Source organism: Zophobas morio, unplaced genomic scaffold (assembly GCF_036711695.1).
Source record: "Zophobas morio isolate AGI-343-1 ecotype UQ-CSIRO unplaced genomic scaffold, CSIRO_AGI_Zmor_V1 ptg000276l, whole genome shotgun sequence".
Lineage (NCBI taxonomy): Eukaryota > Metazoa > Arthropoda > Insecta > Coleoptera > Tenebrionidae > Zophobas > Zophobas morio.
Window position 1 is genome coordinate 80,242 of NW_026972380.1, and position 276,986 is coordinate 357,227.

The window sequence follows — 276,986 nt, forward strand, 5'->3', positions numbered from 1 at the left end:
TACGTTAACAACCTATGAATTTCACATTCTTTTAAGACCTATAGTAGCTCCCCTCCCTCTATTTTTAAATAATAAATTTTTATCTGGTAGTGCCATTACTTTTTACAAATAAGACTTCTGACATGGATTTTTCATGTTTATGGAAATAAGTTAGATTAAAAGCAACTATACATTTTACGGCTCTTCTATAAAAGCACTGCCCCTGGCCTTTATATTAAGAACTTATAAAAGTTTTTTTTTATTCATTTAATGAACAAATTTGTATATAATATAATTACCAGCATTTTTTAGACTAGACTAGGATCTTGGAAATATTATGAGAAAACACAAAACAGAGTAGTGTGTTTTCAAAGATGATTTCGTCATAAATCAAAGTTAGGCAAAGTTCTAAGAGTTTATAATTTTAATAAGGAAGAACAATTCGATTAAATTCCCGAATAATACTAAGTATAATCTAGTTCACTTATACACGAAAGTAGAGTGGATGTTTAGAAACTTTTACTGATTTTAAACCATCAATCTAATATTATAGTAATAGCTAAAGAAACCAAAAAAAAATTAACAAATGCATTTCCATTTTTGGGGTCTACCCCATTATAGCACAAAACCCATCAATTATTTTTTTTATTGTTTAATAATTATTATTCGTATGCATTATAAATATTAAAAAAAATTAATTTTGAAAGGTTTGGGGGGGGGGGGTGAGAGGGGAGTTATTTACTTAATAAGTTCATTATCTTATTGGTTTCGTTTAAGACCGAAAGGTAATTACTAAACACTAGATGCAGGTTCGGCAAAGCGCAAACTAATCTAGCATCTCTATGGCCTTATTTATGAAAAATAAAAATTTTCACACCAATCTTTTTTTTATCAGAAACACATTTTACTAAGATAGCGCGATTAATTAAAGATCAACCTCAAAAGAGGGACCCTAAAAGCTAACATCACTTATTTTTTTAATGAAGAAAGTTGAAAGTTATACCGCTAAGTTGTAAACTCATATTTGAAAGTTTATAAATTTACAAAGTGAGGTTTATAAACTTTAGTATATTAAAAATAAAAAAAAGCCTTGAGCCTATATAAAAATTTTATGTATTATAGGAATTTAAATATTTTTTTGTCGTTTACTAACTTTTAAGCCATTCATTGTTAGGTATGGCGCAAGAAGATCTTTTAAACCATGCCTATAAACTAATACAGGGATCTTGAGTTTCTTTACTTGTAATTTAAAAAAAAATTTAAATCAATTTTATTTCTTATAAATAGACTGAACGTCATGCTTATAAAAATAATGCTAACTTTAAATAACAATCATCTTTTTCAAAAGTAGTAAAGTACCACTTAACCATTTTACCTTAGTAGAAAACTTTTAAAAAGGAGCGAATTTTTTTACCCAAGCTTAGTTTTTTTTTGGGAACTCTCAACGATTGTCTTTAACTAACTAGAGCAAGCCCTTCTCCTAAGTTCAGGGGTTGACAAAAAAGCGAAGGTAAAGGAGTTAGAAATATAATAACTGAACATAATTTTTTACATACGCTTTAGTAATAAATTACCTTTCATAATACACTCTTAAAGTCCTGAGTTTTTTTTTAAATAAGTTATAAAGTAATACGACATCTATAGAACGATGTGGTATAGCATTTATGAGCAAGTCTTTCTATAAAAAAAGTATGGAAAGCCCTACTTTACTGCAACTCAAGCTTCGCTAGTGAGCGCCTTTAAAAAAAAATCCGCGTCGTATAATAATTAAAATACTTTATATAATTTGTAAAATTACTTATATGTAAATCCAAAGATTCATTTAATGATCCTAATTTTAAATTATTTGTTACTATTTTATTTTTATAATATTTTTAAAAGTTTATAGCGTGCTGATTATCTTATTTGTAAAAAAAAAATATGACAGTAATCTACCATATTTTTATCTGCGTAAAAGTATATTGTTGAGACTTTGTAAAAAGAAGTATAAATAAAATAAATTGTTTTTGTGTTCTTTAACTTTCAAATACACTAACTTTTAAATTTATTAAGCCTTTAGCAGCTTAAGTTAAAATTTTGGTTACTTAGATTTCTTTTTATTTGGAAAATCACTTTCATACTTAATTATATTAAAAGTATTTTAGTATATTTATAATTCTCTTGCAAATAACACTTTTTTTAAAAATTTTTTAATTCTTTCTTATAGCAAACTAGATAAAGTGCAAAAGGTTGCTTATATTTTATTTTATAATGCTCATATTTTGCACAAGTTCAGTTTTTCTTATTAAAAAGCAGTTTACAATCAAGTGCTTGTTAAAAAATTTAAGAAAATCCCGTACCAACTTTTATAGCTGTAAAAAGCTAAAAATTAAAAAAAAACACCTAATCTTTTTACTTATAACTTGAACATACAGCTGGTGAAAAGTTATGCTTATTTTTTCTCATACTTACCGTCCTTTCATAACAAAGTATATGTTATGTTTGGCTTAAATTTTTATTTGCTTGAGTGAAGGCAAAGCTAGCACTTCACAGTCATGAATTAATATTAACCTGGAAAACACTATATTACCGAAAAAATTTTACTTCGCAAATCCATTTACTTATAAAATATTTTTAGACCAGGCAAACCTTCTCAAGCAATAACAGACTGCGTTTTATAATAAAAAATTCTTGGAAATCGCTAAAATCTTGCTTTTTGATTCGTTCAAAGTTATAAAAGTTATAAAAGTTAATCCTTCCTCCTATAGTGTTGCAAAAAATAAAATAGCAATTTTTTTTAATGTTTTTTTTTTTTGGTAAACAAATTACAATAATAAACTAGAGAAACAATTACACAAACCTTTTTTTCTTATCTTTTCTTATTATTTTAAAGATTTTACATAGTATTTTCATTATGTACCACAAGGTTATGATAAGTTCTCAATCAACCAATTACCTATGAAAAAATACTTTTTACTTTTATACTTTGTATATTATATATGCAAAAGAATAAATAGATCAACCATTATTTGATTAACTTGAAAGAAGCTCTAAACGGAAAATGGCTTATTAAAGAACACAAAGTCTTCTAAAACTACTAAAGGTATTCAAATTCTATCGCATATGATGATATTAATCAGAAATTTAAGCGTTAAAAAAAAAATAATGCGATCCTCATACTTTTCTTAGCTTTTTTCGGGTGCGGTTTTTATTTCTACCGACGTAGTAGTGAGTTTGAATCAGTAATACATAATCTATATATGATACAGCTTGGTCCATGCTGGCCACTACACCATTTTAGCAATGTAGAAGGCGAGGCACAAGAAAAATAGATGAGCGCTGAAATCACCGAAAGGTTAATAACAGCACTGATTATATTTTTCAATACAGTAAACAGACAAACTTTCTTACTTATCTAACTTACCCCGAAAACACATCCAGGCAACATACTATATAATTTAAAAATGTAAAACTAGTAAAACTATACTTAAAGTCAACTAAATAATAAGAGCATATCGTGGTAATTACTTTTTTTAAAGGATTATCTTTCAGTAAAAAAAAAAAGCAAAGAGCGAGTCTTAATTTAGAATTAAAGCTTAAAAAAAAAGGTTAATCTAGAGAAACATAAAGTATAGAGGTATAATATATAAGCAAGTTCAGGAGAGATCCATAACTTCTAAGCTAATATAATTCCGAAAATAAAATTATTAATTAATGTTATAGTTAAAAACAACTACTATTTTGTGAGTAAAACTGCTAAATATGTATATTAATATAGTAAGCCACCCACGACTTTTTTTCCCTAAAAAAACTAGAACAGCGCAACATTTACAAATTATACAGAGGGGAAAAGGCCTATATACATATATAAAAATATAATATACATAACTTTATATATTTTATATAGATATGAATATTTTATTGCTATCAGAAAAAAAAAATTTGACTTTTAGAATCTAAAGAAAAAGTGTTGTAGTTTATAAATACTCCACGAAAAAAAAAAACAATGCCTAAAATTTAGAAAATTCAAAATATTCAAAATTCTGTATGCACTCACGCCACAAAAAGGTAGTTTACATTTTTTCTTGTAACGACAAAAGACAGAAGACCAAATCTTATAGTAATTTTTTTTTACATCCAAGTAATAAACCTCATGAGGACTAAAAATTCTCCAATAAATTTTAAATTAAGATCTGCTTGTTAATTCCTCATTTACCTTCAAAAAAGATAAGGGGGCCAGTTTTTTATAAGGCTGGAAAAGCCGTTTTGTTGTAAAACTTTGACTAGTAACTTTGTATATGATGATAAGCTAATAATATCTTTTATAAAATTCAAAATAATAACAATAAATATACTTGAATTTGCAAAGTCTGTAACTATATGACTGATCGAGCATCTTTAGAAGCACGTTTAAATTATCTGCGACAGCAGAGAAAAGCGTGGGAAAAAAGGGAAAAGATCAATTCAGAAAATTTTTATTTAACTCCTAATCATGTAAATTTACTAATGTTAACCAAAAAAAATTAGTATACTTTTACTATATAATAAATTTAGGTATTTTATGAATACTTTCTATTATTAAAAATAAATAAACTTTAATTACTTTAAAGTATTTAATTTAATATCAGCAATCTTTAAATGGATCATTTAAAACACCTCAAAATTTAGTTCGTGCTTCTCTTTTTGTAGAATACGCCCAGGCATTGCTTGACATAGAAAAGCAAGGCCATCCTCTTCAAGCTTGGTACTAGCTTCCTTTAAAAATTTTTTACTGTTATTATAATTTTAAAAAAAAAAATTTATTTATACGTATAATTAAAAAGTTTTTCATTTTTGGTTGTAACTTTTATATACTTTACTAGCGACATTTTAATATAATCTTTTACTAATTATTAAATATCTTTATACTTATTTTATATTATTTTTATAATTTATTTCGAAGTTTACAAAATAAGTAGAGATTTATAACCATTTTTAATTAGTTAGTTTAAGAGATTAAAATTTACTTTTTTTTAGAAGTAAAACTGCTATTATATTTTAATTTTTAATTCTTACAAATATTTTTATATATTATTTCCTTACAAGTTTAGCTATTTAATAATTTAAATATTTTATATTTTTCACTATTATGACTTATAAATAATAAAACATACTTTATTATTTCTTTTACATTTAATTTACTTATTTCTTTACGGGCTAAACATAATTATAAAGAGACGAAGTAAAAAGTTTAAAACTTCTTACAAAAATAAAATAAATGTATTACTATATAACTAAGTAAAAGCGCTTGTTATATAGTAACAATTAATATTTATTGCCTAACTAATTTGCCAGTCAGTCATTTTTTTATAAGATGCTGATGCCGTTTAAGACTTTTTTGCAGCGTTGCATTTTTATATAAATATTTTAGCTGATAAAAAATTATTTTACATTCGTGATTACTTAAGTTTTAATTTGTAGCTAAATTAACAATTAGGCATGTTATATATATATATATATTTATGCCGTTTATAATTTTTCCCCCTCTGCTTTTTATATAAATGTCATACTTTTGTTGTTTTTTAGGTAATTAAATTGTAAATAAATTATCAGTTAGGCATAATCTATATATATTGCGGCCATTTATAAACTTTTTGCCCTGCTTTTTTTTTTATAATACCTATGATATTAATCCGATTACTCTTATTGTTATTTAGTTTTTATATTTTTAAGCATAATTTATATATATTGATTTCGTTTATAAACTTTTTTCTCCACTGCTTTTTTTTTATATAAATACTTTTATAATATTAATGTTATTACTTTTTTTGTTATTTAGATGTCTAAATTGTAACTAAATTATTAATTAGGCAAATTTTATATAAAAAGGACACCGTTGTCAACATTTTCCTTTCGCTGCTTTTTTTTTATTAATACTTAAGATAATATCATTTTTGTTACCTTTATTGTTATTATTTTAATATTATAAATAAATTAATTTTACGTATTGATATATATATTTTTATTTTAATAATACTCCAATACAACTTTTTTATACAATAATATTTTGAATAGGACTAAATTTCTACGGAGCATTACTCCTTCGTCTTTTCTGAGCTCCCCTAATTCTAATAAATTATTAAAAATTTATGAAAGTAATAATTTTTTTTTAATTTTTTTTATTTTCAATTATAATAATAACATTGAATTTAATAGTACTTATTATAATTATAATGCAGAAGCCACAAGATCAATAGTGCAATGCAAGGAAAATAATAATAATCTCGACTTTCTTCGAATTTGGGTTACTTATGCGCATTTGCAAAAGTAATTATAAAAATATTATTTTTTGTTAATAAAATAAAAATATTAACTTCTATTTGTTTATATAAAATTTTATATGAAACTATAAAACTTTTTAGTGGCTTTTGCTGGTTTTTAAAGAATTTAGTTGATTGGCTGGGTTTGTAGTATTTTTTTTAAAGTGCAATTTTTTGGTGGGTCCTTTAAAAAATACTTAAATAATTTTTTTTAACTAGAAAGTTAAGCCTTGAGGATGCCAGAGATACTTTTAAGTACATGATGTCTGAAAGAATCGGTATATATGAATATTGTTATTATACTTTTATATAAATATATAAATATAAATAAAAATATTATTATACTTTTTATAATTATTTTATATAAAAAAATAAAATAAAGTTTTAATATATACGAATATCATTATTATATATTTTTTTATAATAATTACGCAAATAAAAATTTAATAATGATTGAAATATCTGAATATCATTGTTATTCTTTTTATGATTTTTATATAAATAAATATAAAATAAAAGATTTGCAAAAAACAAATATCATTTTTATTTTTTTTATAAAATTGGTATATTGAAAATATGATATAAACGAAATTTTTACACGTTAACTTTTATCTATAAAAAATAAAATATTGTTATTATTGGAAAGTTTTTTGAAAGAAATGGAATATACTAATGTTACTATTGATTTTTAAATTGACTAAAAAAAATATATATTATTTTATTTTGATATAATTACTACATAAGAAATATAATAATTATTATAAAAAAGTTTTTTTTAAAAAATTTAAATTTACAAATATTATTTACCTTTTTATAATTACTATTTAATAATAAAAATATAATAGTTTCCTGATGATTTGAAATATACAATTATTATTTCACTCTTTATAGTTATTTTATAAATAAAAAAGTATTATTATTATTAAAAAGTTTTTTGGAAAATTGTTATACATACAATTATTATGATACTTTTTATTTATAATATTATAAAAATAAAATATTAAAAAGTTTCCTGAATGAATTTGCGTACATAAATTTATTATTATACTTGCTTATAATAACTATATAAAAAATAAAATATTATTATTAAAAAGTTTTTTGAAAGAATTGGCTATACAATATTATTATTATACTTTTTCATTATAATATACAAGAAATATTATTGTAAGAAGATTAAGAATGAATTCGCGTACATGAATTCAATATATCATATTCTCTTATAATTATATTCATTATAAAATAGTTTTCTTTGCATTATTATTCTTTTTAAATTTGCTCTCTCCTTGGCCGTAGTAGTTTGCTCTTATTGGTAGATGAAAGTTTGGTGGTTCCATTGTCGGTTGATCACGTGTTACTTATTATTATTATTATCATTGTTATTATGCTTTTTGAGGTCACCATGTTGCTTTTTTTTACCTTGCTTGGGCCGATTTTGAGCTGAAAACAGGTTTTATTATGATTATTAACATAGTTTTTATTATTTATTATTATTACTATTATGATTATATATAAGGAAATACTGATAAGGCCAAGCAGATATTACAAAAAGCGCTTCAAAAAGGCATCGAACCCCAACATTCCATTAAAGCTGCTTTGCAATTAGTGGTGCAAGGCGCTATTTCTTTGCTGACAGACACAGAAATTTCCGTGAATTGCAGTAATGAAGACACGCCGATGCAGGAAATGCTAAAGTATTTTTATATACTTTTTAATATTTGATTAGTTAAAAAAAAGATAAAAATTTGTGCGCTAGAATTAATGTCAATTTTTTCTAATTTTTTATTGGCAGATCTACCTTTTATAATTATTTATTGATATTAACGGAAAAAAGTTAAACTTTTTTATTGTTTATTATAAACAGGAAAAAAGAATTGTTTACTTTTGAACTTGAATTATATTTTTATATTTTTTTATTAGAATATTCATAAAAAGTTATTAATTTTTTCTTATTAAAAATTGTGTTTTTTTGATATCCTTTTTTTAGCTGTTATAATTGCTCGTCAAAAATTTGTGTATAGGAAAAAATTTTCTGCTACTAAAAGTTATTTAAAAATTCATTATATTACTGTATAAAATTTAAATCAAAACTTATAATGAATATTTTTTAGTGAAAATGGTAATTTTTGATGTAAACAAGAGTACTGCGATAATCATTTCCTTTATTAGACCTTTATTGAAATGAAGGAATTCATTTTTTTTATAAATGTAATTTCATATGTTTAATGAGTTCATTATAATTTTTGACATATAAAACGTTAAGAATTTTTTTTTTCAGTTTTTGACTTTTTTAATAAAAAATATAAACGCGTTCAAATTGCACCAGTCATCTTTATATATTGCCTTCATGTGTAGTAACGATGTTCACTACTTTCATTTTACTTTTTTTTTTAAATAATTGTGAACGTACTTTTTTTCATAAAAGTTTTTGTTAAAAAAAATATTTACAATCTGAGTCAATTATCTTCATTTTCATTAATTTATTAGATACAAATTAACTTTTTTATAAGTGATTGCTATTATGACGTGTTATGAAATAGTTACACTTTTGACTGTTCACTATAATAACTACTATTTTTTTTAACAAATAAAATTTGTTTTTAAATTTAATATTTAATCAACTTATTTTTATTATATTAGCCAATGAGAAATCATTATCTATATTACGGAAGACATTTACCTCTTCTGATTGGATTTTAATTTGTCATGTGATTTGACGCTTTTATTTTTTATTATTATTTATAATGAAATTATATTGTATCTAAATTTTATAATGAATATAATTATTATAAATATTTTTTTTATTCAATGATTATTATGATTTTTGTTCACTTTTTTTTATAGTGAAGCAAAATTTACTATAAATACAAATTTATTTAATTTATTAATTTTTAAGATTTTTTTATACCTTTTAATGAAGCAATGTTTATTAGAAATACTAATTATTTTCTATAATATAATTAATAATTTTATGATTTTTGGAAGCAATATTTTTCTTATAACTATAAATTTTTTTCTATAATTTATTCAATAATTTCTATGATTTTTGCTCCATTTAATGAAGCGCTTATTATTTTAAATATAAATTTTTTCTATAATATATTCAATATTTATTATAATTTTTGTTTCCTTTTTAATGATGTTCTATAATTTATAATATAATTTTTTTGAAGAAATTATTTTTTATCAGAATTTACTTTAAAAGAAAAACTTTTATTCCTTATTTTTAATTCTTTTTTATTTCTTTTATTAAAAAAAAGTATTATAAGAAATCTTTTAACTTAAGTTTATTCAACTTTTAATATTGTTGGGTTTTTGTATTATATATAATGAATAGAAATACATATAAAGTTTGAATTATTATTAATTTTTATTTAATATTTTATGGGTGTTTGTCTATTTTTAAACTTATAATATTATTGGGTTTCGTACCATTTGTATTGAAAATTTTTAAATAGAACTATCAATAGATATGGTATATTATTAAAATTTTTTGCGTGTTTGTCTAGTTTTTTAACGAATAACTTTATTTAATAAAAACTTGGAAACTTTTTGTCGGGTGTTCATATTATTTATAAAATATTAATTATAAAAAAATTGAAAATTTGAAGTTTTATTTTTATAAAAATAATGAACTTCGTGGACAATAAATGGTTGTAGTGAAACTTAATAGAAATCATATAAAAATAGTCGCCCCAATTAATATTATAAAACAAATTTATTCAATGTTTATAGTGAAGTTTGGGTCCTGCCGACTACCAATTATATTAGCTTTTCTTTTTTTATTATAAATAATTTAGTGAAAATAAACATTTTTAAGACTTTTTTGTAAATTCTTTGGTTGAAATTTTTTAAACCATTTTCATTTGTTACTGTGCTGTTAAAATTTTTCCAATTTAATTATAATTTTTCGGTTTTTTATATTTTCTATTATTAAAAAAAAATTCACTATTAATATTGAGGTTTAAATCTTTTCTACTTTTATTATAAAAATTTTATTTAGGAATAAATTTTTTTGCTATTTCACTTTTTATTATGAATAAAATACTTTTTTTTATTTCTATTTATAAATAATTATAATAGATTTAAGTTGCTAGTGAATATATTCTTTTTTTTACTTGTTTCAAAATTTCTTATTTGTAATGAGCAATCTTATCCGCCTTTTTAATTTTAAATAATATTAGAAAAACATTATGCTTAAACTTAAATATTTTCATCTTTTATAATGAACAAATGTAACTTTTTCAATTAATTTTTATACTTTTTAAATTTTATAGTAGAATTATTTATATTTCATTAATTTTTATGAAAGAATATACCTTTTCCGCTTTATTTTATTATTTATTTTTATTGATAAATTTTAATTAAAATTTTGTTTGGCTAGTTACACTTTATTTTCACTATTTTTAGTGAACAAAAATTACTTTTCTGTTAATCTTTTTATTTTTATATGTAAATTATTAAAAAAAAGTTTATTTGCTAATAATAATTCTAATTTTCTTAATTTTTTCATTATTTATTGTGAACGAAAATAATTTTTCCGCTTTTTTTTTTTATTTTATTTATAATATTTATTTAATTTTATTCTGCTAATAAATGAATTTTTCTATAAAATTTTATTTATATTTTTTTTATCTTCACTGTTTATTTGAACTAAATATAACTTTGTCTCTATGGTTATATTATTTTTATTTTTTATGTATAAATATATAATAAGTTTTACTTTTCCATAAGAGTAGAGAAAAGTATTAATATTTATCCCACGCCTGAGAGTGATCATAAAGTTTTTCATCCAAAAACTTTCGAGGTATTATTTTTATTATATATTATTATTACATATTTTAAATAAAACTTATTGTATAAGTAACACTAAATATCAATTAAACTTTTTAACTCTTTTGTACGCAAAGAATAATAATGTTATTTTCGCTTGAAAGTTGAATTTTGCTTTTTTTTTTAAATATCTTTATTTTATCAGAAAAACATTGAAATTCAAAAACAAGAAGCTTGCTTTTCTAAACTTTCCATTAGCGAAGAGAATAATAATAATAATAAAGTTTTTACTGTTAATAATAGCGAAGTAATTAGTAAAAATAATAGTAAATGTAGTGAAAATGAAGTAGCTACTAATGAATTATATAATAATAATAAAGTTTACAATGAAAAAGGTCACGAGGAAAATAGAGAAAGCGATTGTAATAATAATAATAATAATAATAATAATAATAAAGTTTTCAGCATCAATAAGAAGGAAATAAATCTTTATAATAATGATATTCATATTGATTCTAAACTTTTAAAAACTGATGAAAGTCCTCAAGGTTATAATTATTAAGTATTTTTTTATTTATCTATTATTATTATTATCATTATTCTTTTATTATATTATTGTTATTTTACGGATTGTATATATTATTTTCATAAACATTTATTTTTTAAATAGTATATTAAGCTATTTTTTATTAATTAAAGAACTTTTGTTTAAATAATAATTAGTAAAAGTTTAGTAATAAAATAATTAAAATAACACAATATATAATAATAATGCAACTTCTACTATTAGTTATTTTAGAAAAATAAAATATCGCTAAACTTTGGATGTGTTTAACTATTTTTTATTAGTATTATTATTACTATTTATTTATATTGTTATTATTATTGGTATTATTACACGTTAATAAACTGTTTGACCAGGTTTGAAAATTTTTATGCGAAAATAAGTAATGATTGGAAAACTTAAATTTTATAAGAAATTATTAATTAGTAATTTTTATTTATTTATTTATAGTAAAGAAAATGCGTTTGATTGGTGTAAATTATTTGGTCTACCACTTTAAAAGAAAATTATTATAAGTTTTTAAGAGCATAAAATATTTTATATATAAAAATATATTATAATCCTTTTAGATTTTTTTTTAAAATAAGTTTTATTATAGATATTTTTAATACTATATTCACGTGTACAATAAACACTTTAAGACACGTCCCGTGTCGGGACTAACCATTTGGAAGCAAAACCTGAGCTCACGCCTGTAGATCATAGGGATCCTCACTTTATCAAAAACCACGAGGCTTCGAAAAAGACTGATTCGCCAATCAAAGCTGAGAGTTTTACAAAGGCACTTCCACCACCCGGCGATTGCGCCTTTTTACTAAAAGGCGCGAAATATACGAAACTTGAAGTGTTGGGAAAAGGTGGTCATTATTATGATTATTAAATTATTTATTATACTTGTTTTTAAGGAGGTTCAAGTACTGTTTATAAAGTGCTTGGTGAAGACAAAGTCGTTTATGCTTTAAAACATGTAAAGTTAGTTTTATTATTATTATTATTATTATTATTATTATTATTATTATTATTATTATTATTATTATTATTATTATTAAAAATATTTATTTTACAGTTTACAAAATGTTGACTGTATAACGCTGAAGGGCTACGCCTCCGAAATAGAAGTTCTTAATAAACTTCGTGAGCACGAACAGATTATTCGTATATACAATTCAGAAGTTCATATTTTTTTTGTATTTTCTTTATTTTTATTGTACCGATAATAGAAAAAAGAAAAAAAAGTTTAGTTTTATTGTTTCTATTACTTTTATAAAACTTTTATACTATTAATATTATAAAGAGGAAATTATAATCTACTTTTATACAATTTTTTTTATTTTCTTTATTTTTATAGTAATAATATATGAGAAAGAAGAGTTTAGTTTTATTTCTAATATTTCTTTAATAAAACTTTCGTACTATAGAACTTATTTATTTTTATATTTTTATTAGATATTATTTTTTATTTATTTATAATAATAAAAAGGGAAAAAAATAAGTTTCGTATTGTTTTTAATATTACTTTAATTAAATTTGTTATGTTATAAATATCACAGAGATGAACTTATTCATTTTTATATATTTTTTTATTTTTTTTTTATTTATTTTTATATTATTTTTCATATATCCTTATCTTTTATTCTTTTATATTATTATTGTTACATATTTTTTATAAGATACATAAACAATATGGGAAAATAAAAGTACTATTATTTATTACTTTTTTAAAACTTTTATTGAACTTTTATTATTCATTATTGTTTCCTTGTTTATTATATTTTATATTATATTTTTATTGTTATGTATTTCCATTATATTATTATATATTTTCTTTTAATTTTGTATATTTTTTTTATTTTTTAGTTAATATTTATTAATTTAGTATATTTATTTTTTTTTCTTGTGTAAATTTTCTGGAATACTCTAAAAAAATTTTCTAGAAAAAACTTTTATTATTTTTTATTTATTTTCTTAAATTATTATATTTTTATATATAAATTGAATTCTTTTAGTGTATTGTTTTATTTTTTTAGTAATAATAATAAGAAATAAACTCCATGTTAATATCTAGAAATATTAATTAGCTCGCTCTCTATTTACGAGTCAATCGCCTCCTTAAATATATACAGTCCTCTTTTGGAGAATTCGATTTTTTAGTTAATTTAATTTTTATTTGTTATTATTATATTATAATTATACTAAAATTTATATCATTAAAATTATTATTCTTTATTTTATTTTTTATATTACACGTGCGACCAAAGTAGTATGATGACATGTATCCTTAATAGCAAAGTAGCAGCGCTTTTCTTATTTATTTTATTTTCTATATCTATAAGAATTTTTTTCTTTATTATCATTATCTATATCACTTTTATGTTTTTTAAAATTAATATTAATAATAAATATATTTTTTTAAGAATATATAGAACTTAACTTTTTTTTTCCATTATATTTTTATTTTTATTATTACTTTTTAGTAATAACAATAACTACTTTTCTAAATGGATATAAAAGTTTACTTTTTTCTAATAATTTTTTTTATTATAAAAGAAATTTCTATTTATTATTATAATTATTTTTATATTTTTAATAATAATAATAATAATAAATAATTCTATTTTAAATATATATTTTACTTTTCTATTATATTTTATTAATTATATATTTATTAAATTTATTTTTATTTTTATTAATATTAATCAACTTTTTTTAAAAATACATAAAACTTAACTTTTTAAAACATTTTTTACACTATATATAATAAAGATTCTATATATTTTATATTTATTTATAATAATAAACAAAATTTTTATTAGTATACAGAAGTAAACCTTTTTTTAATATTTTATATTTTTATATGTTATGAAATTTCTTTTCTTTATTGTTATTATTTACATTTTCATTTTTAGTAGTAACAAAAAAAAATTTTAATATATAGAAGTATATTTTTTTAAAATATTTAATTTTTATATTTATAAGAATTTCAATTATAATTATTATGATTAATTATGTATTGTATTTTTAGTAATAATAATAAACACTTCGTTTGTAAAAATATTGATATAAACTTAATTTTTTTATTACTTCTATTATTATTAAGTATAATAATAAAGAAATAAAATTTATTAATTTTTAGAAGTTAACTTTTTTCTAATAATTTTTATTTCATTTATAAAAAAAAGTTTTTTCTTTATTTTTATTATTTTTAGTGATGATACTTTTTCCTTGTATTATTATTTATTTATTTATATTTTATTTAACTGTTATTTTTAATACTCTGAGTACTAAACTACTTTTATTTATTTTTATCTTAATAACAAGTCCTTTTATATTTATTTTATATTCATTATAAATTTTTAATGATAATAATAATACTGGACCATTTTTTTTTTATTTTTTTTTTTAATAATTATATTTATTTATATTATTAGTAATATTACTAAACTAGATTTTATTTTATTTTTTTTTCTTTTTTAAAAATTATTTATATTATTAATAACAATATTAAATGATTTTTATTGTACTTTTTATTATTATTATTTATAATATGAATTTTATGTATATTTTTATTTTTATTTTTTTATAGTACTTTTATTATTGTATTAATATTACAAATTTTTTATTTTTATTTTATAAAGTTTTATTTTTTTATTTGAAGTTTTTATAATTACTATAATAATGTTTTTTCTTATTTTTATTTTTATAGTGCTTTAATATTATTATATTCAATATTAATTTTTATGTTCTTATATTTTAGTTTTCTAGTTTTTTTTTTTATATATAGTAATTTACATTATTATGTTTTTAATAATAATAATACCTCATCATTTTTCATATTATGTTTTATTTTTTTTTATTTTTATAGTAATTTTTTATTATCATTTATACTTCCTATTTTTTATGTTATGATTTATTTTTTTTAAATTCTTTTATATTTTTTTATTTTTATATTATTTTTTATATATTCTTTATAATAATAACGAACTACTATTTTTTTATTCATTATTATTATTATACTTTTACTGAGAGTATTATTTTTATTATTATTTATTTTTTTTTTGTATTTATAGTTATATTTACTTACACTAGTAATAATACTACTAAACTATTTTTTATATTATTTTTTATTTTTATTAATAATAGTATTTGTTATTATTTTTATTTTAGTAATAATAATACGAAATTTATTTATTTTCAATTTTACTATTACTATTATTATTATTAATTATACATAAATTTTTCTATTTATTAATAATAATATACTTAATTTTTTATTTATTTATCTATTCAATATTACAGTTACTTTTATTAGATTATATTTTTTCTTTTTATTCTATATTACTATTACGCATGATTATTATTATTTATTACCGTTGTTATATTTTTTATTTCTTTTTTAGATATATGTAAACTTTGTAAAAAGATAATAATACTAAACTATTATTTATTTTATTTTTCCTTTTATTTTTATTATTATTTATAATAATAATCATTACACCAAACTATTTTTATATTTACACTTTTATTTTTTATATCTCGTTCAAATTTTTATTTATTTTTTTATAATAGTTATTACACTTAACTTTTTTTTTATTTTTATGTTTTTTTTATATTATTTATTTCCATAACATATTTGTAAACTTTTTAAAAACATAATAATAATACTAAACTTTTATTTACTTATTTTATATATATACATATTTTTATTATTAATAATAATCATTACACTTCTATTTTTTATATTTGTTTATTTTATTTAACGATAATAGTAAACTATACTTTATATTTTCTAAATTTTTTTTAGTTATTATTTTTAATAATAATTATCGTTATATTAAACTATTTTTTTTATATAAATTTTTAACAATAATATTAAGCTGTATTTCTTTTTTATATATATATATATATATATTTTTTAAAGTTATTAATTATTTTAAACTATTTTTTATATTTACATTTCTTATATTTATACAATTTTTATGTTTATATACTTTTTGCAAAGATAACAGCGCGCTACATATACGTTTTGATGGAGTGTGGCGACATCGACTTGGCACAACTACTCAAACGGCAAAGTTTGCACGCTTTAAGCGAAAATCATATTAGACTTTACTGGCAGCAAGTCATTATTATTATATATAATATACTTTTATTATAGTTTCATACACTTTTTTACTTATATATATACAACAATGTTATTTCTTATAATTATAAGTAAAAGTTCTATAAAAATAATAATTTTACTTTCATATTAGTTAAATATTTGTTATAATCATACAAAAAATAATATTATATAATTATATATATATTGTTAATTATATTTCATTATCATGTTTATTAATATTTATTACTATTTGTATAATTTATATTTAATATCTTTACCTTTTATTATTTATATAATTATAATTATAAATAGTTTAATATAAGTAAATGTTATTATGTTAATGTTTACTTTTTATTATTATATATAATCATACATATTATTATTATTATTATTATTATTATTATTATTATTATTATTATTATTATTATTATTATTATTATTATCATGGAGATGCTTGAGGCTGTACAAGTGATTCATAATCATCGTATTGTCCACGGCGACCTTAAACCTGCCAACTTCCTATTTGTGGAGGGCCGACTCAAGCTCATCGATTTTGGCATTGCAAAAGTTTTTATTATTATTTACTATTGTATATCCAATATTATTGTTACTACCTTTTTTATTTACTGCTTACTATTTATTATTACTGTTATTCATAATTGCTATTATATCATTTATTATCTTTTTTTTTACTTGTTATAATTATTATTATTTATAACTATTTCTTATTTATTTTATTCGAGACCATTCGTGAGGATCATACAAGCGCCTATCGAGACTCGCAGGCCATTGTGGGCACCCTGAATTATATGGTTTATATATTATTATTGCTATTATTAGAAAATAGAATTTTTTGTATAAAAAAATATGATATATATTTATAAAAACAATTATAATGAGTTGCGTTTTTTTTAATATAAAATAATAAATAAAATAATAAGTGCCTTATTTTCTATTAATATGAAGTGCTCCATTCTTCGGGAAAAGTTTTTTAATTTTTTTTTAAGTCGTCTTCCATCAATTTGTCAATATTATTATATTATTATTATTATTATTATTATTATTATTATTATTATTATTATTATTATTATTATTATTATTATTATTATTATTATTATTATTATTATTATTATTATTATTATTATTATTATTATTATTATTATTATTATTATTATTATTATTACAGTCTCCTGAGGCCATTCAAGGGACTGAAATTCACAGCCTGAATCCCAACGAACCGAGCAAGACTTGCGTAAAAGTTAAAAAATTAAAAACTTTTATATAATCTTTATACATACCTTGGGGTTTTATTATTATTATTATTGTTGTTGTCGTTGATGTTGTTGTTGTTATTGTTATTATAATTGCTATTATTACTATTATTGTTATTATGTTTATTTTTACACTAAGCTCGGCCCTTCCAGCGATATTTGGTCTCTCGGTTGTATTTTATATGCGATGGTCTATGGAAAGACGCCTTTCCAGCATATAACGATGCCTATAAAAGTTTTATTATTATTACTATTATTATTATTATTACTATTAATATTATTATTATTATTGTCGTTATTGTTGTTGTTCTTGTTATGTGTTCTATAATTATTATATATCTTCATATTATTTATACTAATTTTTACACAATATAATTATTATTTAACAACTTTTTATTTTTGTGTATTTACCGCTAATTATAATTATTTTATTTCTTTATTATTATTTTAAAATTTTTTATAATTATATTATTATTACTATTTTTATTTATTTAACTTTCTTATTACGCTCATTATTAACTTTATAATCGTTGTATTATTGTTATTATTAAATTTTTGCTTAATATTATTATTTAATTGTTATTACTTTCATCATTGTATTTTAAAATTTGCTATCTTTAATTTTAATTTTAATAGTTTTTCTTTAAAATTTTTTATTATAGTAAGAAATTTACAGAAATTTTGTTATATTTTTGATTCATTTATGATTATTGCTACTAATAATAATAATAATCAAATTTCGTTATTATTAGCATAAAAATAATATATATGATAATTATTATTTATTTTATAATATTTATTATAAACTATAAATATGCTGCATTTTTTACTTAATAAAGTATTAAAGTATTAATAATAAGTAATTTTTTATTTGTACTTGCAATATTTTTTAATTATTTATTAGTATTTTTATATTTTTTTACTTTATAATTATATATTTACTATAAATTTTATTTATACTCTTTATTATTATTTTTATTTTATAAATTTTTTATTACGTTTTATTATTATATATAATAATTGCTGATAATTTAATATCATTATTTTATTCAGTTTTGTTTTAACATATTTTAATTTTTTTTTTAATGTTTTTTTCATTGATAACTTTTATTATTATTATCATAATTATTATTTTAGAAAATGCAAGCGATTATTGATGATCAATATGAAATAAAATTTCCCGATATTTATAATGAATTTTTATTGGATGTTCTTCATAACTGTTTAAAGCGGAAACCAACAGAACGTTTAACTATAAGACAACTTTTACAGCATCCTTTCTTGCACCCTTCCGCTTCTCGTTGCCTTTATTATTATTATTATTATTATTATTATTATTATTATTATTATTATTATTATTATTATTATTATTATTATTATTATTATTATTATTATTATTATTATTATTATTATTATTATTATTATTATTATTATTATTATTATTATTATTATTATTATTATTATTATTATTATTATTATTATTATTATTATTATTGTTGTTGTTGTTGTTGTTGTTGTTGTTATTATTATTATATTACTATTATTATTATTATTATTACAACCTTGATATACTTTTTCTTTATAATTTTTTTAATTTTTTTTTATTATCTTTTCAATTGAAAAAAAATATTTTGCATACATCAAATAGTGATAAGCAAATAAAATTTATTATTATTATTATTATTAAGATATTTACCTTTTTTTTACATTAATTTATTTTTATAAGCAGAATGATAAGCAAAAGAAACTTTTTGTTATTATACACAAAATCTTTGCTATTATTGTTTTATACTTTTTTAATAACTTTATATTATTTTTTTACTTAATGTTATTTTGTTTATATTTATTTTTTCATGATAAGAAAAAAATATTTTTCTGCGCACACCCAAAAATGATAAGCAACTAAAAGATGTTGTAAAAAGGTTTTAAAACTTCATTATTATCATTTTTTTAAAAATATCCATTAAGTTTTTTCAAAGGTATCTTCTCAGTCAATCACACACTCCTCGCACTGCAGAGAAAATTTCTCAAGTTTTATTATTATTATTATTATTATTATTATTATTATTATTATTGCTGTTGTTTTTTATATTATTTATTTTATATGTTAATGTTGCTGCACAAATTATTATTAAATTTTATATACTATTTTTATTAATTATTATTATATATTATTGCTTTTGCTCTTTATAATATATTGTATTTATGTATATTGTTATTTAAGTTTTTTTCATATTAACAAATATATTTATTATATAATATTACTTTGTATTTTTTATTAGTATTATTATTATATATATAATTATATTTTATTTATTACCATTAAGTATTAAGTATTTGTATTATTATTTTTCACATTATTTATTACTATATTAGTAAAGTTTATATTGTTATAGTATAATATTACTATTTTTTTAGGACCTTATCAAAAAACTTCACGAGCCTTCAATATAATTCTCATTAATAAGAAAACTTACAAATTTAATGTAAAAAAAATAATTATATACAAATTGTTATATTTAAGTAAGAATAAAAGAATTTTAATTTTTATAAAAATTTTTATTCTTTATTTTCCTTGATATTTATATCCTATAAATATAATGAATAAAAGTATAAATATATAATATTATTATATATTATCAAATATAATTTGTATATAATTTTTTAACGTTATACTTTAAATATTATTTTAATAATAAAACTAAACTAAAATTTTATTTTTGTTAAATAAAAGTTTTATTATATTTAATTTTTTTAAAATATTTGTTATTATTATATCTATATGACTTTGCACAAAAAAAAAGAATAATTTTTTAATATTGCATTATTTTAATATTTTTATTTCCTATTATTATACTTATATAACTTTATAACAATTAAATTTATAAAATTCATAATGAAAGTTATATAAAATTTTATTATTTGATATTTTTTTATTATATATTTTATTTATATTAACTTCGTTTGAAAAAAATAAAAATAAGAAGTTTTAATATTTATAATAAAAGTTTTATATTTATTAAATATTATTCTTCCCTATTATTATATATATATAACTTCTAAAAAAAAATTAATAAAATTTCTCCAAAATAATTTTTATAATAGTTTATAATATAACAATTTTATTTACTATTTTATATGAAAAAATAAACTTTTAAGTGTTAAATAATATTTATTTAAAAATTTTTAATTAGTATTAAATATTATAACTTTTCACAAATTTTTTTTTAAAAAAAGTTTTTAAATATTTAAATGCTCTGAAATTTTATTTTATATTTTATCCTTTAAAGTTTTTGTTTTAAACAAATTTATGAAATCTTTTGATTATTTAATAATTTCTTTATTGTATTTATATAACTTTTTATAAAAAAATAAATAGAATTTTTTAAGTAGTTAATGGAAGTTATAAAAAAAATTATATTAATAAATAATTAATTTATTTTATTTTATACTTTAAATACTACTTTTATAATAAAGACACATAAAATTATTTTTTATTTTTGAATAAAAGTTTATCAGTTTTAAGTCTTTTTACTTTTCACTTCAATTTTTTTATTCAAGTTTCTTTATTCATTATTATTATATTTATAGTGGTTAATAATTTTTTTTTCTGATTATTAAATCACGTATATATTGGTAGTGGATTTTTTCTATAAGTTAATATATATTATTATTTTGTTAATATTATAAAAGTTTTTTTGCTCTAATATTTTTATTTATATAATTTTTTTAGTTTTTAAGTTTTTTTAATTTTTATTTATTATTTATTTCAATTATTATATTTTTTTACTTTTCACTAGAATAAAAAATAATTTAATATTAAAAGTTTTTAATAAAAGTTTAATATATTTTATTGTTAATTTATTTATATTTTATGCTTTAAATTTTTTGTTTTAAAAAGTATTTTAAAATTTTATTATTTTTATTATTATTATTATTATATTTATAAAACTTTCTACCAAAAAATAATAATTAAGTTTTCAATAAAAGTTAAAAAAAAATTTCACTTAGTAAATTTTTTTGTGACTTTTAAACTTTAAATACTTTTATTATAGAAGAAAATTAATTTAATTATTTTTAATTAATAAAGAAAAAGTTTTTCATATATTTATTATTAAATAATTTTTTTATTACTTTTTTTATAATTTTTACTAAAAGAAGATTTGAATTTTTAAAGTAATGCATAAAAATATTATAATATATTTTACTTATAAATGACATTCATTGCTATAATAATATTTAAGTTTTTTTAATAAATAAAATTTTATAGTTTTATGAAAAATTGTTAATATTTTATTTATTTAATAACTTTTTAATATTAATATTTTACAATAATAAATTTGCTATTTTTAATTTTCTTCAGAAGTTTATTATAATTTATTAAATTAATATTTTTTTCAAGTTATTATACTCTAATTTTTTACATTATAATTTATACAAATTTTGGCTAAATTAAGAAAATAATTAATGAAAGTGTATACTATATATTATTATGAAAAGTCAATAGTTTGTATATCACAATACTTCAGTAATAGAATATTCATATCCTTAAGATCAATTATTAAAATTTAATATTCATAGTAAAAACCAGAAAAGTTTTTATTATAACTGTTTATTACTTTTATATATAGAAATTAGAATCAAAATTGTTATTAAAAAAATTTAAAATTTTTGTATTTATAAAAAACTTAAGTAAAAGTAAAAAAAATGATAAGTTAAACTAAAAGATTAATTTGAACCTTTTTTTAGTAAAACTAATAAAAGGTTTGTTACTTTTTCTTTAAATATTACAATTAGACTTTCACTTTTTAAAAAGAAACATTTTATATTAAATTTTTTTTAAAAAATTAAGTTCTAATTAAAAAGAATTTTACATATAAACATGAAATTTATAAAAAAAAAAAAAAAAAAAAAAAAAAAGGTGGAAACTCACTTTCATAAAATTTTAATAAAACTTTGTTTTTAACAGAAAATAATAAAACTCTGCATTTATTTAAAATATTAAAAGTAATTTTTATAAGCACACGCTCCCGCATACTATGCATAAAAATTTTTAAGTTCTTACATATTTCACTACTACATTTTATCGAAAATTTAGAATATTTTATTGTTTAGCAAATTACTGTTAGTAGCCTTTTAATAGTCTTATAAACAAAAGCACACCAGTACTGTGTTATGATTTCTTATAAAAAAAGGCAGAAAATTTTAAGAATTAATAAAGTTTCAGAGTTCTAGCATTTTAAAATTTTTTCTACGTTGTAGAGGATTGAAAATAGTATATATAAGAAAGAAAAAAAATTTTAATATTCAATATTTCAATGCTCATAATTTGAAAACTAAATATATACTCTTCTGGTTTAAACATACTAGAATTTATTTTAAAGCCCTTAAATAAATAATAAAGTTGAGGAATCTATTTCATTTTCAATATTTAAAAAGCTTCATATTAAATTTAATAAGGAGCGAGTGGTTTTCCATAAGACACGCATCTGATAACAACTTTAAGAAATTTTATTGAACGTTAATTTTTAAAAAGCTACAAGCCTAAATTGTAAAAGAAATCCCCAAACGGGTGTTGTCTATAGCAACTTTGAATAATAACGATAAAAAAAATCCAATATACTTTAGATTTAAAAAACTTTAAGTTTAAAATTTAAGTGAAGTACTCGATCAATTTTCCATAATGCTAAAATTTGCAGGAAGAAAGTAATAGGCATAAAAAATAAAAAGGGTAATAATAAACAGGATAGAAAAAAAATGTACCTGTTCTATTTTGTGTTTAATTTTTCTTCTGCATTTAACTTTTAGTTAAAATATAATTTTTGTTCCTGACTTTTCACTTGCTCACATGAATATACTCAATAGAATGCAAACTGCCACTAGTTTTTTGTACATCCAAGCAAAATATTTAGTAGACCTTGACAGAACGTACGCATGCTTAAAGAACGCAGTTCATTGCGCAGGGGCACATTGCTTTTTGTACACGGCGGCGGAGAGGGTGCGTAGGCCGCTTCGAATACTAAACGTTTTTCAATGTTGACGCTCAAGTATCAGCTTTACTAACCGCAGGTAGCGAATGCATTTTTTTATTAAATAAGAATTGCTATTCTTTCTTCAACATTATTAAGTATAGTACACCACCAACAGCGATAAACAAGTGTTTTCAAGTAGCGTAGATAGCGTGACTGTAAAGGACTTTTTAAAAACGTGGGGGTTGCTGCGCCATCCGCGTAAAGTGGGACCCGAGTGGGAGAATAGGCAGAGTTTGGACTGTCCAATATGTACAGTGCGGAGGCAGACAACAGAGTTTTGCGGATACCAGATATATGAGTTAGCGGAAGACGACAACGCAGAGCTAACTTTCGAGTTTGTTAGATAAAATAATTGAAGTACCTAATGCGCCTAGTTTGCGTAGGAGTTTTTGCGTAATACGAGGTCAAAGGCTTAGCGTTTGTTCATATAAATGGCTTTTGTCAAGATATGAATAAATATTTAACTTCATAGTAGGTTTAATTATAATTTTATTAAACTTTTTTAGTATCTATTATTATATAATTACATATCTTTTCTAAATTCATAAAAACTGTTTATAATATAAAATTTAATTCATTCTTTTCACAATGTTGTACTTTATAAATTTCACACTTTTATAATATAAACTTTTGTGGGAATTACTGTTTTAGATAATATTTCATAAATTTTTTTAAAACTTTACAAGAAATTAATAATTTATAAATTTCATTATTTATTACTATGATATGATAACATTGTAATATATAAATCCGAAATTCCGAAGCTGAGCATATGTGGATCCCATAAGCACGGGGAACTAAAATGGAAGATGAAATAGAGGAGTTTTTTGTGGGATTTCGATATAAAAAAGGTTTACCAAAACTAAAAATATTATATTAAGGGCTCCTTCCCTTCTAGTATGAGGTTTTCATAATCGGAAAGGTCTGGCTGGCTATGTTGCTGACCGGTGTCTTAGGTTGGCTCTCCCGGTGGTAGTTTTTAGCGGTTTTTCACCACACTAGACCAAATATGGGAGCCCGGGCCGAATATTTCTCCTTTTTTAGTTTTTGGGATAGGCAAAAAGCCTGCACGTGCCCTAACCCCTGCAAAAGAGGGAATTTAGATTAAGCAGTTTAAGGTCTCCACGAAGACCGGCTGTAGTATGCCAGTGCTTAAAAAAAATGTATATATATATTAGTTTTACTTTTTTTAAAAGGGTGAAGGTTTGCACTTTCTCATTCAAGTATGCTCACGCATATTAGCTGATATTTTTTCAGGGCGAAAGCTTCGCTTTTTAGGTGTCTATACAGGGCGACCCCTGCTTGGAGAGTTTCTCCAGGTTTAAAATGGTGTTGCTGACTTAGAGAAGCTAATTATAATGCGGAAGATCAGATGGACTATAAGCAGCCGACAAGGTTTTCCTTTGAAATAAAGTTTCGTGATTGGTGAACTTGGTAAGTACATACTAATCAAATTAACATTCTTGAGAGCTTTCGGTTTGTAAACTTTTCAAATTCGGAGGTATAGGTTTAGGATAGTATTTTTTTCTTTGGTTTTATTAATTTTAAGTTACATTTAGTTCTTTATAGCAGATATTATTGTATCTTTTCGCTGATACCTTATTTTCTAGGCTCACCTTTTTGTTATTCAAATGTTTTCGAGGTTATACTGTTATAAGAAATTGTATTCGTCAGTAATTAAAAGATTTTTAGCGTGGTTAACTGCTATTATAGTATTGGAAAAATTTTATTGTCTTAGTCATATGTAATTAGTTTTTTATGTTTGCGGTATTAACGGCTTACAAAAGGTTGACATGGAGGTAATTTTTATGTTTTTAGTATAATTTTTTAATAACTGGAACAAATCTAGTCTTTCTGTCATACAACAGAGTACTTTCCCTTGATAAATTGCCCCGTTTTCTTTATTCACAAAGCCGATCTGCATATTGTCTTGGCCCCATACGAGTAGATATGAATATTAGAAGTCTTCTTTTTCTAGAAGGAAGACGGGTAATAGCCTTAACAAGTCTTGACTTTTTACTTTAGAAGAGCCACATTTTGTGCTATACTGCTATATACTTGTTATGACAAACAAAGTCGCCAAACTTAAAAGAAAAATAGTAGCATAGATAATATATGTGCTGAACACGCGCAGTCTTTAGATTATATAAATTACAATCGCTAAAAAATAGCGATTGTAAGTACCTTGAGTTGATTTGCAATAAGCTAATTTCTAAAATAATTAGTCGAGAAGAACAAAGTTATTGCTTTATTAGTAACCAAAAAGAAAAATTTAACTTAAAAATAGTTCTTCGTGGTTGGAATATTTAGTTTTTGTTTAAATTAAAAATGTTTAAGTTTATTTTGTTTGTTTGTTTATTTACATTTTTAAATATTTAGAAGCACTAATTTTGTTTTTCCAATGTTAAAGCAACAAACGGATCTAGAAACTCTTGATCTTTTCTTTTATATTTCATAAACTTTAAACCACAAGCATTGCATAAACTAACCATCCCATCAGGGCCCCGCCTCCATTGTGGAGTCTTAATGCTTTTACATTCTAAGCAAACACGTTTTTTATTATTGGCATTCGACTTCTGTTCTTGCTCTTCCACACAAACTTTCGGTTCTCCAAAACTTTTTCTGTGAAATTTTAATTGCGGTGGGTGAAAATTTAGCCGATTCGTTTGACTAGAACTTTGCTTTGGGTTATTTTCTTTGTTGCTTTTGGAAATTTTTAGGTCTTCCTGCGGTGGTTTTTGCCTTTGAAGCTCTTCTTTAGCCAGAAATTGTGCCACTTCTAATCTTTTACGAAGTAATGCGAGCTCCTTTGCAGTTTGGTTTCCTCGCGTTCGTACTGTTACGTCAGCTCCAGCTTTGCAGAGAATAAAAACTGCTTCCATATTGTTTAAGACACTCGACCAATGTAACGGCGTCCAACCTCGTTCATCTTGGCAGTTGACGTCTGTCATATTCTTCTGCAATAGCAAAGCTAAAGCTTTAGTGTTACAAAGTTTAGCTGCTAATATTAAGGGCAAAATTCTAAAATCTTTCAAGTTAGCTAGAGTAACTCTGGCTAGGATCAAAGCTAACGTTTTACAATCGTTAGCTATGATGGCATTGGAGATGGCCTGGCATTGTTTTCTAGCGGGGAGTTCATCCAACATAAGTTGTAATTCTGGGACGATATTTTGGTTTTTATTTTCGCAAAAATTCTCATAATTCAAAGAAGTATTTAAATCAGGTGATAATTTCACGTCTAAAGTGTTAACGGCCTTATTAAAAGTATTTAAAAACTGCGGAGGACAAGCTGAAATGCCGTATACAAGCTGGGGCTGGCCTTCAAAAGAAGAAAACACGCTCATTTATAAATTAATACTTCTTCTTGAGTAGGGCTACCTATTTAGTAGGAGTATAATTTTCGTGATATTTTAATAAAAGTTTAATAGAAAGAAAAATTATTTTTAAAATAATAAAAATTAAAAAAACAAAACTTTCTTTTTTAAATTGTCATAATTAAGTAACTATAACTAAAGCCAAAATTATGTTTACAATTTTTTTTTAAATATACAAACTTATTCATTTTATAAGAACACCTTTTATCGTAAAAAAATTTTTGTAGTATCTCCTTAAAAAAACCTTATTCCTTACTCATAAACTTAAGCAAAGAAAATTAAGACATATTAAAAATGGATCACAGAAAAATAAAGTTTTACTTATTACAAAGAAAACTTTAATATGGTGACCGACTTACCAAACCTTTTTTTAAAATCCTTATCGCTCTTATCTTAAAAGTTACTTTCCTACTGGAACGCAGAAGGGCACGAGCTTCGAAGGTAGTTATGAACTTCTGGGGTGGTTGCCGTTATAATAGTTTAAAAGGAAACGTTGACTTTTTATTCTTAAGTTGTGAAAAAAAAAGTTGTCTTGCGTTTTGGGTTATGTAAAGCTGCATTCTTATAAACTTAAACGGCTAAAGAATATTATTAATATATTATATATATAAAAGGTTAATTTATAATAAAAATGTCGTACTATAAAAATACCTTGGAACCACTATGCTACACTTCCTAAACCTTTTTTTTTATTCAAGACAAAAATGGTCTTGTTTTGCGTGTTACTTAGTGATTAATGACAAAATGTGAGGATGCATTCAAAAACTTTAACTGCTCTTAACTATAATATTAATACTTATCAATAAATAAATTGTAAAGATATTGCCGTTTTATATATAATACATCGGAGCAACTAAGATACTTTTTGGTAAAACTCTAGTGGAATTTAAGATTAAGTATTCTGCGCTTGAGCTTTCTTTTTTTATGAAAAAAAATATTGAATTATTTTTGTTTTGTGGTTAGGAAGAAGTAAGGTTGCATCCTATAAACTTTAATTGCATAAAAATAAGAAATTAATAATGCATATAAAAACTTCTATTTCCAAATATGTTCTATATAAATATATTGGATAGTATGAATATTCTTTTAGCAGTTAAATTCTAGTGGAAAGTCAAGATTAACCAATTTGTGCTCAAAGTTATCAAGAATTTCAAATTTTTTAGTACTAAAAAAATTGCCTGCCGCCCCAACTTGATAAAAAAAAATTAATTTAAAAAATTTAACTTCCAATTTTGACTTATAACACACTTTCCGGCGATAAATAAAGTTCTTATTAGATTTAAACGTTCTTATACGAATAGATAATTTTCAACTAATCTTTTTTAACAGGTTAATTATAAATTTTTAGGTGTGGCAATGTAAAGGTTTTATTTATATGTTTTTTTAAACATTAAAAAAATTGAAAAAAGAATTAATATAAGTAAAAAATTAAAATGTTAAGCTTGTGTACCGGCAAGAATTTTTTTATAAAGAGCCAGAATTATAAATATGCTGGCAAGTATTTGTTAATAAGTGTTTTTATTAAAGTTTTGGCTTATACAAGGATTCAAAGGTATTTACTATAAATCTAATCCACTTTTCCTAACTTTCATAGCAGTAATATGAGATTTTATGAAAAAAGATATAATAAATATATTATATCTGTTACACTTACATTTATATATTTTTTAAATTTGTTACTTACTTTCGTATATCTTCTAATTATGTAATGTTAAATTTTTTATTGTGTAGCAGTTAGCGCTCTCGACTTTGCTAGGAAAGTTTTAAGTTTTATTTGTATATTTTTAATTATACACTTTTTTTAAAAGGTCTCAAACTATGATTAGTTTAATATCGGTGTAACGAAATTTAACGTAGAAATAATATAACAAAAACTTTAATAACTACATAAATTATTATATTACGCAAAATTTCGTGCGCTGAAAAACAATTTTCCTTTTAAAATTAAATTATAAAATTTAATGCATACATAATATTGTTAACAATAAATTTTTTATCTATGAATTTAGTTTTAAAATATATACCGAAAATTTCATAATCATATAATCTTTTTATATATATTTTGTATAATAATACAAAATACATAAATAATAATTATTAACTGTTCTTAGAAAAAAGAAAATATAATTAATCTATTAATTTTCGCAGATTAATAAAAACTTTAACAGATAATAAAAGTTAAAAAAATGAAACTACTAGATTCAAATTAAGTCTATAACAATAATTAAGCTACACTATAACTTAAAAGAAAAAAAAGCCTTTTTCAAAGTATTAAAAAATTAAATTAAAACGATAAATTATTTTTAATAACTTTCTTGAAAGTTTTTTACATTAATTTAGCTACAATATCTATAAGCTTAACTAAATAAGAAAAATGCCAATTTCAAAATTATTATGATTTAAGTAAGTTATTTAATAAATAAGTGTAAACTTTGCATGTTAATTTTTTTTTTTTTTAAATAAAAAATAATAATAAATCTGTTATAGAAATTCAGCAAAAAATATTAATAAGCTAAAAAATAAGGAAAATGCCAATTACAAAAGTATTAAAATTAAAGTAAGAATAAGTTAAGTAAAACCTACTTTTCTTTATAGTCTTTAATGAATAATAACAATAAATAAAAATATATATATTATAAGCTCTAAAAATTAAAAAATTAGAAATGGACAATTTTAGTGTTTAAAACAAAATAATTTAAGCATAACTTATTCTTAAAATATTTTTTGATGATAATATTAATACCAGTCTTTTAAGTGATGATAAAAAAATAAACTATAAATTTGATAATTATAAATAAGGTAAATTATAACTAAAATTTTCACTTTTTTAATTTTTTTAAGTAAATCTTAATAAAGTTTTTCCCAAATTACTAATTAAATTGCCATTTTCAATAGTTTTTATAGTAAAATAAAAAAACAGTTATTTTTATATATAATAATAAAGTTTTTTCAAATAAATAATAACGCCATTTTTCGAAGTTAATATAATTAAATACCATAATTTAATACTTTTTTAAATTATTTTTTAGGATAACAAAAATAATACAGTTTTTAATATCGCTGTATTAATAATAAATAACAAGAAAGGTTTTCCTAAGTAAATAATAATACGATTTTCTAAAGTTATCACAATAATATATTCATTTTGTCTAATTTTTTTAAAATAAATAATAATATAGTTATTCTTCTATAAAATGATAATGCGATTTTCTAATTATAACGATAAAGTAAATCATAAATATAATAATTATTATTTTCTTTTGTTAAATATTTTTTTATCAATAATATTAATAGTAAAGTTTCTTCCAAATATATAATAATATATATAATAATAATGCCTTTTTAAAAATATTGTAATTAAGTAAATCATTATATTAAAAATAAAAACTTTTTTTGTTAAGTTGTTCCCTGATAAGTTATTATTAATAATCATAATAAAATATAAGCGATGTTTATTCTAGCAAGCATAGTTGGTATATAATTGGACGTCAGCCTCACGACACGCGTTTGTCACGTATTCCTTAAGTTTATTAGGAAACTCCACGCCCTTCACAACGGTAATATTGCGAAGCCAAGGCACTAATAAAAATTTAAATTATTACTAAAAAAATTTCATTAAAATAAAAAAATAAAGTTTTGTAAAAGAAATTTATATATATAAATATAGTGAATGTTGTTAAATTTGTGGTGTATTAAATAAAAAGATAAGTATATACATAAATAAATGAATGAAAATGAATTAAAATATAAATAAAAATGCTGTAAAAAATATTTAAACCAATAACACATAGCGGAATTTAGGCACGTCTCGTGATTTATAATAGTCAATGACGGCTATTATAAAACCAGTCATGCATTTTAATGAATTATAAGACCCATTTTCGTTGTAGCGTAAGTAAAAGCAATTCTATACACCTATTTCTGCTCCCTACATCCATGTCATTGGCATACGCGCTATATATTACACTCCTTGTACTAAAAAAGAATTAAAATTATGAAGATTGGTAATAAAAAAAATTTACAAAATATAAATAAAATGGTGAAATAAAATTTTTAATGAATAAAATTATATTGAAGATAAAAAGATTAAAAAAATATTATATATATAAATGTATACAATAAAACGCTTTAATTTTATTTATTGGTAAAATTTGTAGCCAACTATAAAACTGTAAAACTATAAATAACGCGTCCACAAGCCGAATTGGTTAATATTTGTTATTGCTAGCTCTGATTGGCTACCAACCAATTTTTATTAGGGTAATAGTAATATAGAAAATTTAGTGGTGCCAATATTTAAGTTTTATAAAAAAATAAATTAATAAAGAACAAAAGTTTATAAATATAATACTTATAAAAAATAATCGGAACTACACAAAAAATAAGCAATAAAAATTAATAAAAAATAACTAAATTCCGCTTGTATAATAAAAAATTTTATGACTAAAAATTAACTAAAATATAGAAAAAAGTTTATTTTTGTTTAATAAATAAATATAAAATCGAGTATAATATATAAAAGTTATTAATATTTATAATAAGTAAAATAAATATAAAAATATATATAAACAATTAATTTAAAAAGTATTTATAATATAAATATTATATGCAAAGAGAAATTTTAAGTAGAAAAGAGACTTACAATATATAATATCATCCATCGAATAGGAAGAACCCGTTATAGCTTTTCTATAATAATAATAAATATATAACAAATATAAACGGATTTTGTATATATATAAAAAGTAATAATAAAGCTAAAAGGGAACAAAAATATTATAATTATAATTATGATTAAATATTTTTAGATAATATGATGTACAAACTTTTATTAATTCAATAAAAAGAAAAAATATATATATAAATTATAAAGATAAAAATAATAATATAAAAATTTTAATTGTGTATAAATAAGTTGTAAATATAAAGACTAAAAGTAAATAACAAAATATAAAAAAATTAAAAATTATATAATAATTGTAAATAATTAATAACAATAATATTAAATTTCATTTTTATGATTAATTATATACATAATACATACAAAACTTTTGTTTGTTCTATAATAATATTTACAGAAATAGAAAGTAAAAGCGTATTATGATAAATATATTGGACATGTAATAATAATAAGTAAAAAAATATATATAATAATAAAAAATAAACTTATAAATATAAATAGTAATATAAAACTAAAAAAGTAATATATAAAAAAATAAAAATAATTATAAAATATAATATATAGCAATAATAAGTAAACTTCTAAGGGTAAATAGTAAATATAAAAATAAAAGTAAATATATAAATAACTAGAAGTATAATAAAATATAAACATATATATATTAATAGTAAATATAAAAACTAAGAGTTATTATAATAAAATAATAACAATAAATTATGTAGAAGTAGTAAATATAAATATAAAAGTAAATAAAAGATAATATTAATAAAAAAAGTAAACATAAAACTAAACGAAAAAAAAATAATAAAACTTTTCATTTGTATAATAATATAATAAGTATAAATAATAAAACTTATATTTTAATATATTATTAATAATAAAATAGTAAATAAACTTACGTATGAACAATTAATAAAAAAGTAAACAAAAGCCAAACAAAAATATTTCTTATAAATGAATAGCAAAACATACAAACTTTTTTTCTGTACTAATATATATATATAGAAGAGTAAAGAATAAACAAAATATTATATAAATTTTTATTAATAAAAACTAATAAATATTACTGCAAAAGAAAAACAATGAGCATATAAAAACAGTAAAAAATAAAAAATTTATAATAAATAATAAACTTTATTTGTTTTTATATTAAAATAAATATAATAAAAGTATATATATATATATAAACTTCTGTACTGCAATAATATAGCAAAAAGTAAGAAAATAAAAACTTTATTATAATTAAAAAAAGTTATCAAAGTTATTATTCTCTTTTTGCTTACAAAAAAATTTATTATTTTTATATTTTCTTGTAAATATATATATTAATATTTTTTATTATATTACGTTTTAATAAAAAAAAGTATAATAATAAAAAAACTTACGAAGATTGTAACAAATTCTTATCAAACTCGAAAAGTAGAGAGTTCATTTCTTTTATATATTTTGGTGAGTCGTCGTAAAGTTTCTATTTGTTTTATAGAAAAAAAATATATAATAAACTTTTTAACATCAGTTTTATTATTATTAAAAAACTTTTAAATCAACGTTTCGACTTTCATATTTGGAATGATGATATTCTACATCTTCTTTAGTAGAAAAATCCTTTAGACTTTATTTAAAAAAAGTTATAAATATATATATATTAGTAAAAAAAAAAAACAACTATAATATATTTATATAAATAATAAATGAAAGCAAAATATTTATTAGTATTAAAAAATTAAATAAAAATGCATATAAATATAGAAAAGACTAAATTAATATATAATTATAATAAAAATAATTATAAATAAAGTTATAATAATAAAGAAAACAATATTATTCGTAATAAATAAATAATAAAAAATAATAATTTTATATAAAATATGTAAATCCCAAAATGATATATAATAAAACTAAAAATTTATTAAAAAAATGTTTTGAGCTAGAAAAATAAATCAATAAAATAAATCTTTAATATTTTATTATAAAAAGTTTTATAGTTTTCCTTGTAAAGTTTTTTTTTTACTTGGAACAGTTTTTTTTGTTATATGTAATTAGGGTTACCGCCTAAGGGCACAACCCTAATTAATGATTTAAGGGATGCCACGAGCACCGTACCTTATTTTTTTGTCGTTGTTGTTGTAATTAGTGCCTGCGAGGAGGTAAACGTTGTGCTACTTAAGCGGCTCAAGAATCAAATAAATTATACATCTCTTTATATTTTTAACCAACTCTATATTATTTTTATGAGTATATCACTCTCAATATTTATATGATGTATTAGTTCTTGAAGTGTTCGAGATGTAAGATCAACAATAATAATAAAGTTATTAAATATAATAAAGTTTTGATAAAAATACAGTAATATTAATTTTTTGCTTTTTTTAGATATTAAACTTTTGCATTAATAATTCGAACAAGTTATAATAATTATTAATTTAAGTTTTAGTATTTTTTCATAATGAAAAGCAATAAATATTCATAAATTACAAATAATAACAATAATTATTTACTAATAAAATATAATAAAAAAAATAATAATTAGTATCATTTATTTATAATATCAAACAGTAAAAAATCGAATAATATTAATGTGTAAAGCGATAAATATAAGTAAAAACTAATATTATTTGAGCAGAAAATAACAAGCTTACAAAAAATATAAAAAGCAAAAGTAAAAAAAAACATTTTAATAGTAGTGACATTATTATTATTATCACTATGAAGACAGCCCTTAATATCAATACTTAAATTTATTATAATAATAATAATAAAGTTTGCGAATTATTTATAAGCCTTTACTATTTTTATAAATATTTCTTATTATAATGGTAATTCTACTAATAATAAATAAAATAGGACATATCAATATTTATAGTTATTATAATGATGATAAGAATATTTAGTTATTCGCATGTTGCTTCCTTTACAGTTTTTAGTTTTTTTTTTTTTATATTATTTGTTTTTATTTTTAAAAAGTTTATTATAATTATAATGGATTTGAAAAATATTCATAGCAATAAAAATATTTATTATGATAATAAAAATAGCATTATTATACTTTTCGATTTTATTACTATTAGTACATTTCATAATTTTAAAGTTATTAAGTTTCCTTCAGAGAAAAAATATTTATTTATCATTAAAAAGTCTATTAAAAAATAATAACTAAAAAACTATATATTTAAAATATTTATTCTAATAATAAATATTTTTATTATTATACTTCATATTATTTAATAGTAAATATTATATATAATATATATTTAAAATTATTTACTTTCGTCAGTAAAAAAATAATTTTAATTTATTTCTATTACAATAATGACTATAAAAAAACTATAAAACATAAAAATAATATAACATACTTTATTATTAGTAATAAAAAATATATACATTAATATTATACTTTTTTAATATAATATATTTTTAGTAAAAGTTATCTTCTGTTCAGTCTAAAAAAATATTTGACTTTTTTATTATATAAAACTATAAAAGAAACTTTTTGCTTCATTATTTATAATAGTATATTATAATTATTATTATTAATATTATTATTACATGTTTTTTGTTTATTTTATTATTATTATTATTACATTATTAGAAACTCTACTTTTACTATAATATTATACTATTATTGTTTACACTTTTCGTTATTATTATAACATCGTTTATTTGTATATTATTATTTTCTTAGTAACCCCTTTTTTTATTATAATAATTACTATTATTCCCTTTTGAAAGCAAACTATTATTGTATACAATTTCTATATAACAATATTAATAAAAAAAAGTTTATTACTATAGAAGTTTATATTAATCACTTTACTTTTATTATATATGATATTTTATTATATTTTAAAATATGTTACAGTTTAACTGTTTTTATATTTATTATAAAAATAACAGTTTCTAATAATTGTTAATCACTTTTTATATAATAGTATTATTATCACGATGTGTTTAATTTCTAAATTACCAAGATTTTATAAAATTACCTTTCTCACGATTACATTTTAATTTTATCAACAACTATCAGTATTTATAAAAACATATTTATAGAAAACTTTTAGTATTCTTATATTATAATATCAAATAGTAAATGTTTAAAAAGTCAGTAATCTTCTAAATCCATTTGCTATAATAAAAATTTCTACTTGATTTTTTTTAATCATAAATCTTTTTAATTATGATAAATTTTAAAAAAAGTTATCATACTGAGTGAGCTTGCAAAGACGAGGGCACGTGAGAGAAGAAGAAACGGGCTGAAACCGCTCAAACCAAGATTTTAAATCTTTTCTTTCGCTAAAAAAAATATAAATTAGCAATTATAAAAATCTTTAGATTAGTTCATTGTAAATTAAAAGCAACAACTATTCCATAAATGTAAAATTTTAGTTAGTAAAATTAAGTACCTCTGCTTAGCAAGGCAAAGTTTATCAGGATAAGCTTTTTGAATCCATTCGACAATATCCAGCGACTCCGCGTGGTAGTTGCCTATAAAAATTAATTTTAATTCAAAATTCTCTATATTTATTAGAAAAATTAAAAAACCATCAGAATCCTCAAGCACCGGAAGTATTTTTTTTCCAGTAAGTTTTTTAGGCCCCTCCATATCCCCGTAGCCATAAAATATTCTTTGATAGCTAATTTCCTATACAAAAATATAATAAAAACCTGCGACTCCGCAACATCTTTCATATATAATTTCAAAGTAAATATATTAAAAGTTTTATAGAGGCCACCATCCAGCCGAGTGCAAGTTCAACTCGAACGCAAAACGGACAGTGATCGTAAAGATGAAGTGCCTTAACCGACGTCATTAATTTTTACTAAATTAAAAAAACACGTAAAAAAAAAACTTTTTATAAAAGTTTAATAAGTATTCTAATAAATCACCACAAAGTTTTAGTAATAATAATTTATTAGAGTAAGTTTTAACCCTTCAAGTAACTTACAAGCTACAAAAACACCGCCTACCTTGAACAGCAGAAAGCAATAGAAGTAGGAGGGCCCCGTTTCTATCTTATATAGATCGGTGCCATATAAAAAAATACCTTTTTAAGAACCATTAACAATGTGGTTAACTTTTGCTTAATGAAATATAAAAACAGCTTAATAAACTTGGATATCAACAATTAGCTGCTGAAAGAGTTTTGCAAAAATGCAATAGTAAGTAACTTGGAAAACATCTTCGTGGCAGTTTTGAAAGTTAAAAAGGTTTTTTGTTTAAATTTGTATGGTATTAAAAATAAACATACTTTTTAGCTGAAATTACCCGCTAAGTAGTGATATATACTAAATCCCTTATAGGTTACTGGTTTCTATGTTTACCACTTGGCCCCTAAGTTCAATGTAATGAGGTCGCAGAAAAAACTAATTTATTTTAGGCCCCAGAAATTTTAATCGTTAAAGAGCTAATAAGAATTCTAAAAAAAATTATTTTGAACGTTGTATAGCACTAAAACAACTTGACTCTTAAATTAAAAATTTTCTCAAAAGGCAATGAAATGTTTTTATATACGAAAAAAGAATATTTTCGACATAAGTTAACTTTTAACTAGCGGGCTACTTTTAGTACGAGTTCCTAAAGTTCGTTTTTAATATACTACTTTGAGTTAAGGCAAAAGTTTAAGCTTCATACCAGAAACTAAACATATATGTAAGGCATTTCTATAGTGCCTTCTACTGTAATATTAATTTTTAAGTATATGAAAGTAATACTCATTTTTTTTTACATTTCTCGTCTATAAAAAATTGATTTATAACTTTATTAATTTAATTTAGGAGTAAAACAACTATAAGTGAAAACAACTATTTTATTTTTTTTAGTACTGACCTACTACGGTCGGTTTTTGTTAGAAACCTTAAGCCGCTTAATCTGAATCCCTCTCCTCTGCAGGGGTTGGGGTACAAGTGCGCACCAGTGTACGCTCTTTAGAGAGTTATAATGAGTATCCGAAGGACTGAAAAAGCGGAAAATATCGGGCCCGTATTCCCGCCATTTGATCTAATGTAGTGGAAAACTGCTAAAAAACCACCACCTGGAGAGGCAGACTTAAGCACAAGACCCGAGGTCACCTGTCAGTCGACCTCCCCGACTATGAGCTCCTTGCCAGAAGGGAGGAGCCCTTGCTAAGGACAACTATTTATTTTCTAATTAAATTTATAGTGCAGTTATATTACGTGGTGTCTATTGAAAGAGGTTTTTTGTTACAAACTTGTGATACATATAAGCATTTGCGTCCTCTTAAAGACTGAATTTTAGGTACACAGCAACCTGGGTTCCTATTTAATTTATTTAATAATTACGTGTTTATCAGCTTTTATAGTTTTATTTTTTACAATATGTAATTAATAATGCTAAGGTTAACCGTTATCTGCGTTATATTATTAATGCTAAAAAAGTTTTAGGCTTATATTAAACATTTTATATGGCAATTAGAATCAGTTTCTTTTCAATACATATTACCTCATTTGTTCTTTTTCATGAACTCATATTTAAAAAAAAATTGTTTGAACGATTTAGACAACCTTTTGAAAATATTAATATACTATCTTCAGTTTGACTTTATAAAACGGCAAGGGACCAACAAGTTCAGTTAGCATGATAGCATCGAATAGAACCCTATTTAAAATATTGAGCAAACATAACTGTACACGCTTGAAACTGTTATGGGCTTAACGAATATTTGTTTAGTTTACTGTGTTTGTGGAATCGTTCTGATTCTATTTTTATTCCGTAAAAGATTTATAGCTATCCGAGCACAAATCTTTCTGTGTAATCTTAATTATACCCATTCGATACAATATCGCAATAAATTTTTTACACTCTGTAAACGGTAACTTTTAAACTCCTTTTAAACTTCAAGATTAAGAAGTTGGGTCAAAAAATTTAATCAGAAGTACCTACGATTAATAGCGAGGACCCACTAAACATATTCTACTGCTTTCTGACTTAAATAAGCTGGTAAAGTGATCTTACTATTTAGGTGGTACTTTCCTCATTTATTAGCGTTTTTTGCTTAAAAAAAGAAGGGGTAAAGTTTTTAGTTTTAAGTAAAAATAGATATAGCTTTATTTGAAACTTAAAAAAAAACATAATGACAGGACAGCCTGATCCTCACAGAGGACTATAAACAACAACTAACAAAATATAATATTGTCTTAAAGTTGGGCTATAATACGCCAATACAGTGAAATGAATGTTATTAATAAATAGCCGTTTAACTCATAATCTGTACTATAGAATTTGTATTCGTGATTATTATAGCACCTTTCTTGTAATCCTATGAATCTTACGCTCACGAGATTGTGTATATAATCTTAATATTACGAATCTTTGTTATTTTGTACTAGAATTTTTGGTCATCAGCGGTATTTTTTTAGTCGATTTTGTCCGTAGCTAGCGAATGGGCGTGACTGTTTACACGTGCATCTATCAATGTAGCAAGCCCCGTAGATTAACTTTTTCGACCTTTGCTTCTGCTTGGAGGGTGTTGTGGTGTAAAGGGCCGCCTATTTACGGTGTGTTAACCCCTTATAGGTTACTAGTTACTTTGACTACCACTTCTCGCCTAGGTTCACTTTGCAAGAGTAGGTTTATGGGGACTGAACCCGAAACGACAGGTTCAGTCTCTGAAACAATATCTGGTAAGTTCGAGTACCATTTTCTAACGGATTAAACAGCAACCAACAAATAAAAAGTGGTAAATTTAATTACCAGTGGATGTAAAAAAAATTTTAATCCCCAGAGCTTTACCTGTTAAAGGGTTAAATAGACTGTATAATTTATAGTTATATATATTCCTTCTTAAAAAAAAAAATAGATATATTTACACATTTCGTAGTCACTACCTGTGAGAGTGCCATTACAGGAGTAACAATATTATCATTATACGAATTAGAAAAATCAATCAAATACGGAAATAACAAAAGGCTTTATATGACTAATGACTAAAAAATGTTATTTTAAAAGAAATATTTTATTGCATATATATCCTTCCAAAGAGAATATAAATGGAAACTGTTATAGCGTTATAACCAACATAATAACTGGTTCGCTGTTTATTCTAAAATTATGTTATTATATGAGTAATAGCGTTGGCCCTTTCAGCTTTTTGAAGTGAAAAACTTCGCTCAGAAACTTCCTGTTTAGAGACTTAAAAAAGGTCCTAAAGATGAAAAATAATTATTACTTAAAACTATTTGCAAAATCCCATCATTACTTTTTTCCTTGGCCTAATTCCCAATCTTGCGTAAAGTTTATTAATTATTTTGTGTCCTTTATATCTTCCCCATTTTAAAACTCTGTAAACTCTATTTTAATAACACTTCAGGGCACCTTTATATCAGCTTTTTAAACTAGATCACTGTACTACTATACTTCAGATAAATAGCTTAATTGAATTTTAATCGCAATTTATCAAAATATTTACACAAAACACTAAAATATTCAAAAAAAAAAAGTACATATATACCATAATAAACAAACAAAAACAAAAAATTTTAACTTTAACTTTAATCCTAACCTAAGACAAACCAAACAAAATAACATACACTAATTTTTGTAGGGATATATGATTTAATTTTTAGATAATTTGACTACATATTTTTAAATACAAATATGGCAATAACTGATGCATCACATTTTTTAAAGAAAACCAGAATAAACAGTTTATTTAAATAATATATAATTAAATTGAACATACTTAAACGAAAATGATTTATATATCCTTCTGTAAAGGTATATAAAAATTGCTTAATTAGCCTTTATAAAACCAATTGTGCTGTGATAATAAAGCGCAACGCTCCCGTGGATGGAGCAATGGGTCCTTAAGGGATTCGTGGCTCCGCACGCTATCAAAATTTCTATAAAACGTATAAAATAAAAGTATATTAACATGAGCTAAAATATAGAGATATATAATATATGTATAATTAAGTGTTAAATAAATACCAATTATGGCGTTTTGTTGAGTTCCGTTAAATGAAAATACCTTGAGTAATGCACTAATAAATCACGAGAATAAGGGCCCAATGACCTCATATATGGATACTGAATGAGTTAACTCAGAGGCCTTACAGGAAGGTAATAATCATAAGAATCTATTTAATCCTAATTCTTGTATATGTAGAGTGAGAGGTTCTTAAAATAAAGTAACTGGAGCCACTCGCAACTGCTCTTAGTACATTTCTTCGAGCAATTAGCACCACAAATGGTTGTTAAAACCCGTCCACCACGCCACCTGAAATCCTTGCAGTGGAATGTCAATGGTGTGCACTGCAAAAAGAACGAACAACTGCAGCTGTGGCAGAGTGATGATACGGATGTCGCGTTGTAAAGCGAGACGCATTCATAAGTGAAGTAGACGACACAATATACCGACTTAAACGGTTTGACAGACGCGACGGTGGAGCAACTAATCTGGTGCGACGAGATCAATCACACCACCCAGTTGCACTCCTAAACCCAAAGAGCGTGGAGGCGATGGAGATCCGTCTCAATTTGGTTAGACGAGACAGATTGACGTGACATCCGTCTATAAACCTCCCGACATGGCGATGCTTACAAGTGTTCTGGATAAGCTGCTACAACGCCATTTGCCCGTCGTTCTTTGCCATAATTTTAACTGCGAACACGCTCTTTGGAACGGTCGAGCTGAAAATTCTAATGGGGAATTCCTCCAGATAAACCCGGATCAACACAACATTCGCGTACTGGCACCTCCACGGCAGACGCACATAGCAAATAAGGGGGCGCTTTAGCTGTCCTCGACATAGCCATATTTAAAGAGATACATCAGTCGGTATCAATCGCAGAGCTGCATGAGCTTTCACTGTACCGCCTGCCCTTCTTTTTGGGGTTAGACAGAGGCAAGGCTACAGCGAAACTCTGGACACGGTCATTCAAGAACTGGTCAAAATTTAAATCTGCGATTGAAGCGTCGTTATCCCCCAATCCATCTTCCCCTCCGTCTCCCTCTCTATTAGAAGACGCAGTTAATAGTTTTGAGGGAGCACTGACAGCTACCCATGCTTCCGCGAAGTCGCGTGTAGCCCTGTTCGTCTACCAAATTAATTGATAAGCTTTATTCGTCAAAGTCGCCGGTTAACACTCCTAGCCGCTACTACACAAAACCCCGACGACAAACTGGTTCTAAACCGTCTTCGCCGTCACATTAGAAAGGAGCTGGTCGCCTTTTACAATAATCGTAAGAAGACAAAACTGCTGGACAGGTCTGTAGCTGTCTAGGAAGGACGGCCACCTTTTTGGCGCTCCTTCAAAAAAAAAAACTGTTTTCACACACCACCTCTGCCACTTAATAATGGCCTGATGGTGGCGGGGGAAAAAAGCTACGAAGAAATGGCGACGCCTTTTGCCGACAATCTAGCTGCTCAAAGTGTATCTCCAACTAAGGCAACCTTAGAGGACGAAGGCAAGACACTGCAGGGCCTCCCGATTATTGTTGACGGTTTTATTAAACCGAGCTCACCTTATGAAACCACTGATATAGTTTCTGCAATTTTACGACGGAAAGCACCCGGCCCTACTGTATTACTAACGAAACGCTAAAAAGCTGACGCCGGTGGCGAATTATCATTCCTGTCTTGCAACCCAACTATGTCCCTTGGCTCCTTCCCAAAGTGATGGAAAACGGCCACTGTTGTGATGCTACCCAAGACTGCGGACTCGGCGGACCCCAGCAATATCTCCCCGTTAGCCTTCTTTCAGCGGTGGGCAAACCGCGGAGGCGGTTCTACTACACAGGCTGGAAGGGTTTGTAGAAACGCAAAAAGCGCTTCCAGGATTCCAAGTTGGATTCCGAAGAGCCCGCTAGAGGACACAACAACTTTTGCCTTTGTTGAGTGGAAACTCTTTAAGCAGTCACGGGCTTCGTATTTCTCCATGTTGAAAAGGTCTTTGACCGCGGTGGCACGAGAGTACCTACGCAAACTACCCACATTAGGTACTCCGTTAGCCCTCTGCAGGGTATACTTGCGTCAGTTTTACGCAAACCACCTTTCAAATGAATGTGGGGACTGCGCTGCCGCATACCGTCGACTGACAGCTAGTGTTCCGCAAGGCTCTCCGCTTTCGCTCCAGCTCTTCGTACTACATGCGAGATATTCCACTCCCTGCGAACCCGTACACCCCGCGTTGCACTCTATGCCGATGACACTGCAATTTACTTGTCCTCTAAAAGACCCTCATTATTATGGCAACACCTGCAGCGTTATTTGAAAACATTTGCCAACTGGTATCGGCAGTGAGGAGTAAACATTAATGGAACCAAGTGCAAAGCAAACTTTATCTCAAAAAGATGCATAACGCTACCCCTGCTTCTGACCATTGGTGTTAAGATTTCGTGGAACTCGCAAGTCAAATGCTTGAGTCATCATCGATGAGCGACTAACTTGGAGGTGACTCGTAGAGTTCGCTAGAGTAAGGTCAAAGCAGCATATTACGCACTCTACCCGCTGCTGGTGAGCTAAAAGTACAATGTAAGTGCCCAATAAACTGCGCCTTTATAAAGTATGCGTGCGCCCTAATATGGCCCACGCATCTATCGCTTGGACATATGGTAAACCTTCGACGTTTGCACCCCTCCAGACGCAACAAAACAAGCTCCTGCGACTAATGACCGGCACATCTTATTTCGTGCGGAACGATAAGTTACATGATCTGGATTTGGAACGATTGAAGACGTCTCCCGAAAAGCAACATAGTTTACTTTTGAACTTGTTAATAGGCACAAAAACCACCGGTAGGTTCAAGAACTTAAATAAGGAGGGTTTCACGCTTTGGAAAGACACGCGATGCGCTTTAAGCGCACAATAATAGTTTTGTTATGCCTTTAACACATATGCAGAAAGTTTACTGTGAGATGATCTTTCAAAACTGATTTCTTTCTAACCTAATAATAAGAATCATTTGCGAGATTAAGCAATCTGCGTTCGATATTATTGAGCATCTGCACAATTCATTAATAATAATAAAAATAATAAAGAGATTTTGGGCACTGTACTCCGTTGCCTAATAGCTTATTTTTGATTTTTTTATATTATCTTAAACTGTAATTAGTAAATAACGGTCCCCGAAAGGATAAGCTGTTAATTTGTTAATTTATAAGCACAGATAGCTCAGCCTTAAAAATTTTAATATTAAGTAAGACGATGTAGTAGAACCCTTTATTGAATTAAACGCACCACCCAAAAAGATTTCAGCGGAAAGAACGCTATTATATTTTTTACGCTGCTTGCACGCACGCACATATAAACGTAAAATAAAAAAATCTTAAAAATTCAAATTTTATTGGAAGCGCATTTATCCGTGATGCACCATTAGAGCCAATTTAGTAAACGCTCATAGCTAATACTTCATAAGGTCAAAAATTGCTTTTATACTGTATAATAATTTTAATTGACCCAGATTAGTTTTTAAGTTTACATTGTTTATTTTGTCTCAAATAAATAAATTGTGTCAAATTTTTTTGTAAACGGTAGAAAAGTTAATTTCTCTTTTCTTGTATTTTTATTAGCTATTCTCAGGTATTTGATTGGTTTACTCAGAATATTTTCCTGTAAAAAAATTAATGGCCTGTGTTGTATTTTGTTTCTCTTTTTGTTTTTATGGTTAGTGTATTTAGTACTTAATGCATTATACTATTTATTTTTGCATTCTATGCTTTGTGTTTATGTTCTATGTTTCTTTTTTTTAAGTTTTTCTTTTTGCGTTTTGTGTTTTCATGTTCTTGTGTCCTTAAATTTCGCGTTGTAAACAGTATCTTAGGTGTTTCTGTATAGTTTATTGTTACGCCTCACTTATTTGAGGGAATTAGGTTAAGCAGTAAGTGTAAATCACATCTGTAGAACGCCAGTATTATAGATAAGAATTAAAACCAACCTCCCGTTTATTGGTTCTCGATTCTCTGATGTTAATATTTTAATTTACTTCTACTTTGCTAACAACATATTTTAAATTTTTTCTAATTTATCCTTTGTCAGCACGCGGAATCTAACGTCCATTACCATTTTAGTTAATAATAAGTGTATAATTAGACGAATGAATTGCACGCCCCAGTCTTGTCCTTTTCTTTTGGGTGCAGTTGCAGGATAGTTCGATAGACTTGCTACCTCTTTAACACCATATTATTGTTATAAACTCTACAAGCGATTTGAGAGACTGGGCGTGCAGTTCATAGACTAAAAGCTAACAAAATCTCAAAATTATATGTAATTGAGAATCCTCCCGACCATTTTTAATTTCCCCGAAAATTTCATATTTATGTATAAAAGCGTACAAACCTAAAATAAAGTCAACCCGTATTCTTTGTTTCTTTGTGTCGTTTTTAATACATTCGTATAATTTTACATATATAATAAACTAAATATGGTAATTTGCTGACAACTAAGTTTAAACACCTTTACCTTTGCTGGACAACAAAAAAATTGTTTTTATATCAGAGTTAAATGCTCTAAGAAATGCACGAATGCAGGGAGGGAAAAATCATTACAAATAGATAAAATAATGCTAAACTTGTTGGAAATATAAGTAAAGTGGGTTACATTAGTTATATTCTTAAGGTTAATAAGTTCCTGTCTCTATTTAATAAGCTTTTAAATTCAAGTTGCAAATAAAAATTTTTACTTTTGCTTTTCTTTTCGTAGGGTTAAAAAAACAGTTTTTACGCACTTTTGCACTCCATAGTATTTTCAGTTCATAAAGTTTTGTGCACACAGTTTAAGTTAAATATTTGGCGCAATTTTTTTTTATATTATACTAATTTATTGTAAAATCAAGCAGACTTTTCATAAGTTTACATAACCTCAATTTTTTCATATGAAAACATTATTTTTATAAAGTTTTATAATTATATAAAAACTTAGGCTATAAAAAAGTAATGTTTACAGCTGATTTTCTCCAATTAAAAGAGAGTTCGTTTTGTATTATTCAAACAGTACTGAATATAGCTGTCATCAGATTTTCTTTAGTAGTAACTATATTACATTAAATAGAAATTGAAACTTACTCTTCGAAAAACAAGGAATTGGCCAAGACTTTAGGTACAAGCAAAAGTTGCAATAACCAGTCATATAACCTTTGTAATTTTAAACAGTGGCGAGTAAAAAAATTATTAGAGAAAAAGAGGAGGAAATATACTTATTAAAAAAAAGGTGTTACGAGTTGGAATTACTAGAAAATAAACTTATAGTAGAAAAGAAACGAAATATAGAATGTTTTAAAATCAAGGAGGTCTCCACTTTACACACATTTTTCCAATTTTATGGACAGAAATAATAGGAGGAAGAAGTATTTTTGTATAACGCCTTATCCATCGTGGAGAGCAATTTAAAAATAGCGACTATATATATTAATCATATTTTAACCGCCATCGCACCCGGGTTTTTGTTATATACATCTTATTTATTAACAAAAAAATAAATGAAATAAGCAAAAGTATAGACTGTAAAAATTCATGTCTTTATATAGCCAAAAATTTAGCTAAAAAATTTTTTATAATTTTTAAACTATTACAAGCTATAGCACGTTTTAACGAAAATTGCATAACTGTAATCTGTAGTAAATAACTTTAACAAATCATAATTTTTCTTTAGCAAAAAAGAAGAAAATGAAAACTCAAAATTCACTTCAGAGTGTGTTCAAGAAATGAAAAAGGAAGACTTAAACAAAGAAAATGTTGAGGGCGTATTTAAGAAAGAATCATACAGTGAAAAAATTGTGGAAAAACCCGCTGTTAACAAGTCAAATGCAAGGCTAATAAGTCCATTGAGGTTTTCTACACAATCCCCCATCATACACCTTAAACACCAAAGTTGGTTAGCAGCCCACACGGGTTTCCGATAAAAGTGAAGACAGCTTCTAGCTCACCTTTCATAAAAATATTTATTCGTTAAAAACGTTTACTTTTAGTTACGAATAAGATTTTTTATGTAATTTAAGTCTGCAAATTGTGCAGGTTAGTGAGAATAGTAATAAAAATTTTTGGAGTTCCTTTTATAAAGTGATATTAAATAACAACAAAGACTCCTACTTTCCACTATTTATGTTCTTTTGGTAAACTATTTACCATAAAACAAGCGAGTTTAACATAAATTTAAAGTAATGTTACAATTGGCTTATATTAAGTTTTTATTTAAATTATTGTCAGGAATATAACAAATATAACTTCAAAGACTGAGCGAATAGGTAAAATTTGAAAAAAAATTATTACAAAATAAAATTGTTTTATGTCTAAAAGAACGAGGACTTCTAACTGAAAAAAAAGAAGACTTTTCCCCGCATAAGGATAAGAGTTTAGAAAAAAGTACCAAGATTATACTTCTCAAATATAAAAAGCGTAAAAATTTTATTATAAAAGTGAAGGATCAAAAAAGAAAGGACCGGTGCCGCAGAAAAACTAACAAAGTGGTGTGTTATAAAGAAGAACCCATAAGCAGGTTAGTTATTAAAAAAAATTAATTTTTTTTTATAAACTATTCAAGTATACAGTTACCTAATAAGAAAAATTAAAAAGAAACGTTAAGGCCTTTTAAAAAAAATTATTAAAGGTTTAATTGACTTATTTTATTTGTCTTATATTGCCGTGCTATTGCTATAAAAAGGGACATCCCAGTGAGTTATATATAGTAAGTTAAAAAAAAATAGATCAATGATAAGAGTGGTAAGAGCAAAGAATCTTGCAAACTAGGATGATCAGAGGCAGGATTTATGTAATAAATTTAAGAATATCGCTTTTTACCGTTAAGTATATTGTATGATAGGGTTTCCAATTATTAAAAAAAAGCAAGCTATATAAAATTTTAGGAACACGCCTTCTTGTTTTTCTTTACGTCCAAGAAAAACAGCAGTGTATTTAAAAAATTTGTTAAACTGTTAAGTGTTTTTTGCTTAAGTCAAATAAAAATTTTTATAAGGCGTCTCTTTGTCGACCCCACAGCTTTAAAGTTTCTAAAACTAATATATAAACGTCACATAAAAAATATGATTTCTATATATTGCAAACTATAATAAAGTCATACATAGAAGTAATCAAAGCTCATAAATAATTTATAAAAGCCCTTCGTCCCTATACCTATAGTGCGCCAGCCAATTTTTTTTAATTTAAATTCATTGTTATATGTATGGCACTTAGCTGTTTAAGAGTTGGAGTCACAGTTGTTAATTCTCTTGGGTGCAGGATAAAACAAATTATAATTGAGTAAATTATATATTTATATTCATTATGTCCCAAGCAGTAAACTATGACCCTTCCGTATTGCTGTGTTATTATTCAGGTTAGTCCAACGAAATCTCTGCTGGTAAACACAGTAGAGAATAATTCTTGTTCAGCAAGCAGAACGTAGTAATAAGCTAACATTTAAGTAGAGAGAGGGTATACATCAGTTCTAAATATAATATTTTTAAAGAGCACCACTACACTTTTTAAGTTAAAGTAAAATCTAAGTGCAAAATATGATTAGTTTTTCTATTAATATTGTTTAACTATGATAGATTAACTTTAGTTTTCTCGTTTTTACAAATGTAGTAGTCTTTATGTAACTCCGGATGTTAGTGATCTTACGAGTAAGCGCGCATTACCCACGCACACATCAAAGCGGTGCTTTAGGTAAGATTGATAATATTAAAGAAGACAATAGTAATGGCTATGGCGCTCAATTTGTGAAGCTAATCCTTGTGCAAAACTCGATCAAACGCCTTTGGGCATTAAGAAAGACCGCGCCTATTATTGCCTTTTTTTTTTTTAAGTTGAAAGCTTAGGTCGTCTACTCTGTTAAGCGAAGGAGCTGTGGAGTCGTGGCGCGTTCTTAACGAAATCCAAGTTGAAAATTTTGCAGGGAGTGACTTGCGACAACAATTGCTTTCAAGCGGCGCAGTATGGCCGCCTAGCTACTTTGCCAACGACTGACGAGAGACTTATAGGTCTCTAGTTGCTTAGCGTAGATGCTGACTATGGTTTCTTCGGGAGCATTACAACAGCTGCCATCTCCCAGTGCAATGCCGCGAGCCATCGAAGAGATGATGAGGCAGTATAGACCTCCTACTGCCACCACTGGTAGTTGCTTCAACGTCACGTTGGTGATACCGTCAAGGTCAGGCGCCTCCCGTCTCCATAAAGCGTTAACAATCTCCACGACTCCGACTATGGCAGAGGCTTAAGCTGTTCCTCGGCATCAACGAAGAAGTTTAATTCACAACTTCACTAGCAACAATAAGCAGGTGGCACGCACTGAGAGCGAGGTGAGCAACAATAAGTGTCGCTTTGTCAGCATCTTTTTCCATTACAAATTTGCGGTCTCTCATAGTAGTAAATGGTAAACGAACTCGGTTTTGTATTTCCTAATAAATGTCCAGGAAAAGAAGCGTTCCTTACCGTTATCATCCGGTATATTACTTAACTTCCTCCCCCACAATCTGTTATGGTGCGCCAAAAGCTCTTTCCTAATATACCCTTGTAGTCTATTGAGTGCTAATTTATCTTCGGGGCGATTCGATACCGTGGTCACTTGAATAAGGCGTCGTTGCTCGCAGATAAGGGACTTAAATTCATCAGGCAAGCGATTGACGTGGAATTCAACTTCAAGTGTTGCCGTGGCGGTGTGGTACACCATGTTCAAAGCGCCCTTGGATTCAGCAACAGCAATGTCAAGCAGGGTGGGCTCCAGAGTAAGGCGGAATCTGTTGAAAAACTATATTAAGATCCTCGGAGTTTGAGCCCGGTCAGTAAAAGTACTGATATATGTACTCAGTAACTCCTTTTCGTCGCTCAAATCATACAGAACTGACAGATGGTCCGACGAGAGTTCGTAAAGAGCTTCCTAGCCTTTGTTAATATGAATACTTTTTAAAACGGGGATATCTAGTACGTCTAGTACCCTGCCTTTGCCATGTGTGTCGGGCGCTGTGGTCCTAAGACGCTCAGTCTGCGCTCGTCGGTGTTAGAATTGAAAATTCGGCCATTTGGGTTATCAACACGACTGCGCCAGGCGGGATCGCTTACAGTGAAGGACCCAATACAACAATTGAGGAACAATCTGCGGGCGTTTTATAAAAATCTGAACTAATTTAGTCGTCATATTTTTGCAACGATAGCACTAAATAATTTGGTATATCTTTTAATAAATGTAGTTGGCTAGGGAATACCTGACAAGATGACCAAAATATCAATTTTTTTCTGAAGTTTAGAAATACGGTCGAAAGAAGCATCTCAGAGGAATCGTTTGTACGAATATTATGAACAAAACAGAGGCCGTGGAAAATCATTCACTTACAAACTTGTACAAATAAAATAAAGGGACTTGTAAAGCCGTCAATATCACCAAGCAGCAACTCCAGAAAGTTAAAATTTTTTTTGAAAACAGTGGTTTGTATTCTCTTCGCTTAGCCGCAAGAAAATTTGGCATTAGCCTATCTTCTTTGTGTAATATTCTCTAATATAAAACAAAAAAATATATAGATAACGGGGAAAGCAAGCCATTCCTAAGCATTCAGAAAATTAAGTTAAACTTGCAAAACCAAAGTGCGATTTGTTGCAAATATTTTTAAATCATGCCGTTATTTCTGAGAACGAGTCATATTTCACTCTTTTACATACTAATATTATGAAAATGCTGGTTTATACAAAAGTGTACCTAAAATGACTGTAATAAACGTAAGTTAATTCGATATATTCATGACAATTACCAAAATGATGAATAAGCATTCTGACCCGATTAAGCCAGCTCAGATTATGCTAAGATCGTGGTTAATTGCTTGCGATAAGAAAACATAAGCTCGTAGAAATAGAGGGCAACCCAACTAATTGCCATGAAGCTCGGCCCATTGAAGATTTTTGGTCATTGTTAAAAGGAAGAGTTTACGCTAGAGGGGGAAAACATTACGCAGTTGATAACACGGAATACTGCTTGAAGAAAATCAACGTTGATGCAGTACAGAGGCTTTCTGAGTCCACTCATAGAAGAATTAAAATTATAAAAAGAAACGGCGTACTTGAAGTTCGATAATTTTTTTACTAATTGTTAAAATATGTTGATAAAGTTTTGCATTCTAACTTCATTTAATTTAACAGAATGTTAAACTGTAGTCCAGCTTTTTAGATAACACCCGTTATAAACCTTCCAGCTTAGCTATAGCTGAGACGGTGCTCGTAACGCTATTTGAATCTTTGTAATAATCGAAGTGGTGAATTTTACAAAAATGGTTAACAAGATTGCACAAGTCTTGCTGTACCATGTAAGGCCTATAACCTAATAACCTCTACGGCTGTTGCCATCGCACTTTTGCCAGACTGGAAGATTTCAAGAAAGCTATTCCACTATGATCTTTAAAGAACTTCCCTAAAGATTTTAATTGGGCTTGTTGACGGATTTCATAACTACTAGAGGATATCTCTAGAGAGCTAAGACTAAATGTAGTCTAATTCTTAATGGATATGCTTGAATTTCTTCGCTTGTATAGTCTTCGTCTTGATGTTAGCTGCTTTACATTAATTTTTGTCCCAAAGTTTTAAATTTAAATACCTTTAAGTTGTTTTATATAGCTTGAACATTGTTAAATTTATTTTTACAATTATTATTTTTGTTATTAATTGTTAAATACAATAGCTTAAGCAATTAAAGCATTGTAATAATTAATATACTTATGTAAACCATTAAAAAATATTTTATCACGACTTGTAGGGATACTTATAACTAATAACTTCGATAAAGACCTCACCAGTATTTAGTTTAAGTACATCTAGTAGTAGCTTCACTCGCAAGCGATTCGGTTATATATATATAATTTAGGGTCCTTCCAAAGGTAATGGGAAGGCAATGCCGTGATATTATTATATTGATAAGCTAAAAAATATTAATATGAAGATTTTTCCCGTATTTAAAATTGCACGATGCCAAAAATGTATGTATGGTTTGAGTAAATGGCAGCTAAGTCCATAATATTGTGAAAGTTTAACTACTTCCGTCTGTCTAATCGTTATCAACACAAACTTAATACATTTTATAATATCTAAAAAATTACGGTAAAATAGTCCTAAGTCACTACAAATATATATTTTTAAAAGGTTTTAAGTATTAGATTAGTCTGAATATTGTAAATAAAATCAACTTTTCCCTGAAACATATAACACCGCCATCGTTAACTTAACAAAGCGATCCTATAAAATATTATAACTATTAGTGAAGGTTTATTTTACTAAAGTTAAAACCTTTCAACTTCTTTTTCTTATTTCAATAGGGTTGAATGTTATTAAATTACAGTAAACCCAAAGTACCACTTTAAACTTTCACTTCTCTTAAAAACTTATAAAGTATCTTAGTGCGTACTTGTCCTTGCAGAACTAAAAACTATTTTTTTTTAATAAAATAATAATAATAACACAAATTGCTCAGAGGTATTTTTTCATAAGAGAATGTTGTATTGCGCGATAGTTTACAATAATAAAGCCAATATATTATTTTTTTAAAGGGACAAAATTTTCAAGTTTCATTGCTGTTTAAAGTAGCCCTCAATCTTTACTGTTGTCATTGGGTAATCTGTTAGAAATAAAAAAAGATAACATGGCATGCACAGAAATAAATAAATAAAGAAAGGAATTGGTTGATAACAAACATTTAAATCTTATTTTAAACTATTTTTATATTTTTAGCTAAAGATTAAAAAAAAATGATGATTATTAAAAAAGAGGAGCTAAAATCTGCGTCTTGGCTTCTAATCTGGCTTTCATTGAACGTAGGCTTGACGCTCTTAAATAAGGTAAGGGATTTTTTTGCAGTAATTATAATTTTTACTTTATTAATTTTTCTGTAAGGCATGTTTCATAAGCTTTCCCTACGCACTTACAGTTTCTTTTGTTCATTATCTGTGCTCGGCTTTGGGCGCTGCAATTTGCATGAGGTTCTCATTTTTAATTTTTAATATAAAAATATTAATTTTCGAAGTTTGTAACTTTTAGATTAGGAAATATCGAGAAAACTTATCCAGACTCTCTAGAATACCAAAAATTGTTACTCTTCAGTACTATTTTCAACATAAACATTATATTAGGTAAAGAGCAGTAACTTTTCCACAAAAATTTGAGAGATTATTATTACAGTTATATGTAAAAGGAAATTATGAAAGTATTAAGTCGTCATTTAGTTATAAATAAAATTTATCGTTGATTATAGGGAACGCCTCTATCAAGGTAGTTTCAGTGGCTCTCTCACAGACCGTTCGAGCCATTTCTCCTGCGACTACGATGTTGATCTCATTTTTAATTTTAGGAACAACTTTTTCTCTAAGTATATATTTCTATCAATATATTATTCTGTATTGACACTAATCTAAAGTAAATTATTACAGTTTTGATTAATAAAATATATAATCTATGAATTCTTATTCTACTATTACTAAAAACATAAAAAATATAATAGTTCTAATAACTTTTTTATATGAATTTACGAAGAATTCTTATATAACTATTATGAGGAAATTATAGTTAATGATCTCATCATTTAGTATTCTTTTTGACATTAATTTTTATTTATAAGTAAACTCAACGGTTTTGAAAAAATTTAAATTTATAAAAATTTTTTTTCGAGGGATTTGGATTTCTGTTGTTCCTGTTATAGTGGGAATGATTTTGGCTTGCTATGGAGATGTAGAAAACATTACAATCTGGAGTTTGACGATTTTAATTTCTGGTTGCTTCGCTTCGGGTCTTAAAATAGTCATGACTAAAGTAAAAAAATAGTTAATAATTTTTAAAAGTTTTATAAAAATTTAAAGAAATATTTTAGGAGTTGAACTTATTATGATACTGAAATTTTTAATACTATAAATATTTTTAAAACAACTTTGTAAAATGTGTAATTTAATTTTTATTCAAAAAATTTAAATTTTTCAATAAATTTTGATTTTTAAGTAAAAAAAAATACTACTTTGGTTAAAATTTTATATAAAAAAGTTTTTCGTTTACAGCAAATATAAGTCCAACATAATCTTTTTTTCAAAATTTCTGTAAAAAAAAAAAGTTAAAATTTTATTAATTATTTAATTTTTATATTTTTTTGTTTTTAATAATATAAATAAGAATGTGGAAAACCACAAATTTTAATTTTATGAATTTTAGTAGAATTTATTTTAAAAGCACTTTTTTTTTCAAAATTAAATAAATTTTGAGAAAAAGGAGAACATGTTTAATTATTGAATCATTTTGAATATATATATAATAATATGAGAAACTAAACAAAAGTGTAATTTTCATTATTTATTATGTAAAGTTGAATTTTTGAATTTTTTCATGAATTTTAAAATATTTAGTTATTCTTTATTTCTTAATTTTTTTTTTAAATATACTGTTATACGTGAAACGATATGAATTAATTTTTTAAAATATTACTTTAAGTTGAATTTTCTAGATCATTCACTTTTTTTTATAAATTATCTAAATTTAAAATTTATAATTTTATATTCTTTTTATTATTTTTAAATTATATAAATAAACTTACTCGAGCTCCTGTTATAAAAATGTTACTTTGCAGGTTTATAATTTTAATTTTGCCCCAAATTCTGTCTGTTATATATTTTGTGCCTTCTGCCTTGGGCGTTGTAATTGGTCTTTATTTTTTTCATTATTTTTACTGAATATTAATTTTTTCATTAAAAGTATTTTTCATTTAATTCTGCGCGGGTAACTTAAAAGCTTCCCATTTTTGCTGCAAGACTTCTTCTAACCTTGTTTATTGCCTCATCGGTTTTTATCGATGAATATTTTCACTTTTATTATTAAAATTTTAATTCTCAACTTTACAGCTGATTAATTTTTATTTACTTATAATTTTTTAAATTATATCCAATTATCTTTATTAGTATTGATAAAAAAAATTATGAATACATTAACCAATGGCGTATCAGAGTAAAAAAAAATCTGCGACGAATTAACTTAACCAAGTACTATTTTAGTTTATTATAATATAGTGTTACAAATAATAATAAAACCAAACCAAATAATTCCTTTACAATTTTTATACACTCCTTATTAAAGGTATTTTTTAAATCTTATAAGGATAACTTTAAAGCTGACCAATTTTGTCCGCTTAAAATTTATTTAGTGTTAAAAAAATGAGCCGCGAATTTTATTTATTTAAATTTTTGTTCCACTTTTTGGCGGTTTTTTCTGTAACTTCGTTTATACTTCTTTTATATAACTTTTTTTTAATAATCATTTTATACAGTTTATTATTGGTCAAATATATTATTAACATTTAATAGAACTTTTTTCAATTTTTTATATTACTAACTTTATAAAGTGGTTTTATTAATAATTATAATAAATAGTTTTTATATATACAAGCTTTTTATTTATTAAAGAAGCTAGTTTTTTTTTGTTTTTATAGTATTTCTATTGCCATGTAATATTTGTATTTTTATTTATATATTATGTTATAAATAACTTTGTATATACTGAAAATGATTTAAGTTTTTCATCGTAACCTTAATGTTTATGGTTTAATAATTAATGGTTATTATCAGAGATATTAGTTTATTATATTTTTTATAAAATTTTATAAACTAGTTTTTAATGATTACTTATTACTTATTATTATATCATAAATAAGTTTTTTCATATTAAATCATTAAACAATATTTTTTTTTATTTACATGGAAACTGTGATTTAGTATTATAAGTAGAGAATATAACAATTATTAGACTAAAAATTCAATTGTATCATTTTATTATGATTGTTATTGACGGACTTTAACAGACTTTTATCTAATTAAGGTTTTGCTTTCAGGGTCACATCGTTATCATCCTTTTGATTTGCTGCAAAAAGGTCTTCTTCATTATAGTTTAAATTTTTTTCTACATTTCATTAAAAACAAATATTTTATGGCCATAACGTTTTAAAATATTCTTCTTATTGGACTGTTTTTTAAAGTGCTAATATTATTCGTCTAGTAAAAGCTTGTAACTTTTTTTAATAGTAATTTCCTTTTCAGTAGTAACAAATTGAAACAGTATTATACACGTTCTTATTGGTTGTTTTAATAAAATTAAATTTAATTTTTCTATTAAATACTATATTACAATAATCTAAGTGATCTAATTTACTTAATTTTTGCTCTGCTTTACCATTATTTGCTTCTAAATAATACTACAAACAACAAAATATATTTTTATTGTCTCGTTAATAGGCTTATTTTTAAGCCTTTAAAATTGAGACCAAATCGTTACTACGAAGTTTTTTGTCGGCTGTCAACTAAAATATTAAATTACCTAATAAAAAGGAAAGAGTACAGCTTATTGTTTTTCCATCCCTTATAAAGTCTAGTGATTTGGATGGTATTAACCTTTTTTTTCTATTTAACGCCAATAAAAGAAAACTAAACGGTAAATTCAGCCAACTACTATAAGAAAAAATATTTCTAAATAAATGCATCGGATAATGCTCATATATTAATTATAATTTTAAAATACCGTTTTGTAACAAAATGGAACAAAATTTACGAAAACTTTACTATATAAAGAACAATTTGCTACAAATTTTAAATTTTTTTAAATTAGAATGAGTAACTCGTATCATATAGTAGTGGTTCGTACCATTTTGTTCCCACACGAGCCAATAAGCATTGGTCAAATGCTTTTTATAAATATTGGGTAGCGAATATAACTGTGCCAAACTTAAGCACTTTCACTATTTCATAGTATCAGTTTTTTAAAAATTACGCCACACGCTTTATTTTTCCGAATTTCTTCTTCATTATTATATAAAACTAATAAAATTTATTTCGTTTCTATGAAAAAAACTTAATTACTACTTTTAAAAATAACAAAAATATTATAATTATTATTTGTGTTAAATACTTTTTATTAATCGTCTAACGGGCCAATAAAAAAGTTACTCCCCTCTGTGCCATCCAATTAACTCCTGTTATTTTGTACCTGGAATATTCGGGCTTAAGGTACAATAATTATAATAATAACAATATAAGTAGTGATTATAATTATATTAATAATTAAAATTAAATACAAGTTTTTATTATTATTATTATTAGTCTGTATTGATTTTTTGCAATTTAGCGTCATAATAATAATTATAAAAGTAAAAATTATATATAAGATGCGAAAGATGATTTAATAATACAATTTGTATTTAGAGTAGATGACTCGGTAAATTTGAGTCAATGGATGGTTTTCATAATTATTATTCTTATTCTTATTCTTATTATTATTATTATTATTATTATTATTATTATTATTATTATTATTATTATTATTATTATTATTATTATTATTAATTATTATGATTATTATTATTATTATTGTAGCTGTTATTGTTGTCATCGTTACGTTATTATTATTCCATCGAAAGGTCGTCTTTGCTACCGGAATCATGGCTTTCTCCCTAAACATTGCTAATTTTTTCACCAATCGCGTAGTGTCGCCATTAACGCTAACGGTTGCTGGTTGGTTGTTTATATAAAACGTTTAACTGGTCTTTTTATAATTTTGCAATAATTGTAGAAATACTACAAATAAAAAAAGCCCAACAAAAAATTATAACTATTATTGGAGGCTACATTCTTATAATTAATATTTTCATATTAATAAAAAAATTTAAAGTATTTGTTCACTACTTCTTCGCTCTTTAAAAGTCACACATGGAAAAAACGGAGGTTACTAATTAGAACTAATTTAGAACTAATTAGTACCACTTGTTTTATTTTGGCTTATTCTAGGTTAAAAATTCCCCTATTTTAGTGCACATTGATAGTATTCAACCAATTTTTTAAACTTTCTCTCAGCTCTCCACTTATTAGCTCGTTTAGATTAAACAGCACCTTATTGCGCTCGTTTTCATTGGCTCTATGTAACGTGCACTGCACATAAATAACTTAAATATTCAAAATAGTTTTCTTAGCCTTACAATTGGCCTAAATAAAGCCGGTGCAAATAACCAATATGTTTAGCTTAATGGTTAACTATTTTGTAAATATAGAATTATAATATATAACACCTAAACTATTAATGATTGGATCATAAAAATAATATTTAACTTATTAACGAAGAGTAAATTTTTTTTGCAACTTAGTTGAGTTAAACTTATTGGTTACTATTTTTATTATATTTACTATTTCATTATTTTATTTTTGAAATGATGATGATGCTGTAAACATTAAAAAAAGATGGTAAAAATTATTTTTTTCCCCAACTGTCGGGTTACAAACAATTTTTAATAAAAACTATAAAATCATTTTTAGAATTTTATTCTAACTAAAAAGCGCTACAACCCTCAAAAACTACCAAACTGACCTATTACTAGACCTATTTAAAATCTCTCGGGAAATTTTTTTAGTATTTATAATGCTTTTTATAATTTAAATATTTATATATTCATATCTCTCACTTATTAAATTTTTTTAATAACGTAATAAAATTAGTGTATTCCTTGTTGTATAAATCATTATTATGAAATATATGAAATATTTATAACAAAGCTATAGATATCATAATTATTGTATATACTGTTATAATTAAATTATTATTTTGGCTAACGGTATTTATTGGATTATAATTATAAAATATTACTTAGATTAAAATTTTCTATTATCGTATTGGTATGTAATTACTATTTTGTTGGAATAATATATTTATTTATAATAATTTATTAGGTAACTTGAAACAAGTACTGACTATTTTACTATCAATATTTATATTCTCAACAAAAATAACTCCTTTAAACGGTATTGGAATTTTCGTGACTATTCTGGGAGGCGCCGGTTATTATTATTAATAGTATTATTATTATTATTATTATTATTATTATTATTATTATTATTATTATTATTATTATTATTATTATTATTATTATTATTATTATTATTATTATTATTATTATTATTATTATTATTATTATTATTATTATTATTATTATTGTTGTTGTTGTTGTTGTTGTTGTTGTTTACTATTTTTACAATAAAACAGGATACTCCTTTATAACTTATATTGAAAATAACAGACTACAACCGCTTCTTCCAAAAACAGAAAGTGCTTAATGAAAAACTTTAATATACTTTTAACTATATTGCTTATTAGTATCCTGCCAACTTCTAATAGATTTTATAATAAAAAGTTTTTTTAGGAAAGTATAATACATGGTAAATAAACTAATAAAGTGTACAACTTTAATGTATTCTTAAGCTTTACTTAATAATTTATTATGAAATAATTATTCCATGTCATAATCCTCATCATCCGTCCTCCTTTTCATTGGTGTAATTGTAAATCCAGCCTCTTCTGATAGGTCTTTACCAGCAGCCTAAATATTAATATTATAATTATAAAAAAAAAAAAAGTAAAAAATATATTATAAATAAAATCTTTTTATAAATTGTAAAGTAAAAAATTTCGACTAATAATAATAATATAACCTTTTTAAGAGCATCGGCTGTAGCCGTAATTATTATTGGATGAGAAGCAGATTTCACGCGATGACTTGGGACCACCACAGGCGTAACGGCTTCCTCCACAGTAGGCGGTTCAGGTTCGGACTAAAAAATTTTAATTTAATAAATTAAAAAATATTGTGTAAGCTTAATATTTTTCTGTATTTAAATTTAATTTTAATTGGTACACATAAATTATAAGTGTATTAGCAATTATAAACTATTAATTCTACTAAAAATTAATGAAGACCAAATATATCAAAAGATTAAAAAAGGAAACAACAGAATTATATAACTATTAAACTTTCTCACTTTAAATAATTATTAAAAGTTAGCATAGACCATTATTTTATTTTTTAATATTTTGTTAATTAATAATAGAAAGAGAATAAAAGTTGAATACAACTAAGTAAAAAAATAATTATAATATTGAGGTCCAAAAGTTTTGTAAGGATCTCGGATATATATAAGAATATTTTTTCCTATTTAAATTAATTATAATTAAACAAACAATAAGTGGGAACGAACTTTTTTTGCTTCAAGCTGGTAATTAGCTGCTGTTAAACACCAGCGCTCGTTAGGTAAATTAAATCCGTACTCAGCGGAATCAATAGGAGGAAGAGGAATTGAATTTTTAGCGGCAGCCAACTCAAGATAAAACTTAAAAAAAATAAAAAGAAAAATAATTAATAACTAACTTAGTTAATAACACTTTTATTAAAAACTATAATTTTCAATTAAGGGAAAAAAGTAAAAAACACCACAGCAGGAAATTAAAAAGAGCCTTATAAATTTAGAGCAATCTAAAATATTTATATACAAATTTATAAAGACTGCGTTCGATTATAAAAAACCTCTCTTGGAGGAGGAGAAGTGAAGGTTTTGTTGATCCTAAATTGAACTGCAAGCTTGACGTCATCGACTTGCAGTTTTTTTCTTCCAGAATGTTCTGCAAAAAGTTTTGCGTCTAGAAGTACTTCTGAAGTGTATCCTTTAAATAAATGTTTTTAAAATTGAGATGTAGTTGGTTAAGGGTAGTAAAAAAGGTAGCAAAAATCATATTATATTTATCAGAGAAACTAAAGTTTGGATTAAGCCAGTATCATATAGCACAACTTTCCTTTTAAAATTATTATATAAGTAAATTATTACTATAAGTTAGGTCGAGAAGCTGATTAACAACTCTAGATTCGTAGGATGTGACACCCATAGAATTTAAAATTTGTCTTATTGCTTCCGCATTTTTAGGCATTGCAGTAGCGTTTAAACTATTATTTGTATTATTATCTTTTGTTTTGTCTGCAAATATTATTTCAGAATCATCTAAAGAGGTCTCTTTACTTGACGCTGGCGTTGCACTTTCCATAATACTTTCTTAATAATTTCTATTAAACAAGCTAAGCTACTTTATTACGTTAGGCATATAGTCTTTTAAATTATTATAATCTACTTTAACTTCTTTACGATGCGAACCGCATAAGATATAGATATTCAGAATAACTTTTATATAAAGTCTTAAAAAAGGAGGGCTAACCGCAACTTTAGTTCGTCCTAAACCATCCGTTATGGAAATGCACGGCGTTTGTAACCTTTTTTCGTACTTCTTAGTAAGAAATATAAAGGAAGCAAAGCTTTTCTTATTATAATATCCCTGTACTTCGTTGTCTTGATTGTTCATATACCCTAAATCAAACTGAGTATGAAATGATGGGAAATACTCAAATTGTTTTGGTTATGTAAACAACACATACACTTCCCTTGCGTAATATCTTATCTTGACTATTCTTAAATTTATTATACTTTTTTAAACCTAACAATTGCGTTGCAAACTATATAATTAGTGATTTTTATTAACTTAGTTTGTTCTAATTTACTCCTGTGAATAACTACACTATCTAACATGTGGTAAATGTGTACTTTTTAAGTGTACTTTTTATATTATAGACGTTACACACTATATGGGGAAAATGAAAGCAGGCAGAGTGAAACTTTTATATAATGCCCGAATTGTTTATCTTCCTATTATACGGCGGGACTACTTTTTTTATTTAACTTGTTTTCTAATTCTTCTACCATCCGGGCTATTCTTTGCTTTTTCGTGAGTTTCCAAGTTTTTTAGCTTGAAAAGTTCAGGCTATTACTATATTAATTATACTCAGAGCTCCGTATTTGTGGGTCAATAGTTCTCCAGCGGTAGTAATTATTTCCTTTATTTTGCTGATCTATATAGTAGCGACCTTCTTGAAGTGCGCTTTCACCGATCCTGGATTTTTACCTCGAGGTAGTTTATTTCCATCCACCTTTCATCTTAATTTGTTACTTTCTTTAATTCGTAAAGAAATTTAACACATATATTGTATGATTATAAAATTAGCTCCATTTCTAATTCTATCGCTTATCAACACTTTTTAATAATAATAAAACGTATGCCATTGTTTAATTTAATAATATTAATATTTAAATTCTATATAATATTATTGTAAGTTGTTTTTTAATTTAATTATATTATTTAGCTTAAATTATACTTTATTATGTTTTATAATAATTAATAGAAGTAATAAAACATTTTATATAGTTACACGTTATATTCTGATACTATTAATTTTCTGAAAATTATACTTGTTACTTAAACCAATTTTAATCCCAAATTTTATTATAATTTTATTAAAAAAAACTTTTACTATATTTTTGTAATAAATATAGTTTTATTTGTACTATAGTCAAGCATTGTTTATTTAAACTTTTTAGATACCAAACTTATAATTTTCCATTATAACTGAAAATTGCAAGAAAGCGTTGCGGGTTTATATATTTTTAATTTATTAATAAGTAAATTTAAAATCATGAAAACATACTTACAATTTATTTTTATTTTTATAACTTTTTATCCAAAATCTTTCGACTTAAGAAGTTGTAGGACTGCTCGCATAGTATGTATAGTATCAGTACCTGATCACTACCTAACAATACACTCTTTTAATCCGAACGGTATACAAAAGCATTTTACAGAGCATCTTTACAAGCACTGTTTCAATCATACATTTAGCTAATAAGTTTTGATGCTTTCTGTATTAAGCTGTTACAGTGGTTCCGGAACAGAAATTTAGTGTTAGGTTACTTCATTCATTATGCAGCTCTTTTTGCCAACGCTTTCGTCCACAACTAATCGCTGCTTGACAATAGGGTTCTGGATAACCTAGCTACCTTGGTCAAACTTTTATAATAGTTTATGAATTGGATATGAAAACTTTTTAAACAAAATTTGTAGGATGTCCATTTAATTAAAGTCAAAGTATTAATATTTATATAAACCAATATTTTTTTTAAAAGATTTTAATTGCTTAATTTAAAGAAAAATAACTTATTTGCAACCACAAGAAAATTGCGCCGCTTACCTTTCTTTTTGGCATGTCTTGGGTGCAAAATTTTTCCTGTAGTAGTACACACGTGCCTTTTTTCACGTGACAATATAGCATTTTTTATAATTTCGTTGTCGTGTGAGTAAGCCCAACTTTCCGTCCATTAGCCAGTCATTTTATTGTGCTAATTTTTATTGTAAATTTTCAACGTCAACAAATTTTTTAAACGTTTCACTAAAAAAACTTAAACCAACATTGATGATTTTTTATTGGCTGATATTATTAACATCGCCCCTTTTATTTTTTAACGACACATCATTTTATCATTATTACTATTATTGAATAAAGTAGCGTGCTTTCCTCTACATGAAAGTATATATCAATTTTTTTCTAAGAAAAGTGATTCAGAATTTATTATGACAAGTTTTTATATGAATAGCTCAACTTTCAGCAGGAGTTCTTCCTGAAGCTTCCTATAAGGATATTATTATTAATGGTTCATTAACGTTTTAGAATAATACTAATAATAATTATTAATAATAATAATAAAGGCTTTAGCTACCGCCTTCACTTTTGTAAAACTTGCATGTTTATGAGGCCGCCTCGAACAAGTCATTGCGCTCGCTGTGATAATTGTGTTGAAGTTAATTATTATTATTATTGTTATTGTTATTATTATTATTGTTATTATTATTATTTTATTTATGTCTTCCTCTTAATAAAGGTTTATTAATAAAAAGAATACTTCATACAATTAAGACCAGCTGCCTTAATTGCATTAACTTTTTATTTCAGAAAAAGCGGTCGCAAATCATAATTTCTTATGAGATTTGCCACTCGCCAATAAAAATTCAACAGCTTTTTATAAAAAGCTGTTGGTTTTAGAAAGTAAAAATATTCTCTCTTCATTCTGCTAAACTGCTGGCTTTTGTTTTAAAATACCAAATTTCTAAAGGTTCTCTTTGATAATCCTTCAAAAAGTTATTAAAAACTCAAAAATATTTCTTTTAACGTGTCAGTTACCAATAATAATTTTTTGTAAGAGAACTTAATATATATTAATTGTCATATACAACTGAAAACTTAATTCATAAATTCTAAGAGCTCGTTAAGAATTGTTTTTGCCGGCATTTAAAACTTTTTATCTTATACCTTTTTTATATACGGACGATATGAAAATAAGTTGATATATTATTCTAAACAACTTTTAAAATTCCAATCTTTTCTTAGCGCACTATAAAGTAGTGCACATATTAAACTTCTTATTTATAGTTGAAAAAGCTTACCGAAAATAGCCGCAAAAACTAATTTTTTTCTTGCTTAAAAATTTTTTTTAATAAAAAATACGTTTAATTTAGTAAAGACCACTTTTTTCTTGCAAATACTTTTGACTGGTACACATTGTTCTCTTTTAATACTAATAATACCATTTACTACGCCGAGCAGCGCTTCGACCACCACTGTCCGTGGGTTTCCAATTGTATTGGAAAAAGAAACTATAAATACTTTTTTGTATTTGTAGTTCTTCTTGTGGTTTACGATCTCTTCATATTCGCTCTGGCAGTCTCACAAATTGTCATGACACTTCCACGTGAACGGTCCTTCCCAACAAAGTAAGTGAACTGCTTCCCACGTTTCTTTTTTTAACCTACCAATGAAAACGGTTAGAAAAGTAACGGCTCCACTTATATTGTGCATTTACACGTTTATTGCGCTGCTGCCGCTCGGATATCTGGCCGGATACCACGTATGTTTGATCGCTTCAAACATGCTGACTTACGAAAAGGTGTAGTGTTGGCTACATGACTATTTTTTTGGTTTATGTTCAACGCGGAGTCGTTGATTTTTTTAATTTTCGTTACCCCTTTAAACATTGACTATTTTTATATTTATTTTTTTCCCTATTTTTTATTGCCACATTGTAGACCACTTTATAAATTTTATAACTCGTTTCCTTGCTAATATTTTTTTATTATACTACAATTATTTTATACTGTTTTTTATAATCTATATTTTAGTTTAAACTGTAACAAAAACTATCACTAACTACTTATTAATAAAATTTTTATTATTACATTATTATAAGATTTCTAAGCGTGTGAGGAAGAAAACCAACCCCTTTGATAAGGGCTTGATAGCGAATGTTAAAGAACGTCTATTGGGCCCTCACTATCCCAGGTATGTTCTTATTAGTTATTATCCCTAATCAATAATACTAATTATTGTTTATTTATATCCCAGTTACTTTAAATATCAATTCGACCAAGCTAAAGAGTTAGAATCCACCAATGAAATCCCGCAAAATGTTTAAGCAGACCAATTATACTAATTTAAATAACTTAGTAAAGTTTAATTTCTAACAAAAACAGCACCCAGTAAATGACTAGAATTTATTATTATTGTTGCTTCTGTTGGTATCCGAGAGATTCGTAGTCCAAAGTGGGAAAAGATATGACTTCGCGAATAGAGGATGAGTTGGTGAGAAGCATCGTGAGCCGGTCTATGCCCATTCCCCAACCTGTCCAATAAAATAGTTATAAACAAGCAAACTCGCATAGCAAAACAATTTTATAATTTTTCGTTAAATATTTTGTTAACTCAAACTTCATTTTTGTTGTATACAACGAAATATCGAACAGCAAAACAATTTTCTATAATATTACAAATATTGTTTTTTTTATTATTTTTCATTAAACATTTTGTAACTCGATATTATTTGTGAGCACATTCCTCAGTCTTTCCAGTAAAAAAATTCAAACTTCAGTAATGTTGTAAACAAAAAAATATATCGATAAAGAATTATTTTCCATAATATTACAAATATTGTAATTATTATTTGTTATTAATATTCTTTAAATATTTTGTAACTCAGTATTACTATTGAGATAAAGTCATTTTAATAAAAATTGAAACAAAACATTTTTTCATAATCCTACGAATATAAAGTTTTTTTAATATAGTTATTAATTATTTTTTAACTCATTGTTATTATAAAGCAAAAGCTAATTACCACCGTCAGTACCACTCAAAAAGTAGAATAATTATAATAAAGTAAAATATAAATATAATCATAAACTTATTGAGTAAAAAAATATAATAAAAAAGTTATAAACTTTTCAATATAATAAATTAATCACTTAATAATCACAAAAGTCGTAAAGTTTATTTAGATAATATAAGCTATAAAAAAAACTATTAATATAAATGTTAATTTAATAATAATACTGAATTTACTTACTATTGTAAAAAATTTGAGTTGCTTTAAAGCTCTTTTATTTCGTTATTATTATTTATAGTAATAAATACAACTCGTTAATTATAGTTTTTAAGAAATTTTTATTACTATTATAATTTTTTTATAATTATTATTTATACATTTGATAATATAAATAAACTTTCATTATGAAAAGATAAATACTTTGGCCTTAATATAAATAATAAACTCAATAAAAAATAATAGATCAATAATATTAACAAAAATCAGAAAACTTATTTATACACTAATAAATCGTAGAACATTTTATATAAAAAGAGTCGTCTAAAAGAAAGCAATGTAGAAACTATTATTATAAATAATAATTATATAAATTATAATAGCTAATGCGTACAATAAATTTATTACTTAAAAATAAACTAAAAAGTTATAAATATATACAAAAGCAACAATATGTTATTACTATAATAATTATTATATCAGACGTAAGAAAAGTTTTCATTAAAGCTAACTTTACAGTTTATTTTCTTTAAAAAAAATTTATAAATGATACTCTAATTAATCTGTAGTATTATAATATTAATTAGGATAAATATTGTTCATAAAGGCCCTCATAAAAAAGTCTTTCTTCCATAAGAAAAAAAAGGGATACATTTTTTATAACTAAACAGTAACGAATCTTTACAATTTTTGTAAAAAAGGCGTGCTTTTGAAGGAAAGCATATATTCACAATATTATTGAGTATTCAGAACATGAAGTTTTTATACACTTTATATTTTATTGTAAAGCTACACTTTTTCTAATGAACTAAGTTATTAATAACATGAAAGTAATAAAAAACTTAAACTTTTCATAATATATTATAATAATTTTTTCTAAGTAAATAAAAAATTTTAGGCATTAACTATATAATAATAAATAAATAATACCATAATATATACTTTTTTTTTATTAAAAAGTAAAATATTAAATATACATAAAGAAATTAAATAATTATAAATGTTATTATTAATATATTACCGTCACACTATTAATATATATAATCCTTTTACTTTTAATTATTGTATAAAAAAATCTATAGACGATAATATAAATTTTATGAAAGAAATATACATTTATAATTCATAGTAAAAGTTTCCAAAACTAAATATACGACAAAGAAAAAGTAAACGTTTATAAAAAAATCAAAATAATAAAAAAACATAAAGCACTCAACTCATTTATAATATATAATATAAACATTTCATTGCAATGCTATAAAGTAAATAAATAATACAACAAATTCATTTTTGTATCTAAAGAAGTTTTTTCTTATATAATAATTGTTTAATGTTTAATGCTTTAGCACAAAATTTTTTTTAAAAATATAAATAGTAAGTTAAAGCAATTTAATAAAGAAAAGGGAAAAAAAAAATTCTATTATTGAAGTTTTATATAGTAAAATCTTTAAAAAAATTAAATATTTTTATTGTTTCATAATTAGCAATAAGATTATAGCCACTAAATATATTTATAACATTGTGAAAGTTTATGTTTTACATTTAAGAACAAAAAAGAATAACCTTTTCTTCTTAAACAGTAAAAAAAAAATTGCATCGATTTTAATATAATCTTTAAAAGTTTCTTAATAATATAATAAAAGCAGAATAAACTTTTTTTAATACAAATTTTAATAAAACTTTATAATTAAAAATTATATAAACTGATATTTAACAAAATATAGACAAGAAAATTATGTAAATTTTAAAGAGATGCTTATATAATATTGCCTCGCAAACAAATATTCATAAAAGTGCACTCAACATTGGGCTTTATTGTTGATTTCGAGGAAAATAAATATTTTAATAAAAATAAATATTTTTTTCTATAATTACAATAAACAAGTAAGCATTGATAATGTGTAAAGGTTTATATAAAAATTTAATACTTAATAATAAATTATTATTAATAAAGAAAATAAATTTTATTTAAGTTTTCTTTTTAGTATTTAAAGAAATACAGAAATAAAAAGTTGTTGATTTCAAAGTTTATACCAATAAAAAGTGAAAATAAAAGTTCTTAAAGTTTATAACTTCATTGCTTCTAAAATTATTAGTATAATAAAAAAAAATTTTCTGTGCTTAACAATTATTTTTTGTTTTCTATTATAATAAATAGATTAGAAGTTCATAAAAATATAAATATTAAAAAATAAAATATAAAAAACTTTCCATCTTTAAAAAAAAAAGTTTATTCAGTCTTATTATTTTTAGAAAAGTATATATAATTATATAAAAACCATCATACTTATGTTAAACTTCAATAAAAAATATGTACTCTTCAAAGGTTGTAATATCGTTTTACAATAATAATTAAATACAAAATTCAAAAAAAGCTAGCTGCATAATAAAAATTTTTCCAAAAATAAAGAATGAAAATTTTTATACAATTCATAATACTTCTTGTTAATACTCTCTTATATTTTTTATATAAAATTTTATAAAGTTATAAATTGTAACTTAAAAAATTTTTAAATATATAGAGATAAGTAAAAAAAAAAATAACAGAAAACTATTAAAAAGAGTTACCGACGGTCGGGGGTAAGCCATACTCGAGAGCCTTGCAAAACTCCTCGTTCATAGCCACGTGGTTGGAACTTTCCCTATTTTGCAACTTTGGGAAAATTTTAATGTGCAACGGAGGTAAATAATAATAACTATTAGTAGCCATGTTTAGATTCGTTAATATTTGTGTTATTTGTACGCGTAATTCATTAAATTTATTGCAAACCCTGCCGACTGCTATATAAACTTTGAAGCGGCATCCATTTTTTTTAATGTAACAGTAAAACCAAAAAAAACTTTAAACGGAAAAAAAAAGCTAAACCCCTTCTGTTATTCCTACCAAAAAAACAAAAACGGGGCCAAAGTCGACTTACGGCAAGAGAAACAAAAAAGCGAAAAACTACCAAACTCTTTCAGATTAACTTATTGCAAATTAAATCATAGGCCGCTGGAAATAGCATCTTTACTGCTACCAATTTTTATTTTTATATCAAAAAAAAAAACTTTTATCAAAATAAAGCAAAGAACAAGAAAAATAATCCCTAAAAAAGGAACCTCTTCATATTCCATAAACTTCTGCCGCTGCTTCATGGGGTCTCCGAGCTCCGTATAAGCGTTGCATAGCTCCATCCCGTTCACAAAGAACTCAAACCTCTCGCTTATGCCGGGCTTTAATTTAAACAATGAAGTAAAGTCAGAAATATATATGAAAGATATGAAAAGGTTTAACCATAATAATATACGAAGTAAAGTAATCGGGGTAATAAAAAAAACTTACCTCGCTGGGAGAGTCGCACGCTAACGGACTCATGAACGACGGAAAGCCCACAAGAAAGGTCGGCTGCACGCAGGATGGCTCAATCAAGCTCGAGACGAGTCCATCAAATAGTTGTATCCGCGAATCGCTGGCTTTAAAGGCGATGCTCTGTCGCGTGCACAGCGTTCTCAAAGTGATCTCCAAGTCTGCCATAAAAAAACTTTAATGAAAGCATGGCTTTTATGCAAGCAGGCAGTCTCCATTATTTGCTTGGCGAATTTCATATAGAGACAGCGATTGCTCACAGTACATAAAAAATACATAGGGAAAAAGTGTTTTAACGATAGGTAAAAAGGGAATTTCTAAACGATTTGTTTGTTATTATAATATTTGTGTTTATCTTTTGGGAAATAAAATAATAAGAAAAAGTTTTTTTTATAATAATTATTCTAAACATATTAACATTAGAAACAATTCAAGTATACTAAAAAAAGTAATAAATAATATATAATTATAACTTTTATCAAACACATCAACAGAAAGCCCCGTTTTTTCAAAAATGGCCTTCAACACGTGGACTCTTGCAAATGGCTTGGAAAAGTCGAGAATAACAGCTTTTCTTGCATGCGGCTCTTCGGCGCTGGAAACTTTTGGAGTAATTTCAACGGCAAGCGCCCCCTTCACAGCCCTCACCACGTGGCGAAACAATGCTTCCGTGCGAGCCACGAGCCCTTTCATATCAGCATAAGCCTCATAAAATTCAATACTAGTGAACTCCGGATAATGCCGGTGGCTAAACCCTTCATTTCTTGGGGCCGCCGTAAAAATAAAAATAATAATTTCTTAGATATAACTAATAATAAGACCTAAATTGTTTTCCAATTTCGTAAACCCGTTCAAGACCACCAATCACAAGAGTCTAGATATTAAAGTTATAAAAATATATTATAAAATTTAGCTAACAAAATAGAAAACCACTGCCTTTCAAACTTTTAACCTTAAAAAAAATGTTATATATATTTTTTAAAAAAACCTTTAAAAAAATTTCGGGTGCGATCCGCAAGAAGAGTTTCCTATCCGAACTAGAGAATTTAGTTACGAACGGCTTTGCAAGCGCTCCGGTGGCTGTATGAGAAAGCACCGGCGTTTCTACCTTTCTTATAGGTCGTAAAAAGTAACACTTTTTCTTTATTTTTAATTAATACCTCTACAAAATTATTTTCATCAAAATATTTCCTAATTTCACGTATTATTTTAGACCGAACACGTAAAATATTGGAAAATTTTGAGGAAACAAGCATGTCCAAGCAGCGATTTTTATATCTCAAAGTCTTTTATAATTAATATAATAACAATAATATTCTATCTATTTTTTTTATAAATAAATCTATAAGTAAAAACTTTGTTTAGCAACTGCTTCGGTATAGGATGATCGCAAACCGCTAAAACCTTAATTTTTGTGCTAAAAAGGCTTAGTTCGCCTGTTTTCGTTTTTCCAGGAAAGCCTATAACTTCTATATAATAAGTAAATCAGTTTTTAATAATTGATAGTGGTGGATAAGTACGGGATAAAAAAAATCCGATTTATACTTAATTAAAAAAGAAGAAGAACAAATAAAAATATATAAACCAATAACACAGTTATTTCGGGCAATTTTATTTATATTATCAAAAGTATTTAATGTTTCAAATCTCTTAGAATTGGCAACCACTTGTAAGTTATTACAATCTTGAGCAAGATCATAAAATATAAGATTTCTTCCAGCTGTGCGCTTTGTTATGATCCTGCCTTTAAAATAATGTATTTTTTGAGTAAAAAGGGTTATTTCCTTGATATTAAAGGCTTCTAAGTATTTTAAAATAACAACATAACCTGCTATCTGTATAGGAATTTCCATAAGCTTCTCTCCTGGTTTGAGCTCCCCATATTTTTGCCGGAACTGCGAAAGGCTATAATAATTGATAGTTTTCTGAAAGTGTCGAAAGGAATTAAACTCGGAGCTATAACTGTTGCTTGACAAAGTAAGAGATAAACAATGCAAAGGAAGCTTAAAAAAGTTCCCGGGGGATCTTGGAAACCACAACATCCTTTAATCGCTGGTAAGCAAGTCGGAAGCGAAGTCATAATCACATGCTAGCGAGCGTAGTTGTTGTCCCCAAAAGTTAAACATCAGAAGCACGAAAAAAAAAGTTCCTCATCCGGGAATCGAACCCGGGCCTTCCGAGTGAAAGTCGAAAATCCTAAACCACTGGACCAATGAGGAGGTCACCGAATCATTACCCCTATAAATAGTATATTAAATTATTTATGTAGCCCTTGACAAAGAAAGCCGTACTTGCGTACAGAAACTAAAACATATTCAAAATAATTATTTTTTACGGCGCAAGCACTGAATAGTGCATTATGTTATATTTCCCTACATCTTCCCTTAAAATCTCACCTATAAAAGCTGTAAGCCAAGTTTAAAAGGTTAAGTGGAGAAGGTGCGAGGTTGCTAGGCAATACCAACCTATCATTCAAAATTGTTTTAATGTTCTAATTTCTTTCGAAAAAATTTCTATAGCGCTTAATTAATAATTCATATTATTTATCCTTTACATATATAAGTTTAGATTAAGATTTTTTTAATGTAGTTTGTATAATGGGAATTGCTTTCTTACTTGCATCTTTATCGCTCTTTGAAGTTTGAGTATCAATTAAAACAATTTTGCACGTGCCCTCCCATCATTCAACATTATTTCAATCTTTATACGATCGCTTCATCATATGGGGGGTTAATAAAACATTTAAACGATAGGCCCTTAACATAATAATGCATAAACTTTAAGTCGATAATAAAATGAAGTAGATCAAGGCAAGCATTGTACTGAGATCGCCAGTGAATGTGTTACTATTGCCACATTATCCCGTATCAAAGCTCACTATGATTTAAATCCTCCTTGCAATGAACCTGGGCGTTTATAAAACTTAAAAATGCAAGCTGTAGCTCGACTTTTACGACAAGTGACATCTGGTGCAAAAATCATAGAAACAACGTTAGAAGACCAGTTTTCAGATCGACCGTATCGAGAGCATTGCTTTCTGCTGGCCTCCATGCCAAAAAAGAAGAAGGTGATTAAACCCGCTTTGACCAGACTGTCACAAGGGACTAAGATTTTTTGAGTAGCGAAGAAGTGCGCAGACTGGTCTATTTGTGACCGGGAAAAGTAATTTTGGACGAGACCAAGATCAATCGATATGGTTCAGATGGTATTAGGTATTGATGAAAGAGATCTGGCGATAATCGAATACTTGGCTAATAGGTGGTGCAACGTATAAACAGAGAAGAGGAATCGATTATGATTTGGACTGTATAACATGTAAGGGGGTTGGATATTTCAAAAAAGTGACAGGGAGCATCATCGCAAACACGTCTTCACAGATTATTTAGGATGAACTACCTAGAACATGCGATTGGTATAACCTAAATCTTGATAAAATGTTTTTCTCAGCAGGAAAATGTCTTATATCACACTACACTTTCGATGCGGCTATGTCTCCAATTATAGTCGTTTCAAGTGCCAGACTAGTTTCCAAACTTCCTGTTATCAATCCCATTGAGCATGCATGGGAAGTTAAAGAGGAAATTAGCTCATACGACTCATCTCCTGCTAACTTAAAAGAGCTTTAAAATCCTGTACAATCAGAATGGAAAAATATAACACCGGATCAATGCTAAAACCTAATTGACAGAATGCCAAAGAGGATAGAAGCAGTGATGGGTGCAGAAGGGAGCTGTAATGTTATTAACCCCCATTTACTACACGATATTTCCTGCGTGCAATTTTGTTGCTTAATCTATTAACTTTATAAGCTTCAACTATTAAAACAATTTAAGCTCAAGTATTATTAAAACGAAGCTAAAAATAGAAGCTTACTGTGTATAAATATTAAAGTAATCCATTACGTAAAAAAAGATATTCTATCTTAAACTTAAAAAAGCTAATATTGAAACAGTTTAAAATGCTTGTGCATGCTTCATGACATAGATTGGAAAAGCGTATTTATAAGTCCCACGATGGTTCTTTTAGATTGAGCTAAAGAACAGCAAGCTTCTAAAAACTTTAAAATTATAGGATTAACTCTAATTTGGAGCTTTATTGTCTTGTAGCTGTTCATTTTTATCTTATTTATCACAATTATTGTGCTAGTAACCTGCTAAGAGGTCTTACGTTAACTAGAAATATTTTTCTTTGACAAGCTCAAAATTTTTCACTGTACAGTGCTTAATGACTGGACATAAACAGGATTTGACCATATTTTTGGCGGAGACAACGTAAAGTAAAGCAGCTTTAGCTGTAAACCACCTATTTTTATACGTACAACTTTTGACGCCAGTAATTCTTTTTTTAACAACAAAATTTGGTTTTGAATTCCAATTAAAAAACTAGTTTGACCCCCTCAAGCACCAGAGTAAAATTTTTTATTGGGTAATTAGAATTTTTAAGATAGCCATAAAAAATTTTAGGTTATTTCGAGATATTTTTATTTATTGCTTCGTTCATAATATCATCTTTACGGACTAACCTAGCAAAATTATTTTTTATAATTAATCATTGCATAAACAACTTTTTAATGTTTTAAAACCTATTATAGTGTTGAATGATAAAGACCTTAAAAATAACCGCAAGGTTGTTGTGGCTGCAACTTTCCTGCATGAGAATAAGAAAACTTTAGGTGGTTAAGGCCCCATGGTTATTTCCAGTTTTCAATATACTAAAAAACCCACCCAAGCTGTAAGTGATAAGACGAACGCAAAAAATGGCTATTACTCTTGTCTGGAGTCTATACTTAATTTTGTATACAATGCATGAAATTCCACCTAGTTTAAAAAAATTTTAATTAGGTTGACTTGAAAACCTTTGCATTTCCTCTATTAAAAAAAAGTAACCCGTAGTATAGTACTTTTTGTTTTAATAAAAAATGCTTCAAGAGTTATTAGCAATCCTTTAGATTCCTAATCTAGTTTTTGTGTGTTTGTTTGTTTACTTTTGTTTTGTTCTGGTTTTCGGTTTTGGTTTGAGTTTCAATCTAAACTTCTATAAATGTTATATCTCTTATATACCTTTATTTTAATCAATTTTGCTATTTTTAAACTTCACTCTACTAGGACCTAAGGTTTTATTTTTAAACTTTTTTTTTATTTTAATTATTTTACTATTAATACTTAAGCGGTATTGATAATTTTAAGTGAAAAGAAAGTTTAAAAATAGTTATACTTGTGTCTGTTGCTAAAAACTTTTGTAATAGCCTTTCTTATGAGAATCTTTACTTTACTTAATAAGAAATTTAGAAAAATGCAAAAAACTGACTGAAAACTGTAAACTGAATACGTGTGCTACCTTGTAATAGTATACTTTTATTAACTTTTATATATGATTTATACCATTTTACAACCTCTCTGTAAACTCCTAGTAATTACTGGGCCGTGTATAATATTTTTTATTAGTGTGGTGGTAAAGCCTTATTTTATCAGCTTTTTATCAAGGAAATGGGGTGGAAATAATAACTATACTCATACCCATTTATGGAGTATGAAAGAAAAGTTAATACCGGAACTTCAAGTTAAAAGACTTCTCAAGGCTTTATCTTTTAAAAACTCTGTAAGTTTGCCTAGTATTTAGGGAAAATAATTTTTTTTTAAAGTCTAAAATAAAAGCAAGCTAATACTTTGATCTATAACGTTAGTTAACATCCTGAAAGTGCGACCCCCGTCAAAGTAAAATAATTTTTACTTATCCAACTACAATTTAAGTAGAAATATAGTTTTCTATATAAGCCTTATTATTATAAAAGTTACGTTACCACAGGCCATCCGGCTATTAATTTGTAATAGATGAATAAATATGATCTGCCTAAAAAATTTTTACTGAGTTTCCCTTCTTAGTAAAGAGATTTAGCTGGTAGTTCAAAGTCATCTCTTCCTTCCAGCGTCTTCTGGGGTTTTTCGCCCTTTAAGAACTGAGAGTAACCTTTATTTAGTGCCATAAATTTAAGTTTTTATAGCAAAGCTTAGAAGCTAACTGCTTAACAACAATCACATTTAATTCTTTTGGTCGTTTTAATTACTTAAAATACTTCGAGGTTTTCGTAGAAGTTTAATTATTTTAATTTCCCTCAAATGTTACAACAAAAGTTAATCTCTAAATTACTCTACCGGCAATAATACTGAACTAAAAATCTTTACTGTATAGCTTTTAGCTCTTTCATTTTGAAAATTTTTAAAATTTCACAGGCGTATTCTAATAATGTGTTAAATTTTTTAAAATCGTGCACTAATTACACTATAAGTTTTGTTATTTTGTTGAAATAATCTCAACATAGTGCATTCTTTTTTTAGGTCCTTAGAATTTATAGTTAAATAAAACTTTTTCCATTTTCACCTATTGGAGTACTTGTAAAACCTTTTAGTATAATTCGGCTGTCGAAAGGCTACATAAAGTAATTTTATATATTATGTTTACGCAATATTTTTTAGTTTAAGTAATTTTTGCACAAGTTTTTCATATTTTTCAAATACCCCTATGCTATTTGAATTTTAACCATAACTTAACGTTCGCAACGGGAACATTTGATTATCTGGGTAACCTAAAAGAGCTGCTCGCATTCCATATATTTAATTAAAAAAATAAATCTTAGCTACTGCAATATAATCGCTTGGAAGGAAATTAAAGTACTTACTAACCCCTTTTTTAATCTGCCCTACCTTAACAGCCTGTAAATAGCGGCTTAAGTTTTTTAAGTTAAGCACTTCCAATTTAGCAAATGCAAATATACATATACATTGAGTTAGGTTTCCTAATTTGTAAAAACACAAGCATTTTTGCTAACGCCTTATTAGATAAAAATTTGCTATTACGGATACGTACAGCTAACATAGTTCTTTTACAAGGGAATCGGGCTTAATGGTAAGTAAAAGGCTCAAACTCAGTCAATGAAATGGTAACTTTGTTTCTTCAATAAAAACAGAATTAAGTGCCCGAATTGCAAAATCCAATAATGAACTGTTTAAAATTTTGAACTATAACCCATGGCTGTACCTAAAATACACAACTTGAGGACCTTGGTCTGGATTTCTGGTGGTCACCGCATTAGGATGCGCGAACTCCAAGTATTGGCCGTGAACTTAGATATTAACATAACTTTTTTTTTAGTTTCAGAAATGCATTTTAAACAGGGCGGCTAGTATACGCTCCTAAACTTTTCATTGTATAGAAAAGACAGAAACAATTCTAAACACGGCGATAGCTTTATTCTTAAAGAAACATCCACGCTTTCGGGTCTTAAGGCTGTAGGAATTAAATTGAAACTAAGTAACCATGGTATAAATAACATTTTCTTAGACTATAAATTTCCGAAAAAAAATTAAAAAAGGAGGGATATCGATGCAATATTTTCTGACTTGATCCCTGTAAGTAACGGAGATCTCAATTGCAAACATCCACTTTGGAATATGTTAGTTCTTTTATCCTTGACAACACTGTATAATAACTGACTTATATAAATATATTATTTAAAACTAAAAAATCATATATGTTATTTATTAAACTGTCCCGTATGTTACCACGCATGGGAAAGACCCAGTCCGTACACAGCGGGCAGCCCAAGAAAACAAGGGAGAGATAAAAGAAAGGAAAAAGCTTTGTCATCCATGTGACATATATTTACCCTAACCGCAACCCTCTCTCCTCCTTAATTAGAGATATTAGAAAGAAAGCCTGGCAGAGTGAAAAGACCTTATGATAAATCTTAAAACCAGACTTATCATGCCACAAATTAGAGAACGGATGAGCTTGAGAGTGCCCTGATGAAAATTTTATAACAATATTGTTGGATTTCTGTTCTGGTCAAAAGGTGTTCTAATAACGCTTGATGGAGAAATAATTGTGTATTAGTATGGTTTTAAAAGATATATGGAGGATGTCCTTTCTTTTTCATGACTCTTTCGTCGATCTATAGCCTTAATGATATAGTAACACAGAAGAGCCCGTACTTATTTCATTTCTTATACCACCTGAAAACTATACTTTTTAAATCATTGCATCTTACTTCGGTGCGGTATGTGCCCGCGTAACGAGAAAAAAAAGGGATTACATGTGGAATGACCCCTTTAGAGTTCAAAGATTCCCCTTTTCAAAATGTTAATTGCCTTAACTTTGCCTTTTATCCATTATTCCCACACTGGTAAAGAATTGGGAGCTCGATTTATTCGCTAGCGCTTACCACACTGGAAGAAATTACTAAAGGATAGGTACTCTTTCTACCATTAAAGCGAGCAATCTTGATAATTAATCTTATGCTTACAATCTCCCTTTAATATTGCACTCATTTCAATTAGATTGAATGAAAATAATATTTTTTTTAAGAACATACCCAGAACGCTGGAAACTTTCCCATGTTATCATGATCCCAAAGACGGCCACCTTTAATCACTCGGTCTTAGATTATCGCCTCTTATCCCGAAAAAATTGATAAGCGCTACTATATATAAGTTGTCGAGCTGTGGAAAAATAGTCTACAAAATCTAATGTTCCTCCGCTCAACAGAGTTTGAAGCTTTCTGAGCACGTTATCGAGGCGTTAAATTGTAAAAAGCTACAATTTTTTAAGTGTTGAGGGCGCCTTTAATAACGTATGGCACAAAATATAAGTTTTAAAATGGCCAACTTATATTCCTTATTACCTGATACAATTGCCTGAGTCCTTTCTGGAAAAAAAATTTAGAGTAAAGATATAAACCCTAACCTCCAATTTGTACTCCCTTTCTGCAGGTATCCCACAAGGCTCCCTTTTGTCCCCTCTGCTATTTTCTGTCTTCACTTCTGATATCCTCACAGTTAACACTGTTCCCTTGCGCAGTATGCTGATGACACCGCAATTTATGGGTCTTAATTAGCCCAGTTGTTTCTAAAAAATATGCAATCATACTTAGAGTTCCTTGCAAGCTGGTTCACATCTAATAATCTTAAACTTAATTCGATAAAATGCAAGGCCTTGCAAATCTCTCGTAGAAGGTAATATCGCCCGTAAGCAACTTCCGGCTATTTAATAAAGATTTTCGCTGGTACTCGCAGGCTAAGTATGTTGGAGTAGTTACTGACCATAAGTTCTAGTGGGAAGCTTACTTAGACTCTAACTAGCAAATTAAATACTATTTGTTATATTTATACTCTCTACAGAATCTGTGCAAATTGAGACCTATAAGTTATGTAATCTGTAAACAAGGGATTTACTAAACCTTAGGTTAGTTATCAGTAGTTTCCACATTTGCCATTAATTTAGGCAAAGATGCAAATTCAACCTGTAGGTGGCCATCAGACCGATTGTTGTGAATAATTATACAAAAAAAGTGTTAAAGTGTTGTGCTAAGAACTACCCTCCAGTACCACTACTCGCCGGGGAAATCGATAGGGAATAATATTATAAACATGGCGATTTCTCACTATTATTAAATTAGTGACCTTACATTAATTTTCACAAATTTTTACTCGCAAAAGAAAATAACCTTTACCGTGACGGCCTCCACAAGACGGCATATGCAATACTGAAGTAATTTAATTAACCCGCAACCTTATCACAGCTATTATATATAACGTAAAGCAGTTCAAAACATGCTAGTAATAAATAAACTTTTACTTGAAGACAAGAAGTAGGTGAAAAAAAAGTTATAGTTTTAAGCTTTCTTTAAATCTTGCTAATATGTTTGAAAAGTAAGCAATATTAAGACAGTCTGTACACACCACAGCAGAGCCCCCATAAGAAAAAATCTAAAAACCCATCCCACGTTTTGGACTTAGCAGGCGGCCAAGTCTTTTATTCAAAGTTGGGAGTAACATGTCTATCCCTTGTTATTAGTTTTAGCTTAAATCTTCAGCGCTATGACAGTAGTGTGTAACGGTTCAGTTTCTACCTGCGAAGGTCGTGTTCTTATTTATTAACATGAAGTAAACTAAAGCTTATATAACTATATTTAGAAGTTGAGAGCAGAAAGTGGGTTCAAATTAATTTGGCTGAGAAAGTTGTTGATTACAAATATTTGAACGAGAGAATTAACTTAGATTTTTCTCGGCACTATAGTATATAGTTTGCTAACCACTTTATTATTGAATTACACTGTTGTTAATCTTTAATTTATTTTTTTACAAAAAATTCTCTGTCCAATATATTGTTCTAGGTTGCCCAGTTAGCTTTGAAGATGAAACCATTTCGTCTGCTAATTTTTCTGGAGAAAAAACGAATTCTTTTCAAGTATTTCGTCAGAGGGGGACAACTGTTAGTCATCTTGATTGGCTTTTACAAGATTCCCAGGGTATAAATAATAGTTTGTTAGCATTCACGGTGTTACTCCAATTTTCCTTGTAGGAGGAGATGTTACCACTTTTATGGGGATATTTAGTGAGATTAATTGCGTGTGGCTTACCTTAGAAAATCGCTTTTATCTTTGGGATTACCAAAGGTTGCACCCCTTTCTTTAAATTTTTAGTTAAATAGGTGGCTTACTATTATTCGGTTTATTTGTATTTTTTCCAACTTTTATTTTAATTTATAAGTCAAGATCTTATTGTGAAAGAATTAGATCATGTGATTATTTCTGTGGGGCTTATTTCTCTTCCCGATTCCGGTTACGACTTTTTTTGATTTAAATATTTTCAATAAGTAGCCAACCGTTCCAACTTTATAGCTATTTTTCAGGCGTGGGTAGAGTTTTTACTAGTAATTGCCACTCCCTTTGACATCTCCGTTTTTGCCCTTTGCTTTTTGGATCCGTCGACTCCTTTTGCAAGGCCCGTTAGTTATAAAGTGAAAATAAATTTCAATTAGTTTCTTTATACATAAATTAATTTTGAAAATTAATTTAAGCAACACAAGCTAGAAGAATCGCATTGTTCTTCTTTTGAGCTGCAACCGACTCCATACTATACTCCAACGGACGGCTTGCAATTGCTCAATATTAGAGGACTTGACGGCCACATCCTACTTGGTGCACGCAACGGCTCTTTGTACGAACTTGTTTATTCGGTAAACTTTTTTATTTTATTCCTGATTCTTGATTTTTATTATGCTTTACTTAATTGCTTCTGATAGCCAAGAGAAGACACATGGGGCAAAAATTGTTGGTTAAAAAATTTAACTTTAGGTGCATATGTTAAGCACGAAGTAGAAAGTGTTGTTGGTAATTTTTTTCTAGGATTTTTCGGGAAAATTGGGCATTTTTTAAACTTTTGGAAAGAGGAAGGTTTGTTTTAATTCTTGTTGGATAAGAAAACATTTCAATGAATTTCTTATATAAATCCTAGATCAGCTTATAAAAATCGAAGCGAGCAAACTACGCGGTATCGTTTGCACACTTTCCAGCAGAGGCGTGATTACTGTAGGTTACTTTTGCCGTCTCACTAATAATAAGCATGATCTCTTTTTTTTTTATTGTGCTAATAAAGGCATATTCTTATGAAAACGGAGAGTTTCTATACGTCTCCAGATATGACCGCTTTAAAAAAGACGTGCAAGGGAAGATCCCCGAACTTCTCTCCTCCAAGTGTGCTTTTTATTTCTGTTCCGTAGTGTTCTTGAAATAATTACTATTTTCATTAGCGGCTGTTTTGAATTGGTTGACATGTTTTGTGTTGAACACACTGAAACTGCGTACAGTAATTTAGTTGTAAGTCTGAACTTAATAACGAGATCCGGTAAGCGCACTATTGCAAACTTAAACTTTTATACAGAAATTTACTCTTTTTTAAAAGGGTTGAGAGCGTGCGTCCAACTTATAAGAGAATTTTATAATTCTGTTCAGTTCAGCTTTCTTTTTGTGCCACCCCTCCATCCTCCTCCGTCTGTCAGGCTTGGCAGGGCTGGTGCGTCCGTCGTCTTACCTGGCATCTTTCTTTTTTTCTCACTAGCTTGGGCAGATGGTCTCATAGCAGCCGACGTGCCGGAAACGCTAATTGGTGGCTCCTTTTTGTCAAACTCTTTAATAGCCAATGACGGCGTGGCGGTACTTCAGCCTCCCACGTGCTCCTGCTTTTGTTTTTTCCCGTTTATTCCTCACCCCTTTTTGTATATTTATCTTTAGAGCGCTTTTAGTAGAGCTGGAGTTTGGCTAGTTGGCAAAACCACGAGGTATATCTTTTCCCTGAACCCTAACTTTTAAATTTAATTGACCACTATTTTTGCTTTCAGCGTGTCCCGCGCCCGACTGATTGGAGAGGGGCCAGAAAGGACTGTTTTTCAGGAATATAACGAACTTTTGGCGATAACACAAACGTATAATTTCGTAAGCACCACTGGAACTACTTATTTAAAACCTATTTACCTAGATACGACCCCCTTGAAAATCGACTGGTGGAAAGGGCCTCCGTTTTTATCCTGAAGCACCCGGCACACACCATTCACGAGATACCCGCCCATGTGTTGAACCCCTTACTGGGGTCTGTGGTTTCTTTTTTGTCGGACAATGAACACGTGGACCAGCACCTACTTCCACGCCGGCAGTTTGTTGTGTTGAATTCTGAAGGTTTTTTTTCGTGACGGCGTCTATGCTTTATCGTTTTTTTTAGTATATCGTTATATATTAGGCATTAATATATACGAGAAACAGCGACCCATTGACGAATTGGCCTTCCGGCTGGCCGATTGTTCTGGCAGGCCTGGCGCAGTGTCGGGCTTCCTTAGGTTTTTGTTGAAGCTGGTTATTATTATTAATATAATTATTGCATATCTTTGCAGGGACTTTGAGCCGGATGAGTCCTCCTATATGCTTTTAGTTTTAGCCTGCAATTTTACTATATATGATAAGTAAAACGCCGTTTTATTATAGCTATCAGAATTTATTTATTATTTTGTCTAGTGATTGTGAGACTGTAGATGTTAGAGAGCGGGCCAAGAAACTTTTCTTTAAGAACACCGTAATTTCTTTACTGGATAAATTCTATAGTCATAATGAAGCATTATTTAGAGTTGTTACAACTTGAAGAGAAGAAATTTTCTTTGCGAAAAAGAAGCCTCCTTTTCCACGTGGCTTATTTTTGCATCGTTATTTTCTTGTTTATTAGTATTTGGAGTAGCGGCTCTTTTGGCGCGGATAATAACTTCTCTGTGGCATTCCACGGTCTTGCGCTCTATTTGTCTCGCTTGTTGCGCTTTGTTTGGGTACGCGTCGTACTTTTAATTTTTATAAAAGATAAACCAGTAAGAAAAATTTAGTAAATAAAATATAAACGAGAAGTTAAGTAATGATTCAAAAATAACAAGCATTGAAAGTAAAGGAATTATGTAAAAGCATAAGTAGGCTTGAAATATTAGACAACTGTTTATAAATTTTAAAGATTTTTTAATATGTGGGCAATAAAAGTTGACGCATTTTTTTTAGAACTGTCAACTATTGGATATTTCCGCAGACACAGCAGCTGTGGTGCTCCCCCATTTGAAACTTCTAAAGGTGTTTTTGGAAGAGCACCGCTTGGTCTGGATGCGTTCCTTTCCATCGGAATGCCGATATTGGGTAACTGAAAAGCGGATAAATTATAGTTACAGAAGCATATTAGTTGATTCTAATTTGTCAGTGCGGCTTGCACGACCTGCTGATCCACAGCATCGAGGTTTTATCGCTGGTAAAAATAATCAGGCGCCGAGAACCCGGGGGAGTCGCGCTGCAGACGCCCAATGGTTGCACTCTGCGAGGAGAATATAAAACCGCTGATTTTATAAACCTGTTTTAGAGACCCCAGTGGAGTTGCACTCTTTGGAACTTCGGAGTATTCTTATTGAGGAATCGTCGTGGAAAGCTACACAGAAGATTATTGATAAGTGGCTCAGTAGGCCTATTCCTTGCTTTCTGTGGTCCTCTTAATACCACTTGTTATACATGTAATAGACACTCTCTCTCCTGAGGAGATGAGCCTTATTCGCGAAGACCTCAGCCACGACTGCCCGCTTCTATTCAGCGGGGAACGCTATGAGGCCGCTGTCGCTTGTGAACTCCTCAAACGTGCTGTTTCACTGCCTGATGGATCCCTCGACCGGCAAAAGTGGCCCTGTTGTCTGCGTGTTGCTCGATTTGTGCAGACCATGTGACCCACTATAGATACATCGAGACAGCGGCGAACGCCTGTCTTGAGCTTGCTTTTCTTTCGGACTTCAGCCCTATTTTGGCAATTTTCCTATCGATCCCTATACATTTGTTTTTTTAATTTTTTAATTGTTGTAACGAAGGTGGACCTTTTTGCGCAGCTTAAACAGTTTGATCAGCTCTGCCAATTGTGTCTTCGGATGGCCCATTTTTCAGATCCAGAGAACTCTGCATTCCATTGGTTATTTTTTAAGGAGGGGATTGTTTTTTTTCCACTTCCTTCTTTGCTTCACTTTTGCCATATTTATAACGATTGCGCGGTGTTTTGTTGGTATGTAAGTTTATTTATGTTATCATAATACTCTTTTTTAAGGTTCGAGAATATTATTAAACGATCCGATGTTGGACTCGAGGAAGTTTTTCGGTTAGAGGTGGACTTCTGCACCAAAATAGCACCTATGAGCGATCAGTTTGTCCAACGGTGCCACTTTGAGTCCGTGCCCGCTTCCATTTTTTTATCTGACGCATATTACAGTGTTAACTGCTACCAATTGGCTTATCCGTACCTCCAATCCGATCTTCCCCGTTGGATTCATTCTCCACGTGGAAGCGAAGATGCACTTTTTCAGTATTATATTTTCACGCGGCTTCTTCAGGATGGCCCAAGCTCTTTTAGAGACCATCTACTCGTTTTTGATCCGCCGCACCTTCAGGTTTATTTCATGCGGCTTTTATATTACTATTATTACTGTTATGTCCAGAGCTTTTTGGAACTTGTTTATGAAAAGTCCTTGCAACGCGTCGAAAGTGGTCAACCTGATGATATTGAGCTGGCTGAGCTTGTTTTCATTTATTATATGAAGCACAAACTCTTTCGCGAAAGTAATTGGCTGCTGTCCCTTATCTATCCCGCCAATATACTACTAACTCAACAGGCGCTTGTCGCTACTTGCAGTTGGCCCGTTGCTCCGGTCCGGTGCTGATTAAGAAACGAGTGGAGCTTATGCGCCAGGCTCTTTTTAACGCCACGTACTTACTTCTAGGTTACTCGCCCACGTGTTAGTACTAACCCACGTGCATGCCAGCTTGGTTGTTTCAGAATCGTCGAGCACTGGTCAGGATGCAGAGTTTCTCAGCGTAGTTCAAGGCCAGTTGGAAGTCTCGTCTGTGCTCTACTCTTCTCTGCGGTTGTTTTTATCGCTGTGATTGTTTTAAGGTGGCCACTATACAACTTCGGATGACATATGAGTTGAGCCATCGAATTAACGTCGACGCCCACGTCCGCCAAAATCAACTACTTCTCCTCTCGCACAATTTGTACGATTCAACTTTGGTAATATTATTAATTATACATATGTATGCTAGTAAAATTGTCATCTTTTTTGATACGTGCAGCTCTACAACGAGTTTGCCCAACCGCATGCTCTTTATGAATCATTGTTTTCCCTACTTCGTTGCTGCAACCATGTAGACACAGTGCTTATTAAAAAACTATGGCAGAGACTTATTGCAGGTGACAAGACTTGTTAAAAATTATTGCTATTTTAATGTTTATATTTGCTATAACAGAGTATTATAAGGATCACGACTTATTGCAAGGCTCGCTAAAAAACCTCGGAAAAATGTTTGTATTTGCTTTCGTTTTGAAACTTCCTTATATTATGGGTATGCGCACAATAAGGTTTTATGGAACTCCCTTTTTTCCCGTTGAGGATATTTTACAGAACTTAATAGAAGTTGTTGGACCCAAGAATGAGGTAATGAGCAGAAATAAAATTAAAAGTTTTTCGTATACTTTCCGTGACTCTAATAGAATTTGACAACGGACGTGGTTATGGCTCTTTATAATGATTTGCACTTCGACCTTGAAAAAGTGTTTGAGCACCTCAAAGTTTTTGCGGAGAGCAATAAAAGTGCTGTTCTGAAGAATATTATCGAGACCCTTTCTAGTGGACTTAAAGTACTCCGCTATTAGTTTCCTATAATGTCTTGTTTTACTATTTTTGTTTCAATCAGGATCTGCAGTAAGAAACGTGCCCTTCAGAGAAAAGAAATATAATAACTTTTTTTATTATCAATAAAGATAGTTTTATACTAAAATTCATGATCGGTGGGCGTTTCTGCACTGTGCGAATAAAGAAGTTCATAAGGAAGACCCAGGTGGCCCCGAAGCGTGGTGTCCTCCAACCTCCCGTCGCTGGCCCGCTCGGGGTCTCCCGGTTGGACGGCCGGCCACTGCAGGGGCCTCACCCGTGCCTGATTAACTTCTATAAGGCTGTGAAGCTCGCTTTGAATTTCCAAAGCCGGATAGACGGCAAGTAAGATTAGCGTTGACGAGTTCTGCGCAGCCAATGGCTTGACCGTAAGGAGCAGGCAACGAGGCTCTTCGCCGTGAAGGATAACAATGGGCGACTTCAACCAAATTTAGCAGTAAAAAGAAGACACGTAGTGATATTCAACTAACCGTCTGGCGGGTATAGAAGTTGTTGAGCAGAAGGTTGAAGTTGTTGACTGAAGTTTCATCGCTTTTAGTCAGATATACTCTGAAGTACGTATTCTGCGATTTTCTGACTCGTTAGTAACGAGGTTTAACAAGCTGAACGAAAGCTTTCGTACTTGAGAAGCCATTCGATCCATTTTCTCCCCAATCCCGCTGGAATGACTTAGGAAAAACTCGCTAATCAGAAGCTGTTCGGGCCAGCAGGGAGTCGGCTCGGCTTGCCTTTGGTTGGGAGTTAATCGGTTCCGTAGTCCTTTTTTAAGGTTATTTTTGGAAGCCAAATACTTACGGTGTGACATCCACATGGAAAGCGGCCACTTCGAAGTGAAGGTTACAGGAGGCGCGGTAGGTCAGCACGCCTGTCCAGAAGGGCAACAGCGGCGGACGGACAGGCGTTTCCTTGCCAGTAGGCGTTTTTGGTCGCTGCTTGGAACTTGCCCGTCGCTGACCTCGGAGTAGTTGGGAGGGCGCGGGTAGAGGCTCGCGCTGTGCTGGAGAGTGTTGTTGTTGTGGTAGCACTTGCTCGCTCTCTGGTGGCATAGTGTCTTCTCCTTCTCCCGCCGGGGCGATAGTTGGTTGGCATTGAGCGTCTACAGGAGCGATGCGGGGGTCCTCTTTTCTTTGAGCTTTTACTTATTTTAGAGAAACAAAACTTACTGAAGGTTATTGTCGGGTTGTTATTCTGAAAAATAATTACCTTTAATTGGTAAATCAATTCCTCTCAAAACAGCGAAATCCGAATCCGAAGTAGCCACATCCACAAAGGCAGTAGTTGGTAATCCGCTGCCTGTTTGTAAATTAAGTTGGTTTTAGCATTAACTTATGTAAACATATTGCGAACTACCCGCTTCTCTGAATACGATTTTCAGCTCTTGAAGTTTCTTTGATGTTATTACTGACAACGCAATACCCATCTGCAATATGGAGATATCGAGTGTTATTTTAAAGAAAGTTATCGAAATTTTACCTTTCCATATTCCCTGGCTATTTCGTAACAAGTTTTGCCATCCCACTTACTAGATTCATTGAGTTTGGTCTTAATTTAAAACTTTACTTTTTCAATTTAAAAAAAAAATTTAAAAACAACTTTATAAGGATTTGTATTACAGCAAAGAACACAGTATTTCTCAGACCCCTTTTTACTCCTTTGAAATAACTACGAGGTTATTGCCGTGTAAAAGGCTATAAGCTAAAGTAAGTGAAATTTACCTCCAACCCAGACTTCAAGGCGACAGCCAAAGAACAGCCAAACGTGCCTCCAGCGAAGTAGGGATCTTAAATTTTTTAGTTGATTTATAAATTATTTAAAAGAATACAAAACCGTTTATTAAGGCGACAATCCCCCTTAATTCAGGAGTGAAAGATACAATTTCAAGTTCACTTGCAACGTTACTGCTTCTAAAAATTACCAGGGCAACCTCAGAGCCTTCTTTTTCCAAAAAGTACCTATTATAAAGTTAAACTTATCCTCCCCTTCCTCCATTTTAAAAAATTAGATGACGCCACCTTAATATCGGGTAAACATATCGTTCTCTTAAAATAGGAAAATAAGAGGCCATGCCACCACAACAGTCTTACTTTTTTAAAAATAACAGAAATTTAATAGAACAGTACTTAAAAGTAACCTAGTATTATTAATAGTTGCTTGGCCTCCATAGGGTTGAATAAGCGACTGCAATATTTATATTATAACAAAACACCACTTTAAAAAACTTACTTTACTTAACCGTGGCATCAACTTATAAGAAATAAAACGGTGGACACGCCCTCTTCTAAACTTTCTAATTCAGCATTACTGAGATGTTGGAAAGTGCTTTAAAGTTATAACGGACCGGTAGCTGTGGACGGTAGAGTGGTCGGGTTCCCTCCCAAACCGCTATAAAGCGACCTCGAGTTTACAAGGTTTTGCCAATAGGGCGTTAGTCTATTTTTTCGCTTTAAATGCCTGTCCTTTCGTGTAGTTCTTTCTTTTAAACTATGTTGCAGCTTTTAACTAGCTAGTGCAGGTTATCTCGTTAATTTACGAGTGAAAAGCGTGCGACGCCGGCCGTGATTCTTCAATCAATTTGTCAAGCAGTTTATAAAATCGCGTGACGATAATATTTTGACCGAAAAAAAGCGACGTAGAAAGGCTACCAGTGCCTCGAAGCCTCTCTCAAGGTCCCTCTCCTTCTACCCTGTCGAAGATGAGATTTTGCTGGAATGCCAGCGAACGCCTTTAGCTGGCCACCGTGATCTTAAGCTTTACTGGAGCCAAAAGCTTTTTGTTCATTAAAGTACTCATTGGCCATAGCTTATTTGTGCTTCCTCACTAACTCGGTTTTAAACCTCGACATCTTTCCAACCCGTAATTTAGCGCCCTCTTGTACAAATACAAATCCCAACATACTCCTATCACCAGTCGTCGAAAGGGCTAAATTAACCGCGCTGCCCTGCTAAAGTTTTTAATAAATATTTCAGCAAGATTTTCTATACTATTTCCCCACCTGCACCAGCCGGTTGTTCCCGCCTTTAACTTCGAATAGTAACGGCAACTATTACTTTTGACGACGAGAAGCGTGCAACTGCTTTTGGCACGTAAACATGCTTTCACAATGCGCATTCTAATAGTTTCACGTGACATGTACGATGAGCTTAGGTCTTTACTTGACGGCGACACATAAAAAACAGAGTTATTAGAGAAAATAAAAGCTGCCGAGGTTAAGTATGGAGGTTTAATCTACAAACATAACGGATAGCTCGTCAATAACACAGAAGAACTACTGGAACAGTTGCTTGCAGAGTTAGGAGGGCTTTGAAAGTAATCCTAGGGCCTCATCTATGTATAATGGGGACACGGGGCTCACCTCTCCTGTTCGCGGGTAATAAAAGAGTAATTGTAAACCTAGTAAATAAATTCAAAAGGTTTATTTTTGTTACCCAGTTGTATTGGAAAAAAAAAATAGAGCGCTAGGCGGGATAGCGTCATTACACGCTAGAATACTTTGGTTTTTTGCTGTTAGCTTCTCACTATCGTGTTGGTTATGAGGAAAAGAAATAAGTAGGATAACTTTGTTACTGGGTTTCTATTGGCGTGCTTACTAAAAGGGATTAAAGTGCCGAGTTTTGAATAAATTTATTTTTTTGTTACGTAACCCTACACCCCTCCATTAGTGGCTATGTGTGAATAGCGATAAAGTTAAAGGAGAAAATTATGTGTCATTACCAAACACGACTAAAATGTAATAGTGGTCTTTGTTAATAAGTCTTAAAACGTGTGAAGTCACTGTACGACGTTTCGAATGCTAAAGTAACTCGTAATATGAAAGATAGTTTAACAAAATAAAATTTAAGCTAATGAAACCGGATGAACTAAGTGTCTAGAAGCATAACCGATAAATGTGATTTTAAAAAGAAAGTGCTACCCTCTGTGATGTTGGTAGGGGAGTATAATATTCTACTTAAAAGGAAGGTTAGAGACAAAAAAGTCATGAGCAAGTAGTTATCGAGAGGTTATAGAACAAACTTCCCATTCAGAGGTAGTGAAGATGCGATATGCTGTTTACTCTTTTTCGAGGTCTTAATAAGCGGCCTGTGAGCTAAGAAACACTGTGTTCCGAAATTATAGGTATATTGGCTAAGGAAAATAAGATATTTTAGCACACTGGACAATAAAGGCTTTCAACAGAGCCCTTATTCACGAAGATTACTATTCTGCATTAACTATGATAGGGAAAAGGGTGTCGAGCACTAGAGGTTCACAGAGGTAGAGTAAAACATCTCTAAAACATTAAAAAAAAAACTGGTTACTTTTGAAAAGTTACACACGAAAAAAGAGTTCAGGTTCTTTTTGTAGGTCTGTTGACTTAAAATTTTAATGTAGATCTAATTTTAATGCATTTAAAAGGATACACCTTAACTGTTAGTGCCAATTACAGATTAAAGGATAAATTTGTTATATCTTGTTAATTAAAGCTGGGTAAACTTTATTTTTTGCACTTTAACCTAAGAAATTAGTTAGGCATTATGTATTAATAATTTATAGTTAGTATTTGGAAGGAGTACTAATAAAAACCTACTTAAATTATTAAATTAAAATGTGCAAGTTCATTTATCTAAAATTGACTATCATAACCTAGTAATAATTAAGTAAACTCGGAGGCAGGTTACAGGAAGAAAAAAACAAAATTAAGTTTTTTCTATCCTCTAAAAAGCATTTTTTAAAAACATAATAATAATAAAGAAAATTAATCCCAACTTACAGGAGTTATATTAATCAGTTAAGAATAACTAAAAAAAATATGTATAAGTATGAAAGTAATTTTTAACCTTTCGTTATCTATGGTAAAACTCGGTCCTAGATTCTCCTAGTTTTAAGCACTTCATTTTCATGATTAGTCCGCTTAATTTATATGTATTACTAACATTTAAGGCTTGCTCAGCTACAAAACAACTTGTATTTCGTTTATTCCCAATACTGCCGGGTGTCTTCCCTTGTCCAGATCTAGTTCTTCATTTTTGTTTCTATTTGGTACTTTTCTACATATTAAAATAAACATACGATTGCTTAATTATTTATACTTAATTATGGTCGCATAATGCCCTTTCACCATCATAGAAGTAACTCTCTATAGAGGATTATGGGTATTAAGTTCTTGTTCGCTTTAGATTTTAACGAATAAATCATAGAATTGGTTATAAGAATAGACAAGGAGAAAAAAAGTTTAATTAGATGGCCTTGGGTTCACGGCTACAGTCCAACCCCAGGGAAGAACAACGGTTACTAAAATATATATTTTTAGCTCCAACCCCTACCACAAAATTCAACGCCCCTTCCATGGACGGCGGTGGCGTTTGCCAATTGCCCACCCATGTTTCGTAGTAACCTCGTCCGCCAGTAATCGATGGTGTGCTCATTAAGCCGTTCCTTAGGTGTCATTAGCGTTGCGTAGAAAAACGATATCCGGGGGTTCTATTCAGAAATCTTGGTTTAAGGCTTGTTTAAAATGGCCCGTTAAAGGACATAGCAGCTTGTTTGGTCTTATGTTCGTAAAAGACGTTGATAGCTTATATACAATATTTTAACAATTAACTAATTTTAGCCACTCTCGTATGAAACTGCTTTCCTACCAAATTAACAAAACTTTTTAAGGTATGTCACCTTTCCGTAGGCTAGTTTAATGATCTTCTGTGCCTAAAGAAGGTGGACCAGAGTAATGAAAGTAAAAAATTTTTCTTGTTGAATTGAAGGTAGTGTAAAAGTAAAGTGTATGATCTTCCCGTCCAACTTTTTTTTGAGCTACTTTACGAATTTTATAATTGTAGAAGGTAGTTTGTCAGAGGTTTTGTACACATATTATTAGCCAACAATTGCAAAAGTGCATTCGAGTGTTATGGACATCAAAAGGTGAATATTTCTTGGTTGTCCAAAAAGCGTAGGACTTTTTCGGCCTCCCCCGTTAATAAAAGGTAAAATCGCTACTCTTTTATTAAAAGCATCAAACAACGCGCTTTTTAGTTATAAACTTTCTGAGCAATATTATTAAATTGCTTAAAAGTCTACATTTCACAGATACAGGTTCTTAATGTAAATTTATTAGCCTGGAAGGTAATATTTTCAAAAATTTAGCATTTAAATAAACAATGAAATATCCTCTAAACTACTCTGAGTAATTAATCGGGTTCTTTTCACCAAGAATCGGAACTAGCTTAAACTATATCATAAAACAGGTTGGAACCGTTAGGGTGGCCTTTGTATTGTACTACTAATATAATTTTTGTACGTAAATTTGTCTTAAAGTATATAAAGAATAATCAATCATGATAATATGCCACTTTACATTAACAAGTTTTACAAGTCCTTCATCTTTATTGATAAGTAAAAAGCAAATTTTCAGCGAGGTCATCACAGAAAATTTACGAAACTCCAGATAAGCACCTCATCGAACCATTTTTCCCATCCGTTTTAAACAAGTATTTTCTTTCATTCAGTAGAAGGCAAAGTAAAGCTGTTATGATCTTGACAGTTTCTACTTTAACTCGGGTAAGCTACTATTAAACACCTTTAGTTTTTTCTTTCATATTTTTTGTAAAAATTAAAAGTCCATATCTTTGGAGCTAGATGTTTTAACAAGTATAAAGGACTTAAAAGCTGTCGTTTGCTTCGACTTTGGCTGTGAAGATCCCGATAAGTTGGCCTTGTATTACCAGGAAAAAGAACTCTGCTTTGGTCTTTCACAGATTTGTTTGAATAGTTTTTACTACTTTTAAAAATACTTTTATTATTAGGTACCTTAGAGGATAACGGAATTGTAAAAAATACTTCTCTTTTCCTTGTGGACAAGTCCTTAAAAACGGTACCCTTATGCCTTAAATTTTTTTAATTGAAATTTTCACATTATAATTTTATAAAGAAACCATTCTCGTTATATTTTATGTTAAAGCTGTGATTTATGTTTATTAAAGGACCTAAAAAAGCATCAAGATTTTATTAGAAAACTGCAGCGCAATGGTAAGGAGCTTTCCTTGTTGAGACATCACGATCCTCTTGTAGAGTTTTAAATATATATTTTTTATTTATGAAACATTTATATAACGTAGTAATAAGCTTACCTTCTTTGGCTTATACTTTACGAATTCTTAGTCCTTTCGTTTTTTTTAAGAATATAACTAACTATCAATCCTTTTTTACCAGTTATCATACATTTATGTAATATTTTATGTTTTTTTTAAACCTTTTTCCTCATGTTAATTTACGATCCCCTGTTGACGTCAGTTTAGCTTGCCGAGGCCCTCATGAAATCTGACGTCTACGCCGTGAAAGCCATCTTGGAATCAAGACTTTTGAAACAGGAAGAAATGTCATAGTTTATTTTTTTTTATATAAAACTCTTTGTAAACTTTCTATTCCATAACTTGAAATTTTTTTATACTAACCTTTAGTTTTTGTATTTTTTGTTTTTCATGGAAATCAATGCTTGTCATATTGTAGATATTGAGTGGTTTTTTAAATTATATATAACATTTATGCTATAAAAATTTAGAGAAAAATTTACTTGATTTATGAAAGTTAAACTATATTTACTAGTAAATAGTAATATGATAATATATTACTGCTTTAAATAGGACATAATTTTTATTCAACAAATTTTTAGTATTTCTATTTATATTAGTTTTTAGTAAAACAGAGGAGCAACAACTTCTCAAGTTAGCTAAAGAAAATCCGTTTGACTTAGAACTGCAATGTAAAATCGAAGAGCAGATTCGTTCCGAGAATCTTCGTCATAACTTGTACACGGCCATGGAGGTATCCATATTTTTTAAAAAAAAAAGATTGGGGGACGGTCTTTATGGAAGTAGTACAAAGAATAGCTTAAATTTAGTATTTACATAATTATATAACATTGTTGGAAAGAATTTCTTACCAACTCTCTAGAGTTGGCAGAATTCCAAAAATATCTAACTTATCGCTTAGATTTTTTTATTTTTTTCTTTGAAAAAAAAAATAATTGAAAGGGAGTGGTTTTCATTTAGTAATTACAAAGGCGTTTGGGATTTGCAGTACTTGTAAATTTGTAAAAATTTGTTTTTTAACTTTTCAAAATTTACTTACATTAAATACAATGAAAATTTCCCTGTTTCCAGCTTTACTTAGAGAAAATATTAAAAAGAGATCAGAATTAATATATTGTGTAAGAATTTACTATACTCTAATAGTACTAAAGGCTATTGTATATAAAGATTAAGTAGCTACTCTACAAATATACTTTGACCCGCGTTCCAAAGACGAGGCACCTTTACCACATACTAGCCTTAAATTTGTTATTCCTTGCAATTATTGACTATTTTTATAGGGAAACGTTCTTTTATTTACCAGTTAAGAATATAATTATGATTATATATAAATATCTGTATATATAAAAAAACTTAAAGAGTGTTATGACCTCAATTCTTTGAATAAATTAATTTAATATATTTATATAGATAGTAAACGTTTGGTTTATTTAATACAATGCTGAATATTCTTTTAGCACATTCCTGAATCCTTTTCCTCTGTTTCGATGCTTTATATAAAGTTGGAGATCAACGGCTGTGTCGTGAAAGCTTTTGTAGATTCAGGTTCTTTATTTTATTTGCCAAAGATATTACTAGCAGACTTAATGGAGCCTTCAGGGAATCTGTTTGCTGGTACCAAGCAATTTTAAATTGATTTTTTTCTTTTCAGGTGCCCAAATGTCTATTTTAAGCCAAGAGTGTGCCACTCGGTGCAGCTTAATGCGGCTTCTTGACACACGGTATCAGGGAGTCGCACTGGGAGTAGGAAGCGCCCCGATTGCCGGAAGAATTCACGCTGCTCACGTGAAAATTGGACGCGCCTTTTTGATTTGCTCTTTCTTGGTTTGTTGTAATAATGCCCCTTTTTGAATATGATTTTAGAGTTAATAGTCGTCCTCTCTTGATTGGCGGTTCTCAAGTTTAATTATAAATAGTAATAGCGGGAACATCTTTAGCATATATTTAGTTGAAATAAATGTCTCAAGGATTTTTTAGGTCTTGTTGGAGCAGTCGGTGGACTTTATTTTGGGGCTCGACATGCTCAAGCGCCATAATTGTTGTATTGATTTGAAAAGCAATCATTTGCGCATAGGAAAGTGCAATGCTCATTTTTTTAGTATTATTATAATCACTTCGAACTTTCAGGGACCACGGGGGAGAGTGTGGCCTTCCTCACTGAGCATGAGCTTCCTCGGGATAACATTCAGCAAAAAAGCGAGGGCTGGTCCCCTTCTAACGATGAAGACTCGATATCGACGCTGATGCAACTTGGATTCTCAAGGGATGAGGTTGTCTCTGCTTTGAAACGTTGCAATGGCGACAAGCACCAAGCAGCTGTTTATCTCTTAAAATAATTGGTATACAACGAACTTTGTTTTTTATGTTTTTAGAAATTTATATTATGAAAGGCTAAAGCAAATTTAAAGCGTCCATATTAAAATCAAAACTTTACTATCATTATCAGCATAAAGGTTTGTATGTACGTAAACCTGCCGTAAGGATAGAGGTGATGAGAGCTTATACTAAAAGTTATTAATAACTCTTAGTAAGAAGTAAAGTATTTCGGCCTTTAAGGGATTAGTTTTTAGTTACACAGTTCAACTAAAAGTTTTATAAGAGTGTTTGAATATATAGAAAGGCTAAAACTTGAGAAATATTTTATTCTTTATGTTTTTTTACTTAAATATGTTATATTAGTATGAATATTATTCACGTCATTTTTTCACATTATCGACTTTCAAGTTCGAAGTTGTCTAAAGTTACACACTTATAAGAGGCTTTTGGGTGCTGTCTATTTAACTAGAATGTACCCGGTTGCTATTATCTGCTAAAGAACGTACTCAGGGTAATATTTTTTATTCAGGCTAAAGGCACTAAAATAATTTGAAAAAGATTTCACAGTTATAAGTCCTTAAAATTAACATTGGCAAAAAAATATTATTATAAAAGTTATTTGCGAATATTGCTCTCGGGCAACTTTAATCTTTTATTCTAAATGCTTCCTTTTTAAGTACAAAATAACACTTTTTAACTTTTTTAGCCAACATGGCCCTTCAGTACAGTTTATCGTACTTTTTTATAAACCATGAATAGGAAGAAAGACGGTACAATGTTGCCTTTTAATTAAAAACTTAAAAGATTATTTATAGAAATTTAAAAAGGGGTTTGTTTTAGTTGCCCTGCATCATAAGGAGTTATTTTGTAAGAAGGAATTTAACATACATGGTATTAAGAAATTGGTGCGCGAGATGATATCTCTCTATAGGTAGGCGACCACCTAAGGGTTAAAAAATTAAAAAATTTTAAGCTTATATGACTCTTAAAGGGTCTAATATTCAACAAAGTAATAGATAAGCCAGTAATACCTGCCTCCGCCCTCCCATTTACTTTGAATTCAAAGATGCGAAGTAGAAGTATCTGAAAGTTCCCAAACACAAGAAGATTATTTAAAAGCTATTCTTCTATTACGGTTTTAGCTTGAAAATCTAAAGTTATTATAAGAACTTCTTTGCTTCAAAAACTTTTTAGGTAAAATAGAGGAATGTGCAGTTGCTTACATAATCCAATAAAATGTTTATCAAACTAGTTTTTAAAATTCTCTTTTCTGTGTATTTAAAAAGGTTATTTACAATGGCTCTCGGCGCCTTCCCATTGTTCTGGTTGACGGCAACGACCGTGATGCTTCCAAAGATACCACGCACTAGCATCTCCGCCAAGCAAATACAAACTTATCAGTCTCTTGTCGGGCGTTGACAAGGCAGCTGAAGCAGTCAGTCAGTGTTAACGCCAGTCGCACCCTGCCAGAGTTTTAATTAGTACTTCGAAAGGACCACAAATTAACGGAGAGGGCGATCCGTGCCTTTAATATAAGCAGGCCAAAAGCGACGCTTGACCGAGTGTGGCACAAGGGTTTGATTCTCATATTGCGTGCCATAACCTTTCCTACTGTTCTTTTTAACGCGATCAAATCTTACCTAAAGGACCGCGTCTGTAATATACGTATGGGCTATGCGCGCTCACCCTTAGGGCCGCTAACAACCGGAGCCACACAAGGACTGCTCTGAGCACTCTTGAGGTGCGCTACGTGCCACAGCTTGACTTATTGCGCCACCATGCGCAGTACTACCTAGTGACGCTTGCCAAGTGGTGTCGCCGTTGGACATTACTATTAATGTGGTAAACAGCAAAGCTCTTTTTATCACAAAGAAGCGCACTACACCACTACCCGCTAACCCTTGAAAACAAGGTAATACTTTGGTATCCTCAGGCGAAATACCTAGAAGTCATTAGTGACAAAAAGCTCGTCGCGGCCGTAGGTGAATTATGTTGTGCCGAAGGTTAAGACGGGCGGTTCAATCTCTTTACCTTTTAGCTTGTGCCCAAAGCAAACTCTCGTTCCACAATGAACGACGCTTGTATTTGTTGTACATCCCACCGATCATGACCATGCGTCTACTACCCGGGCCTACGACTCACTGGTAATAGTCTCTTCGCTTCAAAAGAGGAAACTTTCGCCTATTGACGGGGCCTCCAGCTGGAACCCTTAGGTTACGTTTTCGACGCAATGCTATTGCCACCTACGAAAGACTTAATTAGCACCCCAATCGATTACTGGTAGATGAGGTTAGTACGAAAATTGGGAAGGCGTACGCTGTAGACCGCGCAAGGCTCTAAATTTTTAACATGGGTCAGGGGTATAAATTTATATATTGTATATATGTGTGTATGAGGTTGCTTCAACACAAGCTTAAAACTAATATGTACGCTATCAACCTTTTGAGAGCTCGTAAATTCGGTGTGTTTTCTTTCAATAAATAACACCCTTTTCTTTGTCTGCTCGTCTCGTTTCGTCCTCGAGGCCGTTCTGATATGTATTATTACTCGTGGCGTAAGTACACTTTAACGGGCACTAACGTAGATAGTGGCTAATATAGAGTAATTATTACCCAGCATGGAAAAAGTATATAAACTTTTTCAGTACAAATAATTAACAAAATTAGACCTCTCCCTTACATCGCTACAGAGGTTATACACCAAAGAACGGAGGACAAAAACCTGTGTTTTTACTTTTAAGGCCATGGGATAAATTATTCTTGCTGCTTACTACGCACCTTCTACTAACATGAGTATTTTCTTAAAAAGTCATTACTTTATCGATGCCCCGATATTCAAAGATTTCATTCACGTTTCCAAATAATAACCCGTACATTACGCTCTTCACCCTTATTGCTTAGTAAAAGCGAAATTATTTGAGTTTCTTAGTAGAACCCGTCGGTAAAATCCTTTTGCATGATCCAGCGTGGTATATAAAATTATATCTCACCCTGCCTTTATAGTGATAAATATTTCCTTTCGGTCTCCATATTGATTAACCGCGCAATGTTTTTTTAAACTTAGCAAAGCATTAAACATTTCGCATATATTCTTCCGATTTTCGCACCAATTCCTGTTTGATTGCTGCCTTCACCTCTAACTTTTCTACTACTACTAGGCCATATTTCGCCAAAGTCAATTTTTCAACAAGCTAATCCTAAGTAGTTGCCCCCTCTTTAATGACACTTCTTTTTATGAGGTTTTTAAAGTCATTTTTGCGTTGCCATATTTGAAACACGGATTGGATATGAGTCAATTGGATTTTGTTTTCAGCGCAGGTTACAAATTCGTTCAAACATCCTTTTAAACATAATATATTTTGCTACAGTTATGTAAAGTAACTTCTTAAGCTCCTCTTTATATCCTCTATTTTTAATTTGCTTTCTGACCGAAATAGCCTCAATCTCTTTCGAAGGAACAATATCCTCCCTTTTATTAAAAAAAATTATTGTTTTTTAACATTCCCTAATCCCTTTGCTTTAATTAAAATCCTTTATTGTTGAAGGAAAATAGCTGAGCGGTTAACATTTATGTCCAAATTTATAGTAATCAGACATAACATTGAATCAACATCCTCTGACAATTACGCACCAAAGGGTTTCGTTACACCCGCAAAGATGGAGAGGCGTTTATAAGTTATTATTTGAACGTATAAGTAAATATACTTAACATTATTAACTAAAGACAAGTAAGGAAGAGCAGAACAGAACAAAGCAGAGCACAACACAACGAAGAACTAGGCTGAAACTAAAACTCCGACATTTTGAATTAAGAAGGGCGCCCAATCATAAAGACAAATAAGCACGGTGTAAACTCCACCTATTTTGTTTAACTAAGAAAAAAACGCTGTCAACTCATCAGCTAAGTGTTTTTTTTTTAACCGTTTCATGAATGTATACATACCAGTCGCATGGAATTTGCAACTAGCATGCATACTAGAACGGACTTGGGCAGGAAACTGGCGCAGGGTGATCCTGTAGTCTTATCTTTCCGAATGTATTTTTCGCCAAATTCCCATATAATTTTTTTGATTTTTTTAACTTTAAAAGCCCTCTGTGCAAGTTGAGCATCGCTGAAACCCTCACAGCGTTTGCAAACAGTTTATTTTAATGACGCTGGATCTCCTAAGGAGTTGAAAAGAGCAATTACCTTAGACAGTAAAGACATTTATTTGAGTTGGGCGAATAAACGTTTTCTATACTAACAACTTCCTATAGCGAAATTTACATCTCTGGTTTAAACATACATAGAGATAAATCAGAGCTCTCTTAGCTTGTTTAATAGCATGAACTATATATATTATAACAGTCTTTTGTCAAGTATGAATTGAAGAGGTTTCCTTTCCGTTAAATTTAAGGCTTTTGTCGGGAACCTTCTTCCGTTTAGAATAAACCTTTTATCTAATTTCAATAACCTTTTAATTCCATTAATTACCATACTGAAGAGGAATGTTTTAAAACAACGCTTAACAGCTCTCGATGCTTATTTAGGCTTCTTTTATACTTAAAATTCACTTTAACCCTAGTGGCGTCCCGGGTTCGCCATGCTCATTAATTTTCTTTACTCTTTGCTTAATTTGTAATTAACATCTATATAGAAACCTAACATACCACTCCTTTGTCCATACTTCAAATCAGTTTCCAAGATAATTTGCACTTTGTGTTAAGACAACGCTCAATTAAAATATTAAAATATTGCTTATGAAAAATGCGCTATAATTATCTCAAGTGGTATCCTATAATATTATAATTACAGGTAATAAGATAAAGATTAGATCCACTTGTATATAATAATATGCTCCTTTCCCCATAGTTTTATTGTAAGTTGGTAGTGACTAGTTAGCATTAAGCATTTTTATATAATAGGGCTATTAAAAAAAGTTTCACAAAAGTAAAAGGGTCTCGCGGATTTATAAGGTTAACAATTAAAGATTGTATATAAGTAAACCATTTCTTTATATGGCTTGCCTGCTCATAACTTAAATATTAGCGCTGCCACCAAAAATTATTTTTACATAAGCTTACAGATAGTTGTCAATATTCCAAATCTCAAATATATAACTTTGAATTTAACGATATAAATTGTTTATATATATTATAAAAATTGAAGGGGACCTAAATTTATTATTTACAAAATAGAAGAATTAAAAAATATTATTTCAAGTAAATTTACACAGTTAATCCACCATTAAAATAATGCCATTTTTTCTTCCTAAAAATATCACTTTTTAGTAAACTTTTCATCTCTGCTCAACTTCTTAGAAGATTGCTGCTGTTGTAGGGGAGAGTGAGGAGAAAAAGGTAGCGTTGGCGAGTAAGTAGGTGATGTTGGTGAGTAAAAAGGGGTTGACGGTGTATATGAAGGAGATGATGGTGAGTACAAAGGAGATGACGGGGAATAGGCAGGCGAAGTTGTTGAGTAAAGCGTAGAGGAGGATGAGTAGGAGGGGGTCGCAGGTGAGTAGCTAGGAGATGTGGGAGAGTATGAGGGGGATGTGGGCGAATAGGAGGGGGAGCTCGGTGAGTAGGACGGAGACGTGGGCGAATAGGAAGGGGACGTAGGCGAATAACTGGGAGACGTGGGCGAATAAGAAGGGGACGTAGGCGAATAACTGGGAGAAGTAGGTGAGTAAGACGGGGACGTTGGCGAATAACTGGGAGACGTGGGTGAGTAAGACGGGGACGTAGGCGAATAACTGGGAGACGTGGGCGAATAAGAAGGGGACGTAGGCGAATAACTGGGAGACGTGGGCGAGTAAGACGGAGACGTTGGCGAATAACTGGGAGACGTGGGTGAGTAAGACGGAGACGTTGGCGAATAGGCAGGTGAAGTTGGAGAATAGGCAGGTGAGGTCGGTGAATAGCTGGGAGAAGTTGGCGAATAAGCGGGTGAGGTTGGTGAATAGGACGGGGACGTGGGAGAGTAAGAAGGGGAGGTCGGCGAATAGAAAGGAGAGGTAGGAGAGTACGCAGGCGAAGTGGGCGTGTACGCTGGAGATGTCGGCGAGTAGGATGGAGTCGTCGGAGAATACGAAGGAGATGTCGGTGAATAGGGAGAAGAGATGGACGTGTAAGTAGACTGCGGGCTAATCATAAAAATTAACAAGAAAGGGGTGTAGCAGAAAGAACCAATTCTACCTGGTTGGCGTGTAGAGCGGTGACACCGGTGAGTACGGAGAGGAACTGTATGGAGAATAACTCGAGGGGCTTGAAACACCCAAATAACTCTGCTCTCCATCTGCAGACATTTTACTGAGATAGAATAACGGGAGATAGCAGCACTAATACCCCAAGGTGGGGAAAAAGTGGAAGTGCCCGCCAACGGGGACAAAAGTCCGCCGTGAAGAGGGGATAGCCCCGGGCTCAGGGGATACCACGGAGTATGGAGCGCGCTGCAAGGGCAACAAGCTCAGTAAAGAACACTCGCACACTAAGAATTTAGCATTACGGAGTCTGCATAGAGTCCAGGGGGCCAAACTTAGTGGAAAAGTTTATGTCCAGGTAAGTAGGTTGGTGTTCAATGGACTCTTCAAGCATCTCCTCATCGAGGTAAAGCTCACACTCGCCCGTCCCCAGGGGACAGAGCTGACCCATAAAAACATTCTCGGAGACTCCGTGCATATAGTTAACCTCAGCGTGGCAAGCTGCCTCCATTAAGATTTCAACAGTTTCTTCAAAAGAACACCTAGTATTATTTAGAAGTGGATAGCACACGGTGAAAAGAAAGTGCACTTGGTAATTGGTCCAGCCGAGTCCGAACGATTAATGCCGTGTCTTGTGATGGCCATTAAGCTACCCCGAAAAGTCATGACGTCGCAAAGCAGGGCCAAGTGACGGTAATTAACATAAGCGCCTGTACCAATCGCAGCGGAGCGGTTACTACCGGTCTTACATCCAAGTAGATTAGCAAACTGACCGTCAAAGGAGATGACCATGTGCAACTCTTTGAAAAGGGATTCTCGGACGGCTTCGATGCCAAGCACGTCCATAATTTCAAGGATAAAGTTAGAGCGGCATTTACTGGCAACTACATTTGGGTTTCCCATGACTTCCAGTAAATTTACGCCGTCAGTTTCAAAGAAGAACTCTTTTCTCTGGCATGGATAGTAAGAGATTCATGCCAAGGCGAGCGCTGAACAAAACAAAAAGCTTACAAATCTCTTTTCTCCCTGCTCGCTATCCGGATAGTAGTGGTACTCTTTTTTCATAATGTAAACCTGGGAAATGCCTTCGATGCCCTGCAAAAAAGATGGTATCAGTGAAAAAGAAAAGCCGCACACCAACAATTGTGACTTGAATAGTTAGCTTGGAGAGAAGCAGCTGCTCCAGGTCTCTCAATACACTGTCATCGTGTAGAGAAACAGAGCCTTCCTACCAACAAAATTTTAAACGGGAGCCGAAAGCAAGAAGTATCGGTTTATAACGCACATTTAGTAAACGAATGTGGATCACGGGGTGGGAGCGGTTAGTGTCGATCATGCACACCAAATCTGATTCGCCAAACTCTAGGATTTTGTCCTGGACTTTAAACGGAATAGATCAATGATAATACAAACACACCGTTGAACTTGTGAGCACATACTCGTGTCCATGTAGATCTTAGCATTCAGCACAGCGTCTACATTCAGCACAATGCGCAGCACCCAAGGTGAGATCTGGTCGGCACGAGCCTCGATGCCATCTGTCGGACAGTCCCAGAAGTTTTCCACCAAGCGCTCTGCAGGTAGTAAAAAAGATGAGGCAATGCGGCGACTCAGCATTAGTTACAGCGCAAAACTAACGGTCCTCTGGAATGATGGAACTCCTAAAGTCCGGATCGTAGTAGATTTCTGTGCTATCGGTAAGCGACTGCAGAGTGGTGTGGGTCATCACGCGGACGAGGTCGGACACGAGCTCCTCCTCCATGCAATGCGGTTCTTTGAGAAATACGGTGAGTGATGGCGTCTTAATTGTCTTTGCGACGTTAATAAGTTCTTTCAAACGGGGAACTCCGAGGGTGGCGTTCTACCAAGAAGAAAGCTAGAGTCACCCCATGTGCTGTACTTGTATTATAATAAACCTTCGAAGATATCCCCGTAAAGTGAAAAGTGTTTAATGTCATTTGCGTTGCAGGCTCGCCAATACTCTGCGCGGCTAACGCCCCCACCTGAGCGGCGCAAGGTAAACCTTTAATAAGCGGTGAAGTTTATCAATGCTCTGGCAAGCCAGTAAACCATTTCTCCGGAATGGCACTTAGCGAGGCGAAATTTCCTCTCCACGTTGGTGATGACCCAATCAAAGGCTTTAGACGTCAGTTTATGCTCGAAGAGAACCCGTTTAGAGCAAAGATATTCGCGCAGATGCTGAATAAAAAGATATTGAAAAATGGAAGGGCTCGCAGACAGCAGGCGTATACCATCTTAAAGAGAGCGGTAGCCGACTCCTGTGCGTCAATGCTTATTCTGTCCTTCCCAGGAATGACCAGGAGATTGTTACAAAGCTGGCGTAACTAAATCACGTGTATATATAGTGTGTGGAGCACCAGTAAAAATGAAGACGCGCATACCCCTTCGATTATTTTGGAGGGGTGAAGATCAGAGGGACGTTTGTCTTGTATCTTGTGTAGCTTTTTAGCGTTTAAAATAAGTCGAAACAAATTGACGGGAAGGTAGACATCCTCCCTTCCGTCCGGAAATATGCGGCGAAGTTCACGCCGATCTGCAGAGAGTAGGCGGTACTCTTCGTTTAGCATGGCCTGAACTTCAATACTACCAACATTAATAATAAAGTTAATCACTGTTTGGTCTCCAAAGACGTCGGTTTACTTGTGAAGAAGATCATCGACTATATCATGAGTAAGAATTTTCTTTAACTCATTTGTTTCCGTGATATCAATGTGATACATGCTACGAAAAGCTTCGTTATTTTTTCCCACGCTACTCAGATATTGCTTTTCCATATGTGCACCATCCATCTATGAGAGCACAGGGCGTTAGTGAGGGTTCACGCTATACAAGCATGCATGCAACTTACACCATCCTCGCCGTAGAGAAACTGAATGATTTGACCGCCCGAATTTCGAACAGTCCCATCGTATTTCACCATGACGTCCTCCATTGCCTTGATCAGGCGCCGCTGAATGTACCCTGTTTCGGCCGTTTTCACAGCAGTATCGATTAGGCCTTCGCGCCCCGCCATAGCGTGGAAGAAGAATTCGGAAGGCAAAAGCCCTGCAACACAAAAAACAACGATGATGCATGTCAGTTTCAAGAAGCAATCAAACGCCTACCCGCCACGTACGAGTGCTCCACGAAGCCGCGGCTCTCGGGGCCTGCATACAATACATGCGGAAGAAGCAAAGCAGGCAAGCGGATCACTGCCAGTGTACCATAGTCGTCCTTCATGAAATGAGGAAGCGTCCTGTAGACAAAGCCAAAAGGGATCCGGTTGCCCTCCACGTTCTGTTGGCCCACGCAGGCGATCATCTGCGAGACGTTTAAGTAAGAGCCCTTAGCCCCGGAGACAACCATCGCCTTCATGTTGTTGAACTCGGAAAGAGCCTTTTCCGCTTTCTTACCGACTGTCTCACGAGCCTGGTTTAATACGCCGTTCACCTTGTTTTCAAATGTCTGCAGTCAAAGAAAAGCATAGCGTGCATAGGCGCCGAAAGCAAGGGAGAGCAATAAGAAGACCTGGCGAAAGTTGTTTCCAGGGGTGGGTCGCAGCTTTTCGAGAACGGCGTCTTCGATTATTCGCGAAACTTTCTTTTTGGAGTCTTCCAGTTTCTCAGCAATTGTACGGCTCAAGTCTTCAGGCACCACAATGTCAGATATGCCTGCCACCCACCAGTTAAGAAAAACATGTAACGTTGTTATGTAACCGAGCTTACTCATGGAGTGGCCGCCAATAATAAGCCAATTATTAACCAACTTTTGGGTGTAATCAAAAAACAATCGGCATATTTCCGGACCATGCTCTTTGTAGATAACGTGAATAAGTGAGCCGGCAGAAGCTCCCACGACCCTCTTCGTGATGCAGCCCATCAGCAACTCGCCATTTCTTACCAACACGCGCGTATCTGAAGGCGATCTGATGTAGCTTAGAAGCACGTGCACCTCTTATAGATTCTAAATAGTGAAGAACCTCAGCATTAACTGGCGACTTTTACTTTCCTCCGACGTGATTTTATCTTTATCCTCGTAGTTGGTTTGCTGCGGGATAAGAAGGGAAAACAACTTTCATCCGTATGGATGACGCAAATAAGCCATTAATCAACAGGTGCAATAATATGGTATAACCTGTTTGCCAGACCACAAGGGCTTGGGCTTCAAAATGCACGGTGCCGGGATTTTTCCGTTCCACGATGGAACAAAAAGCAGAAGGTTCATTACTGCAAACATACACAATAATATAGCAAACCGAAAAAAAGAATTTATTACCGTCATCCAATTCAACGAAGCAGTCTCTTCTTGTAAGCTTTCGAGCAGCCGTCAGAGTGTCCTGGACTATACCCATGACAGGCTTATTTGACTGCGGAGTGACAATCTGCTGGGGGACGTGCAGGCGAGTGCGTCAAAGTGGTCGTGTTACAAACGCAAGTAAAACTTATCATCATCAAGTTTTCGATTTCTGCGCGCCCGCCGAAAGTCTGTGCAAGGTGTAGATTCATTTCATCCCCATCAAAGTCCGCATTGTAGGGTGTCGTAACACTACCGCACAGAAATATATTAAGCAACGAATTATTATCAAACGTCAAGAAGCTTACACGAGATTCAAACGGAACGTGGACCAAGGGAGGACCTTGACCCGGTGGCCCATCATGCTCATCTTATGCAAAGACGGCTGCCGGTTAAAGATTACGAGGTCGTCATCGACCATGTGCCGCTCCACGATCTCTCCTATCTTCATGGTATAAGCACGTGAAAGCAAGGCAGAGGGGTGGTGGATGGTCCATACCTCCAAATTGATTTGTCTCTTGGATATAGCCAACTGCAGACGACCGCCGTTGCTTCGGATGACCGTCACCGCGCCAGGATACTCTTCAGGGCCCCTCCGCACAAGTTCTTGCAGTCTGGTGCGAAAGAAGCAGAAAAGGGGGATTCTGGAGTAGCAAGTTAACGGCGCAACCAACCTTTCAATATTGAAAGGGGTGACCACCTCAGGATAAGTTAACGTTCTGGCTATCGACCTCGGGACGCCAACTTGGTTGATACTAAGGTTAGGATCGGGAGTGATAACAGTGCGGGCGCTGAAGTCCACGCGCTTTCCCATAAGGTTGGCTGTGCACGGCCAAGTTACTTTCATAAAACGAAAAAAAAAACAGAGTCCGGACATCGAATGCGGCCTTCTTTTGCTTTCAGTCTTTGCCTCAAAGTTCTCAGAGGGCGTCCGGACCTTTGCTGTGACTATTCACAGAGTCAACTGCTAGCGCAGGCGTACATGCACGTGCACAAGAAATTGGGAACCTTGATACCATTTAACTCGTTGTCTATATAAGTAGCGTGAACGATTTGCAATCTCGACAGTGCCTCGTTGACTACAAGTGCAGGAGAACCGCTCTGCCTCAACTTCCGAAGTTGATTATTAGCCTAAACAAATCTTAAATGTAAAGTTCACCCGGACACGCGGTGAGGCTATAAAAATTTTAGGAAAGCGAAAGTTACGTCAACGATCTGACTCAAAGCATGTGTGAGGTCGTCCTGTGCGATAGAAGTCGTGTCCATAGCAATAGGAGGACGAACGCTTAGAGGGGGAACGGGCAAGACAGTCACAATCATCCACTCAGGCCGTGCGTAAGTCGGATTAAAACTGCAAAGGTCCAAAGATTTATAGTTCAAAGGGGTCCAACCGCAAAATAGCAATACCCGAGAATAACAGCGTCCTCGTCACTGATGTTTTTAAGTATTTTATAAGCCTCCTCCGCAGAAAGTTCGCTTTTCCTTTTTTCCGCAGGCTCGTCACTCTCCTTACGCTCTACTACAATTGTGAGCAGTTCTTTCTGCATTTCATAAGATAAGTTCTAACAGAAGCCGCTACAGCTTTTGATAAACATACGCGGATTCGAAGAGGTTGAATATGTCCGCAGCCATCAGCCCGTGAGCAAATTCTTTTCTCTCCGCTGCTGGCCTCAACAAGTCGGCGTAGTCGCATAGATTTGTCCAGTATTCTTTTAGCAGCTTTAAACTTATCATCTTCCTGCAACAAAAATAAGAGTAAGATAATCTACAAGTAAATGGACTCTTGCCGCTAAACTTTACTTCAGAAAAACTTTTAATAATTTCTTTTTTTTGTTTTAAAAAAAAACCTCTTCACAAGTAAATTTTGAGCAGTTAAAGCAGATACAATTAAGTATTTTCACCAAGGTTTCCAAAAAACCAACATGATAAATAGGTTTTTCCAATTCTATATGTCCAAAGTGGCCTGGGCACTCCTAATAATAAGAAATAATAGAAAATACTAATAAGAAAAGGAGGAAAAAAGTACTATGTTGGTGCATTCACACGTTTGGCAAACTTGTCCTTTTTCAAAAGCGCCCATACGTAAGTCGCAGAGGCCCCCTACTTTAACTTTGCCACCTTCTAGAGTTTCTGCGTACTCAATTCTACAGCGAGAGCGTTCTTTCTATTGAACTGTTATTAGTTAAAGCTGTCTAAGACAACAAAGAATAATACAATTTCATCGGGGCCTAAAACTCCAAATTGAATCCTATGTACTTTGCGGAGTGGTACAGAGGCATTTGAACCAACCAACATTCCTTTTACTTAGAACCTTGAAAAGTTATTAACAAAAAAGAACTAACCAAAAAGATTTAAACCAAAAAAATTTAAGAAGCCATCTTTATTAACTAATATGCTCCCCCGAGTCTTTTTAATAAAGAAAGATAAAGTATAGAGCGTTTTACCACTTAAAGGCCCTTCCTTTCTTCACTATGCTATTTATTATTATTAACCCAGACCGGCGGAACAGAAAAGTTCAAATGAGAACGTGCGTTTTACCACTTGTTTTACCACTTAAAGGCCCTTCCTTCCTTCACTATGCTATTTATTATTATTAATTCAGACCGGCGGAATAGAAAAGTTCAAATGAGAACGTGAGAACCAAAGAAGATACCACCCACCCAACAGGCCAGGGTGAAGGAAAGAAAGAAGGCTTTATACGTTTTTAGTACCCTTAACTTCGAACAAAAAAAAGTCGGAAGAAAAGATGAAAAACACATGATGCCAGCAAAGCTGCTGGCACTGAGATTCAAGCCCACTTGTAAAGCCATACTGAGGTTTGCTCCCTTATAGAGGGCCTATAATAAACCTTGTTGCTAAATTTTACTAGGCATATAATTTCGTAAGCTCTGTCAGATAACATTTCTTTAAAGTTAGTCAAAAAGTAAGGTAGGTATGAAAAGGAGAAATATTTTCGCCCTCCTTTCAAAATCTCCTCTTTTCTCCATGTGTTCTATCGGTTGTTATATTCACTTTATCAAACTGAGCAGCAGGAACTTTCAACTCGCTACTTAAACTGAAGAGTTGAAATACTAGAAAGACGAAGCAGTAAAAGATCCCTTCCAGTTAACTGCGTAATAATAGAGACTCTTCCTCACATTAAAGTTGGGCTCAATGTTTTATAGTTCTACTAAGCATGCCTTGAAGATTAACTATGCTAAACTTAAACTCAAGAAATAAAAGTATAGTCACTAATTTTACTCATCTATCAATATATTTACTGCAACTCCTTGTTCAAATATGGTCTCGAGATGAATAACAAGCTGCAGAATGGTATCTCGCAAGCAGGATTTTGGGAAGATTTTGATTTAAAGGTTGATTGGAACGGTCATATATATTCCGCGGTATATAGTAAATTTTCACTTAAATATTTTAATACCCATTACTTCATAGAAACAAGCTTAATTTAGAATATAACTTTCTTATCGCTGTAGTTTTATTTACATCAAACAAATAATTAAAATGTTTACTTTATAAATAAGGTTTATTTTTTTAGCGAAAACGACAACCCTGCCTACAGTATTATAAGACAAAACTACTTAAATACAGGGAATAGGGATACATTAGCTGCCATCATTAAATATGGAGGTATATAAAGATATTAAATGGGTATGTAAAAGAAGGGAAACTTATTATCGATGTAAATCTAAAGAGCTGACAAACAAATATGTTATTGTTTGACACTGCCGCAAAATTTAAGCGTGTCCGGCAAATATTGGCAAATAATTGACATTAAAAGTTTAAAAAATTAAAAAACTTAATAGGATTAGAAAAATGCTGTCAAAACACAAAAAGAGTTGATTTCTAATGGCATATTCATACAAAGTACGCGTGGAGCAGCTACTCTATAAAAGGGCGTCTTACCATCTATGCTATAACAATCACTTAAAAAGATAATAGGGGTACAATATTGATATCATTGATTTATTCTCATCAAAAATTACAGTCCTAACTACTAACATCTAAACTATAAACTGTTAAGTTGCAAAGACTAGTTATATTGCTTATGCTTTGCAATCCTTTGACCTAGCCAGATATCCAGTTACAATCTAAAAACAGTTTCTATACTTAAAGAAGGCTGATGTTTAAGTAACACGCAGTTTTGGTTAATTCATAAATGAAACCTAAAGGTATAAATACCTTCCCTCTAAGGGATAACAACTGAGGGAGGTGCACTGGCGAAAATCGCTTCAATGTCCGATCTGAGAAGATAAATGAGAACTTGGTCAGCACTGCAGTTGGGGGCCAGGAGGGTAACCACGTACAACTACAGCTCTTCTCCTTAGAAAATCGGGACATTAATAATACTCCTTCTGCAGATGTCGGACTACTTACTTGCACTCATTTCAAGACTAATTAAGGGGTCTACGCTCGACTTACCGAACATCCGCAAAAGTCATTAAAAAAAAATATATTAAATGACCTCTCCTCCTTTTCTCTTTCCGCCATGTAGTAAACACTAATACTTAAAACCTATAAATAGAAAAAGCATTCTTACGGTGCTTATAAATTACCTTACGTTCTAAGTCTGTTATAAGAAGATAGTACTTTCAAAAGAGAACTTGAAAAACGAAAGCGCATAGTTTTAAATATTCTTAAAATAAACAATTAAAAGTTCTTTATTCTAACAGCACTTAATACTAATTGTTATAAATGTTTATTTTACGGGGTAAGTAACATTACTTAAAAAAATTTTTTATATATATTTTATAGAAAATGTCGATTAGTTAAGCAAGTGTTCAGGTTTTAAAAAGTCAGCTGATAACAAGCAAAAGGTAACTAACTTAAAATACTTAGAAAAATTGTACAATGGCTGCGACCAATCCCGTTGAGCTGAAAGCATATCAGGACTTGCTTTAGCAGAATATATGATTCCATTTAAAAGGTTTTCTTAAAAATATACTAACTAAACACCTTAATCGTCTAATTTCGTTTTCTATCATATTCAAGCTCCAATTTTGTAGGACATTGTAGTATCCTAAGTATGTGTTCTTAACGCTGAGGTACAATTCATAAGCTTAATGGTTAGGATTAAATATCTTTAGCTTTATAGCGCCTAATAAAATTAGAAAAACTAACCCAAGTCATTCCCAAACAGAGCGTAAAAGCGAAATACGCCCAAGACTCCTTCGAACTATTTGTAATTTTCGATGCAGACGTAAACAAATGAATTTTCAGCTAGACCTAACCTTTAAAGCTTTGAAAATACTAAATTAGTGGGAGTGAAGGGTTAACAAGGACACACAACAGAGAAATTATAGGAAACAAAAGTGGTATTTTGTAATTTAGCTTGCTTATTATTTTGGATCGCTCCGGTATGAAAAAGCTTTTTAGTGTTGAGTTTATTATCGGTCTTTAAAAGGTTGGTCGTCCACTCCTCCATTAAAAAGGACTATAAACGTATGTTTTTAAAAGTCTCAAAAAACAACTTAATTGTAATTTTAACTAATTTATGACAAGTTATTTACTGGCTATAATTTAAACATGAATCAAGTCTTAACATGTTTTAATAATGAGTAAATAAGCACCAGGAACACAGTAATTAGAAAGGGGCTTAAAAATTAATTTATTAAATCTATTACAAGATAAGTAGTAATAATTATAGTAGTAGCCTATAGCAATATTTGTCACTATTATGACGTTAGCGGGTTTTATCTTTAAACTGGTTAAGATTCTGATATGATTTTTAGTATAAGGTGTTTTTTTTGCAAGATTATGGTATGCTCTCAATTATTAATATTTTTGACTCATCAACACTAAAGGTCATAGGTGCAAGGTGAATAAATTTAATTTCAAGGGGGGTATAATAAAACTACACCACATATTATAGAAATTTAGCTATACAGTTATACATATATTTCTATTATATACACCTTAGTTGTTTGTGCTATTTTCGCCAAAAATTAAGAATATACAAGATATATATATGTATATATTGGTGGTCACATAAATACAACCTCAATACATGTTAAGCTAATTTGTTAAGCTAATTTGTTAGTATATATAGCAAGTCACTGTAGTTGGGTATTAACTATTGTTGGCTCTCGGTTGATTTGATAAGGTTTTACTAGAAAGGCAAGTCCAAGTAAAAGTAAAACTACTTTCTGATTTGTGTGGTATAATAATCCAACCGCTTACTGGTCAAAATTTTACTTCTTTATTGTTTTTTTTAGTATTAACGAAAGCAGGTCTTATATAGTTGGTTATTTTAAGGTTTGCGTTCTGTTTCCAAAAACAAGTGGCTATGTAAAATTTTATCGAAATAGCATATGACTAGCTGATGGGGTAGCACAGGTTTTAAGTGGCATGCCTGTGTGGTGACCTTGAATGCTTTCTTTACTACCTGCTCAGCTTCGCTGAGCGTCGCTTATGCCTAGTTGGGATTATCATTTCGTAACGCCTCTATAGTGTTAATTCTTTTACAAAATTTAGATCTATTCAAGAAAAATGGAAAAAAATTCTTCGGAAACGCCACCACTGTGTAAAGCTTGCTCAGTTTTTTTTGGAAACGCTGCTTTTGAAAATATGTGCTCAGTTTGTTATCATAAAGAAAAAGAGAGAGGTATTAAAAGAGCATATTTCATTATTATATAATATAATAACTAGGCTTATAACAGACTTTGCAACTTTAGGCTCAACTTCAAGATTAAACCCTATAAAAAACGAAGCCACTTTGGAAAGTTGCCGACTTGAAAACTCTAGCAATATGGAGACTATTAGAAAAGAGGTTTTGCACAAAGAAGATAATTATAAAGAAACTGCAACTTTGGAGCGCGAAAAGGTTAGTAAGGTTCAACATAATCCCAGATCATGCTGGAAGTGTAACTCAAAGATTTCTGTTATTCGTCAATATATGAATAAGTGTAAATGTGGTATGATTTTTAGGCTCGTCTTCCTTTTATTTCCTTTTATTAACTCTTTTAATTTTTTTTAGGATATATCTTTTGTGATGCTCATAGGGAGTCTGCTACACATGATTGCGATTTTAACCGTGTTGCCTATGAAAAGGAACGTTTAGCCAGAAATTCACCTTTGATTAAAACTGAAAAAATTTCTAAAATCTAAGTTAGCGATAACGATTCTCTGAGCTCTATACCCTTAGTTCTCTAGTGTAATAAAGCTTAATAAGTTTTTACTGTACTCGTTCTATCGGTTTACCTAACTTATTTTTGTTTTTTCTTGTTTATATCGAAATTGTATGCTGAAAGAATTGCTGCAGTTATAAAAAATTATCAAGGATCTTTTGGCGCACTCTTTGTAGTACTTTTTAACTTATAATTTTATGCAAAGAAATGGTTTTTAAATGTTTACCATAAATTAAAATAACTAGCCTAAGGCCTCATAGCACTCTGTGAAGGTCGATTGGATATATATTATTTTTCTTTATAAAAGTATATAACTATTAAGGTAATAATATAAAGTAAATACATCACCCAAGGGGGCTAAAGATAATAGTAAAACTTTATTACTAAAGTTATCGTATAATAGTTTAAATGTAATAACTTTAATTTGAGAAAGTTTACCATCGGAATTTGGATTAAAAACTTATATAACTAAATAACGTTGTCTTCAAAATTATTTTACTAAATTTTTTAACGTCTCCTTTCAAAAATGTACGTACTTCTTCTACGCATAATAATTAGTTTTCTTTTTTAATGAATTTAATGATTTAGGTTTGTAATTTTGCGGACTCGCCCAATAAGTTTGCAGGTTTTGGGTGAGCGTGATTAGGTGTTCCTTTGTCTATATCAATCTTTGTTTAAAGTATTATTGTGAACTTTGTGACTTTAAAAAAGCTTTGCAACTTACTCTATAAATTCCCTTCTACTGGAGCGAGTGAGTTTTTAAACAGTTTTTTTGACAGGAGCCCTCATCACTGAGGTCACTCTTGTTTTCGAGTTTTTTCTACCTTTGCTGTGACGCAGTAAGACCAAATAGCAAAATGATATTACCAACAAATTAACTAGTAGAATGGAATGCAGCTATTGTGCTAAAATGGCCCAAGTTATGTAAAAAAGTTCCGTAATTGGAGTTTATAGATCCAACGCATAAGAATGCCTCAAGGGTGAAGCTTTTATTTATAAAGAAAGCTTTACTAGAAGATACTCCCAAGTGAACAATAATTATGTTTTAACTTAACCTGTATAGCTAGAGTTTAAGCATTGTAGCTTGCACTTAGAAAAAATTGAGGTATTTTATTCTTTAATAATATGGGTAACTATATAATAGCCTTTTTTAAATCTAAAAATTAAAAAAATAAAAAACTTATACAGCAATGTTATAACACAACTTGAAATTAATGAAATGGAAAATGCCTAATTCTACTGGTCGGCCCCTTGTAATAACTTTTAATGTTTTTAATCTTAAATAGAAAGTAACTTAACTACGAATTTTCTATTATACAAATCAACCAGATTTGTAGAGAGTACTTGTTTAGTTATAAAAAATTTATAGCTCAGGTTATTAATTTATTAATAGCATTAGCTTACTACTGGCGTAATTTAATGTCAATTACTGACATTCCACTTACTATCTGGGGAATAAGGAAGCTTTAACTTCGTCAACAAATCATAACGCTATAACTTGAACGGATGAGCTTTATCATCACAGCTTAATAGTATACATCAATAAAGACGTAATAGCTACATAATAACAGTATTACATGCAATAGAAGGTTAATGTTTTAATACCGTTAACAATACCGTTATTTAAAAAAATAAAAGTTAATAGGAAATTTAGTATAACAGCCATATCCCTCAATAGGTCTAAATTTATTTATTCATTAATGACAGTTGCTGGTACTCGATCGAGTTAAAACTTCGAATACTCGAGCTCTCAATCTGGAGTGATTGCCGACATATTACAAATAGTATTCAGGGTTTCATTTTTTAACATAAAAAAAATAACCAGCTTTTAAGCGCGTCACGTGGGCGGCGATAACGTGCCCCATCCCATGACCTATATAACTCCGCTCACCAGCAGGTGATAAGAGTGCCTGGTGAGCCTGTCGTAAAGGACCACGGTAATGCTTTGGAAAACACTGTTTAAAGGGCCCAGCTGAAGGTCCCAGTGAAGAGCATCATTTTCTCACAACTTCGGCGCCTTTGTCAGAACATGCAGAAATTTGTTCTGTTGCACGAAGTGCCAACTCTATTGCAGTGGAATCGTAGGCCCAAGCAGCAGACGGGTATGTCATTATTGGCTAGAGGTGTAAGACAAATCCAATTGCCGTTTGTTTCGGAAAGAATGCTTACTCATGCCAAAAGTAAAGGATAAAGCGCTCTGATTGCTGCCTTGACCTTCGCCACTACATAGATCACATGAGGCCGCCAGGAAATTTTGTTTCGACGATGACCCCCAAATATTTCGCTTAACACCGTTTAGATATGCTTTCAGCGCATTATAGAGACTGTGAGGGTTTAAGTGTTTTTGATAGCATCACGACGGTCGCCGTCTTCCATTGAATCGGAAAGGCGCCAAGGAGCCTCGAAAGTTTTATAAGGAGGTAAAGATAGTGCATCCCTATTAATGGCATTTTCTTCAGCAGCTCATTAGTGATGCCATCGGGGCCAGGCGCTTTTCGTTGAGGTAGCGCTTCGACACTTGCTTGCACCTCACCCAATATTAAATTGAGCAAGTAGTTCATAAACCACGGGGAGGGATAAGCTCAGTTGAGGGAGCGCACCATTGGGAGGTAAGTGAGCAGCTGGCACATTTTGGGTAGCAAGAAGATTAGCGAAAAGCGTAGCTTTGTTCCCATAATTCCTGGCCACTATATTTCCTTCACGAAGGGGCGGTAGTGGTGCAAGCCCCCGATTTTCGATACTTTTAACCAATTTCCAGAAGGAGGTTGAGCCTGCCTAATTCCGATATATGATGCAGCTTGGCCTCCCATTTATTGTTACAATGGGCCATTAGCTTTATTCTAATGCTCCTGTGAAGTCGATCAAGCGCATCTTTATCTTCGGCACTCTTCGACAACATGGTCACTCGTGTAAAACGTCGACATTGGCAGATAAGTGTCTTCGGTTCGTCAGACAGACGATGGAGACGGTACGTTACTTCACCAGTAGTCGTGGCAGCCATGTTCAGTGCGCTTTCAAATAAGACAACAGCATATTTACCGGGGCTGGCGTGGACGGTAGTGACGGGCAGGCGGAAGAGTGATTTCTAATACATCAGCGTATTTGTCCTAGTTCGTAAAAAAATACGGGTAATGGCCTTTGGTGTTTCCTCCTCATTTCCTAAATCGAGAATAACTGGGAGGAAAACGGAGGACAGCTCTTAGAACGCTTTAATTGTCCTAGAGAGACGTATATCTTTAAGGCAATATCCAGTACGTCCACTATTCCTGTAAGTCGGCAATTTTGTTGGTTGCTGAGAACCTAGGGCGCACAGCCCGTTCTCATCAGCATAGGCCTCAAGGATGTGACCATTCGAGTTATCGGCTCCGCTGGCCTATGAAGGGTGCTTGCAATTGAGACCCCCGCACAAAATAGCAGAAGAGGCCCTCCCTCCCGACGATAGTTCCAAATCGGGGGGCGAAAGTAGCTTCCAATGGAATTTGTAGACTGCGAGCCATGTTGAACCTGAGGTTAATGTACATTATCCCTCTCAGCAGAGGGCTTGCAGAAACATTAGCTCTAGCTTGAGAGCATGACGTTACTGAGGAGAGCCGCAGGCTGCAATAGTTAACTAATTCAAACTTAAAATTTAGTTATGTTAGAGACGCAAGTGTCGAAAGATATGCCCTTAAAATGACAAAAACTTTCGAATTGACTTTTTATTTGTTCAGTAGCTTTACTACGTTGAGTTATTTAGGTAAAGGTAAAATACCACCGTTTTAATTTCTAAAGCCAGTTATTTCCCTAGACGATCTATGAGGAGTTTACCTAACTACCATTGTTATAAACAATTTGAGCTTCAGTGTCTAAGCTTATTTGGGTTTTATTAATTATCTAGAAAGCTTATCTTAGTAACTTACAGACAGAGTCCCCTGGCCGGCCATGCACGCGGAAATTTCCACTGCCTCGACACTTTGTAGAACTGGCATAGGTATCGGATGATGTCGAATACTCCACTTCACCAAGACAGTCACGCTCCCTCTGCGTGCATCGGTTCTGTCTTGGCGATGCGTAACAAAAAAATAAGTTGCACAAATTAAATACAATGGTAGGGAGGAGGCGCGTCAAGTTGCTGGCGCACACATCAATTCTTTCTCATTACAGCAGCTCCTGAAACTCTTGCTTCTTACTCTGAAAGCCATTTGCATTTTAGATAAAAAGTAGGATGTGAGGGGGGCACCTTTGCCTAAGAAACCGTTGCAGTTTCAGGCAAGCTGAATAACTTCGTCCTTAAAATTGCTAACATATGCCGTATTGTCGACTGCGACGGTCCAGCTTTCGCAGTGGAAGCGTGGCCAGGGGCTTTAGAACCTAACGGGATATCGGGCAAACCTTGGTGAGGTTTTGTCCTCAAACAAGGCCCGTAAGAGACCCTCTGGATAACAGCATTGTTTGTAGTTGGCGCCGACGATAAACTTAGCGGTTGACTGGCTGCCTTAAGCGGTAATATTTGCAGCCTTAATAATGAGTGGTATGTATGTGTCTCGCCACAATTCGCAAATCTAGCAGGCGAGTCTCGTGATTTGGTACACTCTGCAGTCAAATGGCCCTCGGCGTGTTTAACGCATCGAGGTACCGCAGCGCAAAAGCTTGGAGCGTAACCAAAGGTTTGGCAGCAGCGGTGGCACTGGTTTCGCGACTGTTTTTTCGAAGTTTTTCTATTTTGATCTAAGGCGGGAAATAGTCTTCATCCTCTAAAAGCTTTTGTCGCCCTGTTCTAGGTGTAAGCACCAGCACTAATGGTAACAGTCGCTTCTTCCGCTCGCCACTGAGAGTGCCCTTCTGTGCCACTCGGAGGAGTGTGATGCCTTGCGTGCGCAGGCGCGCCTCGACGGAATTCTTTATTATAAAAAATAGTGGGATGTTAGGTATTATGCGTTTCAATTGTTTGTAATTTGCATAATTGCACATATAGTGTCCAGGAGAACTCGCGCTGATATTCTTTACATCGTAAAGTTTAAATTGTCATGAGTAATTTGTATATTTTGATTTCCAGTTTGATTCTTAAAAAGCTATTTTACCACTCAACCATTTTAAAGATTTAGAAACAACTTTTTATAATATATAGCATGAATATGTTTTATAAAAATTGTTATTATGTATATTCCCTTCTCGTTGGTTTAACATTTTAAAGTCAGCGATTAGGTCCTTTATTTCCTGTGCGAGACAGAATTTCCATGGTAAATAACAAAGTTCTCACAGAACTCCGTATTATTTTACCTAATTCTCCCTCATATGTCTTAGTTACCTTCCCTTATCCATTAAAATTTAAAGAAAAAAATGACAAAAGTAAAAGAATATAAAAAGTACATAAAAGTGTAAAAAGAATGAGAAAAAAATGCGGTTCATTATTACTTTAACTTTTTTTTAACTTCTGTCAGTATTAAGGAGCACTATAAACCGCTAATCTGGTTATTCCTTGTTAGGACTTAAACCCTATAACCTGCTTTCCTCACCTCTTGAGGTGAGGTCCACCATCTGCCGTAAGGAAAATCTCACAGAATAGGAGCCCCCTTGCTCCGGTTGGAATCCACCATCCCTTAAAAGTTGATTATTACTAAATTTAGACTTAAAGAGTAATTAAATTAAATTGTATAATGATATAAAATTTAGGGCTTGATATCTGAATCATTCACCTCCTACTTTCTTAAGGTGGGCGTCGAAGAACCTAACACCCTCCCTTTGGAGGGTTGGGGCATAACTGTCTCCTAAACAGGTCTAGTCGCCTGCAAGCGCAATCATTTTAAGATATGTCACTTTGCGTTTAATTTAAAAATCTCCCAGCTAGCTTCCAAGCATCATGGTAAGAGCGCGTAGAAGGACGGGAGAATTGTGCGCTGCCCCAAAAGGCGATTATCATATTTAGCTATTCGCCCGTGAAGGAAGATAAAATAATTTTAAAAGCTTGTGATTGGCAGTAAATCTGTAGTACAGAGTTATGTATCATTGGGCACAAATTACCACGCGTTTGTTTATAAGCGTAGTATTTCTTTTGTCGCACTTGAATCGAGGACGCCATTGCCGATAAGTCAAAGGCACGATAGTAGAGACATATATCATGCTCGGCCAAATGATCAACATACGCAGCCTTAGTACATTGCGCTACGAAAGTTTACTTTGCTGCGCAAAGAGTATAGCGTTTGGGTCGCTGAAATATCCTTAACCACCACGTTTTTCTTTGAGGATGCCACGCCAACTTACTATTAATGATGACCCCTAATAATTACCGTGTCGGAAGCTCAATGCGTTCCATGTTATAAGAAACGCATTGTCCTTTGCTGTGTTATTAACCATTTAACGGAAAAAACTCTGGGGCTTAAAACAGATTTGTTTTTCGTACACTGGTAACTAAATTTACCATTTTTTTTTATTGGTTACTGTCTAATCCGTTAGAATATGGCACTCAAACTTACCTGAATTGTTTCAGAGGCCAAGCCTGTCGTTTAGGGCGATTTCCATAGATCTATCTTGCATATTGAACCCAGGCGATGAGTGGTAAACATAATATCCAGTAAACTATAAGGGGTTAAAGATATCCCGATGACAACACCAGCTAGCAGACGATTTAAAAAAAAATAAAGCTGTAGTGCTGGCCAGTAAAACGGGTCGTAATGAGTGGTTAGTTATGAGGTTAACTCGTGAGGTTTGTCGCTCGTATGAAGCTCATATTAAACGCGAATAACAGTTATGATAGAAGAGAACCTAACAAGATTTTAAAACAATGGAAAAAATTTAAAGAATTTTATTAAAAAAAGTATATAATTCCATATTCAATAAATAATGATTTATGAAGTGTAATCCAGATATTTTAAATTATTTAATAACATATTAAACTTAAGACAACAACCGCATCGGTTAATCTAATTATCTCCTTGTCTCTATTTTATTTTTTAATTTTATTTAAACTTATACGTATTTTTTATATTTGTTCATATTTTTCTATATTTTCTTCTAAATTCTGATAGAGCCTTACGGGGCTCCCATACACGAGGGCTAGGCGGTAGCGCCCACTCATTGGCTAAAGATCCAACCATTAAGGTAGGACTTGAGAACATCCCTGAGCTGTGCGGGTGCCAGTGTGCGGTGCAGCTTGCGTAAGAGGCCTTTCTTGCCATACTCGGTCAAGCCTTCACAAAAGTCAAATTAAACCACACCGGTGACTTTTTTAGAATTCAAGGCACTGGTTGTCCACTCGATCAGGCAAATAATTTTAATGTCCCTTGGCAATCATAAATGGAATGTAACGCCTTCAAACAACTAAGCACGACTGCATTAGCTACCTTACCGACTGCCGACAGAAGGTTGATGACTCGATTATTGCGAGTCTTAGATGCTAGTTGCAGTGCCTTTGGTAAAAGAACAACTACCATTATTTTCCATTACTTTTTAAAAAAGGTAAAGACCTTCACGAGTTTACGAAGCGGACACCTCCGGCCATATAGCCATACTCTCATTTCTCGCCTAAGCTCATTTTATTTGTTAATTATCATTCTAGGATTAAGGGTTATAATTGCAGCTCTGAAAATATCAGCGAATAGAAATTAATCAGCATAATATTATACAAAGCTTTAGTATTAAGTCTCAAGTAATATTTATAAAGTGGTAGCTAAATCTATATTTTTTAATGTCTCTATAAAATTTTAATTGATAGTAATAAGGTTTTGATAGCTTCTCAGCCCATGTAAAAATTCTAGCACTTATTGCTTTTATAGCAAATTATAGCATTCGTTAGTTCTATGATCGCTGGTTACGTACACTTTCTTTAAAACCATGCAGCGGACCAGATAATTGTTTTGTTACCCCTCGTTAGGGCTCGATACCTTAACGATTTCTTTCCTCATTGATTAAGGCGCCCGTTATTTGGCGTGGTGGAAAGTCCTCATTCCTGTCTTCGCTTCTCCTTGCACCAAATTAGGCTAGGGTATATTTTACACATCTAAAACTTGTATTTTCGGGATTATGTTATAACAGCGCTAAAAGCTGACTTGACATGGAGAAAAACGTTCAAGTCAAGAGAGCTTATATTGACTATGTGTAATTCAGATGTAGAGAAAGGTTGGCAACGGAATATTGATATTACCAGTGACACAAACTGTAAAAAAATCTTCTCATACCCTTATATATCTTTTTATAAGAAAAAATGCACACTTAAAGATAATATACATATAGATTTTGTACAACGGAATATAACAATTTTTATTTACGACTCTTAAAAGCAACTTGGACAAAAAATATTAACTAACTTATTAGTAAAATACCGGAAAAACTATAGGGAAAGCAACCTTTTGAGCTAACTATTTTCCTGAAAAAATAATTTACCACAACTTCTGTTGCAAATTTGCTTTACCTAACCTTCTCAACTATATAAAAAAATTCTAAATATATGGCCAAAACTAAAGGTACTGCAGTTAACTCAAACAAAAAACTCTTTTTCAAGCTATATCGGGACGTGTGATACAGTATATCTTCCTGTATCGTACGGGCACAGACGCCACGCTTACTTGGAAATATGTCGAGCCAGGTCTCTATACTAAACCATATAAATAAGGTTTAGCCATATATTTAAGGAAGACTGCAGCATAACGATAACATTATGAATCAATTTAGTAAAAAGGATTCTAAATTGAATTGTAAAGAAAGGATTAGTATTGGAAAGAAGCCATGTCTTTAAAACAGAACAACCAACTTTAGAAGCGTTTAAAAGCTACATGAGAAGGAAATGCGTAGTATTAAGCTCGCAGGTAATAATTTAAGCCTTTATTAAATATTATATGTATATATATATATATTCATATTTTAACACCGACATAAAAAAAATGATTACAAAAAACTTAATTAGTTTTCCCATATTTCTTTCTTAAAGCACGGGTCCTCTTCCTTAATTTTTTATATTTATGTTTTTTCATTTTTTTCCTTCGCTTTTTCAAAACGCTCGCAAATTTTCTTTGAACTTTAATTTTGGGTGGCAACGCCCAATATGAAGACGGACGCCTTATATCTGAGGCTGTATAACAATAGTGACGGCAAATGTATTCATATACTATAAAACTATGTTTCGTTTTGTATTTATCTCCCTCTCTTATAATTTTATTAAAAGGTACGCTTTCAAAATGTACATTTGGGTTTTTAACTGAGCTGCTTCTCCAGAACAGGGCAGTGCAACCTAATAATAAGTGGAAAATAAAGACCAATTCTTTTAAAAGAAGTGGAAAAATTGCTACCTACTATATAAAATAAAAAAGCTTAAAAAGAAACTTAATAATGAAATTTATATACTATAATGAATTCTAATTAGACGGGTTATTTCTCGCACTTTAGGGGCAACAAAGCTCTTTATTTTAAAGCAAGGCATACCGCCTTCTAAGTGAGGTCCACTGTAAGTTAAAGGGTAAGCATAAATTAAATTACGTATAGAGCCCCACCTGCATGTTCTCTTTAGATAGCACATTCGATACGCGTTTCATCCCAATACCTAGTCTGTTACTTAAGACTCACTTCAAACGCGCCTTTATTAGTTTATATATATCTACACACATATATATATATACAAAATCTATGAGAAAACCGGTGAAAACCGAATTAGAATACAAAAATTAATTTAAGTTATTAGCAAAACTAAGCAGTCTGCACTCAGTTTTATTGAGTAATGCATAAATCTTTAATAAAGTAAGAGTTAACATAAGCTTATTTTTTTGGGTGGAAGGTTAATAATCGGGGTCGCTTCCCAGCCCTCCGGGACGTCAACATATATTCATTTTTGGTGGAACCTACTTCTAGGCTTCCATGCTCTAACATTTTAAACGAAAAGAAATATAGGATAAGGGATTTAAGGGAATCAAAAAGGCTGAAATTTGTAGCCAGTGTTATAATATAAAAGATATAAGTCTGATAACTAGAGAATAGCTTCTCTTCCTCACGCTAGATAATGAAGAACATTTTAGTTGTCAGAGAATTATAATATGGAAGCCCTAATAGTGATAAAGCATATGGCACGTATAATATTAGGGCAACATCAAATTAAAATAACCTCTCTCTGAGTGTGTTAAGATAACAAGGAAAAAGTTACATAAAGTCAAAAGCTAGATTATTTATCATTATTTAGAAAAATTAAAGCTTTTTTTGCCAATTATTTTTTTAAACTGAAAGGAAGTCTCCATAAATTCACGCTAATCAACAAATAGGTATATATTTGTAAAAAATTTCTATTTAGCAATTCCCCTACTACTTAAAAACAATATATCTACTAAGTGGCCCTCTAGATTATTTGACTATTTTTAAACTTAAACGCCTTCTCGAGTGTATGATTTATGTTATTTTGGTCCTCTACACTAAAAAGTTTCTTGAACTGTTTATGGGTTCTCGGTAACCAATTTTAAAAGAACAAAACTCTAGTATCTGCTATGATACAATTTTTTAAATTAAAATAGTATAAATGGTTATTTATTAAAACATTTGATCTAAGAAGTGTGTGATTACTGCATAGGTGGACCATATATATATGAGGATATCCACTTAATAAAAAATTTACTTAAGGACTCCTCCCCTTTGGGTGAGGAGTTCATAGTCTGAGAGACTTGGCCGGCAGTGGAACTGACCAGTGTCTCCGGATGGTCTCGGGTCTTGTGTTCAAGGCGGCCTCACCCGGTGGGATTTTTAGCGTTTCCACCACACTAGGTCAATTGGTGGGAGTCCTGGCCGGTCTTCGTAATGTAGCTGTTCATTTTTGCCTGTAGAACTTAGAAATCGATTAAATTTTGATTAAAAGTGAAAACATAAATAAAAGCAAAAATAAACTTAATAATACTTGAAGAATTATTTACTAAAACAAAAATCTTATCACTGGTCCTTGAGCCCTACGTCAATTGGCACCAATGGACGTGCTGAATAGCACCATGTAAAAAAATAGAAACCCTATATCGGCTGTTAAGGCGCTGAATATTAATTATCGTCGGATCCTTTGCCTGTCCCCTATCTTACTTTGGAACTCCCGCTAAACTAAACATTGCTGTTGTCAATTTGAACACGCGGTAACGGAAGTTCACAGTAGTGCTACGACGACACGTGAAGATGTGTGCAGCCCTAAACGCCTTCCTGAGTAACTAAAGCGTAAATATGCGAGCGGCGGCAACTCATCCGAGCTGATGGTGCATATAAACTGTTAATGGGATAACAAATTAAAGAAAGTATCGGATGCTGCTGACATTAGTCGGACCTGCATTTGAAAATTTGTCAATTTTATTAGAAAACGAGCGGATTCGCCTAGGCCACCATTTCGCACTGGCGATACCGTAGTCGAAGCGATAAAGACTAAGCGATAAAGACGAAGCGAACTTTTGCTGATAATCTAGCTGCCCGATGTTCGCGGTCTACCCCCTCAACCGTCGGTAACTCCCCCCTTGTATCTAATTTTATCTCCACTGACACATTGATTTTCTAGGACTGTGCACCACAGGTGAGATCTAATCAATAGTTGTCAATTTATTAGCAAAGTTTAAGGCACCTAGCCCTGACGGCATTAATAGCTTGATGTTTAATCAGCTGCCAGAGGCCGCTATGGACCATCTATAACGCCTCGTCCACTCTGTCTTAACCTTCAGTTATTTTTCCGGGCTATTGAAAATGGCGGTAGTTGTGATGTTACCAAAGACATCGCAACTGGTCGGAAAATTCAACCCATCAGCCTTTTATCCGCAAAAGGTAAGATAGCTGAAGCTTTGATGCTTAATCGTTTGAAGGCGGTTGTGGACGCTCGTGGAATTGCACATGAGTTTCACTATGAATATTTCGCAAGGATACTCCTCGACCCAACAGTGGACGAGCAGAGCCTCTTATCACCGACGCTCCCTTTTCCATGCTGAGGAAGGTTTTAACCCAGTATGGTATAGTGGTCTGACAAAAGCTACATGCTCTGGCGAGACCGCGCTGCTTTCAAGAAGTTCTCTAGCTGTGCATAAACGGTCAGGTTTTCGACGTGCGAGTAGGCGCTGCAATCTCGTCGTCTCCCGCAAGGTTCTCTTCTATCACCGCTGCCATTCGCCCTTTGCAGTGACCTTCTGCCAGTCCACCCTGGCACACGAGTCACGATTTATGCTGCATTACGAATGAGTTATTCACCGCTAAAGTCACCTTTTTTACAATGTCAGCAACAATTATATCTCGACGCGCTTACTAGATGGTGTCGAGACTGGGACCTCTATTAACGCAGCAACGCGCCATGGTTTGTGCGCGATGATACACTTCACCATGAACTACGAATTGAGTTGCTGACCATAATCTTTGAAAATGATATTCGCTCTCTACTAACGGATAGCTGGACTTAACGCCTTATAGCGGAAGGGCTCCTTTTCAAGTTGTGGAACGGCGCACTCTTAGCATGAGATCTAAGTTGGGGGTTTACGAACATGAGGGATACAATTTAAATCATAATCTCGCTTGGTCTCGTGGACGATTTCAGTTCGACATCTCGTGTATTCGAAGCTGTTAACTCGATCGAGCACTAGGAAACGCCATTTATAAAAAAAAAGTCATTACAGAGGGTGATTTCAGCAAAATAGTGTAAACTGCGAGATGTTTAGGGACCAAGTGCAACCATCCTCAAGGGTGAGTAATTTCATATCATTCAGAGCTGGTAGAATGAAAGTGGAAGGAAAACTAGTCTCTCCTATTGAAGAAAGGGGACTAATTATTTTGTTTTTGGTAACTTTGTGTTAAAACGCTATTATATAATTTGTGCATAACTTTATAAATTCAGAAAGATTCCTTATTGCATTTTTGCTGGAAAAACCGTAAAACTTCTAAAGTTGAAGAAGTATTTTTGATAATTACTAACCAGATAAAGATTTTTCTGGTTTTTTACTTCTAAGGAACTGGTTATTGTGGAAGGGGAAAATGTAGAGTTCCGAAAAGTTAAACAAACCGAAGAACGAGTGTACGTTTTAGAGTTTAAAGAATCCAAAAAGAAATTGTTTTTTTGGATGCAGGAGGTTTTTTTTGATAGGGGGAGCTCTCATATCTTATAACTTATTTTTAAAATCTAAGCCAAACACTCAAACCGACGCGGTTATACAGAACCAAGTTAATTATTTATTGAAACATCCACCAGTCCCCGGTCAAGACCCTTTTCAGGGCTTTGGGGATAATGACGATAAGGATGATGTGGAAAAAGTATTTGTTTAGTTGTAATTTTTATATTTCTTTGATAAAATTCGTTAGATGGACGTGGATACTAACTTAAATTCTTCTGACGAATGCTCTACGTCTGAGAAGCCTCCGTCTATGGAAACCTCTAATGAGGACAAAGAAGAACCTAGTACTTCTAACAAGGAAGCTCCGAAGTGGACTCAACAAGAGCAGCGCCTGTTTCACAAGTTTTTAATTTCTATTGCAGAAACTAAAGGTTTTTTTAATTAATTTATTTTTTGACTTAATCCCATATACACCCTCGTAGATCGCGGAGCTTTTGGCCAGCAAGCTACTATACATCAACTTATTACTTCTGAGACTGCCCGGAAGTTACTAGACTCGCCAGAGGTGGTGGAGAGGTATTTCCTTTATAAATCGTCTCTTGCAGTACTCATACCTACTAAGTTTCGCTGAGACACTTCCAAACTCTGTTTCTATAACGAAAGAAGGAATTCTCGAAATGATGATGAGCCCCCAATTCTTACAGGTCAGGCATGCTCACTCGAACAAAAAGAGTTGTCTTTTACTTTTTGGTCCTCGCTTGGCAGTCCGTGCAACTACTAGACCAGGCACTAGTTAGCGGTGCTCTTTCCCCAACAGTTTTGGGTATTCGAGGGTCTTCAGAAGGGCACACTGGCATTGAGGCCCTCCTTATAGCTCTTAAGAATGAAGCTTGCAGTTCAGACGAAAAAGAGGTCTTATAATTGACCCATTCTTTTGCTGTATAGTCTCTTTCAAATTTTTTATTAACACGTACAAAAGTACAAAATAGCTATATTTGAAAAATTGTTAAGTAATAAAGTTGCATTATCAATCAAAAATTTTTAACCGACCTTTTAAAAACCTACAAGATCTTTAGTTAGGCTACCCTCTTTATGCTGTCATTTAAATTATGCCAACTTTGAGAATTACTTTTCTTTTAAAGTTAAATTATTGTGTATTTTACCTTACACGCTTTCGCACTCGAAAGGGGGGTTTCTACAATTGGGGTGTCCCAAAACTATTACCTGCTTAAAATTTAAGAACTTTCGGAGCTCTTTAATTTGTAGACATAATTTTTCAAGGTTTAATCGGCTCCTGTTTGCTCCTAGAGTAATAAAGTTGGTGTTTTCATTTTCCACCACGTGCTTTATAAGTTTATAAGCATGGCCAAAACGTCAGTGTTCTTTTTAGCACTAGCGGATTTTTAAAATTTTAATCACCTTAACCTGTATTTTCCTCAAGTGAAACTTAGGCGCAAAATTTTACCAATGTATTTTTCCTGTAAAGTATACTATCTATACCAAAAAAATAAGCTTCAGCTGATTTCTGCCATAAGCTAAGTATAGAAGTTATGTTAAAAACGGCACTATCGCCGGTAGTGGCGGTGAAAAAGCGTAAATATGCGTACACCTAAGGTGGAAATTAACGTATCTATAAGAAAATGGCTTTTTACTTGAGAGGTTGGAAAACCCTTAGCTGCTTAATCTATCTTCCCTTCAGTATTAAAGGGCGAGCGGTTTTTTTGACCATAAAAAAAAAAATAAAAAAAAAAGGAATAAATAGTAAGACAGTTTACTTACTGGGCAGTGCAGTTTATGCCGACTACATGTTTTGATCGCTAGTATACCCTCTGGGATCGTACTTTAGCGCTTCAACCGGCAAGTTGTGCATTAGCTGTATGCATTTAGCGATTGTTGTGCGTGGCTTATTATAAGGGTGCCTTAGATTCCAGTTGACAGCCTCTATGTAGCTGAATAGTTCACAAAAACTAAGGAGCAATAGTAATCATCCACAAGCGCCTATTTTGGAATAATTGTACTCCTTTAAGGTTTTCCGCCGAAGAATAAGACCAAGCTATTAAGGCTACAGCAATACCGATCGTAAACATGCCGGGGAGAGAAGTTTGTTATGTAGTGAAATCTGCTTGAGCGGCAGGGGGGGTAATACAAACTTGCCTTAGCATTATTCGCTTCCTTTATGCTAACCCCTTTGAGATTTCTAATTAAACTTTATTAAAACACCCAGGTACTTCTAAAACTTCCACGGGACAATTTGACCAAATAAAATGAGCTCACGAATGTTTTAATCCTTCGTCTCCTAGATATAAGTAAGGCTATGCTTTTAAATGGGTTTTTTTAATTCACTTTCTATTTTTGCCATTAAGCTTTAAGAATGCACTAGGTAGCTAAAGGTTACGACTTGGAATTGCAATTAATGGCGAGGTCGTCACCATATTGAACGCTGGATACTATCCCAATTTGGGGTTATGGACAGTAAGGGTGACAATAAGATCCTTGCGGGACCTCGATTGCTTGTTTAATGGAATTGACTTTACCCTGCCAATCAACTTAGCATTCCACTTTGACGATTTCTCTGGCAAATTTTGCAAAAGTAAAATCTATTTGCCGAGTGAGTCTTCCATGCCTGAAAAAATGTTCCAGAAGAGGTTGTTGATGCTTTTAGCTGTTTGAAAACTATTTTTTAGGACAGGTTCAGAAATTATACAAGAATAATAAATTATTCAAGTGGAATTTAGAACTAGTCAAAGAAATTTCTTAAAAGAATTTAAAAATAACAAACTACTGAAAGTTGCCGATACTGATAAAAACCAAGAACCAACTTTAATGACAAAGAAGCAGTATGTAAACTGGTTAGCGACACAATTTACAGATAAATGCTATTCTCGAAATTCAGAGCGCAATAAAAAGGAGATATTGAGAATGTGTCGAGATAAGATTCTTGGGTTTTATCAGATTGTAAGAAGGACAATGGGTAAAAATAACGACTTGTGAAACTTACCAGAATCTTTATTCATGAGCTGGAAAGGACTCGAGTTATTTTTACGGGTTTGCCAAAGTGCACAAAAAGGAATTTCCTAGATGTGCACCAGACATTAGACCTCTAGTAGGTGTGTTAACCCATCCGTCACCGGTCTGTCTAAATGGCTACATTACTATCTATTACCCCTAATAGATACCATTCCTTCTTACATTAGGAATTCCAATGATTTCCTGACTGCCATTCCGTCTCACGATGAAGTAATGTCTCTAGATATTTCACTTATATACCTCTATTCCTACTCTAGCAGCATATAAGGTGATTAAAAGATATATTTTGGCATATTATGGACAATTATGAGTGATTTGTTTGTGGAAGCTCTTCGTTTAATTCCAAGTACTAGCTATTTTGAATTTAGTGATAAGCTCTACATTTAAACTATTGGAATTCCTATGGGGAACCCGGCAGCTTCTAAACCTCCGATTGAGGAAAAAGGAGTGCAAAACTTCACTGAAATAAAAATATCTTATTGGAACATCTTGTACAGCAGTCCGTAAGTCATATCTTATTAAATGCCTTTTCAATGTTAAATATTGACTATTTATCATTAAAGGCTTTACGTTCTCAGAAAACTTTAAGGGCAGGCTGTTGACTTGTAAAGTGTTTGTGTCTGAGGCCGAATTGATTCTCGTTACCGTTAATTTTTCTTCTTTATAAATGATTTTTTGTATCCTCATGAGGATACTCAATCCTACTACTTTCCACAGGCACGACAAAAGACTGATAGGGCGATATTCATCAACTAAATGGCATTTCCTGCCAAACTTTAGAATGAAAAATACAAAACGTATATTTTCAGACAGTATATATATGATACGAGTTGACTTGGCTGCCCCTCGACCACGACACGTGCCACGCAGGAAGCATGAGCAGGAAATTCGATTCATTCATGGGGCAGTTACACCCACTTTTATTTCGATGCATGCAAATTAATAAACGCACGTGGTCTACATAAGATGAGATTGCTAAAATGCATCACTACTCAAAGTGGTCAGTGAGAGAAAGTCAAAGCTTAACTAGGTAATTGATTGGCAACTTGACCCAATTAAAGTGCTTTAGTCTATTCAGTTAGAACATAAAAGTGTTTGTCGAAAGTACTGCAACTCCGAAAGAGGACGCTCCACAAATGGGTGCGATCAATGCGTTATATGGGTACACAAGTTCGAGACTTTTTCACCCTTAGGAAGACTAATTTGTTCGGGACCTTCTAGATCAATAAAACTAGGGTGGCGCGGAGATTAAAGGGTCGTGCTTTTATTTTACCTCCTTGATCCTCTAGATTCCAGAATTCCTTTTGGAATTGGCTCTTGGCGAGCTCAGATGTTCAGAGGTCTCTTTTCACCTCTTTCTTAGGAATTCCTAGATCTTAGAGGCCATTAAACTGTCAGCCTTTGGTGATCCAGCCTTAGACTCGATTTGTCGAAATTAACCGCAACTCCTTGTAGGACGCCTCACGGTTGGGTGCGATCAATTCGGTGTAAGGTTATACAAGTTCGGACAGTGGGACCCACCTAGATTTCAAAAAATATTTGGTAGCACCCCGTATACGCTCCCTAAAAGTAAGGTCCAAGCAAACAAAGGTGGAAATATGTTATATTTGACTAGGTATAAATGAAGTATCGGTAAAGCCCAAATTTTTCTTCGAAACTTTAACTTTTTTTGTTTTTATTCAATTTTTCCTATTGGTTTAAACTCCCTTTTTATCAAAAGGAACTATATACAAAGTAACATGTTTTCATTTTTCATTTAACAAATTTGAAATTCATTTTTTGGTTTTATAGGAGGCATGACCTATAGGCCAAAACATAAAAAAGGTGGAAGCCCTATAACGCGGTTAAACTTGGGTACTCAGTTATAAAGTTACGGCGCTATTTAAAAGACAGTCTAGCAATCAATTAATATTTATAGAACGCTTGTCTGTCTTTTTAATCGAATAATGACGCGAATTATAAAATTATTACTCATATAACACTATCTAATTTAGTTGAATTTACCTTCTTTGTATCATCCTTGCTTTTAGGATTAACTGCTCTTGTAGCTTAGCAAAAACACTTTGCGGAGACCATATAATAACTTATGAATTTGAATACATGCAAGCCTTTTACTTCTTTAACCCTTAATTGCTACGAACGTGTTATACGGTTTGTAAACCATAGACTTTAAGGGTATAAACGGGTCGCTTATCGCTCAGTGTTTCTCACCGTATTTATACCTTTACAAAAGGTCAGAAATAATTTCCTTGTTTGTAAAATTAAATTATTTTTTACCATAGTGATATTTATAAGTTTACCTTGTTTAACTGGTACCATAAAAAAATGGGATCAAGTTATTGCTTTCGTGTCTGACTTGATCTTATAGTCTTGATACTTAAAGGGCTAATATATTATAAAATATTTTAAAATACATCACTAAGATATATAAAATTGGGTTAGTTAAAATTAAGAACTGCATAATATATTTGATTGCTCTCAAGCCGCCTGAGTAGTGCAATGCTTACCACCTAACATACCTGACAACAACAAAACGACAAAAAAAGGGCGCGACGCTCCGCGACAGTTTTAAACGTTTAACTAGGATTGCGCCTTCAGATGGCCCAACCCTCAATTACATATAACATTTGCAAAAATAATTTTTCTAGTTCTTTTTTTATAGGTTGAATTACTGCTTACTGCTTAATCTATTAATCTTTTTTTTGCGAAAAATTTTAATTGTTTCTGTTTCTTTTTGTTTCTATTTTTTGTAATTTTTATATTGTCGGCTGTCTTTCGCTTATGTTTATTAGAGTTTATTAAATTTCATGGTAGTCTTTTTGTTGTATAAATTTATGAGTAAATTTATTGCCTATTTTTTGCTGTATGGTAGTTGTGGTTTTGTTAACTATTTGATATAATATTATATGATTTAAAAATATTTTGTTTTGTGTATTTTGTTTTGTTGTTAGTTGTTTCTTGTTAATTTACTTGCTGATCCAAAGAGACCAAAACTATTTATTAGATTGTCTCGCATTCAAATATTAATAGTGGATAAGGGGTTAGGTTCGAGTTATATATACACTATCGTGCGAAATTGTTACAATGTTTTGCATTTTTTCATTTAATTAGAATAACTTTTCAATAACGTAATGATTACCATAAAATTTATACACAGTAAACTCCTATGTTCTAGCTACATTTTGTTAATACTTGATCTTAAATTGGTTTAATATTCGAAAATATGAGCTTGTAAAGTTGAAGGATTAGAGAACAACTTTGCACGTAGAAAAAAATTAATTTAATAAAGGAGGTTTTAGTAATTAGCATAGCCCCCTTTAGCCAGAAACACTGCTTATTTCCTCTTTGGCATACTGGCAATCAGATTGATCCGGTGTTATATTTTTCCTTTCTGATTGTACATGTGTCCAAAACTCGTCCAAGCTAGCAGGAGCTGATTCGTATGATCCTAATTTACTCTTCAAGATCCCCTAAGCATGTTCAATGAAATTGAGATCGGAGATTGTGGAGGTCAATTTTGCACTTGGAACGAGTGTAATTGAAGCCATGATCGCACCGAAGTGCAGTGTGGCATGGGGCGCTTTATCCTGCTGAAAGCCATTCACCAAGACCAAGGCCATAGTAATCGCAAGTTCTGGGTTATTATTGTCACTTTCTGTATTTAGTGTATATAAAAGTGGCATGACCGCTCACACAGTTTGCTTTAAAGTTTGTTATTTAGCCAGACTATTGTTAAAATTGTTGACGGGTTTGGATCAATCACAGTGATAGTTTTCGTAAATCAATTAATTACACTTGCAACCGAGAGATTTAGACGTGCCTATTAGCTAAAAGTTGCATTATATAATCAAACTTTGGGACTTTACACTAAGATTGTTTATTTGTTTGTATCTCAGGTTTATTAGCTCTGTTTAATTGGTTCTTAGAAGAATATATATTTTACACAGGTAACGCTAGTATTTTTACTTTGGTTTCAGGTTAGTGAGCTTGTTACTTTGATAGATTTAATCAAAACCACATTCACATAGATCAGACTTCGGCTAACTGTATGATTTCAGCTCAAGTCAGAATAAAATTTCATTGTTTTTTATTTATTATTATACTTTTATGACTACTTGTATTAACGCGTTTTAAATGACAGGCTTTAGATCGCGATTCTGACACCCTTTATGCTGAATAAGTCAAGATTGTGCTAACTGTGATTGATTTGTGTGAATTAGTGACTATGGTCCCTTTATGATAACGATAAAGTGATTATCCTTTCTGGAACTGTTAACAAGTAGAGGATAAGGGACCTTTCTTTGAAGGCTGGATCTACGTAAGTTGGCCAACCTAGAGGGAAAGGACTCGAGTAAAATACTACAATTGAGATCGAACCCAAAGCGGAGACTCTTAAGATCTCTGCGTAAACCTCCTCTCCTTTTTAGTTAAGGGCTACCTCAGTAGAACCCAATAACGAACTAACAGTCTAGAAATGCTGGCTCATTAATGTTCTACTACAGAAGAACGAAAAGAGGATAAAATTATGTTCTTCCTTTTAGGCATCGTAGTAGGCAGTATGGTACATATTTCCTACTGAAGTCAGATGGTTATTAAACTACTCCGTGTTGGATAATCACCGTAAAAGGGAGGGACATAACCTGACTCCTTTTTTTCGTTCTACTTTGGCATAAGGAATCTAATTAGCATTTCTAGACTGTTAGTTTTGTTCTACCAAAGTAAAACTTTTCACCATTTTAACTATAGTTAAAATCTAAACTCTGCTCCTGACTTGTGTAATCTGTGCTTATTTCCCAGTATTAACGAGTGGTCTATAGATCTGAACAGTGATCTCTAACTATATTCAAGTTCATTGAGGTGGAAAATCCATTAGCTTTCTCTTTGTCTTTCTATATTGATAGCTACCTTTAGCAGATTTCTTTGCCTTGAGTAAAAAGATCGGGCCTATATGTAATACGCGTCTATCGGCGCTCTTATCCCTTGCGGCTGCCGGTGGTAGAAAATATCGGTGGTTGACAAGCAAGTGCCATCCGAAGGTGGATTATAAGGTGGATGTTAGAGTATCTTTCTTGGGTTATTTATCCTCTCTAATTATAAGGCGTCGTGGGTGTTGTACGTTGTTGTTAATACGAAACTGAAAACTAATGACAATTTTACACATTGAACACGTAAAGTAACACGAAGGGCTAACTACCTTACAGCTTTATGCTAAACCCTTAGAATTAGGATTCTGATAACTTAACAAGTTCGCCTCTGTTCTGAAATACCTTGTACTACGGAGAGTCGTAGGGTTGTCTGAAAGGTGACTTTAACCCATGTATTGAAAAAATATATGCTCTTAAATTGGTAAGAAGGCGTTGGTGACTCTACTCTACAGGCAGGTGCTAAATTCTCTATATTCAGAAGGTTAAACTCATAATCTTAGGCTAAACTCCGAGTAATAAAAATGACGTTGCCTTGTTGAATGATTAGTTGTAGCTTTGAAATAAATAGGCTCGTTAACTTTGCTAAAGTAAAAGCTTACGCGGTGTATACTCGAGTTAACCCTATTCTTGATCCGAAGCTACTTGCAGTCTCCTTTTCAAAAAGTTTGGCTAACTAACGAGCCTTATTTATAATGCTTCTACCTTGTCATAATGACCCAAAACTTTCCTTTATATTTTCTTTATGTTATTTATCTAGGTAGAAGCACTTTTTCAATCTTTTGCAGGTCATTTATGATAATTACTGGGCTTGAAACCCCATATAAGAGATTAAAAGTTTGCTCCTTGTCTCGTTGCTTGCGCGTGTCCTGCGCTCGCATCTTTGACTTTTGTGCGGGACACGAGTAGGCAGCTTAATTATCGCTGCGACCACGGAGAGGGGCGCGTCGGCGATCCTTTAAAAAATTAAATGTCAACCGGGCAGAGTGGTGTTATTAATGGTAGCATTAGGCGCCTGAAATCTCGTGCCTTGGACTGTTGGGTCTAACCTTTTGATCCTTAGCGATAGTTATATACATTCTTTAACGGAGGGACGGTTTTTTTACCGCCAAGTCGTTAACGTAAAGCGGCCAAAAAAGATTGGCCCTATATATTCAAATTCGTGTCTAATTTGGATATTAGTCCACCAAGCTTCCAGATGGTTTCGATCTATGAAAGGTGAAAGGTTGCCATCCTAAGGTGGATTACCGTTCGGATATAGACTTATCTTTGCTCGGATTATGCCGCCCTCTACCTCTAACAGGCTTACCAAACATTTTGAACTACTGCAGTTCAACTAAAGATCTAGTTAATAACTAAATCTTTAGACCTTGACTATGGTACTTTCCTGAGCGAGACTCTGAGTTGTGAGCTGAAACGTTACTTAGGATAACGCCAGGTTGGAAACAACTACTTTTAAACCTGGCAAAAACAAGTTAAATTGTATATAACAGATGCTATCTTTCCTGTAAACCTTTACCAAATATGGTAGATAACATGGCTCGGGCTGGTCCCTTTGTATCCGTTGACTAGAGTGGTTTGGGGGAAAGGTTTTGACTTTTCCGTAGTAAATTTATCTGAGCTAATAAACTTGGGTACTTTGAGGTGACACGTTGAATACTCACTTCGCCTTTCGAAACAGTTTTAAATCTAACATGCCTAGAAAGATCATGTGAACCCCTTGATGAAATCTTGGGTTGTATGCTAAGCTGACTGGTACACTACTGTACATTTAAGTGATTGCCACGAAAACCATGGCAACAAGAACTAGTAAATGAGTGACGCGACCTAACTCTAGTCATATTCCATGGCCATTGTAAATCAAATCTTTAAGCATAAAGTTTGGCTAAATAGCGAGCTTTGTGCTAACGGTACTGATTGGACAGTGTTAGTTGTATATACTCATTGGGTTGGTTCCTGGTCATTCGGATAGGAGTATATGGCGTCCACAGGAGTTATTAGGTACGAGTATTATATATATAAGCCGACTAGGTCAGTTAGTCATTAAACTACTTCGTTTAAATAACCACCGTAAAGAGGGGAACATAATTCTCTTTACTTTTTTTGTTCTACTTTGTAGACTGATCTAATTATCACTTCTAGAGTGGTAGTTAGTTTTGTTCTACCAAAGTAGAAGCAATTCTAATTTGTAGCTAAGTTATTAAGATAAGGTTTTTAAACCTTGCCGAGATCAAAGCAACCTAAGCTGTGAAACAAACTTAGTTTAAAGAAAACTTAACAGTTAAACTTAAAATGTGAAAAGAAAAATCTAGTTTAAACACTGAAACTCAAAATTGTTGATAACAGCGATAGTCAGGTATGATACTGAGGTCTGAAAGATCTTAGAGGTAAATAGCAGGCTTAAGAAATTAGAATGGTAGCATTTTTTTTATCTTTCCCAAAATAGCTCATCGTAATAAAGTTAATGAAATATCTCAAATCAAAAATGAAACTAACGTGGTTCTTAACTCATTAAATAAATGTAATTTAACTGAGATAAAACAACGTCCTTATAACCTAAACTCTGCTACTCTGCTACTGTGAGGACTTAACTTGTAATCTAGTGCTTATTTTAGAGCAGGGAGGATTGAATAAATAAATATAAAATAAAATAAATTAATAATATATAATAGAACAATAAAATAAATATATAGAATAAATATAAATAAAATTCTAGGTATCATATCTAAAGTTTTTAAATCCTTTAATTTGTTGTTATCCTTCTATAGATAAAACCACTAGTTTGACCTGGGACGGTTCATTTTTCGTGATTAAAATGCTTTAAACACCGTATAAGAGATAAGAGACTCGTTCTGTTACCTCGTTGGCTTTCGGTTTCTCTACATGCAACTTGAACCTTTTTAGTTTTTTTAACCTTTCTCTTTGTGCGGGTCTCCGAAACAACCTTAACTTAACTGTGACTGCAGAAAGTAAAACCTTTGTCGTTTAATAGTTTAACACATTGGCAACAGCATAGGTTAGACTCTTTGTGGGATTACTATGTCGATTATTTGGTTTGACATTCGACCGTTGGATCTAACCTTTTGATCCTTCGATAAGTTTCGTACAAACTTTTATGGGCGTAAAGATTATTGTTCCACCTCGAGGTCTATAACCGTACAAGCGCACGAAAAAATCGTGCCTATCTATTAAATTTGTGGGAGGGCAGCAGGTCATAGAAATGTCTAAATACGTGCTTGTGGCGATGCTCCTTCTTACTTTTTTCAACCCCCTTCGGAGTTATCCCCAAATAATATAATCGATCCTCCCCCATGTATTACTTTTGCACCACCAGGTGATCAAGTATTCGACTATCGCCGTATCCCTTCCAACACCACCTAATACCTTCTGAACCATATCAACTGATCTTGATCTCGTCCGAAATAATTAGTTTTTTCCAGTCAGAAATGAACCACTTTTCGTACTTCTTCGCAAACTTAAACCTTAGCCGCTTGTGACGCTTTGTCAAAGTGGTTTTAATTAACTTTTTTTTTGATTAGAGACCGGAATAATGCAATGATTTTAATACGGTCGATTTTAAAATTAGTCTCTCTAATGTCGTTTCTATGGTTTTTGAAGCTTTCTGTGCAGATCCAATTGCACCCAATGTCAATTTTCGTACAAGTTGAGCTACACCCCACACGAGCAATCTCTGTATAAGACTTGCTTGATCTAAGAGACATTTTACATTATTTTCTTTATCGTTGAAAGTTAACGCATTATTAAAGGTCTCAAAATAAGCTATCCATTATGGTCACTCAAACGCTTAAACTCCTCCCCTATGACTAAGTGATCATGAAAAATTCGTATAAAGATTGGAACAATTTTGCACGAAGTGGAGGAGGGGGAAGGGAGGGAGGACGTGCAAAATCGTTTCAATCGATACTTTAAAAAGAGATAAAGACTAAAAGTATGAAAAACAATTTTAAAAGATAGTGTACATTTATATTACAATGACATTCTAATAGAAAGTTTAACGGGTTGGCTACTGATACGAGTTTTGATAAATTAACCAGGTCTTTCTTAGTAAATAACAACTTTAAAAAATATTAAAGGCATCACAATTTAACACAGCGTGTAGGAAAAGTGAGACTTAATATAATTAACATAGAGATAAAAACAAAGTGGATTATAGCCATCGCGATTATTTTTTTTTAAATGCATTTAAAACAAGTCATTAAACTGCACGTAGAAAAAAAGAGAATGATATATTTATATCAGGGCATTCTATGTAGTACTATTACTAAAGGTGGGTGTAAATCATTTTAATAAACTTTTTTTCTTTCTCTCCTATATAATATTTTTGTACGGCACTACAAGTTTTAAATTATCTTTTTTGTTAGTTAAGATGCAACCATAACCATTTAAAATTGGATATAAGGCGCTCCATAACAATTTATTGGAACTTAGGAACATATAAGACATTTACGCTAATTTTTTATGCTCAATTTGTATTAGTCGTTATGAGTTTTCTAGCACTGAGGATCAAAGAGCTTAGCTGTCAAAGCAGATTGCTAAACATTCTATCAGATTTGGAAGAAAACTTTTCATTTTCTATAGCCATAAAAACGGAAACTTTTATCTGACCAATAAACTTTACAACTAATATGTTAAACTCATTTATGTACTGCTTGTAAAATGCCAATTCCGTAAAGTTTAAGGGCAAGTTTTTCACCCCGCTAATAGCCTGCTTCTTTTACCAAGCAAATTCCCAAGTTAATGTAACTGTACTTACTTTTAACTGATAAATTTATTTATTAAAAAAAAAATGTAACCAAAAGTCTTCATAATAGTTTTATAAAAGGTGTTATACTGTAATTATCCAAACTTTTGACTGAATTTGTCGAGATTAGCAGCAACTACAAAAGAGAAGAACTAAGAAAAAAATAAAAAGCCCGCCCTTGGAACCTCTAAGCAGCTCTAGTTCATGGATTTATAGGGGGTCCTCACCAAAGCCCTCATAAAGATAATAGGTGGAGTGGAAAATATATGTATTCTTCAGGTTTTTTAAAAACTTGTTTGTCTGCTTGCCAGTGTGAAATATCGGGAAAGTTTATTAGTTCCCCCCTCCAAAATATCCGGTATAATTTTATAATATTAGCAATGCATGAACCCATTTTGGTTTTCAGCCTTCTGGTAAGTCTATTAATAGCAACTGCCTGGTTAAGAAATTTCCTTATAATCTTCTGGAATATTAAACCCTAAATCAGTCCTCTCGTCTGCATTCGAATTTGCTACTTGCATTGAACGAACATTTAAGATACAAGTTATTAAATAACCCTAAGGTTTTATTCAAGGTTCAACAGGCTCAGTCTAGTAATTAAATAATTCAATGGGATTTTTTTAATTAGTAAATACTCTAAAATTATCAATGTAAAAAGCAAAATTCATACAAAACAAAATTCGTAGAAACAAGACTCTGGAAGTGATTGATTTTTATCTTTCTTTAAACCTTTTCGTAAGGAGAGAATACCACAGAGGGTCAATTTTTTTGGTCCAAAAAGTGCTTTGTCTAAGGAGAGACTATTTCCTTAAATCTTTTTTAAAGATCTAAAACACCGCTCAAAGGTGGCGTCAGGGAGAATCTTTTATACTAAGTTTAAGTTTACTTAATGCCTTTTGTTTCATGTTTGTTTCCATTAAATAAGTAACATAAACCGAGGAAGCATCTTATACACGACAATATTTACAGTCTAAAATTAGAGGAATTAGGCTCTTAGTCTTAAAAGGTTTGTTAAAAACTGCATAAGGCTTTTTAGCATTTTGCAACTTGGCTTTAGTGTTCTAGGTATGATTCTTAGCGCTCTTACATCTCTTATTATAGCATTCCCTAATTTTCTAAAATTTTTTTTTTAGCTCGCATCCACTTGGGACTTCAAAATATTTCACTCGTTATAAAAAATTTATTGAAAAATACTATAACCAATTAGCTTTGCGCCGGTTGCGTTTAAATTTGTCCCTAGTCTCAACCTTTCGGTTGGTCTAGCACGTTTAGTCAATCTTCCTTTTAAGTTCAGATTTATAATCGGGATAATTTTTAAGTAATTTAACAAAATTAGGGTTCAGCGCCGTGATCATTTTTGCTTTTTAGTTATTCTTTGGTCAGTTTTTAAACTTAAAGGCTCTAAATTTAGTCGCGGGTAAGAAGAAGAGTCGTATATTCGCATACATTATTTCTTGGGTGTCGAAATAAGGCCCAATAGTGTACCCAGGTTACAATTTTTTAAACCTAATCGTGTTATAAGACTTTAAACAAGCATCATTAACTAATATATCTGAGTGAATTTTTAAACGACGGGGTATAGTTATTAAACAGGCGCCATATCTACTTTCTAAACTAATTTGAAAGTTGGCTTTACGAATGAAGTCTTTAGTCATTTCCTTTATCAGTTTAATAGATAATTAAATTTGTAAACGTGTTATCAGAGGGTGTACTTGTATATATTTCTTTGTAGACATACCTTTTTGGAACGTGCATCAACAAGCTCCTATCATTATCAGACAGCATACTCGTATATCTAAAACTTGTATTAAAGTACTCTTTCCTTTTGTGCGAAATATACACTTAAGACTTTATGGTAAGCGATCAAAGTAAAAGAGCTACTGCCATTTATAGTGATGACCTTTGTCACCTTTCCAACGCGATGGGAGAAGCGACAGCTATCAGCACGTACCTGTCACAAGCCATCTGTCCGTGGGCCATCTTAGAGTGGTCGTTGCTTCTCTGTCTGACAGAATTAAACATCTATTATTTCCTTCGACTTTGCTACGGCTTATAAAAGTAGATCCTTATAAAACATCAGTAGCAGATCACAGTAGACCAAGTAGGAAGGTCTCACAAACTTTGTAATTTAGTAACTTCAATGCATCTTTAAATTTCATCAACTTAGATATGGACTTTCAGATTTTATTAGAGTTTCTTTCTTCAGCTGGTCTAAGTTCTTGCATTACCATGAAATGATTGCTATAATTTTATAGAAATAACCTCCACTGTAATGCTCTGGTGCAATCACAAGGCAATTATTTTTATATAGGTTGACTCATGGTTTATCGAATATTAGTACTTTTTTATTTGCCAATCCAACAATAACATTGACTACGATTTTTTTGGTAAAATAGGAGGCATTAACCGCTATTTTTTTAAAAGATACTTATAAAATTTACTTCTAAATAGTCATTCAATCAATTATAGTGCCATCTAAGATCGGCTATCATAATATTATTTCTATTTATTTTTTAAATCCTGTAGCTAGAGCTCACCCATATTTCATCTTTATCTGTTTGAACGTATATATTTTTCATTCAAGAAAAGTAGGGTCATAATAGTTTCTTCCTACTTTACGGGTTTAGGGAGTACGAGTAGAGTTGTAAACTCAGCTACCATTTTTATAAACGTGGTGCACAAAGTTTACTTTTTTAGCACCTTATCTTCAGAATAGATAAAGACAAGTATTAACTTTATAATAATAGTAACTCCGCTGTCAACAAAACTTATTTTTTGTCTTCCAAAAGTACATCGTGACTATTAACTACTGTTTAAGGAGCATCGCATTCAGCGGCTTGGTCCTTTTTTCATGAGTGGTATCACGTTTATCATAAAACTTTATTTCCCTAAATTTTGAAATTCTAAATGTTTTTTGCTTAAAAATGTCAAATTCTGATCTTTCATTGTAAATTGGTTTATCTAATACTGTTTTTTGAGTTTACGCTTAATTGAACTGATCCGTTTATCGGATGGGATTTTCCTTTTCGTTCTGCTATGCCTGACGGAAGAAAAGAAAAGTTAGATAGCTCGCTTTTACTCTTACATGTTTTATTTGCAACCAACTATAAATGGCTAGTCCCTTTAACTTGAAGTTTAAATCACTTCCTTTAACTTAACTTTCTGTTATATGCCAATGATAAATTATTAAGTACTAAAAGGTTTTAATATATAGTTATCTTACTGATGTTGGGGCGAAACTCTTCTATTATGTAAATTCTCCTAGTAAAGTCGGTACATCGTCATATGACCTGGCCCCTAGTGGGATTCTGCATGCAGGTTACATCTTTAAAGAAGCCATAATAGAGCAGGCGGCCCTTAATCTGGTTTATAGGTGGTTTTAAAGTAAACGAACTCCTTAGCATCGTAGCATTAACTGGGCTTTTTACTGTAATAACTATTTTTATAAGGGAAGGTGCTCATATAATTCCTTGTGGGTATAGTAACTCTAAAAAGCGAAAAAAAAACTCAGTGACTTAAGTCTATTTCGTATCGCAGATTTGGACTACATATTATCATATTTTTATTCGATTTGAGGAGCTATTTCCTCTTCGCTATCAGGTTGACAACCAGCGGCCGTTAGCCAAAGTGTTCCTTCTCGATTGAAAACAATTTGCTCTGGTCTAGATAACTTGTCAAAAAGTCTTGATTATGAAAAGTTCCCTCCCACACACACATAGAGAGAAGTGATTCACAGTATAATTAGACATGCATGGGTCCGAGGACAAGCGCTGCTCTATCTGAACTAAATTAGTTAACGACGCTGCCACAGCCCAATTATGAAAGGGAAAAGAAATGAATAGAATTTAAAAAAAACTCTGACACTATATTTGTTTACATCTTTTATAATTTATGAATATTTATTTACACTTACTACACAAAATTATAAACTTCGTTGTAGTTTCCACCGTTCGCGACGTCCATGCGTTGTTAGATAATGGCTGAGCATGAATTGCTAGTTGTATAAGCAACAAACAGCGAGCGTCTAGCTCACTACACAATAAATCTTTTTTTTCCCTTGAGCTTCATCTTAATAAACACTGTACTCGTAATCGTATATCTTTAGTGACTTTTATAGGGAACTCAGAATAATTTTTAGCTTTGGAAAGTCTTCGTCTGCATTTTAATTGCAACGGTGCGACTTTCTCTTATTAAATATAATCTTACTTTGCTCCAACTTATAAACAAATACGCTAAACTTAAATATCTGAATTATTTTACATCAAATGTTAAACAATGAAAACTCTGTGTTAACCTAAAAAAGCCTTAGATAGAAAGAGCTCAACCGAAATCTGGGGAGTGGTTTTACCTACCTTTACAAATTGTAGAAATAAAACAGTGCAGCATTTTTGAATGAAAAGACGTTCATATTAAATACCAAAATGAGTGACAACATAGTATAAACAATCCGAAAGCTCTGCTTATGGTCAGTTACTCTAAGTTTAAACTTTATAAGGCTTCCTAGATTAAGTTTATAATAATGAGCTGTGACGAAAAGTGAAATAGGAAATTTGTACTTTTTGAAAATCTTGATAAAGATGGCTAATTTTAAAGGACGGACGAATACTAGCATAGATAATATGTCTAAGCCTGAAAATAAACAGGAGTGGAAAACTTATGGGTCTGTTTTATTTTGTATTCAAAACATTCCCTATAAGGCAATAATTATTGAAGAAGTTCGAAAAAAATAGAACTTAAAATAGGGATGCTGTAGAAGTTATTCAAAATTTTATAAAAGTTTGCACACCCAAAAACTCAACGGAGAACAAAAATTAGTGTACTATAAACGCCTGCAAGAAAAACTGTTTCGAAAGGTGTCATACCTTCAGAATTATATCGATTTCGTGTGTACGAAGAATCTACTGCATAACATACAACTGACCAATAAAGCACTAATGGTAGAAACGGAGCATAAGGAGCTAATAAAGATAAGTCTTTAATTTTTTGAATAGAGAATTAAAGAAACCAAGTCGTAATATTTATTTACATAAAAAACATAGTTCTGCTAAAAGCCCTGTTTTTGTAAAACCTTCCAGGAGTATTAGGGCATGGCTGAAGTCAGTTTCGTTAAAGGGAAACGAAAGTGAGTGAATGGTGCGCATCAAAGTTCTAAAATTAAAGAATTTTTATTTAATAAAAATCTTAATAGACCTGTGGAAGGACAATCGTAAAGTGTAAGGTGATTTTCATACAAAAGTTTTAGAAAGATTCATGCTTTTAAAAGTATACTCAAGAGAGCGGGTGAAAATTATTACTAAAATATAAAGTCCTAGCAGTTAGTAAATGTAACAAATACGCACCCGCGAATCAAGATTAGTTTGCGAGTTCGGCACTAAATTACTTAAAAAATATTTTTAGTAACTCCGTCGCCGTGATCATTGGATTAATGAGTTAGCGATGGAAAGATGACATTACTAACGGTATCTTATAAATGTCGCCAGTGGTGATAAGCCACCTTTTTTGTTTTATAACTAACGCTATGTCGCTTGACCCCTTCTCCACACAATGGAAAATAGTCACAGTTGTAATGCTACCTAAAACGTCGCGGACTTCGGCTGAGCCTAGCAACCGCCCCTTTTTAGCCCACATTCGCCAGGCAGTGGGCAGAACCGTAGAGGCTGTCCTCATACGCCGGCTGAAAGAGTTTGTAGAAATGCACGATGCGCTTCCCTTTCATTAATAAATAATAAATAACAATTATTTATATAAAATTAATCTTATTATAATTATAATCATTACTTATCTGTTTAAACGTATAAAATAAAAATTTGCAATTATTTTAATTTATACTTTTGTTATAATATTTTATCAATATTATTTATTAATTAAGTTTAAATACATTGAAAGTGGCCAGTGGACGAGGTAACAATTTTTAAGTTTTGTTGAGTGGACTACTTGGAACTTCAGTTTTTAAAAATTACGGGTGTTATTATCAATGTCGTTAAAAAGGACTTCGAACGTGTTTGGCATGAGGGTTTCTTATGCAAACTACGCATCCTAGATATTTTTTTAGTCCTCTATACTTGAGTCGTTCTTTTGCGGTCCACCCTTAGAATAACAATTAGCATCGCGCTGTCGTCATACAGTTGATTGACAGCTGATATTCCGAAAGGCTCTCTGTCCTCACTCCTCCCTTTCGCGCTTTACGTGCCGGATTCTCTGCGAATCCTTACACCCGATGCGCGCTCCACGCTTATGGCACTGCAGTTTACATGTTTTTAAAAGAGCTCCTCATGAGGTAACATATTTAATACCCTTCTACTAAAGAATACATGTTTATTTAAGTTTAATGTATATTAACCCACATCAAGGGCCACGACCAGCTTTGTTGTTTGGTCCTCAGGGTAAGCATGTGAACCGCTGTTTTCCCCTCCCCCCATCAAATGTGTTTCAGTTTATATCTTCTATTGAATCCTAAGGTTTAAAATTTATACTATGTGTGAGGGTCACAGTGCAACACCTACAACGCTACTTAGAAACAATTACCAACTGGTGCCAGGAGTAGGGGGCGTTTATTAATACAGAAAAAAGTAGAATAATCCTTATTATAAGTTGCATTGCGCTACGCCAGCCTTGATCCTTGAAGGTGTTATAATCTCGTGATATTCTTTGTCCAGATACTTGAGTGCCATCATCGATAAGAGACTAACTTGGCCACAACACCTAGAATTTTTTGAGACTAAGATCAAAGCGTTAATCCTACTCAATCTGCTCGAAGCGTGTGCCCTATGTAGAACTACGCCTCTGTTACTGTACGTAAGAAAAGCCAGCGAAAACCAGCGACAATCGCAATCCTGTCGACGTAATAACATGAACTTCTAAGCTCACCACTCACGCACCTTATTTCTTGCGCAATGACATATTGCACGACGGCCTTCGTCTGAAGAAACCTGCGATGCGTTTTTAAAACTTACCCCTCCGCTTCTTCCTTCTGTGCATTACCATAAATATCGTGTAATCAAAAACGAGTCATCCAGATTAGCACGTCGCCTGAAAAGTTCCGCGGCTAACTAATAAAACACCACTCTTTTTGCAAAATTTAAGATAGTATATTAACATAGTCTCCTTAAAGAGCGATGCAATCATTTTAACGATTTCGCAACAATTCTACATCCTTTTCACAGAAGGATTTGTTTTTGCCTTCAAAACAGGTCTCTGTTCCTTGAAGCATTTTCTTGAGTCCAAAAAGATAATAGTCGCTGGGGAGCCAAACCTGGAGAGTACGGAGGGCGCGGAACCAAACCAAACTTCAGTTTATGAAATTTTGCCATCGTAACCATGGAATGTGACACAGTGTATTTAAGGGACCCTTGTTTTCATCATTTAAGGATATTTTTTGTTATTTCCTTGTTTAATCGTACATATGGCGTTATATGATATTCGCTATTCATGGTGAATTCTTTTTCAAGGAAGCCAATGAATATTATACCATATGCACACCAAAATACGTAAGGCCAATTTTTTCGGCAGACTTTCGTGTCTTTAGTCAGTACGAGTGACTGTCACCCTTTGCTTTCCTCTCAGCCGACTGCCGTTTGGGTTGGGAGTGTATTGATTCAGATTTCATTCATTGTTACATATCGCGTGATAATCATTTTATTTCTTTAAGAGCTCCCAAAGCGTTCCGAATCATCCATACGTTGTTATTTTTTGTTTACTATGAGCTAACTCGGTATTCATTTTAAACAGAATTTTCTAATGCCTAAAAGTTCGTGCAGCATACAGCTCACACGTTTTATTAATATCGTTTTGGCGTCAGCTAACTCACGCAACTTCACTTTACCATCATCAACGACAGTTTTGTAAATTTTTTGATGTTTTCTAGAGTAACCGCTTCATTTGGATGTCTAGAGCTCTCATCAGTTGTGTCCGTACGGCCTTATTAAACTCAGAAAACCACCGAGAATTCGTTGTTTTCGACAGTGCAAATTTCATATAACACTTCTTAAGTCATTGCTGATCTTGAATGGTATTTTTTCCCATCAAATGCTCTAAACAACGTAGGAAATATAATGAAAATAACTAAGTTGACATCACTACAATTTCTATAGCGCTTATTAATGGACGAAATGTCATCAAAATTTTACCCGTGCCTTTCGAAGGTTGGTACAACCTAAGATTGGTATGGTTCCTTATTTAGAGGGGGCACCTGTGGGTAACTCCCCAGATCTTTCCGGCCACGAGTTATTGTTCGTTTTTATTTCAGGTTTCTTTTTTGTTTTTTTTTTGCGTACTTTATTTCTTTAGTAATTGTTAATAACGCGAGCTAGTTATCAAAATAGCAGATTTATTTGGAAATATAACTATTTTTTTTTACATTGTTATTAGATTATTATATAACTACTAAAAGATTTATACCAGCTTTTATTGACTATTAAAAAAATAAAGAGCTTTATTGAAATACTAATTTAATTTATAACTGTTTCTTCATCTTTCTAAATTTACATAGAAGTAATTGTTATTATTCCTTTACCCTTGGATATTTTTAATTACTTTTTCGGGCGCTAAGGCAACTAGTTGGCTTTATAGAGTGACTCTTGCTGTTTGTACTAGATTCTTATTCCTAAGAACTTTTAGCTTGCCTTGATCTTTTTGAAGCGAAAATTTAGTTAGTTCTCCTTGTGTTTAAAAGTAATTTTAAATAACGGAATTTTAATTTTTATTATGATTATTTAAGCACAGGTTCTAAATTTATATGCTGGATCTATGTTATGAAGCTTGCTCTAATATCGGTGTTAAACCTTTCGAACTTTATGCTTCAACTTTTCTTGACTTTGTGGGCTTAGACCTCTCTTGGGTACCTTGTAGTAACAGGATCGTCGTTGTAGGCTCCGCCTTTAACGCTAAAGGTTTCCTTTGCAAATTAAATTTCTGAAAGTTACTGTTTATTTACTACTTACTTTTATTAGGAGCTATCTGTGTTTACCGCTTGAGCGGAGCAAATAATTTTATAAAAATGAAAGAGGTAACTTTTTCTGGGTCCTCTCTAGCCTTATTTTTTTACTTTTAGCCTTGTTCATTGTTTTAATTATTAGTCTAGTCGCCCAACTAGTATTAAGTGTTTAACCTTTGGGGCCACGAACATATACCAAAGGCATGTAGCTACTGGAAGTTTTGATGGTTCCTTGGAAGTGTGGTCTCTACTTTAGAAACCATGATTTACCTATTGCTATTGTTTTTCGCATATACAGGTGCTTTACTCATGCTCTGTTTCTCTGTAAGGGATTTAGAAAATCTAGTAGTCCCTACGTTTCGTGCACAAGCGCATACCTCTTTAATAAATTCCATATCTGGAATTGGCTATAAGGGTTGTAGTTACGGCGCCCCGGAGCTAGCGACAGCTAGTCGAGATGGTATACTTTACATATATAATTAATTTAATTAAATAAGTTTTTATAATATTAGGTAATGTTTTTTCTCTGGGATGTTCGACAATCTTTCCCTGTTATAGGATTCGGTGAACGCTCTGTGGATTGTTGGTCCGTAGCTCTTGGTATTTAAACTTTTTAATGATAGTGTTCTCGTGTCGTTTCTTTGTTTATCCTAGTAGTATTTAAGTATAAGTTCCTTTCTGGTAGGTTGTAAATAACAGTGCTCTAGAAGCATTAAATAAACCTTAAAAAATATGGTCTATGAGGTGCTTTTTATAAAGTTAATCTATCGCATGTGGACCCACCGTGTGTAAACCCTCTTTGATTGTGCTGTTGCTGTAATGCACTGAATTCTCGATTACTCTTTTTTCTACCTACAAGGTGGTTCCGCTAGCCATTACGAGCGTCTCTTATTTGCGGGTTACTCTGACGGGGTTATAAGCGCGTATGATCTTCGCACTTCAAAGCTTTTCTTTGAAAGCACTCTTGAACATGGGGTTAGATTTTTTTTTTTTTTACCAGCGATGCGAAGTGTTTTTTGCTTTCCGGTTATTTTTGTTAGGTCACTAGTTTGTCTTTAAACGACCAGTACCAGTCAAATTTTTATTTACTGGCATCCACTCTGACCGATATTCACCTATACACTGCTGTTTCTAATGGAAGCGCCGATCCTCTTTCCCTCCACCGCTCATTCAACTCTATGGTTGCTTTTTTAACCCATTAAGAAATATTTAATAGAATTTACTGTATTCTAATAACTGGAGCCCCGCAGCTTAACTATATGGAAATCTGCTTTTCTTCCAGAATCTCCTTATTTTGCCGTCGTCGATAGTCAGGCACGTGTGGGACTTTGGAAAAAGTTTATATATTTTTAGTCACTTGCGTAAAGGTACTTGCGACTGCCAACTATTATTACAGAGACGACGAAGAGGTGTTAACAGGGTGTGTTTCTCTGGGTAGTTTGGTTGTGAAGAACTCACCTCTATGTGCCTATGACTGGAACTTTGACAAGAAAGGTTTAGCCGCCTGTAAGCGCTCTTTTCTTGTTTTTCTTCTATAATTACTATCGTTTACTTGAAATGGTACAGGCACTTCTTTCGATCAATCCCTGCACGCTATATTTACGCCTTATATTCGGTAGTAGCCCTTTACTGTTGACCACCTAAAAATTGATCAACGATGTTGCGAGAGTCCAGCGCCTTGCAGTCTTTAATGTTATAAAAGTAATTTTTATAAATAACCAGCGCCTCCTAGTAGTGCTATTACGTGCACTAATTTTTTTTACTTAAGCGATTTAGTTGTTTCTTTTTAGTGCTTGACTAACTACAAGTTAGTGCCTTAGTTAACGTAAATAAGCGCGTTTAAGTGTAAGAATAATAACTTCTACATATATTTTAAAGACTGTAATATTTTATGCTATAAAGTTTGTCCCCACTGCTCTTGTCATATGTTAACAACTTGATCAAGGCTACGTATATCCAGACTGCGCATGACCTTGTGCTGTATTAATTAATAGTCAAGGTAAATAAGCGCTGGCGTAGTTTTTCAAAAGCATTATAAAGCAACATGCCTGCATCCAGTATTGTTGGTTAGAAGGAGCTTATGTTAGTAGGTTGCTTCAGAATTGATTTTAAATTAAACAATTATTTTCATTTGGTTCATGTAAATAACATGTCAAACCCAATTAATTGTTTTATTTATGTATAAAAAATTTGGTTAGACCTTCAGCCTAATTGTCTTAATTTTTTTGTGGGTTTATTGTTAGAGTGTATGTTCGTTATTAACACAAGCACATGTTTCGTTGTAAAGAAGATCAAGAGTATTTTTTGTTTTGGCTTAGAAAGGGTTTCTGAAAATATACAGCTGTATTATTCTTTGAGCGTACATGTTTTTTTTCACGTTCTTCCTGTACCACAAGACAGGAAATCTCTATATGTCAGAGTCTTTTATTAGAGGGTCTACTCGGCCTATGTTTTCTTTGCCCATTATCGGTATAAAAAATTAATTTGAATGGTTCATTTGAAGGTAACTCGTTAGAAGGTCTTCTATCTCTATATATGTCTTCGACTAATTTAACGCCATGTAATCCGCTTTACAGATGACTTATGTTTTGTCTGTATTGACCTCTCAGTGTATAGGGTCCGTTTACGAGTATAATATTCCACATTGTGATGGATAAGTCATGGTTATCACCCCTAGTGCATCCGTATAGCATTTGATAAGAATGTCATCTAAATTAGGAAAACCTTTGATTCTCAAAATTAGGTATATGATTTAATTACTGTGACCCAATACTTTTTCGCCGTTTCTATGTTCCGTTATTGTGCTTAAATCGATCATATAGGGTTATAGCGTATGTAATGTCAGACCTAGTGGTACCGGCTATGTTTCTCATCGAGCTAGAGTTGGTAGTATTCTAGGTTATTTCATTATGCCAGAGAGGTAGTTGTAGTCTGGTGCGTGTAGGAAGCGGTAATATACCTTTTTCTGGTATCAATTTTATATATTTTTGCCATTGCTTAATAATTGTTTTCTTTATTATTAAAATTGTATGTGCATTCAAAGTTTTTAATTAGGTTTACAACTTGGTGTATGTATATGATGTACACGGGTTTTGTAGTTATTTTTGTCCTGTCCTTATTAGCATATGTTTAATTTTGTACATGAAGAGTATTAAACGGAAGGGTTTTTTATGTAGTACGGATGTATATATTTGTTAGTGGTCTAGCCTTTTGCTTTGTTAAAACATCGTTTTTAACCTTGCCTTGTATATGCTGTTCGTTTTTTATGAAATCTCCACCTCGTGAGAATGGTAGGGAGGTCTAGTTTTTTTCTTATGATGAATTCAACCTGTTGAATTATAGAGAATAATTTACTTTGGCTGCTTGCACGTATAGTTCACTATTACCGGACACCTAGGCCTCGTTGAAGGTTTAAGTCGTGTTTGCATATAGGTTTAAGTTAAATTATATTTTTTGGTTATTAGCGTCATAACTAATTTCCATTGTTTTGTTTCTCTTTTTTTACCACGTCTGTAATATAAGTGTAAACTTGTCCATCTTAGTCATATTCGCAGGCGTATATGAACTTGCCATTATTGTTTTTTAAATTTTAACCATTCTCAAATCCCATAATTTATTGGGGGTAGGCCTTCTGGTATAATTGTGCCCTCCAATGTTTGGAGTCCACAAAAGTTTTGTTTATTGTTAATTTGTTTATTAGGTACTTAAGGTGAAAATGGGAGTTAATTTGTCTTCAAGGTCGCAAATTTTATCCACTGTTACTAGAGTAACTTTTTGTCGTTTCATTATTAATTTATTATTGTTATTTTTAATTGTTATTTTTAAGTTTTCAAGGCGTCTCATTACATGTGTTGCTTCAATTACTGTGTTCTAAGACGCCATTGCTTTTAGATTTGAATATAACCTCTTAGGGGTTATCCTCATTAATTTCGTTATGAGCTTGCTTGCGTAGCAGTCGCAAGAGTTTCTTCGTCCTTTTGTTATTTTATAGTTTTTAGTTTTTGTCATTTATACAAAAGGCTAGGTGAGTTTATTGGTTCGTTAACTGTATCAGTTTCTTTTCTATTACTTTCGGTAGGTATTCTGTGTTTTAGTCGTAGGAAAGGCTAGGGGTGTTTACTATCTATTTCGTCTTTTCTATTCACTTTTCCGTATCGACCTCGCTTATAACCCCAAAGGTCCGGCTATTCTTGTTTCTTTATAACCGAGGCCCGTTAAATCTGGGTCCGCTATAAGCGAAAACTTTGCAAAATTAGGAAGACTATTTTAATGCTTTTTTCCCCACTATAAGCATGTTTTCATTAATTATCTGGTCTTTTTTTTTTTTTTGAAAACAACAATCTCATCGGTCAACAACTTCTGTTTAAAAGCGTTTTGACCAAAACTTTCAAGTTCTTTTTCTTCGTTAAGCGCTTTCATCATAATCGATTTGCTCGCGTCGACTGATTCTAAGTAACCAATTGTTGTCCTTTTTCTTTTAACACTCCTTTTGCTGACATCTGCTTGACCACTCTGAGCCTCATCCTTCCCCTTTTCATTGTTCCCGACTTTGAAAGACTAATTAACGCTCAAGTTTGGACCGACTCTGCAATGGAAGCATCATTGGGAATTTCGTAAGATACCACCTTACCTCATCATCGACAAAAGAAATGGAGCATACCCAAATTGAATTAACTGCCACAAAGGTAAGTTGTCCTCTTTTTTATAAGCTCCAGGGTCGTGACGAAGTCAATTCTGTATTGTAACTGGTGTTACACTTAGCCAAGCATTTCTAGCGAAGCGCACTTCATCCAAGACCGATATGACAACTTTTTCCCCGGAATCATATACTTGTATATTATAAGGATGACTTGTTTTTGGGAGTAACTCTTTAAAAAACTTCAGCTCACGCCCTAATTCATAGGCTGAAATGATATACCGTTTTCAGGCAAAAAAAAAACCAAATTGTTTTTAATATTTATTACTCTAGGGGTGAGGCTGTCAATTATCTACTAAAAGTAAAATTTTACGATCAATTAGTTCTCTTTTTTACCGCCTTGATCCTGTCTTAAATAACGTTAATATCATTTGAGATTTTTTTATTAAATGCATAACTAATAGGGATTCTTTTAAAGTTTTTAAAACTGCGGAATCTTTCAAATTTGCCAATTACAAGTTTTGCTTTTCTGACACGCCATGTTAGCACGAACGAATATGGTTAATCTGTTTCGAGAATCCCCCTCCCCCACAATTTTTTTTTCTAAAATTAAAAGTCTGGGTCAGGAGTCAACGGATAAAACATTCTCTTTTTACCCCCGATAGAAATGTGTCCGGTGTGTAACCACTACATTTTGGTCCCTCATTCTTTATTTATCAACATGCTGATTCACACTGTTTGCTCCCATAATTTTACCCGATAAAATGCTGTGCTCTTTTTCCACCGATTTAACCGTCCTTCTCAAGAAACCCAGTTTTCCTTTAGACTAAAGACCTTAGTAAATTCGTCGGCTTTAGTTTGTAGCAATGGAATCATTCACCGAAATTCCCCTAGGTCGTTTTGATGTGAACCATAGTAATAAAGCGTGGGCCACCTCATCCTGCTTCGTTTTTTTTATTTTTTTCGCTTTCGTGATGATTTCCTTAATCTTTTTTGGTGTTTTCTTTGTTGCTTATAAAAGTAGCCAGTTAGACTAAGCTAAATTAAAATTTTCACACATACACGTAGACCACACATCTATTTCGCTTAAAACTATAATCTTTCAGCCTAAGAATACTAATTTTGTTTTAACATGTTTCCAATAACTAAATAGAATAATATAATACTTCAGTTTTTAGGAGAAAACGGAAAATTTGAAAGGAAACAGCGTGAAAAATATATTGTGCTTAATTCTGTCATCGATTCCAATCGGTTCGATATAACCGAGGGTTTTTACGCAAGGCAATATAGAAAGGGACCGGGATCGCAAATGTTTGATTTGCTATAACGAGGGTTCGTTTTTAGCGAGTTCGTTATTAACCAGGTCGAACTGTATTGTTTTGTGTTTTGGTCGAGTGTTTGAAAAAATGTCGGTTATTTGTATTATCGCACGGGTATATCCGGAATTTTTCCATTTAACGATAGTTCTTATAATTTGTTGATTACGGGCTGTTGATTCGTATTATATAAAAGTGTTTGTTAACAATTGATGTCTCTAGTTTAATTATTCGGTATGTATGTTGTATTTAATACCAAGCACTCGTCAATAGGAGAGTCAGTAGATTTAAGAGGAACAAACCTTCGAATTCTCGATCATCAGACCTTTGTTTAAATCTATTGTCGTATACTAAAAAGCCCTTTGCAGTCTAGAGCTTATACAATTCGAGTTTCTATCTCTTAGGACGTATATTTTGTACGGAGTTAGGTTATGTTCTTTGAGAAGTTGCTGATTATAAATGAGAGTCAAGTGGTCTCAGTCTAGTATTCTAACAGTTTGGACTGTTTAAGTATATATCATGCTTGAGCTAGTTTCTATACTTCCTTCACTCAGCATGTGTTGAGTAATTTTCTTAAGAACTGAGCTAATAAGTATAATGTTTATATATCCTGTTTAATATTCCTTATTAATAATTCAACTTTTCTGTTTGTTAGAACCTCTATTAGTGATTTTTTGGTAGGGTTTCTTTTATAGTTGTAATTAATCAAATTAATAAATTTTCCTCTAATTCCGTATTGGTTAGTAGAACAGATTGTACGTGATTAGAAAAAAAAAGTGCTTCCTTTCCGGCTATTATTTATTTATTTCTTAGTTTAATATTATGCTCCATTCCAGTGTGTCTACGTATACTAGCTGTCCAGGTTTTCGTATAAAAATGGGTTTGTCTGTATTCTTTTGTACTCTTCCTCTTCACTTTATTTTTTCTTCCTGGTGTCCCATCAAGCAGACAACTCAAAATAGTCAAACTCCTGAATAGAGAGGTAACGCGCACACTAATCTTGTTTAAATTTCCTTTTAAGCTGTTCGGCTCTTTTAATAGTACACACACCCTTTAGACGTTAAGCTCCCAATAAACTTCCTGTAGACAGTTACTATCAACACTTTGTTTCCGGCCCTTTAGACCATACAGATATATTAAACTTGCTCTTTAGACAACAAAGCTAAAACTTCTTTACAGCCCTACAGACTGAAAAGATGCCACAAAAGAAAGACCGAATCTTGTTTTATTGAACTAAATTGATTATATACCCATAATTTTAAGATAATCTTAATAAATTAAATCTCCCAGTTAAAATTAATATAAATGCAAAGAGCATATCCTAATTGTAGGAATCTACCCTTTTTTTCCTCTAACTGCGCACTGTAATTGGATCATAAAATCAACAAAATCTTTTTCGAGTTACTAAACTTTAGGAACTTCTAAACTTTCCGAGCACTACCCATTATGAACAAAATTACTTTGGGTGAAATGTCCTCACGGTAACGGAAACAATTTTAAATTTTAGCCCCAGAGTTACTGTTAATAGCTTTTAAATCCAGCAATATATTGCTATAATATAGCTTTCATTCATAGCCGACGTTTTTTCCTATGGCCACCCGAATTACGAGAACTTTGGGAGTAACTGCTGGGAAGCTGTACAGAGAAACAAACCTTACAACAGATACGTAGATAGCAAAAAGTAACATGAACACCTCAGAAAGAAGGTCAAATAAAAAAGGAGTGAGGGTTAACTTACGTAGATTGAAGATTTTTCGTATTTATGTTTTGTATATTATTCCGCAACATTCTTAATACCCTGAGGGTTTAAATTGTTCGGGACATTTTATAAGCTTTCAGGATGTTAAAGCGACTACTTTTTTTAAACAGATAATTTTTTTAGATTAATTGGTGTTCCACCTCCTTTCTGGTTTCAAATTTATTATGCAATATTTAGAAGGCAAAAAAAACCTTTGCTAAAGCAGTACCCTAATAGCTACTTTAAGTAATTTGATACTCTCATAACATACAAAAAGTGGTAAACAATTAGTAGGATGTTGATCATACTTTTTATTAAAAACACTATACTTAAGAAGTGGGTAGAATAATAGCGAAAAAATTAGATGACTGAACTTAATATTGGAGTCAAAGGCCCCCCTGTAAGGAAAGCAGCTAACCCCTAAAATCTAACCACGACTCATTGCTTTAATTTCTTTGGTCAAATTAATTTCTGTCACCACCAATACATTTTCTAAATTGCCTATAATCACTTCACTTTTCTAAGGCAATTAGATATTTAGTCTAACCACCTGAATGTAAAGGATTAACTCTTTTATCTTCGTATAAAGTGCCTTTCTCTAATTAATTTTTAAATTCTAAGTTCCTTTTTTCCCCTCTCCTAAACTGTGTACAGTTTCTACGTTCGAATTTTTTTTCAAGTCTCCGTTATAAGTTCTATTTTCGCCTGCGCACCGCTTTCACTTTGTTGTGCTTAAAACGCAAGTTCTTAGCAGTAAAACTTATTTGTGTTAGCTCTATCATTAGCATTTTAATTGAGGACGCTTGCTACTTTAGAGAATCCAATGACCTTAGGGACGTAACGTTAACCCTATATAAGTTAAAAAATGTATTAAAATCACACAAAAAGCATTAAATGTAGTATCACAAAAAATAAAACCCGTTCCAATAAATGATGACCAAAAGGAAATTAAGGAGAAGAGCTTATATTACTTGAAGACAACGTTTTATTATAAAAAATATTGCAAATGAGTTTTAAATCGATTAAGAGATGCTCTGGTTTATATACCTGTATAAATAAGAAGAAAATTATCCTTACAATATAATTGCGATATTTGAATTTATACTGGCATAAACAGTATAGTAAAATTTAACGGTCCTATCCGACATATAAGACAGCGCTCGATTGTAAATATTGTTGGGCTTCGTTTAACTGCAAATCATTGCCCTTCGACGGTATTTAACACTTAGACCATTATCAAATTAGCTGTGCAAACACCAGCGACTTATATTGGTTTATCTTTTTAACAGAAGAAATTTTAGCTAATACCAAGAATCCCAACAATGAAGGAGCTCCTACACGTGTTTTACATAAAAATCTTTTTTTGGGTAAAATCAAGGAATTTTAGGCCTTATCTCTTACCTTTGATTCGCCCCATTTTCGTTCGCTACTTCCACATGACTACACATGTATTGGAGAAAATTTTTTGAAAAACCAGTATCTAAAGTCTGTCACTTCTTGTTACAATTAAGGTAGCGCCCTTATGTGTTTATGTTGTCGGCAATTATAAGTATAACTTTATAAAGCTCAAGTGAAAGAGTGAATTTTACCTTAGGGGGTAAAGCAAGTATAAGTGCTATAGGATGGGTTTGTTAAATAACCCTATATGGCATAATATATGACTACAATTTCGGCGAGGTAATAGTGGTTTTTAATTCTTTCGATCTAAACGTACTAAGTCTAACAGGTTAAACTATGTTAACCCATCACAAGGGTATTAAAAGTTGTCGTATTCCAACGACTTGACTTTATTTTGGTCTTTGACGGATTCTCTATCCTCTTTACTTGAGTGCTGATAAAAATATATTAAAAAATTATAAAGTTTAGGTTGAATCTTCTTGCAAGCTGCCTTTTAAAACTTAATTATTGCTCTACCAGAAGAAATCATTAAGTATTAAGGTGTAATTGAGCTAAAAAGGGGGGAAAAGCAATATATCAATTAATGGCAACTTAGCGGCAACACGTAGACTAAAGCAGTCTTCTACGCACTCTACCAGCTGCAGCGCACTAAAGTGCACCTCTAATTTCTTTTTTTTAGTTATTATTTCCTAGTGCTCGATCGGATTTTATAGGCAACACCGGATTTACAAGCTCTTAACAGGATAATAGCATACATATTAATTTTAAGCTTGTGTTAAAGCATTCAAATATATGTGAATATATTAAAATAATTCTACCCCTAACCCATATTATATATTTAGAGTCCATTGCGCCGTGGGCGGGTTATGTTGACCTTATCTGGTAGTAACCAATTGGTGTGCTGAGTCGATCGTAGGTGGCGAGCACTGCGTCGAAAAACGTTGCCCATAGGATAAATCTGAACTTGATGTAAGGCATCGTTGCGAATAAACCGGCGCGCCCGTCATAAGACGTAGCAGCTTGTTTTGTCTCACTTGAAGCGAAGAGACCATTGCTGGTATTCATGGGCCCTGGCAGTAGACGCGTAGGTAATGATCGGTCGAAACGCACAACAAATTTACAGGCGTCGTTTATTGTGCAGCGAGAGTTTGCTAAGGGCAAGAAGTAAAGGGTAAAGAGTTTGAACGCCGCCATGACCACCGCGATATAGTTTACGTGCTGTCCGCCACAATAGCTTATTATCGATAAGGACCCCCAGTTATTTACCTCAGGACACCAAAGAATTACCCTATTTTCAAAGATTAGTATCGGTGGTTGTGTGGTGTGCTTCTTGGTGACAGAAAGGGCCTTGCTTTTTTCCGCATTTTAGTAATTTTCCAAAGGCGACACCAGTTGGCAAGCGTCAATAGGTAGTACTGCAGGCAGGCGGCCTTAACGAGGATAAATCGCCATAACATCCGCATCTAAGGCAATCCGCGGTTGGGGGTCGCCAGACTGCTGCACGTGGCGCACAAAAAATGCAAAGAGTACTCCGTGAAGGACTCTGGCGTTTAGTAGACTTACGTTAAAAAGAACAGTAGGAAAGGTTATGCCGCGCAATTTTGTGAAGCGAGCCGTTGTGCCAAACTCGATCTAACGCTTTTTCGACATTAAGATGGACGGCGCTTATTGCCTACTTATATTGGAGGCACGGTCGTCCGTCCCTTCAGGTGAAAAGTTGTTGACTCGTGGAGTGTCCTTTTCGAAACCCAAATCGAAACTTTGGCAAGCGTGACTAGCGTTCAACAATTGCTTTCAAGTGGCCCAGTTTGGCGGTTTCAGCTACTTTGCCCTGTATTTGCCTGACTAGAAGCTGGTTGTGGTGCCTTCGGGGCCTTCACATATTTGCCGTCTTGTAGCGCGATGGGAAGGTACGGAGAGCCAACGTAATGTTGATGAGGCAGTATAGGCGTTTAACCGCCACCATGATTATTGCTTTAACATAGCGTTGGTGATACCGTCGGGGACAGATACCTTTCGTCTCGGTAAAGCGTTAATAATCTATACGATTTCGAACTATGTTGGTTGGCTCAAGCTGTTCCCGCATCAGCAAGGAAGTTTGAGTCCACAAAGCACTTCACCAATAACTAAATAAGCAGGTGGTTACTGAGTAGCGAGGTGATCAGCAAAAAGTGTCGCTTTGTCAGCATCATTTCCGATGCAAAATTGTCGTTTCGCATAGCAGGTAATGGTACACACGCGCTCAATTTTATAGTTCCTAATAAACTTCTAGAAAAAGAAGCGGCCGTTACCGTTATCACCCGGTATATTACCTAACTTTGTCTCCCACAATCGGTTATGGTACGCAACTGCTCTTTCCTAAATCGCCATAATAGTCTATTAAGCGCTAATTTATCTTCGATGCGTGGTGACGCTGTAGCCACTCGAATTTTCGCCACTCGCAGATAAGGGTCTTTATTTCATCAGGCAAGTGGTCTGGGCAAACTCAACTTCACGTGTTGTCGTGGCGGTGGGGTACGCCACAGTCAAAACTCCCCCGAATGCAGCAACAGCAACGTCAAGTAAGGTGGGCGTCCTGAGTAAAGCGGAAGAAATTGAAAAGATTTTACAAGAGCCTCGGGAAACTGAGCCCAGTCCGTAAAAGTTCTGGTATATAACCTCAGCAACTCCTTTTTGTCGCCAAAATTAAGCGGGACTAGAAGATGGTTCGAAGGGAGTTCGTAAAGAGCTTTGCCGTGGATATATGAATAATTTTCAAAACGGCGATATCTATTATGTCTGAAATCCCTGTTTTCGTCATGTGCTTTAAGTACTGTAGTCCTAAGACTCGCAGTCCACGCTCGTCAGTGTAAAATTCAAGGATTCAGTCATTCGAGTTATCGACGCGACTGTTCTGGGCGGGTTGCTTGCAGTTAAGGACCCTACATACAACAACTGAGGAACAATATTTAAAAAGGCCATCAAAATCTGAGGTAATAAGTGGTCTGTTGGGGGACTCGTAAGACAATTACTGACGTGGGTCCCCGACTGGTTAAGTGGAAAACTGGCTCAATGCCTTGCAGGGCTGGGAAAGATATCATAATGTGTTAAATGTTTCGTCTGATCAAAGTAGCTGCCCCTCTGCCGTCTCTATCAAGGCGTTCCCGACGGTACGTCGAAAAATTGCAGAGATTAAAGGGAATGCTGGGAAGATGAGTCTTACTAATAAACAGATCAATTCTTTCGCGTGGCATCAATTCTTGAAACTCTTGTTTCCTATGTAGAAAGCCATCTGCCTTCCAGAAAAGAAGACGGATATAAAGAAAGGCTTGTGGTCTAAAAACCATTGCAAACGGATTCCAGGCCCTGCCCCGTCTCTAATATTGATGACAGGTGTGTCGTCAATATTTGAAAGCAGTTGTTGAAGGTTGGTTGTGGTTGTCTGAAGAGTTGTCTTCTTGGCCAAGCGAGCGGCATAAAATATTGTCGGTGTTACATTAGTAGGGGTCTGTTTTTGAAGTGTTGATAGAGCTGTTTGATTGGGTGGTGTAGGTTTTCGGGGCTAATATTTGCAGCCATGATAATTGGCGGTGTGCGTCTCACCGCAATTAGCATAACTGGCAGGACTTTCTCGTACTTTCGCACTGTGCAGTCAAATGACCATCGCCAGATTTAACGCATCGGGGGGCTGTAGAGCAGAAAATTGCGCTGTGTCTAATTACCCGACAGCAGTGGCAAAGTTCGACTCGATTACTCTTTCGGAGGCTCTTCCACCCTAACCTGAATATAGAAAACCGTATTTAAATCCAACAGTTTTTGTCGAGCACACCTCGGTATATGAACTAACACCATCGGAAAAGGTCGCTTCGTGCGTTTCCCATCATCAGTATCCTCGCTGTGCCTTGCGTGCGTAAGTCTTCCTCGACGATTTGCCGTCGAGATCGCAATAGAATACGCGAACAAACTTTAAAGGCTTGTCTTCTGGCTGGTAATTGATAGATGAAATGAGGCAGCGCTTCATTACGCAGAAGCCTAGTGATGGCTCGTCACTCGTCTGCTTTTGCTGGAAATATTTATATCCTTGATGTGTATTTCCTAGGCTTCAAAATGCTGTCGACGCCGTTGGCTAACAGAAGTGATACAAAGTGATTCCACTTCTGTTTTACGCAGAGGACTAAAGGCGGATCTTATTATTACGCCTAAGTGAAGCAGCAGCGAGAGTTGGCTCGGAGTCGCTGGAGGTATTCCGGGTTTTGGGAGAAGTATTGCAAATCTCTAATTCAAAGCTAACTTAGTGCTCTCTATCAGACATATTCGTGTCTTTGTTACTATTACTAAAAAAAATTGAGTTTTTAGTGATATTACTAACAAGTTTACTGGTAGGATTGATACAGTCATTAAGGCCATTTGCACAAGTATTATTACTAAATTTATTACTACTACTACTTCCTTTTTTTACTGTATTATTATTATTACTATTATTAAAGTTGTTTTTATTAGTTTCGTTATCATTCTTTTTAGTGTTCTTTATTATAAAGCAATCCCTTCACTCCTCTTTCCAAGGCTCGTTAAATATTAAGAGAGCAGACTAAGGATTAGCATCATTAATTATAAGAAGAATTTTCTACCGGCTTTTTGCGTCTTTAAGCCTTGTTTTCTATAAGAGACTTTCAAAACCCTGTAAATTCAAATTAACAGCCTTCGGCTCTTTACGAAGCTCCTCAAGAGTAGCTAATAAATTTTCAATTGTCCTTCGTAAGTCGACTTCCAGAAAGAGGAGCTTATTTTATTAAAACAAACGAACAAAAACAAGCAGCAATCCTTTCCTCAAAATCAGAGTAAAAAGAAGGGACGAGCCAAAAAAACAAAACTTCACCTTTATGAAGTGAGCGTGCGCCCTATATAGACCTACGCATCTGTGGCCTGAACCTATGAAAAACCATTAACTTCACTCCTGCAGATACAATAAAATAAGTTCCTGACCTAATGACAATGCATCTTACTTCGTGCGCAATCACAAGTCACACGACGGCCTTGTTCTGGAATGGCTTAATATGCCTTTTTTTTAAATGCTGCTATTTTTTCTTTTGAAATGTGTTAATAGGCATTTAGAATACCAGTATCACGAACTTAAGAACTTAAGAACTCTTGATGAACGCCCGCTTGCAAATGCGCAGCGATACGCTCAAACGCACTCTTGCTTGTAAGCCTCCACACTTAAATGTATATAAAAAAAATAATAGTATGAGTTGGGGAAACTGTATATGAAGTAATTATCTAAGTTATTGGTAAACATTGCGGTCGATTTTACCTAGCATCTGCACAGAACATCATTAAAAATACCTGTAGAGAAATTACAACCGGAAAATCTATTTTATTATTTATAGTTGATTAACCACCTCGGTCGATCCAGCATTTTTAGGCTAGAAAGCTAGTAAAAAACAAAATTTACAACCCAATAATTATTTTCAAAAGTTAAATATTGAGCCTCTATTTGAGAGCTTTCTATAAAAATCCTTATTTTTAAGTATAAATGAAAAATGAAGTGCCGTTTTTAACAGAAGTCTTATATGTAATTTACCGACCGAAGAGGTGAGTTGCCACCGTAGCTCAGTAGTTAGAGCAGTGTCCCACAATCTCTATAGCGGTTCGATTCCCTTCGGTGTCAACTCGCATTTTCTGGTTAGGGTGGTTACGTGTACAGCTCCCCTATATACGAAATTCTGAAAGTCTCTCAAGACATATAATATACTGAGGAAGTATCACTAGCGACGGCGAGGCTAAGTTTTTCGGTTGGCGTTACACAAAAGATCAATTAACTTAATTTCACGTGCGCGCTAAAATAAGGCTAATTAAATTTCGCTTAATAAGTTTCTAAGTTTTAAATGAACGATAACGACCGCCTGCTAGGAAGCTATGTCGGTTGAATATACCACTTTTCTTTACTTTGAGCCAAAAACATCTTTTTTTCCTCTCTCTAATTTTTCGTAGAATTAAAGGTGTAATTCGTTACTTCTGGCCATTTTTAGAAGCTAATAACTAGCGGTCTTTTCTTATAGTTCTATAACCTACGAGTCTCTAAATTACCTAATGAAGCTAAATTTGAAGCCTCCAGGATCTTACTTTGTTTTTAACAGTAAATATACAAAAATTGCATTAGGTTCATAGCGGTGCCTGTTGATATAAATTATATATTAAAGATACAGGCGCGTAAATTTAGCTGTTTCCTTATATACTCATAGTTTTTATGGTAACTTGCTAGAGTAACCTCCTTTGGAGAAGAATAATGTACTAGAGGTCTCAACATTTACTATAAGAGAAATAAAAATTTGTAAAAAAAAAAAAAAAAAAGAAGAGTTATTTATGTAAATTGTCATGTAGTTGTGTTTTAAAGATTCCTCGATAACCAGTCTTGGAGGATTAAAACGCTAGTAAATTGCTATGATTCATTCATTTATTTAAAAAGGCTGTCTAAGGTAAATAATTAATGCCATTAGATATAAAAATTGTACGATAATTGCACTAGAGGGCCATATATACATACATTTACTCTTAATAAAAGATTTATGGGATTTTTTTCCTACTTCGCACTTCTCTGTCTTGTAGTTGTTCATTTTGGTCTGCAGGACTTAGTGATTGATTTTAACCTCAAGCCAAAACCAGACAAACAAAACAAAATAAACTCAATTAGTGATCTAAAGGGTCACTAATAACACGAAGTGTTATTTGTTAAAATAAATTGGTTTAGCACATAATCATAGTCTCCTTCGTCAGTTTTTCTAAGAAAGATTAGTTTGGGTATCAACGTCTTTAATGATGCCGGAACAAAAGTTTTCCCAAGCTGGAAACCTCTTCATAGGAATTTGCTAAAACGTCAAATTGTCATTTGTTTAATAATATAAATTGGTTCTAAAAATTAAGATTGGCGAGCTCTAGACAATGCCATGCTGTAACGTATTAGCTTGGAACTTAATCAGTTTATAACGCAATCAATATATAAAATTTCGTTTAATCCCTTTAAGAAAAGATTAGTTAAATTATCGAATGAGACGCCCTTGTTGCGTGTCTTTAGTATCTTTCTCATGAGCTTCATGTCTCTGAATATAAAAAAACTCCTAAAAATAACAATGTTTATATTATAGTCTTTGAATATGTCATTTTTAAAAATTAAATTTTTTTGCTGCTAAAGTAGCGGTTAATGTTGACAGTGCATTAGTCAGCTCAAAAAGAACTAAAAGTCAAATTGCCAATAAATGGCGTCATTAATTCGTGCGTCGCACCTTAATCTGTACCAGTTGCCATGCGTACTGTAATTCAATACGCGTAAAATATCCCCCTCTGTTTTTTTATTGGTCTTGAACCCCGGAAACTAATGTATTATAATCCACTATTAAATTTTATGATACGGTTATCAAGAAAAACTCAAGGCCCGATAGGAATGCGTCTGATGACCTTAAAGACTCCCGAAGAGCTCAACCTAACACTAAAATCACTAAAATAAAAACGTCGGCCGCGAGCCATCCTATTTATATAGCGTTTTGTCCTCGAGCAGTACATCGCCTTAAACATTACAAAAAAGAAATTTTCGGGAGAACTAAGGGAGGGGAATATTTAGATCGCAGTAGGATACACACAACCTTAATCCTTGTCTGGTTTTATTATGAGTGAGCAGCTTGCTCTCTAGGAGCTAATAGAGAGATGAATTTAACCTTTTCGTAGCGCGCGAATTAAAATCTTTTTAACTAAGTTAAAGGTAAAAATTTAGTTTTTTGAATAATAAATGCCTCAATTCTCACAAAAAAAAGATTGGGGATCAAATTAAGCAATTTAATAGAAATTTTATCGACTTCGTGGAGTCAAATCTGTAAGCAATTTGAATCTAACCGGGCTAAATCAGAGCTATGTTTTCTTTTTGAATTGCGCTGAATCCTTCAGAGGCATGTAAAGTTTATCATCTTTGTTAGGAATGATTTAAATTGGACTAGAGTTTGCAATTCTTTCATCGCCAAAACCACCTACTTTAAACTTTATTTGTAATGCTTCGAGCTTTTTACCTTTTCCTTTGCATTTCTCTTAGATTGTTGTTAGCTATTTTCAAATTAATATTCTATTAGCTTAATTTTTTTCTTCTATAATGTTAGTAAATTTCTCTCTACCCAAAGTTATTTGTAATTCTTTCTTCTGGTAGTTGGTAACTACAACATTGTTTCTGGCCAGTCTGATAGTTTTCCTACTTTCTTTTTTTTCAGATCTAAACGCACCCAGGGGACGCTATCGCAGTAAATGTGTTGTTATTAATGTCTATCTTGTCTTTTATTAAATTCTTGGATTTCTTATCCTTTTATAACAGCTTTTGGAGCGTATACTAACAATCGGACCGCTTGGTTTATTCAAGATTGCTTTAACCTGCTATGGGCCGTATACTTCCGTAAAATCTTACTACATCGAATGTTCTTATTATTCTACACGTATTGCTTTCTCTTCATTACATAAACAGGTTTGTTGAAAAAGGGCGTAATGTTTTTTACTTTTTGCTACATACTCGAATTATTTGGCTCTAAAAAAATTCCACAATCGATATATTTTTTCAGCAATACCGTTTTGTTTTTACTTTTTGTATAGTTTTAGCTTATTTAAAACATTAATTACTTTACATCAGCTTAGGACTATAATACACCCTTTTCCCTTAGTCAAAGCGAAAACTTCGCCCTTATTTACTATTACATTGACTTTTCTATATTGTTTGTTTAACGGGCTTTTACAGGTACTTTTTTGTTCTCTTTTTGTTTCTCTTCCGTAATATATATTTATATGTATGTTGTGTAAACTTAAGAGCTTATCTTTAACGAAATATTTCAGTTTTTGGGTGGCGATATTCGATTTTTATTCGGCACGATTTTCTTTATCTTAGCACTGCTAATTAATTTCCGGTCAGATAACTTTTTAATAAAATCGGTGGTGTACTTTTTTACTTTAGTTTTTTGTCTAACACTTTTTTAGTTTAGCGTAAACGTAAAAGTTCAGCTAACAGCATTCCAGAGGACAGCCTTTTTTTTTTCAGTACATCTCCGGTACTCTCCGGAGTATTTGCTACCACTATATAATAAGAACTTTTTTCGTTAAACTCTGGTGGCCTTAAGATCTTTTTTATGAGGATCAGTGTTGGAAACATTTTGTGATTTTGAAGAGGCCACAGCTGGCAGTGTCATATGATCGCACTCTCTTAAATAACCGAAAGTAGTTAACTTGACCCTAAATTAAGCGTTACAGTGTGCAATGCGCTTAACTGCAAAGCCTGTGCGGGGACTATTTATTTTTTTTTGATTGTAAGGAGTGTTTGCTTTAGTCGGGCTGTTGTCTCGCCTTATACACCACTTCATCAAAAGAAAAAAGGGCAAACTTCTCTGGCGAGATCTTTGAGTGAATCGGCTTCTCCTTGACCAGCTGCACACTCCCTGGTAGTTTTCTTCCTGCAATATTTTCTCCTTTTAAACGTTTATAGACTTACCAACGTGAGCCTTAGCTTTTGTCTTATTTACTTTTTGTAACTTAGCTCCCCGCGCCTGGCACCGTCACCAGTGGTATGACCTTCATATTATAATTATTCCTATGCAGCATACTGTGATCCACGCAGGTATTTGACTCATTTAGACCACTATCCCCGCAATTGCAAGACCATTATACCCTTAGTATGGCAGCTGAACTTTTTACGAGGAAATTGCGGCTTTGGATTGTTCTAAATAACCCTAACCTGATGGTGTAGAATATGACTCCGAACTTCAGTGAATATGCACGAAAGCTCTGTTTTATCTAAATAATGGATTATTTTTTTGCTCTGTATCGCTTAATAAATAACTTTTAACTAATATTTTGAGCTTGACAGGTCTTCGCTAATCTTACACCATTTAATGATCTTTCCTTTGAGCTGGTCAATAATTATTTAAAACAGTCATATTGTTTCCAGGGTAAAGCGGTACTGAGTGCTCTTAAATGTAATCTACTAGTAAAAAATTCTTAATGCGGTATGCTTCCTTTTTCTTCCTTTTCCTATCATCCTTAAATTATTTCTTGTTGCAGATATGTTTATAATGCCCACTTTATAAGAGGAGACAAAAATTACTTAACGTGTGCCATTAACACTAAAATAAAGCAATAACAATTGAAGATCAGTTATAAAATTTTTTAGATAATTTTCTTTAAAAATTTATTTAAAAGGCTTTAGTAAACAAGATTTACACCTCTTTTTAAGAATTCCGCCGTCTTCTAAGTAGAGATGAAAAACCCTTCAGTTATTAAAAAACCTAAATCGGGTCAAGTGGTAGACATTTTAGTTCGAAATAATTTTTAAAGTAGAGATTAGAAACGAAAATGCTCTTTATACGTTGCTCGCTGTTACCCTTAAAATACTTCGCAATTTAAAAGTCAAAGCATCTTCCATTCCGTTCCCAATCCCCATATCTTGTCGGTTCCGGCCCTTTAGGTCCGTCTACTTCACCGGTCTGTGGATTGACGTAGTATTCTAAGCTCCTTAACTTTGACTTGCTCTCGCTAGGTAAACATTCGGAGTACAAATTTTTATTTACTTCTGTATTTGTGGTAACCGCGTTTCTTAAAGAAGCATTCAGCTTGTAAAAGCAGTCAGAAACACGACTTATGACTACATAATTGAAATTTTTAACTTTCAAAACTGTCTTGCAAGAGAAAAACATTGAATTAAGGTACATCAAAGCACCACAGACTTTCGCTTTCACCCTACTGAGGGTCAAAAACTATATTTTGCGTTTATTTGGTTACTTGTATGCACTCCTGAAAAAATTCGAGGAACCGGAGCAATGAACTGCGCGCTCTACCATGCAAGTAAGCTATTGTCATTCTACACAATTTTCATCACTTTTTTTATTTATTATTAATAACATTTTGCGTTTCTCGGTAAGTCGAGATGTTTTGAAGTCAGAGTGACTTGGGTCCCAAACGGTTTTAATCTTATTAAGATAAATTGTTTTGTAGTGGAACAAAAAGAATAGCAAATTTCCTATTAAGAAATAACTGAAATATAAATTTTAATTTCATATAGATTCGCTAGCTAAAGCTTAATTATATTACATATAATATTAACAAAATGAGTTATTAAAATACATTAAAACTGTTAGATTGCCCACACACCAAAAAGTGGGCGCACAAAAGGAGTAGGAATTTATATATCCTTTCTTGCTCGTATTCTTTGTAAGATGATCTGACTTTCGTCAATTGTTTACGAGTTTGTTTAAGTACACTTCGCCTTAAATTTAGTACTAGGTCTTTAACCTTCCGACTGTTAAACACATTAGGAGGCATGAGGCAAAAGGTGGTTAAACTTTTTACTACTTGACCACCTAAAGCTACTAAAGGAATACTTGTATCCTTATGTTTATTCATCGTTCTACTTTAGTAGAACAAGGTAATTAGCATTTCTACATTGTTAGTTACCTTCTAGTAACGAATCTAGTTATAATCCAGAATAGCTTACAACTTTATGGCGAGTTAGCAAAGGGTTGCTAGTGGTCAGTAACGAAGGTTTCAAGACCTAAACAGTGGAAGGCTCGATAACTTCATTGAGGCGCTATTAATATTCCTCTTTAAGGTTACCTGACAATGGTGAAATTCTACTACGTTTCTATTTAAATTTCTACCCCAGTGGATAATCAACTACCACAACCACCAGCTCCTTACCAGGTAATTTACGGTCTCCTTATACATTTTTAAGAGCAAGGATTTTAACTAAACAATCGAGAGGACTTAGCATTTAGGAAAGAACCCCCTACTACTGCTTCGAAAGGTTAATCTAGTTGTCGTCTGAAATTGAGGTCAAGTAGCTCAGAAGTGAACATGAATAGGGCAAAGTACTGTAAGCAAAATGTGAAATGGAAACCCCAAGGGCGTAGATTAGTTTATGCAACCTAGTGCTGAATATCCGGCTTCCTAAGTAGAGAGTACTTGACGAGTTTGTAATACCTCCTTGCAGGATAAAAATTTACTATATCGGCTTTAATTTAAAATCTAGTATAATGTGACCTTTATCATTATTTTTTTTGCTGGACTACCTCTAGCTAAGTTCCTTAATATACGTATGGAACTTAATAGGTTGATGTTTTCCTACCGGTAAATTTAGGTGTGCTTTTACTTATGGTTGCCATGTGGGAGATAAGCTGAATTATCTCGTGGCCTAACTAGGCTAACTTGCTATTTTAACCTATGAAACTAACATCATCCCACTATCGCATTTGCTTTTAGCAATGATCTACGCTTCACTGAAAGTACTTCTAAATAAATAACTTATTTAATGTAATGATAAATAAAGAAACCAATACTAACTAAAAATCCTATGATGAGATTGGAATGGAGTCAATTTACTTCGTTTATCCTCTAGTCCTCGATACTATAAACAAGAAGGCAATATGTTAAGTGAACATGAAATCATGGTTAGGTTGACCGCTAGGGATGTGCTAGAGGAAGTAAGAAATAGTAGTAATTGGACAAGAGGATACTTTGCTATTAAACCTAGTAAATTACTTGATTTTTATCTGTAAAAATAGAGACACCCCCACCTAGCCTAATTCATGGGTGATTCTACCGCATTTAAGAGTAGGTACTCGAATATGGTGGTATTCCAACAAGGCTCTTATTAGTATCTATTTTTAAGACCTCTTCTAGCTTACCGCCATTGTTAAGAGTTTTTTTTTTCTCAACCTATAGAATCCTTTTTAAATTGCTAGGCAGTAAACATTAGGCAAGCAAGAACAAAACATCAAAGAAGCTATTATTAAAAAAACAAACAAAGAAACTTTAGTTTATGCTACAAGCGAGTTTTACAACCGTTAGCTGCTTTTCTAATTTCATTCTATTAAGTGAGGGTCTTGAAGCCACGACTTCCTAAACGATCCATTGCTCTAGCAACGAGAATGGATGCGCGTTATCTTCACCAGATAGTAGTATACATATTAAGAAAGAAGCAGTATCAATACAAAATAACAATAATGCATATTATATAAGCATAGTAAAATATTAATACCACTAAAATAAATTAGATAAACTAAAATATTTATCATATTATCCATCTAATAGGTTTAAGAAATGTTTTGGGTTTGAGTACTTAGTGTTCCAGCGAGAGTCATAATTAAGTCTCTATTATAATGACTACTGGCTCTTAGTAGGCCAGTTTTGCAAAATTTAATAAAAATAAGCTTGAATAAATCGAAGGTTGCACTCTCGATGCGGTTAATCGTTTTTTGTGCGCAAACCAAGGAACATCCACTACCACTATCAAGGTGCAATTTTGTAGTACTTGAAGTCGTTTTATATACGCTTGCTTGAGGTAAAGACCCAGGCAGTAGAGGCGTAGACCATCAGTGGAGGTATCGCTGATTTATATATTAAAAGCTGGTTTTATAAACACAATTTGCTTATCCTGCTTTTTATAGGATGTAAAACGGTTATACTTGTTAGATTTTGTGACGACGTAAGAAAGCTGCCGAGTCCAGCTTAGTTTGTTGTCGACTATAACCCCGAGGTATTTAACCTGGCCGTCTCGATGTTTAACTAATATGATAGGTATTTATGTTGTTGATAATTACATAGTACTTTAGGATGCTAATTCATTTATACCCAAATTAAAGAGAAAATTAAAAAATGATTTTTCAACAAAGTCCTTAGTACCATTATTAGACAACATAATGAATATATACACATGCGCCAAACACGAATTGAACAAAAGGCGAACGGTTCAACATTTACACAAAAAGGGTTAGAAAGCCCTGTTTGCTAATAATATCAAGTATGACCGCCTTATCGTATTAAAAAAAGATGTAAAGAAGGTATACTACAGTCTCATTGGTTTACTACATAATATAGCAGATTGCACTGGACTGGATATAGTATATGCTGTTAAATTCTAGATAAACTTATCATAGTAATGATGAATCACATATGACCGCTGCTAAAAGAGTTTTAGGTTTTTTTTATATATATGTTAATATGTTAATTAAAATTCCCATTCTCGCGTAGTGTTCAATTATAGCGCCTAAAAAGGTGATAACGAAGAATAACAAGAATTATATATCAACAGTTTTATTGCGTTGCTCGCCGGATATACAAACGAACACGCAGTGAATCAACTACCACACAAAAGGCCCGAACCTCGCGCAAGCTTCAACGCTCACAAGAAAAAGGTTTCTTAAGGGTATTTTACGGAAGCTATTTATACTTTATTAAACCGAGTGACATGCTAAGGTTATTTACCAACATTCGGGGACGTTAAAGAACATTCTACTAACATACATATTACACAAAGGACTAATATTTGGGGAAAAAAATTAAAAAACGGACAACGGAGAAGTAATGTGAATTGACTGCTATGCTAGTGCGTCATGTGCTGATAACGAGGGCTACCTTGACCCTATATAATCCTTACTACTTACAGAACTAAAGAACAAAAATCGTCTAGCAATGGGGGATGCACAGCAATGTATAATACTTTTGTTGAAACAATAGCAATAAAAACCTTATTGAAGAACTACTACCTAATTCAATACCAAGGTTACGTTTTTTGCGTTGCTCTCACAAAAGAATGAGACACGTAGACATAGCATACCACCACTTTAAAATTAAAGTACATTAAGCTGATATACCAAAACCTTCAATAAGGTTGATATTGCTACAAAACCTTTATCAAACTAAAACTCGAGAAATTACTATTTGATATTTTGAATTGTGCATTACTTTTTACTAAATGTATAATTAAATGAAGTTATAACAAGAAAAATTACTATAAAAGGTAATTAGTTTTTCGAAGTCGTTATTATAGTAAAATACTACGGAACTCTTACATTGGAATTAATTAAACCGAGCCTACCTGATGAAATCACTGTTTCTGCCCTTTCACGAAGGAAAGCACCAGGACCTGATGGAATTACTAACGAATGCCAAAAATACTGTCGCCGGTGGCGGTTAACTATCTCTCCTGTTTTGCTACTTCTACAACGCCGCTTGGCTCCTTCCCAACGAGATAGAAAACGCCACTGTGGTGATGCTATCTATGACACCGCGGTCTACAACGGACCATTAGCCTTCTTTCAGTGGTGGGCAAAACTGTGGAGGCACAGGTTGGAAGAGTTTTTAGAAGCACACAAGGCGCCTCAAGAATTCCATTTGGATTTCGAAGAGGTCACTCAATGCGCAACAATGTGCTTTGTTGGGTAAACAACTCGGAATTTCAGTTATAAGAAATACAAGGGCGTCGCCTTTCTCGATGTTAGAGGGGGGAGATTCTGACCGCTATGGCATGAGGGCCTCCTACGCAAACTACGCACATTAGGTACTCCGCTAGCCCCCAACAGCATACTTACTTCTTTTCTATCCGGTAGCACCTTTCGAATGAAAGTTGAGGCTACGCTGTCGCCATAACGTCGACTAACAGCTGGTGTTCTGCAAGACTCTCTTCTATACGCCCTGCGGACCCTAACATTCGCGTTGTGCTCTTTGCCGATGACATTGCAGTTTACGCGTCCTCCAAGAGCCCTTTATAATTACGGCAACGCGTGCATCATAATTTGGAAACATTTGCCAACTAGCGTCTGCAGTGAGGAGTCACCATTAAAGAAATGAAAAGCAAAGCGACCCTCATCTCAAGAATATGCATCACTCTAACTTCGCCTTTAACCCTGGAAGGTGTTAAGATCCCATGGGGCTCTCTGGTCAAATACTTGGGCTCGTCATAGATAAGCGACTAACTTGGAGACAACACGTAGCTCGTTACGAATAAGGTCGAAGCAGTAATTCACACTCTCTGTCCGCTGCTGTCGGCTAAAAGCACAATGTCTCTGCGTACTAAACTGCGCCTTTTTAAATTATGCGTGCGTCCTATTACGTTCTACGCATTTGTTGCTTAGACATGAAAAATTGTCGACGACTGCATTCTTCCAGACGCAGCAAAACAGGCTCTTGCGATTAAGGGCTGACTGACCTTATTTCGTGCGGAACAATATATTACATGACAACCTAGGTTTGGAACGACTTGAATTCTTTTTTTCCGAAATGCAACTTCAGTTTCTTTTGACCGTGTTAATAGGCGTTCAAACCACTAGTAGATTCAAGAACTTACATGCGAACCCTGAAAAGGCTCATGCTTTCGAAGACCCACGATGCTCTATAAGCGCAAATTACAATTTTGTCTTAGCTTTTTAACACATATGTATAAATTTCATTGTGATATGACCTGCCGAAACTTAATACGGTCTAAGCCTAATAATATAAATTAGTTGCAGGGGCAAGCAGTTGAGCTCAATTTTATGAAGCATCTGCACAACTCATTCAAAAAAAAAAATAGAAATCAAGTCCTCAAGCCCTATTCTATTAGTGTTTTAGTTGAAGTTATCAAGTTACTAATTAAAATGGGAATGATACCCAAACCCTTAACCAGCTAAGTGATCCTGTTGCTTACTGAATGATCTTTGGGTTAAAACCTTAACTAATGAACATTGACACAAAATTAAAATAAAAAAAAAGTGATATCGGACTGAACCTGGCAGGGTTCTTTGACTGTGAAATCTTGAGCTAAGTTGTCATAATACGAATGACCTTCCATGGAGGTAGCTAAGACGTACACTTAGATCATTTTTAGATTAAAATGATGTGATGCTAACTAACAGTATTCACACGACTATTGCGTGCATAGAGCAAGTCACCTATGTTTAAATGACTAATAATTCAAATGGTTTACAAGAGGGATGACTGCTCTTGGTTCTTGTTGGGTAAAGCTATATTAGTATTTCTTGCTAAAGTAATAATGGCTATTTCCTCTAAGCTCTACAAGAGTAGGTAGGATATTAATAAACAGTCACGTTCTTAAAGGTTTATTTGCTAGTACCTATTCTATATTGAGGCGATGATTGTTTAAAGGGTGTAGTAAATCTATAACAAGGGTATATTCATTGGCATCGAACTGGACGTCTTTGTGAAACTATGAACTCTAGGGCTTAAACTTAGAAACAGGGCCTTTGATATTGACGATAAAATCAATCTTTCCTCAGGGACATTGACAATTTTATTAAACCATACCTGTGGATAATAAACATTATAAGAAAACTGGGAGATACTCTAAGTACATCTTGTAGTGAAGAATGCTCATTTAACACTTGTCTGCTAACGCTACTGTAAATGTAACGCACCTAAATGTAAGGTTTTCTATGAAAATGACTGGACGTCTTGTATAAGAATAATATTCAAAGACAAATAAACGTATTAAATAGGAGACAATAAAAGGAATAACAAGTATATCAGAACAAAAACGAACAGATTAAAAAAAAACGCAAATAGACCAACAGACCACTAGAACAGAAACCCGTGGAAAGAAAGGGGAACCCAGACCATGAAGAAGATAAACACCCGAGTTTCTCCCTGTGCATGTAGGATGGTCTATATACTCATGAAAAGACTGACAAAAGTGGCTAAGTAGCTACGTGCACTAATTAGAGGTAACTTAGGAAAGGAAGGGGCGGTACCTTCAGCTTATGTATCAACGCTTAACTTTGTGGAGTCTACGACTAAGTCTGTTATACGGTGGGAGCTGATAGTTTACAATGCTCCCTGTATCGATTCCAGGTGCTTGTTGTAGTTGCTACTAGCCAGCTGCTTGGTCTAGTAGTTATACCCCCTTCACAATAGCTCTGTTTGTATTTTTAAGATGAGTTTTCTATAATTTTACCTTTCTGGTACAATCCTATGATACCCTAATAAGTATCATGTTTGTACTAGTTGTTCTATAGCAAACTTGCTAAATTTACAACTTACAACAAGTGCCATACTTAATTTTTCCTTATAAAAGGGTAGTTGCATCAGAGTTCTAAGCCAGTTAAAAAGTGTATTGGAATTGTTTGGTGAAGTAGCATAATGGCAGCAATTGTAGGCTCAAGAGGCTCGAATACATAAAAACCCTTAGATATAGTGTCATCAAAAAACTGGAAAGCGGTTTGACACATGCTTTTTAATTAGGATTTTTGTTTGCCTTGCCCGGTCTAAAGGTTATCAGGGCTCGTACAAGTAGTTTTACTGTCTTATTACTGTCTTATCTCTGCGCGTACAAATTTATAGAATGGTGGGTGTTAATGAACGGATCACTCATCAGCACGCGGTTTATGAAATGGAACCACTCTAGTAAATGTACCAATGACCGAATAATTACTAAATTTTAGCGTCGTTTAGCGCACGTGGAAATACAAGTGTAATTTAGTTTCTGTTATTAAGTTAAAGGTATAAATAGTAATTTCGGGGGTATTTTAAATCGCCTCATATATATATATAGTTATTTCGCTCTTCTGGGTAAGGAGCTCATGATCGGAGTGGCCTCTAGTCTTGTTCCTAGGGTCGCCTCCCACGGCGATGATTTTTGGCGGTTTTCCATTACACCAGACCAAATGGTGGTCCCCACTTTCTCTGTTCTTTGGGACAGTCATGATAGTGCAAGTTTTTTCGAGCGGGCGTTCGTGCCTGCTCAGTTGAGATTAAGCAGTATATTAGGCTCACTTATATATTATAGAACCTAGCTGTAGTATGTTAGGTAATAATAGTAATAAATGTAGACTAAATTTCTAGCTCTCTGCTTTGTGTCACTTCGTCTGTTATTTTTGTTCGGCTTTGGGTCCCGTCTATAGGTCTGTATTGGTTCGTGTTAGGGCTATTTATAATTATTGTTATAAATTCTAATCTATAGGATTAGCACGTACATAAATATTGATCATCTATAGGCGGCACACTCGAAACCTACCTTGCTAATAGTTCCGAGACAACAGTTTGGTATGTTTAAAGATGCTAAAACCCAAGCCAATTGATAGTTAGTGACCTGCTTCCTATGACTTTAGCGAACCCTTAAGCAGGCTTTAGTATAATTTATATTATCTTGACTTAAAAGGGGTGTTTAAACTCAGCGAGCTATGAATAGAGTTACCTTGCTTTGAGGGAATATCATTCAGCGTCACCGTAGACTGGGAAGAATTCTGCCTTACGCACGATTCTTAAAAATTACTCTTCAAAATGAGAAAACATCGACCAGGCGTTAAACCTAAGGAGGTTATAGCTTGTCTACCAGTGTTATGGTTCTGGTTGCATAGTGATAAAGTAACTAAATGACTTTTGTAGTGGTCAATTATTATAGGTAATTAAGAAAAGTCACCTGACCCTTTGTGAATACCTTGGAGAAACTGACTAAGTTACACACTTCGCCTGCTAGTGAGTAAACGGTCAGAAAGCTTAAAGTGAAAGAGTGACATAAGGAGTGACGGCTACAGTCCTATTAGCTAGTTCATAGGTAGTTAGTATGTATTATATTTTTTTTGGGTTAATTTAACTCAAGTTTCAATTCATGCTGGAGTAAAAAAAATTTATATCTAGAGAACCACTCCCCTTGCTGAGTACCGGTAATTTTTTCAAAAATTTACTACCTAGTATATATATAGAGATATTCAAGCAACTCCCATCTATTTACTCGCTTTGTTAAGTAAAACAATAATTAGCAATCTACATTTCACACCTAAAAAGGTTGTTTTTAGATAATCGAACTCTCAGTCGAACTTGTTTTTACTCTAGTAAGAACACTATAATCGGTTAGCATTCCTAAAGTGTTATTAGTTATTTTTTTCTACTAGAAAAGAACTCTTTATTTTTTTTTCTCGTGAATTGTTACTAAGTTTAAGTTAGTTTTAAGGGATTGAGCCTGTTAATTTAAAGTTTGCAACCTCGATGTGAATCACCACTGGTTATCAAATTGTATTTGCCGATACGCGAGTATGCTTATGCTCGCACATCTGTATCTCCGATTTTATATACATTTTTTCTTAGTGCGGAGTTTAAACAGCATTTACCTTCGTAAAGTTATATCTTGACTTTTTAATGTCAATGCTTATTAAGATATAATGAACTGGAGGGGTATTAAATGACTAAAAATTTAACCAAAATCGCCTAAATAAGAAGATAGCTAAATACTTGCCTTCGTAATAATGTTTCTAAACCAAAAGGACTTGCTGGAAATCAACTCACCGACGTAAATTTGCTAAAAATTAAAATCAACTTATATTTACTACAGTGATAGAAAAATCTGATGTCTTAATCCAAAGCTTCGACATATAAAATTTTTATTATACAAAAGGGAGTTTTTACCTACCCTTACAAAGCACTGATTGCTAGTGCTACAGATAAGCAGACTTAAGTAAAAAAAGGATTAGATACCTAAAGAGCTTTAGGTAGATTCATCACTAAAACGACAAAGGGAATTAACGGTGATACTAGTTCTATTGCTATTATGGTTAAAAATATAATTTATCCCAAAATTTTCGAGTAAAGGTAAAAGAGAGGAACTGAATCCCGAAGGTATCAAGTCCTTACAGATACAGAAGTTGATGCAAGTGAGCATTGCACGTACCGTCTTAAGACTTTTATTTTTTAGTAAATCAGTTTTCCTGGTGCTCGGTGGAGTCAAAAAGATTAAATACACCCAAGCTCTCAATTAGGGTAATTGCAGCCAAAGTACATTCCAGTCATAAGTCGATAAGCTCTTTAAGTTTTTTTCACCTGTTTACCTGACGCTTCACTTTAAAGAAACAGATTAGCACATTAAAACGTCTAATTGTGCGGCTTCGCTTTGACTTCATAAATGATTGAAAAACTTCACTCACCCCGAGCTGTGCTTAGGTATGAGTGTAGAGCAAATTTATAAACTTAACTGCCTTTCTCTTATATAACATTCATAGTTATTGGCGCTACAGTTTAGCACGAGCACGCGTAGGGGGAGATAGCACTAAAAATACCTGCGAAACAAAAAACTAGCGTTTAAAGCACGACACGCGGGCGCCCCAGTAACATGCACCATCCCCATGGATCGTTAATGAGTTCACTCACCAGCAGGTGATAAAACATATCTAGCTGGTCGGTCTTAGGAGACGATCTACCTGAGGTCTCAGTGGGGCCCTCACTTCATTTCGCACATAGTACGGCACTTTTGTTCATCACGCGCAGCAAATTGCTTTGTCACTCTAGGAGTGCGGCCGCTATTGCTGTGGAATCGTAAGCTCATGCAGCAGAAGCGTATGTCATTATTAGCTGGATGCAACAAACATACAAGCTTGCTTTTGCTACATAGTAAAGGATAAAGCGCCTTAGTCGCCACCTTGATCTTGTGCGGCCGTCACAAAATTTTGTAGTCGATGATAGCTTCCAGGTATTTCATTTAAGAGCATCACGAGATCTTCATGCCATCAAGGGGTTTAGGGCGCAAACGTGACCGCGCAGAGCTTTTTCTCTTCCCCTTTATAGGTCAATCCACTTATTGTGAATAATAGTAAACAGGGAATAGTTTAACAGGCGTATACATACTCTAATCAGTTACTTGCTCGCCAGTAGTAACACATAACCTCCCAATTACGACGAACATGTCTTTACTGCATTTTTAAAATGTCTGGGGTAGTAATAAAAGACCTTTGCATAGTAAAGAACTGATGGATTTATTGGGCTATGGGATTGAAAGTAAAGGTAATTGAGAGCGACACTCACAATCCTACTAATATAACTGCTGAGCTTTTAAATAAAAAATGCAGTCGTATTCGAAGACAACGTTAAAATGTCAGAAAATCAAAATATCTAGATAATGGAAGTTTAGTGATACTAATAAATCCAGACGAGTGTAGGAGATTAAAGCAGTCCCTGTAAAATAAAATTTATTTCTAAATAAAATCGTTTTGCCATTCAAGGTTAATCGTCTCTGCTTTTATATTATGGAGAAGAATCAGTTCACCTTACAAACCTCTAAATACTTCTCCGAAGAGACCTTACAATAGAGCGGGACAGTCAAGCTTAAACAATTTTTAAAAACTCATCTAATTCCATTGAAATTGGTAGAGTACTAAAGATTTTCTTTAAGAATTCTAATATACATTTCAGTGGGTTACCTGCCAGTACGTAATTTTTTTTAAAACAGCAGCGTTTCTTAATTAATAACTTAAAATTCTTTATAGAGATCTGCAAGCTGAATTTTACCGTAAGCAAAAATAGTTACCCATCATTTCTAAAGTTTGAAAAAAATTTCGTAGACAGTTGTATCCTACAAAAGCGATAATATACTTGTTAATAACACTACATACCTCTATAGCAAATTGCACTGTCAGCTAGGCCGCTCTTATGCTATAAAGGTATCACTAGTATAGCCAGACACTAGCTTCCTTATTCCAAGTAGTATCTCCTATTGAAACTATATGAGGTTTTTAACTTTGTGGTAAAAATTAAGCCTTCAAGGTGAGTAGACCTAAAAGGAGTCTTACGATAGTTTTATACCTTGCAAAATATGCCACAATCAAAATTATAACCTAGAAGTTTTGCTAACACCAGATAACAAGCGACTGAAGAAATGTAATACAAATTATTCTTAAAGTAAGAAAATATGCATTGCTTATTAAACTAACGCAATACACCACTGCTTACAGAAAGGGCCGGCTCAATGGGATGAAGACCCAGACAGAGAAGGGAGAGAAAAAAGCAGGGGCTGCATTTTCCATGCGACCTTCATATATTCCTGCTATCCCTTAGCACTGACATTCTGGTAGTAACATACCAACCAAAAACTTATCGTTTTACCGTTTTGCTGACTGAGATCCTTTAAGGGTGTGGACGAGGGATCAAATTTATTTTTACCCATTCTTGGTGTTTCCTAGATTCTCGAACCTTTATACAAAATATAGTACTTTTAAAATTAGTGGCTATTTTAGGCCTAAATATGCAGATCTATCAATTATTTTTCTAAATAGTACCATTTCGTATATTATTCTAAAAGTCATCTGTTAAATCTTTAAGCTCGGTTAATTATCTTTTCTATTGCAAAAAAGGTTTAAGTTTTTCTGAGTTAATATATATAAATGCCATCCTTAGTGATGCTTTTCCAGTGATAACAGAACACAAAACTACTAAGTACTAACAAGTTGCTGCAAAGATGGAAGGTGTATACTTAGTAAAAATTAAATAAGGTAAATATTCTCTAATGAGTTGGGTTAAAAGTGTTCAGTTTTTAGAGGATAAACTATTAAGTTTCGGGCAGCAATTAAGGAGCATACAAGAGGTAAACATTTTTAAGGTTAACTCGAATATATAATTGATAAAGAATAAACAATTTCGCAGTTTTGGAATAGCTTATAAATAGCGAAAATATTGATTTTTTACAATGTAAAAGTAACGAAATTCAACAAACTGAAAACAAACGTTTATACTTTTACACCTCGAAATAATAAAATTTTTAAGCAGAAAAAGGAATGTTTTGCAGAGGTAGACTTAAAGACTGCAAGTTCTGTCAAAAGCTCCTTCGAGCACTAACCAAACTCTCTGTAACGACAAAAAGATTATACGTAAGTTTATAAAAGCTTAGCAAAAGTTTGTGAGAAGCTAAGAGTACAAATACTGAAGCATAATTGAACAAATACTTATCCGAAAGATATTAATAATACTACCTGTCTATTCAAGCCCTGTTAATTATGTTTATATAACTTTTTTCGTTACTGCAAAATTGCATACTTTTACTGTGTACTAAATCGAACCAACATATACCGACGTAAACAAATTTATATATTTATAAATTACACTAAAATATAAAATTTTACAGAGCTTTGTTGTTATCTAACTTGGTTTTTAAGTTTCAATAAGAGAGTAGGTCACACAACTGTGAGGAAACCTGTTTAAAGCAATACTTGATCAGGACTTAGCTCTAAAGTAGCAAAGAGTGTTAACAAGGGAAAATACTTTAAAAAAACCTTAAAAGAGCATGACACCGCCGTAGATGGGGCTGTTTTACAAATCTAAGGTCAATTTATAACCAAAACAAAATGGTATTAAATAAATATAATTTAAATATGATCAATAGAGGAAAATTTAACCAAAACTTATAGAGATATATAGCATCAAGTAAAGGACTTTACAACTCTTAAGTTTGTTCTTAATTTTTAAAATCCTTACTTTCAAAGATTTTACTTCCGTAACTAAAGAGCACTCTGCGAATAGAGGAAAAGTTATAGTTCGATTAATAAAGAAAGATTACTTCCTGGTCAAAGGTAACTAGTTTCTACAGGTTTTTATTCTGTTGTTTTACCTGAAAAGAGGAGGACCTTCTTTGATTGTAACCTAATTAGTAAATTAAGGCCTTTGATAAAATAGAAAAAAATATATGATATTAGCCACCCAAGGGGATAGAGTAAAGATTAGAAATGAAGTGCCCTTACTGTGAAGGAGTAAAGTAATACCACTTTACTATGGAAGCAAACTGCTAAACAAGTTATACTTTGAGAAGCACGAGACTAACTAATTAGCACTTAAGAAGTAACAGCTAACTAGCTTGCCTACTCATGTAGAATGTAAAATAATATATAAAAGATATGCAGGTTTTTACCTTTCACGATTGTCCTTTATCGACAAAAAATAAGTCGATAAATTACGCACGCCGGGTAGGAAACTTAATTATAAGTTGCCTCCCCGGGGGAGCTAAAAGAAAATACCTCTTTTATACAATTTTTCCCCGTTCTACTTTAGTAGGAGCTTAAAAAAAAAGTAAAGGAAACGTCGATTTAAGTGCCAAAGAGGAAAATTCGTCCGGTAAAGTTCAAATTATGTATAATTTAATTTATACAGGCGGCAGATAATCTTAAAACCTTTTTTACAAAGTTAAGTTAATATTAAATACGTATTGTATATCAACAAAGAAAAATAAATAAAAGGTTGTAAGTAAAGTATGAAAGGTCTCTTCAATTACAGTAAGAATTCCGCCTGTATATTTTAATAAATTAAAAAAGCTCCTCAAAGACAATTTTTTTATAAATGGGGATTAGATTAAGGCTTTCACAGGAAATCAAAATTTTTTTTCTTGAGTCAGCAAAAAAACCAACTTTCTAAACGCAAGGGTCCGTGGACCCTTCTTACCTTAAAAAGAACCAGGTGCGTGCGTCGTCCGGGAGTCGAACCCGGGTCCTGCATATGGCAAACGCAGAGGATAACCGCTACCCCAACAACGCGGCCCATGAGCTCTTTCGAGCAAAATTCTTAAGTTCTATTCTTTAAGTATGGTTACAAATTTGAAACCGAAATCGTCGAAATATTGTCTTATTATTAAAGATACTATTTATAGATTTTATAAAGACTCATGTCGCCTATAACTTTTTCTCCAAGCTTAATGGGGTAGTGATCTTTATTAGTTGCGACTCCATAATTCTTTTATGAGCTTTTGATTTATGTAATATCTTTTCTCAGACTAATTTATGTACTACCTTCCTACCTTAACTATGTAAATTAATGAATTAAACTACCAAAGAGAGTCAAATTTCTATTGATATACTTGTACTGCACAGTTTCCCTTTAAACTTTAAATTCCTAAATACGAAATAACTATACTTAAATACTATAACATTTGGTACAATTTTAAGTTTGAAATTTTTACAATAATTATGAGGCGGTAACTGGTGTAACTTACTTCTCCAAACTAATAACTAACTGATTAATATAGTCCCCCAATACTTGAGAAGCAATTTACATCATAAAATTGTTTTTTATTTACGTATCTATTTATTAGTAGCAAAGTTTTTAACATTTTGTAACATCCTTACCGAGTAAGGACGTTACTCATGATAAGTATTTACAAGTCAAACACCTTTTGCACGCCATTTAATTTTTGACTTAACCGCAAGCTGTGGCGAGCAATGCTTAACTTTTTTTAATCTTCTCTTTTCTTATTTTCTCTTTTTGCTTTGAGATTTTGTTTGAATTTCTGAAGTTTTTCACTAAAATATTTCTATTTTAAATTATTTTACCATATATAACTTACTTATACTAGTACTTGCTCTAATAGGAATTCTCCAGATTTATTAATTTCTTTATTGTTATATATATAACAATTTTTATTTTTTTTGCCATATCAACATTTTCAAAATATTTTTTTTTGTATCTTTGGTAGTTAATTATAAACCTTTTAAAAATAAAAATTGTAGAAAACTTAACTCCGCGCCTTTTCTTTTAAGTTGACTTCTTTCGCACATATTATAACCCTTTTTCATTGTCAAAGAATTAAATTTTGTGCAAAACAAGAAGGATGCTCAACGCCATCCTATATTAGTACATCATCATTTACTAGATTACGCCTCCCTCACTTACTAAACTCTTACAAAAAAAAATTTGACTATATATTTTCCGGCTTGTGTGAATTGCTCAAGTATTTTCTTTTTTAATTAAATAGTTTAAGTTAAACTTTTGGTTATTATAATAACAACACAAGGAAATTTAACAAACATTGGAGCAAATAATTAACAATTTTATTAATTATCGAAGTAGAGGCACAAACGCAATATCTGTGTTTTAATAAAAAGTAAGTAGTTTAAGCTTGGATACGAGAGCCTCTGTTTAAAAGATACAACCTAACAAAAATAACAAAATGTAGATTGCCAACTTTGCTTCTAGCTGCTAACTGACTAAACCCCTCGGTTTATAAAAATTAGTATTCCAATCGAACAAGATTACTAAAACCATCGAATCCATTTGTCGCTAGTGGTTAGAGTAGTTTACACTTTTAACTATATAAACCCTTTTTTTATCTAGTTTAAATGGTGTGTATAGTTCGCCCAAAGTAGAAATTTTCACTACCTTTGTTATCACCCCAATTATAATTGAGTGGGTTAAATTTTTTCAAAATGATTCGCACAAAACCGCTGTTTATGCAAGTATTATTTTTCTCTTCTAGCATTTATTTAATATTAAAATAACTTTTTTTGCTCCTATATATCCAAAAATTTATAACTAAACAGGTCTAGAAGTCGGCGGCCAAAAAAGGAGAAAATATTTTTTGTGTTTCTATTTAACTTCTTCAATGCATACCCCCATAATTTATTCTTACGGTGTATCTCTCTTCACCAGATGTGATGTGAAAATACGTAAGCAATTTATAAATATAGTTAAACTAAATAACAAAGTTTCACTTACTTAACCCAAGGTTTAAATTAAAAATTAATCGCTTTGTTACTGGTATACTACATTTAATATCTGTAGCGTAACTTCACTATTTTTGTCTTCCTCACAACTGAGAGGTTATAGAAACCAGTCTAGTCGTTCGCCTACCTTAAAAAGCATTAATTATTTTCTTTATATAAAGATGGCATTTTTGGTGGACGATCAGGTCAACAACTTGATTTTTCTGGCTTTTATTAGAGCGAAAGTGTTCCAAATAAAGTTAAGTTTGAACCAAAACTCTCTCTTTTTTTTTTTTATCGTTAGCACTAAACTCTTATAAGTACAGCAAATATTAAAGTGCATTGCGCGAACAACGATTGTGTGCGTTATCACACGGTAAATAAGCTTTCCTGCTGGTAATACATTGGTTTATTTCATAAGTCAAAACTGCACTAAGGAGCTTAAGCGGAAGAATTTAAGGTAAAAAATAGTTTTCAAGGAACCACGGCGACCTCTTATAACGCGATTAGGTTGTTTGTCTCATCCAACCCTTTAACGGGCAAAACTCTGGGGCTTAAAATAGATTTGTTTTTTCTATGAAGTCGCTGCCTATGTTGAAACTATACTTTAAAGTCCAATATTTGTTTTTATAATTTGATTCTATAAATCCCCATTCATATTTTAAAATGAAACAGTAGAACAAATGTTTACTTACCTATCTAACCAAAAATAAACTTATATCTAGAATGAACACTTTTCACCTTAACACGTGCTCAACTTAACGTTTACTAAGTTTACCACTTTATGTTTTGTTAGTTGCTGTCTAATCCGTTAGAACATGGTACTCTGAGAGCGAGCCTGTCGTTAGGGTCAATTTTCATAAACTAACACAATAACACAGTATGCACAACACCTAAGACACAATTTAAAAACACAATATACGGGGGAAAAAAATAAACATAGATTACAAAAAAAATATTTTCTAAAACATTAAGTATAAATTATACAACCACAAAACACCTATACATAAACACAAAATACAAACAAAACACTAATTATCTAAATTTTTACTGAAAAAAAAAATGATCCGTGATTAATCCAATCAGAAACCTGGGAAACAATCAATAAAAAAAATACTAGAGAAGAGAAATTAATATTTCAACAACTGGTTAGACCTTCATTTTAAAACTTCTTGGCTGACTTGGTAGAAATAAAATTTATTACATTTGTAATACTTTCTATAAAATTTAGTGTAAAAAATATGTAAACTATATAAAATTTAATTTGATCTACCTTATTAACTATCCACAAACTAAAAGAAGTAAAATTTTATCTGGTTCAATCATATTTCGACCTTTTGTAAAGGTATAACTACAGACCGAAACTGGTCAATAAGAGCATCCTTGATTTAATATACTTCTATATGCGTATTTCTTATAAAAATTTTGATATAGACCTACTCTTGCAAATTGAGCATAGGGCGATAAGCGGTAAAAATGGTAAACAGTAACCTATATGAGGATAAAGCGAGGATGCTATTGACGATAAGTGGTAGGCCCAGGCAACAGGCTCATAGTTTTCGAGTACGGCTGCTTACTCTCGATGGAGCGGTGGTAGTAATTCTGGGTGCTTCTACATAGTAAAAGATTGCTTTTTTTCGCTTAAAAAAGTAATTCTCCGTGTACCTTTATAAGGAATTAACCCCTCCCAACAATGAGACACCCTCTTTAGGAGTTGCGGTTAATTTCGACACTTTCTAATATGACGAAAATTGCCTAGGCGTAGACTCGCCTATAGGGCAAGTTTGACCTCAGGTGAGGCTAAACGTTTGTACATTGGTACATGGGCGAGTGCATGAAAAATGAGAATTCTCAGAAGCCCGAGAAGACTTGGTTGCGCTCGAAAAAGACTATGAAGAAGTCGGTCATGACTCCCCCGATGCTCTCAGGACTAGATAGCCCTGCAGTTAATTACGCAATATAGTGGCCGAATTACGAAGAATAATGCGCCCTATCTTTTGCGTACTAGACGATTCTCCAGTAGTAGTTATCGGGTTGCGGTACGTCGCGCACACAAAGTGTAAAGAGCAAGGATGATAAAAGAGAAACTTAAGAACCCCTCGCTGTTGTACTTTGGCGAACAAGTAAGCATTGCCTTCCAGGTATACATATACCATCAATAATAATATTCAATCTAAATGGTATTGTTTGGTACAATACTTTAAGCACTTGTTATAATTTGACGCCCGATGACCTCTACTTTTTACAACCACTCGAAAAAAAACTTACTGACTTATTCTTATTATGACCTTCCCGGTTAAGGGAAATACGATTTAATAAGCAGCTAATCCTTCACTATATATATACAAATTTTTTTAACAAAAAAGCAAAAACCACCTTTACAAAATATTTTTTAATACCTATTTCATATAAAGTTCGTTCGTTTAATTTTCTTTCCCCTTTCAATTTTTTTAAAAACACCCTCAATTATATTTATCAGTTTATTAGCTTACGCTAAGTAGTATACGAGTTTTTTGAAAGGTTAAGGGGTTAGCCGCCTTTTATAAGGCTAACAAACGAGTTACATAGATCGTTAGTAATAACCACTCTGGGTCGTCGCCTTAGACCTCTAGAGTTTAGGAGAAAGGATAAGAGTTCAAACCCTCACAGTTTAATTCTATTCTTTCTATTTTAGTAAAGCAAGCTACTTGTCTATCATTTTTAGGATGCTAACTAGGTTATTGGCTAGACCTCACTAACCTTATCGAAGGTTCGACCTTTTCTAGCACTAAGGCCCTTGGTAGTAGCTAAAACTTGAACTAACAAGTTTAAATATTGTATACTATCACGGAGAAAAAGTGTAGGAGGATCATATTTATTGTCTCAAAAAGGGAGGGTGCTTATATTTTTAGGGAGAGTAAAGAGAAATAACGAAAAAAAGATACAGACAAGTGGTAAAATGGCACGTGTATATGTACCGCTTTGAATGAGAGAGCGTAATTTAGTAGAGTTAACCTTCTAATAAGTGACTTTAGAGCGAAATCTAACATCATCTAACAAGGTGGTTTTTTCTCATTTTGGGGTTTTCCCTGGCTAAGCCATCTTCCGGGTTCCCTAGCCGGGAGTAAACCGAATTCTTCGGAAACCTTAAGGGCTAAATAGTATGTAATTCTCGAGCACCGCGAAAAGTCTTTCGTCCTATTTTAAAAAGTTAATTCGCCCTAACTCCGCTTGGTAGAATTGTCTTCTCTTTTAGAACCGAAGAGGTAGCTGACAAGAGCTTGCTTGTTTAGTAACAGGGCGACCTACGTGGTAGCTCTTGTGGTTCAGTGGAAATACTCAAGGACTTATGTAATAATAGCGCTCGTCCTGTGGAATTATTACTCTTTACGAGCTGACTCGAGAATTCGTTAGGGCAATGTTACCACAATCCTAGTGTTTTTAGAGATTAACCTACTTTGTATCAATAAAAATTAGAGAACAGGGTTGAAGGCAGGATTTCCAAGCAGTTTAATTAGGTTTTTATAATTTTATTTAGCGGTGATTATTAAGCGCAGCCTTTTCGTTGATGGCATAACGAATTAAGGAAGTCGTGGCTTCCGCACCTCAAGTAAGAGAGAGAAAGTTGATTAAGCAGCAATTTATTATAAATCACGCCTGTAGTAAGTCAGTGCTATATATAAAATAAATAAATCTTTTATAGTGGCTTTCATCTAGCGTGTAAGCGTTGCGGTGTAGCTAAAATCTTGGGTATGTCGCACTCTAGCCCCCAGTACTTAACACGTTAAGAAAAAAACAAAAGCTTACATATATTTTATTGAGGCTGTCTTGGTACGAATTTGTTTTTCAAATCTTTTAATAATTTTTACTATAAAATATTATTGGTTCTATTTAGAAACTTTAAAACAAGTGCTGCATACATTTATTTTTGTTATATAGGGAGTTATTCGTTCTACTTTTTACTCTTCTGGGAAGATGTTATTTTTTACTTTGCCCTATTTTATGAAGGAAAGAACTAAATCCTAAAACTATTCTTTTCATAGGAATTTAGTTACTTTTAATAATTATAAAAGCTTTGTTTATAAGCCTTTCTTAATATTTAAAAAGGGCCAGGTTAAAATTAAGTATTTTATTGACGTAAAAGCAAAAGCTGAGGTATCTATTATTATATGGTGAATATAGCACAACTTATGTGTTTTATAAAATGCTACCTTTTTTTCTTTGTTTTAGTAAAAGAAAAGACAGAATTTTCATATTATTAAAAATAACGCTAATTTTAAAATAATTTTAAGATCTTATAGATCACTTTTATAGTAATTTAAACTTATAACGAAAAAAAAAATACAGTAAGTTAAAAGAAGAGTACTAAAAATTTTATTAAGAAAATACTCTAAGCGAGAAAGTTGCTAAAATATATTCTTCCCATAAAAACCTTTCTTAACAAAATAATTATATAGAGTAAAAAAAGTATATAGTCAACAAAAGTACATAAACCTTAAAAGTAAAAATCAAAAAGGTTTTTTGAAAAAAGACGAGTAGTATCCAAGATTATTTAAATGATTTTTTATGTATTAATAGTGTTTAAAATCATTACCTGTTTAAGTAAAATTTTTACGATGTAAGCCACAGATAACATAAAATAGAGGATGGTGTGTGTATTATGGATGACTGAAAAAAATCGATTATTATAATCCGATTCCTTTTGAAATAAAGAAAGTTGCACGGCATAGCGAGTATTATTTTTGTCATATTAGTTGTCCCTTGCCAAAGCCAAAAAACTGAGCTTTTCCCCGTTGGAGGTGCGGAGTATCGATCCCCGTGCCTCTCGCGTGCAAAGCGAGCACTCTACCATCTGAGCTACACCCCCATGCTAGGAGGGCTCTCCCTATATTACTTTAAGGTATTATGGTATCCGATGTTTAAATGTACATGATGCTTATTTTTTTTTAATGGTAACAGACTTTTAACTTTACCAAAAAGGTATTAAAAACTTTCCAGATTACTTTTAACTTATTAAAAAAAGAAGTTATTAAATAAGTTGGCATATTTTCAATTCAGATAATTTTGTTCAATATGCGAAAAGGGTATAAGTACTTGATTCTTTGAAAATTCTGTGGGTCTCGTATCAAAAGTATAAAAATCAATTTTATTTAAAGTACTAAAAATCACATATAAAATCATTAAAATTAATAAAACCGTTGATGTTCAATAAAAGTTCATGCTGATAGTAAAAGGTATAAATTTACTTCTTCGTTTTACCTCTAAATGAGCTAACGTCTAAATGCACTTGCAATCTATTGAACTTTTTTTAAATAATTAATCGAATTTTATATTTTACAAAAGCTAAATTATGAAAATTTATTAATTTAAAAAAAATATCAGACATCCAACTTTTTAATCTATTGAGTTAACAGGTTTAGAAAAATATAAAGAAGGGTATAACTTGGAATGCCATAATAATTTATATGCACCCCTGGAGGTACGACACCTAACACTGCAAAACGACGATTTTTTAACAAAAAGAACGTCGTACTTGAATCATTCTAGTCCTTCTACCCATATAATAAGTACAATGTATGTCTGCTTTTTTGTAAGAACCTTAAAACTACATATTTGTTTTCACGTGACACTGCAAATGAGTCATAATTAAAACAAAAAAGAATAAGGACCAGGAAACTAGGGAGCATACGGTTATAATTTCCTTTTATTACAGAGCTAAAGTGTACTAAATTAAAATTTTTAAAAGGTTTCTGAATCTTTAATAGAAAATTACAATCTTAACTTTATTTAGTTTACATTTCGATGACTAACTTACGAACTCCTTGCTACCTCAACAACTAATGGCCAATTGGAAACTCGGGACGAAAAACGACCATCAGGTAAAAGATTAAATTTCTCTTTTTTTAATAAGTTCTGTCCCTTCTCGCGTAGCATAAAACTTTGGAAGCAATGAGAGGTAGTGAAGGTTCGTAAGGACTATTTGTTAATAGTAATTACGTTGCCCGCCAGATTTATATGAAAATAAGCGCTAGACCAATTATTTCCCTGCCCTCACGCAACCCTATACTCGATAATTAGAGCACATGTTGCAAAACATGTCAATATTGAAATACACTTAAATTCTTAAAAGGGGCTTAAGAGATCATAAGTTAAGCTGTAATGACTGGGAGTTGACGGAATAATATAAGGAATTAAAAAAAGTTAAAAACTCAACCTCAAAAATGACGAAAACATATAAGCAGAAATTATACTAGAATATGGTAGTAGTAACACGACTAAGGTACAAATTAGAAACAAAAATAGGAAGCTAACTTAGAAACAGGATTAAATACTAACAGTACAAACAGAATTATAAATAGTAGTATATGGCGAGTCCTAGCCGGCAGAGGAAGTCAAGTAAACTTTACGAAGGTGTTATTATAAGATTGGTCGTCACTGCAACCAGGTAAGTTTACAATTAAAATCATGTAATTATTAAAAATACATCAAAGTTGATAATTAAAAGATATGTCTAATAATTGCGTCTTGAAAGTTTTACTAATAATATTGATATGAGAGTACGAATAAATGAATCCTTTGCAGATGTAGTCGTTTCCGTACATAGGTTCCATATGTATCCATTTAATAAGATACTATATAAACTGAAGTTATAAGTTACTTAAATGGTTATGGGGGTAGAGTTTGTGTATACTTCTTAGCGAAAAGTAGCACTGAGCTCGAGTAATTTTTATTAGAAAACATTTAACTTTCTCAGCAAAAAAAAAGTTTTTTTTAATCATACTAATCTATTTTATTATTACTGCTATTATTTTTATTATTATATTTTATATTCTTTAATACTTTTTAATATATCCATTTTTTCCCTTCCCCCTCCCATATTCTTTCCTCCCATGGAACTCACTGCTACTTGCAGCAAACAACAAGAACTTATCATCGTCTTTGTTGGCCGCTAACAAAGACCTTAAGAAGGAGTTAGAAGTTTCAAAAAAAAAAGTATGGCAATTTGAAAGAATAAAAAAGGTTATGGTAAATTTATTAAAAGAGGGAAAGAATCTGTTTAGTTAATAATAATATAGTTACTACCGTTCTAACCCATATACCGCTCTCCAAACTTTAGGAAAGCTCGGAAATATAAAATAAATATATTAGAGGATAGCGAAATGTTAAATATTATCATTGACAATGCGAATAATATTGGTAAATCTAAAAAAAAAATTGACCACAATTATAGTAATACAATTTGTACAAATAATAGTATTAGTAAGGAAATTAACTTTAAATCTCATAACCACTGAAATTATAAAATAGCAATAATAGGTATATAAACTACGACAGTACTAATAATAAAGATATAAATGAAACCGGTAATAGTAATACTATACGCGATAACAATGGAAATTAAAATTAGGATGATAATAATATTACATTTCATTATAAATGGAATTAGATTAATAACTTTAATAATATTAGTAATCCAATTATAGTTGAGGTTTCACCCGTTACTATACGCAACATGAATGACTGGAACAAAATTTCCTCTTTAATTAAAAAGAAACCTATCAAAATTTCGGAAACGAAGAGCTATAAGCATTGAATGATTTATACCCTGGTGAGCAAGACTAGAGACGTTTAACTTCTTTTTTAGCTTCTGAAAATTAGTATTACACTTATCGTCTCCCTTCCGAAGAGAACTTTATGTTGTTTTTGACGGTTTATTTCTTGAAATGAATGTAGAGGGAGTTTTAAGCAGAATTAGAAAATCAAGACTTCCATCCCACTGAAATTATCAGAATGAGAAAATGTGATCTTAACAGAACATCTTTGCCCCTCGGATTAGTAAAAGTATCCGCAGGTACTATATTGAAAGTCAAAAAAATTGGTTATATTTCCGTTTTAGTGGAACCTTTAAAAAATATGGCAAAATTTTTTGGTAAGTAATGTCGATATCAATCATTCCAGCATACCTATAAATTCTGCACTTCTCAATATGTGTGTTACATGTGAATAACGCCATGATTCTGCCCTAAACCTATAGTAAACTGTATGTGAGCACATTGCAAACTATAGAGGTTGTCTGGATTACCCTAAATTGCGCCTTTTAGAAGAAACCATTATACTGATAACCCTATATTTCAAACTCGGTAGAACGTGGTATCATTTACGAAAATCTACGCTAGTTTCGAAGAAATTATTGTTAAACAAATAGTCAACTCTTTATCTTTAGCGATAAGTACTCATATATCGAATCGATTAGTAATTTTTTTAAAAATTCTTAATTGCAATGAAACCCACCAAGTAATATGCATCATCTTAAAATACTCTCCTGGAATGTGGAGGGCATGCGGTATTAAAAATGGAGGCTTCGGAAGTTGTCCAATAGAAGTAATGTTGACCTCCTTTTAATAAGAGAATTCCAAATTAAAATCTGCAGTAAGTTCCATATGCCAAATTATAATTTATATCGACAAGCTCGGGAAAAATGGAGGTGGAGGCGTAGTTATTTTTATTAAGTAGCATATAAAGTACTCCTTATTAAATTTTACCAAAATTTAAAAATCTAGAGCTACCGGTGTTTGCATCAATAAAAAAAACTTATTTCAGCGAATATGATTTCATGTTATACGTCTCCAGGGAAAGAATTATTGAAAGAGGACTTAGATAAATTATTTAAAATTCTAACCCTGGCATTGTTGTGGAAACCTAAATAGCAAACATTCTTCTTGGAATGAAAGGAAGAACAATCCAATGGCAAGATCCAAGAACATTGGGCGGAAAATAGTAGGATTTTTGTTCTAGCCCCCCTTTGAACCCATTATCGCTTAAGAAGAGCCTCCGTTAATGAGTTAGACATAGCTTTATTAAAGAACATTTTCGTTCCTGTGCACATTATTAACCTTCATGAACTATCATAGATAATGACCCTGGTTGTTGCTGGTTGTAGATTTAAGTCGGGCCAAAACAGAGAGGAGCCTAGAGGTAACCAATTAGAACCTTTTTAAGAACACAGTGATTAATAATTCACCACTCTATTCGATTCCTTCTGTTCGTCTGAAATTGATGCTGCTCTCCTTTCTTTTGAAAACACAATAAATTATTCAGTGAACTGATCAACAACTCAGAAAATTGTGAATAACTTTAAATAAATCCTTCCCCTTCATCTTAAGGGACTCATTAATAAAGTAGAAGATTAAAATAAAGCATTACTGAAAGACAGGCCCCATGTGCCTAGTTAGCCTTTTTACAAAAAATAAGTAATCCAGTCAAACGCGAACCAAATACTTTTTATAACAACCTTTGGGATATAAAGCTACGATCTTTTAAGTCGTCCAATAATTTTATATGGAAAATTGACAAAATCATTCAAACTCAAAGAAGAATGATTGATATACCACTTTTTAACAATGAAGGAGACATTACTTTTTCCAATTAGGAAAAAACCAACATATTTGCAGAAAGCATATCCCTCAGCGCAAGACCTCCACTCTTTTTAATAATACAAATGAATATTTTCGTGCATAACCAAATACAATCTTACTTCAGCAAAGACGCTTTACCTATCTATCTTCAGGTTTTTATAAATGCAAAGGAGGTTCAAACTGAAATCGACTAAATATTAATAAAAGTAGTGGGGGTACTGATAGTATATCAAATCGAAATGCTAAAAAATTTCCCTCCAGTCTATTGTGTACCTTTCGTCTATCTCTATTCTTTATCAGGGTTACTTCCCTACAAGATGAAAACAATCAGAAGTTATTTTTATGGAAAAAAGTAACCTTACTAGCAATTATGCTAAAAATTATCAGACAATTAGTTTACTTCGCTGTGTTAGCAAAATTTATCTGAACCCATAATACTTCCAGATTACAATTATTCGCAAATCTTGTCCCTCCACAACACAACAAATTTTAAGGATCGTGGAGAGCAATACAAAAGCCTTTAATTACAAAAAAGCAACAGTTATGGTATCCTTAGGTAATAAAAAAAAAAGCTTTTGATAGAGTCTAGCATGAAGGGCTTATAAATTAATTATATACAAGTTACCTGGAATACTTCATACGCGTGCTATATACATTTCTTTGCAATAGATTATTTTTTGTACAAATAAGAGAAGATTTGACCCCCCAAAGGACTCTTAAAGCATCACATTTACTATTCTCCCTGTTATACATGCTATTTTTTCCCCTTCTACCAACAAAGTCTCCCTAGCTCTATACCCTGATGACACTGCCATATTGAAATCAACTGCATTAGCTATTAAATATGCTCATTTCCTTTATACACTTGAAAAATGGTTTGCAAAGTGGAAAATTATGATAAACCCTAAAAAATGCCATGCGATGATCAACTTATGAAACAGAAAAAAGGGATAATATTAGAACTTTACCGCTATCAAGAGCATCTCCTCCTTGGTGCAATGAAGTAAAATACCTTGGCGTTATTATTGACTTTAGATTTAAACTGGAAGCCTCATAATAATTATTTGTTAAATAGTTAAGAATTTAGCTTCTTCTTTTCATCTTCTAGGAAAAAGAAGTCATTTATATTCTTTAAAGTAAACTCCTTATATATAAATCTATTATCAGACCTATTATTAGTTACGCATCTTTCTCATGGCCTCACAGCTCGACCGTGTTTTTAGGCAGACGTTAAATTCCTCAAAACAAGCTCCTTAAAATGTTTACACCTTAATTTGTGCAAAATTCCCAACTACATCATGAATGTGAAAATAAACCTCTTTTGCTTTACCTTAAACGGAAGATTATAAAATGTTTAACACAATATGAAGAACACCCCAACAATTTAATAACTAATACCTTGAACTATACTCCCACACATTTTTAAATATATACAACCTAAAACTCTTGAATCGGTTTTAGAGAAACAGAGTATTGTAACGGCTTTAGAAAGTTTTTAGTTGATAAATAATATTCTAAGTTTTAGGAGAAATGATAAACGCTTAAATGCAAAGGCATCGCTGTCTTTATGTGATGAGTGATGACTCGAGAAACCTTAAATTTGTAAAGGAGGTTACTCTCCTCAACCCTTTCCGTACTGAGAAAATATAGATTTAAGAAGTTTAAGTTATGGCAGAATATAATGACGGTAGTATGTCAATTCGATAGATAAACAAAAATTATGTATGATTTTTTTTCTATTAATTTCCTTTTTTCTAATTAGGTTTAAATTTTACTGTAAAAGCATTAAGACATTATACAGTTAGCTACAACCTCAGTTTTTGCAGTAGTGATATTGATTAAATTTTCCCTATTCCCTTTTGACTTAACAGAGAGTTTATAGCAAATTAAGAGGCGTATCATAAATTAGTCAATATTAAGCCCGAGAGACACCACTAAAAATTTGATAATTGCAAGAAAATATAAAAATAGAACGAGACCTATCTTTAAAGTTGTGCTGATCAAAGTTTTAGCCTATAACCATTAATTTTAGGCAGCTAGTTGTCAAAATATATTAAGAAAAATGCTTTAAGGTAAGTCGGAGATTTTCTACAGGATACATAATATAATTAAGACCAAATTATATTTTAAATAGTAACAAGGTTTTAAAAATAATGACTAATTGTCGCTTCCCGTTATAATCTACTTGGTATAAGAACGTAACACGAAAAACCACGTAAAGATCAAGATTTATTAGATATCATAGCGATTGGTTGCCCACGCAATTTATAAAAAAGTTTTCTTAAAAATGAATACTAGCAAGAGAAATCAACTTGCGCCCCTCCTTGCCCTCTACTTATTACTACAGATTTTCTACAAATACTAATTATATATATATATATATATCAGACCAACAGATGAGAACCATTCTATAACAGAATCTTAACTGAAACATACTCTAACCGGGAGATGAACTTCTGAGTTGGTGGAAAACTGATTGCCTCGGGTCGAGGAGTTAAAAAAACAAACTTCAGGAACAAGCTTATCAGAAAATAGATTTCTACGAATGACGTTTAGCTAATAATATTACTTTCGGGAGGAGAAAGCTGTTAATTCCCCCTTTTCCATGTGCTGGACCGTAGGGTAATATCGAATACGAAAGAAGAATTTTTTCATGTTAGATGTATGGCTGCTATCTTTTTGCACTGCTGCTGTCTTTAAAAAATACTGCGAAAAGCATAATTAAATCTTGTGAAGTTTTCGACTAGGCAGAGCTCTTTGTAGCAAGCGATCAAACAGTTTCTTACCACACAAGAAAAAAGCTTCGTGAAAAGAATTTTGTTTGTATTATTTAGAGATGAGGCTCCAAACCATACTTTTTACATTTCCTGGTGGACAACCCCTCTTTGTTGATTAAGCCTGGTTCTGTAAATGGTTGCCACACCAATTTACATACTGTGAAGTGGTCATCAAAGCAGGGCCTTGATTTTTAGTGTTGACGACTTTCTTAAGAAACTTTTTTTGATAAAATTCTAGGTTCCATTTGGATTATTGCTTATTCTATAATTTCGAGTTTGTTCTAAGGTATTCATATTTAAACAACTAAGAGTGTCCATCAGGGTTTTGTTTGTAGGGATGTCGTACATGTAATTACTTAACCAGAAAAATGCGAGTTGGCACCGACAGGAATCGAACCGGCGACCATGAGATTGCGCGCCAATGCTCTAACGACTGAGCTACGGACAACTCATATCTTCGGCGGATAAATTACGTAGACAATTTTTGTTTGTGTGTCACTAACCTCTTCCTGGGCTTCTCAGGTATGAAAGACTTATTTGGCACTTAAATCTTGCTTCAGAAAAAATTACCAAAGAAATCCTCAAAGTGGTATGATAAATTGTCTCCCTAGTCATGTTGTCAAAAGCTTCTTCACAGTCTTTCAATCTCAAAACAGGAGGTGACAGGAGGTGAGGGGCAAAACTTGAATTCCAGACCAACAGTGGTTTTTAGATGTTAAGGTTTGTATTTCTCGTGAAGTGTAAGACCATGGAAAGCATAGTTTTTAACATATGCTTTAGTGACCACAACCTTTTCACTGTAAATATTAATTGGACAGTTTTCCTCCAATTCTGGAACACCTTCTTTCTTAAATTAGATTAGAAATAGGAATATAATTTTCTAAACTGAAAAACTAATACTCGTGGTATTAATAAATTCAAACTATTCTTAATTAAGAAGAACAGTGTAAGATTACATCTATTTTTTATTGAAAAAAGTTTCGCTGAAAGGTATCCAGAGGATTACAGATTTTAAGAAGGACTAAAAATTTCAAAAGTATTATGAAATTTGCTCCTTTTTGTTGCTCTGGACTTCTTCAGTAAAATTTGGTGTTGCTTATTCTATAATAACAATAACCACTCTGTAAAGAAACAAAGAAAAAGAGAAGAAGGCGACATCCAAAAAACTATCTCATATTTCAAAGTTGCTGGTTTTGGAATACATAAAGAAGTACTGTGCTTATGGCAATATAAGTGCTCACCTTGCAAACTCCATTAATGAACTGCTAAAAAATTTAAGCTATAACCCATGATATTATCTAGGGTACATAACTTGAGGATCTTCGCTTAAAATTCTGGAAGTCTTCGCACTAGGATGCGATAAGATTTTAATTAGGGTAACGAGTATATGCTGCCAAACTATCCATTATATTAGAAAGTAGACCCAGTTCTGGACGGCTGAGTGGTTTAATTTATATAAAAACACATCCTGCACTTTTTTTCTCGAATACCAAAAACTATATGATCTTGAGGCCGAAAGAGGTAATTAAGACAACCATGGTATGGTTAACATTTTTCAGTCTACAAAGCCCCCGACAAAAGATGGGAAGGGAGGGATATCGATACATATCCTTTGGTTCGACCTCAGAAATTATTGGCGGAGGCCTCAATTCCAAATATACTTGCACAAAGCCAACGGAGTTGTTCTTGAAAAATTTGAAGAGGAAAAAGTAATCCTTGTGATAGGTTTCGTTGATCCGACGCATCATACCACAAATTAGGTAACCGACGTGCTCTATATTGTCCTGGTAAAGAGCATTTGTGCTTCAATGTTGGAACTCTACTATGACCACAACCTGTTCTCATCACGCTTGAAGATACTAACAACAATTTACTAAAAATGGAAGAAAAAACGAATTAGTCTAGTTTTAAAAAATATGGAAGACGCCCTTTTTTATCAGGCAAAAGCGTTGCAAAACAAAATAAACTCTCTTTGCACTCATATATATTCCACTACGGAGGTCACCCCGTTCATTACCCCTTAATGAGGTTGATCTGCTTGCAGCATTCCTAAGCGCCCACTCCGCTTCCTTTTTCAAATTGTTAAGTACCCTAACTTTTCCGTTTTACCTAATATTCTCTATACTGAATATTACTGGAGTGATAAGTACATTTCTAACCATTTAAGCAAGCGGTTCATATGGTATAACTAATCTAACGCTTTTACAACTTTAATTAACTGCATTTACTTACATTGTTAAATCGATTTATGATGTTCTTTTAAGAACTTTTTCAGATTGCTGGAAAGTTTCCCATGTAACCATAATTTCAAAGTCGACTATACTTGGTCATTCGGTTAAAGATTATTGCCCTATAAGTCTGCTATCTTGCCTCGAAAAGCCGAGAAGCGCTTTTTATAAAAGGGTTGCATAATTTTGTGAGGTTACAATTTCTTATGTACAGTTAGGCTTTCGAAAGGGGTTATTCCACCAGTCAACAGATCGCATTAAAGCTACAATTTTTGAACTCTTAGTCGTTGAGGGTAACAGGTTGAATAGTTGTTAACGTAACTCAGCGGTTAAGAGCACTGACGCGCACACTCAAGACCGTGGATTCCATCCCCATCCGTTCCCCCCATCGCGACCCTCTTTTTCGGTCTTTGATGGTGGCATATATATTGCCCTCATAAATCCTAATAAAGGGAACCTTTGATAACATACGGCATAAAATACAAATTTTGAAAATGGCAATCTATAGTATTTTTCCATACCTGATACAACTAATTGAGCCCTTATTAAAAGATAGATATATTTGGGTCATGCTAGAAACCCTAATTTCCGATTCCCACAGGGCTCCTTTTTGTTTCTCTGCTGTTTTCCATCTTCTCTCCTGATATCCCCACAGTCAACTCTGTTTCCTGCGCAGTATAATGATGACACTACAATTTATGCAAATTCTAAATCAGTCTCGGTCGCTATAAATATATGCAATTATACTTAGACCTCCGTGAAAGCTTGTTCAAATCTATTGATCTTAAACTTATGACAAATGCAAGGTCTTACTGTTCTCGCGTAGAATGAAACATCGCCCGGCGAGCAACTTACGATTAATTGATAATGATTTCCTTGGTGCTTACAGGTTAGGTATCTAGGAGTAGTTATTGAGTTCAAGCTCAAAGGGGACGCTCCCTTTGAGTACTTAACTGACAAATTTAGATCTACTAGTAATGTTTCGTGCCCTTCACTATGCAATAAGAGAAAGTTAGATTTTTAGTAACAAGCTGCTGCTATATTAATGCATTTTAAGACCTTTACTTACATAAGCTTTCTTCGCTCATATCTACTCTTCTATGAGACAGTTAAATATTTTATATATCAAAGTAATTTTATCGATATTGTGCTAACTCCCCGTGGTTCCTCTGCATCGTGACTAAAATTTACTATAGAAGTGATCAAAAACTGCGCAGAAAAATACTTTCACCGGTCTAGAGCTCTCTCTATCAAATTGTTATCTGCGATAATGAGCTGCGACCCTTTGTGGTATACCAAATATTTAATAAAAATGTCTATAATAATAATAATAACAGTTAAAACACTAATAACTGATCATTTTACGTAATGATTAAAAACAATGCAACTACTAGATGATAACGTTATCCTTTTTACTTCTGGGGTTTACTCTCCAACAGTTTACTACACAAAGAACAAGGATTAAGCGGTATAAAGGACGTATATGCTTAAATGTAGCAGTTAAATAAAATATTTTAAATTTTAAATATTGGGTTACTTCTTAAATTGCAAGCTCGTAAATATCTTCAATATCAGCTACTCTTGTTTTTGTTTGTTAGACGCCTTATAGTATTGAAAAATGCTTTCTTTATATATATGTTAATGTTAATCGGAATAACTTGTATAAACTAGGTGACTAGTAAAATATCTTTTTACATAAACATTTTTGTGTATTAGGTATATTTTTTTGTCAACAATATGTTATGTTATTTCTTTCTTTATATTAAGTGACCTGAGCTGACTTATATTCAAAAAAACACTTGTGGAATTTGTCATTTACATTGAAGATTTGAAGTGTACGTATTAATTAAAGAATATATGGTCAAATAGCGGGTCCAACTTATAAAAGATTTTGAGTCAGCCCCATAATGGTATTATTGAATTCAAAGTTTTCAATTCATTATATATAGTTACTAAAAATAATATAATTAAGTGTTTATATTTAGTAAAGTAGGAGTTTGAGCTTATATATTCAGCATAATACTGCTGACAGTTCCAACAAAAGTAAAGTGGAAAGGTGATTTAAAGAGTTTTTGGTATAATAGAGATTTTGATAAGAGGCCGAGCCGGAGTCCCCTATAGCTCAGTTGGTAGAGCATTGGACTTTTAATCCAAGCGTCGCGGGTTCAATCCCCGCTGGGGGCTTCTCCTTTTTACTTTCTTCGAGTTCTCTATTTTTGCTTTTTAAACTTCATATAATATGTTTAATTAAACGTTTAAAAGTTTTTTTAACTACTCAACCGCGGCATTCACCTTAGATTTAGACCTTTCAATTCTAAAAACTAGAATGCTTCCTTTTTTTAAAGAATTACTAAGATAAGGCGAGGTGCATTACCATAAATTTAGAAAAACTGGTATACAATTACGGTATCCAACTTAAAGTTTTTTTTACTAAATTCCCTACATACCTTTAGTTTTTCAATATTAATTAATTCTGCGAGTACTTGGATTGGTTTATTTTTTATTAACTTCATAACGAATTCTTGCTTTTTAATAAATTGCTGGGCTCCACCAACTATAAAGCTTTAAATTATTAAAAAAATTTAATAGCTTTTTACTAACTTATAAAATCTACGCGACGAGCAAATGCCAGGAGTAGAAATTTACTTTGCATAACTGATACAAATTGCCTCTTTCTATTAACTTTCTATGTAACTCCATTACAAGCTTTTTATTGCCTAAGTTCAAAGGTCATATTCATTTTTTTGGTTTAAGTTATCGTTAAAACTCGCGTTGCATTTGATAGGAAGAAACGTTCCCTTCCACTTGGTAAAGAGTTTTCAACTAAAATAAATAGGACTTAGTTTCAATAATAATTTTCTTTAGGTAGACTCTCTTGTTTATTATAGAAATAAATCCAATAGTAGACTCTGAAGTTAATTAACACGAAACTAGAACACTTATTTATTCAAAGCTTTATAATTATTATCTACAATAGCAGAAAACAACAACGAAATTTTATGAATAAATCGTTCACTCAAGGCCGAAAACTTAACTCTTCTTGCATTTTATAGGCTATTAAAGTAAATAATGTTAATCTACGTTAGTTATTTAGAAGTTTACAAAGACGGAAAAAGTCGAGATAAAAATTAATTAAATTTCTACACTTCTGAGTGACTTTTGAAGAGATCAACGAACTAATCCAAATAAAGTGGATTATGCATAAAAAGGGGTTATTGCAGGTCGCTCAATACTTATTTAAACGAAGAACTTAAGCTTTATAAATTCAGTGCCTACGCTTGTCAAGTAGAGTAGCTCTCAGCTTTAAATAAAGGAGTACCCTCAACTCTGAAGTCGAGTAGAGATTATGGTAGCGTTACCTCTTTAAAGAAAGCCGGGAAGACATAAAAATCCTCCTAAATTTAATTAAACGTTGCATACACACTACAAATTTATACTATTTATTATATTTTTAATAAGAAAAGAATCCTTTCGAGTCATTTATTAAAAGACTACAGATCCAGCACCGTACGTTCAGTTAGAATCGGAGCCTTTATATAAAAAAAATTAAGTACAAAAAAAAGCTACTATTATAAGCTAACTTTTCCCGTCGTCATCGGATCTTTTCGTTAGTATTGAGTCGATCAGCCCGAAATCCAAAGCCTGCTGAGCAGACATAAAAGTATCTCGATCCACAGCCGCTTCTACAGACCCAAAGGGTAATCTGCAGCAGTTCGTGAAAAGCAAAGGAGACAAAAGTAACCAATAGTCTTCAAGTCTTGTCCAGTGTGGTGGACATAGAGATCATTGATCAGCGATCTGAACAGAAATTAGAAATCACCGAGAAGCTACAAGAGGAAGGCGCCATAAAACGGACCTCATCTTTAAGATTTCCTTCGCTTGAATGGCAATGTCACTTGCTTGTCCCTTTTGAAAAAGTATAAGTATAATTCTCGCACATGTTAGGGAAGTAAAATACAAGGCGGAAAAGAAAAAAACTAACGTAGGCGCCCCCGACGGCTGGTGGATCATCACTCGCGCATACGGCAACGCGTGCCGTCTGCCCTTCTCTCCGGACGTCAAGAGAAGCGAACCCATACTGCACGCCTGCCCAATGCACACCGTCGTCACAGCGGGTTTGATGTACTGCATTGTGTCGTAGATGCCCATTCCGGAAGTAATGCAGCCACCTAAGGCCAAAATTACCACAGATGCGAAAAATAAAAAATAAAAAAAATGAAACCTGGGCTATTTATATACATGCTAATAGGTCTATTAGGGTTCTCTGCCTCGAGATAGAGCAACTGGGCAACAATTAAGGCAGACGAGTAATCATCTACCTTTATATTGAAAACTAATAAACATATATTTCAAATGTTATATAATTAAAAATATAAAAAAAGTACTGGCCCCATCAGACATATTATCCGCTCTCTTAGTAATCTTGAGAAAATATCCGCATATCTTTCTCCTCTCGGCTAAAAGCAGAAAAAGAAATTATAAAAGAATAAATTTTTAAAAACTAAGTAAAGAAGCTAGTAAACAAGTCTTCTAACAAAGAATGCTTACCGTTTCCTCAACTACCATTGGCACAAGTTGGGTCAAGTTATAAGTTCCGACAAAATTTTCAAAGTTCTTTACTAAATTTATATACAAAAATATAGTAAAATAGGGTAAAAGTTGTAACCTTGCACTCAAGGATAGTAGGTCGATAGTAACTTAGCTTAAAGTTTACAAGTTTTAATTTGAAATTTTTAAGAAATAAATGGCGAAAAAACATTATTAATAATTTATCTATAAATTGATCCTTTTTATATTTCTGATTCACAAAGAAGGTTCATGATTTTTGCTTGGGAAAGCAGTAGGTTGTCAATTGTACAACCGCCAGCTGCGCCACAAACACATGACCATCCAGCACATTACAAAACATTCTCCTACATAAAATAATAGTAAATAATGCCAGTTCCTTATAAATCATTAAATTATACTTTTTTCAGATAACAGGTTATCAAAGTTTTTCGGGAAGAGCACAGATTAATACACAAGGGAGAACTGCTTTAGTGGAACGAAAACTTTAATTAGTGACACAGGAAAGTTGCTCTTTCTTTTTTGTTTTGTTTGAAAAATAATATTTAATAACTTTTCTGAAAAATTATAATGAATTAAACAATAATGAGTGTTTAATAAATAGTACTCTCGTTCAAAGCTTATTATAAAATTAATGTCAATAGAAGAATTACTGTTAATAAATCATAGAACAGTACTCCATTGGAATTGTAACAACTACACAGTAAGCAGTTTTAATTAGTAGCGTATTAAGCTGTGCAAGCGCATACTTAGTTACAAAATCTATGAGGTAAAGGCGAAGACAAAGATATATATATATACATACAGACAGACTACGGAAAGGTCAAGTTTAATTAAGTTAAATTAAGTTACATGCTCTTACCAAATCTTAAACAGTGTATGAATTCTAGTATTGGCAAAGAAAGTTCAGTCATAATCTGGGTCCCATAAGAGGCTTAAGTTATACTATAGCCTTTCTCAGTCTTGTTATTAGCTCTTTAGCTTATACTAGTAACAAACAGAAATTTTATTCCCCCCCCCCCCCCCCCCCCCCTTTCACAAAACAATAAATTATAATTATTTTACGTATTGTAAATGTTTTTATGAGTAGGATTAGGCTTAAATATTTGTTCATTTACATGAGATGGTCGGTTAGAAAAGTGGGTAACCTAACCCTATAAGTAAAAAATCAAACGTACTTAAATTAATCAAAGCTAAAGCTCGGTTGAAAATTCTGCTCTGATCCTAGGTGTTGTGTTGTTATTTCAAAAGTTGCTTCAATCTATAAATTGCTGTTTTGTGTTCTAAAAATTTTTAAAATTAACCCTTAAATAATAGCCTTTCTATATTATATCTTCCAATAAAAATTTCTTTTACAAAAGCCTGTAAGGTGATGGTGGCAATATTAATGGTATTAAGATATATATCCCCAACCAGGCTACATACAGTAATTTAGCAATGCGTTATAAATGAATTTGAAATGTATTGCCTCATTTAAGAGTTTGATTAAGATAAAAAAGCTCGCGAGAAAGAAAAAGAGAGAAAATAAGAAGCTAAATGCACCTGCCTATAAAATAGATTGGTTGTGTACCGTGCACTATACGCAAAAACCGAAGCGCATGAAATACGGGCTTGAGTGTAGACTGGATTACTGAAACTTTACTCGGCTTTTTTTTTTATTCTATTTTAAATTAAGTGATTATAATTTACTTAATATCCAAAATATTACCAAAATTTATTAATTTTTAAGCAGTTATTAAAGTGGGGGAATCCGCTTTGTTTGTCTCTAAGATAACGAAAACTAAAGTTAAAGCAGTGCCACACGTAACTAAATATCGATGTAATTAACGTTTTAGTATCTTAAAGTATAAAAATAGGTTAAAATTATATTTAAAGAACGAAGTGCCTTTAATTAGTTAAAATTATACTGATGACCTAAACTTGAAAAAAGATACCTCTTTATTGACAATAATATTAAGTCCCACTTCCTTACAAAAGCAAAAATAGGATAAACTTTCTTACCTGCCTATGTAAAGCAAAGGACGTACTTGAACCTGTCATTAGACATGGTTTTTTATTAGCTTTTAACATTATGTATAAGAAGACAGTTAACTTTACTAGAAAAAACTTTTTTTTTCGTCCTTACAAAAAAATTATCATTTACCATCGGATATAGTTTACACCTCACTAAACGGGGATGTTATAAGTAAAACTTAAACCGTTTAAGTTTACATTACACCTAAAGCCTTGTCCTATTCACTTAATTAGGTGGTTATATGATTTTATGGGAGACATAAGCTATATTTTCAGAGTTATTTTTAAAATATAATTTCAATTTTTTCTCAAAATGTCTTCTCACAAGGGTGGAAAGTAATGGCTTCCACGTTGCAATGCAAAGGCTCACGGGCAATCACAAGACCAATCATAGGGAATTTTATTGATTTGTTTATTAGTTTTAACCATTCGACAGTACGCCACCCCTTTCCTTTCTAAGTTGTCGGGTTCTTTCTAGTGTGGTGCGCTGCTTCTTAGCAGTCAGCGGTAGTGCTGTGGAATATGAACCTTATAATAATTTAAAAACGCTATTTTTATTCCTTTTCTAGTTTCATCAGTTATATTTAATTTTTTTACCTTTCTACTTTCTTTATACAGCGTTTGTTCCAAAACTTTGGCTTTTTTTTGTTCTGGTAGAAAAAACCCATAGGTTTTTTTATTACGTATAATCAGCGATTGGAATGGCCGAGATTGTTTATTTCAACGGCCATAAAATTCAGAATGATACTACAGAAGAGAATGTTTATTATAATTCTATAAGAAGCCCACTAAATGAAGTAGAAAGAACCTTTCATAAAGAACCTAGCAGCACTCATAAACCTATAAACTCCAACGTAGAGGCTGTTATAACTGAAGAAAGCTTACCCATTACTAAAAATAACGAACGTGTTCCCCATCCAGAGCCAGTTAATAATCCTTGGAGGGCTCGGCCCAGGACCAACGTGGGAAACTTTCCATCTTCGGCCGTCTGTAAAAGTGTTTCTGTTCCTTCACCCTTAAATGGCCCTGAGTCCTTCCCTTCATTATACGAAGAGATTAAGCACACTAGTGAAAAGTCAAAGGTATCTTCTTAAAAGGATTTTTTACCTTTTTTATATTGTAACCTACATTAAAAATGTTATTAAGCCAATTTTTCCTTACGAAAGCGCTGAAAATTTAAAAAAAGGAAAATCCAAAAAGTGGAAACCCCTGAATATTGAGCTTCGTACCACTCATACGACGTAGCGCTTTTTTTTGGCACTAGAGTTGAATTTGTTTGTAAAGCTTATATATCTCGGCCGTCCAGGGAAACCACAATATTTCGGGTGCCCGGTAGAACTGGCCGCAGCACTTCGAAGTTCTACAAAACGTCCTTTACCAAGTCCGAAAGCCACCAGCATGAGGTTGAGAATGATCGTCAAGGTGGGCCTCCTAGAAACAGACTCAGACCTAAGGCGCAGCCTAAAAGGAAAAGGCGGTATAGTCCTTCCGCTCGTCTGCCTGCCTCACGTAGTTTCCCGGTGGCCAGTCAATCTCCACCCAGCAAAGGCCCCCGTCCATATAAACTTATCAAACCAGCGCCACGTTCGCTACGCAGTATAAGACCTTCAGAGGCCCCCCCCCGCCCTTCTTCTGCAGAAGTTTTATTTACTGAAGAGGCGCTTTCTTCTGGTGAATCAGCCGCTCGTTGGAAATATCGTTACAAAAGCAGACCTTTTACGAGTTATAAGAAAAATACACCCGACTACCCCTTGAGCTGGTCCGACTCGCAACCGGGCATAGAGAGCGGGCCTCTACTCTGGTCAACCAATCCCTCTGCTGCTTTTTTGGCTCCTCGGCAGGCTTATCAGGAGCAAGAGAACGTGTCTGCGTCTTTGACCGCCCCACCTGTTGATCCCATGTTCCCTTCTGGCCACTATGCCGGCACGTACACCCTGCCCGGCTACGGCTATACCGTCTACTATATGATACCACCCGTTGGGTTGGACAAGGACGCGTTAGCATCTAAGATCCGGGCCCAAATGTGCGCATCCGTACTTATCTGTCTCTGTGTTACTGTTACTTACTCTGTCGACCTGCCTTAAGAGAATACTACTTCAGTACGGAAAATCTGAGGAAGGACGTCTATCTAAGACAGCACATGGATGCCAGTGGCTTTGTGCCTGTCTCATTTATTGCTCAATTCAACCGAGTGCGCCTGCTAACTTACGACCTAAATACGGTCATTGAGGTATAATCGATCCTTTATACACCGAAACCATATTAGTCGGCACTACTTCGCTCCACTGCTCAGGCCATTCAGCCAAGTTTAGAGTTGGAGCTGAGCTTTGACATGCAGTACGTGCGGAAGCGATACGACTGGGAAGCTTTTTTACCGAAAGTCCTCCACGAGGAACCAAAGGACGTTCAGGTGCATTCCCTCTCAGCTTTGCGTTTTTGTCACATGGTTATTGTCCTTCTTGGCAGCGGTCGGGGTTACAGACTTCACGGAACCACGAGTCTCTTGAGAACGATCTGCTCGCGCTCACCCTTACAGGAGGCAGTGAATCAGCGAGTCGGAGGTTGGAGGGCTCCATATCTTTCTTCCATGGATATTTGTTAAGTACATTCTATATCACGACCCCCTTGAAAGGTCAAAGCAAACCGGAAGACTGTCGGCTAACCGAACGCTATACGATCACGAAAGCCCTTCGAATGCATTCGCAAGTGATCTCGAAGATGAAGAGATAAGCAACATCATGATCATCACTCAAACATCGCCTGCAGGAAAGTCCAACGCTCTTTTAGCGGGTTATTTAGTATGTTTACTTGTCATTTAATAATCTTAAGTCTGCTCTCGGCTTGTAGACTCCTCGGCAACTTTTGATAAGTGGGCTGAAATGATAAATCACGGGCTTTACCGCTACGAGCAGGATTTGCTTTCGAATTGCGTTCGTCTTGATGTCGTTGTACTTTGAAGTCTTCTTTTGTAAATATTCTTGCGCAGGATAAGCCTCAACGTATGGCGCTTGCAGTCCACCACGACGAGTCTGTGACGCCTTCTCCTCTCAGTCTTGCTACGGAGTCTTCTCTTGCTTCCAGTGTAACGCGTATGTTTTTTCTTGGCATTGAGTTTCATTCTTATTAACTTTCTGTTAAAGCGCGGAGGGCTCTGAAAGTCCTACGCGGAGCGCCCCGCTTTTATCCTGTAAAGCCCCAAGACGAGTTGTCCAGGCACGAGGTGGGTGCTCAAGACTCTGTGGTGGAGGCGAATGTGGGGTGGCTCATGCGGACAGCCTCACCCCACGCGTCCCCAGGACCACATTCTAATGGACGTGCCGGCGCGTTCTCGTCCTCCTTGCATCCGTCCCTGGAACTTTTAGAGGAAGGCGGGTTTGTGGAGCAGAAGTACCACACGTTCCACCAGGAGTGTTTGAGAGGTTCTTTCTGGAAACATTTATATTGGTTTGTCCAACTTTCCAATCAGAGCGCGCCAAACTTGGAGCTGGACGTTCTCACGAAATGAATACGCTGTTTCGCTTTTGGTCCTTTTTTTTGCGCGATCACTTCAACTGCAAAATGTTTAACGAGTTTCGGATGTTAGCCAGAGGGGACGCTGCGGCCGGCCACAGGCACAACACTAAGATTTTTTTTTTTTGGTCCTACATGTGACTGTGCCCGCGCCAGATACGGACTCGAGTGTCTTTTTCGCTTCTTCTGTTACGGGCTGGAGAAAAAGTATCGAGGAGGTTTTGTCCATCCCTCGCTCTTTGGGTGCTCGATGTCTTTTCCTCTCCCCTTACTAGATTTGTTTGAACTGTTTCAGCGGGACACGCTAGAAGACTATCGCCGGGGCCACTTTTACGGTCTTGAAAAATTCTGGGCATACCTTAAACATCGAAAACAGGCTGAGTTCGACCCCCTTGATCCGGCTTTGCGGGAGGTTATTGCCAACTACCGCTCACTCCAAGCTTCTCGCTCGCTTGCGGTTGCCTGGGCTCTTTTGGCCTGGCACCCCCCTTTTCTCACTTTTTAATTGCAGGAAGATACGGTACGCGAAGTAGCGCATCTGCACGGAGGTTTACTTGCTTGATTGGATCTTTGGAAGGGGCCGTTCACTTTCTGTGGGGACGGAAGAACTTTGGGATGTTACTTGTCGCGCTACTGACTGTAAAAAAAACTTAAACAAAGAGGGGTAAGGGGGCCGCACAAGGGCCGGATGCAGTATATTTTATTTGCAGTTTAAAAAAAAAGTACTTTGAATTGGTTTATTGAAATAAAGATTTTTTCATTTTAAAATTATTTATTGCGACTTAAAAATTGCTACTCTTTTGAAGCTTCCAGTAACTGAATTTCGATTCAACTTGTATTGCAGGCGTACTTCAGTCTTCCACACTTGTGTTAAAGGTTGTAAGTCAACGTATCTAGTCAACTTTGCAAGTCCTTTTTACTCTCGCAGCTATAGAAGTTATGGCACGTTCGATTGGTTTTATTAATAAAATTATTATATAAAGTTATGAAGGCTACGGGTTATGCTTATATAAAAGATTATGAAAAATAAATAAAAATATGTCACAAGGAAAATAATGGAATAAAGCTTGAGGTCTTTTAGAAAAATAATTTATTTAGATTTTTTTAACTTAATTCCTACTCTGATCCCTTTTTTAGCAAATTAAGCAGAACTTTTTAACATTTGTACACGCCCCAAAAACAATTATTCTATTTTATAAATTAACCTTTTATGAAAAAGACTCCCATATATTTAGAAGTATTATTTTTACAAAGCTTGTTCTCACACTTCTATTATAGACATTTAATCCTGTAAGTTAGCTGAGCGAAATAATAAAGATCATTTTTTTTTAGAAACTAGCACAACTTATAAGGCATATAATAACGGTAAAGATTTGTGCCATCTGGAAACAGATTTTTGGTGTGATTTCATCTTTGATGTGTCTACCACACTTTTGCCCCTCAGTTACTCCGTATTGTTGTTTAAATACCAGTTATATAGCGCTTTCTAAATATTCAGTAGCATATAAAAACTAGCCCCACAGCCGAAGGATAATTGCTATGGCGGTATAAGACGTTTGCATGCTTTTATCTGAGCTCCTGTTGTTGGTGTTAGCTTTCTTTCAGGTGCGTAATAAACCTTATAACTCAATTATATTGCTAATCTATTTTAGTGTTTCTGGCTGTGGACGCATTAGACTAATGGTAAGCAAAAAACATAAACGACTTCGAGAGTTCACACTACGCACCGCTTTACCATTGTCTTTGCTTTCTTTTGCTGGCTGTTTTTAGTAACAAACTTGTGTTCTAAACGACCGTAATAAACTTTATAATACTTTTTAAAGAATGATCCAGTATGATGTTCGTTTAAAACTCCTAGTTCTTTCTAAATCATAACCAAAAGCGAAGATACTGGTTCCGAAGTGGGAGATGTGAGTTTACTTCCGTCATGGAAAAAGCTGTAAAAATCGCATTAATTCTTAACATTTACATTAACTTTTCTTTTTCCACATGTTCCTTATATTAACTGGTAGAACAATTATTCAAAAAACATATGCTATTTACATACGAAAACAGCCTCTTTTATGGTACTCAAGGGGCTCCCAGACTGGTAATCTATTCATAATTACTTCCTGTTAATCAGATCAGGTAAAGTATTCAAAAATCTGTAATATGCTTTCCTTGGGAATAGTGCGGTTGCCTTAAATGTAATGTTTGTCGTTTAAAATAACAGAGAATTTAAATCTCTAGTTCAGTCTGAGCTATGAATAATGATAGAGGGTTAAGAAATGTAGTTAATTACAAAACAAAGTGGGAAAAAAAAATTTGGCCAAAACTCTCGTTAAATTATTTTCTTACAACACTACAAGTTGCTTGAGATTTATAAAAAAAACAAAAGTTGTCTTTATAAGGACTAATAAAATCTTGTGAGCTGCGCGATTATATTTGATATACTGGTAGTAACACTATTTAATAAATAAGCAACTTTCACGGTAGTTAGACAGCTCCACCTATCATCTATTAACAGCAGCTAGACAACAACTTATTAAAGTGTACATTTATCCCAAGTAATGGTGCTAATGCTATTAGTCTCATTGAAGACCTTAACTATGCAAAACCAGTTTTTTGGGGGGTACAATAGTGTTATTACCTAGAGTTTGGTGGTGGATTAGTAGGTTGTTACATATGACTAGCTCACCATGTTGGATTTTAACTGTTAGTTTCTAAAATTAATTCGAGTTAACTTCACTACAAAAGAAGGCGTCGTGGCATCCTAGTAGTCAAATTGCGTACAAGGGTTCTATCAAAGAACAAGGTTACCTAACCTGTTTACTTCAATAATTTTACACTATAAAAGTTAGACAATATTTTCCTATTTTTAACAGTAGGTATTTCTTTCTAACCGAGAGAAAAACAGCCTTTCTTCTGAGTAGTGCACAACTTTTAACGTAAGGGAGGTACCCTAATCACAAATTAAAGTGTTAACACTGTAATGATCAGTATACTTAACCAAGAGAGGCACCTAAAATATGAACTATCAGCACTACAAACATTCTATGCAGCAGAAACACAGCTAAGGTAAAACACTAATTCATCGACCTACATAACTAAATTTTCACCGAATAATAGCTAAGATCGAAGTGGTTGCAGCTCTAATAAAAGAGACCACGCGCTCGCTCCCCCTAAAAGATACATAAAGATATAGATAGATAGTTAGATGAAGACAGCTAGATGAAGACAAATAATTATTTTACGATGAATGCTAGTACACGGACGAGCGTCGATAGCACGAGAGTGGCAGCCCAATTACTTATTCTCCAGCGTTCTTGCGGAGCTCCGGTATGCAATTCCTCAGTGATAAAATTCATATCATTAGTGAAATTTTAGAATCAATGAGTAAGACGAATAGTCCTCTTTCCTAGCAACAATAAGATAAGAGGCTAGGCAAGAACACTGTGATTAGGATTACCTAGAGCGTCAGTGTATCAATGTCAATTATGCTTGTTTTGACTTTAGCTACGAAGTATGGATAGGTACTATTATGATTGTTTGGCTACACCCAAGATAAAGAGCCCAAAGAATAAGCTAAACATCTATCTAACCAATTTTCAATTTTCAGTTGACTGAGTTATAAGGCTCTTCATCGAAACAACAATAACTATTAAAGCTTATTTGGTATAATTATATTACACCAGCGTAAGCCCTATAGACCATCTAAACTTCCTCGTAAAGCCCCTGACTTTGAAGGCTTAGATAGTCTAAGTAGCTACTGGTTAGAGGTACCCTAAGTATACAAGGCTCTCTGTTGTTAAGGAGTTAAGAACCCTAGCCTCCTGTTTCTACGATCATTGATGTAAGTAGTCTCCTAACAAGGGCAATGCATTAAATACAAGACATCTCCAATTAAGACGTCCCCCCTGGTTCTAGCGAAAGTCGCAGGCTGATTCCGAATTAGACGGTTATAGCACGTAGCTAGTAAACATTCACCTTTTACAAGCTTAAATTTGTTTACTGTAAGGCGTCAGTTAAACTATGGTTATTTGTTAGTAAACTTATTTTCTAGGTCAACTCTGAGGCAAAGTATATATGCTGAAGTTTTAAGTTTTCATCAAGTGCAAAATACTACTACCAATCGGTACGCCGCAATAGTCAGTTCTATAACCTATTTCACTACCTTAGGGTTCTCTATCGCATTTACTTCATAGTACTTTCTAATATTTTAGTTCTCTTTTGAGTTAGCTTAACAATAACAAAGGTCTAGAGGTAATAGCTTGAATTCAGATCCCACGAGATCATTCTTTCGAAGCTATTAGCTATGTACGTTTCTCGAAACAATGGTAAGTACCTCTCAGTGATGTACCTATTAGCTGGTCCTCAGGGAGTTAGTCAGTAGTTAGCAACTGTTAGGTGCTTGAACCACTAAGGTCGAGAGCAACAGGTTAAACCTGTAAAACCATCATACCGGGATCGAGAGTTGTCGCCAGAGCTTAGCAGTAAAGGTTGACGCGCCTTACCCAAGGTCGTGGGTTCGATTCGCACCGACGCGACTCTTTTTTTCGGGTCTTTAATGGTCGCGTGTTTAACCTTTCGATCCCGGTGATGTTTCTACGAATTTGACCTGTCAGAGAGAACAGGATGCTGTTAAACCTTCAATCTGAAACCAATCAAGACTGGCATAATTAACCACTAGGTCGCTTCAACAAGAGAGAGGCTTAATAAGCTTCGCACTTTATTACGCAATAAGCTGAGCACCGTATTACTTTAAATGGTAGCAGAGCCAAAATGTAAACTACGGGCCCACCTTGTTAGGGAAGCTAAAGTCAAACAAAGAGAAAAGTTAGGCAAATTTGAACCATTTTCATTAATAATAATTTTTTACTACTATCTTAGTATTAAGTTATTCCTCTCATAGTTAGGTTTAAAACTCTCTCTAACCATATCAACAAGATCTCAAGTTCCACCTCATCCTAAGTTAGATAAATGGCGCTAAAAAGTCATTAAATTATGTACAAATAAGGAGTTACAAGGGTAAAGTCAAGTCGTTTTAGAAACGACGACAAAGTAAGCTTGTCAGTCAATGGTTGTAGGTCGAGACGTGAGCGGTATATTAGTTTGATCATTATCATAAAACGAAAAAAAATATAAGTACTTATTTTCCTCCCTATCGTACAGGCAATATAGTTTATACTTTCTACTCGAGCGTGTTCATTTTGATTGATAGTTGTCTCGTTTAATTCTTAAAAAAATAATAATTTCTTATTTATATAAGATAATTTTTTTTTTAAATAGTTTAGCATAATTTTTTTAAACATTCCCTCACAACTGTCACTCCAACCCTTGCATTATGCAGGAGAAGTGGATCAAAGTTGTTGGCTTAGCAGGAGCAGGTAAATATTTTAACTTTCTAGATAAAAAAATGCAACGATATATAAGCAATTATTCTATAATTATTTGCTTATATAATAAATTCGTATTTATAACTATAAATTTCTGCAACAGTAGTGAACTGGACAATACCGATAGCTGTAAGGGTTCTTTAAATCACAATTGTTATAATTGGTTTTTATTAATTTATATTAAAGAAGGTTATTATGTTTTATAACTAAATAATTGTAAAAATTTGTTGTTAGTTGTTATACAAAGAAAAATAAATAATATAAAAACGCGCCGCAACTCATATTCGATCCTTTGTAGGCACTTTCTAGTCTCCGAGATGACCCTTCCACCATAAATAGCGGTTTAACTTCAGGTTTTCTTTTCCTCTTTAAATTTTTAAAAAAGAATTTTCTAAATTTTGATTTCTTCTTTTTCTAAAAAGTTTTTTTTTTCCTCAAAAACAGCTCTGATTGTGTACTCTGGACTTTTTATGCGTTGGTCACTGGCCATTAGCCCCCCGAACTACGTTCTCTTTGCCTGTCATGTAACGAACGAGATACTTCAAGTAGTTCAACTGGGGCGTTGGTTTATGTAAGTTAAGAAGAAGCATCTTGTCCCTTATATACATGTAAGTTGTATTATTTTAATAGGAATAAGTCCACTTCAAAATCAAATTTTATATAAAAAGTCTGCATGTTTTTTAACTTTACAATTCCATGTTTTGTCATATTCCGATAATTTACTTTATTGAATATTAACTTATTAATAAAATGATATTCTATAAGTAGCTTGAGGAAATAAACAGCTCTATAGCTTTTTGGGCAAAATATCAAGTTAGCATCAATAAAATTAATCGTTAAGCAGTTTTATAGTAAATCCACAAGTTAAACACACACACCAAGGATTCAAAGTATAAAGGTATAAAGTTAAGCAATTGCCAAGAAGAAATTAGGCAAATTCAAGATTTATTATTACTTTAAAAGATTCCTCTTTACAAGTGTAAAACCTTGGTTTTTTCATTTTTAAAAAGAATATAGTAAAACTAAGCTTTATTGTATTTCTAAACAACTTTAGACCTTTTCAGTATCTCTAGCTATCCTAAAAAAAGCACTTGAAGGTAGAGAGGAGAGGAAAATTACTTTAAAAGCGTAAGTGATATAACTAAGCAAAGATTTTAATATATATAAAGTAACGGAAAAATTTAGAAAGTACGTTTGAGTAAAATGAGTAAGAATGCTTTTCAGTAAGGAAAACAGCCATAATTTCCGAAAAAGTAATTTTTGCAACTTTATTAATTATTAAAATATATAATCATTTTATAAAAAACCGAAGTTTGTAGAGTTTTCGCCTAAAGCACTTATGTAATACACATTATTAATAAAATTTCAACTACCACCATAACAAGGAATATTTTAAGTTTAAATGTGGCAAGCGTTTATCGTGATAATAAAGCTTAAACTTTGTGTATAAATTTTTCCATCAAGCAAAAAACAAGTAATTTTTCGTTATTTGCCAAAAAAATAAGTTATATCTATACCTTATAAAGTCTAAATGAAAATAAAAAAAATTCTAAAAACTAAAATCTATATTTAAAAACCTAAAAAAAGGCTTACGGATTATTTAGAAGAGTTAGCCATTGAGATGCGTCAGACAAAATAATAATAAATAAAAAAAGTCGGCCTAAAGTTGGAGTAGGAAGAAGTGTAAGGTAAAAAAGTAAACTTTCTTTTAAAAGCGCAACACAAACTTTTTATGCCCCTCACACTGCCTCGTTAAATATTCTCAGAACAAATACATTTCTAAACACTAAGTAAACAAATACCGCGTAATTTTTAAGCGTTTTTTTTTAAAAAAAGTTAAGAAAAAAAAAACTTCAACGTTTACTCCCTCACGCTACGTCATACATTACAACTAATTCAATACCGCATTTCTTTACAACTGTTTCAACGCTACAACCTAAACCAAGTAAGAAAATTTTCACTTGATAAATCTTATCTGCACGTGAGATTTACAGCTTCGGAATATTCGAGAATAGAACGCTCCTTTACTGGAAATTGACAACCGGCACATGCAATAAATTTTTATAGGTAGAGCTCTCTGCAGGACTTTGCCGTCACTTCGAGTGTACTATTTTTTTTTTACTTTCTGATTCTGTGCTTAAAGAGCAGCTGAAAATGGCAAAGTGGGGCGAGGGAGATCCTAGATGGGTTCGCTCTTTTGTTTTGGACAATACAATAGGAGAAATATAAATTTTACGACTTTTAGATTTGCGAATTACGATCTGATGCCACTAATGTAAACAACTGGCACTGGTAAATATATTATAAAACCTTTTTACTCAAGCAGATGATATTATTTGTCAAGGCGTTTAGCCATTGACTGCTTTCTTTACTCATTATTTAAGGACAGAGTGGAAATACACCAATTTTACTATTAAATCTCTCAATCAATTGTTTACTAACAAAGCTCTTGTGGAGTTTGGGAGCACCACGGTTAGGTACAACCAAAATTAATGTTTTTATCATTTTTTTTATGCATATACACACTTTACAGTGTCACTAAAGTTAAGGTAGAAGGGGAAACTTACGCGAACAATCGTAAAGGAAAAGTTATACTTACCTATGATCACATTGTAGAGTTCACACTAAATGGTTTTTAGCCAGTAGAATTCTAATATTAATAGTTGAATAACTTTACTGCAGTTGACTCAGGATCCGACAAGTCGGTGGAGGGAAGCATATGCATTGATAACTTCGACGACACTAACGATCTCAAGGATTTGGAGGCATTTACTTTTTTCCTTTTCTTTTTTTTTGATACGAAATTTTTTGAGTAAAGATAAGGGTGTCGCTTAAGGAGGAAAACGGGGCTCTAAGAGAACTTATACGGACTAAAGGTCTGTCCTGCCTTCTTTCTAAAAAGTTTTTGGAAGGCTAATTTCAGTTTCTCTGCAGGTGGCGATGAAATTCGCAATCGGCTTCAACGCTTCCGGGAGGTTCTTTGGAAGGATGCCAGCTCGACTGTCCTTCTTCCCACTAAGCCCAGCGCTAGCGCGGCCCCCAATGGCCAGTCAGATATAGCAGCGGGAAAGTTTCTCTCGGCGGGGGAAACCCGCAAGCCAGACGAAAATAAAAAGACGGGAAGCGTGGGATGCAGAATCCATTGTAAAGCGTACGAGCGCGTCTTCAACTTCAAATGCTCAGCAACGGTTGTCATAGACGTGTCGTTATATATATAAATCTTTTTAACGCCACTCGACTGCTGTAAGGCTGCCTACGCCGTGTTTGTGGACGAGCAGCAGGTAAAAGCGTGGGCGGGCCACACCGCGACGGTAAGCGTTCAGAAGCGGTTTATCTCTGAGCTCCTCACCGACTACCCTCAGATCGACCCACACGTGGGAGGCGCCTTCTCGCTCTTTGACGGGAACGTTTCGGGCACCTTCACGAAGCTCGTCCCCGGAAGCGAGATACAGATGTCTTGGCGGCGGAGCGGCTGGCCGGACGGGCACTACTCGCTGGTTGTGCTGTCTTTTCGGGAGGATGTGGATTGCACGCGTGTTTCTCTGAAGCAAAGGGACATTCCCGAGACGCATTACCAGTCCACGTCGGAGGGATGGCCTGCTAACTACTTCCAGCGCATTAATAGTGTGTTTGGTTACGGTGCTAACTTTGGTGCTTTCTAAGTCGGCCCCGTTTTGTGTACGGGGCGCATATAGTGTAGAGCGGGACTCTTTTACGCATTAAAAGCGCTCAATTGTACGTAATAAAAAGCGATTTTCACTCAGTCTTATAATTTATTAAGCATTAAATACAACGGGCGACGCCTCCCGGACAGCTGTTAGACCCCTTTGCTTCCACTTCTCGGCCGGCACCCACAGATCAACCGCGTGGTTTAAGCGAGCTGTCGTGAATAGGGATGGGAAAGAAACTAGCGCACATCACATACGCGGTTACCCAGAATAGAGGCTCCCTTCCACGCTAGAATAGGCGGTTCGATGTCCCTCGAATGTACAACGGTTGCCACGTGGTCCCCCTCAAGAGCCCTGTTTAACCTACAGAAGGCTGTGGTTGGTGTGGAAGGAAAAGAAGTGTTGAAAGAATGGGGCACCTCGCCTGGAGCGCCTCAGCAAAGTTTCTGATGAGAAGTCCTCCGCCGGATAGCAGCACGCAGCCTTGCAGTTTCTTTCTGGAGTCGTCCGACACTACGAGGGGGCGGCAAATGTGTAAAGGCAAAGCCCTCTAGGATGGTCAGCTTACAGCGTTGTAAACAGTAGCATATGGTGGACTCCAAGTCAACGGGGGGGTCGGACGGTGTTTTAACATTAGCCTCTTGTCGATCATCGTGGCGAGCTGTTTGCTCGCTGTGGCTCTCCGCGTGCAAAGCAGATGGCTGGAAGATGTCTATAAGCAAGGAGAGCGCATGTCACAGGAAGGCCGGACACACTAGGGCTGTGCGACGCCAACCGGAGTCGGGCATGTGGATCTTCAGGTGCGAGATGATAGATGGCTTGTGGGCGAACGGCTTCTTGTAGCGGGCGCAGTTCTCCCAATCACAGAAGTAGCCTTCCTCCGTCCTTCGAGGACGAGTCTACTGGTTCTATTGGCTCCCGTTGTAAAGAGACTGCTCGCTACCTTATAACGTGCTTGTGCTTCATGTGGCTCCTCAGGGAACGAAGGCTTTCAAAGTTCTGCCGGCATAGGGGATGCTTGCAGTAGTAACAAGTGGGTTTGCCCTCGACGAGCTCCTCTTTTTTGGAGCTCAGCACATTTCCTTTCAGCGCGTGGAACTGTGTACGCGTTCGGCGGGGGAAGCAGCGCAGGAACAATGTAAAATGGATACAGCGCCAAGCGACCCATCCTCGAGGATATCCTCGTGGTCCACTTCCCCAACGGGTTCTGCTAAGAGGCGGTGTCCAGTCCCCAGAAAAAGCACCTGTTAGGCGGCGTAGAGAAGCTTTACTGCGAAAATACTGTAAAACATGGAGGAACGGAGGACCAATGCCGAGCGGTAAACTTCCTCCGCAAACTTAACGCTGTACTTTTGCGTCTTTTTATTTGGTCTCCGCACGTGAAAATGACGGATCTCTGTTCTTATAGCGTTCTGCCACGTGATAATAGGTTTAGAAAGAAAAACCGGGACGGCATGAGTGGGACCTCGTTAAGATGGCAGTGATGCTGCTTTATCTCATCGAGCAGACACCAGTCCAGTCGATTATCCGGGTCGCAGGTCGCGTATGGAAAGCCAATCCCGGACAAAAAGTAGTAGAGAGCACGAGTAACGTCGTCGCCTCCGTAGTCGAGTCTGTGATTGCTGGAAGCCACGATACTCCCGTCCTCCACGCAGCACACCGATGTGGTCTCTGCGCCGATGTCAACCACACATGCGGAGGGCACACCCGCCCCAAACGTGGCGCAGAGTGCTTGCTGAGGGCACAAGTAATAAATGAAGGGCTAAATATAAAGTCAGTCGGCGGCCACCTGGTGCACGAGGACAGCCCGGCACCTCATCATGTCCATGACGACCTTTATTAGTATAGCGCAGCAGTGAACCGCTCCGCAATAATAAGCCGAGCAGTGCAAACCTCGCAAAGCAACTTCACGTGCTTTCTGGTGACCGTATTGGGGACAACAAGGACCACGTGGTACTCCTGAACGGCACAAATGATTAGTGGGACATACAGAGGGTGGGTCAGTGTTCACCTCCAAGTTTTTTGCACTGAGATTTAGGTATTTTTGAAACGCTCTAGTCCAGAGTTGGTAGAGCGTCATCCTGAGAAACTCGACCGACCGGCTTTTGTCGGTATTCCCTGAAGTTTGTAGGTTTTGCGTTTCGTTGGTAAAGCGCGGGGACGGGCAAGTAGAAAATGCCTTTTTTAATGGGCCACACCGTTTCATAATAGTCGTCGTTTTCAATCAGAAAGACCTGCATTACAACCATCACCGTAATAATAATAATAATAATAATAATAATAATAATAATAATAATAATAATAATAATAATAATAATAATAATAATAATAATAATAATGACAATGTTAATGACCTCTTCACCTACAAGTAGCTCGGGGCGGCCCTCTTGCTTGAGGTCGACCCACGGGACCTGGAAAGAACATGACAAAAGCGAGACACTGCGCTCCTTAAGAAGACTGACCTCTAGGTCATCCAAGTGATGCGGAACTGTTTCCGGATGGCAGCTCATATTAAACGCCGTGATCTACTCATAATAATAAAATAATATAATGATAATAATAATAGTAATTGACGTTGGCAGTATTGAAAGGAGGTTTTCTAAATCCTGGCTTGAACTTATAATTCTCGTTAATGAAGTTAACGGTTTGCTCATGAAGTTCCTGAACTTTTTATTATTTATTTATTTATTAATTATTAAAGTTTTTAACTTTCTCTTGAGAATTTTTTTCTAATTCGTTGTGGTTATTTCCTTTATTCTCCTCTATTCTTCCTCCATTTCTTTCTAAAAATTATTACGAGTATAAAAAAAACTCATTAATTAGCTACAAACAGACACGGAAAGTATAGATCTGCCCAATAATATAAAACTGCGTTAATAAAGAACGTAAATGCCAATTTACTTCATAAGAAACAGTTTATTTCATCAAGAGTTAACTAATAAAAGTTATTACAAACAAATACGCAAAATCTTCAATCATAACAAATTATTTCAAACTGTGTCAAAAATATAATAGGTGCCAAATTACAGACAAAACAACATTTTTAGTATAAAAGTATTAAAAAGTTTTATTCATTGGAGCAAAATTTGTGCAGAATAACCAAGAAGTGCGGAAGCGCAAGAACGAGGAGTGCGCAGTCTTCTGGCCAAGACATGGGGAATCACGTGGGGAAAAACAGAATGAGCCAATCCGAACCTTAAAAAAGAAATAAACTTTGGCACAGCTAATAATATTGCAAATATTGCAAGGATATAATTATAGCTAATGGGGACCGAATGATAAAATAGTAATATAATATTTATATTGCAATTTTTTCTTCATAAATTGTAATAAAAGTTTATTTACTAAATAATTTTTTTTGGAAGATATAAATTATAAATGTATAAATAAAATATAGTTGATTATGTTTATTAAAACTTTATTGTTAATATAATTTTTTTTATAACAATATTATATTGTTAAATTTTTATAAGCAAATATATTTTTTAAAAAAAGTATAATATAATACAAACAACTTCTGTATTAATATAACTTTGTACAAAGAACTTTTACTATCTATTTTAAAATTTTTTATAAAAATAAGATAAAAATTCTGTACGAATAAAACTTTTAAGAAAAAAATATTAAATATATATTATAAAAATATTATTTTTATGTAAATTTTTATTATATATATATATATAAATTTTATGATTAATAAACTTTCACAATATAGAAAAAGTAGATTATAAGTTTTATTTAGTATTTACTATTAATTTATTAGGAACGTTTGATAACTATTAATATTTATTGTTTATTGTTATTACTTATAATGAAAGCTATATACTACAGAATATTATAAAAAATAAAAAAAAATTACAATAGTTTTTACTAATAAAAAAAGTTATTAACAAAAAATTAGTAGTAAATATGTTATACAAACAAAAGTTAGAAAAAATTTAAGTAATTAAAAATATAACCACAAACCATATAAAAAGTAAAAAAAAGTAAAAAAAACTTCTACAGCAAAATTTACAAACAAAAATTGTTCCAAAATACATTATAAAAACGTTAAAAAGTTTTTATTTTTTTTAAAAATTAAAAGAATAAATCAAATTCAGAAAAAAATAATTTAAGGTATAAATTTATTTTTACAACTTTAAAAAAAGGTATAAAATAGTAAAAAGAATAAACTTTTAAAGTTTTTATACTTTTACAAAAACTTAAAGAAAAGTATAATTCAATTATAAACAATAAATTATTTTGCATGTAAAAGTTTAATTTTTACAAATAAAAAAAATATAAAAAAGTAAAACAAAACTTTTACTACAAAATTTGCAAAGAATAAAAAATTTTTATAAAAAAACTTTGCAAGTTTTTATTATTTCAAATTTCAAAAGAAAATTAAAAATCACCAAAAAAAGTAATTTTAAGGAAAAGTTTTATAATTTATAATTAAAAAAATTCGTATAAAACGTTAAAAGAAATAATAAGAGTTTTATAATAAATAAAAGTTTTATATAAAAAATTTATTGAAATTTTATCAGAAATTGCTTAGTATGAAATCTTTTCTTTTGTAAAAATTAAAATGAAAACTCAAAGATTTATAGTAATTGAAATAATGCAACTGGTATACAACAGAAATTTTATATACAATAAAGTTTTAATAAAAATTATTATTAGAAGTGTTTTTAATGAGGTAAAACTTTATAAATGAAATAATAATAAAAATTTAAAAATATTTTAGTAAAAAAAGTTTTTTTCTGTAAATTTAATTTGTATAAAAAAGTTTTTAATATATTTTAATTAAAACATTTTTCAGTTTAAGAAAATATTTTGTAAGTAAAATAATTTTATTGAAATATTTAAAAAAATAAAAGATTAATAGTATAATCTACTATAAAAGTTTTCTTTACTACAAAAATATATTGATATAATTTAATTTTTAAAGGCATAATAAAATCATATTGAAATAATATTATTTTAAAAGTTATTAATAATAATAATAAATAAAAAAATAATCGTAAATATAAATTTTTTATAAATTTAAATAATATTTTTAAATATATATTAATATTAACTTTGATATTTAAAATTTAAAAAATAAATTATATAAAAATATATATATAATAAATAATACTAAACAAGTTTAAAATAATATAATAATACAAATAATAGTATAAATAAATAATAATTATAAGTTTTAATAAATAATATATATATCTAATAAAATAAAAAAAAGGTAATAATAATAAAGTTATAATTATATAAATGAAAGAAAACTTTAAGTTTTTCGAGCCGGGTTCGATCACTAATATATTTGAATAGTGAATGTCTTCCTAATAAATTTAAGTTATATAAAAATAAATAACGAATTTTTTTTTTTAAATGTAGAAACACTAAAAACAATAATTTTCAAAACTTTAATAAGTATATAATGTATATTAACTTGTTTAAATTATTTAGACATTTTTAAGTTTACTTTGTAAAATCTAATTTGACTATAGATTTTTTATTTATAGTTTAAGCTATAATATATTGATAAAAAAATATTTAAGGAAGTTGGAAAAAAATTAATGTTTTTATAAAATAAAATAAAATAAAAATTAGACTATATATATATATATATAAAACTTATATTGAAAACTAATTCACAAGTTTTTAAAAAAATTTTTTTAAGTATAGTTAGCCTTAATTAATAAAAGATTGTTATAACATTTAAAATGTCGTAGAATAACTACAAGCTTATTTAAAATTATTCTAAAATATTATGATACCTGCAATATTTAACGTATATTTGTATATCGGCCGTTAAAAATAATATTAAAATACATTGCCAACTTTATAGGATAAACTACTTAATAAAATATTGAGATTTTTTTAATACAAATAAAAACAAAATAATAACTGCAGTTTAAGAAAAGTCAAATAAGTGTACGCTTAAATAAATAATAAATAAGTCCAACCAAAAGCCTTCTAAGGAATGAGAAGCGTAAGAATTTTAAGTAACTAACCGAATCAGACTTTCCAGACTCCACTGCATCAGAAGCAAAATCTTCTGGAGTTACCGCTGCATTCATAGAATATTACTTTAATAAAAAAAGCACAAATTCTTTTTAGAGAACTGTAAGTCACAAGCTTCGTATGACAGGCACACACCCCATTCTGGAGTGCCATTGCTTGGGTTTTATTATACGTTCTATTAACTATAATATTACTTAAATAACTTTTTTTTTTTGCGCAACCCATATTTTAGTCTAAGAAGCTAAACAGTATTTTTTTATTATATCTATAATTTGGCAAGAACGCTAAAGAAAGAAGTCACTATTTAGTAATTATATTTGATAAAAAAGAATTCTTTCAGGACGGAATGGTAACGTAAAGGGGTTGAAATAGTTGTTACCGTAGTTTTTGTTTTTTAATAATATATTAAGAAAAAAATGTAAGATTTAACATTTTGTTGCGATAGTGTTAGAAAGCTAAAATATTAATAGAATTTTAAGGTATTTTCTAGGCTACAAACCAGTATCTGTTAAGTGTAGAATGCTAGAGATTCAATATTTAACAACTTGAAAATCTTAATAATAGTAATAATAAAGTAGTACTGTGTATAACCTAACAAGTTCTACATAAATTACTATTGGGTGTATGGAATCATTGCTTAAACTTAGAAGACTTTTAAGTAGTGTGAAGACAATACAGGAATGCAGATATTTACCATTTTGGCCGCAATTTTATATAGTAACTTCTAGAATTAAATTAAAAATATAGACTAGTTTTACTTTTGTGCGAGTTTGATAGATTAGAGTCAATACTCCCCGCCCATAAAAAACTAGCAAATTCAGTAAACTCACTTGTAAGTACGATTTAAATTGCTTTGCTATTAGGCGAGAAAGCCTATAAAGTTCTTCACTTAATCTGGCCTTTAAAAAACCAAATTCTTATGTCTAATCTTTGCAAGCTTAACCAAATATAGAAGCTTGGACAAGTTGTTAACTTGAGATACTAAAGTATAAATACTTATACTTTACCCTTTAGTTAACTAAAAATGTTTTAGAAGTTAATAAAACGAAAAACCTTGTTTTCTTGTGAATATTAAACGACTGAATAAATAACGGATCTAAAATTAGTTAATTTAAAGAAAATCAAAATTAGCTTTTCTATAAAAATCAGTGTCCATACTCGTGTAAAGTTTGGAGAGCTTATTGTCTATAGACAAACAAAGTACCCAAACTTCTATTAAACTTTGTGATTTTTGGAACCACCCTAGAATCAACGTAAAAAAAAAGTTTTTTCGAAAATAAGCAACTCTCAATATAGCAAAGCACGTACACTTGTAAAAACTCTTAAACCTGGAAAGAAACCAGCATGTTCTCTTAATATAAAGATTACGAAGATTACGAAAACTTTATAAAAATTACTTTTTCAAACTAAATAAAGTCTATCATGTAAGTTTTTAAACTGTAGGAAATTTTTTACAAACAATTTATTACTTCCTTCCCCGACCTAAAATTAGATTCATTTTTTTCAGTATTATTGTATTCAAAGGCAGAAATCGTAAAAAGTGTCAGTTGTATTATCTTTCTAATTAAAAAAAGAATTTTTAATAACTTGTAGAACAGGGGACAATCAAAATTTAATCATATTAAATTTTATTGTCAGTCTTGAAGTATACTAAAATATTAAAACTAAAAAAAAAATTCGTTGAAGTTTCTCCTTATAAAAACATAAGAAATATTGGTTAAAACACAAAAATAAGTTAAGGTTTTAAATTTGTAGTCTTAATACCACTAATATTTTATTAATATAACAAATTTTAAGTTTAACCAGATCCTTGCTACAACTTATATTATTTAATAAACAAAGGAGTTATTATGTACTCTTATTTTTCCGCTTTGGGGTGTAAAAATTTTTTTCTTATATTTCACACCATATATTTGTAAAAGTTGTTATGTTCACTTTATCAGTAGTTTAAGGTATAGTCCCTCTAATCATTACTACCGGAGAAAGCAAAACTGGTTACCGAGTTTAACAATAATAGAAAATAACTACCTTTTAATAAAATAATAAATTAGGTTAAGGGCAATTACTCAAACAGCCGAGTTATGCTATAATAAATAAAGCTTAAGCAAATAACTTTTAATAAGTTTTTATAACTTGTCTTTAAGGAATCACATAAAAAGTGCTTTATAATAATTGTCCTATAATACGTAGGCAACGCTTATTATGGTTGCAGCTAAATAATGTTTGTTTCCTTCTTTTTATAACATTGACTCCGGATATCGCCAAAAAGGTTTGAAACATACGGTGTCGCCTGAGTAATTTACTAATTTACTTATTACCTGACATGTTATAGCCAGACCCTAATTAAAAGAGGGCCTGATATACTGCTGACTCTGATCAACGCGGGCCCACCCGAAGGAGCTTGCACTATCATGACTGTCCCCGAAGGATGGGAAAAGCGGAAAATATCCGGCCCGGACTCCCGCTATTCGACCTAGTTTGGTGGAAAACCGCCAAAAAACTCCTGGGTAACGGTGCATAAATATAAGTATTGATGTTAGCAGGATATATGTATTTCTTTATTGTTTATTGATAGTATTTATTTTAATTTTATTTACTAGTTATTATAACAAATTTAATTTTAAGTTATTATTTAGTTATTAAAAAACTTTATTATTATTATTTTTATAAGGTTTGCTATTATATTTATATTTTATTTATTATCATATTTACTTATTTATATATTTATATATTTACTATATAATATTTTTTAAATAGAGTAATATACATTTTCTTAAGTTCTTTACGCAAAAATTTAAGAACCAACTTTAATCCTATAATTTAGACAATATATATTTCTTCTTTCATTATTCTTATAGATTTCGCTTTCGTTGGTTTTCACGAGTTCCTAGGTCGACAGAACTCTTCTCTTACGCTATATTAAACAAGTTGAGATTGGGATCTTCTAGAGCCTCAAAGATAAGAAGTACAATTTGCCAGTTTTGCCTCTGTTTTTTTTACTAGACGGCCCATACAAGTTACACACATTTAACGAAAGTTACAAAGGCTTCTCAACTCTTCTTAATTACAACTCCAAAATTTTTTCACTAGTTTAGAATGTCAACCAGCTTCTTTAGATCTAAAAGCCAGAAACATGCAATGCTTATGTTCAGTAATATTATTAAAAAGCCACGTTTAGAGCAAAATGTTATTTCAAAGGTGCAACAAAACTTAATTTCGACTCCTCTCTATTAATAAATACTTTTTAAATGGCTTTATACAGAAAGTTCAGTAAACAAAAAATAAACTTTAACGAAATACTATAATATTTGTAAAACACCGAAGGTTACACACTTATTATGAACTTGGAACGAAAATGTGCACAATTTTATTAACTAGAAAGATAACATGCATGAAAACTGTGTTATACTCAAATCAAAAAAAAAAGGGTAGTATTTGCAATTTTTTTATTAGATAAAGCTATCAGCAGTCACTAGTTACAACTTGGTAAATAGCGTTTGCCACGTAATCAACGTTTTCATTAGTTAATCCTAAATATAATCCTTTAAGAAACCTCTGTTCAAATAAATTAGTTCAAATACCGCAAATGTTGATCCTTCCATTACTGACGAGGTAAACGTGATGCTTCTCAGTAAGCAGAGCGCACTGGCTTTCTACATAAGACTGAATTAATTACGATAACCGGATTAAAAAGAACTACAAGCAAACCGGTGAGCCCAGTAAAAGTGAACATGCCCTTCTGATTTACAATATGCGACCAATCCCCTGTGAAACACACATTGCCGATGTTTCTAAGTAAAACCAACTGTAACGTGTACCAGGAGTGCTCAAGCGCTTCAGGCGAGTGTAGAGCTCCTGACGCATTTTTAAAATGCGTTCGGTCATTGCTTTTATAGTCTGAAGCCTAACAAAAGTGTAATATTTTCAGCGGCTGTGAAAAAAACTGGGCAGTGAGGTTTTTCGTATAACCACTCCTGACGCAATTTTGTAGATTTTAAAATAGTAGCAACCACGCGCGCTCCGTGATGCGGTGGATTGGAAATCATTGTTCGTAGAATTATTTTTAATTGGCTCTCGACTGCTTGCTTAGCCCTTGCAGACGCTAGAAAACACGTGAGAGCGCCCGTACGCTCGTCTTTTGGTAATATAAATATAAATATTACTATACAAAATGAATTAAATTTGTTTACCATAAAGGCCAAATATTTTGGAACAAGATTGACAAGCAAAAAATTCAATTTCCAACTGCACAGCAAGGCAGACTGCGCCCGCGTCAGTTTTTGGATCGCCCGTAGCTAAGCCCTAGTTAACTATACTCTTACTCTATTAAAAGAATAGTAAAATAGCTGTTTCCCTGGTAAGCAACGTCAAAAACAGGGAAATGGTGCTTAACTTTAATAAGTTTTAAAATTTTCTCCCAGTCTGAAAAAGTGGGATCAACTCCTAAAAAAGGCATATTAAAAAGTTGCATATAACTATAAACACATGATGGCGCACCGGTTGGATTATGGGCGCAGGCGTGCAGTAACACAATTGTGCCTTCAGGAAACGCCTAGTTAAGAAGAACTAAATATGCAATTATATTAATTATAGAAATTGTAAAGCCTCTAGATCTTCAAGCATTCCCTTAACATCCAAAGCTTTCGTGCTGCTTTCGTAATAACGATAAGGCTTCCAAATAAAATGAGATTCGCGAATGATGCTTTTATGGTTTTCTGTTAATTGTTAAACGATTTCTCTACTTCGCCTAATAGGATGAGAAAATAGTAAATCCAAACCCCAAGTTGGTTCAGAAATGGCCACAACTTTGCTAGTGTGAAACTTATTTAAAAACTCAAAGGCAACTCGAAGGGAACCCGTGCCTGTCAAAAAATTTAGTATTTTAATAATAAAAAATAATACAGCTAAGCTACAAACCTGCAATGCACTGCACTACAGCAATTCTTTCTTTAAAGGAATTAAAATTTCCTTCTCCGAGGAGTAACTCTGCCATAGCCAAGTTAAAATCTGCAAGACCAGAAATAGGTAGATATTCATGCTTTCTTTTCTCATCTTGAACAACTTGAAGTTCAATGTCGCGCACGACAGGTAAAATGTATGGCTTACCTTCCTCATCCCTATAGGCTATAAACTTTATTATTATGAATATCATTATTAATTATATGGGTTATTATTGTTATTTAGATTCATAACAACTTGCCTCCCACCCCAAGATCAACTTTTTGAGGATCAACGTCCTTATTGTAATTAGTTGTTACAGCAAAAATAGGATTTGGAAGAGCTTTTTCAAGTGATTCAAATACGGATATGCTCATCAGCCTGTAATAAGAGTATGCTCCAGCAGTATTAAATAAGTTACTAGGCCAGGCCTTCAGTCGCTTTGTTAGTTGTGTAATGAAAGCCAAACGCATGCCAAAGTGATCCAGGGGCACGCACCTTTAATATTAAATATCTTAATGACTCAAATTTATTTTGGTTTATGTATAGCAACAATAAGAAATGAACATATTATATAAGAAGACGATTCCAAGTGTCAACACTCGATTCCCTATAATAAAAATTTTATATAATATTAATGTTTTGGCAAGTGATATGATTTGATTAGCAGTAGGAAGAATTATTTTGAAAATAACTTATTAAACAATAAAATTTATGAATTTGTAAGTATGAGTTATAAAAACGCTGCTAAGGATCCTAAAAAGCACTACTTTAGTGAAAGAAAATTTTAAGGGATAGAAAAGTATTTACTTCTATTAAGAAAACTTGCTTTACATAAGGGGCTTCTAAATCTTGGTCTAAGTAATTATTTAACAGTTATTATGTTATTGCTATGAATTTCAAAAACTGTGATACCGACTTTATGTCACAGCCCTCTTATAGGACCCTTGACTATCAGTTATTTAGTGATATACTAAAAGAAAAGTTTGCATAGGCGCAAGAATAAGACTATGCCACTTATATAAAAACGAAAATGAATTAGTTTGTAATGCAGTTTTACATATTTGTATTAATTTTTTTTATCTTTTTGCATTAAGGGTTTAAAAGGTAAAAACCGTGGGTAACCTTACTAGTTCGTAGTTATTGGAAAATAAAAAATTATCTTAAAAAACTATACAAATAAATGGGACTATTTTTGCAGAGCCGGATTAAATAGTAACAATATAACTTTTTAATTATATAGAAAAATATAACTAATCTTTATAAGTTTCCATACTTAAATGTACTCTAGGAAATGACCACCATTCACACCAAAACTACTTGAAAGTTTACCTAAACATTTAGCACCTCCATTTTATGTAAACAAGTTACTAATCTGCCTTTAGCACCAAAAGCTTTAAGGCGCAGAATACACCTATACTTTCCACTCTTTCGTGACAAATTAAATACTATTAAAAACAACAGAACGGTATTATGATAAAAGTAAAAACTGCTAAAATATTAAATTTCTAAGACGAATTGAACACTAAGTTATTGAACGCCTATCACACAATAGTAAAAGATAAATAAATAGAAAGTATTTTTCGTATAAATAAACTTGGAATTTTTTTTGACTGGAGTGCGAGTGGGCAAGTTAGAAAAATTCCAAAAATTACTTAAAAATATTCAAGCTTCCACTTTTGAGAAGCCAAAAACTTACATAATCTTTTTATTTACGCTGCTGACTTTGTACTTAATAACATGCAATTGCACTTAAACCACTAATAAACTCCAAACTTGCATACGAGCGCGCTCTAAGCGTTATTAATGTTAAAATAATGATAAGAATACTCGCGAAAACTGAAGAATTATATTTTACCGAGCATTTTCACAAGTCTTAAATAGTAAAAAAGTATTTATAACGGCCTTGGTGTCAGCTCAACTTGGCCATCTGATCTGTGGCCTTGCCCCTCTGCTCGATTTTATCTTCCCTTTCATAAGTATGCTTTATTCCGGAAGTGGAGCTAAATATGATAAAGTACAATTCCATCATTGCCAAATGTATTAATTTACACTGTTTTTTAAGTGTTAATTATTGAATAAATAAACATAAAAATATATAAAGCTTGTATATATTTTATTAATTGTTCTAAACTATTAAGTTATGTGGACTCCTTAAAAAGTATTAATTTCTATAAAACTTTGGAAAATAAACTTCTTAAACTTTCAACTTTGGGAAGTTTTGATCCATTTACTGGTTCTAAGGTGGTTTTATTAATTTAAATTTATTATTTCCCATCTTTTTATTTACTAAAGGATTATATGGATATAAAACATTTGGAAGAACGTATTTCTGAAGGAAAAAAATTGTGGCAGCAACTATGTTATTGCACCGGTTGTTGAAGTTTTATTATTTTTTTAATTAAATATATTTTCTCTAATTGTATGTGTACCAGATCTTTTGCTAACTGAAGAAGACTTTCAAACCTGCGAACAAGATTTAGTAGAACAACTAATAGTGGGTTTAGGATGGCGGATTACAGGCGAGTATAAGGGAGCACGCACTACTAATTTTCTCGTGACATCACCCGATCCTTATGGTTTTGACTCTCTTTACTTAGGAAATGCTTAGTTATTGTAAACTTTCACGCAGGCGTAAAACTTGTGATAACCTCCAAGCTAAAAGAGAATTTTTCTACACCTGAAATTGAGATTTTTGATCATTTTTGCTCGAGTCATGTAGAAAGATACTTTATACATCAAAGAGGAGCTCAGGGAATTGGGGTTCTTGCCTTTGAAGTTTCTGATCCCGGTCTAGTCTTTTTGTTATTTTTAACAAAAACAAGTTTAACGTAATTATTACCACCGAAAGAAACGCTGGATCATATTGAAGATAAATATAAAACTTTACATCCTCAGCTGTGGATTGGTGCAAGAATATATAGTCCTAAGAAAGAGGCAATAGAAAAGAACCCATACTTTGGCACCGTGATGGGTTCTATGACTATACTGGAGGCTTATGCTTATTACAAGAGCGATAAAAGTTGTGCTTATGGTTTTTTTTTTCGTGGGGTAGTGTCTAATATGGTTCGGTATAAGTGGAAGCTGATAAGGGCACTGTGTTACGCTTTGTGTATGCAAATGGAGACTTTCACGGATTTCTTGTTTTGCCAGGCCTCCACTCGGTGACTGCGGAATTTGATGGAACCAGTTTGCCTTCTTACTCCGATCACTGGGTTATCTTTCTTATGGAAAAATTTTAACAAATTAATTTCTCTCCGGACTGACTTTCTGTGCAGGTAAGTAACGTAATAAATAGAGAGTCTTTTATAACTGTACTGGAAGACGTGCTCGGATTTGAGTCTAAAGTTGAATTTAATGCCGGAGTCATTACGGCGGGGCGTGCTAAAATTCAAAGTGACTCACTGTCTATATATTTTTTCGACAACATAACCGACGTGATGTATATATTACGGTGGATAACGGCGGGGATTGCAAGGCACGGTTGCGGGTAATTCTCCGTCTTCACTTCCCTCTGAAGCCGATTCCGCCCTTCTTTTAAGGGATCAGCACCAAGTTTATATGGCTATAAATAGCGCCATCACTGACACTGGCCACGTTTATAAGTTTCTTAAGGAAATCGGCCAAGGTGAGTCGCTGCGGATAAAACTAGTCTCAATTAATTTTTCTTCACTTTAAGGAGTTCAGCATATAGCCAGCCGTGTGTGCCATCTAGCCAAGTTTGTCGAAAGAGTTAATAATTATCGGTGACTTATTTTTAATTTTTCTTGCCCATCTTTTTTTTTATCGAGAGCTTTTAATAAAATTCCTTTATAAGCCGTATAACGGGCCGTGGCTTTCAGTTTATGAGTATTCCACGTTCTTACTACGGGCGCCTGGAAGTTTCTCGGTTTGATTTTTATTTATAAAGGCTCATTTGTTGGAAGCAATTAATTCCTTATAATAGTGATCTTCTTCCCTTGACCAACGACTTGGATCTTGCGCAAAGAGTGGTCTACGCATTACAGAGAGCCCATCTTTGCTCATCAGGCTTAGATACTGAGTTTGTTTACCTTATATACAGACTTAACCCTCGTGGGATTACAATTAGGAGGGATAGTTGAATTAAATTTAGAACCGGGCTTTAGCAGAGCTTTAGGTGATTTGAGGATATATATTATTATTATACCTTTTATTCTTTGTTTAACTTTAAACATAGAAACAATCCCCGAATTAGTAGATTGCAATTTACTTATAAAGATTAAAGAGGTTTGAAAATATACTTATGTTGGTGTTTTCTGAGTTTCTCTCTGTAGGCAGTGGCACGTTCGCGGTATTACAACTTGTACACACTTTTAAGGGACTGCCTCACTGAAAGGGAGTACCTTCAAATAGTCAGAAACCAAGTCTTGGTAAAGTTTAAACAGAAGCTTTTAGGACGTGGCGTAGATAATCTTTCTGGTTATAAAGGTTGATGTTCAAGGAAATGACGCTCTCTTTCAAATTTTTACTTGCAATATACTCCAGCGAAAAACCGTACTTAATTTTTCATTAGAACTCCGATTTTTTTATAACTATTTTTTTATTTCTATTTCAGAATGACGAAGCACCTTTTCTGGAATTTATAGAGCGGAGGTGCGCTTACAAACAGACGGCTGACGCTGTGCTCCAGCCCCTTAAGCCCGGTCCCTCTTATGCCGTCCATTAAACTGCAAAAGCATTTTAATAAAAATTAAAAGGTTGTGGCGGGTTCGGAATTAGGAATTTTTTGGCCTTATTTCTTTCAATTGAGGTTTTTCTTCTACTATTTTTTTTTATATTTTAATACTGTACACCTACGAGAAAATTGTTTTCCAGGTTTCTGAAGCCTTAAGAGAAGAAGCTGCCGCTGAAGGCACGGACCCTTCGAGAGCAGAGAGGGCCCGGTGCGTCAAGGCTTACATCGAATATACCTGTAGCCTTATTAATAGAGTGAGTGCCACCGCAGGGGAAGGGCCTGGCTGCTCTCTCTCCAGCTGGACGAGTCGAGTAATGCCATTACGGCTATTTCCGACGCCCTCGCCGCTAAGGGGAGGGCCACCGCTGCCATAGCAGCTTTAGAGAAAAGTAATTTTTTTTTTTTCTGTTGCTCCCTCACTTAAATATGCTCACGGACGTGGACGGCTTTTGTTTTCTGGCTAACATAAACAGGTAAGAATACCAATGCACTGGAGCTTCATAGGTTAAAGACTTTGCTGAAGAAGCAAAGTGAATTGGAAAGTCACTATAAAGCGAAGCTAAAAGAAATATCTGTCAAGTATGCTTCGTTAGCTTCACCGTAAGTTATTGGTCTGGCTTATTTTTTAATTGATTATTTACATTTATTTTTTTTGAATGCGTTAAAAGCTTTTCTTGAGATCATAAGGATATTCGTCATCGTTCGAACTTAATTTAATTTTTTTGGTTAATTATTTACATAAGGATAGTTTTATTAAATAAATTATTATAACCACTTTTTCATTAACTCATTGTATATGTAACGGTGTCTGTGGTAGCAGATTTGCTTCGATTACTCTAATAGTTTCAAGCCTCCCGTTACTTGATTGATTTATTATATAACTCAAACAAACATTAAGCCTGCAAAACCCAAATTTTTTGGTTTAAGAGTCTTTCAACTTTTTAAAGAAGGCTCAAATATGTTCTGTAAAAAGAGCTATTAGCCCATTTGATTAAAAATAAGATTCCACACTTTTATACTTCATTAGAAAATCAAATGTTAAATTCCCAAGTTGATCTGGTAGAGATAGGTGATCTTATTACTATAATATCAACATAAGAAAATTAAAGTATTGTATATGTTAAACGTGTAGAATTAATTTCTTTAAGTTTTATTTCTCTTTCGTATATAAAGAAGAAAGATAATGCTTTTTACGGACAAACATCTTTTTAATTACAAAATTGGATTACTTAGTTGTAGACAGTAAAGTAAAAAAAATGTTATAGATTTGATTGTTATAAACTTTAGTTAATCAAAGAACTGGAAATCGAAAATTCTAAAAAAAGTTTTAACTTAGCACTAGAGTAACAAGTGAAAACAAAATGAGAGCAAACTATATCGTGAATGCAGGAACTTTTCTATATATTTAAGAATTGGACTCCTTTGGTCACTCGGTTAAAGGATGCTCTTCGTATAAGTCTAAAATTGCTATACAAAAACTGCGCAGATTTTTGTCGAAGAATTTTGACATGCAGTGTACGATTCCGATATGAGAAAGGCAACCCGTTAATTAATAATTTTTATAAGTTTAGCGCGTTGCTAAAGCATTAAATAATTTTTATGGAAACAATTAGTGTACGTTTGGCGTATCAAAAAAGATTCTATAAGTATATAGCACAAAGGCGTTATATTGAAAATGGTAGTTTACAACTACTCTTTTATACTTACTACAAGCGATTGAGGTCGTTTTCTGGAAGATAGAAATTTTAGGATTAAGATAAATACTTGTATGTACATACCGCCCATTCGCTCCCATCTGTACCCTTTGCTATTTTTTTATTTTCATTTCTTTTCGTTGTAATGTCCCCCATGCGGTTAATCTGCGCTATTTTCGTATCGAACTCGTTGGTGAGGTAAAGATCGTTATATTTAGAGACTGCTTTAAACAGGTTTGTACCGTAATAACTTATTAATAACCCGGTGAAGCGCGAAGCCCTACTATTCTGCAATAAAGAGGAAATCGCCCGATAAACAACTTACTGCTATGTAAAAACAGTCGGAATGTACACTAATAAGAAGCCTAGTACTATCTACGGTGGTCTAAGTTCACAACAACCTGCTTCTCTATGAATGCATGTTAAGGTCTATACTTTTATATGCTTCTTCGTTTGTATCTACTTTTTAATAAGACGTACGCTACCAGTTTTGTAAAATACATTCGACTGTGCTTCGAAGCATTTTGATTAGTATAAAGTAGTGGTCTTTTATATAAAAAAAGTTTAAGCGTACGCCTCCAACGGCAAACCTGGCATTACACTAATAAGGCCGTCGAGTCTGGACGCCTTCCATCATGGTAGAGATTTAATAACCTTTGAAAAGCCATTAAAAGAACCAACTCAAACAATTTTTTAATACCTTTGGAAAGGCTCAACCTAGAGAGCATATCTATAATAACTTAAGGAGCGTAAAGCGCGTATTGGGCAGAGATATGGTCAGCTGGAAGATCGCTGAGGAACAGAGGAGAGGGTAGTAAGTGGTAAATCTCCGCAATTTCTTTATCTTTTGGTAAACTTTTTTAAGAGGAACAACTGCCGTTGGCTTTTTTTGGTGTGGTGCAACTTGGTCGCCCATAAGCAGTTATGCATTTTCTTAGTTTATAACTATTTGATCTTTAGTACTCTGTAACTTTGTGGCTTCTCAAGATAAGCGCTCAGTCACTCGGGAAGGCAATCAGGAAGACATTTAACTTCATGCGTTGCAGTAACGGATGTGTTAAACCAGAGGATATACACACCTTCAACTTCGTCAACCCGATGCGTAGAAGGGCGGGGTTGCTGGTAGGACTATTACCAAACATGTCGAGGAGGTCTTTAAAAAGGACAATAAATTTACTTTAACCCTTTAAATTCGAGTTAATCTCTTTGGTGCCTATCTTAGGCAAAACTGGCAACTGTGATACGTTGGCACTTCGAAAAGAAAATCAGTTGCCATAGAAAAAGGACATTCTATGCGGTATAACGATACATTAATCTCCTTTGTGAGCTTTAAAAAAAAAACTGTCGCACAAGAACGAGACGGTCGACAGGTTTTTAGAAACTTCCTATGTATTAACTTCAATTTCAGTCGTCGCTTGTAATTTGGATCAAGATTTCGTAAACAGTATTAGATAATAATTTAATAAACTTATTGCTATGTCATTAAATCCCTATCAAGCAAACTAATATTTTAAACTTACAAACCGCTTAGACGATTTATAAATAAAATTTGAAAGTAGTTGTAAAATAATTTTATTTGTTATATTTATTTAAATATATAAATTTAGTGGGTTATTAAATAAATTAATTTAACAACTCATACAAGTTTTCTAAAAAGTTAATTGTGGGGTCCTCTTTTAAAAAAGTCACTAATAACAGTAGTTAGGTGTAAATTAATGGATGCGGGAAGATAGTTAACTTATTTATTATGATTAAAAACGTCTGAAAATGCACTTGTGTCTACTTTAAACTGGAATAAAGTTTATGAAGCGGAAGTTGTATATTATAGTTTACCGCCAAAGAGGCCAAGCAAGGTAGAAGTAAAGAAGAACCATACTAAGAATTTTAAGTAAATATTTAATTAAAGGTTAAAATAATTCTTACTTCCACAAAGAGTTAAATGAAGCGAATCGATAAATATACATTTGTATGCGGCTCAAGTAAGTTCACTTTTTACTAAAGCAGTTCTCAGTTTTATACTAATCCCTGCGCCTTTTGTAGAGCTTAATCAACCTGTTATCTACAAAAAGTATACATCTCACGTTAGTTTAGTGAGAAAAAATTTTATTTTACATAATTTTTTTTATCGTGTTATTTTTTTTAAACTATTCACAAATTAAAGTGTTTATACTAACCTGAATCTCCATGTGGTTTCTGAAAAAAAATAAAAAGGTCTTGACTTTCTGTAACTCTTGTAATTAACAACTATTTCCTTATTTGAGATGCTGCTTGCGGTTACACATCTTTTTTTCGAACCATTTACAATTTAAGTGCACAAAAAAGAAACTCCCTTAAATAAATCCTTAACTTTTTAATTCTATAACTTTAAGAATTAAGTTATTATTTGTTATTTCTATAAATTATTTTGTTTGAAACTTTCACGGGATCTCTTACCCTGGATCAACTTGTGCCCTTGATTTAAATAACACCAGTTTTTCTAATAATTTCAAAAATACTTTTTTGAAATTACTTTTTCGTCGCAAAATGGACAGCTCAATCTATGTAAATAATAATTATTTTTGTTTAAAAGGATAAGCCGTAATTTTTAGAAACTTTGATAAAGCTAAGCAAAACAAGTTAGCATAGTATTATAAAATCTAAAAAATATTGGCCTCTTCAAAAATAAGCAAATGCACCTCGCGCAATTATTAAACATAGTAACCCACTTATCATGAAGGCTTTAGCGAACGGTGAAGTTTAAGTCACAAAAAAGCATTTAAAAAAACCGAAGTATATAGACCATTTGCTTATTTTTTAAAATAAAAATATTAATATATAATAGCAAACGTTTTAGCTTACTGGTCAAAAAAAAATTTTAAAAGGCTAAGTTGACATTCAAGCGTATTATAATATATTATTGGAAACGTTGCATGTTTGACAGTCCTATAAACCTCTAAGCAACTTTTACTAACTAGAAATACATTCTTTTAAAGGACCATTTAAATTTTATGGCAATAACTTTCAAAATTACTAATATTTTGGAGTTTATATTGTGTGTAAAAAGTCGGTTAATATTTTTTTGTTTTAGTAGAATATTAGAATGCTGATGCGTCATTATATAGGCTTATTACTTCGGTTATTGTTACGTTTACTTATGGAATATTTAAAGTCTGAGAAAAAATTTATAATTATAAGTAAAAGGCCTGAAAGTTGGTCGGCGCAGATATTCGTTTTCAAAATAAATCAATAATGAGGCTATTCTCTGTAAACAAAAGAAAATTCACTATAAATATTATATATTAATAGCTTGCCGTATAGTTCTTATACCATCCTTAAGCTTAATAATGACATTTTTTTGGTGTTTTAAAAAGTACAAATTTAATTGTAAAGTAAAGAAAATAAAAAGGTTTTACTGCTAAAATTAGCCGGCTGAAGAGAGTAACAAGCGCAAACATTCTGCGTACTATCCACACCACTAACAATACGGGCTAACGTAATTTAACCATACTCTGTGGTTAAAATTATTAACATACATTTTGTTAATAGATACTATTTTTATAGGCCTCAATAACCTTGCCCAGAAAAATTTGCTTACTGCTAAGAATAGGCTTCTAGATAATAATAAAGTGTTACTATTTGGAATATTTTTTTTATTTACTTTTCTATCCTTCTATTACCTGCTTGATCCCGTTAACGTAATGTTGTATTCTCTTAAAACTTTAACGATAAGCGCAAGTAACTCTCTACTGGCCAATTTTGTATATTAATTGCCTTTTTAAAAAATTACGTTTTACAAAAGGCAACTTTTAGTTAATTTTTCGAAGAGAGTTCTTATCCAAGATTAAACTTTTGTTGTACAGCTATTTAATCATACGAATATTTATAGAACAATATATTATTTACCTAAGACTACCTGAAAGTATTTATTTTTATACGTCCACCTGTATTGCTGAAAAAACAAAAAAAAAAAGGAAACCACAAACGTAGTTTTTAGCAAGCAGATTATCGTTATCAAGTTTAAAGATCCAATCACCATATTTACTTTTTACCAATCAGCACAGCAGAAGAAACCAGTTTTTGTGGTTTACGTATAATTGTTATTTTTAATCGTTCACTTCGAATTCATCGCTCATTTTTCGGCCGGTAATAAAAAGTTAGATTTTTTTAAGGGAAACTTTTTAATTTTTTAATAAAAACGACATAAAAAGCTTTTGAAGAGATATGAGGAAAATAAAGTTATTGGAACACAAATAAAGGAATACGTCTCCTTCAGGCAAATATTTATTCTATTAATGTTAACTTTCACAATAAACATGTAAGAAAAGTTTTTAAGAAATTTAATCTCATACTTTTTTTTTTAAGTGGCAAATAATTTAGCGTTCCGTTTATAAAAAAATTTGGTCCATTTCCAAGCTAGAATACACTTTTTATAAGGACCAAAGCGTTTTTAAACCTAAAGAAACTTTTATTATTCTACTTTTACTTTAAACTATTTAAATTTTTATTTCTTACAAAAAATCATATACTTCTTTGCGTAATAAAACTATAACAGCTGTCTTTTTTTTTCTTTTTTGTGTTTTGTATAGCACACGCGTAATAATAGCTGTCCATAGAAACCCCCAGCCAAGTCTTTGGACTGGCCAATCACCGCATTTAGGAAAAAAATATTAATTATTAGAGGGTCTTGCCCACCTCATTTTAATATAAAAAACAAATACGAATGAAAATTGGACGACTCCATTCGAGGCGTTCCCTTCTATACCAATAGTCGTTCTTTCTCTTTCTGTGTTTTTCGTATATATAAACATTGTGTTTTTGCTTAGCCTTCTGTTTGGCTCGTTGTATAGTCGTATCTAAAAGCTGGCTCCTTGTAGAATTCGGCGGGGCCTATGGCCCAAACTGCTTATTTTGCAGCAGTTTTATCTCTAGCTGCTATTATTTTTAAACTTTATTATAGTTTTTATTAGGTTGCTTTTGAATAATTTACTTAATAATTTGTTTTTATTTAAATCTTTTTAATTGTACATCTCTTTGTGCGCTGTGTTTTTTTTAATTCTTCTCTCTTCTTTTTATTTTTGTTAAAAAAAACTTAATTGTGTTAATAACTAGGTAAAAATAAATGCAGTACCCTGGCTACGAACAAGTGCCGCAGCAGCATTATTCTATGTATCCTCAGGATCCTTACCAACAACAAATTATACAGCAGCAAGTAAGTAGCTCTATATTATCTACAGTTCTAACTCACTTTATTATATAACTCTTTTTAAAGTTATACCAGCAGCAACTTCAGCAGCAACATATGCAACAGCATCCCATTCAGCATCCTCCGCAGCCGCCGCATTACCGAATGCCCCTTCAGACCGAAAATAATGCAATTGTTCAAGCCGATGAAGAGCCGTTATATGTAAATGCTAAACAGTTTGCTCGCATTCTTAAGCGTCGAGAAGTAAAAGAATCTTATTTTTTTTTATTTTTGGGGTTAATTAATCTTTTTTTACAGGAGCGAAGCCGACTTGGACGTTTATTTAATATTCCTCAAGAAAGAATGGTTTTATTTATTTTTTTCAAAATTAATTTTGCTATTGAGTAAATTTCTTTTTTATGTTGATAAGCCATATCTTCATAAATCTCGCCACGAACATGCTTTACGCCGTACACGTGGCGCAGGCGGCCGATTTACTAAGAAAGATGCAAGCGGTTTTATATTTTGAATTATTCCCTTAAAATTTTATTTCGAATTTTGATTTTTTTTTTTTTTGAATACTTTTTTTTAAAATAAATTAATGTTATTATGTATATTTTTACATGTATATTATATTTTTTCCCCTTACTTATTTATAATAATTTTTTTTAATTAATACTTAACTTGGTGCTCTTTCAATTTTTTTTTTATAACCAAATTTTTTTAATTACTATAAAAAATAATTTTTCATTTGTTTTTTTAAATTTATTATAATATTGTAAACATTAAAAGTTTTTTATTTGTATAACTATAAAATATTTAAATTTAATTTTTATATTTTTTATTAATTAAAATAAATTTAAATATTTATTTCTTGTTTGAAATAATAAAATATTTCATATAGAACAATAAAATTAATAAATCAAATTTATTTTTTCATAGAAAATAAATTTATTTTTCATTTTTAAGTATTTAATTTTTCTTTAACCGAAATTTTAAATTTAAATTATATTTATAATAATTTTTTTTTAGTTTAAGTTCAAGTTTGTATATTTATAAAAATAATTTTAATTATTTAAATTTTTTTTTTTGGAATTTTAATTTGAAAATATCTTTATACTACTATAAAAATAAATATTTTAACTGAATTTTCTTTTGATTCTCCTTTACTTGAATTTATTATTTTATAAATTATTTTTTATAAGACATTTTTTAAAATTTAATTTTAATTTTTTACAATAGTTAAGCTAATTTTATATTTATCCTTTAATTTTTTTTTATTTCAATTTATAAATCTTAAAATTCACTTATTTTTATTGTATTATAAATTAAATAAATCTATATGTTAATCATTTAACCTTATAGATTTATAATTCTAAAAATTTTCTTTATAAATTTACATATTTAAATTTTTTTAAATTAAAAAATTTAAATTTAAATTTTTTTATTTGATTTTATAGAATTAAAATATTTTTATAATAAAATTTATACAATTTAATAAAAATTAGTAAATTATTTTATATGAAACTGTAATTTTAAATATTTTTCATAGTACATTAAAATGGAGATTTAAACTTTGTATATTTTACAAATCTAAATAATTTTTAATTTCAATTACACAAATTTATTTAATATATAAATTTTTCGATTATAATTTCACCTGATTTCAGGAATTTATAAGTTTAGTTTAATTCTTATAGAAAATAATTTCAATGACGGTGATCAGACGTCTTTAATGAAGATGGAAAGTACTGGAGAAAAAGGAAATTAATTTTTTTATTTTTTACTTTAATTTGAAATTTTAATTAGTATTATTTTTTTATTATTAAATTTAATTCTGCTATAAATTCTTTTTTGGAAATTTTATCATGTGCTTAAGCGAAAGGAGACTATATTTTTTTTAATAATTTTATTATTAAAATTAAATTATTTCTTTATAAAAATAATTTTAATTTTTTTAAGTTTTTATTAAACAACTTTTTTTTTTATTTTTTAAACTGATTTATTATATTTGATTAAATTTTTAAATTATTTAATTCTATAAAGGGAGTTAATATATTTTAAATCTATAAATTAAAATAAATTTTAAAGCAGTTGCCTTTAGAGAATTGCCATTTATATAAATTTATTTATTATTAAAAAATTTTATTTGGCAATTTACTTAATTTTACTATTTTTATTATTAAACTTAAATTTTTAATTGAAACTGCAGTAATAAAACTTAACAAAAATGATAAATCTTATTAACAATTAGTAAATTTGTAGAAATTTATTTAGTTTTATAGTTTATTTATATTAATTATAAATTTTTAATTTTTGTTTTTAAATTTTATGAAATTGGAATTTTATAAAATTTAATAATTTATTTCAAATAATTATTTTATTGAATTAGTAAATTTTACTTTTTCTATAATTTGAAATATATTTTATTAAATTTCTAAAAGTATTGGATTTGTGTTTAAGGAAATTTAATTTTTTTATTGACTTTTGTTAGTTTATATAATTTTAAAAATGATAATGTAATAAAATAATTTTTTCTTAATTTTTTATTAATATAATTTAATTTGAATTAAGAAAAAATATTTATAAATTTTTTATGTACACTACCAGAAAAAAACAAGAAAAGAAATTTTAAAAAAACACATTTGCAGATTTAAAAAAGTCAAAAATTCTACTTTATGCATTAACAAAATTTATTTATTTTTCGGGATTAAATTAAATTTTGATAAGTATAATTTTTAAATTTAATTTTTATGTTTTATTATTTTTTTTCAGAATGAGAGCGAATTTATTTTTTAGGAAAACAAATCTACAGTTATATAAAAGTATAAAATATTAAATTATCTAAATTTACTTAATGTTGAGGTCATTTTAATCGTTGATAAACTTTCTTACATTTAATTTTCTTAATATTTTATTATATTTATTAAAAAGTGATCGCGAATTTGCATATACTAAAAGTATAAAATTATAATTGATAAATTATAAAATTCACTCGTTTTTGAGATCAAAATAAATTTTAACGTAAATTATTTATTTAAATTTAATTTTTTTACTGGTTTATAATTTATATATATAAATGAGCGCGATTATATTTGTCAAAAAAACAAATTTGCAGTTACAAAAAAAGTATAAGATTATAAAAATCACTAATGATTTAAATTCACTTAATGTTGAGATCAATTTAAATTTCAATAATTTTTTTTAATTTATTTTATAGAATAACAAAAAATTACAAATATTTAAATTAATTTAATTTTGAGATCAAATCAAATTTAATTAATTTTGATTATATTTTTATTACTGACGTTTTGTAATATACCCACTATTTACTTTCCCTCTAATAATATACGTATATATAATATATATATTAGAAGAGCATCCTCTTATTATTGACTGTAATTTAAATTTATTGTTAACTTGAAATTTTCATTTTTATTTTGATTTAAATTTCAATTGTATTTCTTAATTTTAAATTTATTATACTGTAACTTTTTTCATTTCATATTTATATTTATTTTATATTTTTGTTAAGTGTATATATAGATTTTATTATAATTTTTAAGTAAAATCTAAATTAGCCAATCTAAATTTAACCCATTTTCTAATTCTCATTAGATTATTATTGTTTCTTTATACCTTTAGGAATCTCCAAAGCGAAGTCCAGCAACAAACGTCGAAGGGGAAAAACTTCAGAATCCAAATCCAAAGTGAAGTGAATATTTTTATTGGATCGTTTTAAAAAAATTAGTTTTGCTTCTCTTTCCTTCTCTTTTTATAATGTAAATAGTCCACCGATTAATAAAGTTTGTATTATTATTATATACTTCGAAACATACTTACAATGATGTTGCCATCCCATTTATTTAAATTGGTGGTAAGCTAAATTAGTTAGCGTTCATTACATCGCCAGGCTAACTCTTCCTATTAACTATCAAGCATAATTCACTTGAAAACGTCTAATAAAGTTTGATTATAATCTAATTGTGAAGGTGATTTGTATATTTACTAAGGCGTTCTCACTCCTTTGGTGCTATTCCCGCAACGCTTATAAAATTTATATAATATTTAAATTAGTAACAATTTAAAGGAGGCCACTTTATAAAAACTGTAAATTATTTTATGTGTGAAAAATTAAGCAAGATCAAAGGCGTGGTTGGTTTTTATTTTTTGAAAAATTTACTTTTACGTTTATTTTGGTTACTGGTTACCAAATTGGCATTACTCTCAATTCGGAAGCTTACTTGAAAGAAGATAATTTTATATATTTATTAATGACAGTTGCTGGTGCTCGCTCGAGTTAAAACTTCGAATACTCGAGCTCTCAACCTGGAGTGATCGCCGATATATTACAAATAGTATTCAGGGTTTCATTTTTTAACATGAAAAAAACCAGCTTTTAAGCGCGTCACGTGGGCGGCGATAACGTGCCCCATCCTAAATAAGTCCGCTCACCAGCAGGCGATAAGAGCGCCTTGTGAGCCTGTCGTAAAGGACCACGGCAATGCCTTTGAAGACAATGTTTAAAGGACCCAGCTGAAGGTTCTTGTGAAGAGCAATATTTCTCACAAACTTCGGCGCCTTTGTCAAAACATGCAGAAATTTGTTCTGTTGCACGAAGTGCCAACTCTATTGCAGTGGAGTCGTAGGTTCAAGCAGCAGACGCGTATGTCATTATTGGCTAGAGGTGTAAGACAAATACAATTGCCGTTTGTTTCGGAAAGAATGCTTACTCATACCGCAAAAGTAAAGGATAATGCGCCCTGGTCGCTGCCTTAACATTACATAGCCCACGGGAGGTCGCCAGGAAATTTTGTTGTCGAGGATGACTCCCAAGTATTTTGCTTGAGAATACCATGGTATTTTCAGGCCAGCAAAAAGGGCACCAAACAAAGAGGCGCGTTTCTTTAAAATTAATGTAGCTTTGCTCTTCATCTCATAAATAGTAACCTTCTAATCACGGCACCAGACACCAAGGGGTTAAGATAGCGCTGTAGATACTAGTATAGCAAGGCGGGAGACTTCTAAGAGGAATACCCGCTCTTTTCATCAGCGTAGAGGGTGATTCGTGTGCGAGGGTCGGGACGGCAACTACACAACGCATGTTAACTACATATAAAAGGGGCGAGAAAAGTGGCCCTGTGGGCCCTGCTGACAGAGACCGAAGCGGCGACTGTACATCTCTCAAGCGCATGCTGAAGACGCGACCATTCAAAAATGATTTCAGCACGTTATAAAGACCGTGAGTGACGGATAACGAGCGCAGATTGTGCAGCAGGCTTTTGGGCCAAACTTGATCAAAATGCCTTTTCAACGTTAAGGAAGACAGCGACTGAAGCCTTCTTATGGTTAAAGGCGCGAGTAGTTCATTTAGTTGAGCGGAGGAGCTGCTGGGTTGTTCAGCGCCCTTGCCGAAATCCAAACTGAAACTCGGGTATAGGTTTTCGAGCGTCATCACCTCTTTAAGACGGCGCATTAAAAACGGCCTCCTCCACTTTGCCGAACCGCTGACAGGAGGCTGTTGGAGGTCGATACTTGCTGGATGCTGATTCCAGTTTTAATGTTTTTTGGTAGCAGCACAACGGTTGCCGTCTTCCGACGAATCGGAAAGGCATCAAGGAGCATCGAAGATTTTACAAGGAGGTAAAGCTAGTGCATCCCTATTAATGACATTTTCTTCATTATATCTCATTAGTGACGCCATCGGTGCCAGGCGCTTTTGTTTAGGTAGAGCTTCCACAATCGCTTGCACCTCGTCAACATTAATTAGATCAAGTGGTCCGTAGTTAAAGGAGTGGGGGGCGGGTAAGCTCAGTCGAGAGAAATCATCGTCATTAGCAGTATAGTGAGCAGCTAGCGCGTTTTGGATACCAGGAATATTGGCGAGAAGCGTAGCTTTATCTCCATCACCCCCCCCCCCCCCCTATTTGTGATGCTTTTAAGAAATTTCCAAGAGTGGTAGTTACTGCCTGATTCTGATGTAAGATGCAGTTTGCTCTCCCATTTGCTGTTAAAATGGGCCGTTAGCTTTTTTCTAATGCACCCGGGAAGTCGATTAAGTGCAAGATTGTCTTCGGCGCTCTTCCTACAACGTAATCGGGTAACACGTCGACGTTGGCAAATAAGTACGTTACTTCACGAGTTGTCATAGTAGAAGTGTAAGCTATGTTCAGTACGGTTTCGAAAAAGACACCAGCATCACTCACCAGCAGGGAGGACGTGGAACGATAATGACGAACACAACGGCAGCTTGATTTCTAATACATCAGCATATATATACCAGCCGGTAAAAAATTGGGGTAATGGTCTTTGGTGTGTCCTTCTCATCCCCTAAATCGAGAATAACTGGGAGGTGACCGGAGGAGAGCTTGTGGAACGCTTCAATTGCCGTAGAGAGACGTATATCTTTAAGTATGGCAAAACTCAATACCTCCACTGTGTCTGTAGTCGCCAAGTGTGTTGGTTGCTGGGTGCCTAGTACGCATAGCCCGTGCTCATCATAGGGTCCCAAGGATGTGGTCTTCGAGTTATCGGCTCGGCTGTTCCATGAAGGGTGCTTATAATTGAGTCCCCCGCACAAAACAGAAGAAGAGGCACTCCCAAGGATGGCGTCCAAATCGGGGCGGAGGTATCTTCCAAGGGGATTTGTAGACTGCGATTACGGACAGAGGCCTCTGGTCGGCCATACATAGGGAAATTTCCCACTGCCTCAGCACTTTGTAGAGCTGGCATAGATATCGATGACATTGAATACTCCATTTCATCAAGACAGCCACACCCCCACCGCGTGCATCAGTTCTGTCTTGGCGATAAGTAACAAAAAAAAAAGTTGCACAAATTAAATACAACGTTAGGAAGGAGGTGCGTCTTATTGTTGGAGCACACATCAATTCTTACTAGTTGTAATAGCTCCTGAAGCTCGTGCTTCTTACTCTAAACACCATTTGCATTTTAGAATAGGAGTTGGATGTGGCGGCGCGTCTTTGGCTTAGAGACCGCTGCAAACAGATTCAGCATTTTCACAGTTCTAAGCATGCTGGATAAATTCGTCGTTAAAATTGCAAACACTCGCCGTATTGTCGGTTGCAACTGTTTAGCTTTCGCAGTAAAAGCGTGGTCAGGGGTTTAGAACCTAACAGGTTATTGGGGTAAATCTTGATGAGGTTTTGTCCTCAAAAGAAGCCCGTTAGTGACCCCGGGGTAACAGAATTGTTTGTAGTTGGCGCAAACGAAGAAACTTAGTGGGCTGCCTGTCTGCCTTAGGCGGATAATATATCTGCAGCCTTGATAATTAGCGGTATGTGCCCTGCCACAATTCGCACATCTAGAAGGCGAATCTCGTAAATTGGTACACTCTGCGGTGAGCGACCCTCACCGCATTTAACGCATTGGGGTGCCGCAGAACCAAACTTGCAGAGTGGCCAAAGGTTTGGCAGTGGTGGCATGGTCAACGCGACTACTTTTTCGAAGTTTTTTTTATTTTGATCTATAAATGGGAAATTGTCTTCATCTTTAAAAGTTTTTGTCGCTCCGTTCTGGGTATATGGACCAGCACTAATGGTTATGGATGCTTCTTCTACTCGTTCATAGACATTGTCCTCCTTGCGCATCCGTGCTACTAGGGAGGGTGTGATGCTTTGCGCGCGCAGGTCCGCCTGGACGGTAGAGACGCCGAATCGCAATAAATTTCCACGAATAACAATTTTTTGTGGTTTGTCTACAGGTAATTAATAGGTAAAATGTTATAAATCTTGCTTGCGCATTCGCTGTGATCTCACGGTATTCTTGAGCTGTTGTCGGAAATATTTTAATTCTAAGAAGCATATCTCTTTACCTCAGGGTCATGGCACCGTTGCCTTGCAAAAGTTGTACACGAATGGGCCTCTTTGTTTTCGCAAAGGGTAGTAGAAGGGATTTTCTCTTTACGAGTTCGCAGGGGGGCCCTGTAGTACATGGTCCTTTATTAAATAGAAAGAGAGTGTCAGAAGCGCTGCCTATTTCTACGTCTACGGTGTCTTTAAAGCTTTTGGGGCTTCTCTGAGTCTCTAATGATTTTTGGGTTGCCGTTACCCTTAATGGGGGAAAACTTACTACTATCATTACTTTTAATAATATTTCTATTATATTACTGTGTAAATTTTTATTGATATTAGTGGTGTTTCTAACTGTTATATTATTACTAATGTCGGTAGTATGAGAACTATTAGTCATAGGATTATTGCTACTACAACTATTATTCTTAATATTAGCTATTTCTTCGTGACTAGACTCGCTATTTTCCAGTAAGACTTCGGAAGCATCTGATTGATCTAAAGGCCGAAAATACATTATTATTGTTAGTTGTATTGTCATAAGGCACCTTTCGCCTTTTAGACTTATTTTATACCGAGTGCTTTTAGTAACTTGAAGAAGTTTTGCCTTTGTAGAATCTAACTCTTTTCTGAGTTCTTGAGTAATAGCCAACAAGTTAGAAATAAATTCTCGAAGTTCTTCTTCAGAAGACGGTCTCACAATTAGTATAGAGATTATTATATATTTTTTGAAAAAAAAAAGAGGTTAAATTGAAGAAAAAATAATAATAATTAAAAAATTAGTAAAAATATATAACATATATATGGTCTGTGATATAACGTCAGTAGTTATAATTTACTTAGTTTAAGTTTCTAAAATGTAAAGGTATATTTTGAATAATCTCTAAAAAAGTAAGTTAAATAAACATCTCAAGTTTTAATTAAGAAGTTAGGCGGGCGGTTCAATATCACAGTCCGGCGGTTAGAGCAAAAAAGAGGGTAACAAACTTCAAATACCTGGCCGTAACACCTATAGGTGGTAATCGCATGGCCTTCAAAAGAAGGTGTAGCATTTTTAGTCAAGAAAGGTATCCAACACACGGAGCCCTATATAGCAATATTCAGAGCTTAAAAGCAATTGGGATACGCATCCAATTACAGAAGAATGGAAACGTATCAGTGATATCAGCTTACAAATTCCCCGGGCAAGAAGTTATTTTATAAGGACTTAGAATATATGTTTGGCTTATCGAGCTCAGTTTTCTTGGCTGGAACAGCTTCTGCTTCAATAGAAATGGGGTACTCAGCTAATTGGGCTAATTTATTCGACTCTTTTATTCTAGGGCCAGATGACCCAACTCACATTACACCATGGGGAAGCACTCATCTATTGAACATTGCAGTATTAATAATTATATACGTCACTGCAAGTATTAACTCTATTTACGAGTTGCCCTCTGACCATGGTTCAGTTCTTATCGAGTTGGCAGACACTGTTTTCCCGAAAGCTCAAATACTATCAAAATAACTCACTGTCCAGTTTTTCAAGCATTACTGGACGAAAATCTTAAATATACTTTTCCGCCATCTGAGCCATATATCTGGAATTCATAATGCGAAGTGCTTACAATTCTGCCACCACTTCTAATCCTTCTAGATCCTTCAATTTATCAAAGTCTCCGCTATTATGCAGATGATTAATAGGAGATACTGTCTTAAATCAAAATATATAAAGAAGACTATTTTTGGAACAAAAAAGCCTACAAAAAGTTAATAATATATTAAAGAAGGAATTGATAAAACTTAATAACAAACTTTAGAAACAAAAGCGAATTTGTTTAAGTCATACGGACTTGTCGTTATGGAAATTAAAAAGGTCTCTCAACCCTTACCGCAATTTATCAAGCGTACCGCCCATATATCATGAAAATGGCGTAGCACATAATACCAGAGATAAATCTAACGTTTTTGCTCAACACGTCCTTGTTTTTTCCGAGAGTTTCACTACGACCCAAAAAGAGGGACCTTGGTATATGAGGCGATCTCTAATCATTATTTAGACAATCTTTATATTACTAGTTGCGAAAAAATTATTAATATAATCAACTTGTTAAAGACTAAATATCCAACCTAATGCTCAAACATTTGACTACTAACGCTACTGCCTACGTTTATAATTTAATGTTAACTATATCTTAATTTTCCTAATCGTTGGAAGTTGGCAGAAGTTGTGTTTATTTCCTAATTAAAAAAAACCAGGAAACTTTATTAAAGACTATAGCCCCTTAAGTTTACTATCTTGCATTGGCAAAGTAGCGGAGGCTGTGATATTCGCAAGATTAAAAAACTCTGCAAAAGAAAAGAATATTATTCCAGAGTGTTAATTTGGTTTCCGTGAAAAACATTTTACAGCTCAACAGATTCTAAGACTTTCAGACTGTGTTACTAAAGCCTTCAACGATCGAATATATACAGCAATAAAATTTTTAGACGTTGAGGAAGCCTTTCATAAAGTTTAACAGAGAGGACTTGTCTATAAGGTGGCCAAGTTCAACTTTACTAGGTCCTTATTTCAGATGACAAAAAATTATTTATTACATAGTAAGTTCACAGTCCGTATGGACGGTTAATTCAAATCAGGGGATTTAAACGTCCAAGTCCCTCAAGGATTTATATACGGCAGACATCCCCAAATTAACTACTGTATCACAGCCGTTATGCAGACGACAAAGCTATATCCTGCGGCTCTAAATCGACGGCACTGACTATTAAACATTTACAGCTCTATTTGTACACTTTGGAAGCCTGGTTTACTAAATGGACGATAACGATCAATGTTTCTAAGAGTGCAGCACTAATAGTTTCAAGAAGAACAGTCAATATTCAAAAGTGCCAAACTCTACACATACTTAAAACTGCTATTTGTGGAGCTCTAGTGGTTGAGTACTTGGGAGTTATTATATATCATAAGTTAACTTGGAACGCTCATGCTGAGTTTGTCCTAAGGAAAATGAATGCTGCCAAGATTGTCCTATGCCCATTAATATGTAGGCGCAGCAAACTCCACTTTAAAAACAAGCTATTTTCTTATAAATCCATTATTCGCCCAAATATGGTAAACGCTTCTTTGTTGGTCTTGCTCTGAACGTTAGGTTTTTCAACAAAACCCTCAGAAAAATCATTGATGCTTTATGGTTCATAGGTAATGCTCGGTTACATTACATCGTGACTGCCAAATGAAAACAATCAAGACTTTGTTTATACAAATTGCGACTAAATGCTATAAAGGATACAGTGAACATACCAATAGTTTATTAGCCACTGCTGTTAGCCATAATCCAGACAAATATCACAGGTATAAAAGACCTGAACTCATCTTAAGATTGCTTCCTTTAAGGCTCGATTTGCCACCTTAATTATGTCGTTTACTCATTATAATATAATTTAATTTACGCTTTACTATATTATTATTATTATTTAATGATAAATAACCTATATATAAATATGACAGGATACATATAAACTATTATTTCAGTATGCTTAATTGACTTAAGTATTATTACAATTCAATTAGTGCACATAGGAAAAACAACGTATTAATGTATATTTACATTTATCACTTAAATTATTATTATTATTTACTGATCTTATTTACTTATTTAATTCTGATTATTTCTGATAGTAAAATTGGTTTTTATTTTGCTAGGTTTTGCTGTGTACTTCTTCTTATAACTGCCCATGGGCTGGTACGCAAACATTGAAGATAAGACATTTTGAGGGGTCTGGATCCTTCTTCACCTCTCTTATAGGAAATAAGGATTAAGAGCACAGATGTGCTATGCATATCGACTGTAGTATGTTAGTATACAAACAAAATAAATAAATAAAAAATAGCCTGAAGGAAAAGTAAACTTTTCATCCTCTTTATTTTTTATTATTACTATTAATTTTATATATCTTTATTATGTTAATAATTATTTTTACTTCTACTATCATACTTGAATATGTTCTTTCTTATTTTTTATAAAAATTACTTGAATTATTTTGTTTTTATTTTTTATTTCTAAATTTTTGTTATTTTTGGCTAGAACCATTTAGCAAATCAAGGGAAACTTTTAGCTGCTCGTCGAGATGAGAGCCACACCAGTTATTATGCACCTGCTCAACCTCTTACTGACCAAAGCAAGAAGCATTAGAAAGAATTTGCTAATCCGTTTTTACTATTTTTATAAAATATTCCCTTCAAACTGTGAGTCGAACAATTTCTAGACTTTCTTAGAGTTTTACAGATTCTTTGGTGTTATAAAGTAATAGTGCGTCAAATGGTCTCTAACCTTCTTAGGGTTCCGCAAACTTCTCTTTCCCTAAGAAGAAAGCGTAAAATCAAGGTAGTTTAGGTGTTCTTTTTTTTTAAAATAAAATAGAAAGTCAAAAGTTATATGTCCTTGTTCCGCCGACGCTGCTCTTATCTTCGGTTTTTGTTGATAGCTTACTTATTTTAATTACTTTGAATTTTAACAAAGTCACCAGCAAAGAGGTCACTAAATTTTCTCGGATTGCTACACTCTATACAATATACTCATTTATTCCTCAACCATCATTCCTCCGCCCTATTTATAACAAGATTTAATAACGCACTTAATATTCTATTATAGAACATTAAATATTTATTTTAACTATTAAGGTTTCCTGTCGGTAGTTTAAATTTTTCTACAAAGTTATAAAACCTTTTCACTCCTCAAATTCGTGTTATTCTTGAGCATAACAAAAGGCTAAAGATCTAATTATCCACGTTGATTCTTTTCAACAAGGGTTACACACAATTTGAAAACGTAATAAGTTCAATGAATTATCTGTTCGCGGATGAGTTTGTTACCTTTAATGAATAATTTTAGACTAAACTCAACATTAAGTCAATTTTGTTTTCAGTATATAATAGCAGGCACTAGTACAGGGCCTTGTACTAAATAAAAATCTAAATTAGTCAAATTGTTTTTAAAACAAAGATCAAAATCTAAAAACAAATATCGGACTCGAAAACAAAGGTTTTACTATTTCATTAAATAAGTCTTTTCACGATTCGATTCAATTTTGAGCCTGATAATGAGCCGAATTTCTCAGAAATACAAGTAGTCTTAAAGATTACTAAAACCTAAAGTTGAGAACAACTTTATATTTAAGCCGAGACCTGAAAAATGATCAAAATCCGTTTAGTACGTAAATCTTATGAAAAAAAAAAACAAAAGTGTTTTACTCTTATTTAATATTGATGTGATACGTATAGTTCATTCTAAAATAGTTTGCCTACTGTTCATAACCTAATTTTATCAAGTTTTGCATCTTTACTAATTTTAATAAGCCATATAGAATACCGATTTGATAAGAAACGCATGGTATAAAGAATTTCATAAAATTAAGGCTCTTCTTCACCGATAACTTAACAATTTATTTAGAGATCACTTAAAGAAACAAAGTGGAAATTAAAAAATATTACCTTTTTACCTATATTAATAAATAAAAAATTATGTTATATATAACTACGATATGGTGTAAGATGGAAAATATTTAATTATCTACTTTTACTTTTTTCTGCTTTGGATGACCTTAACATGTGATTCTTTACTTTTGGAATTGAACAATGTGGATGTCTCAAATTAACCTGATTAATAAAATTATTTAATTTTTACAAGATTTCTTTTATTTTCTGTGGTTATAATATATATATATATATATATGAGCCCATTAAAATTTTAAGAAGCTTAAAGTAACACATTTTTAAATAAAAAAAAAAGTGGAGGTAAACTTTATTAATTTTCATAGTACAATGGTTAAATTCAAGCTTGAAGCCGTTGTTTCTCAGTGCAAATCTTAAAATAAAGTTTAAATAAAAAAGTTAGTGTTTAAAGTTTAAATAATAGAATACAAATAAAAAAAAAAATAAATAAAAATAATTTTTTTTCACATAAATTTTATGAAAGAGAACTAAAAAAATTTTCACTAAATTTAATAAAAAAGAAAACCGAAACTTAAAAATAAATCTGGTTAAAAAAATTAGTAAGAAAATCAAAAGCCAAATAACAGACAAACGAAAATATTAACTAAATAAAAAAGCACTGCAAAAATATAAAAAGGAAGTCTTAATTATCTTTATATATAATATATGTATATAAAATGTTTATTACGTTGTGACTTTTACATCCACCCAGCGTGGTTTAAAAAATTGTATAATTCAAAATAACTTTTTTTTTTTAGTTTTTACAGTGCGTTTATTATTACTTTACTCTATGCTTTCAAATTTATTTGAAAATCTGAGCATTAAAGCTAAAAAATATAGGTCTTCTCTAAACTTCTCAGCTATAGTTACAGCGGCTAAGGTCCCGTAAGTATGGGCGAATGTACAGAAAAAAGAGGGCTGCTTGTAAATAGTAAAATTTCTAAATAAATAGTTAAGTTTAAAAAGAAAAAAAGGAGTAACTCCACCAATATATTAAATGTTTTATCGCTTATGAGCATTTTATGAAGATTTAAAGTAGTATGCAGACAGACTTGTGAGCTATTTAAGGAAGTGACAGGGGACAAGATTTCTTTTCAGCGCCAAAAATCTGATTACTAAGATTTAGTTGAAATAGAAGTCTTCAAGTGGGCAAAATCGTCCCACGAAAACAATAAAAGGTTAATAATTAGCCAAGCGTTAAGGTTCGCTACAAAGGTGAGAACATTATTATGAACTCTTGGAAGAAAAATGATCGTTAAAGAGGCTGAAGAAATTATAAGTTGTCAAATGATATAAATGTAGAAAAACGGTTTTTTTTTGCTTTTAATTATGGAGTAGTCTTTTGCGTTAGAATTTTTTGAAGGTAAAGAGCCTGTTGTTAGGGATAGTGAAATAAAGTCTGTTAATGGTAACGGCTTTAAAGCAAGTAGCAGAAGTGGAACTATTTAAATGCGGACACGATTATTTTTATTTCCCCTCAAGCTTTTCAAGTCTCCTTATTGTTTGTTGAGATGGGGTTTAGCCCTTAAAGTTATTTCTCGACAAAGGCAGATTGTAAGGGAACGGTTTTCTGCAATGCAGATTACAATCTGTACGAGGGAATCTCTAGTTAGGAAAGTTGAACTCAAATTTCTGCTTAAAGTAATAAGTTATTTGGCGAATTTCATAATGTTAAACTTCCTTTATTCACAATGGGAGTGTGCCGTTTCATCACTTCATTGTAAATTCGAAAAGGTGACTCACCTCCGAACGTAAAACTGAGTCTTTACTTAAAGGTAAAGCGTTTTAAAATTTTAAATACTATGCTCTGGTGGTAACGGCGAGGATTTTAGATAGGGGTTACTAAGAAGCCCGAGTTTTTAATAGTTTGTTGAACAGCACGAAGCTAAAAGAAAACTTAAATTCTCTTCGGCATTTAAAAACCTAATAAGACCTTAAGGTTAGTCGTAAACAAAATTTCCGTTTCAGCGATTGAAATTTCTTAAAGTCGAAACTCTTTTTTTAGCTATTTATAAACATTAATATGTGACTGTTTTGGTTACGGTAAAGGGGGTCTGGAATTAAAATTGTAGGAAGTACTTATTTTTTAACTGTGCTTTTTTCTTTTAAACCAAATGGTCAGGAAAAAAAAGAAATTATTAGAGGAGCCAAAATGTATATAATGACACTAATTCTACGCCTGGGTTGATTGACTTAAAATTCTTAACTTATAGTTTGGTTGCGAGTGGAGAAACTTTATTAGATAGAGAATAAGGTTATCTTTTAAGCAAGGTAATTTGTAAGTAATAATTTTAAAGCAGAGCAATAAATATAAATAAACTTATTTCTTTATGATAATACTAATTGCGTAACATAGTAATAGTCAAATAAGATTGAATTGTGATAACTTTGTTTTTTTATACTAAGTTAACTTAACGAAGAGTTAAGCCATATTGGAGACAAAGTATATATATAGGGCTAAAGCCATATGGGATTTTTATAACTAGAGTTAGGATATGATTGTTAATAAAATCATTGTAGCAATTTATAATTTGAGAACTTCTAAGGCTGAAATTATATATTTTTTCTTTTTTAATTTTATTAAACAGCTGTACATAGTTCCATACAATTAGCAAACTAAATATCAATGATAGGTGAGTTAGCTTGTTTACGCTATAAAATGAACTTTAAAAGCTTACGAAAATTACAAATTATTTAAATCGGTAAGGCCTATGAATGCGTTTTTGTGGGGAAAGTAACTTTACTCTTAACAATTTATTTAACCAAGCATAATTAAGTTATTACATAAGGCAAATCTTATATTAGAGGACTTAAGTAGAGCGTAGGGTAGGCGGCAAGTTTTTTCCGGAGAAAAAAAATTTACAGAAAGATAGTTAAATTTAACTGAGGTTAAGTTATTGTCGATTATTAATATTTTATTAATTAAAATAAAAAATAGTAGCTGATTTTTTAATAAATCCAGTTTCATTCTAGTAAAGCACTATATGTAATTGTGTGGTCAATTGAGTTACTTTTACTATTGGAATTTGGGAGTCACTTGTTCTTACTCAAATAAAATTTAACAATTCCTGAATGTGTTCTTGTTTTTATTAAAAAAGACAATATGAAAAATTTTAAAAGATTAAAATTAATTATAAAAATCAAATTTTTATTAAAAACTGTTTGAATGCTTACTAAATTTTAAGTAGAACTGATTAAAATGTAACCTATAAAAAAAAGATTTTAGTAAATCGAAAATTATTACTGAAAATACTTATAAACTTTATAAAAGTAGGATAAAAGAAGCCATTGTTTTTAAAAAAAGATTGATCCTGTCTGATAGGTTTACAAATTTTGAAGATAATAGTAAAAGTTTTCCAGGAAAGGGTTACTTAGCTTATCTCTTAACTGATTCATTTTAAGGCAGACTTTATTGCTTTATAACACTATATAACTTTTCATAAAATTTTTTTAAACTCTAAATAACTTTATTTTTTAATAAATACTGTAAAAGTTACCAAAAATTATATAATAGTAGTAGTAAAGTAATAAAGAAAAAGATAATATGTATGAAATTTAAGAAACATTGTTAAATAAATTTCTTATCTAAAACTTATTTACGCGCTGTAGAGATAGTAATAGAATAGTATATAATAAGGGTCAATAGTAAATTTGTTAAAAAAAAAAAAAAGAAGTAAAAATTTTAAATTTATAAATACCTTTTCTTAAAAATATTATATAGAACATAAAAACGATACATCTATTAGTCTAAAAATTATACTTTTCTGCTAACCTGAAGTTAAGCTTACAGCACAATTTATTATAAAATAGAAGCTATATTAGCACAAGCAGTGCAACTACTGACTTTGCAATTCAGTAAGCAAAATTCATTTTTGGAGTGCAGATTCGGCGGAGGTTATGATTCTTTCCTTTCTTTAAAAAAAGTGAGTTTCGTGGAGTAAATGTGGTTGAATTGCTCCAAAAAAGTGATTGTTAGACGTTCTATACCTGTATAAATTTGTTTTCTTATTTATAACTTAGTCATTCATAAGCTACAACTATCTGACTCAAGGCCAAACATAATAATATTATTAATTTCTCTATCCAAAAGCAAGAGTTTAAGTCATTAAAGATAATTTAATTTAAGCGGAAAATTTAAATATCTAAAAATCCCGAATGAAAAAAAAAAAGAATATTTAAGTTAATAGCAAAGAACCTTTTATTTAATAACTATTAGTTCCACTATTTTAAAAAGACAGTTATAAAAATAGTGTAGACTTTGTTTAGGTAACCTTTGCTATTATTCCGAAAAGCAAAAACCGTAAATAAGAAAAGTTATAATCTCGAGTTTTTTTTTGTTTCTGCAAAATACAGTTTTTAACAAGTGATTTAAAACACTAATACAAGTAGCTTCTAGTATTCTCTCTTAAAGTGTACTTAGATTTAACTTTAATACAAACGAAGCTGTTATAAACTATTTATAATCAAATGGGTCCATAAGAATAACATATAAGTTTGTATAGAATAAAATAAACTAAGTTAAAACTATGAGGCGCTAATAACGGAAGGTTTATCTTGAGATGAACTACTAATTGTTATCGGCAACGGTAGTAATTAAACTTAACATATATTATTGTTAGTAAACAAAAGCAAAATATTGTTAGTTTTTTAAAGAAGCCCAAAGTTATTTTTTTATCCATTCCCATTAACAAACAGTATATTCACCTGCTCTTTTACAAAAATAATACTTCAAATTAAAAAAAAGGATATAAGTAATAATTTATAGAAAGAATGTGACCGGTGCGAAATTTATATACCTTTCTTATTACAAAAATAACGGCTACAGTTAATCCATTTCTTCTATATAGTAAGTTGACTGTTACAAAGTTTGTATCGCTATGTAAACCTGTACTAAATTGAGACCAAAGTTTTAAAAAAAAGGCAAATAGATTGACAAGACTAAAGTACAACTTATAAGACTAGTATATACTTCAAATGTATAGTTCCCTTTTTTTTAAAAAATTTTAAAAAATCTCTATTACTTTAATCTGTAGTTATAGATGAAAAACCACTATCTTTACACACATATATTTTACCACCATTTTAAATTTACTTTAAAAGTTGTTATTTTTTCTAGCGATATTAATATTCGAAATAAAAATATTTTTAAATAATTATAGGCTTATGTTCTAAAAGGTTGTTCTAAATTTTTTTTTTTATAATTATGTTGTGTGCTCGTTTAAAACTGTAGTCTGACATAGGCTTGTAAACAATTCTTTGGAGCTAAATTTTTAAAACTTAAAATTTATGTACGAAATGGAGAGACTTTTTATTTTTAAATCTTAGTAGATCTTAATAATAACTACTTAAATGAGGCGTCTGCTATAACCTGTAAATTTTCTCAAAATTTTGAGAAAAATTATATAGCCCATATTTATCCTAATTTTAGATCTGCAAGTATTTTCTTTTTTCCCTGGAGACTTACAAATTAATTAAATATATGCAGAAAAGGAGATAAAACAATAAATAACTGTTCTTAACTCAACTACGTTAGTGTAGTGTAACATGTATAAACCTTTTGACCCTCTTACTTTATTACACATTTCAAATCGTATAAGTTAATATAGTAGAGAGAAAAAACTCGGAAACTTTTTAAAGCACAGTTATACCATCTAATTAAAAGATGACTTTAAAGGATTTTATACAGCCCCACAATTAACGAAATATACAATAAAAATGTTGAAAATGATTTTTGCATAATACTTGAACTAAAATAGCTTTCGACATAAAAAATTATTTTCGGGTGCTCTCTTTAAAAAAAAGTTATATAAGGCTAAGTTAGGTAGTAACTAAATTTCCTTCTAGCATTCCAATTTAGTTTCTTCAGTAAAAATTAAAAAAAATAAAGTAAATGTAAAGTTTGATGTAAAACCACAGAATTTATCAAGAAGCTTACTAACTTAGAGTAATAAAAAAAGTTATTAAAAGGTTTCGCTAAATTTTCAAAACCTTTTTTTTAACTTTAAAGGATTACTCTAATATAAGTGATAATTCTATTAAAACAGAGAGAAAAAATTTATTGCGAATTTGACCTGAGTCAAAGTAAATTAATTATTAAAATGCGCATTAATCCAAAAAATACAAATGCATTTCAAGTACTCTTGCCGGTTACAACCTTTCTGCCTCTGATTTAACAATAAGGGCCGGTCCATCTAAGACACTTTTGTCAGTGTCGATCAACACTCCTTTCAATAACCTTCTATTAAGCTGCTCAAGTTCTTCATTTCTTTTTTTTAAATTAAAATTTTCTTTTACAAGTTGCTCGTTTTTATTTATTATTTCTTGGAGTCTACTTTTGGCTTTCAGTCGACATTTCTTAGCCGCAGCATTATTCTGTGCCCTTTTCTTCCTATATTGTTCAGCACTAATAGAACGCCTTAACTGCAGTGTTGCCTCGTTATAGACGGTCGTATAGGGATCGGAGTTTCTGTAAGACTTATATTGCGCGAAGGCTGGACAGTTGTATGCTTCATGAGTATTCTGTTCGACATGTTCGGCGGGCCAGGGTATATCATTAGATGGAGTTTGCTCATGATCTTCAGTCTGAGTCACATACACGAGCTGTTTACAAATATGTGGGCATGTGTTCTCAGGAGTATTTATTTTTGGATGGGCTTCGGGATTATGGCATACAGGTGATTCCGAAGTATAAAGAGATTTTATCTTGGATGACGTAGGAAAACTATGGCTACTTGTATTACCAAGTTCTATATCAGAAGAAACTTGAGGAATTTTTTTACTACTGAAGCACACTGAATCTTGATGCATCTGATGTTTCTTATCCTCAAGTTCAAGTTTTACTGAGGGACATGGTATTTCGCAATTGGAAACGTTTAACTTCTTTTGAGTGCAACTATGCTCGTAATCGTGGGGATCATGGCAGTATTTTCTACGTGTCTGGGGGGGAACAGAGTTAGGCGCACGAAAATAATATGATTTAGGTGTGTAAGGTAAAAAATAATTTTTTAAAACACTATTATCATAACATCTAGGTTCAGTACTAAAAGTAGAGTGTGGTTCATCTTCTGTAGTAGTTTTGGCCCTAAAACAGCAGGTACTAAAATTATCATCAATATATTTTCCAGGTACTTTCTGGTAGAGATCTAGGTGTTTCCCATTAGAAGTAGGCACTACTTTCTTAGAGGATTGAATCATGGACGAGACACTCATAGCTATATTATCCCTTTTTTTAAAAATATCATTTTCGGAGGCCCTCGTAGTTTGCATTATTACAATTAAGCTAACTTATTGTTTTTCATTAGCTATTATTTGCCTTTGGAGTGAATAACAGTAAGTTTACGTTCAGTACTACTATTTTAACACTTTGGTAATTATTATGGCGTAATATACGCACTCTCACTCTTTTTAAAATTTCCGTAAGCTATAACCACAAAGAATTGAGAACCACCAACAAGCTCTCGCTACAGGGCAATTATTAATTTAAAAGGCAGCTGAAAGCTTCGTAATAAATAGTTTTTTTGCCGATTCCTTATATAATTTTAATTTATGCATGCAATTAACCACTTATGATTTGTTAAGTTAATTATTTTTATCCAAATACATAGAATTATTTTCTTAAACGCGTATAGATTATTTACATTATTATGGTAATTTACAACTTGTATTTGACAAGGATTATCAAAAGCTTTTTATGGGGGCCTTAAAAAATGTTCATATGAAAAAAACGCTATTTGCTACCATGTTAAGGTAAACTCAATTAAATCCAACGCACTGTGATAAGCCTCCCTAAAAAAAACGGGGACGTAATTTCCTTATAAGTATTGGTGTAAAAAAATTAAGAGTTAACCGGGAACGTTCGTTAAAATTACAACAAATAATGTAAATATTAAATTAAAACAATTTTTTATGCTTAAATTATAAGATATTTATCTTTAAGTGACGTTATAGTTATTTAATTATTTAGGTTTATCCACCAATGGTGTAAAAAAGCATATACTCTTTAACGGATAAGAAATTGACAAACCCCAGCTTGAAGCTGAAAGTTTTAATAGAAAGACGTTTTGAAAATAGGTAAAAAAATACTTTAACTACAGAGTAAGATTTATCATTGTCTCAGTGAACTTGTTTTATGCACTTCGCAAATAAATTAATAGCACTTCCAATTAGAGTGAGGTCGGCCTTCGTGAGTACTTTTAATAGGGACAAAATCGTAGTTGCTTTTTTACAGTATATGCAAGCAGTATTCGATTGAAGGAGATTATCAACCACTTTCATATTTCTTGTGTACTCATTCATTTCTTAACCTTTTGTTAAAAAGGCTTAGTAAAAACCCCCTATTAAGGTTACTGTAAGTTAATGTAACCCGTAAGTCGAAAGTGAGTTAACGAACAACATTTGAAAGGAGGGTTACAAAACCTTAATTATCTTAAAATTTTTCTTTAAAAAACTGCGTTTACATGCAAAAAAAAAAGCTGAAAGAGAACTTCTTACTTTCCTGATTTTAACATGTCGGAAAGTTAAATTTACAATAAGTTATAAATAATCATTATTTTATTTAATTTTTCTTTTTTTATACAAATAAAGGTAAAACGTTTTCATATACTAAATGCATTTTGATATGAAGTACAAAGAAGGCAAGAACGTTTAATCTTAGGTTATGTTAATGTCCTCACAATCAAAAATGTTACATTTTTAGACGTTTGCTTTAATTATCCTTTATAAAATCAAATCATTACTTTTTAGACCAATAATAAAGTTGTGGGTTCCAAGGTTAAGATTTATGGTTTAAAGGTCGCGCATCTCTACAGTGAGAATTGGGGTAGAGAATATTTATTAAAATATAGTGTGGGAAATAAATTTCTCAAAGAATAATTATAAAGCTAATTTTTATCTGCTTAATTAATTAACACTAAAGCGGTTTAAAATATTGGTTTTCAGTTGTTTACGCTGTAGTGTTTTATTTAATTTGACTTCAAAAAAGGTAGTATTTTTAAGCGAAAGCCTTTAAATATTTATAAATTAACTTTATTCCATTTAAACCTTTAATATTAAAATTTTCTACTATACACTTTATAAAAGTAGTTAGCTTACGTATAAAAATAATATAATACATATAGCAGTTTTCAAAAGGAAGACGACTTATTCTTCTTAAAATCAAAGAAATTAGGTAATATTATTCAATCTACAAATATTTTTAAAAAAAAGCTAGATGAAAAAAAAAAACTTGCGTTATCATGATCAGAGATGACGCTTTCTCAGTTACGCGTAAACAAATGAATAATTATTCTTTTACTTTTTTAAAATGTTTTTCAGGAGCGTGATTAGAACTACCATTAGTTTAGACATTATTAGCTAGCAGTCCAGCTCTTGGGACAGCTCGTGGATATTATTATCATCGTTATATTCGTCAGCTGTGCTGTTTAATCGAACTTGGTTACTGTTGAATTTACAAAGGGGTGTGTTACATCTTAATTGTAATTAAGGGGGTTTCTTAAATATTTAATAATTTTTGGTATGTTTCTTTTTTCTTTCCACCTTGCATGACTTTACTGTCTTTAAATTTATATATATACCTTCCACTCTATGATTTTTCTTCTACTTCAGGGTAGATACGGATGCGACTTGTAATACTTTTGAATTATAATAGGTAAGATTACTATTTCACACATTAATTAAGCAAGTTATTAGATAGTTTTGTCTTTAGTTTATAAATTTTAAACATAATACAATTAATGAGCTGTCAAGGCTGCATTTAATTGGTATACATTGTGTTAGTAAATTATAATATAGTTAAATTTTGTGACCCTAAAAACTTACTTTCTGTTAACTTTATTTCAGTTTTTTTAAAGCTATAAGAAATAGCAAAAACATTGTAAAATGCCTATTTATAATTTATTTATGTTGTGGTAAAATCTAGGCCTAGAGGTCGAATAGAGATTATTGTATAGCAGATCTGTTGTTAGCTCTTTTAAATGAATAAAATTATCTCTTAAAGTTTTAATTAAGTTTCATGAGCTGCTTACACATAGCTATGTTTTAATTATTCTTTTAGGTGTCTAAAGAAGATAAAGCGTACTTTCTATCTACTCTTAACGCCAGCTAATATGTTATTATTTTTAAAAAATAGTATTAGCCATCTGGCGTATTTAGTGTACCTAGGTTAAAGGTCTTATAAATTTCTTGTATACACTGCAAAAATTATAGTCAGCACGTCAAGTAAAAGGTTTGAAAGCAGGTACTCAAGCGCTGGAAATCACGTGTCAAACCTGCGCACGAGCTGCGCCTGCAAAACATGCTCATTGTGACGAAGTTCACATAGCCATATAAGAGTTTCTCGCAAAAACCTTTAACAGTCGGTCATCTAATCAACATTAACATACAATCCCAACCCCAGATGTTATCGTTACCATGACTCTCTCTTACCTTTTCCCTACGAAAACCAGAACACCCTCAAGACTTCCCGCAATTTCTGATGCTACTCACGCTGGTCATGCAAAGGCAGCAAGAACAACGACTACAACTAATATTATGGCAAGTGTGACTAATTTAACGTTGTCAGCGAAACACAGATCATCTCATATGTGCTATCTAAATTCTGTAACTTAGCGTCGTATCGCCAGGATTGTATTTAGCTCAATAGCACTGGTGGGTGTTGTGGCATTTAGTATTAATCTCTACTTGGCCAGGTAGAACCAACTATTTTGTACAAGGCTCTTATGCCGAAATATACGAATATTTTAACTACAAGCACACTGCATGGAACAGTCAAGTCGCAAATTGGAAGTTCCTCACCCTTGAGGTCTATACTAAAGAACGCGTATTAGACGCCTTATTACCACTTCTGCCGAAACGGAAGGCGAGGAGATGAACAGCACGGACAAACTACATATTGACGTATTAAAGGATCTTTGCATACCCAAGGTTATGGAAGTGCTGAATGAACTTTCCTGCTCAGGTTGATAACGGGGAGGGTGCATCAAAGCCATTGTTTCGCTCTTATAGGAATTGGGTAAATTTTACCGAATTGCTCGAGAAAGCATTTCCGATGTTTACGGCAATGCTGGCAGTTCCCACTTTAGAGAAAGACGCTGGTGCCCGCGTTGAAGAAACACTGGCGCTCTACCGCCTATACCGGCGCCTCAGGGAAAAGTTGAAGGGTGCTGCCATTTGGAGAACAAAACTTACCAAAATATGGAGGATGGATCGTCCTTCCTTCTGAGAAATCATCAGGTGAGGAGTCAGAATCGAAAGCATACACCTCGGCCACCAGTGCGAAACGGCGTTACTGTGATATAAAAGATAATTCTTTGTTGATCATCTAGCTGCCCAGTGTACGTTACCTACCCCCCCTTCTCCCTCCATCCACTGTTAATGTCACGCCCAGCTAAGAATCGTATAGATCGTCAAAACGCTACAGAAGCGAAAAGCTCCCTGCCATAACGTTATAACTAAGCTGATGTTGGCTATAGCATATCTGTGCTGCCTCATCAACTCGGTGACGGCCTTCTGCAATTATTCCATGTGAAGAAAAATGACGGTAGTTGTAATGTTACTAAAGACACAGTCACTGGTATCTGAGCCTCTAACTACCGAATGTTTCTTAGCCTATTGTCGGCAATTGGCAAGGTGTCTGAAGCAGTTATATAAACCGTTTAGAAGTAGTTGTTGACGCCCTTATAATTTTACCAAGTTTCGATTTATTTTCAACAAAGACTTCAACGATACGGCCTCTTCTCTAGTTCAATTTAAAAACTCGAGTTTATCACTTGATAAAACCGTTGGCCCTATCACTCTTGACGTTGAGATGACTTTTATCTAGATGGCATAAGGTCTTTTTCGCAAGCTGCAACCTGGGCACTCCCGCGCCTTCTTCAAGACGTGCGCTTAATTCATTTCTTAGATGGCCGGATTTTCAAGGGGCGTTAAATTTCCTACCACCCCAAAAGATGGACTGTATAATCATTTATTAAGGTTCGAGTCCTAATAACAGGCAAGTGGGCGCTGCACTGTCACCACCTCGCCAACTGGCAGCGGGAATATTACCATGCTGCTACGCATCTCTTACTCCTTTGCGGCGATAAAAAGTGAATAATTCATCGATAATCACTCTTCCTACAGAACTACTTTAATAGCTACTGCGTTTGAAAATTAAGGTTCTCCCCTTCATTAACGCGGCAAAAAGCAAGGGTCCCCACTTTCCTCAGGTGAAAATAGCTTAAGTACTCATAGATTCTAAGCTGTCGTAAATGTTGGCTAAGACCAGTGCAGCGAATTGGGAGTAATACCCTTTATTATGCTGCAAGGGAATAGTTTTTCCTCGCCAACAAGCGAAGGCTGTTTGTTGTGTGCATTCGGTCGATTACGACATACGCATCTACTGTCGGTGACTACAACTCATTGGGAATAGCGTCCTAGCTCCACTTGCTACAAAACAAAGCTAACACCTTTTAGTAAACGCGTTTTGGATTGTTGGTCACACACTACACTGTGAACTTCAGGTCCAATAACAATCTTTAAAAGCAATGTCTTCGCTTCTTGCTAACGGAAAGCCGAACATGCTGACGACCGATGAATCGATGCAAACGCGAAGAAACAGATGATTTTCAAGGTAAAAACTTAACTTTACTTGTAGGGTGCTAAACTTATTTAAAACAGAGACTGAGTAGACTACTAAATAAGAGTATTATACAGTAGCATTTATTAGACCTATGCAGGAAACGACAATACCGAAGAAACACCATATTATTCTTATGTAAAATCAGACCGATGTGCAAACATATGTTACTGTAAATGAGTTATGGTTAGGAATTTTAGTGTCAATATATCGAAAGGCAAAACTATATGCTAAACTATGTATTGTAATTAGGAGAAGTCACACGAACTTTAAATTACGCAACCCAACCCTTCACCAACTAAAGTTAATTACTTACGAGTTTAGTGGCGCTATAATGTTATTACATAATCATCAAGCCGAAGTGATTACATAACAAGCTTTACCTCTTTTTTTAATAAGACTTCCATCTACACGCAATAAATTTAAAGCTTTATTTGCAAATTATTAAGCCGACTTTATCAGGACTCCAAGTATTTTTTTTTTACTCAATTACGAAGAGGTAAAGTAAAAATTATTAGGTATAGTAAATTTAGTAGTAGCAATGATCCTTATCGTCTTCGTTACTTGCGCTGGACGAAAGCTTAAACTAACAACTTTGGAAATCTCACCAACTATTCCTCAAAGAGCCGACTGGAGAAGAGGCGCAACATACTTATATATACTCGCTAATAACACTATTTAAAGAGTTACCCTTGTACCTAGGTAATTAATTTCTGTGCTAAAGCTAATTTTAACACCCAGCGTGATACAGAACCAGCTTTTTATCAGACAAGGGCGTTTCTCAACTCAAGTTCAATAAGTTTACAAACCGCTTACTTTTTGCTATGTTTAGTATTTAAAATAGTGTTACTTACTAGTCTATTTTAATATAGGGCGCTGCTGTCTTTAATAAAGTTTCATAGAAGCTGCGAAAATATAAAAGAAGTTTAATTTTTTCTTATTTTAAAGGCAGTGTGTATAAATCTCAAACAATTGAGGTCTAATTATTTACTAAAAAACGCAAAGGAGTAAAGGTTTCCTTTCTTTTCCGTCCAGGCCCGAAAAGTAGTACAAAAACAGAGATTATTTACGTTTTTCATCTTAATGGTCTTGTTTGCCTTGGTGAGTTCGTTTCTGTTTAATAGAGCGACCTCTTGCATAAGAAATATTAGCCGTTATAAAATTAGTGAGGTAGATCGGGTAAAAAGGGCTTTTGAGAGTGTTAGTACTTCTGCTCTTCGTTTAGAGCTTAGGATCGCCTACAATTAAACAGGTTCCGAACGTAACCCCTTGAATAAGGCAAATAGTGTTATTTACGTATCATTCACAATATTTTTAAAGCTAGTGTAGTTTTATAAGAAACTAGTTAACTAGCATCTATGGAGTATGCACCTCAGTAAACGTCCTCCCTGATCATTCAATTACAAAAGTAACATAAAGAGCCCAAATATTAATCTGAGATACAACTACAAAATATCAAGTTCAGGTCAGAAAACTTCTACTTCAGCAGAAGAAAGCTAATGAAACTAACTTGTAGAAGAATATTAAAATAATAGTAGAGTAAGCTATAATGGAATTATACTAAAGTGACATCTAGTAAATCGTTGTTATTCTACTGAGCTTTTTCGTTTGCGCCTTGAACTGAATAGAAATATCAACTTTCTAATTTTTATCGTAATAGTATATTAACAATCTACCTTTTTTATGCTAACAAGATGCAGAGGTGGTGATCTGACAGCATGTAGTTGACTTTTTGTTAAAGATTTTAAATTTTTGATTTAATAATATTATTTACGGGTTATTAAATAATCTACAACTGAATATCTGTTTATAAGGAACGCTTGTGGGTAACCTTTACTGCAAGATTTATTATTAAATTTTCAGCTACTTGTAATTAGCTATTGCGCCGAGTACGGCAATAAGTCCGACGCCGTATAAATTAAAATGGCGGGACAACAATCGCCTTTATACTATCTATCATTATACTTATTGATTATTAACTTATTAAATGATGCACAGCTGATATTTAAAGATCGATTAAATAAAATATTAGCGAAATTTATATATACTTACCTAAATTTCTGTTTTTAAAAGTACCTACGTTAACAAACTTTCAAATAAGACGTACAAGCTTAGTAACTTAAGCCAAAAAAAAAAAAATGGATAATTCAGAGAATTTATAAAATCTGTGTGGAAATGAATGAATAAATGTTCATAGTAAAATTTATATAAAAAGGGATTCGCATACCGTACAAACAGTTATAAATAAAGATCTTAGCTATATTATTTATGATTATTCGTACGAAAACATTATAAAAACCATAGTATTAATAAAGAAAGTATTTAAAAAGTGCCCTTCTTAAATATTATAAATAAGTTTACTGTAATTTATTTAATTGCAAACTCAACATAAATCTCCAATTACTACTTTAAAAAAGGTTTTTTTTTAGAACAAAAAAGTAAATATATATTAACAAAGTGCGAATAGTAAGCCAGCAAGTTAAAACAAAAACTACGTAGTGATATTAAAGCCTCATTTTAAGAGCAATTATTATTGCTAAGCAGCTAAACTTATTACAGTATTCCAAAAACGTCATAATAATGTCTTGTATACATGCTGCTTCTATGATAAATATTAATTTTTTTATATAATACTGACTCTGGAATAGGAATGGTTTCGTTCGTATTCCCACAGAATATTTTAGTTACGTAATCACCTTTAAGACTTAAATAATATTTGAAATATTAACTTGTTTCGATCAGTTTATTTACCATTTTTTTTATAGATCTACTACTAACTATACTAAAAAAAGGAGTATAAATATTTGTTTTAAAGTATTGGCAGACTAAAAGGGAGACAGTAATAAAAAAAAGATTTAAGAAGCGAATATAAAGCGAGAAAGTACGTGTGGGATGAGAACTAACTTAAATTACAATTTATTATCCGTATATTTTTTTCAAAATATTTGTATATATTTTTATTAACGTGGTCAAGTTCAAGTTATTTGCTTACTTTATGTTTTGTAAAAAAGACATTGCGTACACATAAAAGATAATTTTTGTATAAGAATTTGGACATTTTCATAAGTAACTTATTAGGTAACTTCTACTATCCTTTAAATATTATTAAAGCAGGAAACAAAGTGATAATTTTTGCTTGTTATAAAAGTTAAGGAAGCTATAAAGTAAGGGCCAAAAAAATTTACTTCTTTTACCGTAGACCTGGAAGACTCGAGTATAATTGTAGGAGGGATACTTTTGAACTAGTTTTTATAGTTGTAACTATTGTTGATTTTGAACTTCGTGTACAGTAGTGCGTTGTAATTGCTTTTTTTTAAAGATTTGTAAAAACAAATTTTAGGTTATGTCTAGCACAAGTTTTGACTATATAACATCTGTAGATTTAAGGTTATACTAAACACCAAAAAAATATTGTAAGATATACGTGACCTAAATTATGTTATTATCTTTTTAACCGTTAGGTTCCTCGTCAGAGAAGTTAGTCTCTTAAAGAAAAGTCTCGTACTAAATCACCCTTTTTTTTTAGTGTATAATAGAAACCAAGATGGCCAAGTAGTTATGTAAAATCGAATTTACTTTAAATATTGTCCTGTTATGGTCTATATTTTATACTTCACAATTTTGGTATAACTGAAAAAATAATTTTGAAATAAGTGTTAAAAATGTTTAAAATATATTGCATATTAGCAATCCTTATTTATAGTCAGATGATATCCGTGTTTTCCCCAACCAAATTGCTAACGAGCTCAAGATGACATAGAAAACATTTAAATTTTGCTCTTTGCTTAGAAACAAACAAACAGGCATATAAAAAAAAATAGGAGTACTTGAAAAAAATTTTGGGTCTCCTCCCTCTGAGTTAGGAGCTTATAGTCGGGGAGACCTGGCTGGCAGTGGTGCTGGCCGGTGTCTACAGGTGGCCTCGGGCCTAGTGTCTAAGGCTGCCTCTCTCGGTGGTGGCTATAGCGGTTTTCCAATACACTAGACAGAATGGCGGGAGCCCGGGCCCGATATTTCCGCTTTTTCAGTCCTTCGGTACAGTCATTACAGCTCTCTAAAGAGTGAACGATGGTGGGCGCTCGTGCTCGACCCCTGCAAGAGAGAGAAATTTCAGGTTAAGAAGCTTAAGATCTCAAGAAAACCAAACGTAGTAAGCCCAGTTTTTAAAAAAAAACTGTTCAAAAAATAATGGATAAATATTATTACGGTGCAATAAGAGATTCACTTTATATAGGAATGTTCAAATGTTACGTTTCAGTTGGTTTAGTATGTTCGCTATTCTGGTTTATATTCGCAAGAGTCATAAAAAAGGTTAGTGAATTTAAATTTTAGTGAAATCACCTGCTCTTCCGTGATTAGGACCAAAAATTACAAGATCACAGTCTAATCTGTTCTAAAGAAATTAACTATCCCTGAACAGCAAACTTTACAGAGTTGGAAAGCATGCATCATGTGGTTCATAATACTTTCGTTAAGTAAAAGTTGGTGTTACTTAATAATTTGCGTGACAAACAAAAGCTTTTGCTGTGATGTCAATAGAAATCCCTTTTTACTCCCTTAATTGGGAATATAATAAAGAGTTTATTTAACGCTACTTTTTTTTTTAAAAGTCACATCTAAAAGAAATTTTTAAACCATAGATATAATTTAAACCTAGTTGCCAAAAATATACATAAAATGTAATTCTAGATACATAAATGAAGTAAGACATTGTAAAGCGCAAGGAGATATCGCAATGAGTTAACCGCATTTTATTAGCAATAATTTTAAATCTTTTTTCCTTTAATTCAGTATAACTAATTTTTAAAATAAAGCGTCTACAACTTATGTTACGTTAATTGTATTTTCTATCATATACCGACTAATTTTATGACTTACTTTTCTTTGAATTAATAATAACCTTTCAAAAAGTGTTATAAGCACTATTCTATATCCTTGTAATAACTTCCTTCCGAATTTACTAGAGCTGAATTGGCTGAAGCCAGGATTAAACAATTCTTTATATGAATGACTATAATTCGTTTTTTTTTTGCGAGATATTTTGCAATAATAAGTATACTAAGGGAAAGAGTTTTAGTATATTCGCAAGTATAACCAATATGCCATGTCCAAAAAATTAAATATCGTGTGAACTATTTATACAATTCTTTGATATATTTTATTTTTAAATACCTCCTTAAGTGGTTGAATCGATTGACAAAATAAATATATTTTTAACAATGTGACTCTAATTAATTGTTAATCCGTAAAGAGCCACTTGAAAAAGTTAAAGGGAGCCTAATTTGTGAAAAAGATAGTTAAATAAATATAATGAAAGAACAAAAATATGTAAAAAAAAGATGGACACAAGGACATTCATGATTATATTTTTAAATTGTAAAAATAAAAACTTTTTTAAATATATATTTTTTATGTAAAATTAGAGTTTAAATAATATCCTGCTTCCTTAACTAATTCTTTCTCATTGTTAGTGGTTTACTTTTTAAATATAGCATTATAATAATAATAAAAACTTTCTATACTCGAAACATTAAGATTATAGACAAATTTTTTTTATATCTTTTAATATAAAAAGTTTTACAACGCTTTTAAATAATTCTCTTTAAGTTGTAGAGTTTAAATCTTTGGCTATAATTTTTTTCTTCAACTTAATATGTTTTACAATGTATTTGAACTATGTCATCAGTACTTATGTAATTATGTCGCTAATATTTTTAAAAACTTCTTAGTTATATATATAGCATACATTAAAAAAAATTCTAGAAACGATTTTTTTATATTATACAATTTAAAAAAGTAACTATTATAAAAATTCACAGGCACTTCTATATATTTTTTCCATAGTTGTATATATTATTTGTTCAGTGACTTTTTTATATATCCTTTTCAATAATTAATCTTCGCCTACTTAGTAGCAATAGCTTTCAGTAGACGGGATAAAAAATTTAAGGTAGCATGACTTCTCGGTCTGGTCGCTTTTTATCAACCCTAAAAATAATTTTTGGGTTTGATTGTCACACTATAGGTGGGTTTATGACAAAAAAATTTTTTTTTATATCTCTAGCTTTACTTCTTTTTTTTTTAATTTAATATTTTTTTTAGTAATACTTAAATAAATAAAAAATAAAGCATAAAAATATCAAATTTTAAATAATATTCAATTAAAAACTAAATATAAAACCGCTAGTAACAAGTTTAATAAGCTATCAAAAAATTTGTATTTGTTAAGTTAACTTTTCTCTATTAGTATATATTAAATAAAACTTGGTAGTGTAGAATACATACCGCTCCGGTTAAGACGTACGAAAGTTAAGATAAATAAAAGTTTATTCTACTTAAAATATACTAATGTAGAGCTTGATTTATACAGTATAAAAATAAAAATTATAATAATATGTACGTTTTGAGGTAAATTTTGTATCAAGTGTTAGCTTTAATTATTTCTCAATTTCATTTACCTTTAATAAATATATAGCAAAATCGACTAGAGCTTGAAGGGGTACTGCGCAACAACAGCAGAGTAAGTTAAAAGGAAGAAGTAGGATCCAAACTTTTTACGGAAAATAAATATAAATTATATTTACAAAATTTTTTCGTATATTTATTAAGAACTTATATTTATAAATTATTATTAAAAAAAATCAGTAGTTAATAAATTTTTTAAAAGGTTTAAAGGCAAAAAATAACTTAACTTTAGTTCTACAAAGTGCAGATAATAAGAATAGATATCTTTTTAATAAATTTACAATCTTACTTTTTTTAATGAAATTATCATTTGCTTATTGCTTGATACAAACATATTTTTTTATATTAAGTAATATTATTTAACATAATATTCCTTATTTTAATGTTATAAATTATAAGATATTTTTATAAATAAAATAACTTTTAGTTAAGTAAAGATAACTAAATATACTAAATATCAGTACTAATAGCTCCCAGCAAAGTTAAAATTAGAAGAGGAATAATGCAAATGACATATACAATAGCTTTGAAAACTTTTTTAAGGAACGAACACATTTAAATTTTTAAAGCGGATTCAATGCAAAACAATCAACTATTTCAGTTGCTATGCACGCCTTTGGTCTGATATATTTGTTTATCAATTTTTTTATAAACACCTTTCATGCTTTATGTTACGTCATTAATATGGTAAGTAAAACGAATATTATACTAAATTTTAATTACAACAAAAAAATAAAATTGTCCTTTAAATTCTTAAAGCTGTTTTAACGCAAACAAATTAATTATTCCAGTTGTATTGGAGGCCTTTAGTCTGATATATTTTTAACAGTTTTTTAAAAAAACCTTTCACGCCTTATGTTACATATAAATATGGTAAGTAAACAAATATTGTACTAAATTTTAGTTACACGAATAAAATGCTCCTTTAAAATTCTTAAAGCTATTTAATAGCATACTAAGGCTGAGAATAGCTAAAGAATGCACTGCTAGTGCGGATATCACTGTGCGCGTAGATTGGTTGCTGTACGATCACTACTGCGTTTATGCTGGCTTTCATGCACAAAAAGTTTAAAAATTTCACTTTCATTTTCCATTGCAAGGTAAATTAACAAAAATTTTGAGCTGTAAATTATTTCTAGTAACTCTTGCTTTCCGCAACGCGAAACATTTGCTTATAAAAAAAATTTTTTTTTGAGGGTATGAGACGTTTAGGAGTCCAATTGTGGTCAATTATTTTATTGTAGTCATCTCTAAACCTCACGAAACAAGCGCTTATTATTTTTTAAACGTAACTACTCCTTTCTTATGAATTATTTTAGTTTGAGTCTTCTTGTTTTGCATTCATTTATATCATATAGTAGATCAGTTATTTCTTATTCTTTTGAAGTGGTGCAACTTCGTAGTAATGCTAGCCGAGTGTTTACATGTTACACGTCAGAAACTTAAATATACAAAAGTTATGACTGCGCCCAAGTGGGTGGAAGAGAAAATATAAATCAATTTTCTATACTCCTTTAGTGGTTTAATAAATGTAGCTAAATGATGCTCTTGATGATGTTTATGTGTATTTCTTGTATCAAAAGTTCTAAAACTGCACACATTACCCCTTTTGCATAAGTTCCGGTGTAAATCTTTGCCTACTACGTAGTTTAAGTGTAGTCTGCATGGCATTTCATCGAGGATTATATTATTTATTAGATTTACTATAGAACGTCTCGAAACTTTCTAGCTTTTCGTTATAAAAAGTGCCTTACTCTTCGCCGTAGATAGTGAAAGTTCACCAAAGGCATCAGTAGGGCAAGTGCATAGAGAAAGAGCCGTTGAACGCTAACATAATAAGTCGAGTAATCTTCGTATATCGTATGCATATAGGTTAGAATCTTGTTATTTATTTATTTTCAATGTTAACATGCTGCAGCCCCATCCCCATATTATTATGACTGATACGTTGTATAAAAATATTAAAAGAAAAGTCATGATAAGCCCATTGTGAAAGTGATGGTAAAAAAAGGTTAAATTAATTTAATAAGAGTCTCCTTTCTCCAGGTTACTTCTAATACTATTAAGCTGTATATGAACAAAAAATTATTCTAATTAGAAGACAGATAAGATTTTATTCAATTACTTTTCGTAATTAACGTAACGAAAAATACTTATTTTAACAAATTTAGAAGAGAGAGCCCACATTGAGGTAGTCAAAGATTCATGTACTTAAGTCTCAGATTCTAACATTAAAATAAATATTTCGCTGATGTTAGTTTTGTTTAATCTACTTTAAGGGGTGGATAATATATAAAAAATATTTTTGCATTTGCATATAAGTAAGGGGCCGGTCAAGCGATATTTTGCTATTTTATTAACGGGTGTTTTATAGAAATTAGGACAACTATAATATTTAATTAAAATAAATGAAATTAGAGCAGCAAAACTTTATTAACATATATTATAAACTAGTATAGTTAGCACCTAATAAAAAAATTACTGAACTTCTAACTTAAATTACATTGTTTCTTCTTATAACGTCGATTCTATTTATAAGTAGACTCAGAATCCTCTGTTTGACATCAACTTATTTTCTTCAAGCAGTACTGATCCGTGTTATCAACTCTGTTGTGCTTGTAGCCGCCATCGGTATTTTTAACAACGGATACCCACGTGCCTCTATTAATTAACATGCCCATAGATATAAATAGATAGCACACCACCGTAGGAGAAAATTTAACTTTTCTGCACCTTATTTCCTACGTGGGTGATGTTGTGGTATAGAGGGGGAGCCAATTTATTGTGTTGTATATATAATTTCTCTAATAAATTTATTATTATTCCTACCTTGGGCGCATATATATCTACACTTTATGACTACTATTAGTGATAGTGCCCTTCTAGGTATACCACAAAGAACAAAAACCCTCAATTGGACGAGCTTTAGGGTAATTAACTTGGTAGTCCTCTTTCTACCACAAAGTTAATGTTCTCCTGTCGCAGATAAACCACGCTCTTAGCACAATACCTGCTGGCTAGCTCGGGCCATAACACAGATTGTTCATTGTTACGAATATTCGGATCAAAATTAATACAGTTATTTGTGTAAACTTTGGAAATCCATATTTACATAGAACGACTCAGCCCCCTTTGTCCAATGCCGACCCTACCAGCACCTTGCCTTCAAATTATGCTTTGATGGCGAACGTAGCACCCAAAGATGCTTCGGAAACTTTACTTGCGTAAAAACCATTAGTTCCATTAATAGTAGTGTCTGCAAGAGTATTATGTGACTCTTTTACCATAGTAAGGCATGATTAAATTATATTCGCTACAAAAGACATCTCTTTGGTTTTGAAAGTTAATTTATTATATTAAACGCTTTGGTAAGGAAAATACACAAATAAGGTGGGTTTACGCCAAATTTTCTTGCGGTTGAGCGAAGAGGACACGAACCACTGTTTTTTTTTAACAATTTTTTGACTTTCTGGATTGCTGCTTGATGCTTTTGATAGCTTTACGCAGTTCCTTTATATATATCAGCGCTCCCACTCTGAAAAACTTAGCGGTATAGTGTATAACGCGAAATGTTTGTAAGTGAACGATTCCTCACTCTGTTTTGCTTACAAAATATGTGACCCCAATCTTCAGATATGCTCTTTTCGTCGCCATTATTATAAATTTATAAAACAATTTGATGTTTTGGCTTTTACTATCGACTATTTCATAGACAGCTACTTTTATTAGAAGATAATCAGATTCTATGATGCTGTCATTGCGAAAATATGACCGTTTAGAAATACTTCAGATTTCTTGAAAGCAATGATTACTCATTCGCCAGCTTTATACTAATTTTAGGTAAAGTGAAGCATTTCAGTAGAAAGAGAGTAAGCGTTCTCATTAGTACTTGTTATTTACGAAGCTACAGCTCAAATCTAAGAGCTACATGAAGTGGAATTACACTATATAAACAGTATTGTAAGGTTAATAAAATTAACAAATAAAAAGGAAATTTAGTTGTTCATAGATAGTTTATTTAAACATTAAGTATTTTGTTATAAGTTTCATTGCTTTTATTTCACCTCCAACTTTTATTTTTAAGATGGGCTTAAATAGCTTAGTTTCATGTATTTAGTTTCTAAGAAGAGCTAAGGCTCGATATTTGCCTATTATTTTATTAAAAAAACGTTTATTGTATTGATTAAATAATTAAAATATTATGGCTGATAATTTAAAGCTGAATCGGATTGTATTAAAAGCGCTGTTCACATAAAGTATCGCAATAAAATCATAAAACCGAATCGCTCAAGTTTTGCAAAAGTTTGGTCTTAAGCCTTTTGAGCTTTCTAAGTTAGCTATAATATTTCTTAAGGAATAGAGTTAATTATTACTTAAACTAATATGAATTTATCGCAATCCTTATAAAAAGTTTTTTAAAAACAATTGAGTTAACCAGGTTAAGTAGTTTTTAGTTTAAAATGTTCTGCTGCTACGAAAAAAAAAGTAATATATACTTCTTTTATTACTTTGCAGAATAGAGTACAAGCTTTTTATTAACTTTCTCTTTAGTTTTTAGTTCTTAACCAATTTTGTGTCAAAAAAAATTCGATCAGTGGCATTAAGTATTAATAGCGCTCAGGTTTAGGTGAGCTCTTCAGTTGAGAGAGATTCCATAATACTCTAATAAATTAATACGTGCTGATGCCGAACTTTTTTACTTCTTGATCACTTCTACTATTACAACCTTCTCTTCCTTTCCTTAATCTTTTGGAAAGGAATTAAAAGTTTTAGTAAAACTACAAAAGAAGGATTTAATGAAATGAATAAAATAACTACAACGAGGCACAAAAAAAACTAGTATTAGGCTGCATATCTTTATCTTTTTTTTTTTTAGCACTGGGCGGAATACGTTTGGTCTGCATGAGACCTTAAGCCGCTTAATCTTAATTCCCCTCTTCTGCAGGGGTTGGAGCACGAGGTGCTCACCAGTGTTCGCTCATTAGAAAGCTATAATGACTGTACCGAAGGGCTGAAAGTATCTGACCCGAGCTTCCGCCATGCTGCCTGTTTGTGGAAAACCGCTAAAAACAAACCACCTGGAGAGGAATCCTTGGCACAAGAAACATGGCGACCTGGAGACACCGGCCAACACCACTGCCAGCCAGGTCTCCCCACTGTGAGCTCCTCACCAAAAGGGAGGAGCCCTACTATCTTTTTTCATATGGAAGACACTATATATAATATTTTTATAAGACAAATTTTAAATAAAAATTATAAGTTTGTTTGTGTTCACCCTGAATTCAGAGCTTAACTAAGGGAGTTACCATAATCAAGTTCCATAGGGTTTCATGGTTAATTAGCCTCTAGTGTCAGCGAATGAGTTCAAGTATCCAAAATGATACTACCCAAAACTGGAGTATTTCAATATTTATCTATTTATTTTTTCAAAATTTCGTCAAGTATAT

The 276,986-nt window shown here is 31.9% G+C and overlaps 23 protein-coding genes, 5 long non-coding RNA genes and 2 other non-coding genes across 48 annotated transcripts; 18 read left to right on the top strand and 12 right to left on the bottom strand.

Annotated features, from left to right (window-relative positions):
- Positions 1-4,338: 4,338 nt before the first annotated feature.
- On the top strand, positions 4,339-11,501 carry LOC135119594 (uncharacterized). Its single transcript, XM_064043998.1, has 10 exons — positions 4,339-4,452; positions 4,587-4,702; positions 6,013-6,092; positions 6,177-6,264; positions 6,477-6,535; positions 7,651-7,704; positions 7,771-7,948; positions 10,989-11,061; positions 11,233-11,334; positions 11,493-11,501. Exons 1-10 carry the CDS (start codon positions 4,339-4,341, stop codon positions 11,499-11,501), a joined length of 873 nt encoding a protein of 290 aa, XP_063900068.1.
- A 3-nt stretch (positions 11,502-11,504) lies between these two features.
- Positions 11,505-20,443, top strand: LOC135119620 (uncharacterized). The gene is made up of 13 exons (XM_064044020.1): positions 11,505-11,575; positions 12,234-12,449; positions 12,498-12,564; positions 12,659-12,764; positions 16,592-16,711; positions 17,144-17,260; positions 17,437-17,505; positions 17,880-17,951; positions 18,104-18,199; positions 19,102-19,264; positions 19,826-19,886; positions 19,944-19,995; positions 20,383-20,443. The coding sequence occupies exons 5-13, from the start codon at positions 16,619-16,621 to the stop codon at positions 20,416-20,418; spliced, it is 759 nt and encodes a 252-aa protein (XP_063900090.1). The 5' UTR covers positions 11,505-11,575; positions 12,234-12,449; positions 12,498-12,564; positions 12,659-12,764; positions 16,592-16,618; the 3' UTR covers positions 20,419-20,443.
- A 5,937-nt stretch (positions 20,444-26,380) lies between these two features.
- LOC135119595 (ankyrin repeat, bromo and BTB domain-containing protein DDB_G0293800-like) lies at positions 26,381-27,782 on the bottom strand. The gene is made up of 2 exons (XM_064043999.1): positions 27,730-27,782; positions 26,381-27,374 (listed from the first exon to the last, which is right to left on the bottom strand). The coding sequence occupies exon 2, from the start codon at positions 27,338-27,340 to the stop codon at positions 26,381-26,383; it is 960 nt and encodes a 319-aa protein (XP_063900069.1). The 5' UTR covers positions 27,341-27,374; positions 27,730-27,782.
- A 3,045-nt stretch (positions 27,783-30,827) lies between these two features.
- LOC135119597 (glutaredoxin 2-like) lies at positions 30,828-36,863 on the bottom strand. Its single transcript, XM_064044000.1, has 8 exons — positions 36,782-36,863; positions 36,591-36,690; positions 36,452-36,533; positions 36,255-36,341; positions 33,588-33,663; positions 33,437-33,519; positions 32,013-32,059; positions 30,828-30,949 (listed from the first exon to the last, which is right to left on the bottom strand). Exons 1-8 carry the CDS (start codon positions 36,857-36,859, stop codon positions 30,828-30,830), a joined length of 675 nt encoding a protein of 224 aa, XP_063900070.1. The 5' UTR covers positions 36,860-36,863.
- An 11,781-nt stretch (positions 36,864-48,644) lies between these two features.
- LOC135119617 (uncharacterized) lies at positions 48,645-50,093 on the bottom strand. 3 transcript variants are annotated; one of them, XR_010278295.1, is made up of 4 exons: positions 49,935-50,093; positions 49,793-49,882; positions 49,557-49,737; positions 48,645-49,500 (listed from the first exon to the last, which is right to left on the bottom strand). It is a non-coding gene; the product is annotated as an uncharacterized LOC135119617 (long non-coding RNA). The 3 variants fall into 3 exon arrangements; XR_010278294.1 differs by having other exon boundaries at positions 48,645-49,737; positions 49,805-49,882; XR_010278293.1 differs by having other exon boundaries at positions 48,645-49,737.
- Positions 50,094-53,040: 2,947 nt separating this feature from the next.
- On the top strand, positions 53,041-59,133 carry LOC135119581 (uncharacterized). Its single transcript, XM_064043984.1, has 9 exons — positions 53,041-53,103; positions 53,226-53,339; positions 53,640-53,779; positions 55,823-55,874; positions 56,940-57,003; positions 57,199-57,232; positions 57,414-57,507; positions 58,714-58,821; positions 59,061-59,133. The coding sequence occupies exons 2-9, from the start codon at positions 53,297-53,299 to the stop codon at positions 59,108-59,110; spliced, it is 585 nt and encodes a 194-aa protein (XP_063900054.1). The 5' UTR covers positions 53,041-53,103; positions 53,226-53,296; the 3' UTR covers positions 59,111-59,133.
- A 110-nt stretch (positions 59,134-59,243) lies between these two features.
- LOC135119580 (uncharacterized) lies at positions 59,244-60,832 on the bottom strand. Its single transcript, XM_064043983.1, has 5 exons — positions 60,640-60,832; positions 60,342-60,478; positions 60,016-60,147; positions 59,473-59,592; positions 59,244-59,360 (listed from the first exon to the last, which is right to left on the bottom strand). Exons 1-5 carry the CDS (start codon positions 60,737-60,739, stop codon positions 59,271-59,273), a joined length of 579 nt encoding a protein of 192 aa, XP_063900053.1. The 5' UTR covers positions 60,740-60,832; the 3' UTR covers positions 59,244-59,270.
- An 832-nt stretch (positions 60,833-61,664) lies between these two features.
- Positions 61,665-65,286, top strand: LOC135119611 (uncharacterized). Its single transcript, XM_064044016.1, has 8 exons — positions 61,665-61,768; positions 63,286-63,342; positions 63,398-63,489; positions 64,293-64,459; positions 64,515-64,632; positions 64,933-65,024; positions 65,088-65,151; positions 65,216-65,286. Exons 3-8 carry the CDS (start codon positions 63,433-63,435, stop codon positions 65,231-65,233), a joined length of 516 nt encoding a protein of 171 aa, XP_063900086.1. The 5' UTR covers positions 61,665-61,768; positions 63,286-63,342; positions 63,398-63,432; the 3' UTR covers positions 65,234-65,286.
- On the bottom strand, positions 65,243-70,869 carry LOC135119598 (uncharacterized). Its single transcript, XM_064044001.1, has 9 exons — positions 70,763-70,869; positions 70,567-70,692; positions 70,395-70,514; positions 70,228-70,280; positions 69,880-70,169; positions 69,383-69,567; positions 69,160-69,273; positions 68,629-68,713; positions 65,243-65,364 (listed from the first exon to the last, which is right to left on the bottom strand). The coding sequence occupies exons 2-9, from the start codon at positions 70,660-70,662 to the stop codon at positions 65,243-65,245; spliced, it is 1,065 nt and encodes a 354-aa protein (XP_063900071.1). The 5' UTR covers positions 70,663-70,692; positions 70,763-70,869.
- Positions 70,870-71,552: 683 nt separating this feature from the next.
- Trnae-uuc (transfer RNA glutamic acid (anticodon UUC)) lies at positions 71,553-71,625 on the bottom strand. Its single transcript has one exon. It is a non-coding gene; the product is annotated as a tRNA-Glu (tRNA).
- A 9,761-nt stretch (positions 71,626-81,386) lies between these two features.
- On the top strand, positions 81,387-85,555 carry LOC135119586 (nuclear pore complex protein Nup155-like). Its single transcript, XM_064043986.1, has 26 exons — positions 81,387-81,412; positions 81,474-81,520; positions 81,581-81,664; positions 81,718-81,914; positions 81,976-82,072; positions 82,127-82,195; positions 82,248-82,305; positions 82,356-82,414; positions 82,465-82,549; positions 82,770-82,901; positions 82,963-83,065; positions 83,119-83,214; positions 83,274-83,427; positions 83,484-83,550; positions 83,612-83,709; positions 83,842-83,949; positions 84,004-84,181; positions 84,230-84,350; positions 84,404-84,497; positions 84,554-84,626; positions 84,685-84,801; positions 84,864-84,981; positions 85,038-85,092; positions 85,150-85,225; positions 85,282-85,428; positions 85,485-85,555. The coding sequence occupies exons 6-26, from the start codon at positions 82,155-82,157 to the stop codon at positions 85,494-85,496; spliced, it is 1,992 nt and encodes a 663-aa protein (XP_063900056.1). The 5' UTR covers positions 81,387-81,412; positions 81,474-81,520; positions 81,581-81,664; positions 81,718-81,914; positions 81,976-82,072; positions 82,127-82,154; the 3' UTR covers positions 85,497-85,555.
- LOC135119587 (mediator of RNA polymerase II transcription subunit 25-like) lies at positions 85,287-87,801 on the bottom strand. 4 transcript variants are annotated; one of them, XM_064043988.1, is made up of 14 exons: positions 87,686-87,801; positions 87,594-87,618; positions 87,475-87,541; positions 87,290-87,414; positions 87,178-87,242; positions 87,056-87,124; positions 86,936-87,004; positions 86,813-86,882; positions 86,666-86,755; positions 86,258-86,594; positions 86,085-86,190; positions 85,933-86,025; positions 85,564-85,880; positions 85,358-85,506 (listed from the first exon to the last, which is right to left on the bottom strand). In XM_064043988.1, coding segments are annotated over exons 1-14 (1,452 nt in total). In that variant the 5' UTR covers positions 87,704-87,801; the 3' UTR covers positions 85,358-85,505. The 4 variants fall into 4 exon arrangements, with proteins under 4 accessions (XP_063900059.1, XP_063900058.1, XP_063900057.1 ...); XM_064043987.1 differs by having other exon boundaries at positions 86,258-86,600; XM_064043989.1 differs by having other exon boundaries at positions 85,287-85,506; positions 86,258-86,600; positions 87,475-87,545; positions 87,594-87,799.
- A 4,098-nt stretch (positions 87,802-91,899) lies between these two features.
- On the top strand, positions 91,900-94,764 carry LOC135119599 (protein DDI1 homolog 2-like). Its single transcript, XM_064044002.1, has 9 exons — positions 91,900-91,990; positions 92,050-92,176; positions 92,236-92,303; positions 92,413-92,496; positions 92,728-92,807; positions 93,127-93,253; positions 93,978-94,065; positions 94,172-94,344; positions 94,498-94,764. Exons 1-9 carry the CDS (start codon positions 91,961-91,963, stop codon positions 94,762-94,764), a joined length of 1,044 nt encoding a protein of 347 aa, XP_063900072.1. The 5' UTR covers positions 91,900-91,960.
- Positions 94,765-100,013: 5,249 nt separating this feature from the next.
- Positions 100,014-108,017, bottom strand: LOC135119585 (DNA-directed RNA polymerase II subunit RPB1-like). Its single transcript, XM_064043985.1, has 38 exons — positions 107,952-108,017; positions 107,755-107,890; positions 107,525-107,621; positions 107,337-107,474; positions 107,158-107,283; positions 106,908-107,048; positions 106,718-106,851; positions 106,517-106,661; positions 106,319-106,441; positions 106,186-106,258; positions 105,985-106,132; positions 105,810-105,924; positions 105,619-105,755; positions 105,463-105,562; positions 105,293-105,410; positions 105,152-105,243; positions 104,997-105,088; positions 104,743-104,942; positions 104,546-104,688; positions 104,242-104,482; positions 104,143-104,184; positions 103,887-104,083; positions 103,679-103,827; positions 103,420-103,621; positions 103,270-103,362; positions 103,088-103,216; positions 102,934-103,020; positions 102,656-102,878; positions 102,457-102,591; positions 102,303-102,397; positions 102,168-102,245; positions 102,029-102,112; positions 101,791-101,968; positions 101,607-101,727; positions 101,323-101,559; positions 101,163-101,266; positions 101,013-101,112; positions 100,014-100,960 (listed from the first exon to the last, which is right to left on the bottom strand). Exons 3-38 carry the CDS (start codon positions 107,603-107,605, stop codon positions 100,096-100,098), a joined length of 5,466 nt encoding a protein of 1,821 aa, XP_063900055.1. The 5' UTR covers positions 107,606-107,621; positions 107,755-107,890; positions 107,952-108,017; the 3' UTR covers positions 100,014-100,095.
- Positions 108,018-111,723: 3,706 nt separating this feature from the next.
- Positions 111,724-112,431, top strand: LOC135119623 (uncharacterized). The gene is made up of 3 exons (XR_010278301.1): positions 111,724-111,911; positions 111,967-112,221; positions 112,284-112,431. It is a non-coding gene; the product is annotated as an uncharacterized LOC135119623 (long non-coding RNA).
- Positions 112,432-125,055: 12,624 nt separating this feature from the next.
- LOC135119619 (uncharacterized) lies at positions 125,056-126,404 on the top strand. The gene is made up of 8 exons (XM_064044019.1): positions 125,056-125,169; positions 125,225-125,281; positions 125,337-125,456; positions 125,512-125,637; positions 125,686-125,869; positions 125,921-126,014; positions 126,061-126,142; positions 126,204-126,404. Exons 1-8 carry the CDS (start codon positions 125,107-125,109, stop codon positions 126,357-126,359), a joined length of 882 nt encoding a protein of 293 aa, XP_063900089.1. The 5' UTR covers positions 125,056-125,106; the 3' UTR covers positions 126,360-126,404.
- Positions 126,405-146,719: 20,315 nt separating this feature from the next.
- LOC135119600 (uncharacterized) lies at positions 146,720-147,564 on the top strand. Its single transcript, XM_064044004.1, has 6 exons — positions 146,720-146,819; positions 146,871-146,920; positions 146,975-147,037; positions 147,098-147,153; positions 147,224-147,324; positions 147,411-147,564. The coding sequence occupies exons 2-6, from the start codon at positions 146,884-146,886 to the stop codon at positions 147,562-147,564; spliced, it is 411 nt and encodes a 136-aa protein (XP_063900074.1). The 5' UTR covers positions 146,720-146,819; positions 146,871-146,883.
- Positions 147,565-147,600: 36 nt separating this feature from the next.
- On the top strand, positions 147,601-150,848 carry LOC135119622 (dynein axonemal assembly factor 10-like). 4 transcript variants are annotated; one of them, XR_010278299.1, is made up of 7 exons: positions 147,601-147,681; positions 147,941-148,056; positions 148,122-148,262; positions 148,324-148,418; positions 148,478-148,587; positions 148,648-148,782; positions 150,782-150,848. XR_010278299.1 is itself a non-coding variant. In XM_064044022.1 (7 exons), exons 2-6 carry the CDS (start codon positions 148,007-148,009, stop codon positions 148,698-148,700), a joined length of 441 nt encoding a protein of 146 aa, XP_063900092.1. In that variant the 5' UTR covers positions 147,601-147,681; positions 147,941-148,006; the 3' UTR covers positions 148,701-148,782; positions 150,782-150,848. The 4 variants fall into 4 exon arrangements, 2 of the variants coding, with proteins under 2 accessions (XP_063900092.1, XP_063900093.1); XR_010278300.1 differs by having other exon boundaries at positions 148,332-148,418; XM_064044022.1 differs by having other exon boundaries at positions 148,130-148,262.
- Positions 150,849-163,577: 12,729 nt separating this feature from the next.
- Positions 163,578-166,302, top strand: LOC135119605 (uncharacterized). Of its 3 annotated transcripts, XR_010278288.1 has the most exons (10): positions 163,578-163,901; positions 163,954-164,085; positions 164,398-164,447; positions 164,499-164,576; positions 164,646-164,662; positions 164,808-164,912; positions 165,480-165,606; positions 165,702-165,729; positions 165,783-166,170; positions 166,226-166,302. It is a non-coding gene; the product is annotated as an uncharacterized LOC135119605 (long non-coding RNA). The 3 variants fall into 3 exon arrangements; XR_010278289.1 differs by lacking the exon at positions 164,646-164,662 and having other exon boundaries at positions 164,499-164,645; positions 165,702-165,782; positions 165,839-166,170; XR_010278287.1 differs by lacking the exon at positions 164,646-164,662 and having other exon boundaries at positions 164,499-164,645.
- Positions 166,303-179,474: 13,172 nt separating this feature from the next.
- LOC135119618 (uncharacterized) lies at positions 179,475-180,800 on the bottom strand. 3 transcript variants are annotated; one of them, XR_010278298.1, is made up of 4 exons: positions 180,594-180,800; positions 180,164-180,328; positions 179,812-180,006; positions 179,475-179,536 (listed from the first exon to the last, which is right to left on the bottom strand). It is a non-coding gene; the product is annotated as an uncharacterized LOC135119618 (long non-coding RNA). The 3 variants fall into 3 exon arrangements; XR_010278297.1 differs by having other exon boundaries at positions 180,085-180,328; XR_010278296.1 differs by having other exon boundaries at positions 179,812-180,328.
- Positions 180,801-199,664: 18,864 nt separating this feature from the next.
- Positions 199,665-199,737, top strand: Trnak-uuu (transfer RNA lysine (anticodon UUU)). Its single transcript has one exon. It is a non-coding gene; the product is annotated as a tRNA-Lys (tRNA).
- Positions 199,738-201,025: 1,288 nt separating this feature from the next.
- LOC135119610 (ATP-dependent Clp protease proteolytic subunit-like) lies at positions 201,026-202,294 on the bottom strand. Its single transcript, XM_064044015.1, has 9 exons — positions 202,220-202,294; positions 202,102-202,167; positions 201,939-202,010; positions 201,776-201,872; positions 201,536-201,722; positions 201,410-201,459; positions 201,296-201,351; positions 201,135-201,236; positions 201,026-201,083 (listed from the first exon to the last, which is right to left on the bottom strand). Exons 2-6 carry the CDS (start codon positions 202,117-202,119, stop codon positions 201,417-201,419), a joined length of 417 nt encoding a protein of 138 aa, XP_063900085.1. The 5' UTR covers positions 202,120-202,167; positions 202,220-202,294; the 3' UTR covers positions 201,026-201,083; positions 201,135-201,236; positions 201,296-201,351; positions 201,410-201,416.
- A 2,311-nt stretch (positions 202,295-204,605) lies between these two features.
- On the top strand, positions 204,606-208,386 carry LOC135119589 (la-related protein 1-like). 3 transcript variants are annotated; one of them, XM_064043991.1, is made up of 14 exons: positions 204,606-205,214; positions 205,279-205,373; positions 205,439-206,155; positions 206,218-206,362; positions 206,426-206,542; positions 206,599-206,693; positions 206,765-206,922; positions 206,980-207,062; positions 207,119-207,221; positions 207,273-207,551; positions 207,599-207,743; positions 207,799-207,860; positions 207,918-208,099; positions 208,154-208,386. In XM_064043991.1, exons 1-14 carry the CDS (start codon positions 204,834-204,836, stop codon positions 208,202-208,204), a joined length of 2,613 nt encoding a protein of 870 aa, XP_063900061.1. In that variant the 5' UTR covers positions 204,606-204,833; the 3' UTR covers positions 208,205-208,386. The 3 variants fall into 3 exon arrangements, with proteins under 3 accessions (XP_063900061.1, XP_063900063.1, XP_063900064.1); XM_064043993.1 differs by having other exon boundaries at positions 207,918-208,054; XM_064043994.1 differs by having other exon boundaries at positions 205,069-205,214; positions 205,299-205,373.
- A 918-nt stretch (positions 208,387-209,304) lies between these two features.
- Positions 209,305-209,627, top strand: LOC135119582 (uncharacterized). Its single transcript, XR_010278282.1, has 2 exons — positions 209,305-209,437; positions 209,501-209,627. It is a non-coding gene; the product is annotated as an uncharacterized LOC135119582 (long non-coding RNA).
- Positions 209,628-212,955: 3,328 nt separating this feature from the next.
- LOC135119578 (probable mitochondrial pyruvate carrier 1) lies at positions 212,956-213,719 on the top strand. Of its 2 annotated transcripts, none has more exons than XM_064043981.1 (5): positions 212,956-213,008; positions 213,124-213,146; positions 213,316-213,370; positions 213,462-213,588; positions 213,648-213,719. In XM_064043981.1, the coding sequence occupies exons 1-5, from the start codon at positions 212,966-212,968 to the stop codon at positions 213,679-213,681; spliced, it is 282 nt and encodes a 93-aa protein (XP_063900051.1). In that variant the 5' UTR covers positions 212,956-212,965; the 3' UTR covers positions 213,682-213,719. The 2 variants fall into 2 exon arrangements, with proteins under 2 accessions (XP_063900051.1, XP_063900050.1); XM_064043980.1 differs by having other exon boundaries at positions 212,964-213,008; positions 213,121-213,146.
- A 1,400-nt stretch (positions 213,720-215,119) lies between these two features.
- LOC135119609 (activator of 90 kDa heat shock protein ATPase homolog 1-like) lies at positions 215,120-216,756 on the top strand. The gene is made up of 9 exons (XM_064044014.1): positions 215,120-215,204; positions 215,263-215,309; positions 215,402-215,494; positions 215,551-215,648; positions 215,700-215,782; positions 215,836-215,893; positions 215,952-216,205; positions 216,266-216,328; positions 216,380-216,756. Exons 1-9 carry the CDS (start codon positions 215,172-215,174, stop codon positions 216,677-216,679), a joined length of 1,029 nt encoding a protein of 342 aa, XP_063900084.1. The 5' UTR covers positions 215,120-215,171; the 3' UTR covers positions 216,680-216,756.
- A 37-nt stretch (positions 216,757-216,793) lies between these two features.
- On the bottom strand, positions 216,794-222,748 carry LOC135119607 (actin-related protein 8-like). Of its 2 annotated transcripts, none has more exons than XM_064044012.1 (20): positions 222,679-222,748; positions 221,948-222,003; positions 219,786-219,880; positions 219,395-219,468; positions 219,260-219,346; positions 219,148-219,210; positions 219,040-219,096; positions 218,865-218,919; positions 218,697-218,803; positions 218,579-218,644; positions 218,475-218,519; positions 218,151-218,420; positions 217,993-218,097; positions 217,837-217,929; positions 217,629-217,783; positions 217,461-217,570; positions 217,254-217,397; positions 217,105-217,198; positions 216,951-217,048; positions 216,794-216,897 (listed from the first exon to the last, which is right to left on the bottom strand). In XM_064044012.1, the coding sequence occupies exons 1-20, from the start codon at positions 222,742-222,744 to the stop codon at positions 216,794-216,796; spliced, it is 1,944 nt and encodes a 647-aa protein (XP_063900082.1). In that variant the 5' UTR covers positions 222,745-222,748. The 2 variants fall into 2 exon arrangements, with proteins under 2 accessions (XP_063900082.1, XP_063900083.1); XM_064044013.1 differs by having other exon boundaries at positions 217,837-217,895; positions 217,968-218,097.
- A 3,402-nt stretch (positions 222,749-226,150) lies between these two features.
- LOC135119601 (uncharacterized) lies at positions 226,151-227,896 on the bottom strand. The gene is made up of 11 exons (XM_064044005.1): positions 227,606-227,896; positions 227,467-227,550; positions 227,294-227,403; positions 227,186-227,240; positions 227,040-227,131; positions 226,879-226,990; positions 226,658-226,823; positions 226,507-226,592; positions 226,397-226,453; positions 226,270-226,341; positions 226,151-226,218 (listed from the first exon to the last, which is right to left on the bottom strand). The coding sequence occupies exons 1-11, from the start codon at positions 227,838-227,840 to the stop codon at positions 226,151-226,153; spliced, it is 1,137 nt and encodes a 378-aa protein (XP_063900075.1). The 5' UTR covers positions 227,841-227,896.
- Positions 227,897-229,584: 1,688 nt separating this feature from the next.
- LOC135119606 (uncharacterized) lies at positions 229,585-233,060 on the top strand. 3 transcript variants are annotated; one of them, XM_064044009.1, is made up of 22 exons: positions 229,585-229,643; positions 229,768-229,870; positions 229,922-230,000; positions 230,062-230,205; positions 230,259-230,417; positions 230,478-230,648; positions 230,705-230,841; positions 230,905-231,022; positions 231,105-231,254; positions 231,306-231,372; positions 231,444-231,515; positions 231,573-231,655; positions 231,717-231,764; positions 231,825-231,874; positions 231,922-232,017; positions 232,076-232,141; positions 232,203-232,290; positions 232,345-232,397; positions 232,463-232,530; positions 232,593-232,711; positions 232,796-232,922; positions 232,991-233,060. In XM_064044009.1, exons 1-22 carry the CDS (start codon positions 229,636-229,638, stop codon positions 232,998-233,000), a joined length of 2,016 nt encoding a protein of 671 aa, XP_063900079.1. In that variant the 5' UTR covers positions 229,585-229,635; the 3' UTR covers positions 233,001-233,060. The 3 variants fall into 3 exon arrangements, with proteins under 3 accessions (XP_063900079.1, XP_063900081.1, XP_063900080.1); XM_064044011.1 differs by lacking the exon at positions 232,991-233,060 and having other exon boundaries at positions 232,576-232,711; positions 232,796-232,881; XM_064044010.1 differs by lacking the exon at positions 232,991-233,060 and having other exon boundaries at positions 232,576-232,881.
- A 5,787-nt stretch (positions 233,061-238,847) lies between these two features.
- Positions 238,848-242,964, top strand: LOC135119621 (uncharacterized). The gene is made up of 7 exons (XM_064044021.1): positions 238,848-238,962; positions 239,105-239,204; positions 239,265-239,441; positions 239,496-239,543; positions 239,608-239,692; positions 240,878-240,938; positions 242,821-242,964. The coding sequence occupies exons 2-7, from the start codon at positions 239,115-239,117 to the stop codon at positions 242,894-242,896; spliced, it is 537 nt and encodes a 178-aa protein (XP_063900091.1). The 5' UTR covers positions 238,848-238,962; positions 239,105-239,114; the 3' UTR covers positions 242,897-242,964.
- The last annotated feature ends 34,022 nt before the right edge of the window (positions 242,965-276,986 follow it).

Excerpts from the sequence above, each read along its gene's own strand:
- LOC135119597 (XM_064044000.1), bottom strand. The coding sequence starts at position 36,859 with ATGACGTCGGTTAAGGCACTTCATCTTTACGATCACTGTCCGTTTTGC. Across the intron at positions 36,342-36,451 it reads CTTTGCCTTGCTAAGCAGAG|CGAAAGAAAAGATTTAAAAT; the intron begins GTACTTAATTTT and ends TATTTTTTTTAG. Across the intron at positions 33,664-36,254 it reads CGTCTTTGCAAGCTCACTCA|TCTAAAGGATTTTTCTACTA; the intron begins GTATGATAACTT and ends TTTTAAATAAAG.
- LOC135119620 (XM_064044020.1), top strand. The coding sequence starts at position 16,619 with ATGGAGTGTGGCGACATCGACTTGGCACAACTACTCAAACGGCAAAGT. Across the intron at positions 17,506-17,879 it reads TGGGCACCCTGAATTATATG|TCTCCTGAGGCCATTCAAGG; the intron begins GTTTATATATTA and ends TTATTATTACAG. Across the intron at positions 19,996-20,382 it reads CTGCAGAGAAAATTTCTCAA|GACCTTATCAAAAAACTTCA; the intron begins GTTTTATTATTA and ends CTATTTTTTTAG.
- LOC135119607 (XM_064044012.1), bottom strand. The coding sequence starts at position 222,744 with ATGAATGCAGCGGTAACTCCAGAAGATTTTGCTTCTGATGCAGTGGAG. Across the intron at positions 219,881-221,947 it reads CCCGGCTCGAAAAACTTAAA|GTTCGGATTGGCTCATTCTG; the intron begins GTTTTCTTTCAT and ends TTCTTTTTTAAG. Across the intron at positions 217,930-217,992 it reads AAGTTTACCGCTCGGCATTG|GTGCTTTTTCTGGGGACTGG; the intron begins GTCCTCCGTTCC and ends GCCGCCTAACAG.
- LOC135119611 (XM_064044016.1), top strand. The coding sequence starts at position 63,433 with ATGTTTATGAGGCCGCCTCGAACAAGTCATTGCGCTCGCTGTGATAAT. Across the intron at positions 64,460-64,514 it reads GAACGGTCCTTCCCAACAAA|AAAAGTAACGGCTCCACTTA; the intron begins GTAAGTGAACTG and ends GAAAACGGTTAG. Across the intron at positions 64,633-64,932 it reads ACATGCTGACTTACGAAAAG|ATTTCTAAGCGTGTGAGGAA; the intron begins GTGTAGTGTTGG and ends CATTATTATAAG.
- LOC135119621 (XM_064044021.1), top strand. The coding sequence starts at position 239,115 with ATGCAGTACCCTGGCTACGAACAAGTGCCGCAGCAGCATTATTCTATG. Across the intron at positions 239,205-239,264 it reads AACAAATTATACAGCAGCAA|TTATACCAGCAGCAACTTCA; the intron begins GTAAGTAGCTCT and ends CTCTTTTTAAAG. Across the intron at positions 240,939-242,820 it reads ATGGAAAGTACTGGAGAAAA|AGGAATCTCCAAAGCGAAGT; the intron begins AGGAAATTAATT and ends CTTTATACCTTT.
- LOC135119585 (XM_064043985.1), bottom strand. The coding sequence starts at position 107,605 with ATGTTGGTTGGTTCAAATGCCTCTGTACCACTCCGCAAAGTACATAGG. Across the intron at positions 101,560-101,606 it reads TCGGCTGGACCAATTACCAA|GTGTTCTTTTGAAGAAACTG; the intron begins GTGCACTTTCTT and ends AAATAATACTAG. Across the intron at positions 101,113-101,162 it reads CACTTTTTCCCCACCTTGGG|ATGGAGAGCAGAGTTATTTG; the intron begins GTATTAGTGCTG and ends AAATGTCTGCAG.
- LOC135119580 (XM_064043983.1), bottom strand. The coding sequence starts at position 60,739 with ATGCCTAAAAATGCGGAAGCAATAAGACAAATTTTAAATTCTATGGGT. Across the intron at positions 59,593-60,015 it reads ACCAGCTTGAAGCAAAAAAA|TCCGAACCTGAACCGCCTAC; the intron begins GTTCGTTCCCAC and ends AAAATTTTTTAG. Across the intron at positions 59,361-59,472 it reads CAGCCGATGCTCTTAAAAAG|GCTGCTGGTAAAGACCTATC; the intron begins GTTATATTATTA and ends ATTAATATTTAG.
- LOC135119595 (XM_064043999.1), bottom strand. The coding sequence starts at position 27,340 with ATGAGCGTGTTTTCTTCTTTTGAAGGCCAGCCCCAGCTTGTATACGGC.
- LOC135119589 (XM_064043991.1), top strand. The coding sequence starts at position 204,834 with ATGGCCGAGATTGTTTATTTCAACGGCCATAAAATTCAGAATGATACT. Across the intron at positions 206,156-206,217 it reads TCTAAGATCCGGGCCCAAAT|AGAATACTACTTCAGTACGG; the intron begins GTGCGCATCCGT and ends ACCTGCCTTAAG. Across the intron at positions 207,744-207,798 it reads GACGCTGCGGCCGGCCACAG|ATACGGACTCGAGTGTCTTT; the intron begins GCACAACACTAA and ends TGCCCGCGCCAG.
- LOC135119587 (XM_064043987.1), bottom strand. Across the intron at positions 87,542-87,593 it reads GCAACTATTAATAATACTAG|ACTGTTGTGGTGGCATGGCC; the intron begins GTTACTTTTAAG and ends TAAAAAAGTAAG. Across the intron at positions 87,415-87,474 it reads TATGTTTACCCGATATTAAG|GTACTTTTTGGAAAAAGAAG; the intron begins GTGGCGTCATCT and ends ACTTTATAATAG.
- LOC135119594 (XM_064043998.1), top strand. The coding sequence starts at position 4,339 with ATGACTGATCGAGCATCTTTAGAAGCACGTTTAAATTATCTGCGACAG. Across the intron at positions 6,536-7,650 it reads CATGATGTCTGAAAGAATCG|GTCACCATGTTGCTTTTTTT; the intron begins GTATATATGAAT and ends ATGCTTTTTGAG. Across the intron at positions 7,949-10,988 it reads CCGATGCAGGAAATGCTAAA|AGTAGAGAAAAGTATTAATA; the intron begins GTATTTTTATAT and ends CTTTTCCATAAG.
- LOC135119599 (XM_064044002.1), top strand. The coding sequence starts at position 91,961 with ATGATCTTGACAGTTTCTACTTTAACTCGG. Across the intron at positions 92,808-93,126 it reads CTTTTGAAACAGGAAGAAAT|TAAAACAGAGGAGCAACAAC; the intron begins GTCATAGTTTAT and ends ATTAGTTTTTAG. Across the intron at positions 93,254-93,977 it reads ACTTGTACACGGCCATGGAG|CACATTCCTGAATCCTTTTC; the intron begins GTATCCATATTT and ends ATATTCTTTTAG.
- LOC135119581 (XM_064043984.1), top strand. The coding sequence starts at position 53,297 with ATGTTGATCTCATTTTTAATTTTAGGAACAACTTTTTCTCTAA. Across the intron at positions 53,340-53,639 it reads AGGAACAACTTTTTCTCTAA|GGATTTGGATTTCTGTTGTT; the intron begins GTATATATTTCT and ends TTTTTTTTCGAG. Across the intron at positions 57,508-58,713 it reads ATTAACGCTAACGGTTGCTG|GTAACTTGAAACAAGTACTG; the intron begins GTTGGTTGTTTA and ends ATAATTTATTAG.
- LOC135119619 (XM_064044019.1), top strand. The coding sequence starts at position 125,107 with ATGAAAGTGGAAGGAAAACTAGTCTCTCCTATTGAAGAAAGGGGACTA. Across the intron at positions 125,170-125,224 it reads GACTAATTATTTTGTTTTTG|AAAGATTCCTTATTGCATTT; the intron begins GTAACTTTGTGT and ends TTATAAATTCAG. Across the intron at positions 125,457-125,511 it reads TGTTTTTTTGGATGCAGGAG|CCAAACACTCAAACCGACGC; the intron begins GTTTTTTTTGAT and ends TTAAAATCTAAG.
- LOC135119610 (XM_064044015.1), bottom strand. Across the intron at positions 201,873-201,938 it reads TAATATGTCTGATGGGGCCA|GTAGATGATTACTCGTCTGC; the intron begins GTACTTTTTTTA and ends TTCAATATAAAG. Across the intron at positions 201,460-201,535 it reads CAGCCGTCGGGGGCGCCTAC|GGACAAGCAAGTGACATTGC; the intron begins GTTAGTTTTTTT and ends CTTTTTCAAAAG.
- LOC135119606 (XM_064044009.1), top strand. Across the intron at positions 230,418-230,477 it reads CTTTGAAGTTTCTGATCCCG|AAACGCTGGATCATATTGAA; the intron begins GTCTAGTCTTTT and ends TACCACCGAAAG. Across the intron at positions 231,875-231,921 it reads TACTTATAAAGATTAAAGAG|GCAGTGGCACGTTCGCGGTA; the intron begins GTTTGAAAATAT and ends TTCTCTCTGTAG.
- LOC135119609 (XM_064044014.1), top strand. The coding sequence starts at position 215,172 with ATGGCAAAGTGGGGCGAGGGAGATCCTAGATGG. Across the intron at positions 215,310-215,401 it reads AATGTAAACAACTGGCACTG|GACAGAGTGGAAATACACCA; the intron begins GTAAATATATTA and ends TCATTATTTAAG. Across the intron at positions 215,783-215,835 it reads ACGATCTCAAGGATTTGGAG|ATAAGGGTGTCGCTTAAGGA; the intron begins GCATTTACTTTT and ends TTTTGAGTAAAG.
- LOC135119601 (XM_064044005.1), bottom strand. The coding sequence starts at position 227,840 with ATGATATTCATAATAATAAAGTTTATAGCCTATAGGGATGAGGAAGGT. Across the intron at positions 227,551-227,605 it reads TGTAGTGCAGTGCATTGCAG|GCACGGGTTCCCTTCGAGTT; the intron begins GTTTGTAGCTTA and ends ATTTTTTGACAG. Across the intron at positions 227,241-227,293 it reads GAATGCTTGAAGATCTAGAG|GCGTTTCCTGAAGGCACAAT; the intron begins GCTTTACAATTT and ends CTTCTTAACTAG.
- LOC135119586 (XM_064043986.1), top strand. The coding sequence starts at position 82,155 with ATGCTTTTAGTTTTAGCCTGCAATTTTACTATATATGATAA. Across the intron at positions 82,415-82,464 it reads AAAGAAGCCTCCTTTTCCAC|CGGCTCTTTTGGCGCGGATA; the intron begins GTGGCTTATTTT and ends TATTTGGAGTAG. Across the intron at positions 83,428-83,483 it reads GGATCCCTCGACCGGCAAAA|ATACATCGAGACAGCGGCGA; the intron begins GTGGCCCTGTTG and ends GACCCACTATAG.
- LOC135119578 (XM_064043980.1), top strand. The coding sequence starts at position 212,966 with ATGCAGGAGAAGTGGATCAAAGTTGTTGGCTTAGCAGGAGCAG. Across the intron at positions 213,147-213,315 it reads ACTGGACAATACCGATAGCT|GCACTTTCTAGTCTCCGAGA; the intron begins GTAAGGGTTCTT and ends GATCCTTTGTAG. Across the intron at positions 213,589-213,647 it reads CAACTGGGGCGTTGGTTTAT|GAATAAGTCCACTTCAAAAT; the intron begins GTAAGTTAAGAA and ends TTATTTTAATAG.
- LOC135119598 (XM_064044001.1), bottom strand. The coding sequence starts at position 70,662 with ATGCTTGTTTCCTCAAAATTTTCCAATATTTTACGTGTTCGGTCTAAA. Across the intron at positions 70,515-70,566 it reads ATGAAAATAATTTTGTAGAG|GTAGAAACGCCGGTGCTTTC; the intron begins GTATTAATTAAA and ends CCTATAAGAAAG. Across the intron at positions 70,170-70,227 it reads GAAATTGGAAAACAATTTAG|AAATGAAGGGTTTAGCCACC; the intron begins GTCTTATTATTA and ends GGCGGCCCCAAG.
- LOC135119622 (XM_064044022.1), top strand. The coding sequence starts at position 148,007 with ATGATCTTCGCACTTCAAAGCTTTTCTTTGAAAGCACTCTTGAACATG. Across the intron at positions 148,057-148,129 it reads AAAGCACTCTTGAACATGGG|TTTGTCTTTAAACGACCAGT; the intron begins GTTAGATTTTTT and ends TTAGGTCACTAG. Across the intron at positions 148,263-148,323 it reads ACCGCTCATTCAACTCTATG|CCCCGCAGCTTAACTATATG; the intron begins GTTGCTTTTTTA and ends TAATAACTGGAG.
- LOC135119600 (XM_064044004.1), top strand. The coding sequence starts at position 146,884 with ATGCTGGATCTATGTTATGAAGCTTGCTCTAATATCG. Across the intron at positions 147,154-147,223 it reads ATTTTATAAAAATGAAAGAG|TCTAGTCGCCCAACTAGTAT; the intron begins GTAACTTTTTCT and ends TTTAATTATTAG. Across the intron at positions 147,325-147,410 it reads GATGGTTCCTTGGAAGTGTG|GGATTTAGAAAATCTAGTAG; the intron begins GTCTCTACTTTA and ends TTTCTCTGTAAG.